This window comes from Mustela erminea, chromosome 5 (assembly GCF_009829155.1).
Source record: "Mustela erminea isolate mMusErm1 chromosome 5, mMusErm1.Pri, whole genome shotgun sequence".
Taxonomy (NCBI): Eukaryota; Metazoa; Chordata; class Mammalia; order Carnivora; family Mustelidae; genus Mustela; species Mustela erminea.
The window spans coordinates 65,126,801-65,410,700 of NC_045618.1; the positions used below are offsets into that span (position 1 = coordinate 65,126,801).

General features: G+C 45.1%; 8 protein-coding genes, 1 long non-coding RNA gene, 4 other non-coding genes and 1 pseudogene across 31 annotated transcripts; 8 read left to right on the top strand and 6 right to left on the bottom strand.

The window, feature by feature from the left end:
- Positions 1-13,473: 13,473 nt before the first annotated feature.
- TRIM69 (tripartite motif containing 69) lies at positions 13,474-68,350 on the top strand. Of its 6 annotated transcripts, XM_032343564.1 has the most exons (10): positions 13,474-13,734; positions 14,076-14,173; positions 31,003-31,160; positions 33,399-33,771; positions 51,519-51,995; positions 53,001-53,096; positions 55,693-55,950; positions 56,892-56,914; positions 56,997-57,121; positions 67,756-68,350. In XM_032343564.1, the coding sequence occupies exons 4-10, from the start codon at positions 33,766-33,768 to the stop codon at positions 68,295-68,297; spliced, it is 1,527 nt and encodes a 508-aa protein (XP_032199455.1). In that variant the 5' UTR covers positions 13,474-13,734; positions 14,076-14,173; positions 31,003-31,160; positions 33,399-33,765; the 3' UTR covers positions 68,298-68,350. The 6 variants fall into 6 exon arrangements, with proteins under 6 accessions (XP_032199455.1, XP_032199454.1, XP_032199456.1 ...); XM_032343563.1 differs by lacking the exon at positions 14,076-14,173; XM_032343565.1 differs by lacking the exon at positions 14,076-14,173 and having other exon boundaries at positions 31,007-31,160.
- On the bottom strand, positions 44,700-122,667 carry LOC116591010. The gene is made up of 4 exons (XR_004285803.1): positions 122,295-122,667; positions 74,195-74,348; positions 73,810-73,939; positions 44,700-45,349 (listed from the first exon to the last, which is right to left on the bottom strand). It is a non-coding gene; the product is annotated as an uncharacterized LOC116591010 (long non-coding RNA).
- TERB2 (telomere repeat binding bouquet formation protein 2) lies at positions 74,013-100,587 on the top strand. 2 transcript variants are annotated; one of them, XR_004285802.1, is made up of 8 exons: positions 74,013-74,101; positions 74,216-74,297; positions 75,041-75,180; positions 77,020-77,081; positions 80,564-80,649; positions 87,831-87,919; positions 93,286-94,352; positions 100,571-100,587. XR_004285802.1 is itself a non-coding variant. In XM_032343571.1 (7 exons), exons 1-7 carry the CDS (start codon positions 74,038-74,040, stop codon positions 93,426-93,428), a joined length of 666 nt encoding a protein of 221 aa, XP_032199462.1. In that variant the 5' UTR covers positions 74,013-74,037; the 3' UTR covers positions 93,429-94,354. The 2 variants fall into 2 exon arrangements, 1 of the variants encoding a protein (XP_032199462.1); XM_032343571.1 differs by lacking the exon at positions 100,571-100,587 and having other exon boundaries at positions 93,286-94,354.
- SORD (sorbitol dehydrogenase) lies at positions 122,620-155,042 on the top strand. The gene is made up of 9 exons (XM_032343570.1): positions 122,620-122,819; positions 134,642-134,675; positions 137,338-137,502; positions 141,039-141,198; positions 144,671-144,789; positions 147,955-148,020; positions 149,219-149,394; positions 152,602-152,723; positions 153,598-155,042. The coding sequence occupies exons 1-9, from the start codon at positions 122,757-122,759 to the stop codon at positions 153,761-153,763; spliced, it is 1,071 nt and encodes a 356-aa protein (XP_032199461.1). The 5' UTR covers positions 122,620-122,756; the 3' UTR covers positions 153,764-155,042.
- An 8,822-nt stretch (positions 155,043-163,864) lies between these two features.
- LOC116590156 lies at positions 163,865-164,264 on the top strand (annotated as a pseudogene).
- Positions 164,265-177,523: 13,259 nt separating this feature from the next.
- Positions 177,524-197,109, bottom strand: DUOX2 (dual oxidase 2). 4 transcript variants are annotated; one of them, XM_032343579.1, is made up of 34 exons: positions 197,008-197,109; positions 196,264-196,347; positions 195,930-196,019; positions 195,505-195,669; positions 194,756-194,943; positions 194,414-194,615; positions 194,094-194,260; positions 193,629-193,689; positions 193,381-193,477; positions 192,866-192,956; positions 192,486-192,588; positions 191,738-191,901; positions 190,957-191,132; positions 190,611-190,729; positions 190,112-190,249; positions 189,778-189,891; positions 189,383-189,585; positions 188,892-189,077; positions 188,250-188,475; positions 188,077-188,170; positions 186,052-186,233; positions 185,424-185,493; positions 184,936-185,019; positions 184,248-184,432; positions 183,873-184,103; positions 183,589-183,688; positions 182,827-182,876; positions 182,440-182,567; positions 182,031-182,184; positions 180,395-180,627; positions 179,995-180,153; positions 179,510-179,665; positions 179,274-179,402; positions 177,524-178,967 (listed from the first exon to the last, which is right to left on the bottom strand). In XM_032343579.1, exons 2-34 carry the CDS (start codon positions 196,331-196,333, stop codon positions 178,845-178,847), a joined length of 4,638 nt encoding a protein of 1,545 aa, XP_032199470.1. In that variant the 5' UTR covers positions 196,334-196,347; positions 197,008-197,109; the 3' UTR covers positions 177,524-178,844. The 4 variants fall into 4 exon arrangements, with proteins under 4 accessions (XP_032199470.1, XP_032199471.1, XP_032199472.1 ...); XM_032343580.1 differs by lacking the exon at positions 197,008-197,109 and adding an exon at positions 196,846-196,997; XM_032343581.1 differs by lacking the exons at positions 195,930-196,019; positions 196,264-196,347; positions 197,008-197,109 and adding an exon at positions 195,764-195,918.
- DUOXA2 (dual oxidase maturation factor 2) lies at positions 194,591-200,999 on the top strand. The gene is made up of 7 exons (XM_032343588.1): positions 194,591-194,634; positions 197,518-197,690; positions 198,799-198,856; positions 199,122-199,256; positions 199,528-199,741; positions 200,033-200,247; positions 200,616-200,999. The coding sequence occupies exons 2-7, from the start codon at positions 197,544-197,546 to the stop codon at positions 200,807-200,809; spliced, it is 963 nt and encodes a 320-aa protein (XP_032199479.1). The 5' UTR covers positions 194,591-194,634; positions 197,518-197,543; the 3' UTR covers positions 200,810-200,999.
- A 306-nt stretch (positions 201,000-201,305) lies between these two features.
- DUOXA1 (dual oxidase maturation factor 1) lies at positions 201,306-210,926 on the bottom strand. Of its 2 annotated transcripts, none has more exons than XM_032343589.1 (9): positions 210,835-210,926; positions 210,468-210,545; positions 210,038-210,117; positions 204,755-204,931; positions 204,360-204,417; positions 203,884-204,018; positions 203,441-203,654; positions 202,977-203,194; positions 201,306-202,272 (listed from the first exon to the last, which is right to left on the bottom strand). In XM_032343589.1, the coding sequence occupies exons 4-9, from the start codon at positions 204,899-204,901 to the stop codon at positions 202,016-202,018; spliced, it is 1,029 nt and encodes a 342-aa protein (XP_032199480.1). In that variant the 5' UTR covers positions 204,902-204,931; positions 210,038-210,117; positions 210,468-210,545; positions 210,835-210,926; the 3' UTR covers positions 201,306-202,015. The 2 variants fall into 2 exon arrangements, with proteins under 2 accessions (XP_032199480.1, XP_032199481.1); XM_032343590.1 differs by having other exon boundaries at positions 210,439-210,545.
- Positions 210,213-243,523, top strand: DUOX1 (dual oxidase 1). 6 transcript variants are annotated; one of them, XM_032343573.1, is made up of 35 exons: positions 210,213-211,078; positions 211,462-211,516; positions 212,867-212,975; positions 215,028-215,111; positions 215,302-215,466; positions 217,221-217,408; positions 217,549-217,750; positions 217,884-218,050; positions 218,455-218,515; positions 218,686-218,782; positions 219,983-220,073; positions 221,063-221,165; positions 221,419-221,591; positions 222,739-222,914; positions 223,080-223,198; positions 223,751-223,888; positions 224,558-224,671; positions 225,400-225,599; positions 226,222-226,407; positions 228,515-228,740; positions 229,010-229,103; positions 229,369-229,544; positions 231,589-231,658; positions 232,033-232,158; positions 232,705-232,883; positions 233,049-233,279; positions 233,817-233,916; positions 234,219-234,268; positions 235,649-235,776; positions 239,300-239,453; positions 239,867-240,099; positions 240,341-240,499; positions 241,572-241,727; positions 241,956-242,084; positions 242,742-243,523. In XM_032343573.1, the coding sequence occupies exons 3-35, from the start codon at positions 212,918-212,920 to the stop codon at positions 242,862-242,864; spliced, it is 4,656 nt and encodes a 1,551-aa protein (XP_032199464.1). In that variant the 5' UTR covers positions 210,213-211,078; positions 211,462-211,516; positions 212,867-212,917; the 3' UTR covers positions 242,865-243,523. The 6 variants fall into 6 exon arrangements, with proteins under 6 accessions (XP_032199464.1, XP_032199463.1, XP_032199465.1 ...); XM_032343572.1 differs by lacking the exon at positions 211,462-211,516; XM_032343574.1 differs by lacking the exon at positions 211,462-211,516 and having other exon boundaries at positions 232,069-232,158.
- A 1,465-nt stretch (positions 243,524-244,988) lies between these two features.
- On the bottom strand, positions 244,989-264,417 carry SHF (Src homology 2 domain containing F). 4 transcript variants are annotated; one of them, XM_032343583.1, is made up of 7 exons: positions 263,881-264,417; positions 254,988-255,129; positions 252,567-252,773; positions 250,867-251,007; positions 249,458-249,629; positions 249,194-249,313; positions 244,989-245,806 (listed from the first exon to the last, which is right to left on the bottom strand). In XM_032343583.1, the coding sequence occupies exons 1-7, from the start codon at positions 264,379-264,381 to the stop codon at positions 245,620-245,622; spliced, it is 1,470 nt and encodes a 489-aa protein (XP_032199474.1). In that variant the 5' UTR covers positions 264,382-264,417; the 3' UTR covers positions 244,989-245,619. The 4 variants fall into 4 exon arrangements, with proteins under 4 accessions (XP_032199474.1, XP_032199475.1, XP_032199476.1 ...); XM_032343584.1 differs by lacking the exon at positions 250,867-251,007 and having other exon boundaries at positions 263,881-264,416; XM_032343585.1 differs by lacking the exons at positions 249,458-249,629; positions 250,867-251,007 and having other exon boundaries at positions 249,194-249,389.
- A 5,449-nt stretch (positions 264,418-269,866) lies between these two features.
- Positions 269,867-269,938, bottom strand: TRNAH-GUG. Its single transcript has one exon. It is a non-coding gene; the product is annotated as a tRNA-His (tRNA).
- A 1,467-nt stretch (positions 269,939-271,405) lies between these two features.
- On the bottom strand, positions 271,406-271,477 carry TRNAH-GUG. The gene has a single exon. It is a non-coding gene; the product is annotated as a tRNA-His (tRNA).
- A 631-nt stretch (positions 271,478-272,108) lies between these two features.
- Positions 272,109-272,180, top strand: TRNAH-GUG. The gene has a single exon. It is a non-coding gene; the product is annotated as a tRNA-His (tRNA).
- Positions 272,181-281,216: 9,036 nt separating this feature from the next.
- Positions 281,217-281,320, top strand: LOC116592155. The gene has a single exon (XR_004286342.1). It is a non-coding gene; the product is annotated as a U6 spliceosomal RNA (small nuclear RNA).
- The last annotated feature ends 2,580 nt before the right edge of the window (positions 281,321-283,900 follow it).

Genomic DNA, 283,900 nt, shown 5'->3' on the forward strand with positions numbered 1-283,900 from the left:
TTGGCAAGGATGTGGAGAAAGGGGAACCCTCCTACACTGCCGGTGGGAATGCAAACTGGTACAGCCATTCTGGAAAACAGTATGCAGGTATACCTAGGAGTTTAAAATAGAGCTACCCTAGGACCCAGAAATTTTACTGTAAGTATTTACCCCAAAGATACAAATGTAGTGATCTGAAGGGGCACCTACACCCCAATGTTTATAGCAGCAATGTCTACAATAGCCAAATATGGAAAGAGCCTAGATGTCCATCAACAGATGAATGGGTAAATAAGATGTGGTATATATACACAATGGCATACTACTCAGCCATCAAAAAATTGAAATCTTATCATTTGCAATGACATGGATGAAAGTAGAGGGTATTATGCTAAGTGAAATAAGTCAATAGGAGAAAGAATCACATGACTTCACTCATAGGTGGAATTTAAGAAACAAAGCAGAGGATCATAAGGGGAAGGAGGGAAAAATAAAATAAGACGAAATCAGAGAGGGAGACAAACCCTAAGAGACTCTTAATCATAGGATCATAGGAAACAAACTGAGGGTTGCTGGAGGGTAGGAAGGTGGGAGAATGGGGTAACTGTGTGATGGACATTAAGGAGGGCATGTGATATAATGAGCACTGGGTGTTATATGCAACTGATGGATCACTGAATGCTTCTGAAACTAATAATACACTCTATGTTAATTGAATTTAAATAAAATAAAATCTAAAAAAAATTCTCTTGCATTTTCTTATAATTTTCCCTTTCAGAAAAATTTATAAGGGTCCAAGAAACCAGAGGAAGACAGCGTGTTATGATACAGGTTCTAGAACTGCAGAGAGAGTACAAGAGGATCCCATACCTTAAAGTGACCAAAGCAAGTGATAGTGAGAAAAAGCTGTAAGGTGGGAATTATGGCTTAAAGGCAATTCACCAAGGTAAATCAAGAAAAAAGATATCTGGAAGACAGAGACCAAAGAAATACAGAAATGTGAATTAGAATTCAGCAATTTTAACCTGGAATTGCTTTGTTGACCCAAAGACCTACAGGGAACATTGAGACAAGACTGCGACTATAGCTTAGTGTTTTGTGTGTTACATTCCTCAAGAATGGCGATGAGAGGGGCACCTGGGTGGCTTATTCAGTCAAGTGCACCTGGGTGGCTCATTCAGTCAAGTGCCTGCCTTCAGCGCTGGTCATGAACCTGGGGTTCCAGGATTGAACCCTGACATCAGGCTCCCTGCTCAGCGGGGAGTCTGCTTCTCCCTCTCCCTCTGTTCCTTCCCCCATCACGCTTTCCCTCTCTCTCCTTCTCAAATACATAAATAAATAAATAAAATCTTAAAGGGAAAAAAAGAATGGAGATCGGATTTTTTTTTAAAGATTTTATTTATTTGACAGACAGAGCTCACAGAGAGGCAGGCAGAGAGAGAGGAGAAAGTAGGCTCCCCGCAGAGCAGAGAGCCTGATGCAGGGCTCGATCCCAGGACCCTGGGATCATGACCTGAGCCAAAGGCAGAGGCTTTAACCCACTGAGCCACCCAGGCACCCCAGTGATCAGATCCTGACAGCAATCCTGCTCACCCTTCATTCAGAACACCAGCATTTGCCCATCTCAGGCATTCCAAGCTGAGGTGCTAATCCTGATCCTAATATATATATATATATGTATATATATATATATATTTATTTATTTATTTATATTTTTAAACAAACTATATGAGCCTTTTACATTTTTCTCTCAACATCTATAAGCAGACACACTCACAGGAAAAAAATATATATATATAAATATATATCCAGAAATATATGCAATAATCTCTTAACAATGTTTGCTTAAGGTCAGGAGCTAAAATAGCAGTAAGATAAAAGTAGGTTTTAAATTTTTATTCTATTTTTTTAAAATTTTAATTCCAGTGTAGTTAATATACAGTGTTATATTCATTACAGGTATACAGTATAGCGATTCAACAATTCTATAAGGCAGTGCTCATCACAAGTGCATTCCTTAATGCCCATCATCAATTTCACTCATCCCCTCAACCATCACCCCTCTGGTTTGTTCTCTATAGTTGAGTCTGTTTCTTAGTTTGTCTCTTTCTCTTTTTTTCCTTTGTTAATTTTTTTTCTTAAATTCCACATATGAGAAATCATATGGTATTTCTCTTTCTCTGACTGGCTTATTTCATTTAGCATTATACTCTTCTAGAGCCATCCATGTTGCTGCAAATGGCAAGATTTCATTCTTTTTTTATGGTCAATATTATGGTCAAAAATTATTCCATCTATCTATCTACCTACCTACCTACCACTCTTCTTTATCCATTGTATCCATTCATCTATCAATGGACACTCAGTTGTTTGGATTTTTTCCCTTTCGGCACTTTGAATATATTATGCCACTCTCTTCTGGCTTGTAAAGTTTCTGTTGAACGATCTGCTGATAGCCTTCTGGGTTTTCTCTTGTATTTACATCAAGTGTTTTCTTTTCTCCTGATTTTAACATTCCTTCTTTATCACTGCTTTTTACTATTTTAATTACTATGTGTCTTGTGTGGACCTGCTGGGGTTGATTGCTGGGAGATCTCTGTGCCTCCTGGATCTGAATTTCTGTTTTCTTTCCCAAATTGGGAGGGGGGGTTCAGCTATTATTTCTTCACATTTTCTAATCCCTTTTCTCTCTTCTTCTTCTTCTGGGATCTCTATAATGCATATGTTATTACACTTGACTGAGTTCCCCAACTCTATCCTAATTTCACATAACTTTTTTCCCTCACCTGCTCAGCTTACTTACTTTCCATTACTCAGTCCTCCAGATTGCTGATATGTTCTTCTGCTTCTTCTAACCTGTTATTTGTTCCATCTAGTGTATTTTTAATTTCAATTATTGTGTTCTTTATCTCTGACTGGTTCTTTTTTAATCTCTTTGTTAAGGGTCCTCCACTCTTTTCTCAAGTCCAGTGAGTATCTTTATGATCATTATTTTAAATTCTCTGTCAGGCGTGTTACTCATTTCGATTTTGCTTAGGTCCCTTGCTGTAATTTTGTCCTGTTCTTTCATTTGACACATATTCCTGTCTCATTTTGTCTAACTCTCTGAATCTGTTTCTGTTTGGTAGAAAAGTCTTTGCCCTTGAAAGTAGTAGGCAGGGTGTGCACTTTTAACAAGGTGGTGCCAATCCTTTTCCACAGGGGATGAGCAGCTGCCACAGAGACCACAAAGCACATGCAGCAGGCAGGGGCTAGAGAGCATACAAGTTGTGTGAGCTGGTCCTTTTCCATGGGGGATGCACAGCTGTCAGCAAGATGGGGCCGGCTAGGGCAGGCAGTTTTAACAAGGTGCGCATGTCCTCCATGGGAAGTGACTGCCATGTCACTGCCAGGACTGAGGCTCCGCCAAGTGTGTAGTCCAGATAGCAATGTTGGCAAGGTTTGCACTAGTCTTCTAGGGGAAGGGACTTGCAGTGCTGGGATTGGGTCAAGCCTAGCTGGAGGGCGCAGCATGTGGTTTAAGCAGTTAGGTAGTGAATGTCAGTGCTGTGCTGGTTTCTGTACATGGCTCTGTGTTTATGCTGGGGGGAGTATGTGTATGTGGGGGGGGGGGCGGGAATGAGGTCTGCCAGCTCCTTTGGATAAATAAGATGTGGTATATCTTAATTGAACTTAATTGAAATCAAGTCCTTAACTGAACTCTGAGATTGGTGAATAATTCTCCCTCCCATATCCCCCAGGCATTTTTCCAATTCCTGCTTCTTAGCCAAATCTTAGCCAAATCTCCATGAGCTGTTTTTTGTGCTGTCTCTTTAAGGGCAGGGACTCAGTTTCCTATCACTCTCCCAGCTCTGAAACTGCTGATTTGTAATTTTCCAGGCTTTAAGTCCTGTGGGTATAAGAACTCATAAAATTTGGGCACCTGGGTGGCTCAGTGGGTTAAGCTTCTGCCTTCAGTTCAGGTCATGATCTCAGGGTCCTGGGAATGAGCAGGGGATCAAACCCTGCACTGGGGCTCTCTGCTCAGCAGGGAGCCTACTCCCCCCTTACCTGTGATCTCTCTGTCAAATAAATAAATAAAATCTTAAAAACAAAAACAAAAAACTCAGGAAATTCAGCTCAGCCCCTCTGGTTTTCACAGCCAAATGTTGTAGGGATTCCTCTTCCCAGTGCAGGCTCCCAGGTGTGATAGTCTATTTCTCTATCCTCACCACACCCATAGCTCTCTTCCTTCAGCAACCAGACACAAAGGATTCAACTCCCTATCTCATCTCTGCCCTTCCTACCCTCTTCCATGCGGACTCTCCTCTACATTTAGTTGTGGTGTTTGTTTTGCCAGTCTCCAGGTCATTTCTGCAGTTATTTACACTGATGTTAGTGTTACCTATAGTTGTGTCTGTGGGACGAGGTGAGTTTAGGGTCCTCCTACTTGGCTATCTTCCCCAGAAATCCAGAACAATCAAAAGTAGACTCTTTTTTTTTTTTTGAAGATTTATTTATTTATGAGAGAGAGAGAGTGAGCACACAAACAGGGGGTAAAGGAGCAGTGGGAGAGGAAGAGAAAGTCTTAAGCAGAGTCTGTGCTGAGCATGTCATGGAGCCCAACCCAGGTAGGGCTCCATCTTATAACCCTGAGATCCCACCACCCGAGCCAAAACCAATAAATAGTTGCTCAACTGACTGTGCCACCCAGCTGCCCCTTGAACGTAGACATTTTAAAAAATAAATTACTCTGCATACTTCTATATGATTTGAATTTTTACATCTTTTATTTTTGGGTATAGTTCATTCTTTTAAAAAATAAGGTAGTTACATAGGCAGAAAGAAAAAAATACCTTGTTTGCCTCCCCAGCCAGAGATGATCACTTATCAGTGTTCAATCTGGCATGGTTAGCTTTTCAAGATATTTTCATTTTTTGTTTTATTTTGTTTTATTTGTATTTTATTTTAAATTTTTAAAAGATTTTACTTTTAAGTAATCTCTACACCCAGCATGGGGCTCCAACCCACTACCCTGAGATCAAGAGTTTCATGCTCCACCAAGTGAACCAGCCATGCACTGATTTTTAATTAACTAGTTAATTAATTAATTTTAAATTAAATTTTAATTTAATTTAAAATTAATTTAAAAGATTTTATTTATTTATTTGACAGAGAGAGAGAGCACAAGCAGGGAGGCAGCAGGCAGAGGGAGAGGGAGAAGCAGGCTCCTGCTTAGCAGGGAGCCCATAGGGCACCATCCCAGGACACTGGGATCATGACCTGAGTGGAAGGTAGCCGCTTAACTGACTGAGTCACCCAGGTTCCCCTGTTATATGTTTTTTAAATGGTCACTGTTGAAACTGAAGATGACACAAATACATGGAAAGATAGTCTCTGCTCACGGATTGGGAAAGCAAATATTGTTACAATGTCTACACTATCTAAAGCAATCTACTAATTTATGCAATTCCCCATCAAAATGTCAACAGCATTTTTCATAGAACTAGAATGAACAGTCCTAAAATTTGTATGGAGCCACAAAAGACTCTGAATAGCCAAAGCAATCTGGAGAAAGAAGAATAAAATCACAGTCCTAGATTTCAAAATATACTATAGCTTTGTAGTATATCTATAGTCATCAAAATAGTACAGTACTGGCACAAAAATAGGAACATATTTCAATGGAACTGAATAAAGAGCCCAGAAATAAACCCATGATTATATGGTAAATTAATCTACAACAAAGAAGGCAAGAATATGGAATGGGAAAAAGAGTCTCTTTAACAAACAGTGTTGGTAAAATTGGACAGCTACATGAAAAGAATGCAACTGGACCACTTTCTGACACCATACACAAAAATAAACTCAAAATGGATTAGGGACCTAAATGTGAGACCTTAAACCATAAAAATCCTAGAAGGGAACACAGGCAGTAATTTCTCTGACATCAGCCATAACATCTTTCTAGATATTTCTCCTGAGGCAAGGGAAACAGAAGCAAAAATAAACTATTAGGACTATATAAAAATAAAAAGCTTCTGCACAGCAAAGGAAACAACCAACAAAACTAAAAGACAGCCTATTGAATGGGAGAAGATATTTGCAAATCATACATATGGTAAAGGATTAGATCCAAAATAAGTAAAGAACTATAAAACTCAACACACTCAAAAACAAATAATCTGATTAAAATGGGCAGAAGACATGAACAGACATTTCTCCAAAGAAGACATATAGATGGCCAACAGATACATGAAAAGATGATCAACATCACTTGTCCTCAGGGAAATGCCACAATGAGATATCACCTTACACCTGACAGAATGGCTAAAATAAAAAACACAAGAGGGGCACCTGGGTGGCTCAGTGGGTTAAGCCTCTGCTTTCAGCTCAGGTCATGATCTCAGGGTCCTGGGATCGAGCCCCACATCAGGCTCTCTGCTTGGCAGGGAGTCTGCTTCCTTCTCTCTCTCTGCCTGCCTCTCTGTCTACTTGTGATCTCTCTCTGTGTCGAATAAATAAATAAAATCTAAAAAAAAAAAAAAAAAACCACACACACACACAAGAAACAATGGTGTTGGAGAGGATATGGAGAAAAAGAACACTTGTTCATTTTTGGTGGGAACACAAACTGACGCAACTCCTGTGGAAAACACTATGGAGTTAAAGATAGAATTATCATATGATGCATTAATTCACCACTGGGTATTTCCAAAGAATACAAAAACACTAATTCAGAGGAATACATGCACCCCCATGTTTAGTGCAGCATTATTTACAGTAGCCAAATTATGGAAGTAGCCCAAGTATTCACAATGGATGAATAGATAAAGAAGATGTCGTGTGTGTGTGTGTGTGTGTGTGTGTGTGTGTATGTATGTATACACACATATATAATAGAATACTACTTAGCCATAAAACAGAATGAAATCTTTCCATTTGAATTACATGATGGATCTAGAGGGTATAATGCTAACTAATGGAACAAAGTCAGCCAGAGGAAAAAAAATATGATTTCACTCATATGTGGAATTTAAGAAACAAAACAAATGAACAAAGAAAAAAAAAAGACAAACCAAACATCAACAACGACAAAAACAGACTCTTAACCATAGAGAAAAAAACCAGTGGTTACTGGAGGGGAGGTAGGTGGGAAGATGAGTACAATAGGCGAAGGGGATTAAGAGTACACATATCTTGATGAGCACTGAGAGTTGCTGAATCACCTATACTGTACACCTGAAACTAATACAACACTGTATGTTAATTATACCAGAATGAAGAAGGGAAGGAAGGGAGGAAGGGAAGGAAGAAGGAAGGATTGAAGGGATGGAAAGGAAAAGAGAGAGAGGAAGGGAGGGAGGAAAGAAAGAGAAGGAGGGAAGGAGGCGGGGGGGGGGGTAGGGTGGGGGGAGCTGGGGAAGGGAGAAAGGAAGACAGGCAGGCAGTCTGGCAAGCAGCATTGCACTGAGTGTACATATTCCCAAGAACATGGCTTTGGGAAAGTATTATTTTGTTTAATGTCCAGTTTTTCAGATTATATTTTGATTATATGTCAGAAGAAATAAAATATAAGAAATGGTCACTGGTATTATTATTATGTTTATTTAAAAATTTTATTAAATAATAATTGTTACATCTCACTTTTTTTTCACTCTAATGAAAACATTAGAAAAACATTTTTTTTTCCTAATGAAAACATGGTATACATGGAAACAATACAGGCACTGGCAAATGTTGTCTTTTCTAGTGTTTGTGTACAACCACTCTCCCAATATCTTTGGGCTGTTGCTTTTTACTTTATTATTATTTTTTTTAACATTTTATGTACATTTTATTTTAAGGATTCAGTTTAAAATACATATGATTTCCTCCCCCAATTTTCCAGCATTACATTCATTTTAACTTTGGCATAGAATAATAACATTCAATGTAATATAATTCACAGTGACTAATTACTTGAAAAATATCACTGTACATGAGAACAATACACTTGCTGAAATAATAAAGCAAAAGGCCGTGAGACTGAGGTTCTAATGCTTTGGTGGTCTATGCAAGTAAACAGAAACCGAAGCCAGAGTCAATGCACTCAAATCTGAGAAAATTAAATTTAAGAATACCTAATCACAAACAGGTAACCAGGCTTCCACAGAGAAGACAAACGATTAAGCTACAGCCAATCTAATCTAATTGCTTTGCTTTGTTTTTTTACTTTATTTTATACCCTAAGTTCTTGAGGAAAAATTCAAGGTCTTTCCTTAATAAAATAAATATTTTGTCTGTGATATGGCCATTAAGGTTTTAGGGGCAAACATAGTGTTATCTCTCCCTGTAGTCTAGGCTTTTTTTTCTTTTTAATTTTCATTTTTTAATTCAGTGAAATTTAGTTTAGTTTCCAACTTCATAATTTTGGTTTCTAGCATTATCTATTTTTAGTTCATTGCCTTTTCAACTTCTAACTTTAGCCATATGCTTGTTATTAGATTCTTCTTTTTTGTAAAGAACAGCCTATTCATCTGCTGTCATTGGAACATCCCATGGAATTTCACTGAAGATCAGAAACAGTTTTTAGAGGTCTCAACCTTCTCTTTTAACCTTCACAAAGGTAGTGTCCTACTGACCTCTTTACTATCCCCATGGAATATACCGGAGTTCTCAACTTACTGATTCCCTGTCTGAACGAACAGAACTTCTTTTCAGAAGTGTGATATGGCATAAAAAAATTCATAATCCCTACTTTTATTTAATTTTCTTTTAGTATCTGAGTTCTAACTCTTCTGTTTATAATCAATTTCTGACCTTTGAACAAATCTCTCTTGTCCTATCTCTATAGGTTCTGGTTTCAACTCATGCTATCAGGGGACTTTCTCACTTTGGCTCTTGGTAGATATACTATCCTAGGCAAGTGCTGGCCCTTGGTGGGCATCATTCTGTTACAGCAAAAATGTTTCTCAAATGGTATCTGATATGGTCTAAATAAGATTGATCTTTACTATAGTCTAATTAAGATTAAGTAATAAATACTCATTGCTTAGAAATAATTAACCATTGAACTAAAGTCAACAAAACTCTTTTTTTCTAATATTAAAATATACAATTGTTTGGAGGGGAGGGGAAACAACTTGAAATAAATCAGAGAATACCTTCACATTCATCGTTCTTCTCATATACTTCAAATTTGTATTTAATTCCTTCTTCCTTCTGGACATTAGAAAGAACACCTGGGAGAAGTTTTTATTTCTCCAAATCAATTTCTGGAAAAAAAGTATCACTTTCAAATTCTGCATAATCCTTGTCACAAATAGTCTAAGATGGCCTGGCTTGTTCACGGCTTCCTTATAAACAGAACTGCCTCCCAACTATCCTAATCATGTCCACTTTATTTGCTAATTCTGGTTGCTCAAAAAATTTTAAGACATCATCCAGACTTTCAGCAAGAAAATGAGTTTCTTATGGATGTTCCTTGAGGTCTCTGAGCACTAAATTAATCAAATTAATTAAATTTAATCAAATTAAATGTCTTTTAAAAAGTAGATTCTTCTCGGGGCACCTGGGTGGCTCAGTGGGTTAAGCCTCGGCCTTCAGCTCAGGTCATGATCCCAGGGTCCTGGAATCGAGCCCCGCATCAGGCTCTCTGCTCAGCAGGGAGCCTGCTTCCCCCACCCCTCTCTCTCCGCCTGCCTCTCTGCCTACTTGTGATCTCTCTCTCTCTCAAATAAATAAATAAAATCTTAAAAAAAAAAAAAAAGTAGATTCTTCTCGGGAATAGAGACCCATGTCTTCCTAACCATAATCACCAAATTCTGTTTACCTTCTACTGAGGAGCATGTGGTCATTCTTTTGAAATATTTGAACTCATTCCTGAATGAGGGCCACAGTGGGTCCCCGTTTTTACTGGTATCCCTGATCTGGGACACAGAGAGGACACAGTTTAGCAGACAAACCTAGACAGCAGCTGATAGACACCTCTGAGCTGGCACACCAGCCCAGCTTTATGGGGAAATTGTCTCCTTGGACTCTAGCCTTTTAGAAAAAAATCAAAGACTAGCCAAAGACTAACTAACTGGGTCCTAGATATCTGAGCAGTTTGATTGGAAAATTCATGCATTAAAAACAATTCTGGGGGCACCTGGGTGGCCCAGTGGGTTAAAGCCTCTGCCTTGGGCTCGGGTCATGATCTCAGGGTCCTGGGATCGAGCCCCAAGTTGGGCTCTCTGCTCAGTGGGAAGCCTGCTTCTCCTCTCTCTGTCTGCCTGCCTCTCTGCCTACTTGTGATCTCTCTGTCTGTCAAATAAATAAATAAATAAATAAAATCTTAAAAAAAAAAATTCTGATACTTTGGAGAGCAAAAGAAAGAAGGTAAACCTTAGGGGGAAAAGAAAACCTGGTAAATAGAAATGGGGAAAAAAATTTAGTCATGTATCAAGCACTTACTATGATTAAAAAGTCTCTGACACAAAGAAGACATTTCTGTCTTTATAGCACACAGGCCTAACTGAAGACCGCGATAATGTATGTAAGGCTTCCCAACCCCCATGGGCCACTTCCTCTTTTTACTGTCTTCATTAGAAAAAACAGAGAGCACTCTTGCTGCCACACAAGGCCATAGTACTATTTGAAGGTGTTTTCTAGGCATCCTGACTGTCTAGAAACATGCATGTCATTTTCATCATCTGAAGACTCAGGGAGCCTGTTAGGTTGAGCTCCTGCAGAAGCAGTCCCCAATGCCAGAATCTGGATGTATATGACTTATAAAAACAGGTATTCAAGGAGAAACCAATAAGGGCTTGTGGGTGGGGGGGAGAAGGAGAGGGAATGGGAAGAAGCCAAGTGAAGGGGTGATTTCAGAAGTCACACACTCAGCCTGGTCCCAGGGGAGCTCTAAAACACAGGAATACCCCTCAAAGTTAGTTCTGCCCTGGAGCAAAGGAGCTGGGCTTTGGCACCTCATATCGGCTTGTTTTTGGGCTATATGTTGCAGAGTGTGTTGTGGGATGAACATGAAATTCCCAGGTACTACCAGCTCACTCCAGTGCCTTAGGGTAACCTGCAGGGCAGGGGGGTAATGTGCAGGTGCTAGTTGTTAGCAGCAAAATATGAAAAAGCTGGATATGGACTCACAGAGTCTGGGTGGGGCATCAGTGTGCTACTGAGAGTTTCCTGTTAACTTCCTCTGCAGGGCCCACAACACATGCAGTCCCTAACTTCCATTAAAAGTTCTAAATTTCTAGGGGCTAGCATTAAAGTGTAGATGCCACTGAACTCAGACCTAAGTTTGAATCCTAATTCCACACAGTTTATTCACTTAATCATTTTTTCAATAAATATGGAGCATCTACACCATGCCAGACACTGTTCAAGTGTTATTCTGAGAAGGAGATGGTAAGAAGAGCTCTGTAAAATGTACAGCTCCGGGCAACTGCTTTTACTTGCAGCGTTATTTATTTTCATAACTTCCTAGATCAAGTAAAAATGACCTAAACCACAGCAAAGGGATAAAAGGGAAAACTTTTAAGCACTTAACTGGTGGAAAAAAACAATCCATGCTTCCACTCCTTTTCATGAACGACTTTAGGTAAAAGTCCTCACTCATTCTGGACAGTTCCCCAAAGGGAAGCCTGCTCTCTTCTGGCATCCTCAGGATTTCTGGGAATGATCTTCTTTTTTTTTTTTTTTTAAAGATTTTATTTATTTATTTGACAGAGAGAGAGAGATCACAAGTAGGCAGAGAGAGAGAGGAAGGGAAGCAGGCTCCCTGACTGAGAAGAGAGCCTGATGATGCGATGCGGGGCTTGATCCCAGGACACTGAGATCATGACCTGAGCCGAAGGCAGCGGCTTAATCCACTGAGCCACCCAGGCGCCCCTCTGGGAATGATCTTGATCAGAGAATATACAAACTGCATTCTCAGGAACTTCTGGTCCTGCCTCTGTCACAGTTCATCCTCTTTCAAACCTCTTAATTTTTCCCAGCCTCAGTTTTCTTACCTGTAAAATGAAGTTTTCTGCCACCAACTGGTGATGGCACAGTAAGTGGGTCACATGTATATGGGAGCCTTCTCTGCTAGATTTTTAGGGCGGGGAGTCAGTTCTCAAGCTCAGGCTTGACAGACTGAGATGGACACAGGCCCTAGGACTCCACTGTAGATCAGAAGTTTTAACTCCAATCAAATCCAACCCCCACACCCCATTTTCTCCAACACATCCTTATTACAATTTTTTAATGGTACCCCTTTACTAATTTGATTGTGAAGGCTAAGCAATTTAGTACGTGAATGCTCTGGCCTGGCTTCAGAGGCTCATGGAAGGTGTACCAGATGCTTGCAACTGGCCTAGGATCTCTGTAAGCCATGACCACTGAAGACACAGTGGCACTATATTGATAGTTCAGAATCAGATATAGTATTGCTGGCCGTGGTGTGCTCCTCCTAAACAGTGATTATCTCTAGGAAAAAATTCCAAATACAAAAAACAAACCGAAAACACATCTTCCTTTTAGTTGTCTGATAGCTGTATTCCTGGAGAATTCAGTTATATGGTCCTATTACCTGCCTGACCCCTGATCTCAGAAAATCTCAAGTAGAGGATTCTGCTTAGCCAGCCTACCTTGTAGGAACTAGATTTTAGAAGCTTCTGTCTAGCTATCAATCTTACCTTTTAGAAACAAACTAACAAACTGCTGGAACAGAAAAAGAAATATTTGAGGAAGGTGCCTGCCTAGATGATTCAGAAAGTGTGGCAGTTAAGGCAACCTCATTGTGATGTTAAAATCCCCTTCTGAATATCCCAAATGTTAATAAAAGGAGCCTGCTTTCCTTTGCTCTGGGATAGCAGCTGTGAAAATGATTCCCCATGATCTCCCTGTCTGTACAAATAAAGTTGCCCCTGAGGCAACTCCATTTGGTGTAGTCTCTGTCCATAAGTCATGGAGGAGTGGGCCCACTTTGGTAACAGTCCTGGCATACTAAATAGTTAATACAGGGGCTCCTGGGTGGCTCAGTGAGTTAAAGCCTCTGCCTTCAGCTCAGGTCATGATCCCAGGGTCCTAGGATTGGGCCCCACATCGGGCTCTCTGCTCAGCAGAGAGCCTGCTTCCCCCTCTTTCTCTCTGCCTGTCTCTCTGCCTACTTGTGATCTTTGTCTGTCAAACAGATAAATAAAATCTTAAAAAAAATAAATAGTTAATACATATTCAAGAAATAAAATAATTGAAAAATAAAACATATTTTTACATGTGATTGTAAAGACCAGATTATAAGCAGGTTTCCATACATTGAGAGAGAAAGAGAGAATGAATGAATATGTGTGTGTGGTGGGGAGAAGCTGGGGCCCCTGACCCTCAGCCCCTATGCCAGTTGGAACGACTAAAAATAGCCGTGTTAATTTCCAAAGCTTTTAGAAAGGCATATTGTCCCTACTGAATGAGAACCACTTTTCTAGAGAGTAGAGAGTTGCTGGGCTAATAATCAGGGGAAAGAATAAACCGGTGCCTCCTCTTTCTCAGAAAGCAGAAGGCTGCAGAAAGAGGAAACAAAGGACGGGAAACTCCCCTTTTCTAACCTAGAACATGGCTTTCCGCGCAGAGACTGGTGACAAGTCACCACGGACTCGGGTTTTTTGATTGGTCAGTTGAGAAACTAAAATAGCTGGGTTAAAAGGAGGGAAACCCCCAGTGCTTTCCGCGGTCCCGTCGGTGACTTGCACTGAGACCCCCTTGCTTCATGACTTTGGCTATTTTCCGTTGAGCGCGGCCGCCAGCCTGAGCGAGTTCACGGTGCGGTCTTGTCCCATGCCGCCCCCTCCCACCGCTTCTCTCTATCCGCAGGCTCTCCCTGGCCCTGTGGCAAATCTACCCTTCTTCCGGGCCCAATGTGGCCAGGCAACTGGGTTCGGCTCGCTGAGGCTCTGTCCAGATCCTACAAGGAAGCAGCTGAGAGGTCAGGAAGTGGAGCGCCGCGGGAACGCACGCTTCCAGCGCATTCTCGCTGGAGAGTTCTCTGGGCAGGACTGGGCTGATCAGGACAAAACAGCGCAGTCACTGATGGCGTCCGTGGCGGGTGCTGCTTTTTGGGGTAGCTCAGCCTCGACGTGAAGGTTCTGTTTCTCTGGGCACAGCGCGAAGAAGGAGTAGGACGCTCAAAGAAGACAAATACTGGAGGGCGGTGCTCTGGCAAAAAAGCAGGTGTCTGGGGGTGTCTAAAAGAACTGCTTCCGTAAGTAGCTTGGCGCTTCCAGTGGAGCCCTAGGCACTATGCCTTCATGAGCATGCCCTCCTCTCCATTTTCCTTTAGGATCCCACGCTTCCCCACCAGGTTCTAGGGCCTATGTCTGAATTCAGATTATGTCACATTGTTTTGTGTAACATGTCTATGGCAGCTTATGTGTTTTGTCTTGGTAAAAGCTTTATTGAGATGTAATTCACAAACCATACAATTCATCTATTTAAACAATACAATTCAGTAGGCTTTAGCATATTCAGAGTTGTGCAAACATCACCTCAATTTTAGAACATTTTCATTCTCCAAAAAGAAACCCTGTACCCATTAGCAGTCACTTCCTATTTCTCCTCAATACCGCAGGCCTAAGGAACAACTCATCTTTCTGTTGCTATGGATTTGCCTGTTCTTGACATTTCATATTAATGGAATCATACAGTTTATGGTCTTTCGTGATTGGATTCTACTACCTAATACGATGTTTTCAAAGATCATCCATATTATAGCAAGTATCTGTACTTTATTCTTTTTTACTGCTGAATAAAATTCCATTGTATTGATACACAACATTTTGTTTACCCATTCATTAATGGGCATTTGGGTTGTTTCCACTTTTTGCTGTTAATATTGTTATCAACATTCACGTACAAGTTTTCAGATTGGACAGATGTTTTCAATTCTCTTGGGTATACACCTAAGAGTGGAGTTGCTGGGTCATATTGATGAGGGAGCTGACTGAGGACAAAGCAAAAGCTGGCACCTTGCACCCCCTCTCCACCTCAGGCACCCCTGACCACCATAAACAAAAAACAAATAGTTAACTTGCAGAGATCACAATCCTGCAAGACAGGAATCTCCCAACTATCTTGATCTTTTTTTTTTTTTTTTAAGATTTTATTTATTTATTTGACAGAGAGAGATCACAAGTAGGCAGAGAGGCAGGCAGAGAGAGGGAAGGAAGCAGGCTCCCTGCTGAGCAGAGAGCCCTATGCGAGGCTCGATCCCAGGACCCTGGGATCATGACTTGAGCCAAAGGCAGAGGCTTTAACCCACTGAGCCACCCAGGGGGCCCTCAATTATCTTGATCTTACTGGCTTGCCAAAAGACAACACTGATCAAGCCGCAAGGCCTCCGGTATCCCCGGCACCTTGTAGGCCCTCTTTAGCATATGAAAGCTCCGTTGAAACCTCTCTTTCCCTCACCTTCCCCCAACCACAGGGTACGTAGCCTGCCATCCCTCACAACCCAGGGCAGCAGCTCTTCCTGCCCACGGGTCCTGTCCCCGTGCTTTAATAAACCACCATTTTGCACCAAAGATGTCTCAAGAATTCTTTCTTGGTCATTGGCTCCGGACCTCAGCCCACCGAACCTCACCTAGGTTCTAGAACTTCATCAATATGGTAACTCTATATTTAACATTTTGAGGAACTGACAGACTGTTTCCCAAAGCTGCTGCACCATTTTACAGTCCTACCAGCACTATATCAGAATACCAATTTTTCTGCATCCTCACCAACACTTTATATTATCTATTTTTTAAAGATCATTTTCCCCCCAAAGATTTTATTTATTTGACAGAGAGAGAACACAAGAAGGCAGAGAGGCAGGCAGAGGGGGAGGGGAAAGCAGGCTCCGTGAGGAGCAGAGAGCCAGATGTGGGGCTCTATCCCAGGACCCTGGGATCATGACCTGAGCCAAAGGCAGAGGCTCAACCCACTGAGCCACCAGGCGCCTCTATCTATTTTTTAAATTATAGTCATCCTAGTGGGTGTGAAATTGTATCTCATTATGGCTTTAATTTGCATTTCCCTAATGATGACTGAAGGTGCATTATTTTTTAAATTACAAAATAATTTTTAGAAAAGACTTACATGCTGAAGTTTTGAGAACTATAACTATTTACACCATTTGCCCAAATTCACAGAGCCTAGACCCAAACCAAATCTCTTTATGGCAAATGCTTGAACTCTATCCCCTCTTTTATAAAACACCATTTGCCCAAAGTCACAGAGCCTAGACCCAAACCAAATCTCTTTATGGCAAATGCTTGAACTCTATCCCCTCTTTTATAAAACACCATTTGCCCAAAGTCACAGAGCCTAGACCCAAACCAGATCTCTTTATGGCAAATGCTTGAACTCCATCCCCTCTTTTATAAAACAGAATATGGGATAAAACTTTTCAAGAAAATTCCTCTTGATAGCTGTTAGAAAAGGAGTGCTGGGCAAGATGAACCTCTGCATGGACTAAATGGGTCATTTCTTATTTGCTATTAGAAACCCAAAGGTGCAAAGAACTTTTTGGTCTCTTCATTTTTACTTTGTAAAACATAAGTGTTTTCAAGGTGCCTGGGTGGCTTAGTCAGTTAAGGGGCCCTCTTGATTTTGGCTCAGATCAGGCTCTCAGGGTTTTTGAGATTGAGTCCCCAGTCAGGAGTCAGGCTCTGTGCTGGGTGTAGAGTCTGCTTAAGATACTCTCTCAACCTTTCTCTCTGCTCCTCCTCCCGCTTCTCTCACTCTCTTAAAAAAAAAAAAAAAAAAAAAAAAAAAAAGTTTCCTTGAGATCCTCACACTGGATCTTGGATGAAGTAGTGACCCTTTCTTGGTATGAAGTGATTTTTTCTTTTTAAGATTTCTTTACCTATCATTTGAGAGAGAGAGAGAGAAAATGAATGGGGGGGGGGGCAAAAGGAGAGGGAGAGACGGTCCCAAGCCCATTCCACACCGAGCATGGGGCTCAAAGCCACGACCCCAGACCATGATCTGAGCTGAAATGCTTAGTCGAATGCACCACTTAGGTGTCCTGGCACAGTGACTTTGTGCTTTTCTTCATGTAAGTGCCCTTTGGGCTTCTCCTTTCCACTGCCATCAGGACATAGAATGTGGAAAGACAGAAGTTTAAACTTTGTTTAAGTGCATTACTATCAAAATATTTTGAGTACACATGTTTTTCCTTTGGATATCTATCAATTTTTTTTTTTTACTTATCAGTCTTTTTTACTTATCAGTCTTACTTTAGATATTACCAAAACTTAATTTTTCTTTTTTTTCAGTTAAAAATCCAGATTGAGTTTTCTTAAAAGTCATAAACCTGTACCCACCCACACACGTGGGAACACAGCAGTTGAGGAAGTGGAGACAGGCGGAACTAGAATCAGAGTTCAAATATGCCAGAAACTCTGGGCTCTAAATTCTTAGGTAGAATTTAGTTAGAGAGTAACTGACCAACAGGTCTGAGACACTGGAGACTTTAACATTCACTGTAAACTTTGGCACAGCTCACTTACTTCTCTGAAGACTGGATCCAACAAGCATAAAATGAATACAAGAATGTGCTATGGTAGCATGGTGAATTCCAGACAAACCCAAGAATTCCTTATAGCTGTGGAAGGAGGCCCAATTCCTGACATGGTCTTAGAAGCAGAACTGATAGATCTCAGGAAAAGTGATGAAATAGCTGACCTCACCTGTGAATCCGTAGAACCTACAGTGATTGACCTAACTTGCCATGACTCTGTTGTGATTACTGAAGAAAGGAGGTGGCCAGGGGAAACACATTGTGACTCCAAGGTCAAATTGGCAGCTTTGTGGTGAACAGTGATAAGGAGGAGTTGGTGAGAAACAGTGATGTGTATGTGACCAACAGTACCTGCCACAATCCCCTGCAAGAAGCTTTAAGTACTACCTGGTTATATCCAGTGTTGAATTTGTATGGATGGGTACTGTGAGATTGAACTGAGTAGGTGACACACTTACTCTACAGAATGTGGCCACATCTTCTGCAGTCAGTGCCTTTGCACTTCCCTTAAATATAATCAGAATTGCCCAGTTTGTTTGAAAAAACTCAACTGCTATCAGTGCCACTGCATTTATATATGAGTTGTGCTGTGTCATTCAGGACAGATAGAACTCTTAGCATGGAAACATGCCTCAGGCAGAAACTATGGGTTGCTGGCATGCAGTATACTGGACTCGAAAAGGCTGCTTTAGGGGCACCTGGGTGGCTCAGTGGGTTAAAGCCTCTGCCTTCAGCTCAGGTCATGATTCCCAGGGGCCTGGGGTCAAGCCCTGCATCCGGCTCTCTGCTCTGTTGGGGAGCCTGCTCCCCCCCTCTCTCTGCCTGCCTCTCTGCCTACATGTGATCTCTGTCTGCCAAATAAATAAATAAAATCTTTAAAAAGAAAAAAAGAAAAAGCTGCTTTTAAAAAATTGTTCTCTGGAGTATATAAAAAATTCTTTCATTTCTCACACACTATGAGACTGCTTTTTGGTTCCTTTAGTTTCCTACTTTAGGGCTGGACTTTAGTTGTCACAGTGTGCCAGAGACTAGTGGTTGTTCTCAAAGCAGTTTTTCCTTTTTTTTCTCATAGGAATCAATTTTTAAATTACAACACATGGGCCTTTTGGCTCACATAAACAAGGGCAACATGATAGAGATAGTGGAGCAAGTGGATGGAAGGAACCAGGAAGATTGACAACTTTGCAAGTCAGAGCCACCATACAAATTTGGACTTTGAGAGATAAATAAACATTATTCTTATTTAAGCAACCATATACGAGGTCTTATTTAGAACAATGGAAACTTTATTTTAATCAAAGGACCAGGCAGGGTGCTGTCTCTGGGTTTCTCTGGATTTCCTGATTCCACTGGAGTAGAAGGAAGTTAGTCAGTCCTTCTGACGTCATCTCCAGTCAGCAGGGTTCAGGTGGGTATATGGGCAGGCACCATGTCCCCTAGACTCCTACTGGCCTTTGAGCTAGTCTGAGGAGTTGCCTAGGCATGTGGGAATCTAGGGTTGTTGTTCTGTGCTCTCTGACCGTCAGGCCAGAGAGGAGATGCCATCACTCTGGCTTTACAGGTGTGCCTGCCTCCACTACCCTGGTCAGCTAATCAACAGGCCAGCATGTCTCTCTGTGAACAAACACATCACTGCATCACCATCCCAGCTGCTCCAGGGTCACTCACAAGCCTTAAGAAGACCTCCCTGACACCCATGCTCCACCTCCAGCCAAACACATGCTTTTTCTTCTTTTGCAGAGGCAATTCATATAGCACTCATAATTGAGCCTGCACTTTAGAACTGGAGAGGATGGGATTTCTACAGTCCTCTCTCCTTTTCCCTCAGAATGAAATGGGCAGTAAAGTTTGTTCCTTACTTTCTGTGGCTATAGCGGTGCTGCTCTCCAACATAGAGGCTCAGTGGTGCCAGTGGAATGGTGGACATCCCTGTGTCGTATCTGTCTACACACTGCAGTCTCTGAAATGTCCCACACCCCAGGCTTTTGTTGCTTGACTTGGCACAGGCTATGCAAGATGAATGTGGTAGGAGGTGCCTGGGTGGCTCAGTTGATTAATTGGCTGTCTTAGGCTCAGGTCATGATCCCAGAGTCCTGGGCTTCCTGCTCAGTGGGGAGCCAGCTTTTGCCCCACCCCCCTGCTCAGGTGCACATGCACCCAAGCTCTCTCTTGCTCCTGCTTGCTCTCTGTCTTAAATAAAGAAAATCTTTTAAAGAAAAGATAAATGTGGTGTACTCCCGTCTGTGGGTTCCTTTGTATATTCTAAAATAAAAAGGGGGAAGAAAAAGAACATGAAAATGAAAAAATTGAAAGCAACTTCCAAATATTCCCTTTTTACATTTCAGTACATCATCTTATGTGTCCTACTTTGGAGACTATTAATTGCTCTGTGACATAGCACTGTGTATCAGAAAACTGACTAATGATTCAAACATCTGAGGTGCCTATTAAATGCAGAGTCTGCTTTTGCACATACTGCCTATGTGATCAGGATAAAGAGCAGACTCTCTCTAGTTTGTCAGCAGCCCTCAACCCTCCCTATTGTATTCTCCCTAGCCCAACTACACATTTCCCTTACCTGCAAAGCTCATGTAGACATTTGAGTTTTTGACTCTGCTTTAGGGGGAAAATACAGAGGGGATTCTGACTTTTTCAGAAAATCAAGATGAATTTTATAGACAGCAAAATGAACTGATTTTTAACTGTATAATTAGATGAGTTTGGATATGTGTGTGTGTGTGTGTGTGTGTGTGTGTGTGTGTGTGTGTAGTCATAATGACCAACACCCCAACCAAAATATAGAACAATTCCATCATTCCAGAAAGTTCCCTTATTCCCTCTTTTAGTCAATCCCCCTCATCCCCCACAAGCACACTCATACATATGCTTGAGAACATTGTCTAGCCCAGCTCATCAGGGAGAAAAATTTGATAGGGATTTGGAGTATAAGCAGTAGATAGGGACCAAATATTTTAGTGGCAGTGTGACTTATAATATTACATCTTTTAAGAATTGAAGCAAGAAATAAATCAGTGAGAGAAAGACAAAAAACATATGATTTCACTGATACGTGGAATTTAAGGGACAAAACAGTTGAACATATGGGGGAAAAAAGAGCAAGGCAAACTAGGAAACAGACTCTTAACTACAGAGAACAAACTGAGAGTTACTGGAGGGGAGGTGGGCAGGAGGATAGATTCAATGCCTTATGGGTTAAGGAGGACACTTGTAGTGATGAACACTGGGTGTTGTATGTAAATGATGAATCACTAAATTGTATACCTGAAACTAATATGTTAACTAACTGGAATTTAAATAAGAACTGAAGAAAGGAAACTAAAATGATACTTTAAACCAAAATGAAACAAAAATAAAAGTCTTTTGTGTGGATAGTGAGGGGTACAGTAACTATTAATAAATATTAGTTGAATGTAAAAAAAAAAGAGCTGAAGCAAGATCAGGAGGGAAACAAACCATAAGAGACTCTTAATCTCAGGAAACAAACTGAGGGTTGCTGGGGAGTGGGGACATAGGGATAAGATGGCTGGGTTATGGACACTGGGGAGGATATGTGCTATGGTTAGTGTTGTGAAATGTGTAAGCCTCTTGATTCACAGACTTGTACCTCTGAAGCAAATAATACATTATATGTTAATACAAAATTTTAAAAATTAAAAAAAAAATAATGACACCTGGCATTAAATAATATCTATGATCCAGGCATAGTACTCAGTGCTTCTGATGAGGGAGCAGGAGGCTGGCTGAGGACAAAGCAAAAGCTGGCGCCTTGCACCCCCTCTTCACCCTTTCCCCTCCATAAGTGTAGCATCCCTCAGGCAGCCCTGACTGCCATGAACAATAAGCAAATAGTTAACTTGCAGAGCTCACAATCCTGCTAGACAGGAGTCTCCCTTGGCTTACAAATGTCCTAAATCTCACTAACAAAGATGATTGATAGCAGGATTGTGACACCCCACCAAAAAGTCTCCCAACTATCTTAATGTTAATGGCTGATCTAAAGACAACATTGATCCAGCAGCAAGGGCAAGGCTTCCGGCAGGCCTGGAACATCCTGGCACCTTGTAGGCCCTCTTTAGCATATGAAAACTCCCCTGAAACCTCCCTTCCCCTCACCTTCCCCCAACAGTAGGGTATATAACATGCCATCCCTCACAACCCGGGGCAGCCGCATCTCTGCCTGCCCACGGGTCCTGTCCCCGTGCTCTAATAAACCACCTTTTTGCACCAGAGACGTCTTAAGAATTCTTTCTTTAGCCGTCGGCTCCGAACCTCACCCCACCGAACTCCACCTAGGTTCAAGAACTTCATCATTAGTGGTGAGTATTCCCTCTCTTCTTCCTTTACTCTCGTTTCAGGGGCTTTTCAAGGAGTATGGTCTTATTGGAACACTTGCATGTCAATTGCTCAGGCTGTAATCCTCTAGCCCGTGGCTACTCTACGGGGAGGAGAGCGTCTGCCTTTTGGCTGTAAGCTAGTACCCTGGCCGGAATGGCAATAGGACCCAGAAACTTGATGGCCTCACTCTGTTCCTGTTCTTATAGAAAGTTGTCTCTCTTGGGCACGGGACAGCCACCTAAGTCACCAGGACGGCTGCCAATCTTAAGACTCCCGTGTGAGGTTTCCTCCTGATTGATCTAATGTGATCCCCTCCACATCCCTGGTCTAGCCACTTCTGGCCTCGGGACCTCCACTGGGAGCCGGCCGAAACCAGTACCCGATTGAACTAAAACGCAACCGGGGACCATTTCCTAGGGAAGTTGGCTGCAAGGACCACATGTGTTGGAATGTCGCATAGATCATGATGGATTTCAATCTTTACTGTTTCTCGTCAGTCTTCTGCAAACCGCCTAAAGCTATGAAATTGGGTAATTTCCCCTTGCCAAACTTTTCTAGTATTTCCATGGGTTAATATGGCAAAACAGTATGCAGTCTTAAGGACAGACAATGGCATGGCACAATTTCCTAGTCCATTCACCAGGCACCCATCTGTAGCCTAGGATGTGATGGGGAAGTGGAGGGACGCTGGCACCCCTCCAGGGCCTCTTAGGGCAGGAATGCCTTCTGGGGAAGGCAGGATGGTGATCAATAGCATATCTTGAGGGATGCCTCAGGTCGCTTTTGACACCTAAAACCTCTGACATACCCTGTGTGGGACGCCACCCAGGAGTCGGGGGATTTGGTAATGGACCTTCATTACTTTTCTGGAAGCATGGCCTCAGTAGGCTTCTTCAGTTCCCAAGGACTCCACCTTGGGGTGCCTTTTAACCCACTGGAAATAATTTGGATTGCAAAACTTAGGAAAGGACTGAACTCCTGTAACACTGCATGGCCTCAGTGGGATCTATCAGTTAGATCTCCTCTGCAGGAAACAGGGCAAATGGACCTAGGATACCTTCAGGGCTCATACCTAGGCCTTCATTGCTCTACACCAGGACCCCAGACTAAGGGGCTTTTGCAAAAAGGAATTTTCCCAAATAAGTCAGCTGTAAACTTTCTCCTGACATATTCGATGATAATTACGTAAATAAGCCTTTTTCTAGTAAACCCAGATTGCTGGGCCATCCCTAGCAAAGGGGACTCTGGCTTTATTTCTCTCTGTTTCTCCTAATAGATGTGGGGGCTTCTCCCTCACTCACGTCCCGTGTTAATGGCTATAACTGGAGCCAACTGGGGTTGGTCTAACTCGAGACAGAGACCATAAGGAATATTCCCAAGCAGCTGCCGAAACTCCCTTTGTTTCGGGGAAGTTTCCCTGTGTTCTCTGGCCGACTTGGACTGCTTAACCCCTCCCCCCTTGCTGGTGGGAAAGCATGGTGTCTGCTCCTCTGTTGGGGCTTATGAGCTCTAAAACCGGGAATCTTTTCTCTGCCTCCTGGCAGCACTTTGTTTCCTCTGTTTTCCCCTTATTGTGTTTTTGTACCAACGCGCATGCAACCTGCATGACTGGCCTCTAGATCATGCACCACAGCTCCTTCTCTCTTCACTGTCAAGGAGCAAGAAGAGCACCCCCTGGACCTAACACTCCCCACTCCAGATCTTCCCACGCATGTCTCAGGTAAACATTCAAAGTGGAGTGGGCCCAGGTGGAACATAAATCACTATTGGAACTAAGTTAAGTTTGTTGGTTTAATTAAGATAAGACGTGTCTTTGAAGTTACAGCAGTAAATGTGAAGCTTTTATTCTATCAAAGTTTACTGAAGGTCAAATAAGCTTGTGTTACTTGTTAAAATTTGTTAGCAAAGAAATGACTAAACTGATGGTTAATTGTCTGTCTCAAAGTTCTAATGGGTAATTGCTGAAGTAGCTTTCAAAGTTTTTGGTAATCTGAAAGTTTTAAAGTTTTGCTTGGATGACAAATGGACATCTAGGTCTTAACCAAACAGGATAAAATGCTAAGTCGTTAATTACTGGATGTAGGGTTGGGCTTTTGACTTCATACTGCAAAGAAACTAAGAGTATTTAAATCTGCTGGTAAAATTGTTTTCCACTTAACTGATTCATAAATTGCCACCTGAAGAATTCTGTTGTAACAGTTCACAATTGGTTAATAACTAAAGGTGTTTCTAAGAATACAAAGTTCTGCTTAGTGTAACTAAGACTGATGGAAATAAAGGGAAACTCTGTATGTAGGAAAGTAGGAGATATGTAAGAAAGATTTAAGGAATGGAAATACATTTTGTTGAAGGTAAAGGAAGGTAATTTTGTCCTAAAGGAGATGGTTGTTTAAATTTTAGCAAATGTTGACAAGATTTAAGTTGTAAATCTCTTTAACTCTGGCTTTTCCTTGATATGCGAAGTTGCTCATGAAGTACTACTGAACCAGTGACAAACATTGGGTTACATTTGGGAAAATACTATAACTATTCTAGAGATTCTATGCACTTAAAGTTTTAATGTTTTGAGAGATCATCGCTTGATATTGTAATTATGGGAATGTTATGTGTCACAGAAATTGTAACCTGATTTCCTTGCAGCTAAATTGTAAACTCTCCTCATCAACTCTAACCATATCCATTCTGAGTTTTTGTCATTTATAATTGTTTTAATTCTCTCGTAAAATTATCTTCAAGGAGATTCCTATAAAGGACTTTCAGGACAAATACAGATATTTGATATACTTGAAAATCCTAAAACTGAAATGGGTAAGAATTTCCAGAACTGACTAAAGCCGCATTCACCAGAATTAGTAACATGGGACTAAGTGAACTAAAAGATTATAGTGTTGTGTCTCTTAATGTTTTGTCTTACTTTAAACATTGCTGGTTCTTACTTTAAACATTGCTGGTTTGCTCTTACAGACTAGGGATACTCCCTCCTAGTTATCTGTAGCTTATAGAGATGTAAAAGTGCTCATTTGTAAAAGTGCTCAAAGCATTCACCTTTTCTCTCTATCTGAACCCTCTGAAACCAAAAGGTCTTAGTAAGTATTCTTTCTTCCATGGCAATCAGTCATTTGCATAAGTTCAATAAGAATCTGTTCTCCTTGTAACAGGAAAGAATTGGAAACACGGGTTATTTTACCAAGGCTTTGACTGGGATGTCATATTTGAAAAGACTCAGATATGACCAGACAGTTTAAAGGAACTAAGGTTGACTTTATGAAACCTGGAACCATAAAGCCCCTTGGGACTGTTGGCCTGATACCTTGCTTACAGAGTTCCCAGCAGCTTCACCAGGTGAGTAAAGAATGTCACTCCTTGGTAGGTGCAGTCTCAGAAGAGGAATTCGCCCAAATCGACAGGTATTGCAGGCATGCCTGATGGCAAGTACAGGGCTTGGCTTCTGGCCTGGAGAGGCTACTAAAGTTCAACCTAGAGATTCCTTATAAAAAGTTCCAGCAAAGCAGATGCTAAAAGATCTATTGATCACACTCACAGTTCTTGCTGAGCTTATCTAAATAATTAGGCCAAGTTTGTTAAAACTGGACTTGTTTCACAAGTGAATTAGTCCTGATTTGGCTATCTCTGTAAATGAGGGTTATTTTAGAGAGAAAAATTATGTTTTAGTAACACACCTTTATGGATGTTAAATTCTAGATTTGATTGTCTTTAAATGTTTGTTTACCTAAGCTAAACGATTTGAGGTAAACTTCAGAGAAGTTACACAATAGCTCATTTAGATGATCTTCGTGCTTTTTTATTTTGTGGGGATCTTAGTAGAACCCCCTCACACATGATTAAACAACTGGAAAATGGGATTGATTTCCCTACAATTGTATAACTTAACTAACACCTTATGTGTGGCTGGGATAATGAAATTGCCTAAAAGCCAGCCTATTGCACTCCATAGGATTAACTATGGACTTGTGGAGACAATGGATGACCCCACTTTGTTTATGAGTGGATTGTATGATGCATGGGGGCCACCAATGAATGGTGGAGGCCAACTAATTAAATGTTGGGCTATACTAACAGATATGCCAGAAATAATACTTAAAACTTGTCAAACTTTAAACCTAGTTACCTGTATGCCTGAACCTGACCACTGTACTTCTTTCTCTATAGAGCAATAAAGGTTATTGATCTTGCTTACTCTATATGGCCAGATTTAAGATGTCCCTGTTAAAAATACGAATGACAGTTGATTTTCTGATGACGTATGTTATAGTGCTCACTAGCACTTTGCAATTGCCAAAGCCCAAGAATTAACATTTATACTGACTCCAAATATGCTTTCCTGGTACCACATGCCCATGGAGCTATTTGGAAGGAAAGGGGATTGCTATCAAGCCATTACTCCCCAATCAAATATGGGCCTAAGTTACAAAACCCTCCTTATCGCTATACTAAAGATGGTATATATCAAATATGGGATACATATCTTTGGCTTACACCCACAATTGGACGGCTCAGTCAGAAGGCAATTTTATGCTTGGAACAAAGAAATCATACGAGTGATACTTGGGCAAAGAACGCACGATATCTGGGATGGCTATCACTAGAAATGTGTTCCCAAGTAATACTACTCCAGGCTACTGACTGGTTTGCTACTGACTGGGCAAGGCGACCTGGCATCAGATGGCCAGCTCCAAATGGAACCCAGTGGATATGTGGAACCAACCTGTGGCCCTGGCTTCCTCCAGGGTGGATAGGACGCTGTACTTTGGGATTTGCCTGGATTCATGGGCGCATTACTAAAACCATTACAACTCCAGCTAATCTCCCCAACTTGAAACAAAGATGGACACGATCTGTTTTTAAATGGTATGATCACTTAGCATCCATTTTTGTTCCATCTGTGGGACTAGAGGATGTCATGTGGCATGTAGAAGCCCTTAATAAATATACTACAAAGGCACTCAATGACTCACTGAACAGCATCTCCCTACTTAATACCGAAATGTCACAAATACGCAAGGCAGTCCTACAGAATAGGATGGCCTTAGATGTCCTGACAGCAGCACAGGGTGGCACATGTGCAATTATCAAGACAGAATGTTGTGTGTACATTCCAGACTATCACAAAAATGTCACAGGACTAATAAAAGACATGAATACCCAGATTAAGGCCCTACAAGATCCTTCTCTCTCTCTCAGTGAATGGTTAAGTTCCTGGTTTGAAGGAGGACTATGGCCAAATCTCCTTTTTCGGGCTTCTCATTCTTATCGCCTTATTTAATATGTTGCTTTGTTCCATGTTTCTCTACCTGGTGCTGAGACTCCATTGCTGCAATGACTTCACCACGACAGATGATCCTTACCACGCGCAAAGACACTCCTTCACTGTCAGCGCTGGATTCGGCTGCCTCCGCCTTTCGTAACTCCCCTATACATTCCTCCACTGATCAATATTGACCCCAGTAGGTAGGGACAGCTCTACGCCCCTATTCAGCAGGAAGAAGTTACAGAAGATGAGACCTTCCACCTTCAACCTCCTTAAAGATTTAAGGGTCAAAATTGTTCAGGGGGGAATGATGAGGGAGCAGGAGGCTGGCTGAGGACAAAGCAAAAGCTGGCCCCTTGCACCCCCTCTTCACCCTTTCCCCTCCATAAGTGTAGCATCCCTCAGGCAGCCCTGACTGCCATGAACAATAAGCAAATAGTTAACTTGCAGAGCTCACAATCCTGCTAGACAGGAGTCTCCCTTGGCTTACAAATGTCCTAAATCTCACTAACAAAGATGATTGATAGCAGGATTGTGACACCCCACCAAAAAGTCTCCCAACTATCTTAATGTTAATGGCTGGTCTAAAGACAACATTGATCCAGCAGCAAGGGCAAGGCTTCCGGCAGGCCTGGAACATCCTGGCACCTTGTAGGCCCTTTTTAGCATATGAAAACTCCACTGAAACCTCCCTTCCCCTCACCTTCCCCCAACAGTAGGGTATATAACATGCCTACCCTCACAACCCGGGGCAGCCGCATCTCTGCCTGCCCACATGATCTCAGGGTTATGAGATGGGGCCCTGCGTTGGGCTCTACCCTGAGCAGGAGCCTGCTTGAGATTCTCTTCCTCCCTCCCTGTCTCCTTCTCCCCCTCTCTAAAAAGAAAAAAGAAAAAAAAAAGACAAGAAATGGTGTGGGTTGAATGAGTAATTATGGCAGGGTCCTGTCCCCGTGCTCTAATAAACCACCTTTTTGCACCAGAGACGTCTTAAGAATTCTTTCTTTAGCCGTTGGCTCCGAACCTCACCCCACCGAACCCCACCTAGGTTCAAGAACTTCATCACTTCACACATCACAGGCAATTAAGGTATACTCTTAGGCAAGAACAGGAATGCAACAGGATGTAAGAGCAGAAGTTGAAGTGAGCTGCCCCAGAGCATACAGACATGAATAATTTGGCTGACTATTGTACCCGGCTGTGGGAAGCAGTGAGAGGTAATGAAAAGAAGATTAAGGCCACATCATGAATAGAGCACTCGGTCCCGTGGTATGAAATTAAGAGTTTATTCTGTAGTTGCTAAGGAGCCCTAAAGGCTCTGGAAGAAAGCCTCCAGAGAAAGATTATTAAGGAATTAGCATGATCCCAGTGAAAGCCAAAGATGGTGTTTGAAAGTTGAAGGAAAAATATGGAGGAGGTGGGGCACCTAGGTGGCTCTGTTGGTTAAACATCTGCCTTTGGCTCAGGTCATGACCCTAGGGTTCTGGGATTGAGCATCACTTTAAGCCCCTTATTGAGCACGCATCAGGCTCTCTCTCTCTCTACTCTCCCCTCTCTGCTCATGCTCTGTCTCTCACTTTCTCTCTCAAACAAAAAGAAATAAGATATTAAATAAATATATGGAGGTAAATAAATAAATAATTCCCCCTGTTGATTTTCCTCTCAAAATAAAAGTGTATTTTTCAAAGTGTATAAGAAAAAGGATGAAGGAACCTTGGTCTGAGGATGTTGGTAGTGCACAGGTGCTCTCCTGCCCTCGGAGGTCTAGTAGTTTCTTTTTAGTACAGCCAGCAGAGCTGTGCAAGCCTTTGAGCTGCGGCAACTCCTAGGAGATAGTGTTTGTTCGAAGGTGACAACAATAGGACTCCAGGGGGACAGCGATGGAAGTCTGGATTTAGCTTTCAGGTATCCTTTTGGAAAAGTAGAAGCTCATGCGACAAGAGTGGATATGGGATTAGGAGAGGTGGACATTCAAATGTATTCACTTGAGGACTAATCTAGCTGTAAACCAAGTTAGCCTCACAGTGAGATAATCTGGCAATGCATATTTATCATTTCCTGATGTTCACTGAGGTTACAGCAGAGAATGAAAGCCAAATATCTCGAGCTGGGACATATCTGCATTTCATCAACCACAAACTGAAATGGAACTACTCAAAAAGGGGGTTAAGAGAGACAGAGTAGAGAAGTCCCACCCAAGTTTTAGCAAGGACTGGTCTTTTATATCATCCGATCCACAGTGAATTCATGCCTCCTGTAAATATTAAGTACACCTGCCAGGAGAAACAAACTCCTCTCTAAGAACCTAAAATTGTTACAAAGGATTAAACTTTTAGGTCCCTTCCTTAGCTACTTTAATTAGGTCCCACTGATTTGATATTAAAATCTGTGTACTGTGATGACTGTCCCAGGGAGTGTTAACAGAGTAAAATAGGTTTCAATGACATCATTAGCTCGGTGTCTGTCGCTAGAAGAGTAGCTTCCCTGCAGCAAAAACGGGGAGTAGCAGCAGTTAACACCTGCACAAATGCACACGAACTCCCTGTGTTTCTTCCTTACTAGCCTCCTTGGGCCCTTCTGACAGCCTCATGGATACTTAGAACCACCAAAGCTCTCCAGAAGGCACAGATCTTTGTCTTCAGGCCCTGCTGTCCTAGTGTCCCATCCAGTAGTCCCTGGCCGGGTTGGGAGCTGAGGCTAGTAGGCAAGGTTGGGCCCTACCAACCAGGTATTCATGGTTAGGGGCAGCAGGCTATTCTGCCAGACTTATTTATAAACAGTTCTAGACATTTGTTAATACACAGTACTTTAGAAGTAAAACATGAAGTTTTCTTCTTCCATCTCCAGTTTCATAGTTCAGTTTCACGGTATTATGACGGTGGGTTTCTGACTTTCAAACAATCTTTTTCTGCTTCACTATCCAGGGACTATTCACAGGCTGCTCTAACATGGTAACTGTTGCTGTATGGGAGACATTAATCAAGGTAGCATTTGATCTGGGCCCTTCCCTGACTGTTTTAGCTGTCAGCAGGCAAAAAGATCCTAAAGGATGTATTCCCTTTTCCTGTGGAGTGGCACATAGAAGGCATAGGGCCCCAGATGTGGCTCTGCCAGTATCACTGACTCTCTAAAGGGAGGGCAGAAGGGCTGCCAGGGTAGTGTGACTGGATAGGGACAGTAGTCACCCAAACCACTTGGCTTCCCTGCTGAGAAAAGAGCCTTTAGAGAATGAATCTTTCTCTGCCTTTCCTCTGAACAAGGCCAAGTCACAGAGACAACAGTTGTTCTTTTCTCCAACCAGAAGAGAGTAGGTGCAGTGCTTTGCTAGGCATGGGCCATTCATTAATTCATGGCTCATTCATCTGTTCATTTACTTGGTATTTATTAAATTTTCATAGTGTGGTAGGCCTGTGTAGTTAAAAAATGTACAAGGTAGGGGCATCTCGGTGGCTCAATGGGTTAAGCCTCTGCCTTCGGCTCAGGGCATGATCCCAGAGTTCTGGGATTGAGCCCCGCATGGGGCTCTCTGCTCAGCAGGGAGCCTGCTTCCTCCTCTCTTTCTGCCTGCTTCTCTGCCTACTTGTGATCTCCGTCTGTCAAATAAATAAATAAAATCTTTGAAAAAAATGTACAAGATAGTCCTTTCCTCCAAGAAACCCACAGCTAGTGGAGAAGAGATGTGAAAAACATTTGTAATACAATGAAAGAAATAATGCGGTGTGATAAAAGCTATGATAGAAATATCTGCCAGGTCCTCACTGAAGCATAAAAGAGGAAATAACTCTGACTTCTCAGTAACGTCCTTGGGTTCTAGAAGATGAAAAATTGAACTTTTAATTTATATTCAGCTCTGTTGGAGTCCTTGAAGATTAATACCTACTTGTATCTCTTGTTATATTTAAAGACAGAAAATTAATTTGAGGGAGCAGAAGATTCATCAACAATTTGCTATACCAATGTCAGCACAATGACGGTAGCTCTCCTGGGTGCTCACCGTGTGCTAAGAGCTGCTAAGCCCATTACATACATTGTCTCATTTAATCCTCACTGAAATCCTATGAGGTAAGCATTATCATCTATATTTTGTATAATGGTAAGATTGAGGCTTGGAAAAAGAAAAGTAACTTTGATTTATGACTTTGTTTTTGTTTCCGTCCCCTACAAATTACATGGTAAAACCCAGTACATGTAGCTTCTTGGATATCACTGTCCACTGCCTCCCCCAACTTTGTTTTACTTTTTTTTTCTCCAAGATTCTATTTATTTATTTGAGAGAGAGATAGACAGATAGAGAGACAGAGCATGACTAGGAGTGGGACGGGAATGGGGGTGGTGAAGAGGAGGAGGAAGAAGTAGGCTCCCTAGTGAGAAGGGAACCCAAGCTAAGGCTCAATCCCAGGACTCTGGGATCATGACCTAAGCCAAAGACAGACGCTAAACCAACTGAGCCATCCAGGCAACATCCAACTTTGTTTTTAAATAGTGAAATAAAAACTTGAAGTGCCCCGTTGTGAAATTTGGGACCTCAGGCTATATAGATTTTGGCATCACAATCTTTAAAGATGGAAGGGAGTCTTAGGAAGTCACATCTTATGGGAGGAACTGATTCCCAGAAGAGTTAAACATCTTAGCCAGCATTATTCAGTGCTCTGGGTTCTTCAGTGGGACAGAAGGCTTCTTTTTTTTTTTTAGGTTTCTGTATTTTATACCAGTATTCTTGTCCCAGGGCTACAGGCTCAAGGATGTGCAAGACTGTAGGATTTAGAACAATCATCTTTACTGAATGAGGTTAAACATTTCAGCCAAAGGGCGTCTGGAGGGCTCAGTAGGTTAAGAATCTACCTTCGGCTCAGGTCAAGATCTTAGGGTCCTGGAATCTAGCCCTGTATCAGGCTCTTTGCTCAATGGGGAGCCTGCTTCTCTCTCTCCATCTGCCCCCACCCCCCTCTTGTTCTCTCTCTTTAAATAAATAAAGTCTTTTTTTTTTTTTAATTCAGCTAACAACAAAAATATTCAAGATGAAAAAAAGTTAATTTTTTTTTTTTTTTAACTTAAGAACATATTCCTAGGGTGCCTGGGTGGCTCACTGGGTTAAAGCCTCTGCCTTCGGCTCAGGTCATAATCCCAGGGTCCTGGGATTGAGCCCCGCATCCGGCTTTCTGCTCGGCCCGGGACCTGCTTCCTCTTCTCTCTCTTCTCTGCCTGCCTCTCTGCCTCCTTGCGATCTCTGTCTATCAAATAAATAAATAAAATCTTAAAAAAAAAAAAAGAACATAGTTCCTAGCTGATCATCAGAATTTAATAGCCGTTTATTTGATAAGGAGTTTTATCCAACAAATGCCATGTACTGTCAAGGTGAGAGAGACACAGCGCTACCCAGCAGCTGTCCATACTTTAGGTGAAGGGACAGACATGCAATCAAACAAAATAATTATGTACAGGTATGCACAAAGATCTAAGGTTCTATAGAAATGTGTAAAGCACTAATTATTAACTGGGAGGGAGTCCCACCCCCATGTACTTAGGAGACATTTGGCAGTATCTGGAGACAGTTTGACTATGATAACTAGGGAGGTGCTCCTGGCATCTGGTGAGCAGAGGCCAGAGATGTGGGTAAACATCCTAAAATTCACAGGACAGCACCCTCACCCAACAAAAACTTAGCCAGCTCAAAATGTCAGCAGGGCTGAAGGTGACAAACTCTAGTACAGAGTACTACAGAGTATACATTACGAAATATTTTCTACAATGGATAGGACACAGGAGTAAAATTTGGTGAGGCTGGTTATGGAAAAGTTTACTAAAGAGATAATGATTGGGGGTGGGAGAGAGAGGACCTCAACAGAAGGAACAACATGTGCAAAGCTACAGAACCTAGCATACCTGGACAATCCCAAACACCAGAGGAATATCTGTACGCATTAGGACTGAACAATGAGGCATTGAGTAGGAGACAGACATTCAATAAAATCTATTGAGTTAGAGGAATTACTATAAGAAAATCTGTTGGTCACTCAGAAGCACAGTCTAGGTACAAATCTCAGTGAACTAAAATGACTCAAGAAAGAAATGATGCTTTTCTCATCTTGCTTCCTTAAGGGCCTAGCATTTTCCAGGCATTTATATCTCAGAAATAGAGTAGGGGTTGTTTGAATGGAATGTGAGCTCTGAGAGGTGGAATAGCTTTCCATTAAAGCCACTTAGATGGTGTCTCATTGCTGGGATCACAAACGGAGATGAGGTGGTTATTTCTCGTGCATTAGGCTTACAAGCAGATGATGTTTATTTCTTCTTTTGTAGAGAATCCCAACTCGGAATTGGTGATATGTCAATCTCAAGATTAGACTGCCACCTTGAATCTAAATGAGTTGCCTTCCCCCTCCCTCATAAAAAAGGTGGGTGGGTAGGCCATTCCAATCAGGGTTTCTCTTTCTCTTAAGCTAATGATGATCAAAGCAACTGACAAACTGCCACGGAATCTGCCAGACCTCACTCTGGCCTTGCTGTATGTCCCCAGTGCCTGAATTTTCTTCCTTCTGTCATGCTCTGAGCCCATTCTTAGTAAACTACCAGGTCCCTGACTCCTGGTCTGCAGCTACTCTGGGCATGTTGTGCTCTGATCTAAGTACCTGCATCTGCCCTCTGGTGGCCTGAAGACAAGAGCTTGATGGAGGTGAGTAATCCTTCCCTAACTCAGCTCATTTTCTAGGCATAGTGTAGAAAACTAGATCACAGGAGGAGGTATGGGTTTTAGATCATGAAAGGAAATTCAGTGAAATATTTAATTTGTGACAGAGTATGTGACAGATAGCTGCTATCCTCTCTTCAGGTATTGGAATAACTGAGAATTTATTTATTTTTAAGATTTATTTATTTATTTATTTTAGGGGGTGGGGGATAGGAAGGGACAGTGAGAGAGGGAGAGAGAATCTCAGGCAGACTCCCCAGTCAGTGCACAGCCAGACTCAATCCCACCACCCTGAGATCACTATCTGAGTGATCACTATCTGAATAGAGCCAGCTGCTTAACTGACTGAGTCACCCTGGTATCCCTGGAATAATTGAGAACTTAGATAGTAGAGAATGGTAGGTAAGTAGTGATGCCCAACATAAATTTGAGAAAAATAAAACTAAATGCTGTAAAAAATTTATTAACTAATCAGTTTATTTTTTAATATTCTAAAGATTGTCTTATTTCACAGTATACATGGATCTGTTTCGTTTTTTTCTTTTTAAATTTTAATTCTATCACAGTTAGGTTATGGTATTATGTTAGTTTCAGGTATATAATGCAGTGATTCAACAATTATATATATTACTCAGTGCTTACCAAGGTAAGTGTACTCTTAATTCCCTGTCACCTATTTCACCCATCCTAATCACTTTATTTTAGATTGAAAAAATTTACTATATATAACTTGGTTTGCCAGTTATGCTATCACATTTGGTATTTTATATTTACAATAGAACTGATATTCACAGGAATTAAACATTTTTCTTGTCTTCCAGTTACTTATTTTTATCTTTAGCTGCATTTTACAAAATTGACTGGAGAACTAATCATTTTATTTTCACTACAGTGAAGTCTGGGGTTATTTATGACTGTTAGAATTCTGAAAAGTTATAAATGGAATTAGCATTAGCTAAGATATAATTTTAAAAAATGAAATTCCAGTATAATTAATATATAGAGTTTTATTAGTTTCAGGTGTACAATATAGTGACATGACAATTCTATACACTACCCAGTGATTATCACAATAAGTGTGCTCTCAATCCTCTTTGCCTATTGCATCCCCACCACCTTTGCAGTGACCACCAAGCTGTTCTCTATAATTAAGAGTTTTTTGGTTTGTCTCTTTTTTTCTTTGTTCATTTGTTTCTTAAATTCCACATATGAGTGAAATCATATGGTATGTTTCTTTCTCTGACTGGCTAATTTCACCTATCATTACACCCTCTAGAGCCATCCATGTTGATGCAAATGGTAAGATTTCATTCTTTTTTATGGCTAAGTAATATTCCACTGTGTATATATACCATCTCTTCTTTATCCATTCATCTATCGATGGATGCTTGGGCTGCTTCCATAATTTGACTATTGTAAATAATGCTGCAATAAACACATTCCTGTATTCCTTAAAATTAGTGTTTTTGAATTCTTTGGGTAAGTACCCAGAAGTGGAATTACTGGCTCATATGGTAGTTCTATGTTTAATTTTTTGAGGAATCTCCACAAAATCTTTTCCATAGTGGCTGCACCAGTTTGCATCCCTACCAATACTGTATGAGGGCTCCTTTTGCTCCACATCCTCAACACCACTTGTTGTTTCTTGTTTTTTTACATTAGCCATTCTGACAGGTGTAAGGTGGTATCTCATTGTGCTTTTGGTTTGCATTTCCCTGATAATTAATGATGTTGAATATCTTTTCATGTGTCTGTGGCCATCTGTATATCTTCTTTGGAGAAATGTCTGTTCATGTCTTCTGCCCATTTTTAATTGGGTTATTTGTTTTTGTTATACAACTATAGGAGTTATGTAAGTTCTTTTTATATTTTGGATAGTAACCCTTTATTGGATATGTCAATTGCAAATATTTTCTCCCATTCAGTAGGTTGTATTTTAGTTTTGTTGAGGGGTTAAATATTTTTAATTGAGTTCTTTTAAGATGTCTTTGGAGCTAAAATAAAAGAAGTTATATTTGTCTGAACTAAGCGTTTTCTTGATAGACAAAAGAAAATGTGTATTTACAAAAAGAAAGCTGAAAAATACTAAAATTCATGAACAAGGAATTTTGACACAGTCCTTATGTTCTGATTTATCATCATATCCATCAGTTTCCATTTCTTATAAAGTTTAATTAAATGTATATTAATCATTAAGATAAGGATTTAATTTCCTCAGTTTTGGAACCTTTAGATTTGCTCTTACTCTTCCCTATCCTTAGTTGATGAAACAGAGTTATATGTATTTTGTTTATAACTTCTAGAGGGAAAAATGGACACTGTTGTCTATTTCTACTGTACTCTTATTACTATTATCTATTCTTACTGCACTCTTTTTAAAGTGAACTTAGTAAAAATAGACACTTTTCCATAATAATAAAAAATTGTGTAATAGTAAGTTTTCCATTATTTGAAATGTTCACACAGCAGCTAGGAAGGAGTGAATTAAATGACTTCTGATCTCTTTTAACTCTGAGAAGCTAAGACTAAGTGAAAAAGTTTATAATCTTTCTTTCTTATAAGAGTTAAAATGGCAGGGTGCCTGGGTGGCTCAGTGGGTTGAACCTCTGCCTTCGGTTCAGGTCATGATCTCAGGGTCCTGGGATCGAGCCCCACATCAGGCCCTCTGCTCAGCGGGGAGCCTGCTTCCTGCTCTCTCTCTGCCTGCTGCTCTGCCTACTTGTGATCTTTCTCTCTATCAAATAAATGAATAAAATCTTAAAAAAAAAAAAGAGTGAAAGTGACTGGCCACATGAAGCGTGACTGTATCTTGCTCTTGTGTTTGAGCCAGATGTACCACATAATTTGTCTTCTATAGATGAATTGTATTTTTCTGCTCTTAAGGTTAATTCTTCAGAAACCTGCCCATCAGAGTTTTTAAAAATTACTTTGAAGAAATAAAAGTTTTTTGAAAAGTAACAAATGACCTTTAAATATTTTACTAACCATGATTTCAAAAGTTCACAATCCAAAACTTCCCAGAGGAGTAAAAACTGGGAAAAATTAAGCATTTTTCTGCAAGTTTCCAATGACTTCATTGTGTTACTCCTTCCTTGCCTTTTCTCTGCTTTATGAGAATATACAAGGTGAGTGAAAGGAGATGGATGTGTTTTCTTATAAAGTGATTGATGCCAGCCAGGTACTTTCTAAGGGTGATTCCTATCCTGGACTTTAATTTCTCTCCTTCTACCTTCAGGTTAGAATTTCCCTAAGGAGCTGGAGCTGGCAGTGGATGTGATTTCCAGTAGAGAAATTTCAGAATCACCTTTGTTTTCCAGTTTTCATACTCTCTTATTTTTCCCTCTGGAGTTGCAGGAAATTGTTCGTGGAGTTTGATCCATTTATTATTTTAAAAATATTTTATTTTTTATTTTATTATTATTTGTATATTATTAAATATTTATTTATAAATATATACATAAATATTCATTTATAATCTATATTTTATAATATAAATAATAAATATAAAATAAATAAAAATGAAAATAAAATCCAATATAATAAATTTTTAAATAAATTATGATTTATTTAATCATATTTATGTGGGGTTCAATCCAAGGACCCTGGGATCATGACCTTAGCTGAAGGCAGATGTTTAATCGACTGAGCCACCCAGGTGTCCCACAGGTTTGATCCATTTAATAAATTCAATTGCACAAAACACTGATTGGCCCTCTGCTGACTCAATGATTAGGAAAATGGGCTTTGCGGTCAGATAATCGGTTCAAATCCAGGCTCTACCACTTAATTATTGTGTGACCCTGGAAAGTTACTTAACCTAGGCTTCAATTTCCTTCAAAACAGCAGAATAATACCTCAAAATGCTGTTATGAGGATTAAATGAAATAATGTGCAAAAAGCATTTTTGGTGGGTATTATAGAGGGCACAGATTGCATGGAGCACTGGGTGTGGTGCAAAAAATAATGAATACTGTTATGCTGAAAATAAATAAAAAATAAATTTAAAAAAAGCATTTTGCATAGTAAATGGTCAGTAAACATTAGTTAATATGATTAAACTAATACCTTGTTTTATAGAAGAGGCTATATTCTTGAAAGAAATTTGGTAAAACCTCAATTGGCAAGATGAATTAACAAATTACAAAAAATCATATAATGTCAACATTAACATTAAATATATGTCCTCACATATGTGTATGAATCAGTGGATTTCACAGTCACAAAGTTGAACAACCAACACTACTATCTAATTCTAGAGCATTTTTCATCACCACAAAAAGAAATTCCATACCTATTAGCAGTCACACCTCATTTACCCCTTGACCCAGTCCTGGAAACCACTCATATACTTTAAGTGTATTTTAAAAACATATTGAATAAAATTCCTAGATGGTATCCATTTCCAAAAGCTACTGCATTCACTAGGACTAACAACGTGCTCTGGTAGGCAACCTTTCTCTTAAATCATTAATTGGCCAGGTTCTCTCACAACTTTTATCTTATTCAGAATGCATCTAATTTTAAAGTTTTCTAGACAGACTGATTGGCTTAAAATTCAATATTTTTTATATTTGCATATTCCCCGAAGGGCATATGTTTCTGAGTTTGATCTTCTAAGCACATACTGAGAGGGTGAATAATTAGATTTTTTTCTTTTTCCATAGAATTGCCCACTCAGCCTAGTGCAAAAAAATGGAAGAATCTTAAAAAAATTTGGGGGGATTATCTTTTGGTTAATGGAACTTAAATGAGTCATTGGCATATGAAAGGAGAGTAAGTTAAAAGTTTTCCCTGTACGATAGAACCATGGGAGATAAGACTAGAAATAGGAGTTTGTAACATGTATAGAATTCTGAAATCTAGGGACTTTTTAGTATTAAAAAAACCCCCACACAACTTATTTGGTAGGCAATGGAAAGCAAAAGCAGATTTTTGAGGCAGAAAAGGGTTAGCAATTATTATTTCTACTATTATTAACTAGACTTTGTAACTGACTAGGTGATGGGAAAGGAAGAAGAGAACACCCAAAGATAACTCATATTTCAAAACTGGGATATTGGTGGTACAATAAATAGAAATAGGGAAGTCAAGAGAAGGAACCGACTTAGGAAGAAATAAAAATTATGTTTCAGGCTTGTTGAGTTTCAAGGATCCAGCTGTAAGCTCAGAGATGTGGGCTTAGAGATACAGATTTGGGAGTCACCTCCCTAGTCACCTCTATAGAGGTTGTACACAACGTTGGGAATGAATGGCTTACTTGGGAAGAAGAGTAGAGAGCTAGAAGAAAACTGAAGCTAGACCATGGTGATTGCTTACACTTAAGAAAGTGAGAAGAGGAAGAGAAACTGACCAAGGCATAGGAGTGGTCAGAGACAGGAGAACTAGATGGTATCATATTACAGGAGTCAAATGAGAGAGACTCCTAAGTCAAGGAGTAGGAAAATTGAGAGTAAGTCATTATATGAATGTTAGCAAACTCCATAACAAGATTTCAGAAAACAGTTTTTATACTTTGCAGAGGTAGAGGGTCGATTAACAAGAGCAGAGAGATTCAGACAAGTTATCTTAAGAGGTAACCACACTTACCATTAGGATAAATATCCATTCCTCCAACTCATTTGTTGAGCCCCTTCTGTAGCAAAGAACTGTGCTAGGCATCAGAATCCAAGAAGAGTCATAGGACAGTGCTGTGATTAATGTGACATAGACACTCTCCACATTTGTTTCTCTCTAAAATTCTTGTCTTTACCAATGAACTGGCTCCATCTACACCTGCATTTCTTCTGACTTCTACTTAAAATTTAGCTCCTATATTCTGTTTCCTTTAAAATTCTTCATGCCCAAATCAAAACTACAATGAGATACCACCTCACACCAGTCAGAATGGCTAAAATTAACAAGTCGGGAAATGACAGATGCTGGCAAGGATGTGGAGAAAGGGGAGCCCTCCTACACTGTTAATGGGAATGCAAGCTGGTGCAACCACTCTGGAAAACAGCATGGAGGTTCCTCAAAAAGTTGACAATGGAGCTACCCTATGACCCAGCAATTGCACTACTGGGTATTTACACTAAAGATACAAACGTAGTGATCCTACCCCTGTAAGGGGTACATGCACCTGAATGTTTATAGCAGCAATGTCCAAATAGCCAAACTATGGAAAGAACCTAGATGTCCATCAACAGATGAATGAATAAAAAAGAGGTGGTATATATATACATGGAATACTATGCAGCCATCAAAAGAAATGAAATCTTGCCATTTGCGATGACGTGGATGTAACTAGAGGGTATTATGCTTAGCAAAATAAGTCAATCGGAGAAAGACAACTACCATATGATCTCCCTGATATGAGGAAGTGGAGATGCAACTTGGGAGGTTTGGGGGTAGGAAAAGAATAAATGAAACAAGATGGGATCGGGAGGGAGACAAACCATAAAAGACTCTTAATCTCACAAAACAAACTGAGGGTTGCTAGGGGTCGGGGGGGTTGGGAGAGGGTGGTGGGGTTATGGACATTGGGGAGGGTATATGCTATGGAGAGTGCTGTGAAGTGTGTAAACCTAGCAATTCACAGACCTGTACCCCTGGGGCTAAAAATACATTATATGTAAAAATACATTATAAAAAAATAAAAAATTTTAATAAAAAAATAAAAAATAAATAAAACTCTTCATGCCATGACTTTTCATGTCCCAAATTGTACCTCATGGCTATCTATATGATTTGCTTCAACTGTCAATTTCCTGATTCTATTTACAAAGTTAAATTCGCAGGAGGTTCAATATTGCCCAGATCATCTTTTTGCTTAGGTCACACCTTGGGTTGTCAAATGGGTCAGAAGCCCACCTGAATTTTATTCACCTTTACTTGGGAGAGGGTAAAGCCTGCATTATAAAATGTAGTCTTCCCTCCTCTTTTTTTAAAGGTCTATTTATTTATTTTGAGAGAGAGCATGTGTGTGTGTGTGAGAGAGTGAGTATGAGTGCGAGCAGAGGCAGGGGGGCAGAAGGAGAGAGAATCCAAGGAAGACTCTGTGCTGGGCATAGAGCCCAATGCTGGCCTCCATGTCACTACACTGGGATCACAATCTGAGCCTTAAGCCAAGAGTCAGATGCTTAACCAACTGCACCACCCAAGTGCCCCATGAATGTAGTCTTGACCTTTAGCATGGACTGCACGAATGACAGCAACTAGATGATTAACACATCCAGTAGGTACTGGGGATGAATCTTGGTTTAAAAAATCCAGGTGTGCAAAGAATAGTGCATAGCCTTTTCTGTAACACTGTTTAATATGGACTTTGAGTCCCCATTCCTATAAGTTGGAGAGAAATCCAACTTGTAATCTTTGAGGAGAGGCATCCACACTGATTATTACTGAAAATACATTACCAAATCTGGTCAAGATGGTATATGAAGGACATATTGAAATATCTCTATAACCTACTCCCCCCAAAACACGTAGAAATGTTGGATAAAGTGTCATAAACAATTTAAGCTTTGGTTTTCAAGTGGTAGAATAAAAACAGTGGTTTCATTTCTTCTTCTCTCAGAAACTTGTCCTTCTTTAACTCAAAACTACAAGAAGAATGAAAACTAGACAAACTCTACTTGCAATATAACTAGAGACATCTGTAAGCCTGGATTACAAGCCTATGAAGGGCTACCATATCAATATAGTGAAATATACAGGAATGTAATAATAGATGCTTAGGGATGCAGATTTTATACAAAGCAAGAGTGACATAGCTCTCCAAAGAAAGTGCCCCAAGACCGGCAAGCACTTGTACAGAACAATGAGAACAGGCAAGCAGGCTAAAGCAGGAGCTTTCATGTACTCATTTATCACCAAGATTTGAGACACAAGAGAAGTGAAAGTCAACAAGGGCAAACAAGCCATATTTGTGGAAAGCAGTCTGTTGGTGAGGAAGAGTGGAGGAGACTGATTACATTGTAAGCAACCCTGCAGTGCTGATCATGGGGGAAAGTAAGGGCTATAAGAACTCATATACACATTGTTTCATAAAGAAAATAGACTCAGATATGGCCATTTCTCCACCCTCTTGCAAATTTCTTATAAATAGCTGATGCAGGGAGAACTAACGATGTCTCTTCATTCAAAGATGTTTAGAGAAATAAGAAATAAACAGCATCTATAAAAAAGAATGGGAGAAAAGGTCCAGAGCAAAGCACAGTTTAAAAATGTAGTTAGAAAATAAGGAAAGGAAATTAAGAGGAAAGGAGGCTAAGGAGCTCTGATGTTTGTCTGATGGGAGTTACAGAAAAAGAGACTGGAGGGCATGGTGGAGAGGTAATATTCAAAGAGAAAATGGCTATAGTAGATCCAAGCAGGCAAGATCTAGGTTTGAGGAGATCTGGTGTCAGGGATAGTGAACACAAGTGGTGTACAAGACTAGGGAACCAAGGTCTATGGACACAAGCCAAAGCACTTGGACAGAAGGAGATGAAAATCTAGGTATGGGAAGAGAGCAACAGAAAAAGTCATCAATGAGAATGGAATTTGATGATGAGTCAAAGAATTCTTAGCCATGTTCCCCTGTCTAGGATAAATGTGAATATGAGCAGAACTAAGTCCATAGATAGAGGCAAATACAAACTTCTACCTGGGAATGGGCGGGTCAAGAATGAGAAATAAAGCAACTCTGGATTCTCAAATTTTCAAGGGGGAAGTGTAGCAGATGGAGAGAACTTTGGTCTTAGAATTCTTTGGATTCCCTTGATTCTATTATTAACTTGAGAATCAGAACAAGTTATAAGTTCTAGTTTCCCTTTCAAGAGCATGAGACATAACCAATCCTCAGGGATTCTGCCTCAGAATATAACTTCTGTCTATATTTAACTTTTTCATTCTTCAGAGGACATAATATTCAAGTTGAGAAATAATACATGTACATTTAATATTTCTTACCCCCATATTAATTTTCCTCACTTTTTGTCTGCCTAAGATATGATCTTTCAAGTCTGACCTTAGTGATCTTTAATGTTTCTTTGGACTCCTACACCCTATTCAAGTGTCAGGGACCTATCTATTATGCTCTCCTAAAACATCCCTATCTCCATTATACAAATTATCCTCCTACTTGGAGGAGGTCTCATCTCAGTCCCCATTTTTATGCTCCTGGGTCACAACCTTTCAGCTTCAGCATTTATTTAGGAAAGGATATGAATACACAGAGTTGGCCATGGTATATGCTGGAATCAATGGGTGCTCGCATTTGAAAATCGGTGGGCAAGGTCATTTTAGGAATTTTGGTAGAAAACCTTATAGAAAGCAGAGCCCAGAATCCTGAAATCTAAGCAGTCAATAGTAATAACTAGGTCCTCCACACAGTTAAGTCAGACAAGCCCCACTGGGCCCCTGAGGCTCAGGAATTCAATTCTGGTAAGGGTATGGCCTGTGAGATAAAACTATCGTGCCTCCAGGCTGATTCCAGAGCACAGACACGCCCAACCCATAGCTGGCGCTCAGATGAGATAAGATAAAGGTGAGTGGGATAGGACAGAAGGGTAGTACCAGCCCTAGACCTGGGCAATGGCAGGGGGGCTTTTTCCTGAGCCTGTGCTTTGAGGCTCCTAGTCTGAGCCTCCTGAACTGTTTTCTTCTTTATATGACAAGGAATGAATGAGACTAAGGAGTTTATAATCTCTCCTACTTTGAATCACATGTCATGTATCCAGGACTAAAATTCTCTGCCCAAAAGATTCTGATCCCACTACTGCGGCCTCCATAGCTCCCAGCTGTGTGCCCAAGGGGTAGCTGTGTGCAGGGGTGTGTGTGTGTGTGTGTGTGTGTGTGTGTGTCTTGGTTGTATGGACTGGGTTTTCCACACACATGATTATGAGGTATATGGGGCAGGGTAAGGAGTTTGGGAAGTGAAAAGAAGAATGGGCTAGGGGCTTCTAGTTGTATTTTAACCTGACCTACAAATGTTAGTGGATGTGAGCTGCTTATAGGCAGAATCCTCTATTTTACTCATTTCAATGCCCCAGCAATATAGGGCTTTAGAACAGAGCTGGCATTATTGAATGCGTACTTCATCAGACTCTTAGGCATTGAGATCAAAGCCACTTCTGGTGGTACACATCAACAGTAGCCATAATACAGCATTATGCAAAGTAGGATCCTGTTCAGTATAAAATTTTGGCTCTGGAGTCAGATATGACTTCATTTTTTTAAATTGTAAAATTTACATAAAATTAGCCATTTTAAAGTGTTCAATTCAGTGACTGCTATTTAGCACATTCACAGTATTGTGTACCCATCACCTCTACTTAGTTCCAAAATATCTTTATGGTCCCAAAATAAATCCCATACCTGTTAACCAGTCGCTCCCCATTTCTCCCTCCCTCCAGCTTTTGGCAACAACTAATTTGCTTTTTGTTTCTATGTATTCACCTTTTCTGGATACTCATACAAATGAAATAATATGCGACTTCTGTGCCTGGCTTCTTTCACTTAGCATAATGTTTTTTTTTTTTTTTTTAAAGATTTTATTTATTTATTTGACAAAGAGAGATCACGAGTAGGCAGAGAGGCAGGCAGAGAGAGAGAGGAGGAAGCAGGCTCCTGCTAAGCGGAGAGCCCGATGTGGGACTCGATCCCAGGACCCTGAGATCATGACCTGAGCCGAAGGCAGCGGCTTAACCCACTGAGCCACCCAGGCGCCCATAATGTTTTTTTTTAATATTTTATTTTATTTATTTGACAGAGAGATCACAAGTAGGCAGAGAGGCAGGCAGAGAGAGAGGAAGAGAAGCAGGCCCCCCGCAGAGCAGAGAGCCCAACGTGGGACTTGATCCCAGGACCCTGGGATCATGACCTGAGCTGAAGGCAGAGGTTTTAACCCACTGAGCCACCCAGGTGCCCCAGCATAATGTTTTTGAGGTCCATCTATGTTGTAGCATGTATCAGTACTTCATTCCTTCCTATAATGGAATAATCTTTCATTTCATGGATATGCCACATTTTATTTTATTTATCCATTCCATTGGCTGATGAACATTTAGGTTATTTCCAACTGAGACAAGTGTCAATAGTGCTGCTATTAATATCTGTGAACAAGTTTTTGTTTGAACACCTGTTTTTAATATTTTTTGGTATCTGCCTAGTTGTGGAATGGTTGGCCATGTATTAATTCTATGTTTAGCATTTTGAGGAACTGCCAAACTGTTTTCCACAGTAGCTGTACCATCTTATATTCTCAGAAAAATGTATGAAGTTTCCGATTTCTCCAGGTCCCCACCAATGTTTGTTATTTTCTATTAAAAAAATTATAGCAATCCTAGTTGGTATGAACCAACCATTGTGGTTTTTATGTGCATTTCTTTAATGATGTTAGCATCTTTTATATACTTGTTGGCCATCTGTCAGTCTTCTTGGGAGAAATATCTATTCAAGTCCTTTGCTCATTTTTAAATTGAGTGTTTGTCTTTTTGCTGTTGAATTTTTAGAGTTCTTCTTATATCCTGGATATTTGACCTTTATCAGGTACAAGCTTTACAAATACTTTTCTCCAGTCTTTGAGTTGCTTTTCATTCTCCTGTAAAAAAAAAAAAAATCCTAAAATTAGTTTATTTTCTTGTAATATCTTTATTTGGTTTTAGTATCAGTATAATTTTTCAAGTGAGCATTTACACTGTTCACATTGAGAGTGATTATTGAAAGATATTTTACTGTCATTATGTTACCTGTAAAGTCCTTGTGTCTATATATTGTCTCTGCAAATTTCTGTTCTTTATCACTCTTGGGTTCTTTCTCCTTTTATAGAATCCCCCTTAATATTTCTTGCAGAGTTGGTTTCGTGGTCACATATTCTTTCAGTTTCTGCCTGTCTTGGAAGCTCCTTGTCTCTCCATCCATTCTGAATGACATCCTTGCTAGATAAAGTATCTTTAACTGCATGTTCTTCTCATTTAAGTACCCTCAATGTCTTGCCAGCCCTTTCTGGCTTGCCAGGTCTCTGCAGACAGGTTATGCTGACGCTTCTCCCTCTCTGCATAAGAAATCTCTTTCCCCTTGCTGCTTTCAAGATAATTTCCTTGGATCTAAGATTTGTGAATTGTACTTTATATGTCATGGTATCAGTCTGATTTTGGGAGAGGTCATCTCTGCCTCTTGGACATGAATATTTGTTTCCTTCCCCAGATTAGGGAAGTCCTCAGCTATGATTTGCTCAAACATATCTTCTAGATATCTCTCTCTCTCCGCCCCCTCAGGGATCCCAATAATTCTGATTTTGAAACATTTCACTGAGTCATTAATCCCTCTCAGTTTGACTCTTTGGGCTTTAATCTGTTTTTCCCATGCCTCCTGGGTTTCCTTTTTTTCTATCATCTTATCTTCTAGCTCACTAATTTGTTCTTCTGCCTTGTTTAACCTGATGGTCAGAGTATATAGTTTAGACTGCATTTTATTCATCACATTTTAAAATTCAGCCTGGTTACATCTCATTTCTTCCATAAGAGATTCTATATGGTCATTAACATTTTTCTCAAACCTAGATATCGACTTCATAATTGTTACTCTCAAGTCTATTTCTGGCATCTTGGTTATATCCATATCCATTAGGTCTGTGGCAAAGGCCATAGTTTCTGGTTCTTTTCTTTGTTGGGGGTTTTTCCTCTTAGTCATTCTATTGAGGGGTGGTTGAGGGAATGCAGAGTTTGAATATTAACCATAACCCAAGCAAGATGCACCTGTTTTATAGGGACCTTAGGGTTGTCCTCCTCTTGTTCTTCCAGCCTGTCTTCTGGGGCAGGGGCCTGCCATGCTGTTACTGAGGCAACCTTATTTGGACAGAGTTGCTCTGTCTTCTGGGGGGCGGGGGATGTGCTCAGTGAATACCAACTTTTGGGGGCTTCTGTTCTCTGGCAGCTTTCCCTGACAGCTTTCTGAATCTCTTCCAAGAGTAAGAGCAGATATGACTTCATCCAAACCTCTGTCTCAGAACAGAGAGATCACAGTCTACTCTTTACTGAGCTCTCCAGGCCACACTGTCTCTGTTTCTGTCTGTGTTGCTAAAAACCGTAGTCTCCTGGGTTGTGTGCCTCACAGTGGCTCTCCCAAATGCCGCTCCCAGGGCCAGGCACGTCTCTGCCCTTTGTCCTTCTAAAACTGCAAGACACCCCAGTTCTCGTGCACACACCTGTAGTTCCAGGTTTCTGTCTGGGGTGCTGCCCTAAAGTTCTTTCCCCACTGCTACTTGTCTGAGAGTCTGTGCCCTGTCTCCTGCATGGGAGGTTTTTGCGTTTTCTCATCTTCCTGCTGCAAGTTTATGAAGGTTCCCTCCCCTATCTTCCAATATCTGCTCACAAAATCACAGTTACCCGCTTCATACCTCGAGACTAACCGCCAGAGATAGTCTGTTTGTAGACTTCTTACATCTCAAGCTGATTTCATGGGTGTTCAGAATGGTTTGGCAGAAATCCATCTTCATTCAAGGGACTGGTTGAAATAGGGTCCTCTACTCCTCTGCCATATTTTCCCCTCCTTATTGGTAGGTTCTTGATTACTAATCTCTTATTATAGGTCTATTCATATTTACTATTTTTTCTCCAGTCAGTTTTTTTTTTAAAGATTTTATTTATTTATTTGACAGACAGAGATCACAAGTAGGCAGAGAGAGGGGGAAGCAGGCTCCCCGCTGAGCAGAGAGCCTGATGTAGGGCTTGATCCCAAGACCTTGAGATCATGACCTGAGCTGAAGGCAGAGACTGAACCTACTGAGCCACCCAGGTGCCCCTCTTGAGTCAGTTTTGGTAGTTAATATGTTTTTAGGAATTTTTCCATTTCATCTAGGTTATCCAATTTGTTGGCATACATTCTTTACAGTATTCTCTTATAATACTTTTCCAGTATTATAGTATCTACGTAGATACTTTCTAGTATCTAAGGCCTTTAGTAATATCTCTACTTTCATTTCAGATTTTAATAATTTCAGTCTTCTCTCTTTCCTTTAGAAAACATTAGCTTATTAAAGGTTTGTCAATTTTGTGGATGTTTTCGGAGAATCAACTTTTGGTTTCATTAATTTTTCTCTTTTGTTTCTCTAGTCTCTATTTCATTTATCTCCACTCTAATCTTTTTGTCTTCTTTCTGCTAGCTTTGGATTTAGCTTGTTTTTTGTTTGTTTGTTTGTTTGTTTGTTTTTTATATAGAAAGTTAGGTCATTGATTTGTGGTCATTGTTTTTTAAAGGTAGGTGTTTATCACTATAAATTTAGCTGTGAGTACTGCTTTCATACTCCCTCTGGCACTAGCAACTTGTACCAAGAGTACAGTTGCCATCTACATGGCTGTCAACAATTTAGGGAGTGAAGAGTGGTATGTGAATGATTTAAAATGCAACAGTTACACTCTTACTACCACGTGGCAGCTTCTTCCTTAAGTTTTCCCTTGGTTATAAGTTTTTACTAGATCCCAAAGTTCTGCAAAAGTTCATTCTGACAGTTTTTCAGGTTTAATAGTTGTTTTTGCGGGGTTCTCCCTGAAGTTCCCAGCCAGACAACCCTGCCATTAACCATTTTTCCTGGAAAACCTACCACTATAAAATACCCAGAAATGCCAGTTAAGATGTAACAGACATCCTTTGAAATCCATACTTTGAAATGGAGTGTACAAAAAAGTAAAGAGAAATTCCAAATTAAAAAGAAAAGAATATAGAACTTAAAAGCATCGAGGTAGTTTAGAGTTACTGAGACTGAGGAAACCTCAGATTTAACAATCCTTAGACCTGCACCAAGTAAGGAACTAGACCTGAGACTTTTGAATAAAGCTGGGACATCTGAAGAGCTACAGCCTTGGTGAAGGAGTGGCAATGAGAGATAATAAAGAATCCTAACTATCTTAATCTGGGGTATTTTCATAAAGTTCAAAACAGAAGAAAAAACTAAACACTATATTAGCTCGGGATGCAATCATAGATGATGAAATAATAGAGAAAAGTATAGTAATGTTTAAGTCAAAAAAGCAGAATATTGGCTATCTATGAGAAAAAAGACATATGCAATTGGAAAAGAACACACAGTGGTCATCAAAGGTATTGGCAATTAGTGTTTTACTTTTTGACCTGGGTGGCAATTACAAAATGTTGCTTTGTTATTCTTATTTAAAATATATAAATACTGTATATACCCTTATGTATGTATATTTCAATAAAAAGATAATAAGAGAATATAGTTTTATACAAATACACTTATAAACTTAGGCAAAGTAAATTCTCAGAAAAATATAAATTACCATAACTGGGTCAGAAAATTATGGAAAATCTAAATGATCCCTTAAGTATTGAAGAAGTGAAACAGTACTTCTAGATAATGCAAAAACAAACAAACAACAACAACAAAACAAAGCATCAGTCCCAAAGGTTATGCTGGTGAATTTGGTCAAATACTCAAGGAACAGATAATTCTATTATTTTTACACACACTCAGAGAAGAGAAAAAGAAGGCACACTCCCTAATTAATTTTTTTTAAAGATTTTATTTATTTATTTGACAGAGATCACAAGTAGGCAGAGAGCAGGCAGAGGGACAGGGGGGAAGCAGGCTCCCCACCGAGCAGAGAGCCTGATTCGGGGCTCGATCCCAGGACTCTGGGATCATGACCTGAGCCAAAGGCAGAGGCTTTAACCCACTGAGCCACCCAGGCATCCCTCCCTAATTAATTTTATGCAGTTAGTATAACTTAGATAAGATATGGAAACCAGACAAGGATGGAAAGAAAGAAAATTAAAAGCAATCTCAGCCATGAACATAGAGGTTGAATCCTAAATAAAATACTACAAAACCAAGTCTAAGAATACATGAAAAATATATCATGATCAAGATAGGTTAGATCCAGGGAAGAAAAGTTGGTTTAACATTAAATAACCTGGAAAAACCCTTGCATATATATACCAGGAAACATAAGAAAGAATGTTCATAGTAGTATTGGTTGTATGGCAAAACACCAAAACAGTCCAATTGTCTATCAACAGTAAGATGAGTAAATACAATTTCCACCAATAGAATATCATATGGAAGTGAAAATGAATGACTTTCAGTTATGTGTATTAACACAGATAAATCTTAAAAGTTACACTAAACAAAGAAAATGAAACAAATCTTAATATATACATATACACATATGCATACACACACCCACATACACACACACACATATATATACACATATATATATGAATTGGAATGTTCTCAGCAACAATATTTATAATGGCCTGAAACTGTTAACTACCCAAAAGTCTTTCAACAGTTGAATGGAGAAATAAATTATGCTATATTTACACAATAGATGAATGGACTATAATTACATAGACTTATATGCAAAAATCTCACAAATTCAAGGTTGATAAAAGAAGTCAGCAACAGGGCATCTGGGTGGCTCAGTCATTAATTGTCTGCCTTTGGCTCAGGTCATGATCCCAGGGTCCTGGGATTGAGCCCCACTTCGGGCTCCCTGCTCAGCGGAGGGCCTGCTCCTTCTCCCACTTCCTCTGCTTGTTTCCTCTCTCACTGTCTCTCTCTGTGTGTCCAGTAAATAAATAAAATCTTAAAAAAAAAAAGAAGTCAGCAACAAAAGAATAAATAGTGCATGCATTTATATAAAATTCAAAAACAGGCAAACTAGTATATAGTGTTGGAAGTCAAAACAGGGGTCAACCTTGATGAGGGATAATGACTTGAAGTAGGTATATGGGAGACTTCTGGAATGCTATTAGTTTTGTTTTCTGATTAGGGTGATGATTACACAGATGTGTTCATTTTGTGAAGAGTCATTTAATTATATGCACAATTCTGCATTTTTCTATATGTATGTTATTTCTGTAATGTGTTCTTTTTTATTTCTTTATTTTTATTTTTATTTATTTATTTATTTATTTATTTATTTATTTATTTGACAGAGAGAGATCACAAGCAGGCAGAGAGGCAGGCAGAGAGAGAGGAGGAAGCAGGCTCCTTGCTGAGCAGAGAGCCCGATGCAGGGCTCGATGGCAGGACTCTGAGATCATGACCTAAGTCGAAGGCAGCGGCTTAACCCACTGAGCCACCCAGGAGCCACCTCTTTTTTATTTTTTTAAAGAGTTTATTTATATATTTGACAGAGAGATCACAAGTAGGCAGAGAGGCAGGCAGAGAGAGAGGGAAGCAGACTCCATGCTGAGCAGAGAGCCCAATGCGGGGCTCGATCCCAGGACCTGAGATCATGACCTGAGCTAAAGGCAGAGGCTTTAACCCACTGAGCCACCAAGGTGCCCCTGGGAAATGTGTTCTTAAAAAGGAGGAGGAAAAGACTAGATGATATTATGGTTGGTGATATTATATCACTGAGGAATCTGATCTTCCAATTCTTTGTATGTGACTTCTAGAAACAAAACAAAACAAAAAGGTAATAACTAGTAAAACAAAAGTTGAAAGTAAAACTTTTAATTAATACATTGGGAAAGTGGGTGGAAAGAATATACAATAAAAAACATTCTTAGTTTGAATACTCTTTCTTTTGCCTTAGTTCTCTGTTAAAGTTTAAATAGTGTTGGGAGTAGAAATAACATTAGAAAATGATGAATTTATCAGATCACTTTCAAAGAGGAGACCGGTGCTTTTATTCTGGCTGTACCTATTCTCAGTTCCTTTAAGAATGGAGCCCACTCTCCTGGAGTGTTGAAATGGGCAGCAGGAAAGTGAAACTCATTTTAGTTGTTCTTTTCCAAAGGTACCTTCCAGACCCTGCTCCAACATTGAGCCAGGCAACTACGAGGAAGTATGTGATCTGATCACCCAGATACCCTCTAAAGTGCAGATACAAGATATTACTAAGGAGCTACACTGCCCACTGTGTAATGATTGGTTCCGTGATCCATTGATGCTAAGCTGTGGCCACAACTTCTGCCAGACCTGTATCCAAAACTTTTGGAAGCAGCAAGCAAAGGAAACATTCTGTCCTGAGTGTAAGATGCTATGTCAATATAGCAACTGTACATTCAACCTTGTACTTGAGAAGCTGGTAGAGAAGATTAAGAAGCTACCCTTACTCAAGGGCCATCCACAGTGCCCAGAGCATGGAGAGAACCTGAAAATATTCAGTAAGCCAGATGGAAAACTAATCTGCTTTCAATGCAAAGATGCTCGGTTGTCTGTGGGGCAGTCTAAAGATTTCCTGCAGATCTCTGATGCTGTCCATTTCTTCATGGTGGGTGAGCCCTGGACCTTGAAAAATGCCTTAGGAAAGCTGGGAAAAATCTTTTGTAGAGTTTCTTCTCTCTGCCAACCTTTATTCAGATGATTATTAGTAAGCTTAGAAAATACAACATATCTTGCAAAGTTCTTTCTCTAGAGTTGCTGATTATAGGAAAGGAGCAGTGGAGTAGCTCTGGCCTACTCACTCAATCAATCAAATATTGACCTATATGCTGCCATGAGAGAACTCTATTAGACCCCATGTAGAGTATGGATGTACAAGATATTGCTCTTATTATAAAAGTCTTGAAATTTAGTCAAGTTTAAAATGAATAAAACAACAGAAGCAAGATAGTCTATTGAGAGCTAAATTTTGTCACATTTATAATTCATAAATATTTATAATTTCAAAGAAGATTAGAGAAAACTGAAATAGGGGATATATGGTGAAGGAAAGCTTGAAGTGGGAAATAATTTACATTTGAATGGGCAAAAGGAAGACATGAGTATTTTTTTTTAAAGATTTTATTTATTTATTTGATGGAGGGAAGGAAATCACAAGTAGGCAGAGAGGCAGGCAGAGAGAGGAAGGGAAGCAGGCTCCCCACTGAGCAGAGAGCCAGATGTGGGGCTCGATCCCAGGACCCTGGGATCATGACCCGGGCAGAAGGCAGAGGCTTAACCCACTGAGCCACCCAGGAACCTCAGGAATGAGTATTCGAAATGATAACAATGTAAGTAGAAGTGTAGTTAGTAAGAACAGTATTACTACAGTAGAAAATGCAGAGTTTTCTTTAAACCCCTATAGTAAGCTAATAAGAGCATAAAACTAAGTTTTTCTGCGACTTGCTATTTTCTTTACAATTCTTTGAAGAAACAGGAATTATGATTCAGGGGAAAGGAAGCACTTGCAGCAATAACTTGCTTTTTTCCCCTGACACCCTGGGGCTTAGAGATACACACCTATGGCCCGACATCTCCCAAGTTAGTGTGGATTAACTCTATGTGGTATCTCCAGAAGGAGCTCACCACCCATCAAGATCAACTGGAGGCAACCCTGAAGGAACTTCAGTCCCTGAAGAATATGCAGAAAGATGCTATTGCTGCTTACAAGGTGAGAAGCAGGGTAAAGGGGTTATGAGATAGAACTGAAACACCTTGCTTGCAACTTCAGCTATATGAGTAGAAAGGTGCCTATATGTATATTATCAATATACTAAATGGCACCTGGGCTATAGAATTAGAAAGTGGACACTGTATGAAATAAGTTTTCAATGGTTGATCAACACAGAGAATAGACTGACCTTTCCTGTTACATGCTGATACTTCTGATGGCTCAGTCACTAGGTGATTGTTCTGAGGTCATGATCTGTCTCATCTTTCCTCTTCTATATGGCAAAATAATGGATTTATCAGAGGTATCCACTAAAGATTTTTATGCCCAAAGAAATATCTTTCTTTTCTTTGGGTTTATAACCAGACTACTTCTGACTGCAGGTCTCTCGGATTGCTGTTTTTTACCATTCAATTTGATCTTTCTTAGCTTCCCCCAAATGAAATAAACTATTGCCTAGAGCTTCACAGGAGCTCTAGGAGAACATTAATAGTTAGAAACTTGGCAAAGCAGTTCCTAGGTTATGGGGCTAAACTGGGGTTTCTATTTCTTCATTAATTATTCTATGGAAGAGAATCTTCTCTGGCTTTTGGCATCTGGAAGAAGAAACATGTACAGTGAGAGAAAGAAGGATAGATGGAAATAATGATGTCTCCAGAAAATGTTGTTTCTGTTGTAAGAGTTCTCAGTTCAGCTATTACAGTCAACATTGATTCACTCAAAAAATATTTATTGAGTGGAAAAAGTATTACACTAGATACCATATTATACTAGGGTGCTATTAATTCCATTACTAGCAATAAAATGACAACTGTGATAATTACTATAAATGAAAATAAAGGGTACCATAAGAACATACATATGAACAAATAATCTAGGCTACAGGAGGGGTATTCTCTGAAGAAATCACCCATTAAAATTGAAAATTGAAGGATAAGTAACTTAGCTAAGTGAACTGGTTGAGGGGAATATGAAGGAAGTGGCCTGGAGAAGAATGTACTTGAGAAGTACATTCTATGTTCTTGAAGAGCAAAGAGCATATGGAAAAGTCCTGAAATAGGAAGTTAGTTGAGAAAAGTTCTGAGATAGGAAGCTAGACAGAGGGCCAATAAAACTGGATTATGGTAATGCAAGATGAGACTGAAGAGGTAGATATGAGTCCAATTATGTAGGCCCTTATAGATAACATTAGGATATTTGAACTTCTTCCTATGAATAAGAAGCCATCATAGGGTTCAAACAGGACATGATTTCATCTCATTTTGAAAATATGAGTCTAGTTCTAGTGGCTATGTGAAGAGACAAGGATAATTTTAGAAGGCTACTGCAGTTATTCCAGAGAGTAATGATAGTAACTTGGACTAGAAAGGCAGCAGAGATAGAAATAAACAACTTTAGCATATGCTTTAGAGATTAAAAAAAAAAAACAAAACGAAAAACAAGCTTGATGTGGTGACCATTTAGATGGGATGGGTGAGTGGAAACATCAAATAGACAGTTGGATACAGGAATCTGGAGCTCAGAAGTTGGTCTAGGCTGTAAATAAGAAGTCAGCATAGAGATTGACTTAAATCTGAGGAAGGAGAGGATATTACCTAAAAAGAGAATATATAATGAGAAGAGGAAAGAGCCCCGGACAGAATATCAAATAACTCTAATACTTAGAGTTTGGTTAGAGGAGACAGATCCAACAAATAAGGCAGAGAAACAGTGATGAAATAGGTAAAAGGAAAACTGGAAAAGTGTGAGCTAGAGAATAGAATGAATTTTAAGAGTGCCATTATAATAATGGACCATAAAATCCAAGCTGGATAAGAGGAGACATGGAGACAGAAGACGATGATGAACAGAAATAGAAAGGGTCAATGAATAAGAGGTTTTGATGATACCCAGTAATTGTTGCAATAGAATTACCTGATTAAGTGAGCATAAGAAGTTAATTTTGGAGAGAGTGAAATTGCTGGGGATGATAAAGTCCTGTGTGATTAAGGGAATTAGTAGATAAAGGTGGAGATCACTAGAAATGGGGAGGATAAGGATCTGAGAAGCCCGGATGTCAGAGGGTTCACCCCTGAGGATGTTGCAGTACCTTAGGAAAGCTGTAAAGCAGTTATCAATTTCAGTGCTTCAGACATTGCCCATTCCTGCTTCTTCTATATTGTCCTGGAAGCAGAAGTGCATCCCTCCAACTCTGATTTCTAGATAAGAATAGTTCTTTCAGCCTCCTTATGGCCCCAGTTTAACAGCATCACTTGGTAGACATCAGTTTGTACTTCTGGGTAGGAGGGTACTATCATTCATTCTAGAATGTTTAATTAATTAGCCCCACAGCCTTATTTAATATGGCATTGGTTACCACCCTCAGTACTGCAATAGGTACCTAGAGACCAATTTTGACTATTTCATTCCTGAACTGTTGAACTAACTAAGAAAAACAAAGTAAGTTTCCCAAAGGACTTCTACTATTTAGTATGATTGAGTGATGATACTCAAGAGCCGTTTTAATGCATCTTCCTGTTAAATGGTATTTCCCAAGTTGTATGAGTACTGGTGGTATGGGCCCCCATCCCCAAGTGCTAGTCTCAGTAATTACCAGGGTGATGATCATGGAGGTTTCCAGGAAAACAAGCTACATCTGCAGCAACACATCTCCTTGGAGTTTCTAAAGCTACATCAGTTCCTGCACAGCAAAGAAAAGAACATTTTAAATGAGCTCCGAGAAGAGGGGAAAGCCTTGAATGAGGAGATGGAGCTAAATATGAACCAGCTTCAGGAACAGTGTCTCCTAGCCAAGGAAATGTTGATGAGCATCCAAGCACGGATGGAACAGCAGAATCCCTTCGAGTTTCTCAAAGTGAGACTCCCTATCAACATAATTATGGGTACAATAGTTGGGGAAAGAAGGTAGAAAGATGTAGAAACAGCTTTTCCCCACCAGGAGGGGGTAAGAAAAACCTATTGTAGTCCTCATAAGATTCTCAGGGAGAAAAGCAGAAGGCTACTTTTGCCTTACACTCAATAAGAAGCTTTACTTTCACCCTCCTAAAAAAGATAATAAATGCCATGAATAATGGCATCTGTTAATATTTTAATATTTCTTCATAAAGAACTTTGAAGGTTTTTTTCTCAAAAATAAGAATATTGCAACCTGAGTTGTATCTTAGACTGGCTTTCAACTGACCTGTTTGAAAGATGTTTGCCAGTCTTTCCTACCTGAAGCTTGACCTTTAAAGTGTCATTATCATCTCAGCCCTCAGAAGTGTACTTAGCCAGAGCAAGAAAAAGTAGCTTTGGGACTGGAAGGCCTCTGGTGTTTTTCTACTGAAACCAGTAGAAGTAGAAATGGCCTATTAATTTCTCTTTCTCTTTTTTTAAAAGATTTTATTTGAGAGAGAGAGAGAGAGAGAACACAGAGGGAGAGGGAGAAGCAGACTCCCCGCAGATCAGAGAGCCCGATGTGGGGCTCGATCCCAAGATCCTAAAATCATGACCTGGGCCAAAAGCAGCCACTTAACCAACTGGTAACCCAGGCATCCCAATTTCTCTTGTTCCACGTAAAAGGGAACTCTAGAAAATCAGAATAAGATCAAACCAGTTTGTCATGGGTTAGATGAAGGACACCTGATCAGAAAAGGCATATGGAGGATGGGAGGAGTTAGTGCTGATAGAATGAGGACATCTGCACAGGATCCCAGTATTGATGGTGAAATTCTGGTGGTAGCCAGTATCACCAAAGAAATTTCTGGTGTTGATAAGCAGGCATCTAACTTCTTTATTACTCCTTTCCTCTTCTAGGATATCTCATCTCTTTTGGATAGGTAAGTGTTTCTGCGTGGTATTAACATCTTTCCTTCAGTCCCTGGAGGATGTCTAAGAATAAACTATTTATGTCCCCTGCAGCTTGGAACAAGGAATAAAGGTGTTGATGCCCAGAGAGCTTATCTCCAGAAAGCTGAACCCAGGCCTGTACAAAGGTCCCATCCAATATATGATGTGGAGGGAAATGCAGTTTTCTCTCTCTCCAGGTATCAGTGGGTAGTAGTTATTGGTTTTTGGGTCTCCCAGGAATCTATGTTCCTTCTGTGGGACCTTGTCTGTGGCCCTAATTAGTACTATAGAGTTTGCGATGGGGGAAGGGTAGAGTTTAGTCAAAAGATGACTATGGTTAAGACTTCAGTCAATATGACTGAATTTCTTCTTGTACCATGACCAAGAATTTATGACTTTTCATTGGGAAAGAGAGTCTGATGTGAGAATTATTTCTCAGCATATGATTTTGTTTCACTGTTCTATCAAATGTGACAACCAGTTATTTTATCCTGTTTTTCTAAATCAGTTCCATAAATCCCTGGGCTTCTCTGCCCTGAACGAGGAGGTTACTGTACATACTTTTTTTTTTTTTGAAGATTTTATTTATTTGTCAGAGAGAGAGAGAGAGAGAATACACAAGCAGGCAGAGTGGCAGGCAGAGGCAGCAAGAGAAGCAGGCTTCCCGCCAAGCAAGGAACCCAATGCAGGACTTGATCCCAGAACCCTGGGATCACGACCTGAGCTGAAGGCAGTGGCTTAACCAACTGAGCCACCCAGGCATCCCTGTACATACTTTTTTATGTAATAGAGTCTTTTTTTTAAAAAAGGATTTTATTTATTTATTTGACAGAGAGAGATCACAAGTAGACAGAGAGGCAGGCAGAGAAAGAGAGAGAGAGAGGGAAGCAGTCTCCCTGCTGAGCAGAGAGCCTGATGCGGGACTCGATCCCAGGACCCTGAGATCATGACCTGAGCCAAAGGCAATGGCTTAACCCACTGAGCCACCCAGGCACCCCTGTAATAGAGTCTTTATAGATCCTCTTGTGTTTGATGTTCCTAATGTATAACATTTTAGGAGACTCTTTAGAGATCTTCAGTGCTTCAAAAGAAAACCAATAATTTCAACAGATGTGTCGAATAAGGACACAAGTTTTTATTTATCCTGCAGATACCAAGGGACTGAGCAGGAAAAAAGAACTCAAATGACAATTCAAGAACATAAAGTTCTAAGTAATATTTATAAAATAAAATTCTAAATATTTTTAAATTCACATACATTTATTATTATTGTTTGTAGTTACTGATTTAATGAAAATCACAAATTTATTCCTGTTAACAAATTTTCCAAGTAATTGACAATGAAAACACAGCTTTGCTGAGGTTTAATTAATACAGAATAAAAGTTACCAATTTTAAGTGTGCAATTTGATGAGTTTTGACAAATGTATCAACTTCTGTAAACATCTCTAAAAGTTTCAATCACCCCAAAACTCCATATTCCTTTGTAGTCAGTCCCTTCATTCTCCTCCTAGTCCCTAACACTCACAGATCTGCTTTATTTCACTTTAGTTGCGCCTTTTGTAAACTCTCAAATAAATGGAATCATACATCATGTAATCTTTTCTATCTGGCTTTTTTCACATAGCATAATGCTTTCTGAGATTTACCTATGTTATGTTATTGCATATATCAATAATCTTGTTTTATGGAAACATCACTGCACAGTGATGTATCTTTTCCCATTTTATTTTTAACTTATTAGTGTTTTTATATTTCAGGTACATTTTATGTAGCTAGCGTGTAAAGCCTTGTGGGTTTTTAAATCTGATCTGATAATCTTTTAACTGAGGCATTTTGACCCCTGACATTTAATGTTATTATCAATACGATTGGGCTCAAATCTAGCATCTTGGTATTTGTTTCTACTTATAACATCTGTGCTAACTGGGGCAGTATTTGTCAGGTTTCTCATTATAAAGTTTCTCCCTGACCCCTTTACACTATGGAAGGAAGTCACCATGCACAGCCCACACTTAAGGAATGTAGACTATCTACATTTGGAATTCTTCTGCATGGGAGATTTGTTTCTGCCAGCTGGTCATTTTTTATTGAATGCCAAACATGATCAATTTTACATTGCTGTTCACTGGATCTTGTTGTAATCCTTTAAATTCTATTGGATTTAACTTTGGCATGTAGTTAAATAACCTTTTTCCTTTTGATGCTTTCATTAAGCTTTGTTGAGTTGTTTAAACTTTGCTAGAGTGCTTCAAGAGCAGTCTTTAATGTAGGGCTAACTCAGCCCATTTCCTAATGTAATATCCTTCGGAGTACTCTGCCTGATGTTCCATACATTACAACATTTTCCCATTATGGCTTGAAGGATTGAAAACTATTGCCAGACTTGTGTGAGCTCTAGTAATTGTTCAGCCTCCCGTTTTCTAGAGATTCTTTCACTGGCCCTAATTAGTTTCACTGTACATTAATACAACCTTAAGGGAATCCCTTCGTAGATATTTGAAAGTCTCTATATAGCTCCCTCTTCTGTGTTACTCTACTCTGCAAATTCGAGCATTGTTCAGATCACATGTTTTACTTCTTGTACTCTTTGCCCTGTAAAATCAAAATTCACTTCTAGCAATCATCTAAAGCACAAACTGACTTTTCTTTATTTTTGGTATAAGTCGACATCTAAGAAAATAAAATGAGATTCATTTAATCTATGGTTATTTTTACTAATAACGTAACTGTGGTCGAACCTTGGTAAAATATACTTCTTACTTTTTATTTCTAGACCTTTGCTTATTCTTTAGGCTTGTATTTTCTCTATTCCTGCCTTATAATAGAAGCTATTGTTTTAGGGCAGAGGCTAGATCTTTTTTTCTTTTTTTAAAATAAATGGTCTGATAGTAAATATTTTAGGTTTTGTGGATTGCATGTTTCAACAAAATTTAACTACTTAACTGTCATTGCAGCGAAATGGCAATCATAGGGGTGCCTGGCTGGCTCATTATTAATCATCTGCCTTTGGCTCAGGTCATGATCCCAGGATCCTGGGATTGAGCCCCACATTGGGCTCCCTGCTTGGTGGGAAGCCTGCTTTTCCCCTCTCCCACTGCCCCTGCTTGTGTTTTCTCTCTCTCTCTCTCGTTGTGTCTCTTACAGTCGAATAAACAAATAAAACAAACAAAAAAAGAAATGGCAATCATTTACAATGTGTAAATGAATGGCTGTTAATGTGTTTAATTTTCAGTTAATGTTTTCAATACAAATTTATTTACAAAACAGGCAGCAGCCTACCTTTGTCTGCTGGTTGTAGTTTTATCAATTCCAATGTATGGAATAATTCAATTTAAAACACTTTAATACAGGGTGCCTGGGTGGCTCAGTTGGTTGAGAAACTGCCTTTGGCTCAGGTCATGATACTGGGCTCCCAGGATCAAGTCCCCCACATCAGGCTCCCTGCTTGGCTACTCTCATACTCTCTCTCTCTCTCATTCTCTCTCTCTCAAATAAATAAATAAAATCTTTTAAAAAATCACTTTACTGGGGCGCCTGGGTGGCTCAGTTGGTTAAGCAACTGCCTTTGGCTCAGGTCATGATCCTGGAGTCCTGGGATTGAGTCCCACGTCGGACTCCCTGCTTGCCAGGGAGTCTACTTCTCCCACTGATCTCTCTCTCTCTCTCTCAAATAAATAAATTAAATCATTAAAAATTTTTTTAAACCACCTTATTTCTTTTAGTTATGTACCAGTAAAACATTACCAAAGTTTATTCATTTATTCAACACTCTCTTTTGGAAAGCCTAGTATGTACTAAGCACTAAGTTGGACTCAATTGATACAGAAATAAAAAGACATAATTTCTGTCCCAGGATAGAGCCACTAAAAGACCAGAGTAGAGTCTATGACTAGCTACCTATGCGAAAAGTTAAGAGCTAAGCCAAAGGCATGGGAATGGGAATGGAAAATAAAGAATAGATTCTAGGGGCACCTGGGTGGCTCAGTGGGTTAGAGCCTCTGCCTTCGGCTCGGGTCGTGATCCCAGGGTGCTGGGATCGAGCCCCGAGTTGGGCTCTCTGCTCGGTGGGAAGCCTGCTTCCTCCTCTCTCTCTCTGCCTGTCTCTCTGCCTGCTTGTGATCTCTCTCTGTCAAATAAATAAATAAAATCTTAAAAAAAAAAAAAGAATAGATTCTAGAGACAGAATTCCAGAAGCTGAAATATACTGGATAGGAGTTGGTAGTAGGGGATAGGGAAAGGTAGTGTGAAGGATAAAACTATAGGAGATACAGATTTTAGAGGAGGTTGAGGAGTTCATTTTGGCCATGTTGTGTTGAAGGATCTATAGGAAAACTAAGTGAATATATTCAAATGGGTAACTATTCTAACGGGAGCTTAGAAGAGAGGCCAGGGCTAAAATAAGCAGTATTGAGTCGGGTGGCTGAAGCTGTTGATATAAATTAGATTTCCCAAGAAAAGTGAGAACATACAGTTAAGGAGGGAACATCTTATATAGAAATAAAGGGCAATGACGCCTCCCAAAAAGACTGAGGAATTTTGGCAAAAGAGGTTAAGAAGAAAACCAGGAAATGCAGTACACACAGAATCTAAGGAAAAAGAGTGTCAAGAAGAAGGGAGCAGTCACTCATGCCAAACGTGAAGACCAATTTAGAAAATGATTGGAGGGGTACCTGGGTGGCTCAGTCAGTTAAGCACCCAGCTCCTGATTTTGACTTAGGTCGTGACTTCAGGGTTGAGAGACTAAGTTCTGCATTTGGGTTCCACACTGAGCCTAAGATTCTCTTTTCTTTCTCCCTCTCCCCTTTCATCCCCTACCCCATCTCTGTTCCTCTCCGAAAAAAAAAAAAAAAAAAAAGAAAGAAAGAAGGAAAAGAAAAGAAAAAAAAAGAAAAAAGAAAAACAGTGATTGGAAAGAGATTTTTTAACAGGGATGGGGACTTTGGTAAGGGCAATTTTTTTTTTTTTTCTTTTTACTCAAGATAATTAACATGTCATGTGTTATATTAGTTTCAGGTACACAAAAAATGATTCAAGGATTCATATATTTCTTGGTGCTAATTAAGATAGGTGTACTCTTAATCCCCTCTATTTCACTCATTCTCCCACTCACCTCCCCTCTGGCAACCATCAGTTTGCTCTCTGTTTTTAAGAGTCTGTTTTCTTGGGACAACACCTGTTTGGCTCAGCTGGTGGAGCATGCAACTCTTGATCTCATGGTCGGGAATTCAAGCACCCCCCATGATGGGTGTAGAGATTACTTAAAAATAAAATCTTTTTAAAAAGGGGGGGAGTGGTCTTTTTTTCTTTATTCATTTGTTTTGTTTCTTAAATTCCATGTATGAAAAAATCATATGGTATGTGTTTTTCTCTAACTTATTCACTTGATCCATCCATGTTGCCGCAAATGGCAAGATTTCATTCTTTTTTATGGCTGAGTAATATCCCATTATATATATATCACCTCATTTTTAATCCATTCATCTACCGATGGACACTTAGGTTAGTTCCAGATCTTGGTTATTGTAAATAATGCTGCAGTAAATATAGGGGTGCATATATCTTTTCAAATTAGTGTTTTCATATTCTTTGGGTAAATACCCAGTAGTGGAATTACTGGATCATATGGTAATTCTATTTTTAACTTTTTGAGGAAACATCATACTGTTTTCTATACTGGCTGCACCAATTTGCATTCCCACCAACAGTACACGAGAGTTCCATTTTCTCCGCATCTTCCAATACTTGTTATTTCTCATGTTATTGATTCTAGTCATTCTGACAGGAGTAAAGTAGCCTTAATTTGCATTTCTCTGAGGCTTAATGATGTTGAGCATCTCTTCAGGTGTCTGTTGGCCATATGTAGGTCTTCTTTGGAAAAATGTCTATTCAGGTCCTCTGCCGGTTTTTAAAAATTTGATTTTTTTTTTTGTTGTTGTCTAAGTTCTTTATATATTTTGGAAATTAACCCCATAGAGGATATGTCATTTGCAAATATCTTTTCTCGTGCAGTTGTGCAAGTTGTATGAATTATTTATATACTTTGGCTGCTAAGACTGTGAGTATACTAGTGTGTGTGGTTATCTTTCAGTGCAGCAATTTTAAATGAGTGGATTGTGTTTAAGTTATATTATGAAGGGTTCAGGAATGATTTGAAATGAAGCAGTAGTGAAGTAAATAGGTCACTTGCTTGAGAAGCTTCACTAAAAGGGAAGATGTGAATGTGGCAACAGAATCAAAAGAAGACTTTTTAAAACATTTTTAGTAATCCCTACACCCAACGTGGGGCTCGAACCCATGATCTCCACATCAAGAGTCACGTGCTCTTCCAGCTGAGCCAGGCAGGCACCCCAAAAAAGAACTTTATAAAACATAGTGAAGGAAAACAGCCTATACAAAGGCAGAAACCAATGGTATAGGACAGGGGATAACTTCCTGGAACACTGAAAAAATTTAATTAAATTAAATTTTAAAAAGATGGGATAACTAGTGGAAGGAAGGAAGAATGAGGGAGATCTAGCAGACAGAAGTATTGACTTTCCTCAGTTTCCTCTGAAAATGGAGACAAGATAAAATGGTAGAGGTAAATAATTTTATCAGATGGAACTTGCAGAATGAGTGGTTAGAAGTGAGGGATTCCTATAAGATATACTATATTTTCTTTGTGAAGCAGGAGATGAAGTAATCTGCCTGGCAATAAGGAAGGAAGTGATGGTATAGAGGTTTAAGGAGGTTGTTGCAGGTCTGAAATTGCTGTTGTGAGGAACTGGAAAGTATTTGATTGGGAAATATAGGAGTTCTAGGCAGTGCTGATGGTCAAACACAGAATGGAAATAACGAATCTGCAGTAATATCTACATGTGCAATTTTGTGATTTTCCTCCTACAATGGTCAGGAATTAGCATGTTAATTTTGATAGCCGGATAGATCCAGGGTTGGAGAGTTGCGTGGCAGATGCTGCAGATACAAGGATAAAAGTGATAAGGTTATTGGCAATATAACTGTCAATGTTCAGTAGTTTAGGGAAGGATTTTAAGCCAGGAAGCAGCCAGATTAGGATAATAACGAGAAATGAAAGGCTAGAGTTGTTAATAAAATCAAGTAATGGTTGTAGGGGAGATGAAAGTGAAAAAATAAAATATAAGAGGATGGGATATCTGAGTTTAAGATTTTAGAGAATGAGGGCGCCTGGGTGGCTCAGTGGGTTAAGCCGCTGCCTTCGGCTCAGGTCATGATCTCGGGGTCCTGGGATCGAGTCCCGCATCGGGCTCTCTGCTCGGCAGGGAGCCTGCTTCCCTCTCTCTCTCTCTGCCTGCCTCTCCATCTACTTGTGATTTCTCTCTGTCAAATAAATAAATAAAATCTTTAAAAAAAAAAATTTTAGAGAATGAATAGTTCCCAATGACTACAAGATCCAGAATGTGGTCATTAATATGGATAGCTGAAATATAATGGAGTAAAAAATCACTAGCAGTAAAATCAAGAATGTAAGAATGGAAAAATGGCTATATCCAAAAGATAGTGAAATCACTTGGGATGATGGGCTGGAGTTGGGGTAGAGGAGTAAAGTTAACCTAAAATGCAGAGAGTATAATGAGGAAGTCTGTACATAATAACATCAAATAGAGATAGAGGGTATTATGAAATGGAATGACAAGAGCCTCAAAAGAAAAGTGATTTTTACATGAGGATAGGAATTAGAGTAGCGGCCTAGAAATGCCAGTGGTAGCTCTGAAATTAGAAAATGAATAGTCTCATGAACTTTTCAAGTTGTATTTTTTTTTTAAAGATTTTTATTTATTTATTTGACAGATAACAAGTAAGCAGAGAGGCAGGGAGAGAGAGGAGGAAGCAGGCTCCCTGCTGAGCAGAGAGCCCAATGTGGGACTCAATCAGGGCCTGAGCCAAAGGCAGAGGCTTTAACTCACAGAACCACCCAGGCACCCCAACAAGTTGCATTTTTGGGGAGAAGAACCAGCCAGGTTTCTGTTAGGGTAAGGTGATGAGAGAAATCTGTAAAGTGAGGATGCAGGAGAGTTATTTAGAGAGGGAGTTCTACAGGGCAAAGTGAAAGGGATGGGTGGGAGGAGTAGGAGGATGGGTGAAGGCAGAGGAACCAAAGAACAGACCAATGGGGATAAGAGTACATTAAAGGGTAAATCACTGGGAGGGACTACATTATGGGTTTTGGCCAAGCATAACAAGAATAAGAAGCATGGTGGGATTAGTTAGGTGTCAAGGATTCAAATGGAATTCTGAAGTTTATTTATTTATTTATTTAACAAATAGTTACTTGAATGCTTGAACAAATAGTTACTTGAATGCTTGAATGAACTATGAACAGTAACAAATTTTGAAGGTATGTGAGGAAACAAAATAAAGTCCCTACCCTCTCAGAGATTACATTCTAGTGGAAGAAATGGACATTGAAACAGTAAATAATTTCACAAAGTGAAAACCATTGTTAAAACAAATCAAGTAAGGTGTATTTAGTAAGTAAGTATTCATGAGAAAAAATAAAGTAGGATAAGGGTACAAACAGTGATGGACAGATGAAACTACTATTTTTGGCATTAGCCAGAAAATAAACTTTGAGGAGTTAACTCCTCCCTCCCTATGTTTTATTATGTATTTATTCCTCCCTATGTATTTATTCCAGACGTTTCCAAACGTACAGAAAACTTTAAAGAATTTTATAGTGAACACTGCAGTATCTATTTATATTCTATTACTGATATCTCACTGAACTTGCATGAACAAAGGCTGGAATAATGTAAAGGAGTAAACCATATGGGGAAAGAGTGTTTGAGGACAAGGAAAGAAAGTGTAAAGACCCTCAAGTCTGAAAGAGTTTGGTATATTCAAGAAACAGCCAAAAGGTAGAGGTGATTGGATCAAAGTAAATAAGGGAGGTATGTGTTAGGAGGTGAGGTCACAGAAGTAGGTAAATCATGTAGGTCCTGTTTGCTCTGTAAGGACTCCAGATTTTATCTTGGGTGTGATGGAAAGCATCAAGAGTGTGTTGATTAGAACTGGATGATTTCATTCATATGGCAGAATAGGATGCAGATGGGCAAGAGCGGAAAAAGAACAGTTAAAAAGCTACTGCAATAGTCCAGGCTAACAGTATTTGTGAAAGTTAACTGTCTGTATTCTGAGTAGGCTCAGGATATATTTTAAAGGTGGAGTTGACAGAATTTACTGTTGAACGGAATATGGTATGAGAAGAAAAGAGGGGAGGCAAAGCTGACTTCTATCTTTGGAGCCAGGGCATGCTGAGTTAGCTGGAGGTGTGAGAGGTTTGGTGACAACAGCAGACTGCAGTTCTAAAAAGGTTGGTAAGGAATCTGACAACTCTAAAGAAATCCCAGTTCTCACACTGGAAGAGGAACAACCCAAGACAAATGGCGATATGTGAGGGAGGGAAGATTCAGCCTGTATGGAAAACGTCAGGATTCTACAAAGTCTCATATTAGAAGAGAATTTCTTGGGATGATACAAAAGACTCTAGCTTCTCTGGGAAGAGAAAGTTAGACTGGACTGATCTCACTTCCAAGATAAATAAATTCATTAATGGCAAGTGCATGCATATAGGTATCTGTGTCCCTTATGTGAACACATAGTTTGTTTCCTTTATCAAATTTTGTGCCAAGGTTTGGTTACCTTACACCTGAAATTTATGTTATCTCCTTGCTGATATGCTTCCAACATCTCTTCATTTAGAATTTTTTACATTGCTGCCCACTTACTTGTCTAAATCTGTGCTAGACAAATAGCCTGTGATGAATAATCAGTTTTTAAAATCTCAACCTGTCATGGACTGATATATTTGTGGAAGACAATACAAATAAATTACCTGAAAAAGTGGAATTAAAAAATATTACAAAGTGCAAGCCTAGTTGTTTAATTATTAGACCAATTGACATAAAATTACTCTATCAGATTGCTATGAAAGTTTCTAAGAGCAGAGCACCTGGGTGGCTCAGTCAGTTAAGTGTTTGACTCCTAATTTGGGCTCAGGTCATGATCTCATGGTCATGAGATCCAGCCCCAAGTTGGGCTCCTCTCTGAGTCTGCTAGGGAGATTCTCTCCTTCTGCCCTTCCCCACCCATTCTCTTTATCGCTCTAAAATAAGTAAATAAATATTTAACAAAAAAAAAAAAAGAAGAAGAAGAAGGAAGGAAGGACAGAATGAGAGATTCTAAGAGCTTAATTTTAATTTCTGTACTGTTTTGTCCCAAATTGGTAACCACACATTCTGATTAGCAGTGGCATAAACCACTCAACATCTCAAAAGTCCCATTATCTATTAAACCAAATATAAATTTCTCACCATTGTCTTCTAAACCCTCCCAGGTAGCTCAGAATTACCTGCCTCTAATAGGCAAGCCTTTACCCTCCCCATCACATAAGCTACTATTTTTAACCCATTGCGTTTTGGCTTCTGTTTATCCAGTGCATTCTGAATATATCTCATAACTGAAATACTTATTGTCTTTAAAAAATCTTCCAAGGACAAACTTACCTATCTTTATGCCTTCGACATTTGTATTTTCTTAAAAATTTTTTTAGTACAGATTAATATTATTTCTGTTGTTTTCTTTGTTGGACCATAAATTTCTTCAGAATAAAGTCAGACTTGTACCACTAATTAAAACATGTATAGAATATAACCACATGAGTATAAAACATGTTATATAAGTAATTACTTGTCTAAGAGCATACGTGCATGGGAAGATAAAGTAGTGATTTCTGTGTAAATATGGTCTTTAACTACAGGAATTTGCATTCATCCCTTTTCTCCCATGCCTTGCTTTCTTTTCTTATTAGGCCTATCTTCATTAACTCTGGACCCTAAAACAGCTCACCCAAATCTGATGCTCTCCAAAAACCGAACTAGTGTGTGGCATGGTGACATTAAGCAGGTAATGCCCGATGATCCAGAAAGGTTTGACTCAAGTGTGGCTGTGCTGGGCTCAAAAGGCTTCACATCTGGAAAGTGGTACTGGGAAGTAGAAGTAGCAAAGAAGACAAAATGGACAGTTGGAGTCGTCAGAGAATCCATCATTCGGAAGGGCAGCTGTCCCCTGACTCCTGAGCAAGGATTCTGGCTTTTAAGACTAAGGAACCAAACTGATCTAAAGGCTCTGGATTTGCCATCTTGCAGTCTGAAACTGACTAACAACCTCAACAAGGTCGGCATATATCTGGATTATGAAGGAGGGCAGGTGTCCTTCTACAACGCTAAAACCATGACCCACATTTACACCTTCACTAACAATTTCACGGAGAAACTTTATCCCTACTTCTGCCCTTGCCTTAATGATGGTGGAGAGAATAAAGAACCCTTGCATATCTTACATCCACAGTAATTAGTCATACTATTGTGTATTCAGAGTGTTATTAAAGAGATATTAAAATAGTTTACCAGTCTCACTGTTTCTCTTTCCAGTTTATGGGAAACTCTAGAATAATGAAGAAAGGATTCACAAAACTAAATTCTATTCTCAGTGTCTTAAATGGATTTCACTGGAGCTTTTCAAGATGTTCTTCCACTTCTCTGGGGTCTTCTGTGACACAGGAGCCACTCTTCATGAGAATGATCATCATGCTATTGTTACTGGAGCAAACTGCAACTTCAGTTTGTGATGCCTGGAAAGCCTTTCCAAAAGTGCCCTGAAATTCTATTATGCTGCCACTATTCTTAGCACTAGACTCTTAATAGGTAAATTTTTAGATGTGTACTCTTATTCCTATTTATTTTTTATTTTTAAGAGATTTTATTTATTCATTTTGAGAGAAACAGAGAGCACGAGAGGGGGGCAGGAGCAGAAGGAGAGGGAAGAGCAGACTCCCTGCTGAGCAGGGAGCCCAATGAGGGGCTCGATCCCATTACTCTAGGATCATGACCTGAGCTGAAGGCAGAAGCTTAATCAACTGAGCCACCTAGGCACCCCCCCATTTATCTTTTAATATAAATTTTGCAATAGCTATCTTTTCTAGAACTTGTTGCAGAGATTTATAGAAAAAATAGGAAATCATCTGGGCTAGTTTATAATTTTGTCTTGAATTCTCTCAAGAGTCCAGCAAATCTGACTCTCTTTTTCTTGCTTTGTCTATGGAGGTACTTGTTCTTCTGTACTCAAATATATTTAAGTATTTCAGTCTGCTTTTGACTATGTCTTTTCCATCATTCCTGCCTATAATTTAAATATAAGTATTTTTTATCTTGTCCTCTCCAGTACACTCATCTTCTAGCATGTTCCTTCTGTCTACAGTTCTTAGCATCATTTAGCTCAGCAGTACCCTTGATGAACTATCCCTTCTTTTCCTTCAAAGTCCCATCTAACTGGGCTTCATTCTCTATATCTGATAGGGTTTTTGTCGGTGGGGGGTAGGGGTACCTAGGACCTACAGTACTGGCCCTTTAAAATTACAATTAGCATTCACCAACACTCTTTGGCAGGGTAAAAACCCCCTTATTTATCTTTCATAATGGGAAGGATACACACATACCACAGGTAATATTCTGTGGCATTTGTACCGCTGGCATTTACAATACACACATATTCATAGCCGCTGAGTTGAGCAAACAGCATGACATGACTATGGCTACTTTTAAAGAAAACTACTTAAATAAATAAAAAAAATTCATGGCACCTGGCTGTTTCAGTCAGTAGAGCATGCAAGTCTTATCTCGAGGCTGTGAGTTCCAGCCCCACATTGGACATGGGGCCTACTTAAATAAATAAATAAATAAATACATAAATCATGTATCTTTTTTTCAAAAGATTTTATTTATTCATTTGAAAGAGAGTGAGAGCACATGTATAAGCGGGGCAAAGGGGAGGCAAAGGGAGAGGCAGGTTTCCAACTGAGCAGGGAGCCCAATGAGAGTTTCGATCCCAAGACCCCAGGATCATGACCTGAGCCAGTCACTTAACTGAATGAGCCATCCAGGTGCCCCAAATTGTATATCTTTAAATAAATAAATAAATAAATTCATTTTGATCAGAATGTAATAAGGACTTGTTTTGTGCCTGAAACCTTGCTAGATGTTTTGAAAGATGTGAAAGAAACATAAAAAGAAAAAAAGGTTCATTTGGAGAGACTTAAATTCAGATGCTTGGATATTTAATCAATATCTAAAGCCTGTCTTTGGGGATAGAGAAGTACTACAGAGTTTAGAGAAAGGAGAGGTTAATATTCACCAGAACAGGAAGATAAAATTCTAAAGAAAAGTTGTTATTAAGTTGGAGATAGCGAAAGATGAATAGGAATGAATAAAAAGTTCTAATCTGAATTGGTAAATATATTTCTTAAAAATGAATGTTTTTTGTGGTTGATGGTTGGATAGCTGCATAAATATACTAGAAATTAGTAAACCATATACTTATAACAGGCAGATTTTTATGGGATGTAAATTATACCACAATAAATTTTTCAAAAAAGGGAAAAATAAATATTTTTTTCTGAATCACCAGGGGAACCAGGACAGACCACAGGTGTATACATATTTTCCACTATCTGAGGTATCTACCTTAATATTTTCTCTAACATACTATCTTAACTTTTCAGCATTTGTCTTATCATAGATAACACAAATTTATTTTCGTGCAGTTTTCCCCGATAATTGGTTATTCTATACAGAATAATTTGAGCAATCCTTCTATATAGAATTCAGATTACAATTAAAGGCAGGAATCCTTCTAATGAGTATGAATCATTAAAAACACCAATATGAGACTTTACTGCTAGAAATAGACTCTGAATGGTATTCACTAAGAATTATTATTAGAGCTATCTTATATATTGTTCTATCCAAGGCTATAGGAGATGAGTCTGCTAGTAACAAAAAAGTAGAAGGTAAAGTCACTGTGTTAGGATTCAGAGATGAGAACCTTAAAAGGAGAATGACTGCACTTTTCTGTGACAAATTGACCTTTAGAATAGCAGTGGCAATATCATTGCACAGTTGTATAACATAGTTGAGATATAGGAGAAAAAAAGAGAAATGTTGGATTACCAAGTACTTCCTAGGAAAGAGATGCTCTGGACAAATTTATTATTCAGATGAGTAAAAGTGATTTATTCAAGGCCAGAGATATGTTTAACTACTTTACAAAAAACCCTCAAAAGTTTACCTAATTGATTATTCTTAAGAATTAAATTGTAAAATATACACAAGGGAGTATATATATATATATATATATATATATATATATATAAAATGTGTGTGTGAGTGTATATATATATATGCAATTTAGAGAATGATACAAAAAACAAATACTCATTAATTGACCATCTAGTTTTGCATATAGAATAATATCAAAACCTTTTAAGGCCCCCAGTGCCCCTCTCTAGGCCCCGAAGTAATCATTATTCTATATTTTATACCTGTTTTTTCCTTTCTAAAAATAATTCATAGGTATATTTTCCCAACAACCATACTGATTTGTTTTTTCATATATATGTATCCTTAAAAAGAAAGTTTCATTATGCCTGGATTTTTTTAATTAAAAAAATATTTATCTAAGTAATCTCTACACCCAATATGGGCTCAAACTCACCACCCTGAGTTCGAGTCACATACTCTTCCAACTGATCCAGCCAGGAACCCCCCTTATGTCTGTTGTTTGAAGTTTAAATGAATAGAATCATGTTCTATGTCTTCCTTAGCTTTTTTGAAATTCAAAATTATGTTGTATTTCATTCTATGAAGCTACAACAGTTCAAATATCCAAACTACTATTGATAAGTAAGTAGTTGTTTCTAGTTTTGTTTTTGGTTGTTGCTGTTGCTTTAGCAACAATTTTGCCATAAACATTATTGTACAAGATGTACTAGTAAAGGAGAGCAAGAGTTTCTCTAGGTATATATCTAATAAATGCTGGCCAGTAGGGTATGCACATTTTTAAGTAAGTAATGCTAAATTATTGGTCAAAGTGACTATGCCAATTTACATTCCTAAAGTTCCCATTAATCTATGTTTTTAGCAATTCAATTATTACCAGTTAAGTGAGTACATGATGGTATCTCATAGTTTCAGTTTGCATTTCCCTAATTACCCCTATGGCTGAGCATCTTTTTTTAAGTTTATTGGCCACTTAAATTTCTTCTTCTATGAAATTTCTATTCAGATGTTTGCCCATATTATCTATTGCATTGTCTGTCTCTTACTGAATCATAGGGTTACTTACGTGCTCTACATACCAATCTTTTGTTGGTTATTCATAGTGCAAATACTTTCTACTGGTTAATACTTTTGTCTTTTAAAATGTTATTCTCTACCCAGAGGCCTGAGAGGTATTCTTCCCTGTTTTATTCCTGTGTTTTAAAGTTTTGCCTTTCATATTTAAGGGCTTAATAGTTCAGTCAAGTAGAAAGTATACATTAGCATGTGCCTAACAACATAATTTCAATATATATAAAGCAAAAATTAACAATAAATCAATTTATCCACAAAGGAGATTTTAATATGCTTCTTTCAGTAACTGACAGTAAAACCTGACAATATGAATAACAAACTTGATCATATAAACATGCAGAATCCTGCATCCAACACTCAGAATATCCAACAGCTGCAGAATATTCTTTGCAAACACACAGAGAACACTGACTATATACTTCAATCATAAGGGAAATTTCAACACATTTTAAAAGATTATAACCATATAGACCATATTCTTCGACCTTACTGCATTTAAAATAGAAATCATTAACAAGTTAACTACATAATCTCATGTTTGGAAATTTTTTTTAAAAGATTTTATTTATTTATTTGACAGAGAGAGATCACAAGTAGGCAGAGAGAGAGAGAGGAAGGGAAGGAGGCTCCCTGCTGAGCAGAGAGCCCCATGTGGGTCTGGATCCCAAGACTCTGGATCATGACCTGAGCCGAAGGCAGAGGCTTTAAGCCCTTGAGCCACCCAGACGCCCCTGGAAATTTTTAAGCAAACAGAATTTCAAGAAAATTTATAGCCTTATATGCACATATTAGAAAACAGAATGAAAATCACTCATCTCTTTCAAGAAATTAATAAAACAGCAATTTAAAATCAAGAAACTTACAAGAACAAAAATTAATGATATAGAAAATACATTAGAGTATCAACAAAGCCAGAAATTTATTCTTTGAAAAGACTGATAAAACTGACAAAGCTGTGGTGAGACCAAGAAATAAAATGGCACAAATGACTAATAACAGAAATGAAAAAGGAACCATTGTTACAGAGCCTGCAGATATTTAAAAAGATAATAAAATGTTTTATCACCTTTATATCAATATTTTTGAAATTTTATTTTAATGGACCCAACACCAGAAAAATATAGATTATCAAAACTGATGGGGGGGGTAGGTGATGGGTGGTGGAAACGAAAAGCAAAGTATAATTTTGGAAAAAAACAAAACAAAACAGAAATTTCAACACTGGTGCAATTTGACTGTATTAAAGAATTATTATTATTATTTTTTTTAAAGATTTTATTTATTTATTTGACAGAGATAGATCACAAGTAGATGGAGAGGCAGGCAGAGAGAGAGAGAGAGAGAGAGAGAGAGAGAGAGAGGGAAGCAGGCTCCCTGCTGAGCAGAGAGCCCGATGTGGGACTCGATCCCACGACCCTGAGATCATGACCCGAGCCGAAAGCAGCGGCTTAACCCACTGAGCCACCCAGGCGCCCCAAAGAATTATTATTTTTAAGTGTGATGATGGTATTGTGGTTTTGTCTTTCTAAAAGTCGTTATCTTTTACAGATTCTAATTGAAACATTTATAAATGATAAAATGAGTTTGACTTCAAAATAATACCTGATGCCACAGAACCTGTGGCTATGCCTGTAACAACAGCACAATAACTTTAACACTGAAGGTTTAACACTCACAAGCATGACTGACCCTTCTCCGCCACCTCGGGGGTGAAAGCTGAGCCGCTTCTTCACAATCCCACGCGCCGGTCGCCAGTAGTGACCAGACGCCTCTTCCTTTAGCTTCGGGCTTTTCCCGCCCATTACTCTGAGAACCAATCATCGAGGTTCGCTTCGCACCTCAGACCAATTAGCGATCGCCATTAGGCCCCCCTCCCCCACACCCCCGGGTGCGAGCCGATCGCCATGTTTCAAGGGCAGCGGGGTTGGTTCTGTGGCAGCGTCGGCCGAGAACTGAGGCAGTTCTGGGGTAGGCAGCTGGGTGGAAGGTGCGGGTGAGGTGGTGGGCAGAGCATCTCTGTTCTCTATGGGGCTTTTGTCCCAGGATACTTGATAGGCTCACCTTGTGCTTTTGCCTCCACAGTGGCCGAAGGGGGCTCCATCAGTGACCCAAGGGACGCCGACTTCTTGTTCAGCTGTGATGCCTCCCACCCAGACACGCTGAGGTACCTGAAGGCCACCAAGTCCGTGCCTCTCGGGTCCTGATGATCCAGGAGCTGAAAATGGAAGTCGCGGTCACTAAGAAATACTGATGATAGGAATAGACTGGAAAGGAGCAAGTTTTCAACCCTAGATTGGAAGGGGAGAGGGACATAAACAACCTTTCTCTTCTTCTTTCTGCCACAATGACGTGGCCTCCTACCTGGTCCATGAGGCTTCCCGAGTTCCAGTCTTGTACTTCTCTCTCACAGCTCTCCGTGATGCTTTGAAGGCCATCACATTCCATATGTTTCAGCCAAATCTCCTGATTGCCCCTTCACACCTGTACCAGGTCCTGTGTTCTCAAACTTAAAACGCTAGTAGTTTCTTGAGAATTATCACCCCACCCCCATTAATCAGTCGGTGGCCAAATCTCAGGGTACATGTATGATGTACCCATGTAAATGTTCTTGCTCACTACTACTATCTTCCTACACACAGTCATTACCTCTTGCTGGACTATCACACTAGCTTTGAGAGAGATTCCTCTGCCTCCAATCTGCCCACCCGCTATCCCCCTTCACGTTGTCATTACAAAGCAGAGATCTAATCACCACCCTGGCTGCCCTTTCCCCATTCCCTTATTCCCCACTGTTCCGATTGCCTATAGATAATTATCCCTACTTCCACGCAGTTATTCTTTCTTTTGAAAGGTTGAATACATTCTTGTTTCTTTTATAACCTAAAATGTTTCATTTCTTTCTCCTAGAATATATCAGAGCCTTGATTACATAGAAGATAATGCTACAGTTTTTCACGCCTACTATCTCTCTGCAGTAGCTAATGCTGAAATGAAAAACTCGGTGGCTTTAGGTCATTTCATTCTTCCTCCTGCATGCTTGCAAGAAGGTTAGCAAAAATCATTTATCCAATCTCTATTAGCCAAATCCACCTAGGTCTCCCAACTTTGGTTGATGTTCGTTCTCAATAAGAGATTTTTGCGTTTTGCATCATTTAATATAAGTGGAAAATCAGAGACTCAGGATCAGAGTGCCTTGGGTGTATATTCTAGCTTTGTTTGTTGCTCATTCACACATTCACTGAACTCCTGTGTGTCAGGTTTCAACCCAGGTGCTGGGGATTCAGTAGTGAATAAGACAAAAAGCATATCTTGTCCTCCCAGTGCTCCTTGGAGAGGATCCAATATTTACTAGTTTTGAGAATTTTAAAAATTTGTTTTGAGGATAAAATGAGATAATATATTAAGTAGTCTGACATGTGAACATTTAATAAATATTTGCTAGTTTTCAATCTCTTCATTATTATAATGAAATTTTAAGATTCATTTTAATAATGAACCCATATATTTGTATTATTCTTTATACTTTGGGGTGCCTGGGTGGCTCAGTTGATTAAGCATTTGACTCTTGATTTTGGCTCAAGTCATGATCTCAGGGTTGTGAGTTCAAGCCCTGCATTAGGGGCTCCATACTCAGTGCAGAGTCTGTTTAAGACTCTCTCTCTCCCCCTCTGTTCCTCCCTCACCCCACAACATATGCGTGCTCTCTCTTTCTCTCTAAAATAAATAAATAAACCTTTTTAAAAATAAAATTAATAAATAAAATTTTAAAAGATCTGTTTTAAATGAAAACATGTAATAAAAAGTATACATTATTATCCACCTAGACCAGTAGAGTCTAGTAGAAGTGTGAGATGCAAATATGAATGAACCACATACTAATTTTAAATTTTCTAGTATAAATAAGAAATCTGTGGATAAAATAGGTGAAATTAATGTTTTAAAGATTTGTTTGTTTTTAGAGAGAGAGAGCCCAGGGGAGGGGAGGGGCAAAGGGAGAAGGAAACAATCTTAAGCAGACTCCCCACTTGATTTCATGACCCTGAGATTGTGACCTGACTAAGCCAAAATCAAGAATTGAACACTTAACCAACTGAGTCACCCAGCTACCTCTAGGTAAAATTAATTTTAAAGAATATAGTTCATTTAGCCTAATATATCTAAAATGTCATTTCAGTATATAACCAACATAAAAATTATTGAGATATTTACATTCTTTTTTTGATGCTAAATCTCTGAAATCTAGTGTTTATTTTACACTCATAGCACATCTCACTTTGGACTAGCCACATTTCAATATGGTGCTCATATATAGCTAGTCCAGTGGTTACTGTATTGGACAACATAGGTCTAGAGGAGTGTTACCTTTTTGTCCTCAAGTGGGCTACTGTGGAAGCTTTTGAGATTATTAAGGATGATGACATATTCCTTTGATATGCTGAACATTCTTAGAATTCCTATATTACTATGCCCACTAGACATGTTTCTCTTCCACTCTTCTTTTACAAATTACTGAATTCTTGAGGACCTCTACTCTACAAATTTAGGAATTTTATGCCTTTTATTTTGACTGATTGGTCTATTTTATTTTGATGGTTGGCCTAAGACACAGATATCTAATGAAGGCATAAATTCCAGCAGAAAAAATTTACAATAGTTATTTTCATAATGCTTTGGAATCATCTGGGGAGGTTGTCAGAAATGCAAATTCCTGAGCTCCTCCTCAGTCTTCTGATTCAATAAGAATCTGTGTTTTAAACAAGTATCTTAGGTGAGTTTGATGCAAGTGGAATGATGCTGGCCTAGAAATTTCAGACTTCAGGTAAACTTCAGAAAATTCTACAAAATTACTTAAAAAAATAATATTGAATTTGTCTTTCTTACCACAGAAATAAGAAGAAAAGTTGGTAGTTTTATTTGGGAGCAAGACCAACATATTCAGAGAGAGAAGGTAAGAGTAAATTAAAGTATTTGGTTAGAATCTCCAGTTTCAAAAGTTTTTGAAAGCAATGTAATCTGAAAAATGCTTATTTGTGACATGTTAACACCAGTGATCCCAGTTATGGAATTTAAAGGGCATGCTTTTATTGAACATTATGCACTCTGACATTGTTTTCACACTAGTACACTGACAAATTTGAGATATTTTTGTATGAATAAAATTATTCATGTAAAAAACTTGAAAATTTGCTTTTATCATTAATTAGGGGAATAATAGGTTCACAGTATTTACCAGTTTTTTACTGCCAGCATAGATTCTGATTTACTAATTCCTGTGTTGTGTCATTTGTTAAATGTTTTGAATAATACCCCTCAATAAATGTGTACAATACTGGAAATTGACTGTTTTATAGCTTCTGCTGTTCTGCCTCAAATTTGTCAATGCTTTTGACTTACTTCAAAATCTTTATGCAGTAGCCAAATTTGAGATAATTTGAGCATCAAAAAGAATGACTAGTATGAATAAGTAATGAATAATGCATTAAATTTAAAAGAATCCATGATTCAATCGTGATACTCCAAAAGCAGAAAGAAAGAAAGAACAGCAGGAAGGAAGGAAAAGAGATGAGAAGAAGAAAGAAAGGAAGTCAAGAAGGAGGGTTGGAAGGAAGGAAAGGAAAGGTGGAGTAAGGGAAATTTTCCTTATAAAATAGCAACTAAATAGAAAACCCATTTTACCACCCCCAATAAAATAATTGATTTAGGCAGAGTCATTATTGGGTGCTAAAACCATGTTCTCAAATTATCACCTCACAGGTTACCTATTAGTTACAAAGGTAAGCAATGTACCTTCACAGTAGGGAGATCTGGCAGACACCATCTTAGCCAACTGGTCAAATTTAGCATCACCAAAATTGGAATAACCTCTCATTATGTTCAGCTGGATGTGATATAGTAGAAAGCATACAGTGTTATCTATATAGTGTTCTTGTTCAAAATGTTTAACCCAATTAACACTCAGACAGTTCCAGGATGTGAGACATATCACACTAGACTCTTTAAAACAATATCATAAAAAAAAAAGCAGGAATACTGTTCTAGATTAAGAGACATAACAACCAAATATGATATATTAAACCTTGATATGATTCTGGACATTTTAAAAATAGAAAGTAAAAAAGACATGTTGAGAACAATTGGGAAAATTTAAATATGGATTATTAGGTGAGATTGAATTAATGTGAATTTTCTTAATTGTGATGGTAGTATTATAAAGATAAAAGAATGCTCTTTAAAGAAAATGCAAGCTAAAGATTAAGGAGTAAAATGTCATAATATCGGCAAATCTTTTCAAATGATCCAGCAAAAAATAAAAAATGAGAGAAGTAATAAAATTTATTACATGCAGAGTAATAAAAATGTTGACACGTTAAGAATCAGGTGAAAGCTGTATAGTACTTACTGTATTATTCTCTAACATTTCAGAGTTTGAAAATTTTCAGAATAAACACTTAGGGAGAAAATCTTCTATATCTGAAGTCAAGCAATTAACTTATACATTTTGTATTTCTTTCATTAGTTTTTTTTTTTTTCCCAAGTTGTCATCATCTGAAAATCATAGTTGTTTTAGTATCTTTGGCTGTGTTGTACTGAGGACCATAATATCTAATCCTTGGCTTGTGATAGTGTTTTCAGGAATGTGAGTGGTGACTGAATGGTTGTTATTTAACAATAATTATTGAGTATGCAGAACTTTAGAGCTAAAAAGCTCCTTAAAGCCCATTAATTAATCACTCAGTTCTGAAACTGAGAGAACCAAGGTAAAGAGAAGGTAAAAACCTGTTTTAGTTCACATGCTAGACATTAGCAAAATGGAATCAAATTTTCTCAGCTCCAACCCAATCCATTATTTTTTCTGTGAAAAAAATTAGTACCCCTCAGATTGTTTTGGAGGTTGGGGTACCAGGTGGTGGGTATTATAGAGGGCACGGATTGCATGGAGCACTGGGTGTGGTGAAAAAATAATGAATACTGTTTTTCTGAAAATAAATAAATTGAAAAAAAAATTAGTAGAGTAAGCCTGATGATTCACAGACCTGTACTCCTGGGTCAAATAATACATTATATGTTAATTAAAAAAAACAGGGAAAAAAATTAGTAGAACATGCCTGTAGTGATAACTGACTCTAGAAATTATGTGATTTTATGATAAATGATTTTGTTAGTTCTTTCAAAATAATGATTGATATTAGCCAATTATAATAATGTAACCATAGAATATGTAAGTAGAAAGGACTTCATTGAATGACAACAACAAGGGTAAATCTGGTAAGTAATTTGAGGAACATTATTATTGTTTGGAGTGGGTTTGTGATCTAAACAGAGAAATTTCCTAATGGCATATTAAGTAATTATATTATGTGGCAGGTACCAGCACCTGAGTCACTTTCACATATCTTTTTGAAAAGCTTTATACACATTTTACTCTTCCTTAACTCCATAGCCTAAGACTCCATTTTAATTTTGTGGGTTTTTTTTTTTAATTTAAATTTTTCTTTAATTTTTTATTTTTTTAATTTTAAATTTTATTTAAATTTAAAATTTTAAAAAATTTTATAAATTTATTTGAGAGAGAGGAAGAGCAGAGAAAGAGAGAGAGCAGAGAGGAAGAGTGAGAGGAAGAGGGAGAAGCAGATTCCCTACAGAGCAGAGTCGGACATGGGGCTCCATCCCAGGACCCTGAGGTCATGACCTGGGCCAAAGGTAGACACTTAATGACTGAGCCACCCAGGTGCCCCTCCATTTTAGTTTTGGAGGGGAAATATGATAGGTTCAGCTTACTTCATACTTTTGATTTGTAAGTTAAGGGAGTCTGGGAATTTTCAAGTCAATGATTTTTTTTTTTTTAGAGATTTTATTTATTTATTTGACAGAGAGAGAGATGACAAGTAGGCAGAGAGGCAGGCAGAGAGAGAGGGGGAAGCAGGCTGCCCTCCAAGCAAAGAGCCTGATACAAGGCTCGATCCCAGGACCCCGAGATCATGACCTGAGCCGAAGGCAGAGGATTAACCCACTGAGCCACCCAGGCACCCCTCAAGTCAAGGATTTTTAAGACAGTTTAAGTTAATAAACATTTTTTTGTTTCCTTATCTTTTAAAAACTAAAAAGTAATATGGCTACATCAGGGAAAATGTAAAAAATTGAAAAGAGAATAAAATTAGTCAAAGTTTTATGATCTAATACAGTCAGAACTGATATTTTAAAAATATAGTCTTCATTACATAGCCCTAAAAGCAGATAATATAATTGTGTGTGTGTGCGAAGTTTTGTACGTTTTTGCCAACGCACTAGATTGAATGTGCCTAAGTGTATAAATATTTTTATGACTCTTGATATATATTGTCAATTTACTTTTCTGCTTTTTTAAAAACCATTTGATTGGATCATTGGTGTGCTCATTTTAAAAAATGTGATTTCTTTTGCTATCTACAGCATGATGAAGTAATACCAAATGAAATAAAAGCCCTTAGGGAAAGCAGTGAACTAGCAACAGATCAAGAAAAAGAATTAACCAAAAGGTATTGAATTCATACATTTCTTTGATATTCAATTCAATGTAGGGATCTTCGAACACTAACTCTAAGTGTTTATCTCATTTAATTTTCACAGTCTTCTTGCACAATTGATATTATCATTATCACCACTGCCATTTTACAGCAAAAGAGATCTAGGATTAGACAGGTTAATTTGCCGAAAGTCATACAAACTTATATTATTAAGTGGAGAGAAGTTGGATTTGAACTGGGTCAGTGTAATTCCAGAGCCAACCACTATGATGGACTATCCTTGCAAAAGAAAAAATAAGAATTTATGTATATTGTATTACTGTTACATTATTTTTTAATATTTTAAGTAAGGAGATACATAAAATATGAGCAGTAATTTTATTAGGATTGGAAATTCTGAGTGATTTTCCCCTTTCCTTTCTAAACTGTTTGTAATGTGGTTACTTTGGTTTAAGAAATTAATTTTAAAAAGACAGACAATCATGGATTTACCATTATGTTGGAGCCAATCTCTGAGAAGCCCCCTTTGTTTCAGGCTTATTTATTATCCAGTCCTAATTTTATGTTTTCTGGTTCCCTGGTTTCCAAATACTGATAGAAATTACTGGCTGTTCGAAGGTCTGGCATTTAGCTGCAGAAATAAAAATGATCAAATAGTAGTGTCTCTTTTCAATATAAAAATTAAAGGGTTGGCTCAGACCTTTGGAGAACAGTCTCCCCTGAGCCCACCAGTGTTAAATAAATCTCCAATCATCCAAGAAAAAAAAAGTAATGGGTTTACATTATATAATGTCTTCAATTTTAAGTTTTTCTTTGTTTTTTACTTATATTTCTTGTACCTACTATTTGGTTGTTATAATTTGAAGTTAGTTGTTATCTAATTTAAACAAAGTTGTGTATTTAATTAATTTTAGTAAACTATTGTTTCATGGTCCTGTGACTTCTAGATATTCTACCACTTAAGTTAGAGAATCCATATTTAAAGTCTTGGGATCTCTATGTATAGCACTCCTTTGACCTTACTCCTTTGAACATAGCAAAAAAAACTATGCTTTTTTTTGAGATAAGAAACTGGTAAAGAGAGGAAGGAAAATAAGAATGGAAGAGGTAAGACCATGAAGATATTCTTAATAGAGATATTCTTACTGGAAGAATATCTTAATGAAAATAATAGAGGAAAGAATAATAATCCTAAGTGACCTTGTAAGAAAAGGCTGGGAAATAGAAAATAAAAAGTAACTCCCAGTGCTTCACTTGACTAGTAAAGATATAAGATATATAAGTTCTTTAGGAAATAGTTGCCCTGCAAAACACGGATGCCATCAAGGAAAAGATTGGTAAGTGTGACTATCAAAAATATTTTAAACTTGTACATGGCAATAAAAACACCATAAACTAAGTCAAAAGAAAAATATGCACGTGGAAAAACACCTAACAAAAAGTAGTTTAGGAAACAAAGGTGACGTACTAATTTGGGGAAAGTATGTCCAATCCAATAACAATAACACTGGAAGAAGGATATGAACCTTAGAAGGATAGACACCTTAGTAGGTGTCTAACCTAGAACCTTTACTTTATAGAACCACCAGAGGGTGCAGTGTGAACATAGATAAAATATACTTTGCCCTTACTCAGGAAACATTTGATTTGTTGGCATACTACTAATGGTATCGAACAGTAGGTAATGAACCTGTTATTAAACACTTGCTAAATGTACAGCACTTGTGAGCTTATCGGTTCATTTGATTCTCATAACTTTGTAAGAGATAAATGCTATCAGCCCCATTTCACAATTGAGGAAACAGGTTCAGAGTGCTAAATGTCACCCAACATTACTTACATAGTGAAGCTGAATTTGAAGCTAAGTCTAGCTGATCCAGAATCCAAACTCTTAATTACAATGCTTTTCCTGCTTTCCAGTATGTTCCCCAAATCTTCTGAAAATTGCATGAATTTAATTATTCTTATAAACATAATGCATGTAATTTTTCAAAATAGAAAAAAAGCAATTTTAAATTATAAGCAACTCCACCACTTAGAGATAACCACCAACAACATTAGTACATTTCTTATACAAATACATCTTGTTTTAATGTGCATTTTTCTTTGATTTCTAATGACTTTGAAACTTTTTAAAATTTATTAGCATTTTATATTTCTTTCCTGTGGTTTTTATCCTTTCTCCCCTTTTTATTGGGGGTCTTATTATTTGTCTTATCAACTTGTCTGGCATCTTCATATAATAGCTGTATTATCCTTTTGTGAATTTGTCACATTATGTCCTCAGTTTGTTTTCCGGCTTATACTGTTTAAAGATGTGTTTTAAATTTCTGCATCATTAAATTGATTACATTTCCTTTATAATTTCTTCTATTGCTTTTCTATTCAGAAAAGTTCTTTCCCATTCAGAGATCGTCAGTTTTAAATTTTGGAGATACCTATTTTGGTGTATGGTAATAGGTGAAGATATAAATTGATTTTGTTTTGCAACTAAGAAATTTCCACTGGTTTTTTGAATAATAAATCTATTTCTGACTGATATGTAATTTCCCTTTGTCATTTTTTTATGTATATGGAGATCTATTTTTAGACTATTTGTTTTATTCCATTAATCTGTGGATCTATTTCTGTATCAATACAGTATTCATTTTAAATTATAAAACTTCATTTATGTATTTTAATACCTGACAAGGCAAGTCTCAAACTCATTACTCTCCTTTTATTTATTTATTTATTTATAAGATTTTATTTATTTATTTATTTGACAGACAAAGGTCACAAGTACGCAGAGAGGCAGGCAGAGAGAGAGGGGGAAGCAGGCTTCCTGCTGAGCAGAGAGCCTGATGCGGAGCTCGATCCCAGGACTCTGAGATCGTGACCTGAGCTGAAGGCAGAGGCTTTAACTGAGTCACCCAGGTGCCCCCATTGCTCTCCTTTTAAAAATCTTTTCTTTAGTTCTTCATGCCTACATATTACTTTTCATTTTCAAATTTTAATTAATCAAAATCCAACACATACAAAAGGGGGTATTATGAAAATACTGGTCCCTAGTGAGCCAGCTTTTCTCCCAGAAACAACCAATATTATCATTTCTTATATGTGCGTATACTAGCAAATGCATGTATTTCATTTCTCTTTTTTCTTAACAAATGGTGACATACTATAAGCCCTGTTCAGTCCCTTGCCTTTTTTCACTCATTAATTTACCTTGGAGATCACTCCATATTATTACATAAAGAGCTTTTTCACTTTTATACTGTATAGTGTTCCACTATGTGGATTTATCATAATTTACTTAACTAGTTGCTTATTTTTTTAAAGATTTTATTTATTTATTTGACAGAGCAAGATCACAAGTAGGCAGAGAGGCAGGCAGAGGTTTGAGGGGGGAAGGAAGCAGGCTCCCTGCTGAGCAGAGAGCCTGATGCAAGGCTCTATCTCAGGACCCTGAGATCAAGACCTGAACAAAGACAGAGGCTTAACGCACTGAGCCGCCCAGGCGCCCAGGCTCCCCTCTAGTTGCTTATTTTAATGGACTTTTAGGTAATTTCTAATTTGCTGTTTATAACAATGCTTCAGTGACTGATTATGTAATGTAGCTTTTAGGGGTGTAAGTGTCTTTAGGGTAATTCTTAGGAGGTCAAAAGGCATGTAGATTTGTATCCTTGATAAGTCTTACCAAATTGCCTTTCATACGGGTTAAATCAATTTATGCTCCTACTGGTTGTTTATAAAAGTGTCTTTTCCAGCTAGGGGAACCAAACATCCAAGTTTGCTTAGAACTCTCCTGATTTTAACACTGAAAAGTCCCATGTCCTGAGGAATCCCTTAATCTAGGGTAAATTGGGATAGTTAGTCATCGTATTTTATAATACCTCCCCCAACATAGAGTACTATCATGTATTTTGGTTTTTGTTAATCTAATAGGTATAAAATGGTATCTTAGTCTCCTTTTGTTTGAATTGTTATTATTATGAACAAGGTTGTGTGTCTTCAGGTGTTCTTCATTTCTGTGAACTGTTTGTTCATATCCTTTGCACATTTTTCTATTGATCGAGTTTTGCTTTTATTTTTTGATAAGAACACTTTACATTTTAGGAGAATTGCTTCATGGTGAAATGTTGGAATTAATCCTTAGCCTATTGTCTAAAATGCTGGGTTTTGGGCGCCTGGGTGGCTCAGTGGGTTAAGCTTCTGCCTTCGGCTCAGGTCATGATCCCAGGGTCCTGGGATTGAGCCCCGCATTGGGCTCTCTGCTTGGCAGGGAGCCTGTTTCCCCTTCTTTCTCTGCCTTCCTCTCTGCCTACTTGTGATCTCTCTGTCAAATAAATAAATAAATAATCTTAAAAAAAATGCGGGGTTTGTCATGCAAATATATTTTACTATATACATTAATGCTTATTAACTTTTTTTTTAAAATGGCTTTCAGGTTTTGTGTTGTACTTAGGGAAGTCTTCCTTCTCTTAAGATTATTATTATTATTTTTTGCTTTGGTTTCTTCTTAATTACTTATTTTTCAATTTAAATTTGTAACACATTTGGAATATGTCTCTGTGTAATAAGTGAGGTGGGGATCCACTTTTTTTTCTTTCCTAACTACTTGTGGCTATTGATTAAATAATTTATCTTCCCCTCCCCTAACCTGCCTTAAAATGCCACCTTTATCAAAGGGTTAGATCCCTATAAGGATTTGGGTCTATTTCTGCATATTTTTATATTCCATTCATTTGCCATACAAATGACTCTGTTTTAGTTCTTTATAATATGATTTAGTATCTGGTGCTAGTTTTCCTCTTTACTCTTTTTCAAATTTTCTTAGTTATTCTTCTTGCTGGTTTGTTTTTCTGTCTGAATTTTAGAGGCACCTTGTTCATATATTTTTAAAAAGGTACTGTTGTTACTTCTAGTAACATTACAAAAAATATATAGATTAACTTAGGGAGACTATCTCTGATACTGAATCTTCTTATCTGAGAAAATGGTATTTTTTCCCCACTTGTTCGAATTTTCTTTTGTGGCCCTTGAGGAACATTTTCATATTCTCTTCATATAAATTTTATTTGTCTTTTAAGATTATTGCTAGTTTTTTTTCCATTCCATTATAAATTTGGTCTGCCTCTTATTAGATATTCTAACATGTTGTTGTTCAGGTAAATTTTAGAATTATTTTTTCTTAACCTCTAAAATCCCTATTAAGAATTATGTTAATTTTTTTAAAAGATTTTATTTATTTATTTGACAGAGTGAGATCACAAGTAGGCAGAGAGGCAGGCAGAAAGAGAAGAAGAAGCAAGCTCCCTGCTGAGCAGAGAGCCCTATGTGGGGCTCAATCCTAGAACTCCACAATCATGACCTGAGCCGAAGGCAGAGGCTTTAACCCACTGAGCCACCCAGGCACCCCGAGAATTATGTTAAAATTTAAGAAGAACTGATAACTTTATAATTTTCTATATTCCTCTGCAGGAGAATGTTTTTTGTTTTTCTTTATTTTCCTTTTCTATATTCCAATAAAATTTCCCATTTTTCTGCATATAGAATGACAAATATCTTGTTATGGTTATTTCTAGATTTTTATGAATTTTGTTGCTGTTGTGGATTGGTTCATCTTTTCCATTTTATTTTTAATTAGGTATTGCTATTATATAGGAAAGTTATTGAATTGGGGATATTTGTCTTATAAATACCCACTTGGAATCTTTAAGATTCTAGAAATATTTCAGTGATTCTCTTGGCTTTTCAGGGTGTATAATCATATCATTTGTTAATATGAAAAATTGCTTCTTCCTTCTTACTAGATGTCTTTCCATTTCCTTCTCTACCCTCCCCCATCTCATTGCTTAGCCAGAAATTTTAAAGCCATACTAAATAACAATAATGGTTATCCTTTTATAGTCCTGACTCTTCTGGGAACATTATTTTGCTTTGTTTGAAGGATCCTATCCTAACTGAGCTGTCATTTCTTTTGTAAGAGTTCAGGGCACCTGGGTGGCTCAGTTGGTTAAGCATCTGCCTTTGGCTCAGGTCATGATCCCAAGTCCTGAGATCAAGTCCCACATCAGGCTCCCAACTTGTTGGGAATTCTGCTTCTTGCTCTGCCCCTTCCTCTGCTCATGTGCTCTCTCTCTCTCTCTCACACCTGCTCTCAAAAAAAATCTTTAAAAAAAAAGAGTTCAGATGAAACCTAATTTTTAAGCAAATTGAAAATAAAGCTTTACTTTCACTAAGTATAACTTTAGATTTTTTAAGGAAAATAATAAATTAAGGATGACCCCAACTTTATTATTGAGGTTTTTATTTTCATATAATTGTATTATCTATTGGTTATATGTAGTCTAAATACAGTAAAAATTATTACTTGGCACAGTTAGAAAACAGAATATTTTAGTTGAAAACTACTTAGCTCTTAAAAGTGAGAATATAGTTAAGTATACTACACAACCACACTCAGAATACTTTAACTTTTTTTCTTTTTAACTCAGAAGTCACTTCAGAATCTTAGTGTACCTCATGATTTCTCCAAATTTCATTTTTTATTTAAAGCATTGAAGTACTAGTTAATAGAGTTCCAATTCTTTAAATACTGAATAACAAAAAATGCTATGATTATTTCAAATAAACCCCACTATACTTTGGCATATTTAAAATTATATATATATATATATATATATATATATATACACACATATATATAATCTAATTATAAAGTATTATTGAATTATTTTGCTTTTAAGAATACTGAAAAGAGGGCGCCTGGGTGGCTCAGTGGGTTAAGCCGCTGCCTTCGGCTCAGGTCATGATCTCAGAGTCCTGGGATCGAGTCCCGCATCGGGCTCTCTGCTCAGCAGAGAGCCTGCTTCCCTCTCTCTCTCTCTCTGACTGCCTCTCCGTCTGCTTGTGATTTCTCTCTGTCAAATTAATAAATAAAATCTTAAAAAAAAAAAAAAAGAATACTGAAAAGACTTATGCCTCTATATACACAAAAAATATGTTTTGTGAAGTGGCCAAGAAAGCCGAAAATATCTATATGGGAATTTGTATTACTTAGAAGCACAAAAGAAGTTTTGCTAACATTTTCACCCAATAAGATTGAAGTCTGCTCAAAAACAAATAGATTACTGTATATATATTGTCTGGAATAATTTCTCAGGGAAAAACAAATATAAATAAGACTTTCTGTATATTTGATTTTATAGCACAGAAAAGCATTTTATAAGGACTCCAGTTACAGAAAAGCAGATGTACTTCCCTCTTCAGAATTATCCTGTGAACAACATGGTAACAGGTAATTTAAAATAAAATAAAATTTAGAGAAAACCCAAATAGGGAAGAAACAAAAGACTATTTTGTATGATAAAGCATTAAATACCCAATGTACAATAATGCATTAAATAAATCTGCAGAACTGACCCAGAGATAGGTCCCATGTTTTCTGTTAAAACATTTGTCTATTGGTAGCGTGAATACACATCCTTGTGTACACAAGACAGTCCCAGTTTATGTCTGTTGTCCTGGGATCAGTTTTTTCCTCTTGGGTGTCCCAATTTGGAAGATAAATTATATGGACAACTCTAATCATAGTTTTCTCTGAGAATCTGACAGAACATAGACCCCCTTCCCTAGCATGCACACATACAAACATAACACACCAACTTTGCATAAAATTTAAAGAGGTTCACAGGTGTCCCCAGACTCCGTATTTGGGTTTTCTAGTACCTGACATGTAGAAAGACTGCTTACTAAGGCTGACATGAAAGGGTGGAACCATGGGAATCAGATGACACTGGCCATTGGGATTTGGACAGCAGTTAAGTGAGGTTGGTATTTATATACTTTGATCTAGGTAGTATTCAGTAGGGTCACGGATTGTTTTTTAAAATATTGTGTTTCAAACACAGCAACTTAGAAGTATAGGTTTTTGAAATTTCATTTTAAAAAATCATTTGTATATTTATCACATTCTTTTTATCAGTGTTAAAACTAACTCTTGCATCTTCCACAAATTCTTACATCTTCTCTCATAGTACTATTCCTTCTTATGTTTGGTCGAGTCATTTGTTTCATTATTTTTTTTTCTTCTGTTCATAGCTTTTAGAAAAGCACTTTATTATTATTATTTTTTAAAGATTTTATTTATTTATTTGACAGAGAGAGAGATCACAAGTAGGCAGGCAGAGAGAATGAGTCTAATGTGGGGCTCAATCCCAGGACCCTGAGATCATGACCTGAGCCGAAGGCAGAGGCTTAACCCACTGAGCCACCCAGGTGCCCTAGAAAAGCACTTTAAAAAGAACTTTTAATGTGTCTTCTGAGGCTGTGTCTGTTACCTAACTTTCACAGCAGAGAAGTCAGTTCTGGGGTTCTTAGGAGCAATCGTGGCCTGCAAAGGACAATGAGCTAAGTAGAAATACTTAAGTTCTAATATCGGGAGCGGCGATTGCTACCCTAATTTATCCCTAGATCTAAACATTCAGATAAAATGTAGGTACCCCTTAAACCACGGTTGTGGCCTATTACTGCTATTGATTTTGTTTCAGGCAACTTTATCACCAGATTCTAAATGTCTCATGTTCATTTGGATTTACCAAGTGTTTGATAGCATATTTTAAAAATCAATGATAAGTGTTAAAATCAGCCGTATAATAAAGACAAATCCTTAGATTTGGACATGTAACAATACTGTTCTGTTTCATTGCTGACTATTCAAAAGACATGAAAGTGTTGTATTAAAAACAAAAAAGAACTATGAAAAATCATTAGTCAGATTTTTTAAAGTAAAATTTCAACCTGTGATAATCTTTTGTTAATTTTATTGATAGAGCCAAAGTAAAATTTTCTGATCTTTTTATTTTCTTGATTATTTTCTTTCCTTCTATTTCTATATTAAGATTTTATTTTTTTAAGTTTATCTATTTATTTTAAATAACTTCCACACCCAACACTGGGCTCCAGCTCATGACCCTGAGATCAAGAGGCATGGCTCTTCTGACTGAGCCAACCTGGTGCCCCTACATTAAAACTTTTATAAAAAATTTTTTAAAACTTTAAACTGTACTTTCTTGAAAGAAAGTTTCAAGCTTTAGAGATGATTCTTTGACTTTAGTTTTGATGTGAAATGACAACTACTCCCCCCCCCCCTTTTTTTAATCATGCCCATCTGCTCTATAGGAAGGAATAACTTCTTGTTGGAATATAGTGAGTGACAGTTCTAATTTAGGCAGTGGTAGTAACTTCTCTGACTGTAACTTGACTGTGTCTTCCTCAAAATGGATTGGGTTCAATTCAATGACTGTTAAGTATCTTAAAATAGAACTAATTAGATTTTAGTTTGTAGAAAATACAAGTTGGAACTATACCCTAGAACCGGTGGTCCCAAGTTGTGACAACCAAAAATATCTTCAGATAGTGCCAAATGTCCCATAAATTTCAAGGGATTTTTTGTCTTTTTTGGTCTCTTTTTGTTAGTTTTTGCTTTTGATCAGAATTAAATTATTTTAGTCTGATATCATTACATATCACCCATGATAAGAAATTCTGATTGACTACTACATGTGTGACTAATTTTAAAAATTAGTAAATAACTAGAAATAATTTGTAACTGTAAATATCTTGCAGGCAAAAATTTTCAAACCAAAAAGTTCTGATAATTAAAAATCTGGGAACTTATAATAGATACCGTATTAGTTACCTATCACTGTGTAACATATTGCTCTAAAAGTTAGCAGCTTAAAACAATGGAAATTTATTACTTGATAGTTTCTGAGGGCCAGGAATCCAAAAGCTTCTTAATTAGATACTCTGTCTCAAAATCTCTCCTAAGGTTGCAGTCAAGTTGTCAGCTAGGCTGAAGTTACTCAGGGACAAGTGGTACTGGAAAATCCATTTCAAAGCTCACTCATATGGTTATTGGCAAGCTTTGGGTCCTTGCTGATTTTTGGCCAAAGGCCAAACTTCTCACCAAGAGGGCCTCTCCATAAGGCTGGTCACAACATGGCAGGTCACTTTCCTCAGGTGAGAAATACAAGAAGGAAAAAAAGAGCATACCCAAGACAGAAGCCACTGGTCTCTTTTTCTATCCTACTCGGAAGTGGCACACAATCACTTCTGCCATGTGCTGTTGGTCATACAGACCAACCTAAGTACAGACTCTCTTTCTAGAGACTACACAAATTTGTGAATACCAATAGATAGGGATCATTTAGGGCCATCTGGGAGGCTGGCTACCATAGATATGATGGAATTCTCCACCAAGAATACCTTTCTTAGGAACTTTCTTTTCTTCCCCCTCAATTCATCTGATACACAGAAATAGTCATTTCCTAAAACATGAGCTTGCTCCTCACCCCCAGCAGTTGCCTTGGGAATGAATACCTGATTTGAGTTGGACCAATCATAGCTTTCTCTAGATTTTTATACATAGAATGCAGCCAGTCAAATCATTCTCATTCAGGTGACCTTGGCTTTTTAGATCTAAAACTTGGAAGTCTTGTGGGTCCATGTTTCCTACCATGTAAAAAAAGCCAACTTGCCTCAAGAGAGAAGAACTGAAATTAACACACAGAGAAAAATTGGATACCAGTGAGAGACAGCTGTGAGCTCTGGTTACTTCTGAGGCCCGGCAGTATGTCTGCCTTCTTACAGTTTGGTTGACACAGCAATCTTTCTATTAAGCTAGTTTAGTTTGAGTGTCAGTGAACTTCAGCCTGAAGTCCTAACTGCTTCAAAACTGCTAAAATAATCCATTCATGATGCAAAAATGTCCTATCTTTCTTATAGGAATATTTTTATTAATATTAAAATTATTTTAAAAATTCCTATCCTCACACATACCTTTAGAAACTTCACACAGTGCAATTAACTAAATGTTAATATTTTCCTTTAGTAGTTTATTTTACACAGAAACTTAGTCATTAGGCAAAGATCGTGAACCATATGGAGTATAGAAATAGTGCTCAAGAGATTTTCTAAAGTAAATGATTTTGATTAAAATAGCTTTAAAGACACTAATCAGTTTTATATTCGTGAATTCATAGTTAATTTATTAACTGTCAATTTATTATATATTATTAAAAGCAATCAAACTATATACATGTGTACTGCATGTTGGTGGTGGTATTCTAAAATCAATCATCTTTGAGCTCTACCAGAATTTTTCCTCACACACTATTGACTTCTAAATTAGGTTTCAGTTTTAATATCAATTATAAATATATTACTCATAAAATATAATAACTCAGATAAGCAGTTGCTGTGAAGATAATATTGCTTCAAGTCATTGAGTCCCTTTTTTTTTTTTTTTTTTTGAAGTGAGTACAAGTTTATTAAGTGAAGGCAAGGACAGAAAGAAAGGGAAAAAAAACCTTTTAGAGTGAGAGGGGTCCCAAATGGGTTGCCCTAAAGTCATTGAGCCCTTAAGCTTTTAAGCTCTCCACATTCTAAGATGGGTTTTTTAATACTCTTATCAATTTCAGATTACTGTTATCAAAGTTAATCACACTCATAACCTTTGTTGACTTAGCAGTAATACTGATTATTCTTAATCTATTATTTTTAAAAGATTTTATTTATTTATCTGAAAGAGAGCATGGGGGTACGGGTTAGGGCCAGAGGGAGAGAGAGAAGCAGATCTCCCCCCAACACACACCTTAGAGAGCAGGGAGCCCAATTCGGGATTCAATCCCAGAACCCTGAGATCATGACCTGAGCTGAAGGCAACTTAACCAACTTAGCCACCCAGGCCCCCCCTTTCCTTAATTTCTTATTATAGAATGCTAACCCTGTGTTAGCAGTGCAGGAAAGTGTGTCCTGCTCTACTAGTGAAGATGAGCTGTTTGTGTTGTTAGTAGCTATTGGATAGATAGTTCTAAGTTATTGTATTCTAAGCCAGACACTTTCCAGTTATTTTGGTCTAGGTACTTTATGTTTTATCCTCAACCTGGACATTACACTGTCAGTAGTCAAAGTGGATAATCAAATATTTGTGTTTTAAAAAGAGGTAGAAGGGGCTCCTGGGTGGTTCAGTTGATTAATTCAGTTTTAGCTCAGGTCATGATCTCAGGTCCTGGGATCCAGCCCTAAATTAGGCTCTGTGCTCAGCATGGAGTCTGCTGGAGACCGTCTCCCTCTCCCTCTGCTCTTCCTCTGCTCACTCTCACTCTCTCACTCTCACTCTCACTGCTCACACTCTCTCTAAATAAAAAAATAAAATCTTTAAAAATAAATAAATAGGGTGCCTGGGTAGCTCAGTTGGTTGAGCAATTGCCTTCGGCTCAGGTCCTGATCCTGGAGTCCCAAGATCGAGTCCTGCTTCAGGCTCCCTGCTCAGAAAGGAGCCTGCTTCTCCCTCTGACCCACTCCCTTCTTGTGCTCTCTCTTACTCTCTTTCTCTCTGCCGCAAATAAATAAATAAAATCTTTTAAAAAGGTAAAAGAAAATAAGAGGTAGATGGCTGCAGGGAGTGGGGAGTTGGGAAGGAGGTGTTCCGTGGTAATTATCAAGTTTCATAGAGAATCTTCTCACTGGCATTATTTCTTCTTTTCACTTTTTTCTAAAAACTTTCTTTAGAAATCTTAACTCTAATAAATCAAAGATACTTCAAAACAGTATGATAGCATGATAGGATATCAAATATATGTATTTTTTATTTTGTAGGTTATATATCAATTGATGCCATGAAGAAATTCCTTGGGGAGCTACGTGACTTTATTCCTGGAAGCTCAGGATATTTGGCATACCATGTTCAAAATGAAATTAACATGTCTGCTATAAAAAACAAATTGAAGAGAAAATGTTAAGTTAAATTTTCTTTATATCTAGGCATTTATTTTTTCTGAAATTTTACCAAAGATGTGCATAATTTTACATTCTCCCCTTTGGGAGAGGGGAACGGGGAAATGGGAGAATTCTGTTTCTTTCTCAAAATGTGTCTTCCGGAATTTCAGAGTCATTCTTGCTCCATGATTTGACATTTGAGCTGGATTTTTTCCCCCAGCTTGTAATGTTATGTCCACAAATCCTGAGTATGCAGTTGTTATGGAGTAATTGTCTTTAAAACACTTCATAAGAAGTCTCAGTCCGTCAGATGGTCTTTTGGCTTTAACATTCTATTAATTATTGTTTTTCTAGGTTCAGCGCTGTGAGTACTAAGTTTAATGATTCTGGTCATCTTATTTTGATTTTAAAAAATTAAAATGTTATGGTTGAGTTCTAAATCATTGTTTCTATCTTGAGAAATATGGAGAAAAACGTTTTAATGATGCAGACTTCATGTGTGGACAGTTCCTGATAACATATACCAGAAGTGATTTAATGTATACAATACTGTATCATCTGAAATAGGCCCTCACGTCACCTTAGAATCACAGTGCTGGAAAGAACCTTAGAGAACAATGAGGAAGAAGGCCTTGAAAGTGTGTCCTGCCTAGAGTGACTAACTAGGGGCCAAATAAGGACTAGAACATGACTGTTTCAAATGTAACTGACAGCAGATCTGCAAAGCCAAAACCAGCCAACATGTTGGCTTATTTTTTAAATAATGATTTCAAGACAGCAACTTCTTATCTTTATATATATGGTCATACTATATAGAATCTGGTGGATTTATTACTTTATATATATGATATATTTTTTGTGAGGCTATCATCTTTTTAAAACTGTACTTTCTCCTAGGAAGTGCATACCAGCTGCAGAATTATCTAAAGAAAATGCACTTTTTAAAAGTGTTTGAAAAAAAAAAAAGTGTTTGGATCATTTGGGTGTATATGGGCTCTGACCTTTCCTTTCTCCCATGATTCAAATTTCATTATACAGCATATTAAGGTAATCTCAGCATCATTTGAAAATTCTATTTTCCCCTTATGGTAACTTTTCCTTATTTATATTTGTATTTATGATTAACTCTTCTGAACTTGTAAACTAAAACAAAACAAAACAAAAAAACCCCACTAAACTAAATGTTAATTACCTTTTCCTGAAACATATTAAATGTTATCTCTCCTGAACACTTTATCTCAGTCACATTGTTTCTTACATAGAAACCAAGCATGTCTGTGGATCTTAAATTAATGATTAAAAGGACTAAGTAAATTTACATTAAGTTGTGTACACTGTGATTTCTGGGAATGTTCAATATTTTTCTGATAGTGTTAATATAGTAAATAAAAAACTACAACCACAGTGATTTCTAAGGAAAATTAATTACATCTTTAGGAGTGTAGAGAAGACTAGGTACAATGCATATCCTTGAAATACTACCAGAAGCAAAAAAAAAAAAAAAAAAAATCAGTTGATAATGTAAGCCCTTTGGAATTGGAAACATATGAACAAATAAAAGCAGCAAAAATAAAGTGTTTTGATAAAAATTGATGGTCTTAATGGGACCTGAAAGGAAGTGAGATTTTACTTATTGTTCATTTAAGCCACTTTTTATTTGCCTAGTGTATCTGACTGATAGTGCCTCTGGCTCCCATCTTATAAAAATACTCATCCCATTTTAAAACTTTTGGTTATTTCTCTACCCTTTTGCAAACATGTCTCCTCTGATGCTTTTCACTATTAGGCATAGTTATTCCTCATACTGCTTAATTTAGTGTATAGTTCTTAGTTCATCTTAATTCTTTAATCCTTTGTGACCAGATTACTTTTCTCTAGATTTTGATGGGGTTTTGTGACAGTTAAATTACTAGTTACTGGGAGAGTCTGTGAGTTTTCTGAATGTGTGTTTTCCTTTCTCTCATGATGATAAAACCCCTAATTTCTACCTGGGTACATGGTACCTGGGATAAAGACCATATTCTCAGTCTCACTTGAAGTTAAGTATGGTTCTATCACAATGTTTTGGTCAATCAGTGCACAGCAGAAAGGGCATCTGGGAACTTTTCTTAAAGACCTTTGGCACATACACTCGGTCCCCTTTCCTTCCACCCCTGCTCTTTCTGTTTCTTTCATCTTGTTGCTTGGATGAACTGTAACAGCAAGAACTATACCCTATGATTGACAGAGCAGTAGACTGTGCCTGGGACCTGTGACAGGAGCCTAGGATCCAGAGGTCATTGGAGAGATATCTGCCATCTCAGCCCTGGGTTGACTTTTATGTGACAGAGAAATAAACTTCTGTTTTGTTTAAGGGAGTATATTTTCATGTCTCTTGCTGCTAGAGTAATTTGAATTGAGGCTTAAGGACAGGCCATTGACCTTATTGTATGGGAAAGAATTGTGTGGAAGATACTAGTTCTTTACACCTGTAAAGTGTTGACAGATTTATGATGTTGAAAACATGTAGGTGACCTTAGGGATATCACCTCTCTATTATAATGTTTTGTAGTAGTTTTAGTAAAAAACGGTTCTTTCCCATGGAGTGTTTGATTACACTAAGCAATGTGAAAAATTAAAAATAAACTGTTTAATAATGAACAAATAGAATGGCACCTTAAATAATTTTATTTATTTATAAAAGATTTTATTTGTTCATGAGAGAGAGAGAGAGGGAGAGAGTCCAAGAGAGAGCACAAGCAGGGGGAGGGGCAGACCAAGAGGAAGAAGCAGACTCCAGGCTGATCAGGGAGTCCAACCATGCTCAATGCTGGGTCCCAGGACCCTGGGATCAGGACCTGAGCCAAAAGCAGGTACATAACTGAGTGAGCTACCCAGGAACCCACCTCAAATCATATTGCATCAATTTAATGGAATAGCCATTTTTTCTTTTTAATAGCTTTATTAAGCTATAATCATATACCATAAAATTCACCCATTATATATAATTCACCCATAAAACCATTAAAATGGTTTTTAGTATCAAAACAGAATTGTGCAACTACCACCACAGTCTGATTTAGAACATGTTCACCCCCAAAAGAAACCCACTAGTAGCCTCCTCCCCCCCACCCCCAGCCCTAGGCAACTACTCATCTACTTTCTGTCTCCATAGATTTGCCCATTCTGGACATTTTATATGTACAGAATCATATAACATGCTCTTTTATGACAAGCTTCTTTCACTGAGAATAACATATTCAGAGTTGATCCATGTTCTATCATGTATCAGTACTTATTTTCTTTTTTATTGCCAAGTAGCATTCCATTGTTTGGAAGATACTACATTTTATTTATCTGTTCATCAATTGATGGACACAAGTTATTTCTACTTTTTAACTATTATGAATAATGGTACTATGAACATTTAGTGCACAAGTTTTTTGTGAATGTATGTTTCTGTTTCTCTTTGGTATATGAAAGTGGAATTGGTTTCCCTTTGGTATATGAAAGTGGAATTGCTGTATCACATGGCAACTACGTTTAATATTTTGAAGACTGCCAAACTGCTTTCCAAAGTGGCTGCATCATTTATCCACCAGCAATGTATGAGGGTTCCAATTTGCCCAGATCCTCACTAACATTTGTTATTACCTGTTTTTTTTTTTTTTTTTATATATAGCCATCCAAGTGGGTGTGAATTGTTATCTCATTGTGGTTTTGATTTGCATTTCCCTTATGGCTAATGATGTTGACCATTTTTTTCACATACTTATTGACAATTTTTATATCTTCTTTGGAGAAATGTCTAACTGTTAGACGAGGTCATCAAGAGGATGTGACCACTGATTAACCTGCAATTTGGACCCAGGCAATTGGAAGCTCCTCATCCCTTCCCATGTCCCTGAAATGTGTGTTCTGCCCACTGTTTCCCACAGTGAGAGCCATTTTAAAGGGTGCAGACTTGAGGAAAGCAATATGGTGTTAAGACCATCTGGCCAATATATATTCAATTTAACTCAGTTAAAGCCTCTATATAAATGTTTAAGATTCTGGTGGGTGTGTGCAGATATCTATCCATCTTGCAACTGCCCAAGACAAGCCTTGTATGTAAGTGCCCTTGCTTATTAAACTATCACCTACCAATCTGGAGTGGTCTGCCTCTTTCTTCAGCCTTTCCTTGTCCTCTGTATCTGGGGCCAGTTACAGATTTCACCTTAGTTTAGGTTGTCTTTCTATTATTGAGTTGTAGTAGTTTATATATATATATTCTGGATGTAAGTGCCTTATCACAGATATGATTTATAAATATTTTCTCCCATTCTGTGGGTTTTCTTTCACTGCCTTGATGGCATTGTTTGCAACACAACAGTTTTTAATTTTGATGAAGTCCAGTTTTTTATCTTTCTTTTGGTTTTATATCTAAGAAGTCTTTGCCTAACCCAAGATCATGAAGACTTAGGCTATGTTTTCTTCTAAGGCTTTTTAAAATAAGATTTTATTTATTTATTTGTCAGAGAGAGAGAGACAGACAGAGAGGGAGCACAAGCAGGGGGACAGGCAGGCAGAGAGAGAAGCAGGCTCACTACTGTGCAAAGAGCCCAATGCAGGACTTGATCCCAGGACCCTGGGATTATGACCCAAGCTAAAGGCAGCCACTTAATGGACTGAGCCACCTAGGCATCCCCCTTCTAAGACTTTTATAGTTTTAATTCTTACATTTAGGTCTGGGATTCATTTTGAGTTAATTTTTGTATATGGTATAAGGTAGGAGTATAAATTCACTCTTTTTATTTTATTTATTTGACAGAGAGAGAGAGAGAGAGAGAGAGAGAGAACACAAGCAGGGGGAGCAGCAGAGGGAGAGAGAAGAATGCTCCCCACAGAGGAGGAGGAGCCCAATGTGGTACTTGATCCCAGGACCCTGGGATCATGACCTGAGCCGAAGGCAGTTGCTTAACCAACTGAGCCCCCCAGGAGCCCCACAAAGTCATTCTTTTTCATGTGGATATCTAGTTGTTGCAATACCATTTGTTGAAAGACTATTCTTTCCCCTATGAATTCTCTTAGCAGGAATAACCATTTTATTTTTCTGATTATGTGTGATGTGTTCTTATGAAAAATTAAACAACATATAAATAATATTAAAAGTCCCTTAAAATGCTACCTTCAAAGATAATGATTGTTAATACTATAAATAAGTGGTCTAAAATAATTGCTCTCTAAGGGACCTTCCAGACCTATGAGTCTATAATATTTTACTAGGTATAAATTATTCCCAGAAATACTATTTAGCACAAATTTCTATTTAGTATGAGTGATTCCCTGAAGTACTCAAATGAAAGATCTAGTGGCCCACTGCCATATCTATCATCCTGCTACTAATATATACCAGAAGAACCCACTTGAAGCTATTAACAATTTATTAAAATATATAAATCTTTCCTGGGGTACCTTAGCTATTTTTTGTTTGTTTGTTTGTTTGTTTTACTTTGCATGCTGCAGTATGTCAAAGCAAACATGCTCATAAATGACACCTGGGCTCATATCTTCTGGCCTAGGGAGGGCATCACATCTCAGTAGCGGTATAAGGGAGTGGCTAAGAGCAGAGTCAGACTGTCTTGTTTTCAGTTCCAATATAGTGCTTATCTAGTTGAGTGATCTTAGACCAGTTACTTAACCTATGTTAAATGGGAATCATAATGCCAAAATCATAGGGAAATTGTGAGGCTTAAGTAAGTACTTCAGGTAAAGTACTTAGGGCAACGACTGGCACTTAATAAGTACTCAGTGAAAAAGTTATATAGGGGCACCTGGGTGACTCAGTCGGTTAGGCAGCTGCCTACAACTCAGGTCATGATCCTAGAGTGCTGGGATTGAGCCCCACGTCAGGCCCCCTTCTCAGTGGAGAGCCTGCTTCTCCCTCTCCCTCTGCCATGCTGCTCTGCCTACTTGTGCTCTCTATCTCTCTGTCAAATAAATAAATAAAATCTTAAAGAAAAAAAAAGGAAAAAGTTACATAGTTTCATTACTATTATTACTACTAGCATACTCTAGTATCATACTAACATATCTAATATATACTATCATATCTAGTATTATTACTAGCATATTTAGTACTTTCTAAACTCAACTTGGGGTTACTGGATATGGAGGAATGAAATAGAGTTAAGATGCTCTGTATTCTTTCCTGTAATTCACAAAAACCAAATAATTTAACTCAGATAAGAGGAGAAATAGGCAAATATAGAATTATAGTGAGAGATTTTTAATATATCTCCCAGTGATTCACAGAAAGCAAACCAAATCATTAAGGATATAGATTTAGATAAACAAACTAATGAACCTGGCTTAATTGATACATACAGAACACCACACCCAACAATTATAATTGTCAGTTAAAAAAACACGCACAGAATATTTAAATAAATTGACCATGTTCTGGAGAACTATTCTTGCATTACAAATAACCCATAAATGTAGAGCTTAAACATAGCAATTTATTATCTCTCAAGGTTCTGTAGATTGGGCTCAGCTGGGTAGTTTCACTTAGAGTCTCCAGTGTGACTGCAGTCAGAAACAGCTGAGACTAGAGTCATCTGAAGTCTTGACTAGATAGCCAGGATGACTAGTCACATGTGCTGGCACCTGGGTCCTCCTTGGCCTTGCCTTCTCTTCTCAAGATATCTCATCCTCCACAGTCTCTCCACATGGCTCAAGTCTTTCAAGCCTGGCGGCCTCAGGGTAGTCACTTCTTACATGGAAGCCATCATCCAAGAAGCTGGGAGCAAAAGATGTAAGGCTATTTTTTCTTGGTTATCTTGGAATTCTGCTGAGATTCCAGGGGATGGAAACCTAGACGTCCCCCTTCTTAATGAGGAAGGTGCATAGTCACATAGCAAAAGAGCATGAGGCATTGAAGATGTTTGTGGCCATCTTTGGAAAATATTATCTGTTACGGACCATATACTGGGTCATAAAGCAAGTCTCAACAAATTTCAAAGAACTAATATATTTGAAGTGCGTTCTCTAACCACAGTACATCTAGGCAAGAACTCAATAAAAAATAATAACTAGAAAATCCCCATATCTAAATATTAAAATATATCTTTCTAAAAAACCCATGCATTAAAAAAATCATGATGGAAATTATAAAATATTTTAAACTAAGTGATAATAAAAAAAGTGGTGGGAGGGGTGCCTGGGTGGCTCAGGTCATGATACCAGGGTCCTGGGATCAAACCCCGCATCAGGCTCTCTGCTCAGCAGGAAGTCTGCTTCCCTCAGCCCCCACCTGCCTCTATGCCTATTTGTCATCTCTGTCTGTCAAATAAATAAATAAAATCTTAAAAAAAAAAAAAAGTTGTGGTATACTGCCAAAGCCGTACTTGAGGAAACTGTGTAGTCTTAAATAGATACTGGAGATAAGAATAGAGACTAAACGGGTGCCTGGGTGGCTCAGTAGGTTGAGCCTCTGCCTTCTGCCTATGTCATGGTCTCAGGGTCCTGGGATCGAGCCCCGCATCAGGCTCTGTTCAGCAGGGAGCCTGCTCCGCCCTCCATCCCACCTGCTTCTCTGCCTACGCGTGATCTCTCTCTGTCAAATAAATAAAATCTTTTTTAAAAAAAAAGAATAAAGACTAAAAATCAATGAGCTAATAAGCATCCATCTCAAGAAAGTAGGGGGGAAATTTACCAAAAAAACCTAATAGTGGAAATAATGTAGATAAGAGGAGAAATTAATGAAATAGGAAACAAATTTATAATAGGGACAACAAATCAAGAGATTGTTTCTTTGAAAAGACTAATATAATGGATGTATCTCTGGTAAGACTAGTCAAGAAAAAGAAGTATTTGTAATGAATATCAAATGAAAAGAGGAATAAATCTCAGATCCTAAATTGTTTTTTAAAGATTTTATTTATTTATTTGTGTGTATGTGAGAGAGAGAGAGCAAGCATAAGCAAAGGGAGCAGCAGGCAGAGGGAGAAGCAGGCTCCCCACTGAGCAGGGGACGCCATGTGGGACTCGATCCCAGGAAGCTGGGATCACGACCTGAGCCAACAGCAGACACTTAACCAACTGAACCACCCAGGCAGCCCTCCGATGCTAAATTATTTTTAATAAAGTTTTTTGACCAGATTCATGCCAATAAGTTTGGAGGTTTAAATGAACTGTCTAAATTCTTAGGAAATATATCTTACTAAAACTGATACAAAAAAAGGAAATCTGAAGAGCCCTATAACTATTAAAAAAAACAATGGATTTATAATATAAAAAGCTTCCTACAGCCCCATAGGTTGCTAGCATTGTGATCTTAGCAAGTCATGTAACCTATCTCCCTGAGAAATGAAGATAGTAACATAATGTCATAGGTAATATTGTTTTTTTTAAAAAAGATCTATTTATTTATTTACCTGTGATGGGAAGTGGGCAGGGAGGGGCAGAGGAAGAGGAAGAGAGAATCCCAAGCAGACTCTGCTAAGTGCAGAGCCTGACAGAGGGCTCAGTGTCACGACGATCTCCCCTCACCCCCCAGATCACCACATGAGGCAAAAACAAAAGTCTGATACCTAACTGACCAAGCTACCCAGGCTCCCCTGTCATAGGTAATATTGTGAAGACTAAATGAGATAATACCTGTAAAAGCACTTTGCACATGGCCTAGCAGTTACCACACTCTCAATGTATGCTAGCAATTATTAGTCTCCATTACAGCTTTGGGTGTGTGTCACTGAGTACACAAACGTATGTTCTTTAGGCACCCTTGTATGCATGCTCTGAAAGGTGGAGCACAGTCTGGTCTGTCTTTTCTCGGAAATAAAAGTGTTTAGAGGCAACAGATGCATCTGAAATTCAAAAATAAAACAGAAAGTAAATCAGTCTTCTTAAATCAGATTCTGATTTCCTTTTGTACACCTATTCCAGTGTACAAATGCCAGTCTTGGAATTTTTCCGTTGCTGCAGATACAACCTTTGTATGTGTAGATTACTACCTACACACCTCCAGGCGAGAATCCCGACTTCAGTGATTGGGAAAGGCTATCCCAACTTATAATTTACACTATAACCTAGTCACCTGCTATTTCCAATCTGCTTTCATTCCCCCACCGGGGGCTGATTTCCCAGGCTGATGTCTGACTTGGCGTGCCGACTGCTCCTGTGATCTCTAGGGCACGCGGTACTGGCTAGACCGAATATTGCCCACATCTCCTGTGTTAGTTATGTAAAAGTCTTTCCAGCTTATCTCATCTCTTTTCATCCTTTCCCTGTCACTCTGGGACTCTGCTCAAATGAGGTTGTTTAACATATTTAGGGGAGTCTACTTTCCTTGATCAGAGGGATTTTATTCCTCTGGTCCCTGCCTCTGCCACCAGGAGTGTAGGACATAAACCCATCTCACTTCCTTTTGGAATTCCCTGCTTCACTCCCCGAGCCCTTGTTCCCGGCATTGTCTTCAACAAGGGTGCCTTCCAGGTCTGGAGTCCTCACCGCTCTCCTGAGATTTGCTCCTCCCCTACCCTGCTGTGATTTCTTCCACCCTGCTCTTATCTTTGTGGTCGCTCTCATTTCCTTGTCCTAAGGAGTCTCGTCACCACACCTCCTCTGTATTGTGTTTCTTCCTCATTTGTCAGATTTCTAAAAGCTGTTTGTTTCCCTCTTTCCATCCCCACTTGTCCAAATCCTGTCCTAGCCTCAAGCATCATCTCAAGGATAGGTCTGAATGAAGCCTCCTTTGAGAGTCCCTCTTCTTGCTCCTCTCCTAGCTGGCCTCTTTATTCCCCTTATAGCCCTGAGGTTACTCAACCTAAAATTATAATTATTTGTGTAGACCTGTCAATGGCCCTGTACTAGTTAGGGACTTGAGGGCAAGGGTATTTGTTACTCATTTGTGCACCTCCCAGAGTACCCAGCACGATGCCTGGGGCATGGGAGTTGTTCAGGAACTATTTGTTGAACTGAGTCTGTGTGCCTGTGATCCGGATGACAAAGACAAGTATTCCCCCCAGTTTCTAGGCTGGGACTGACGGTGCCCTGATTGGCTTCACTGTTGATGAGGAAACAGGCTGTATGGACCTAGGGGTGTCAGATAAAACAAAGGCTTCCATAATACATGTTTACCAGTCCTGTAAACATACTTCTCTCTCTGTAAGGAGTAAGTAAACATACTTCTCAGTATACTTTCTCAGAAGTAAACATACTTCTCTCTCTGTAAGGAGTCATTCATTTATTCAACAACTATTCATTTGTGGATGACTAGGTGTTGCAAAAAGAGATGACTAGGAGTGGGGACAAATGCCTTTAAGACCTTTGTAATCCAGTTGGGGAGTCTGAAACATAACAACAGAGTGTAAAGCAAAATGAAATAGAATCCTATAACATAGACCACATTCTGTGAGAGCACTAGCCCTTGACTTCAGGAAGGGAAAGGAGAGGCATATTGGAATAGGTGAGGATGGTTCAGAAGAAGAGCGATTTGGTTTTTCCTAGTGAACTTACGGCATTGGCATGACAACAAGGCCTCTGAACTCCTGGCCCACCCCTCAAATCCCTGCATCTGATGGGAGTGGGAGATAGAGTGGGAAGAAGGAAGCAAGTCAAGTACCTCTAGACCTGTGCTGTCTAATACGTAGCCACCATCTATACCAGATGGAGGTATAGAGCACTTTAAAATGTGGCTAGTGTGGGTGCACCGGGGTGGTTCAGTTAAAGCATCTGACTCTTGATTTCAGCTCAGGCAGCTTAGGTCATGATCTCAGGGTTGTGGGATCCAGTTCCACGTTGGATTCTTTGCTCAGTGTGGAGTCTGCTTGGGATTCTCTCTCCTCTCTGCCCATACCCCCACCCCTACTCATGTGCACATGCTCTCTCTCTTAAACAAATAAATAAATAAAATCTTAAAAAAAAATGCGGTCAGTCTGAACTGAGATGTATGTATGTGTAAAAAAATGCCCCAGATTGTGAAGACAGGACCAAAAAAATTAGTTTTCATATTGCTTGCATGTTTAAAATAATATTCTGGATATACTGGGTTAAATAAAATATATTATTAAAATTAATTTCACCCATGTCTTTTCACTTTTATTGCATGAAAACTGCACAAGTTTAAATTAGATATAGGGGTTGCATTATACTTCCACTGGACACCACTGTTCTAAAGGCTGTTCCTCAGGTTCAGAGAGCCTGGAAAATTTGGAAAACACCTGAAGGAAATGGATTCCGATACTGAATCAGGACCCAGGCTCAGTGGTATTTACCGGCCCTGACCTATATTTAAACTCCCAAGGACTTCCGTCATCATCACTTGAGTCTGGGCTGGGCAGAGTCACAGATAGGAAACCTGGTTCTGTCCCATCTGCATTTCCTTATGACTCAGGCCACGGGGATAGATGTGACAGGGAGTTGGTTTGTTTTCTGTGTTTCTTTCAAGCAGCTTCCTTGAGGACACAAACAGCTCTTAAATAGCAAAGGTAAGGGACAGATTTGGTAGCATCTGGTTTTTGATCATTAATCAAGTTAGTATAATTTTTTCCTGGGAGGATATATAACAAATTGTTGATGGCTCTTTAAGATGTTAAAAATGATACATATTACTAAGACAAAACCCTAGGTGTGAGAATAACAAAGCTTCGAAGAAGGAGCTCCAGCTACTAGTAACACAGTTAAGTTGCCCATGTTGGGCATCTAGGTTCCCAACTATCCTTCTCAGCCCTACTGCCCTTACCCTTTGTGAGAGATCACAACCCCCTGACTATTGCTCTGAGACTGTGCCCAGCCACTGATATCTTTATGTTCTCTCAGCTCCAAGCCTCGACTCTTGATATTTCCTTTGCCAGTAATCTTCTTCTGCCTCCATTATGCCCCACTGTTTCAAGATCCATTTAAAAGTGAGACAGAATTACCACTTGGATTCTTTTTGTTTTAATTAAACTCTTTTGTGTAAAATAAGGATCCATTGACAAACTCAAGTAATAGGACTTCGTTTTAAGATGGCATGTGGCAATAAGGAAGATTGACAAATTGTGAAATCCAAGATTAGGAGCTTTTCTGGATCGAAGATGGCACTAGGCATCTCCGTGGCAGAAGTGAATGGATCTTCACTCTTCTGTTCTGCCATTTTTGTGACTTGGCTGAGACTTTGCTTATTGGGGGAGTTCCCCACTTCTGGCTTTCTTAGCATCCATCCTATCACTTTTATCTTGACCTCCCTACGTTTGCATACTCATAGTTTCTGTTTCCTCAGCAACTGAGCCCTACTCAAGAATTATGTTAGCCTTAAAAATAAAACTGCCGTTATTTTGCCAGCAAAAATGGGTTTATTTGGGAAGAGCAGAGAACTGCAATTCCAGAAGGAGGCTATTGCAAACCATAGGCAAATCCAGACAACAAAGAACCCGTTTTTTAACAGAGGAAAGGGGGAATTGGGAAGGGCCATTATAAACAAAAAGTCCATTGAAGTAAACTGGGAGCTCAAAGTATAGTGGCTTTTCATTGGTTGAAGTTGTGACAGTCTCACCAGCTAGGATGTTGCCTGGGGAGGAGGAAAAACTTTCTCCCTCCTGCTGGGATAGTGAAGAAATACACACCTGCAAGGCCTGTCCCTACCTGTAGGGTCTGCAATTCACAAGAAGTAGCCAGGTGTGAGAACTCCTTCTGCTGGCCTCTCCACATCTTTCTAAACAAAGGTTTCCTTTCATTAATTTTAACAATTACAACTTGCTTTTGGCCCCACCTCTTCCTTCTCAACATCTTTTTAGCTTCAGTTCTTATCCCTAATTGCCTGATTCCCTCTTTACTTTCCATTTCAGGTTCCAGAGAGCAACCTGAGGTTATCTTACTGTTTAGACAGAACTTTCTCCACTGAACTGCATCATTAGTATCTGATCCGCCTGCGAATCTGGCTGACTTTGGGGTATCAGGCACCCACACGTGGTCTGACCAACTGTGGCTGGCTGTTCAAGTTCTCTCCCAGCAAGGGCTGTGAGCATGCCAGTCATAACAATTGAGATGTCCAGGACACTTTCACTTGTATCATTTAGTCCTTTCTAACAATCCTGCAAATAGATATCATTCCATTTTCTATAGATGAAGAAACTGGGGAACAGAGAGGTTACTCAAGGCAAAGCCAGCATGCAACCCTAAATCTGCCATCAGAAATCACCATGCAAAAAATAAATAAATGAATAAAAATAAGGAAAAAAAGAAATGGGTGCCTGGGTGGCTCAGTGGGGTAAAGCCTCTGCCTTTGGCTCCGGTCATGATCTCCGGTCCTGGGATCAAACCCTGCATCCGGCTCTCTGCTCAGTGGGAAGCCTGCTTCCCCTCTCTCTCTGCCTGCCTCTCTGCCTACTTGTGGTCTCTGTCTGTCAAATAAATAAATAAAGTCTCTAAAAAAAAAAAAAAAAGATTAAAGCCTGATGGATGAAGTTTAAGATGGGGACAGGGTGTGTGGTGGGGCCAACTGAGGATGGGGCCAACCTACTAACACACCTCTCTATGATTAATGAGGAGATGGGAAAAGGTGAGAGTTGGATGAAATAATATATAGAAAGCCTTTAGAATAATGCCCAGCTGTATTCATTTACTATGGCTGCTGTAATAAATTACCACAAACTTGGCAGCTTAAAACAGCATACATTTGTGAGTGACATTACCAGGATGGCGGAGTAGGAAATCCCTCCATCTCTCCTTAAAGATCAACAATTAGATAGTTACCCACAAATAAAAACATTGCTGGAGAGCTCTGGAGTCCACTTGATAAACTTCAGCAGTGCAGTTAAACAAAAAGTTTGAGAACAACCACACAAAAAGGGAAGGAAGAACAGCTTTGTTTTGTTACATCAACCCATGGCCGCTGCCAGCACTGTTTAGCACCAAGAGGGAACTCCCAAGCTAGAAAGGGTTCCCCTTACCAGGAAGGAAAGAGCCGGGTGAGCAATGGGCACTTGATAAGGAGCATGCAGTTGATGGGACAGCCCTCAGTGGCCTGAGCTGACAAGTCACCATGGCTGCCAGACCTGGTGCCACCAGAGGGTGTTCAGCATCACTGGATTTGCCTTACCAGAAATGCTGAAAGAGTTCCTCAAGCTGAAATAAAAAGATGCTAACTAGTAACATCAAACATGTGAAAATAAGCAACACAGAAGTGCCTGGGTGGCTCAATCAGCTTAGTGTCTGCCTTCAGCTCAGGTCATGATCTTGGGGTCCTGGGATGGAGCCCCGTATTGCAGGGAGTCTGCTTCTCCCTCTCCTCACCTCTCGTGCTCTCTCTTGTTAGCTCTGTCACTATCTCTCAAATAAATAAATAAAAACTTCAAAAAGAAAAGAAATAACATACTGGTAAAGACAAGGATACAGTCAGATTGAGAATACTCTAATATTGTAATATAGTGGTGTGTTTACCACTTAACTAATATAAAGCTTGAGGAGCAAAAGTATTAAAAATAGCTATAGCTATAATAACTTATTAATGGATACACAATATAAAAATATGTAAAATAGGAAGCAAAAATGTGGTAGGGGTGTGATAAAAGGGTAGTTTTTTTGGTATACAGTTGAAGATGTTAGCAGTTCAAAATAAATAGACTATAATACCTACAAGATGTTTCAAGTGAGCCTTAGGGTAACCATAGAACAAAAACCTATAGGTGATACATACAAGACAAAAAGAAGGAAACGAAAGTATATCACTATGGAAAATCATCAATTCATGAAGGAAGACAGTAAGAGAGAAAAGAAGGAACAAAGAAACTACAAAACAGCCAGAAAACAATGAAAAAAATGGCAATACTAATTCCTTACTTATCAATAATTACTTCAAATGTAAATGGATTGAATGTTCTAATCAAAAGGCACAGAGTGGCCACATAGATTAAAAAACATGACTCAATTACATCCTGCCTACAAGAGATTCATTTCAGCTTTAGGAACACATACAGACTCAAAATGAAGGGTGAAAAAGGGTTATTTCATGCAAGTAGAAATGAAAAGACAGCAGAGGTAGCTATACTTACATCAGAAAAAATAGACTTTAAGTCAAAAACTGTAACAAGAGACAAAGAACATCATCATATAATCTTAAAAGGGCCAATTCATCAAGAGTTGTGAATATATATGCACCTAACATTGGAACACCTAAATATATTAAACAAATGCTCAGATCTGAAGGGAGTAATAGACAATATAATAATAATAGGGGACTTCAATACCCCACTTTCAAAAATGGATAGATGATCCAGACAGAAAATCAGTAAGGAAACATTAGACTTGGCTATTCTTTAGACCAAGTGGACCTAACAGACATACAGAGAACAATCCATCCAATGGCAGCAGAATACATATTCACCTCAAGCACACCTGGAACATTCTCCAGGATAGATCATGATGACTCTCAGCAAACTCATAAATATTGAAAGTGTGCCAAGTATCTTTTTTTTTTTTAAGATTTTATTTATTTGACAGAGAGAGATCACAAGCAGGCAGAGAGGCAGGCGGTGGTCGGTGTGGGGGGCGGGGACGGCTCCCTGCTGGGCAGAGAGATTGATGCAGGACTTGATCCCAGGACCCTGAGATCATGACCTGAGCCGAAGGCAGAAGCTGAGTGGGTTAACACTGAGCCCCCCAGGCGCCCCCCAGGTATCTTTTCTGATCACAATAGTATGAAATCAGAAATTACTAATAGGAGGAAAACTGGAAAGTTCACTAATTCATGTGGTAGCATGACCAATGGGTCAAAGATGAGGTCAAAAGGGAAGTAAAAAAATATATTGAAAGAAATTAAAATGGAAACATAATGCATCAAAACTTACAGGATGGGGGACCTGGGTGGCTCAGTGGGTTAAGCCTCTGCCTTCAGCTCACGTCATGATCTCAGGGTGCTGGGATCAAGCCCTGCATTGGGCTCTCTGCTCAGCAGGGAGCCTGCTTCCCGCATCTCCGCCTGCCTCTCTGCCTGCTTGTGATCTCTCTCTCTGTCAAATAAATAAATAATATCTTAAAAAAAAAATTTACAGGATGATGGGGCACCTGGATGGCTCAGTGGGTTAAGCCTCTGCCTTCAGCTCGGGTCATGATCTCGGGGTCCTGGGATCGAGCCCCACATTGGGCGCTCTGTTCAGAGGGGAACCTGCTTCTCCCTCTCTCTCTATCTGCTGCTCTTCCTGCTTCTGATCTGTTAAATAAATAAACAAAATCTTAACAAACAAACAAACAAACAAAAAACTTACAGGATGCAGCAAAAGCAATTCTAAGAGGGAAGTCTACAGCCATAAATGCCTACATTAAGAAAAAGAAAAGATCTCAAATAAATAGCCTAACTTCATGTGTCAAGGAACTAGAAAAAGAACAAATTAAACCCAAAGTTATAAGAAGGAAGGAGATAACAAAAAGCAGAGCAGAAATAAATGAGATAGAGAATAGAAAAACAGTAGAAAAGATGAGCTGGTTTTTTGAAAAGATAAATAAAACCAGCAAATCTTTGAGTAGATTAACCAAGAAAAAGAGAGAAGACTCAAATAAATAAAATTATAAATGAAAAAGGAGATATTATAGCTGATACCACAGAAATACAAAGAATAATAAGGGTCAGCTATTAAGAGTTATGTACTAACTAATTGGACAACCTAGTAGAAATGGATAAATTCTTAGAAATATACAACTTACTAAGTCTGAATCATGAAGAACAGAAAATTGGAGTAGACCAATAACAAGTAAGAAAACTGACTCAGTAATCAAAAACCTTCCCACAAAGAAAAGCCTTTTGGAATGGATAGTTTCACTGGTGAATTCTACACAACATTTAAAGAATTGATGCCAAAAATTTTTAGAGGAAACACTCCCAAACCCATTTTATGAGGCCTGTATTATGCCGATTCTAAAGCTGGATAAGAACACTACACAAAATGAGAATGTACTTCTGTCAATGAACGCTGAGGAATATATGGAATGTACACCTGAAACTAACATAACACTGTATGTTAACTACACTGGAATTAAAATTTTAAATAAAAAAAGGTTTAAAAATCCTAAAAAAAAAACAAAAAACACTACATGAAATGAAAACTATAGGCCAATATCCCCAGTGAATATATAGACACAAAATTTCTCAACAAAATACTAACAAACTGAATTCAAGAGCACATTAAAAGGATCATATACCATGATCAAGTGGAATTTATCCCTGGATACAAGAATGGTTCAACGCACGTCAATCAATAAATAAGACACACCGCATTAACAGAACGAAAGACAATAATCATACGATTGAGTCAATAGGTGCAGAAAAAGAAATTGGCAAAATTTAACATCTTTTCATGATAAAACAATAAATTGGAAATAGAAGGAACATAAGTTACTCAGCCATGAGAAAGAAGAAAATTCTGCCATTTGTGACATCATTCATGTCAGAATGCTTAAGGGCATTCTGCTGAGTGAAATAAGAGAAAGAAAGACAAATATTGTAGGACCTCACTTACATGTGGAATCTAAAAAACTGAACTCTCAGAAACAGAGTAGAATGGGGGTTGCCAGAGGCTGCGCGGTGGGAGTGATGGGGGGATAGTGGTCAAAGGGTACAACTTTCAGTTATAAAATGAATATGTTCTGGGGATCTAATTAACGTACAGCATGGTGACTACAATTAACAATACTATTTGTGTACTTGAAAATTGCTAAGAGAATAGAGCTTTACTATTCTCCCCACAACAATGACAAACTGGTAATTATGTGAGCTGAAGGATGGAACTAACCCTATTGCAGTAAATATCTCCCAATATATCTGTGTATCATATCATCACATTGTACACTTTAAACTTACACAATGTTATGTCAATTATATCTCCACAAAAGTAAAAAACAAAAACAACAAAAAACATTACCACACATTTATTATCTTATAGTTCTGGAGGTCAGAAGTCTGAAATCTGTTTCAGTGGGCCAAAATCAAGGTATCTGCAAGGCCACACACCCTCTCAAGGCACAGTAAAAAAGTCCTGTTTCCTTGTTTTTTCCAGCATCGAGATCTGGGTTCTTTGGTGGCACCTTCGTACATCTCGAAAGCCAGCAGTGTAGCGTCTTGCTTTAGGCATCACATTGCCTTCTTCTGTACTAACATATTCCTTTGATCCCCTCTTATAAGGACACTTTTGGTTACATTTAGGATCCACCAAGTCCATCTAGGATAATTTCCCCATCTCAAGATCCTTAACTTAATTACACCTGTGAAGTCCCTCTTGCCACATAAGATAACACACATATATACAGGTTCCAGGAATTAATACCTGGATATCTTTGGGGGCCATTATTTAGCCTGCCACACTGGCATAAAGAAAATGATTAAGAAACATTAGCTATTATTATTACTGGGCTAAGTACATCATCTGTACCACCTCATTTAATCCTCATTACAACCCTGTGAGGTGGAGACTATATCCCTATCTTACAGAAAAGAGGTATGAAAGCTTTAATAGTTGCCTAAAATCAGATGGCAAGTAGAATTCCAACTAAAAAGACGAAAGCCCAGAGCCCATGCCCTTGGCCACGATCACAGTCTGGCTTGGGGGAGCACACCTAATATTCTCCCCTTATAGTAATGGTGAAGGGCCATCCTACTTTTCTATTTCAGTCATTTGAATGGATACGTCTTTTCTTTTCTTTTTTATATTTTTTTTATTTGACTGAGAGAGAGAGGGAGAAAGCAGGCACAAGCAGGAGGAGGGGCAGAGGGAGAGGGAGAAGCAGACTCGCCGCTGAGCAAGGAGCCCAATGTGGGGTTCAATCCCAGGATCATGACCTGAGCTGCCGGCAGACATTTAACCAACTGAGCCACCCAGGTGCCCCTGGATGCATGTTTTCTTGGAGAAGGGACGTCCTTCCCCACTGACTAGACTCTCTTTCAGAATAGGGAGTCTGCCATGCACTTTCCCTTGTGCCTGGTGCTCTGTACATACTGAAAATGAAATCAATGTTGTTGATTTAACTGTCAAAGCTAGAGACCATAAAGACAATTAAATGCAAACAATACTGATCAAACAGAACAAAACCCACAATCTTATTTTGCCAACCCTTAGAGGCTGACATAGTGAGAAGGGTGAACTGAAACGGAGAAGTTTAGTTTTACCTTCTAAAGGTCAGCAAGTCTATTGGTCTGGGACATGCAGAGATTAGAACTACTTTTTGGGAAAACATCTCATTTTGTTCCATAAAGAATACGGTTTTGTTAATGCAGTATGTTCTAGTCATCCTGGCACGTTGGGACTGTGGTTAAACTCAGCATACTCTGGGATGGGTAGGAAATGGGCACCATTCAACAGGAGAAAGTCAAATCAGCAAATAAACTATGAAAAAAGAGGTATCTACAAGGTTAAAGTGTTAAGCATTCTGGGTGACGGTGGAGAAAAGCAGTATGAAGGAAAAGTGATAGAAGTATGTGATGAAGGTGGGGGACCTGATGGCTCCATCAGTTGAGGATTGAGTATTTGACTCTCAGTGTGGTGATACTGAATCCCAGCCTCTCCCCGACCTTCAGGCTCTGAGGCCAGCGCTGAGTCTACTTTTCCCTCTCCCTCACCCCCTGATCCCCCATAAATAAATAAATAAAATATTTTTTTAAAAGGTTCATGATGAAGGCACGTATTTCTGAAAGATAATAAAACATGATGAAAGAGAAGAAGAAAAGAAAGGCTTAGAATTAGGCAAGGAGAAGGGGAGGCAATTTAAGACTATCTCTAAAATATGAGAGAAAGGGGACATGTGGGTGGCTCAGTGGGTTAAAGCCTCTGCTTTTGGCTCAAGTCATGATCCCATGGTCCTGGGATTGAGCCCCACATCGGGCTCTCTGCTCAGCTGGGAGGCTGCTTCCCTTACTCTCTCTCTGCCTGCCTCTCTGCCTACTTGTGATCTCTGTCTGTCAAATAAATAAATAAAATTTTTTAAAAAAAGAAAGAAAATAACAGAGAGAGGAAAAGAAGGAGCAATAGTGAAAAATTAGGAAGAAATGAAATGTGAGCCAGAAGACCTCAGGAAGGTGGAATAAAACAAAATCATCCCCCCCCAGAAAAATGAAAGCAAAACTGGAAGTATCACAAAAGAGCAGGCATTGCTAAAAACAGTGAAAGACACAGAGGACAGAATTGAGAAAAGTAAACAAAATGAAATGGAAAGGGACAAATTTAAAAGGAATAAAGAGAAAGTGACAGATATGGAAGATAGGCAAAAGAGATCCAATATTTGCATAATGGATTTCCTGATGAAGATAGCCAAAATAATGGAATAGAAAATAATTTCAATATGTAATTTGAAAGAATTTTCCAAAAATAAAATAATAATGTGGGGAAAAAATATGTGCTAGCAGAAGGGGTTTTTGGTTTCCAGAACCATCCTGGAGAGACGGTTCTCTGACCTAAGGCTGTGAGGAGCCAGTACCCACTAACAGCTGTGGAGGCATCCAGCCATGGAAGCAGGGTGGCATCAGCAATTGTGAACATCCAGCACACCCCCTCTCCCATCCCATGGTTTCATGCTCACTGTGCAATCTTCCTAGTGACATTTTGATTTCCACCCAGATTTGCTCACAGGAAAGGGAGATGAACCAATTGCATATCCGCTCAATCCCCTTAGTGCTGTATGAATGGAAATCTAAAACTCCTTAGACCTTGGCCACCTTAATTCCCTGAGTTAGGGCCTTGGAGATGCTAGTAAGGATACTCTGTTACTTACTGTAGTTTCTATTTTTTTATTAACATGACACCCCATGTTAATACCATTTCCCTGTAAAGATGCCTTTCTCATTCTACTCAGGCTCTACACCTATGTTGCCCTCCCCCACTCCTATTTTGCACCCCTTCCATCCCACCTTACCTCCATTGTGGAGATTGGATACCCTCTTCAGTTTAATGGCAAACTTCTCTATCACAACTTTCATTTGCTCCCCAGCAATATTTTTCTGGTGAATGTTCTTTATTTCTTTTCCTCTACCTTTTTTTCCTGTTTTGTTTCCTTTATCGTGTTTGTACAGTTCCTATTCTGGCACTTCACTGATAACTAATGAATAACATGAAATACTCCTGGACCAGTTATTTGTAGACATGACATTGTAGACATGACATGAAGAGGACAAAGCAGAGTTCTAGGCTAACAGGAATTTCCTTTATAACCCAGGTTGTTTATAAGAGCTCCTTTAGCACTTAACCATGGGGTGGTTAAGTGTCCCAACTTTTGATTTCAGCTCAGGTCATGATCTCAGTTAAGATCGAGCTTCCTGCAGGGCTCCGCGCTGATTCTCTCTCTCTCCCTCCCCCTGCCCCACCCTTTCTCTCCCTCTCTCTCTCCTAAAGAAAATAAAAATAAAAATAAAAATAGTTCTTTTTAGCTCCTACTTCTCCCAGCCATGGCATAGACAGGCTGTTTGCAACAGAGTCTGCCAGCTGCTCCCTATTGCCTCTTCCAAGTAAGACTTGTTAATGGCATTCCCTTTCCAATCCTATCTTCTCTGATTCTTAGAATCATACCAGTTCTGGGAGGTTCTATGCTCCCTGTCCTTGCTACAAAAATGGACTTTTTGTACCTCAGAGGGAACTCCTGACCTTGGAGAAGTGTGATTTTCCAACTTTTCCCATAGATCTTCAGGTATTCCTGCCACATTTCTTGTAGTCCTGTATTTCTGTAACATGAAACACTGGAAAACCTATGTACATCCCTGGATTGGGTTCCCTTATTCACCATGGCCCTACCACATGGCTAACTAAAGATTTATTTTACTTATTTTTTATAAAGTGAGAGAGTGCAAAAGCACATGGGTGAGCAGGGGGAAAGGCAGACGGAGAGGGAGAGGATCTCAAGCAGTTCCCAGCTGTGAGCAGAGCCCCACCAGGTGCAATCACACTACCCTGGAGATCAGGACCTGAGCCAAAATCAAGAGCTGGCTGCTCAGTGGCTGGGCTGCTAGGCTCTGCAACACACTGCTAACTTTTTTTTTTTTTTTTAGATTTTATTTATTTATTTGACAGACAAAGATCACAAGTAGGCAGAGAGAGAAAGAGGAGGAAGCAGGCTCTCTGCTGAGAGCGAGCCCAATGTGGGGCCCCATCCCAGGACATTGGGATCATGACCCAAGTGGAAGGCAGAGGCTTTAACCCACCGAGCCACCAGTGTGGTGGCGCCCCACCAGACTGCTAACTTTTAACGCTGGTCTCTTTTGCCTCTAGGACTCCATGCTTGTGTTGCTGGAATACACACTCTCTCTTCTTCACCTCCCTGGTGCGACTGCTTAAGCCTTTCGATTACAGCTTTTGTATCACTTCCTGGGGGCAATCTTCCCTTGCTTTCAAGCCGGACTGGGTTTTCCTGTTACACACTTTCATGGTATCCTTTCCTTTTTCTTCATAGCCCTTACCTTAATTATGCTAGAGTCAGACTTCTGTAGTCCTCTATTTAATGACTTCTTCTTCTTGAATGGGATTGTTTCTGTCTCGCTCATTGTACCTCCAACATTTTATACCTGGCCTGTCATGGATTACCTACTATGTATTTGCTAAATGGATACATGAATGATTCCAAACGAATATGGCTCCTGTTTCTATCTTCATACCAAAATTCTTTGCCATGATTACCCAGGACCTCCTTTTGGCTAAGTTCACTAGACACTTTTTGTTTCTATCTTGATCTCTCGTCAGTATTCAACAGTTGGCTGCGTCCTTCTTAAAACACTGGCTTTTGCCAATATGATCTCCCTCATTCTCAGGATTCTTTTTTTTTTTTTTTTTTTTTTTTTTTTTTTTAGATTTTTATTTATTTATTTGACAGAGAAATCACAAGTAGGCAGAGAGGCAGGCAGAGAGAGAGGAGGAAGCAGGCTCCCCGCCGAGCAGAGAGCCCGATGCGGGACTCGATCCCAGGACCCCGAGATCATGACCCGAGCCGAAGGCAGCGGCCCAACCACTGAGCCACCCAGGCGCCCCCTCAGGATTCTTTGTTGGTTCCTCTTTCCTTTTCCTGGTCCCTCAATGTTGGATGCTGGAAGTTCAGACCTGAAGTGGGTCTTTTTTCATTCTATAGGTTGCAGGATTTCTTTTCCTTTATTGTCCACAGTTCTTGGTCATGCCACTTCAAAGAATAAAGAGGTAGACCTGAAGAAGAATGATAGGCAAAGCAAAGTTTACTGAGTGATGGTGAAGCAAAGTTTATTGGGCAATAGTACAAAGCTCCCGAAAAGGGACGGGACCTGAGAGAGTTGCCAATTTGGCGTTTAAATCTAGGTGTTTTTAGGGACTTTTGGGTGTGGGCTGATTTTATTCTGATTAACCCTCCACGTGTCTGTCACCCCATCAGGTTTTTGTTCAGGTGCTCATCTACCTATCAGGTAGTTGTTCACGTGGGAAAGGATAGAGGGTTCCTTCCAGGGTGGTGTTTCATAGCCCAGGGGCCAAGAGGGCAGTGGCTGCCACTATCCTAAGGCATGCCAGGCAGCTACCAGTCACCAGATCAAGCTCTTTGTTTAAATATCCCACTGGCTGTCAAGCTGGCCCATAGGCCTGTGTTAGGACGCCCAGGGCCATTCCCTTAAGTCCCTTCCCTTCCTCCCTGTAGCAGACTTAAAGGTGGGGCACTGAATACAGTCTAGATTAACAGCATGGGGGCTTTTTCCTTTTAAGGGTAGTTTTCCTCTTAGGACGGGGGCTCTTGTCCCTGCCTACCATTTATTACTATGTACTCTCCCTACCTTACCTCCCCCTCTCTTATTGCTTTAAATACAGTTTATATACCAATGATATCCAAATTTAGTCTAGATTTTCCAAACCAAGACTTTCTCAGACCCTCATATCCCTGGTTTATTTCTCTTGGATGTCTCACAGGCATCTCAAATGGGCCCTATCCATAGTTACCAGCCTGATTTTTCCCAAAATCTGTCCTTCCTCCCTCAGTACTGCCCATTATCAGATAATAGGACTCATCTATCCAGTAATCATGTCAGAAATCTGAGAGCCAACCTTCCAACTACCTTCTCCTCAACCCCTATAAACCAAAATAAATCACAGGTCTACCCGCTTCACTCCATCTCCACCTCCAGAATTATCCAAATCACCATCCTCAGCTAGCACGTGACAGTAACCTTTAACAGGTCCCCTTGCTTCCACTCGTTTGCACCAGCACTGCCGCCACTACCAGCAAGCACCTCTCTCCTCTGGATAGTTCTAGACTAAAACACCTGCTATCCTTACTCTTTTACTAAAGTTTTGTTTTTTTTTTTTAAACAGAGAGAGATTCCTTCCTTCCTTCCTCCCTTTCTTTTTCTTTCTTTCTTTCTTTCTTTCAATTTTTTATTTGAGAGAGAGCATAAGCAGGGGGAGCAGCAGGCAAAGGGAGAGAGAGAGAAGCAGACTCCCCACTGGGGCAGGGAGCTCGATGTGGGCTCAACCCCAGAACCCCGAGATCATGGCCTGAGCCCAAGGCAGACATTTAACCAACTGAGCCACCCAGGCAGCCGGAATCTGAAACAGACTGCACTGAGCGTGAGGCCCAATGCTGGGCTCATTGTCACCATCCTGAGATCACGACCTGAGCCAAAACCAAGAGTGGGGTGCTTAACCAACTGAGCCACCCAGGCTCCCTATTCTTTTCCTAACCTTCCTTGAACTTTGTTAATGGAGGTATGTTATTAGTTCCTTAGGGAGGCCCATTAATCTCATTCATAGCATATGGAATATATTAATTTAATTTTCATTGGTAAGCTTATTTCCAAGGTTTGCAAGATACACCATAGTTTTTTTTTCTTTCTGTTTTCTCTCTTTTGTTTTGTTTTTCCTTTTTTGTTGTAAATAACCAGGCTGGAGTAACATGAACAGTTGATGACCAAATGGCGAAATCGGGATTTTACAACTCTACTGACCTTTAGAAAACTAAGGCCCCATGGCACACTTTACTTGTTAGTACACAGTGTTATCTACACCTTAAGTAACCCGGTGTTTATGATAGGATACTGCCTGGACTAAAGTCTCCCTTTCTCTTAATATGTGACCCCAGGAGATATGCATCTGTGATTTAATTTTTAAATTCCAATAGGAAATGTATCACCAACTTGCAGTTGTATTCAGTGAAGAGTGCCTTAAAGTGCTGTGCTATATGGGAAAGTTAGGCAGAGACCCAGAGAAACTGGGCTGAGCAGGGCACCCACAAAGGCAAAGTCAGCATTTTATCCTCTATTCAGTAAAATGCCTAAAAAAAATCTGTTCCTCACCATCATGAATGCTGGCCTCTGTTAGAAATTCTGTAGAAATGCCACACCAAATTGTTTAAATACTCTAATAACAACTTGCTTTTCTACTTTAAAAAATGTCAGTTTCTTAAGAATCTGTATCAACTCACCCTTTTATTTTTTTCTTAAAATGGCCTCAGTCATAAAATATATTTCTAAATTGGTCTCCTGCTTTTCCAAATCTCTTTACCCTTAGGCAACAACCCTTAAGACAGTTTCAAAGTGTTATTACTCATGAGGGAACACATATCTCTCCAGAGTGCGGCCATTCTGTCATATTTTCGTGTCAAACCTCAGCTTTGGTTCTGGTGTTCTGTTTATTCAACTGAAAAGTCAGTGAGTGTCTACTTCAAGTGCCTCCCCCTCCCCCACCGCTCTTAAGCCATTCCTAGGCCTTTCTCCATCGTCAGCTTCACCCACTGGAAAGCCATGCTTGGAAGACTGTGAAGAACTCAACAAGGCAAGGGGGGAAAGCTGAGTTTTAAGTTCAAGTGTATGAATGAAGCTGGGTAACTCCGAGTTAGTCCATCTCTCCAACCAAAGCCTGCTCAGAAGCTGAGTGCAGGAGGTGCTGGTGGGACCTGCCAAGTATAGTCTAGCCTTGTGGGATAGATCTCAAAGCAATGAACATGACAGACTCTACAAGTCCCCTACAAAAATCTATCCTATTGCTTTGTCACACAATACCCCTGCCCTGACACATACTTTCATTTTTATGACTGAGGTTCCAGAGCTTGATCCATGTTTATCATCAAATTTTTTTTTTTTTTGAGCTCCTTCATTGTCCAAAACACTTTACCAAATTCTGTTTTTAAAAATGAGGCCTTGAGGGGCACCTGAGTGGCTCAGTGGGTTAAGCCTCTGCCTTTGACTCAGATCATGATCTCAGGGTTGAGATGGAGCCCCACACTGGGCTCTCTGCTTGGCAGGGAACCTGCTTCCCTCATTCTCTCTCTCTCTCTGCCTGCCTCTCTGCCTACTTGTGCTCTTTCTCTCTCTCTGTCAAATAAATAAATAAAATCTTAAAAAAAAAAAATGAGGCCTTGGGGAACCTGGGTAGCTCAGTGGGTTGAGTCTCTGCCTTTGGTTCAGGTCATGTTCTCTGGGTCCTGGGATTAAGCCCCGCATCAGGCTCTCTGCTCAGCAGGGAGCCTGCTTCCCCTCTCTCTCTGCCTACTTGAGATTTCTCTCTCTCTGTCAAATAAATAAAATAAAATCTTTTAAAAAAATAAATAAAAATAAAAACAAGGCATTAGCAAGGGTTCCAGAGGAAAAAAAAATTGGTGAGGATGTAGAGTAAAAAGAACCTTCATGCACAGTTGGTGGGAATACAAGCTGGTGAAGCCACTGAGGTAAACAGGATGGAGGTTCTGCAAAAAATTAAAAAGAGAATTATCATATGATCTAGGAATTCCACCACTGGGTATTTATCCAAAGGGAAAAAAAAACCCACTAATTTGAAAAGATATATGCATCCCTATGTTTACTGCAGCATTATTTACAATAACCGTGATATGGAGCCAGCTCAAGTGTCCATCCATACCTGAATGAAGAAGTGGTATATATTTATAATGGAATATTACTCAGCCATGAAAAAGAGTGTGTGTGTGTGTGTGTGTGTGTGTGTGTGTGTGTGTGTGTATATATATGTTTTTTTTTTTTGCCATTTACAACAACATGGATGGACCTAGAAGGTGTAATGCTAAGTGGAAGAAGTCAGATAAAGACTAATACCATGATATTACTCATATGTGGAATTCAAGAAAGAAAACAATGAAAAAAGATACAATAACAACAAAACACTCTTTTTTTTAAAAAAATATTTTATTATTTATTTATTTGACAGAGACAGAGATCACAAGTAGGCAGAGAGGCAGGCAGAAAGAGAGGAGGAAGCAGGCTCCCTGCTGAGTGGGGCTCGATTCCAGAACCCTGGGATCATGACCTGAGCCAAAGGCAGAGGCTTTAACCCACTGAGCCACCCAAGGGCTCCAACAAAACACTCTTGAAGTCAGACACTTTACCGACTAAGCCACCCAGTCGCCCCAAAATATCTAAAATCTTTTAGAAACTGACCATATGAACTGTTGGTGAGGATTTGGAAAAACTGGAACTCTCCGCTCCAGCCACACAGTTGCTGGGAATGTAAAATGGTACAGTCACTTTGGAAAACAGTTTAAAAGTTCCTCCAATGGCTCAATGCAGAGTAACAATGACCCAACAACCCAGGAAAAAGGAAAGCCTTTGTCCATATCAAAGCTTGCTCATGAATGTTCATAGCAACCATATTCGTAATAGTAAAAAACTTCAAAAAACCCAAGTCTCCATCAACACATATATGAAAAACACATTATGGTACATCCACACCCAGAAACAATACTCAGCACTAAAAAAGAATGAACATATTGATATACCGATAAAAAGGAATGAACATATTGCTATATGCAACAACTTGGATGAATTTCAAAACAACTGTGGTAAGTGAAAAGAAGCCAGACTAAAATAAATACCCACGTTTTATACCATTTATATAAAATTCTAGAAAATGCAAACTAATCTGTAGAGAAGAGAGAGAAGCAATGGTTGCTTTGGATAGGGAGATGATTTTTGAGGGGGACAGACATGCTCATTGTCTTAAATATGATGATAGCTTCATGATGTACACACATATCAAAACTTATCGTAGTGTGTACTTTAAATATTGGCTGTCTACTATATGCCAATTATACTTCAATAAAGCTGTTTAAAAATTGAAAGTAAGGGACGCCTGAGTGGCTCAGTTGGTTGAGCGGCTGCCTTCAGCTCAGGTCATGATCCCAGCGTTTCTGGGATCGAGTCCCACATCCGGCTCCTTGCTCAGCAGGGAGCCTGCTTCTCTCTCTGTCTCTTCCTGCCATACTGTCTGCATATGCTCGCTCTCTCTCTCTCTGACAAATAAATAAATAAAATCTTAAAAAAAAATTGAAAGTAAAAGGAAAGTAAGACATTTATTAGATTAAGGAAAAAGAAGGAAAGAAAAAAAAAAAGAAAGAAATAAGGCCTTGCCCTCAGTGGCCTTCCAGAGCATTTGCAGAAAGTATGGCTACAGGTGAAAGTTACAGATGTGACCCACTTGCGGGTCATACACTGAGTGCCACAGGGAGATATCTTCAAGGGCTGGGCACTGGGGCAAGTCTCCTGGAGGAGATAAAATGATCCAGCGGTATGTCTGGGCCTGGGGAGAGGCTGTAGGGAATGAAAACCTGAGCACTGTTCTCAAAGGAGGGAAAAGCGTTTATGGACTTGGGCCTGTCCTGAGCTCTCCCCTTGGAGTACAACTTCACTCCTGAGGAAAGAGAGGCTTGAAGGAAGAATGTAGGCAGAAATCCCACTTTCATTATAAGAAGCACAGCCAGCTGCTCTGAAAGGGTCTGCAGATTCTATTTCATAGCTTTTTTACTCTGATGCATCAATCCCATGGGATGGTACTCCAATTCACTGACTCTTACTAGTACCAGGCGCTTGGCGGGATGCTGGGGACGCTGGGAGAACGTGCGGGTTGTTTCTCTGTGTATAGACCGAACCCTACCTGCAGCCTCAGCATTCCAATGCTACTACAGATACAGACACCCCGCCCCCCCCCCCCCCCCCGGCTTCACCCATAGGTAAGACCTAGGCTTACCCTATCAGAATCTCAGTGCTGGTCCCGAGACTCTGCTCCCCTTTGCAGAACCCCCTCCTTCTGCAGCTGAAGTCTGAGGACATTGGTCTGGTGGCTGCGGCCTCTGCAGGTTACTTGCAATGCAGCCATGTTCCCTTGAATTGGAGGCGGACAGAAACACCAGCGTCGGCAGATGGCTGCGGCGTCCAGTATTCCCGCCTGCTCCCCAGGACCCTCCGCAGTCCTCTTCCAACCTTCCCCCTGCCCCCTCCCGAACCCCCTAAGGGCAAACGGCGGAGCGTCGCAGGGAGGCCCCGCCCCCCCAACACTAGCCCCGCCCCGGTTGTCAGGGGCGAGGAAGCCCCGCCCCGGGCCGGGCGTGCGCCTTTTCTGACAAGCGGGGCCTCCTGGCTCTAACCCTCAACCCTCGCGGGGCTACCATCAGAACCGTCAGGCGTCCCGGCCCGGCAGGGAGAAAACGACATGGCGGCGGCCAAGCCCGAGAACCTCTCTCTGGTGGTGCACGGACCCGGAGACCTGCGCCTGGTAAAACGGGAAGGGGGAAGGGAGACCTAGTCCGACCCTGCCCTGCTGGCCTCCGGACTCAGCCGCGGTCCCAGCTCGCCAGTTCCAGCCTGGCGATGGCCCTCACCTCCGTGTCCCGGCCACCCGGATCAGAGCTGGTTACCATGTTGTGGGGAGGGGGCTGTTGGGTGTAAGGTGCTAAGAGGAAGGTTCTTGTCGCGTGTCTCCCCGGAGCCCAGCCCCGTGGCCGGCACGTGGCCAGAGCCCAGGAAGTTTGCAAACCCGATTGAAGCCTTCTGCCGCCTCCTCCAGTTGCAGAGTCTAGTCTAGCTCCTTGTCATTGCACATGGAAAGAGATCCCAGGAGGCTCCCTGATATAGGACATGCCCTGAACTTCTCCTGGAAGACGGTGCAGGGCAGAAAGGAGGGCCACAGGGACATTTAAAAGCCGTGGGACTCGTGTTTAATCTGTCTTGCGTGGGGCTCATAACTCCTTTGCAGGATTATTATGATCACAAGAGTACCCAGCACTTAATTAGGTACTCAGAAGATGCCAGTTGCTGCCTCTTTTCCTTCCAGCACCGGCTGCATCTCCAGGACTCCTATTGTTCCCTGTTCCTATGCCAGACTTCTGGATCTGGATAGTGTACATGTCTCTAAAACTTCTCTCCTCCTTACCGCCCTTAGTCCACACTTGGTTCACTTTCGGCCATTTTCCTCTGATCTGGCTCCATTGTTTCTTCAAGAGCATTGTGTATATGCCTCTGGGGCACCATACCTTTTCATCTGCTCTCTGGCTCGCAGGGCCAAAGTCAGGGTGCTGCAGGATCAGCCCTGTGGTCGTGTAACGGGTCCCTTGACAAAGTCCATCTCAGATGGGCCTGAGATGGCAGTGGGTGCGTGGGACGGGTGCCAGCCCTCTCTGCTGCTCCCTGGGGCTTCCTTCCTCCTCAAAGAGAATATGCACTAGGATCTAGATAGGAGAGACTCAGGAGATTATCCAGAGTAGCAGTTCTTGACTGTTTGAGAATCTGTGGTCTCTCTCCCCACAGAATCCAAATAGACTGAGTTTGGCAGCAGTTTCAGAGATTTTTGTGGACTTCCATTAAGTCCCTCCATTAACTCTCTAGAGGTTTGTGGACCCCAGATTACAAACTCCTGCCTTGAGCCACTCTCCCATCTCCCTCAGTTAAGGTGCTGCCCAAGGGTGACAGGCTTGATTAGTTAACAGAGCCCAGATGAGAGCTCGGGTCCAGTGCTCTCTCCACTCACTGTGGAACCTCACCCCAAGGTCCTGAATTAAAGTGACGTTATTAGTGTTTATTGCTCCCAGCACCAGGTGGTATTGTAAGGAAGGCTAAGTAGTACAGCTAAGCGCAGCTTGCAGTGATCTCCAACTCAGTCCTTCATTCCACAAACACGTATCAGATGAGTGGGTGTCTGCCATATGCCAGGCACTGGGCCGAGGGCTAGCAGCCCCTACCCTCAAACTGCTCTAGGGAGATAGATGAGATGAACTTAACAATGAGAGTGTGAGGGCTTTGATGGAGACTACACAGAGTAAAGCCCTCACAGGAAGAGACCCTTGGCCTAGGAAAGAGGTCCTAGAGGAGATGGATGCTCCTTGACCTGTATCTTGAAGGATAAGTAGGAGTCATTCAGGAAAATATAGAAACAAGTGCAAAGATACATGAAGTACTAGATTATAAATCCTGTTTCCTGGCCCTGCAAATAGTGGGATGTACTGAATGGAATTTGAACCTGGAGAGGTGGACAGGATCTGCTTCTCCTGCTGCTCAAGCCCTGCTTTAAGTCATGGACCTAATATGTAGCAGAACTAAAATTGCAATCCCAGGATCTGCTTTGCCTTAACTCTTAAACTCATGCTCCCCCACTGCACTGCCACATGACCTCTCTTTTGTCACTGCTCTCTAGAGCAAAGCCTTGAAGATTGGAGGGGGTAGGAAGCTGAACTTAAAATTGATTTTATGAACAATAATAAACATTTTTTAAAGATTGATTTTATCAGCTTTGCCTTAGAATCTGCTTTTTGTATTAGGGAGGAATTGGGGTAGGTGTGTCCTGAAGGCTCTGGAAAAAACAACTGGCTAGAGAATGTTGCCTGTGGTTGTGGGATTGGTACACTGAAAGGGTTCAGGGTGGGTTCCTGAGGGCCTCAGGTCTGTTTGAGAGTAGGAAGTGGTGGGATCATTTACTAGACAAAAGAGTAGATTAGAATGATGAGATCAGGTTTGAGTTTAAGATGTCTCTGGGACGGGACAGCAAGGTATCTTTGAAAAATTACCTTGGTTCTAGGGATCTGGGATCTATGGATGATTTTTGGGCCAGAGATGTAAATTCAGGAGTCATCCGCTTCTTTACTGAGCAGTCCTGCACCCCCTCCCCATGAGGCATTTGGGAATATGTAAGTGGGGGGTGGTTGTCACAATGACTGAGGGACAGACTTCATTTGGTTTACAACTCTGTCTTCCCCTGACCAAAGCAGCACCCTAGTGGGAGTTCGTAGATGAACGAGCTTGCTAGGCTGAGTGGGATGTGCAGAGTGAGAAGGCAGCAAGTGGAGGACATTACCCTGGAGAGAGCCCCACACTCAGGTGAAGGGGCAGAAAGTTGTCCGCTGAGAAGAGTAACCAGGGATGCTTGTGCTGCCTGAGAGATGCCTGTGCCTCAACACAGACCCTCTTGGCCCCTCACCGCTCCCTCTAGAGAAGGACCCCCAGCACCTCCACAGAGAGTCCCCTGACTTCCATCGAGCATCTCTGCCCTTCCACCCCCTCCTGTAAGGCAAATAGGTAAGTTGTTGGGGGTTGGTGGTACCATTAGTAAACAAGGAAGCAACAAGGAGGAACAGCCCTAGGGCAGTTTTGGGAGCCAACACCAGTTCTCCTTTCTGTGGGAGAACCAAAATGAAATCCAAGATTTCCTGGGCATAGCAGGCTGTGGCCACTTTGGCCTGCCGGAGTCAGGGTCCACTGATAGAAATGGTTGTGCCTCGGGAGCTCGTGTGAAGGGAATAGTCTGGGGACAAGCCATTTCTAAAATCTGAAGCAGGATTTAGAAGGGTTCCTGAAGCAGGAAGCAAGGGCTCAACCCTTCCTGATGCTGCCATCCCACTTCAGGCAAGCCCAGGGACCAGTCAGCATCCATGGCAGCGGTCTCTGGGGGACATTTGACCTGGGCCTCTTCAACCTTCCTGCCATCTTCCACCTGCCAGGAAGGAAACTTAACGTCTAGCTTCTTCCTACCTATGGAGAAGGCAGGAAGGATTCCCTTTTCTTTCTTGATACTGGGGCTGCAGGGAAGGAAAAATTAAATTCCTTGACTGCTATGTAGCTAGTGATCCCCTTGGCCATAGCAGGGGAAGGACCCTGGCAGCTCCAGAACTCCCTGGCCTGGGGATTCAGGTCTGCATGGTGCCTTGGCTCTGGGCATTTCTAAATTGGGTGGTAAATCAGAGAGAGTGAGTGTATGTGTGTACACACACACACTGGTTGGTGGTTTGTCTTTTATAATGAGGAAACACAAATATGGGGGGGGGGGAGGACTTTTACTTTCCCCTCCCTATTTTAAATAGAGCAAGGGGGAGAGGCAGCCAGCCTGATGTGTCAAAGAGGCAAAAGCCTGTCAGCAATAAGTGTCAACTTAAAGTACAGCTCACTGAGGTCCTCTTTAAAGGGAAACAGTTATGAAGTCATGAGCCAGGTTGAGGCCCAGAGTGGGGTTTAGTGCCAGCTCTGCTGTTTAATAGTTGTGTGACTCACCAGACTACTTTCTGCTTCAATTTCCCATCTGTATAATGGGCATGACAGGAGTTCTCATCTCGGGGTTGAGGACTGAAAGGTGTCAGAGAACAAGAATTCCTGACCCCTCAAAGGTTCTAGCTGGACCCCAGATCAAAGTGACATAAGACAGACTAACAGAGGAGAAAGTCAAGTTTAATAGTTTATATAAACAGAGAATCCACACATACAAGGAAATGCGAAAGACAGACAAAATGAGGTCTCTGGTCATTCTGAACTAAGGGGGTTAGAAGGTAGGGGCTTGGAACTTCAAAGGGAATGAATGCAATTCACAGGAAGATCAAAAAGAATAAATGTTTAGTAAATAAATATTTCCCTTCCCATATAGATGGATTACTCAGATAAAATTTATCTGTGGTCAAGACCCTCCAATTTAGATTCTTCTTTGTAGTTAAGGGAGGGACAAAAGTTTCTCCTGAGCCTGTAGGACCTTGATTGCCTTCAACTCAAAATAATCCACACGCCAAAACAGCCCATTTGGGGGGCAGCCTGCCCTCGGTCAGACTTTACCATGAGATGGTGCCTATAGAAGGCCCAGCATATGGGAGGCTAGGGCCTAGGAGAATCAGACATTTAAACCTTCTCAGCATAGGGGTTCCTGGCTGGCTCAGTCAGAAAAGTACAGGACTCTTGATCTCAGGGTCATGAGTTCAAACCCCACATTGGATGTACAGATTACTAAAAAATTTTAAAAAATCATCTCAGCATAGGAAGAGATAAAGACCAAGACCTTCAAATACATGGGTGATTTTTTTTTTTTTTTGAAGTTTTATTTGAGAGAGAGTGCATGCATGAGCAGAGGAGGGGCAGAGAGAGGGAGAGGAGCAGACTGCTGAGCATGGAGCCCTGTGCAGAGCTCAATCCCACTGATGGGTGAGGTCCAGAGCCAGGGGCCAAGAAAGAATTCTTGAGACGTCTTTGGTGCAAAAAGGATTTTATTAAAGCAACTAGGACAGGACCCCAGGGCAGAAAGAGGGGCAGTACTGGAGTTGTGAGGAATGTCTGATTATATACTTGGGGGTTGGGGTAAGAAAAAAGGGAGGTGTCTAAAATGACTTTCATATGCTAAAGAAGGCCCTCAGGATACTAAAGGGTTGGTTGCTTAAGTGGCTAAGGTGGTTTTTCCCTTGGCAAAGAATTAACTTTAAGATAGTTGGAAGTAGGGCGCCTGGGCGACACTATAGGTTAAGCTTCTGCCTTCAGCTCAGGTCAAGATCTCAGAGTCCTGCCATCTCGAATTGGGCTCTCTGCTCAGCAGGGAGCCTGCTTCCCCACGCCCACGCTCTCTGCCTGCCTACTTGTGATCTCTCTGTCAAATAAATAAATAAAATCTTAAAAAAAAAAAGATAAAAAGATAGTTGGAAGTTTCCTGGAAAAATGTCACACATAATCCACCCAGAAGGGCTGTGTGTGTGTGTGTGTGTGTGTGTGGGGGGGGGGGGGGGGGGGGGGGTGGTTGTGGGGTGTCATCTTGTGCTTCGTTGGTCCTCAGCTTCCCTTCTGTCCCCTCATCACCACCACCCTGAGATCATGACCTGAGCCGAAATACAGAATCCAGTGCTCAACCGACTGGGCCACACAGGTTCCCATGTATGGATAGTTCTGAACTAAATTGTAATAAATGTGGACCCAGGCAATAATCTTGTATTCATCTGTATTTACCAGTTTAATTACTTTGTGCCTCTTGGTCAGTTTTGAGAAATACAGAAATTCCTTTTGATTGGGAAATGAATTCTCTCTGAGTTACTAGTTCATGAAGTTGGGATATAAAACAGTCGAATGAGATTTTATCCCCAGAAGCTGTTTTTGCTGCTAGGGGCTGGGGGTGGCTTTGGTTTTTTTAATGCTCTGGGTTTCACTGGACAGGTAAGGGAAACGGAGAGAATGAACATGTTGAGTGTGTGCTGTATTATGGGGCAGCTGCTGGGTCCTTTGATGTAGTGCTTCACTAATGATCCCAGATGAAACACCAGTTCTATTTGTATTTGCAGCCATGGACCAGTGTGTTTGTATTGCCGTATTTTGATGTTGCAGCAATGTCAAAATGTGGTAAATATTTCCAAATGCTCCGTTTCTGTACATGTTGCATCACAGATCAGTAGTAGGCCATCAACCACATTGAGCACACTTTATCTGTCTTACTCCTTTTTTTTTTTTTTTTTTAAGATTTTACTTATTTATTAGAGAGAGAGAGAGATCATGAGCAGTGGGGAGGGGTAGAGGAAGAAGCAGACTCCCCACTGAGCAGGGAGCCCAACGAGGGGCAGACACTTAACTGACTGAGCCACCCAGTCACCTTATCTGCCTTACTCCTGACAGCTCTGCCACATTTCAAGCACCAGCATCTGGCCAGGGTGAAGAAAAGAACAACCCAGGCCCCCTTTGCAGGGGACTGAACACTGGATTTGGGATGCGAGATAGTCAGATTTTTGTTTAGTTTTGTTTTGTTTTGTGATGTGCTTCTAGGTTCTTGGCTGAGACCCCTTGTAATGGAAGATTAACAAGAGAAAAACAAGTTCAATAATGTGTAGTTAATGTACGTATGGGAGGCATGTTGAAAACTGAGTCATTTCGTGAAATGGCCCAAGGTACACCTTAAGTACTATTTCCAGCTAAAGACAAAAGATGTTGAAGTAGGGGAAGCCAGTTATGGGAAGTTTTCAGGAAAAGCACTGTACACAAGGGTATGGTTGTTAGGCAAATTTAAATCTTTGCCGCCTTCTTTGGTAAGAGAGGTTTAGTCATTTTCCTGATATGGAGAGGGAGACACCCTTACAAAAGGAGAAGGTAACTTTTCAGTTTTCCGAGCTTTTCCTAAGTCTGCTGTCTGTTAAAAATAATCAGCCTAAAATAACTCTTTTGTCAAAGAGATCTATTTTGGGATGGCAAATTCTGCTCCCCTTGAGGAAAGACCAAATTAAAGGGAAAATCGTTCTTTTAGAATGATGGGTTGATGTTTAATTATAAAGTGCAGAGAAAACATGTTTGCGTCAAGCTTAAATATTAATTAGGCCCCACAAAGATACTTCTTGAGTTTTGGCCCTTTGAGGAAATGTATTATACCCTAGGTCAAAAGAACTGCTTTGAATATGTAATAATTGCTTTGTTATAAGGTTTTATTTATTTATTTGTCAGAGAGAGAGAACACAGGCAGGGGGAACAGTAGGCAGAGAGAGAAGCAGACCCCTCACTGAGCAGGGAGCCCGAGGTGGGGCTCGATCCCTGGACTCTGGGATCATGATGGGTGCCAAAGGCAGACGCTTAACCGACTGAGCCTCCCGGGCCTCCCTATAATAATTGTTATAAAGTAAAATAATTCCATGTCTGTAATATAACACATTTGAAAATATCTCCTCCTCACATATGTACTTTACTGTTAAGATTTTTGGGGTAAGGAGGAGAGGATTATTTAATGGGGGGGGGGTGGTCATCGACACTGGCAGCTCAAGTAAGTGGTCCTGAGCATCACAGTCTCTTTCTTCCCTTGATTATTTTTCCCACCAGCTGAGGGATGGAGATCAAATTAAAGGGCTGTAATACATTTTAAGTAGCAGCTGGATTAAACTGGGAGATTACAGGCAAGAGTGAGGAGGAAATGCAGCCTACTTAACCCTTTAACACCTGAACTAGATTTATCAGTCAGAGGCACTGAAAATAGAATATAAAACTCCTGAAAAAAAACCAAAGAAAATAAATGGAAGAAATACCACTTCCCTTTATCTTAATTATGTTTCAGTAATAAAGCAAGACCCAAACCAGATAAACAACAGGAAATTAAATCCTGCAATTTATTTTTTGGAAATTTCTCTTTTATTTTTTTTTTTTTAATTTTTTTTTTTTAAGATTTTATTTATTTGACAGAGAGAGATCACAAGTAGGCAGAGAGGCAGGCAGAGAGAGAGGAGGAAGCAGGCACCCTGCTGAGCAGAGAGCCCGATGTGGGACTCGATCCCAGGACCCTGAGATCATGACCTGAGCCGAAGGCAGCGGCTTAACCCACTGAGCCACCCAGGCGCCCCTGGAAATTTCTCTTTTAAAACCGCATGGCAGAGGGACGCTTGGGTGACTCAGTTGATTGAGTGTCAGCCTTCAGCCCAGGTCATGATCGATCCTGGGGTCAAGGGATTGAGCCCCACTTAGGCTGCCTGCTCTGCAGGGAGTCTGCTTCTCCCTCTCCCTCTGCCTGCAGCTCCCCCTGCTTGTGCCCACCCCTTTCCCTCTGTCAAATAAACAAATAAAATCTTTAAAGTGTATCACAGAGAAATTAAGAAGGGGGAGAAATATGTACTTTCCACAGTATTGGCATCCACTTGGTAAGTCTTCTAGTGTGGCTGTTAAACTGGCAGTTCCCTCAAAATCGGATTTACACAAAGGAGGGAATATATTCAGATTTTACGAAGTGATAGTCAGCTAGATAAATAATTTTTTTAATGTAAATGTCCCATTTCCTAGACCTGAACGCAGCATTTAATCAATGTTACACATGAGAACATCCAACAAAGATGAGAGACTTCATATATTTGTTTATAGAACCATCAACAGGTATAATCATACACGGTTATGTTTGTGCATTTTGAATTAGGGGGACATTAATTTTTAAAAATTGACTTACTTATCACAGCTGAGAATGAAATAGACTTTTAACCATCCTGTGTGGGTCCAGTCCTAGGTGCTTGGGAAGCTCAAAGGAGAGAAAGGGACCACCTTCCCAGCCCCATGAGGACAGGGATGTCTTCTCACAGGAGGTGATAGTTTCAGTCAGCCCTTGTGTCTCTCGGTCCCAGGAGTACAGCCACCTATTGGACAGCCCGCCCCCGCCCCCCCCCCCCCACCACCAGGATGTCCCCAGGCGCTGCAATTCCAACCCATCCAAACCTCCATCTCCCTGAGTTCCCACAAGCATTAGGAAGTCACCCCAGATATCTCCCTTCCCTTCACTTCCGGCCTCTTGTGGAAACTTGAAGCTGGGGAAGTGGTCCCAGGAGGTGAGGGAGTGAGCCCCAGGGTGTACTGGGAATTGCAGGAGGCTTCCAGAGCCTGGGGGTCCACCAGGGCCACTGGGCACTTTAAAGGGATTTGTATTTTAAGAAATATTGTTAGCGGAAGGAGGCTGGTTGGAGCCCTGAGATCATGGGCTGGAGTGTGGCTCAGTGGACTTTGGGAGAGTCGACCCTTCTACTTTGACCCCAAGTTTGTCAGGGCTAATGCGGCTAGAATAAAGCCATTTATGACCAAATGGCCAATTAGGAAACCTTTGGATTTTCCTCCTATGCTCCAAACATGCTCAAGGGAGGAGGAAAATTGAGGTGGAAGGTTTAAGCAAAGTAAGGTCGCCTGCTCTGCTCATAAGTGTGGGGGGCAGCTCGTGGCCATGTTGTCAGGAGGCCTTGCAGGTGGGAGGAGGTGGTGAATGAGAGCTTGGAGGCCCCCAGGTGAGGCCAGCCTCCAAGTTCTCACTCTAAGGCAGGGAACTTGGCTTGACACACTTTACAACACCTGGTAGAATGAGGCTAAAACACTGCCCGAATCCTATTTCCCTTTCTCCCAAATGCCAGCCTTTTAAGGAGCACTGTAGTTTTCTTAATATTGACATGACAACAAGGGAAATAACTTGTCCCCAAAACAGTTTCTGAAAAAGTGCACTTTGCAAGAGGAAAAAGACAAGGAAGATTGTCCAGAGCTGGTTCAATCATACTGTGAGTTAATGATAGGAAATAGGACTTCGGTTCTACTTCTTTTGTAACAAGAGCTAATTTACTTATTGTGAGTGGGGTACTGTGTCTGATGATTATCCTTATTACGCAGAGAGGGAAATCAAAGGCACAAAGAGCTTGCATAAGTGCCCCGAGGTCAGGCAACTAGCAAAGGGAGCCTGGGTTTGCACATCGCTCAGTTCCAGAGTGTGAGTTCCCCTGCTCTACTCGGGTCAGCTGCAGGAGGGAAAAGGCATTTTCCCTTGATTTCTCCTCATGTCAAGGCCGTTACTGCAACCCAGGCAAGAGGCTCGGAGGGTGTGAACTCAGCCCTGTGGGTGGAAGTAGAGAGTGGAGGCCCATGAGGATCTATTTAGGAAATAAACCTTCAGGCTAATTTAACAAAATATATTTAGGAAATAAATCCAAGATAACAGGAAGCAAGAGGCACCTGGAATGATTCTAAGCTCCCACAGAGAGTTCTTCCTGAAGTATTTCCATGACTGATTGGGGGAGGTTGGGGGAGACCTGGAGGGATTGGAAGGGAGGATATGTATGTGATGTATTTCTGACCGGAAGTGAAAAAGGCTGGAAGACCAACATAACTGCAGGAAAGAACAGTTACTTCTACTCCCCTTTATCCCTTTGTTAACTGTCATTCAAGAAAGGTAAGAAATCCTGTTCCGAAAAATATGCCTGATAACAAAACTTTGGGGATGAAAGGGCTGCGGGGGTAAGAGTGAAAGCTGGGGATCTCAGGGGAGCTAAGAAACTGGTAGATGAGGAATAGGGTGAATGAAAGAATATCATCACTGAAATCTGAGACAGAAAAAGAGATTAAGCAAACAGGACTGTGGCCAGCGTCATTCCAAGGAACCACAAATGAAAAGCAAGTTGTTTTTGTTTTGTTTTGTTTTTTTTAGTAATCATGTGGTGATAACTTTCTCAACCATGATCTCCACAGCCTTGCTTAGGATAACATTTACAGACTTAAGGGCTGATCTTAACACGGTCCTGTGCTTCTGTGGCATGTCTCCTGCAGAGAGGGGAGTCAGGAGCCCAGCCCAATTGTAAGGGTGGTTCCAGTCAGCAAGAAAGAAGGAAAAGGAAATGCTGATTTGCAAGGAGGTAATACGCAATCAGCCACTAGGGAAAAGCCAGGCTATCTGCACAGCACCCTCTAGTGTCTAGGAAAGTCACTGCAGCTATGGGGGGTGGTAGGGCAAAAATTGGTCGCTCTGTCTCCAACAAATGTTTACAGTAGTAATCACTAGCGAGCGACCCAGGGCTACTTGGTGGGCCCAGGTGTTGCTTTGAGCTTGATTTTTTCCCCCAGGTATTCAGGGCTGGCTTGGTTGGAGGCAGAGATAATGAAGGAGAAAAGGTATATTCCACCTTGGTGTGCAGTGGCATGTAGTGAGGCATGCTGAGGAGTCAGGTTTAGTCCTGGTTTAGCCACTCTGTGGCGCTATGACTTTGACCAACTTACTTCACTTCCAAGCCTTGGGTTTCTCTTCTGCACACTGTGGGCCTTGTGCCATGATGTGCGTAAAGCCAGAACATTGCCTGGTGCATAGCTGGTTCAGTGAACATCTCACCTCCCTTGTCGTCTTGGCCACCTTCAAGGAATTCATAAAATGAACCCTTGGATCTGGCCACACAGTGTCCTTCCTTCTTGTCACCATGAATTTCCCAGCTCGTTGCAGTGGGAAGCAGAGTTGGTAAATAATCATAATAGCTATGAATTCCGAATAGCTCAGATTGCTTTTTGAACCTGGGGAGTGGCCGAGGTGCAGGTCCTGTGTGTTCCCAAAGGGCCTCTAAAACTCCACATGGGAGGTTTCAGAAGAGAGGGCTGAGCGCTGGTCGGTGTGTGCGCATGTAAAGGGAAGAGCAGCAGTGTGCATTTTTTTCAGCGTGTCTAGAGGTCAAAGCCCTCACGTGCTACTACCAGATGCCTTCACCCTTCTCCCTGTAAGAGTTTCCCAGACCAAACAAATCTCTATCTTAAGAATGTGTTTTTTGAGAAGGGAAGGATCTGATATGGATGGCAGTCCAAACATCCTTTCTGCCTAGGGGAACGTTTAGTACACTTTTTTATTAGTCTAGGGCAAATTGCACCATGGGGTGGGGTGAGGTAAGGAATTAGAGACAGCACGATTTAGGGGGCCCCCTCAGGCATCCGCGCAGCTGCCCTATGGTCTGAACCTGTGTTCATTCTTAGAAAAAATATTTGAGTAAAACTCTACATTGACTAAACAGTTGAAAATACTCATTAGGGAAAGTTATTATGAATGCTAAATGATTTTTCTGTTTTTATTTCCTTCAGGAGAACTATCCTATCCCTGAACCAGGCCCAAATGGTAGGTCCTTGGGATACTCGACTTACATTTTGTTGTTTCTTATTAACCTGAAGACACCAGTGCATTGTTCCTTACCCCTTTTTCCCTATTATTTATGACTTTGCCTCCAATTAAAAACTATCTTTTGGGGGTTCCTGGATGGCTCAGTCATTTAAGCATTTGCCTTGGGCTCAGGTCGTAATCTCAGGGTCCTGGGATCAAGCCCCTCAACAGGCTCTCTGCTTAGCAGGGAGCCTGCTTCTCCCTCTCTTTCTCCCCCCACTCATTCTTTCTCTCAAATAAATAAATAAAATCTTAAAAACAACAACAATTGTCTTTTTGTTAAGCTGTCAACTAGTCTGTCATCCACAGCATGACTAGATAGATTCAAGAGTTACCGTATCAGATTGATGACTTGTCCCAGAGTTTTTGACATAAAATATCTCTCTAGACCAAACGCACAGTTGTTCCTCATTTGACCTAACCTAGAGTTGGGTTACTCTGTGTACTTTAAACTGCTATTCAAGTGGCCAGATCCTGTCCTAACCCTAACCAAAGCTTTGAAAATGAGCGAGTCTGTAGAACTTAATCTCTTAATTAGAAAGAGAGCATCACTTTAGGAAGACTAGGATCTTCAGTCCAGTGGGGATGGGAGGGGCTGCATGGAGTGCTGCCCCAGGATCCTGATCAACTCTGGGACAGGCTTACTGCCACCTTTGTTCCAGTCCTCTGGCCTCTCACTGGGCAAGCCTGTAAGACCCAGATGACAAGCACATTTCCTGGAGTGCTGTGTGTACCTGGGGAAGTCATGGCCCCTGTTTCCTGGGGCAGATAACCTGCTGACAGTTTTCCAATCCCTCCCAACCATGAAGTCCCACTTCAGAATCTGCAGGACTCTGAACTGAGGCAGAGAGTAAGGCGAAGAGTGTCTATAGATAACTCACCCCATACCCAACCACTCGGGTCTCCTCTCTGTCCTGGGTGAGTTGGGGATGTGTGAACATCAGACTGAAGGCAGCTTTCCTGGAGCTCCCAGAGCTTTGCTATTCAAAGGTCAACTGGCTTATTTAAACATACAGACAATAGCTGTTTCTATCAGTGTTCAGCATGTAATACATATTTAGGGCTGAAGCATTTTCACCAAGATACCTTGTTCAGAGAAGTGAAAGAGGCCCCTCACCATGTCCTGAGAAATCGGTATGGATTCTAGAAGTCGCCAAACAAGGGCTGTCTTGGACTCAAAGGACCCTGGTGCTGTTTCTCTCTCTGACCCGGCATTCTACTCTCACTTGTCTCTTGCTGCCCTTGCATTAGAAGGAGAGATGATGGTAAATTTCAGCTGGCATTCTAGCAAGTCAGATTTAACCTCTTATTATAAGTTGGTAACTTTAAAGAGAGGGAACTCAGATGATTTCCTCTACCTTGATCTCCATCTGCACCCTGCCATTTCTTACTCTGTTACCAAGGCCAAGGACAGAGAAGTTTCTACAGAGCCACACCTGGGGTGGACTGATGGTGATCTCTGGCAAGGGCAGGGTGTGAGACACCTGAATGCACCGCAGAGCTTTAGGTCTCTTTGTCTTTCTAAGACAGAGCTTTTTCTCAGGGAGATACTTGCAACGTGGTCATCTGAGTCAGACCAGGCCAGTAATCCTTCAACACTTACTTCAGCAAAGGGGCTCGGTAGCATCATTATTTTTAACTTGGAAAACTGACAACAACAATACCAACAAATCTCACATATTCAAACCCGTGAGGGGGAAATACCCTTTGAAACCTTTGGATGGTTTAAACTAAAGCTGCATTCTTAAACAAAACGACAGGCATGAAGAACGTAGATAGCTCACAAAGTGTTGCCAAGCCTAGATTTTGCCAGCCTTTCTGTCAAGATAGGTAAGAAGCAGGCATAGCATATTAATTGTGTGGCATCAGTTATCTCCTAGAAAAGAGTTTTTCCCTTAGGCAGTTGATACATTTTTTTTCCTATTAATAATATCTTGTTTATACAGTATATTAGAGTTCTCCAGAGAGATGGAACCAAGAGAGATTTATTACATACATTTGTTTATATATAGGTTTATTATATATGTCTCTAGGGACAGGGCAGGGGAGATTTATTTTAAGGAATTGGCTCATATGATTGTGAGGACTGGCAAGTCTGAAATTTGTAGGGCTGACCAGCAAGCTGGAAATTCAGGTAAAAGTTGATGCTTCAGCCTTGGAGGATTCCTTCAGGAAACCTGTCTTTTCTCCTAGGGCCTTCAACTGACAGGGTAGAGCCCACCCATATTAGGCAGAGTACTCTGCTTTACTCAGGGTCTACTTATTTAAATGTTAATTACATCTAGAAAATGCCCTCACAGCACAACTACTGTTTTTCTTTGGGGGTTTTGTTTGTTTGTTTGCTTTTGTTTTTTTGAAATATTTTTGTTTATTGAGAGAGAGCTTATGAGAGAGAGCATGGATGGGGGAGGGGCAGAGGGAGAAAAAGGAGCAGGGACCGCAATGTGGGGCTCAATCCCAGGATGCTGGGATCATGACCTGAGCCTAAGGCAGACGCTTAACTGACTGAGCCACCCAGGCACCCCAATAAGTAGAGTCCAGAGGGAAAGCATGGTGGTGCCTCAGACGGCAGAGGCATCATTGTGCCTTCCCTCACTTGTTTTCTCCTTCCTCTTCTCAGAAGTGCTGCTGAAGATGCATTCTGTTGGGATCTGCGGCTCAGACGTCCACTACTGGCAGCATGGTCGAATTGGTGATTTTATTGTGGAAAAGCCCATGGTGCTGGGTCATGAAGCTTCAGGGACAGTTGTAAAAGTGGGATCACTAGTCAAGCACCTAAAACCAGGTCAGCAAAACCCTTCAACTAACTGATTTATTTATTCCTCAGCATAAATGAATATTTGTGTGTACTTTCTTGGGGCCGGACCCTCTATGAAGCCCGGGGTGAATAAGCCCAGCAGTGAATAAGACAGTCTCCATTTCTACACGCATGGAATGTGACTTTTCACAGAGGAAGACAGGTCTGGAACACACATACAGCTGCTTAGTTACTGTTGTGTTGAGGGCCTGAGAAGAATAGCGGTTTGATCAGTACCTTCTAACCAGATCTGGCTCTTCTGAGGGAGGAACAATTAACCCAACATCTGAAGGCAGTGAAGGGATAAGCTAGGTATAGGGATGAGGGAAATATTCCAGCCGTAGGAAACACAAACTGCCTCCACCTGCTGAGAAACAGGGTCTTGGATGTAGTCTTTGATCTTCTTGGATGACTGGAAAACCACGAGTATTTTTCTAGACTTGTTTACTTCATTCTCTTAGAGGGAGGACTTCTCAGTGGTAGCCTGTGATGTTCCCCAACACAGTGAATTATATCCCAGCTGTGTACAAGGCCAGCTGTTGACTGTATCCTTCCTTTGCTGAGGAGGCCACTGTACAGCCTGGTGATGACAGCAGATGATTCGAGATAAAGAGAAGGATGGCAGGAGACACCATTCTGTGTCAGTTATGAGACTGCCTCAGCACAGCTACATGGAGAGGAACTGTCAGGCCCTAAAGAAGCTGGACTTGGATTTCATTTCATTCTGAATAGAAGTCGAGGCAGCCCCTGAGGTTTTGTGGCATTATCCCCAAGAGGAAGATTCGTAGTTCCCAACAGCCACTGATTGATTCTTACCTGTGGGACAAGATCCCTTAATATCAGTCAAAACAGAGTGGGGTTCTTTAAGTTATAAGAAGTGCTTGGTCAGCATCTACAATGGGTCCCACCTTCTGCCAGGTGCTTTGAGGGATACAGAAAATTGAGAAGAGCCAATCCCTGGATACTTTGATCTAGTTGGGGAGATCAGACATCAGGGCATATATAAATAGAAGTAATTAGAGAATAAGACCATAATGTGTGGGACACCTGGGTGGCTCAGTCGGTTAAGCCGCTGCCTTCAGCTTGGGTCATGATCACAGGGTCCTAGGATCGAGTCCCACTTCAGGCTCCTTGCTTAGCAGAGAACCTACTCTCTCTGCCTCTGCCTGCCACTCTGCCTGCCTGTGCTCTCTTTTTCTCTCTGACCAATAAATAAATAAAATCTTCCAAAAAACCATACTGTGCTATCAGGTGTGAAAAAGAATAGGGCTCTTACAGTTCAAGAAAAGGGCATTTGTTGTAGGCAGAGGTGTTAAAGAAGGTTCATGGAGGAGATATGTCTTTGAGCTGGACATTGAACAATAATAATTACAGGAAGAAAAAGGCAGCTAATATTCATTGATTTAACTATTTGTTAGCCTCCATGTTAAATATTTACATGTATAATTATATATTTCATTGTTGAAACAACTCTAATGTAGGCATTATTTTCTTCCTTAACAAATGAAGAAAGCAAACCATGGTGATTGCCCGGGGTCCCACACCAGCGAACCCCAAGCTGGGGTCCCAGCCTTGGTCTTTCTGATACTAAAGCAAGTGCTCAGAACCACTGGGCTGTCCAGCAACTGGAGAACTGAGAACAGTTTTGTATTTGAGTTCGTGAAGAGGTCAGAAGCGAATATTCTGGTTAAGAGGAACAGAAAAATAAAATTATGGAGGCAAGTGTAACATATCTGGGTTGCTAATAATTCTGTGCTGTTCAGAGTAGAGGTTCTGTGTTGGGGAGTTAGTGAGGATGTTAAAAATTAGTAATCTGTATAAAATTCCCTCTTTAAAAAGCACTATACAACTGTGAGTTATTATTCTTTTATTATAACGTAATCATTAGAAGACAAAACTGAGACGTACAAAACCCCACCTGATGATGATGGATCTTGAATCCTAGCTTGAAGAACTCATTGTCAGTGTTAGAACGTAATTTGGAGCAAGGGCTGCAGAGAAAACAGAGAGGGGTGCCTACAGGTGGAAGAGCACATTTTGGTGGTTGCAGGGACTTTTGTGGGTCCTTTTTTAGAGATTTTATTTATTTATTTGTCAGAATGAGGGAAAGCACAAGCAGGGGGAGCAACAGAGGGAGAAGCAGCCTCCTGCTGAGCAGGGAGTCTGATGTGGGGCTCATGTGGGACTCGATCCCAGGACCCTGTGATCCTGACCTTAGCGGAAGGCAGATGCTTAACCAGACTAAGCCACCCAGGCATCTGTAAAACACAAAAATTTTTATTGAAGTGTTTCCCTTGCTGATTTGGACTGAAAGTTCTAATCAACTAGTCTAGAAAGAAGAAGAGCACTCACTGAGTAGTTCTTTATGTTTGTTTCTAAAATTCTAACATAAATCTTAAAGAATCAATAAGGCATGGAAGAATTCCTAACTTCTATACAATCTGGCTATCTATCTTAGAGTGTGATTTCCTGTTCAATAACACCAGCTCAGATAGTTATAATAATGATAAATACAACAAAAATAGTTAATACTACTTACATTACTACTACTACTAGTACCATCACTGCCCCACTATTGTTAATGAACACTAGCTACATAGCAGGACTCTGCACTCTTCTATAGGCACTTCTAACACAAAAAGACATAAAATTAACGTGTCTGTTTAGTAAAGGGCAAACCTCCCACGGGTGACTCGTGTCAGGCTAAGGAGGCCCCAGCTCACCTTGTGCAGCCCTCTGGGGATAGGGGGTGAGGAGTGACTGGGAAGGGACACGAAGGAAAGCATTTCCAAGGTAGTGGTAATGTTCTGTATGATGATGGGTGTTCATATTACACAGGTGAGTACATTTATCAGAATTCATGTAGTGATCCATGTAATCTGGCCCATTTTATCAATACCTAAATATTAACTTAAAACAGAACCAGAGACAAGTGGACAAGAGGAGAAGGACACTAGTTCACAAGCCTGAGTGTTATTCTCCACCAGAGTCTCAGACCTCCCTGGGTCTTTTGCCTGAGCCAGCCTCCTAACCCAAGACTCTGTTAACTTCTAGTTATATCTAAATACAACCAGGCTGAACTTAAGACATGCCATAATTGTGGCTCTTGTGTTTGGTGAGAACTTGTCCCATATTTTCAAAGCAGGTGAAGTGGAAAAAGCCTGCGAACCCCACACAGCAGCTTGAGCTGGGTCCTGGCTTACCTTAGAGAGGGAGCTTTTCTCTGTTTCCCAAGCTGGGAAGTGATTGTGGAGCTGGGGGTGGAGGGTTGGCTTGTTCCATGAGTGGGTGAAAGGGTAGGTCAGACCAATCTGTGGAGAAGTGGGCTGGTCATTCTCTCCCAGAGTGTGAGTCTATCCTGCATCCCAAGTTTTCTGTGGCAGCTCTAGGATAGGACTTGTCTGGTGCACCCTGGGTCCCAGGGAGGGGGGTGGCTCTCTGGGACAGAGTTCCCCACTGGCACCTGCCCAGGAGCATGACCTCCTTCACAGAAACGCTGCCCCCACTCGCATTTTCCTCTCCAGGGGATCGTGTTGCCATCGAGCCTGGCGCTCTGCGAGAAATGGATGAATTCTGCAAGATTGGCCGGTACAATCTGTCGCCATCCATCTTCTTCTGTGCCACGCCCCCTGATGACGGGAACCTCTGCCGGTTTTATAAGCACAACGCTGACTTCTGCTACAAGTTAGTGCCCGAGACCTGGCCTGGCCACCTGGGACCTCTCCCCCTTTGGTTGGGGTTCTTTCTTCTAGTTTCCTGTGGTGATTTGTTCTTTTCAGTTCATAATTCCAGACATGAAGCATCCCCTCGACAGGCCCTTCTTGGTGGCACTGAGGGAAGGTAGCTTGCCAAGGGCCGAGACTGACTCACACCACTTGGTTTAGTCTTGGCATTGAGCTCCCCTCACCTAGGGCAACAGTAGAAGATTGTTGCCAAACTCACTCCCCTCCAGCTATCCTGCGGATAACCTGCTGTAGTTTGTTCTCCATTACTGGTTTCCAGGGCAGCTCCCAGGAAAGAGAACTTAGCACAGCAGTGACCATGCTCACAACACCAGTAACAGCAGCCACTGGGGGTTTCCTGAGGAAGCATGGCCTGGAGCCAGCACTGAGCTCCGGGACCCTGGATCCCCTCCCTCCTAGTGAGTGACTTTGGGGGAAATGACATCACCTGCTGCTGCTTTGGTCTCATTTAAGTCACCTGAAGACCCAATAAGGCAATGCATGTGGAGTCACAGTTATTAGTACTCCATGCCTGGCCTTGTGGTCATCAGTGCTTTGCACCATTTATCTGAATTAACCTTCGTAAGAAGAGCGGTGAGGTGGGCAGTTTGGTGGAGGGGTGCAGAGGCTGGAGGGAGGAGGCTAATTGGGCACAGGGAAGAGGCAGGAGTCAAGCTTGGGTTCCTGTCCTGGGCTCACTACCCTATCCCAACTCGAAGTGGTTTTGGGGGGAGGACTTGTATCTGGCAGAGGCGAAGTATTGCCCCTTCCACATGGGTCCCAGCCCATGGAGCTGTGGGTGCTGATCTGCCACTTTCCTTCTGACCTTCTGGCAGGTATGCTTTCCTCCCTTCTGGCTTGGCCCCAGCTGTGACTCCATTGGCCAGGATGGGGCTTGCCTGAAGGAGGCTAGCTGCCAGTCACAGGGGCAGTTGGACAGATCTGAGTTTTCTAGTGCCCACTGCAAGCCTTGAGAGGGGTCACAGGCCAGACCTCATGATAAGTTTAAGTCAACACCTAACTGCTCTAGAAGAAAGCAGTTTACGGGTGTAGAGTCCACCTTTCAGCAAGTGGTTCCTGACCCAGCCCACTTTGTCGGGGCCCTTTCCAAGTGGAGGTACCAAACAAGGTTTTCTTGAAAGGCAGAAAAGCAAAATGGTAAAGTTTAAAACTGACCATGGGTCTCTGCTGTTTACCAACTGTGTGACCTTCAGACTATTAAACTTTGCATCCTTAAGGTCCTTGTCTGTAAAATAGAGATGGTAATAGCACCAATATGATGAAATGCATAGACTTACTGACAGAATTCAATGAGAAAAGCATATCAAGTATTCAGCATGAGGCCTGGCACATAGTAGGTGCTCAGTAAGTGGGGCCATGATGTATCCTAGCCATGGCCTTGTGTCTGGGGGATAAGTACAGATTAGGTCTGAAAGGGAGCCTTGTACTGGGGATAGGTGTGGTGGAGGAGGGTGTGTTGGTGATGTTAATGGGAGGGCAGAATAGGGGACAGGCAACCCCCCATCTCTCCTTTCCTCCCAGGGTGCTTTCTGCTCACGTCCATACATCAGCCTTGGACCCACGTCCTCCTCTCTGGTTTCTGTATGAGGAATCCTGTACTGTCACAACCTCTTTATTTTCCTACCGACCTTTTTATCTTCCTGCTTCCCCCTTGGCTTCTTGGTCATCCTCTACCCTTTGGTTATTCCCTCAGCCTTATTGTGAAAACCACCAAGTTGTCTTATTCTGTGGTATTTATAAAGTCATGATTGATTGGAGCGGAGAAGCAGCTTAGGGTGCTCTCATCCTCCCTCTCCCTCAATCCCCACTAAACAAGGTCGGGGAAGGAGGACCCAGAGAAAGTGTGGTTTGACGGTTCCTTGGAAGAGTTTGGGAGTCTTCATTATTTCATTTCAAACTTTTGTCCCTTTTATAGAATCGGTGGGGTGGATGGTGTGGGTACAAGGGGTGACGGAGGCAATCTAAGCAGATGAGGATTGAAGTGGGGGGATTGTGGGAGAAAAGCAGAGGGATGGCATGGGGGGTGAAGGCGGGGCAGCCGGCCCGCAAACTTCGGGCCTCATTATTCCGTGATGCATCACGGGAATGAGCACTTTGGCTGCCACCTGTCTTTCCTTTCAAACTTGAGGGATTTTATGTTCTAGCATGGGGAGGTTTGGGGCACTGAATAAAACTACCGGCCAGCAAGGACCATGCGGAAATGAGATATTATCCACAGAGCCACTTGTACCAAGAGGCAGCTAGTAATGGGACAGGCAGGATGTGGAGTGGGGAGACCTGGCTTCAAGTCTTGCTTTCCAGCTCATCAGCCTTGTAACCTTGGGCAAGTCTCTGAATGTCATTGGGCTTCAGTTTCCTCTTCCGTAGAATAAAGGTAAAAATAAAGCCTGTCCTTCCTGCCTGACAAGGTCATGGTGAGGATCAAATGAGATAATGGATGAAAAAGCCCTTAATCTGTAAAGCCTTATGCAAATGTTTACTGTCATCGTCAGTGGGGTAGGTAATAGGGTCAAGTGGACTCAAGTGAAAACCAAGAGCTCGGTGGAGAAGGTGACACAGCATTTAATCAGCTGCCGGAAGACAGGCCCTTTCCCCATCATGACCTGTCCAGGGACAGCCAGGCAGCTGCTGCCATCAGATGTGGTTCTTCTGAAACATACCATATGGGGACAACAGAGTGATACCAGGTTCTAAATCACGGTTCTGCAAAGCTGCTCATAGTTGGGATTGTTGTACATAAGTTTGAGAAGCAGATGAGATGCTGACATGTGGTTATATTAACCTCTTGTTAGATGAACTTCTCATTTATTTAGTTTTATGTTTTTAAAAGATTTTATTTATTTATTTGACAGATACAACAAGAGAGGGAACACAAGCAGGGGAAGCTGGAGAGGGAGAAGCAGGCTCCCCACTAAGCAGGGAACCCGATGTGGTGCTCTGTCGCAGGACCCTGGGATCATGAGCTGAGCTGAAGGCAGATGCTTAACCGACTGAGCCATCCAGGGGCCCTGAAATTCTTTATTTATTAGTGACAGCCATACCATACCTTGTCTTGGATAACATGTTAAAGCAAACATAATGTGTTCATTTACTGAAGTGACTTGTCCAAAGAAAACATTTTTCAGAGCAGGGCAGTGTGGCCTGGGCTCTCAAATCAGGCGTATCTGGTTTCCATTTCAAACCCTTTGAGCCTCTCACTAGTTTTGAACCTTAGAAGCAAGTCATTTAATTCTCCAAGGTTTTGTTTCCTTGTCTGTAAAATGGGAGTATTACTACCTGCCCCAGAACTCTCCAAGGATTTACATGAGGGAATATATGTAAATTACTCAGCATTTAATAAATGCTCAGTAAATATTAGCTCTTGTTTTTATTAACCCAAAGGGACTAACTGAGTGTGTTGAATGACACCCCAGGCTTCCTGACAATGTCACCTTTGAAGAAGGGGCCCTGATTGAACCACTGTCTGTGGGGATCCATGCCTGCCGGCGAGCTGGAATCACCTTGGGGAACAAGGTCTTTGTGTGTGGAGCCGGTAAGAACCAGATGACCCCCTAGTTATGAGTTCCTTAAAGGGGAATGTGGAAATCCCTCTGTCTATCTCATCTGCCCCACCCCACCGCAATGTCTGAAATTGGTCCTTAAATCTTTCTGGGGGTGGGGAGGATTATGGTGTCCCCTTCCCTCCATGACCAGAACTTTCTGCTAAATAAACCGTCTGCAGGCATAATAGTAACTGAGGTCATTTCCTAGGCAATATAACCCTTTCGGTCATTTAAAGAGAACAATTTACAGTTATTTTTTAACTTGACAGGAAACAGGGACATGTTTTTGGTAGTAGAGGGAAAGGCAACTTCTAGAACTTTCACATCATGCCAGAGAAGTGGTCTCCTGGTCCATCCAGGAATGAGGTGGGACCTGTTCATGACCAGTGGAAGGAATGGAGTCTGGTCCACTGTGAGCCAGCACTCTGCTTGTTGGGGTTACAGCTGGCTGCCTTCTTTCCACCCCTGCTTCCAGCCACCCAAACAAACCTGGACAAACAAAACTATTCAAAGTGTCTAATGCTAGTGACACAGACAGCATGCTCATGCTCCCTGTGGTTGTGATCTGGTCAGTGTTTCTCACACAGCTTTTTCTTTTTGGTATAATTGACATATTACATTAGCTTCAGATGTATGATGTTATGATTTGATCTTCGTATATATTGGAAAATGATCACCACCCAGAGTCTAATTGACATCTGTCACTATGCATAGTCACAAAGTTTTTCTTACAATGAGAACTTTTTAAGATCTACTCTCATAGCAACAATCAGATATGCAATATGGTATTATTTATTACAATCACCACACTGTACATTATATCCCTGTGATGTATTTATCTCATAACTGGAAGATTGTATCTTTTGACCTTCCTCCTCTTTCACTCACCTCTTACCACCCTCACCCCAGCAACCAATCTGTACTCTGTATCTGTGAGCTTTGTTGTTCCTTTTGTTTGTTTAAATTCCACATGTAAGCGATATCATACAGTATTTGTCTTTATCTGTCTCATTGATTGCTCTTAGCGTCATGCCCTCTGAGTCCATCCATGTCACAAATGGCAAGATTTCCTTTTATGACTATGAATAATACTCCACTGTGTACAGACAGACCACATTTTCTTTGTGTCTTCATCTCCATGGGTGGACACTTAGGTTGTTTCCATATCTTGGCTATTGTAAGTAATGGTGCAGTGAACAAGGGGATGCATATATCTTTTTGAGGTAGTGGTTTTCATTTTCTTCAACTAAATACTCAAAAGTGGAATTATTGAATTACATGGTGGTTCTAGTTTTAATTTTGTGAGGAACCTCCATATTGTTTTCCACAGGGGTCAGAAATTTACATTCCCACCAACAGTACTTGAGGATTCCCTTTTCTCCACATCATCAGCAACACCTGTTATTTCATGTCTTTTTAATAGTAGCTGTTCCGACAGGTGTGAGGTGATACCTCACTGTGGTTTTGATTTGTATTTCCCTGATGATTAATGATGTTGAGCACCTTTCCATGTACTTGTTGACCATCTGTTCGTCTTCTTTGGGGAAATGTCTGCTTGGGGGTGCCTGGCTGACTCAGTCAGTAGAGCATGCACATTGGAGATTACTTAAAAAAAAAGAAAAAAGGAAAATGTCTATAGATCCTTGGCTCTTTTTAAAATTAGATTACTTGGTTTTTCGCTATTGAGTTGTATGAGTTCTTTCTATAGTTTCTGGGTATTAACCTCTTACCGGCTATGATTCGCAAATATTTTTTCTCCTTTGGCAGATTGCCTTTTTCACTTTGTTGATGGTTTTCTTGGCTGTGCAGAAGCCTTTTAGTTTGATGTGGCTCCCCATGTTTACTTCTGCTTTCATTCAATTGTGTCAAATTCAAAAAATCATGTCGAGGCTGATGTCAAGGAGCTTATGGCCTGTGTTTTCTTTTAGGAGTTTTAATGGTTTTAAGTCTTGATGTTCAAGTCTAACCCATTTTGAGTTAGTCCTCATACATTTTCAGGACTGATTTTGACAGGGCTAAGTGACTGTAGGACTAAGAGAGATGATGGGTGTAAAACAGACTTGCCTCAGTGAGATCACAGAGTGTAGTATTCTGGTGACATCTCTGTTTTAAACCTGCATAAGTAATACCTTTTTGACATAGAAAAAGGAGTCATTCGTATCACATGTGTACATATATAGAGAGAGGTTGACCCATAGCCCTGTCACCTATCAGCAGGAGAGAACTGCAGTAAATATTTTCATGTAGAATCTTTCAGGTTTTGTTTAAAATGAGACCATGCTAAACACACTTTATTTTACCCTTTTTAAAGGAAAAAAGCAGTATATGATGAACATCTTTCCATGACACTAGATGAAAGAGTTATGACATAGTTTTTAAGAGCTGTATGATATCCCACTGTAGTTTGTTTAGCTAATCACCTCTTTGCTGGTCAATTATTTTCCAATGTTTTGATTTTGGGGGGAATTCAACAAAATTATTTTCAAAGGCATTGTGAAAAAGCCAATCCTCAAAGATAATCTGCATAGCTTCATTTTGTGGGTCTGGTTTTTTGTATTAAAACTATGTCATCTAGCATGCAGATACTGTGGGGAGAGGTGGTCTCTGGGCTGATTTTTAGGTACCTGAACGACTTAGAGCCTCCTGAGCAGCTGGGTCAATCCAGGGGGCCAGTTCCCTTAATGACACCCTCTAAGGTAGTCCTCAGAGGGCACCTGTAAAGGATGTGTCTCTCCTTGGGGAGATGTGATGGGGTGTAGGAAGGTAGGGGTCAAAGAGAGAATAGGACAATGTATCCAGACCTCCTAAGACATCTTATTCTCTTAATAAATACATGTTTCCTTGAGCCTTCTGGTTCTTTGATATTATCCCCAAGCAGTATCCAAGAGTAAGTGGCAAATTTCTAGCTCTGAGGTCTGAGAGAATTAAATAGAACTCAGCACTAGGAGCAAAATTTCATGGAGAGAACAATTCTTCATATATTCATCTACTTAACCATTCAAACAGTTGTTAAGGTCTCAGCATGTGTGAGGCACTGGGATGGATGCTAGAGGTGCACAAAAGATAGGGTTCCTAGCCTGGCCTGGACAAGGGGGAGAGCTGATGAGCTGATGTTTAACATTTCACAAACATCTCCCATTTCCTGCTTTATTTAGGGCCGATTGGACTGGTCACTGTGATTGTGGCCAAAGCAATGGGTGCAGCTCAAGTGCTGGTGACTGGTAAGAAGGTTTTCTTTTTAAATCTCCTTGAAGGGGGGAGTGCCTGGGTGGCTCAATTGGTTTGACGCCTGCCAGGGTCCTGGGCTCAAGATCTGCATCAGGTTCTCTGTTCAGCAGGGAATCTGCTCCTCCCTCTCCCTCTGCAGCTCCCCCTGCTTGTGCGATCTCTCTCAAAATAAGTAATAAATTTTTGAAAATCTCCTTGAAGAGGAAACAGCTGGCCTATAGTATGGGGCAAGGGCATAAGAACTCTTCTCTTCCTGGGCTGCTGGGTTTCTAAAGGGGCTTCTACTTTTTTCCCTTGGGTTCCAGCATTGAAAATCCCACGCAGGGGATGACCAGCTCAGGGCTCAGGAGGAGGCTCTTTTGAAGCTTCTGGGAGAGGGTAGATGCTGTGGAGAAGAGGGCCTGGCTCTTTATGTGTGGACCTCAGATGCTACTGCTCACTTGATTCTAAGAAGTGGCTTAGCCCATTGGCCCATTTGGCCAAACCCAGAGGCACAGAAGGTGTGCTTGTGTGTGTGTGTGATGTGGAGTTAGTGGGATGTATATGTTTATAAGAGGGTGTTTGTGTGTGAGGTGTGTGGTATGGGTGGGAAGTGTGTGTATGTGTGAGGAGAGCTTATCTGTGACAGCATGTGTGGGTCAGGGAAGTATGTATGGAAGCATGTAGGGTATAGAAGAGTGTGTGTGTGTGTTGTGTGTGTGTGTGTGTGTGTAGAAGGCATCTGTGAGAGAGAATGTGTGTGTGGGTGTGAGTAAGTATGTAGCATTGTGTAGAGTATGTGTAAAGGGGAGTAGGGTTATAAGCAAGTATGTTTTGTGTGCAAACAAGGTATCAGACAGAGTGTGTGTAGAAGGTATCTGCAAGTGTTATGTGTGAGGAGCAGTTACCTGTCAGAGAGGGAGTGTGTGTGCAGTGGTGTGGTGTGTATAGGGGTGTGTGGGGGTGCAGAACAGTGTGGGTGTCTGAGAAGTGATCTGAGAGAGAGATGGGGGAGGGGAAGGAGAGCTTGCGCATGCGCAGCTGTGATGTGTGGGGGGAGCCTGTAAAGGTGTAAAGAGTATGTGTGCTGGGCTCTTGGACACCATCCACTACACCCGAGCTTCGCTACCATTAAAACCTGCACCTCCACCTTTTTCCTCCTAATCCGCCAACCAGTTCTCAGTTGTAAAGAAGCTTTTCGTTCCCCTTTAGATCTGTCTGCCTCTCGGTTGTCTAAAGCCAAGGAGGTTGGGGCTGATAACGTCCTTCAGATTTCCAAGGAGAGCCCTAAGGAAATCGCCAGTAAAGTGGAAGGTCTGTTGGGGTGCAAGCCGGAAGTAACCATCGAGTGCACAGGGGCGGAGCCTGCCATCCAGTCAGGCATCTATGTGAGTCGGATGAGGGTGGCCGGAGCTGGTGGGCAGCTTTGGGGCATTGGCCCATGGCAGGCAGCAGTAAGGGGTGCTGGCACCTCTCCTGTGACGAACCCCCACCTCCAGACAAAATGAGGTGATCTCGGTATCTCTGGATTTTGTTTTATCTCACTTGCTTCACATCCTTCCTTATTGAGTCATTGTGAGGCTTGCATGAGGTAACAGCTGTATATGGCCCTTGAAAGATGTTAAGAGACCCACCCCTTAAGTGATCATATCTGTGATCATAAAAGGACTCTTGGAAAAAAAAAAAAATCAACAGGAGGAAGGGAGAGCCATGCTTTAGTTGTGTGTGGGAAATCCCTTTCTTCCTTTATTGAGGAAAACTGCAGTCTTTGAGTCATTGTTAAAAAGCAACAGCCGTTAATGTAGTCACAAAGGTGGGGTGTTTTTCAGAGTCACAGTCTGCTGCTGCTCTTCTTTCCCAGACCTGGGAATGGATAAGCTACCAATGCCTGATTTGACCCTCAGGGACCCACCCATAATTCATGGGAAGTTGCCAGAAAAGGGGAGTGGCGGGGGCACGTAGACACACGAGGGTGGGAAGTGGCATTGATGGATCCAAGTATGATGAAATGAGGAGAGAAAGAATACCTCCTAGGTTCTAGCCCTACCATGCGCTGGGTCTTCTGCTGGGTGCTTTATAAATGTGCTGTCAGTGTGCACCAGATGAAGACTAGTTCATCTGTCTGGTGACTTGCCTTGAGCACACTGCTCCAGTGCCTGAGCTTTTCTTACTCTGTCCGCTGCTTAGGAGAGAAGGGAAGGAGGGGCCAAGGAGCCGGTGGGCAGCCATGCTAGGAGGGAGGGACAGGGCTGAGGACAGCAGTAGCAGCAGCCTGTCCCCTCTACACTCCGGGCACTCCTGCCCTGCTTCCCACAGTGCTGTCCCACAGCAGCGCAGGCTTCCTCCTTCCTTCTGAGTCACAGCTGGGTCATGCAATAGGGCACTTTGCACCACTCACGACCTGCTGGGGAATGCCAGCCTGGTACCCTGGCTGAGCTGCCTAGTCATTTGCCCACCAGGATGCCCCTGGCATTAGGGTTGAGAGGAAGAGGTGGGACAGGAGAGGAACAGCTGCCACTTTCGCTCTGTCCTAAGTTCCAGTTGAGGTCAGCCCACCCTCTCCTCCACCGTCAGAGATAATGGTTGCCTTGTGGGAAGGGGCAAAGAGAACCCAAAACTCAGAGGGTAATGGGTCTGTGTGATCAGTCAACCAGTGACCTGTCTTGGGCACCTGCAGTGCCCTGGCTTTGTGCTGGGGATCTTGGGGGCTCTGATGCATAAGGTGCATCCAGCCATCTTCAAGTTGTTGGCCAACTTGGCCAAGTTGTTGGCCAAGTTAGTGACCCCCATCCACAGAGAGGCAGGAAAAGAAATGGCTTCACAATGCAAGACTTTCTTCCTCTTCTCTGCTACCTGGAAAGCACTGGGAACACTTGGCATCTCTCTCTAGCTGTTGATGGTGGGGGCCCCATTGCCAGGCTCCCTGAGGTGGGTGCAGAGGTAAATGCCCAAGGGCCTCACCACACCTGAAGCTGTTACTTCTCCCAAGTGAGGAATGGAGCCATTCTGCATGACAGATGCTACAGAATGCTGCAGGCCACCCTGCCAATGGGCAGGTTAGGTGGAGGCACCTTATATGGACATACCTGAGAGTCACTTTCCTGCCAGATTCGTGATTAGAAAATCTTTGGGAGGAGACGTGGCAAATGCTTAGGGTAGAATTCATGTCATCTTGGTGCAGAGGTCACACCCACAAAACAATGGTCAGTTAGTCCAAGCATTCCTTTGTCTGTGGTCAGCATCCTGGCACCTTGGGATGGCCATTTGGCAGTATTCGTTGTCGTCGTCGTCCTCCTCACTAGGTGGAGAGGAAATGCAAATAGGGAAACAGTTTCCAAGAAAATTTCTCGCTTACAAGTTTTGTGTGGCTCAGTCACAACTTTGACTCTACGCCCCACCCCCCCCTTTTCCAGAAGGGAGAGAGCCTCCCCACATTACCAACAGTGTTGATAAGTCACAGGTGGTTTGTCAGGAACTCTGTGCTTCAGTTAAAAACAAAAAATGTGCCACACAGTGAGCCCAACCTAGTGCTGAGCACTAGGATTGTTAGGCCAACCACTCTGCTTGGGAGGCGTCATCCTGATCCTACACACAAGGAAGCTGGTTGAGAGGGTCTCACAGATCCATCCAACGTGTAAATTCCAGAGTCACCCCCGTGCTGCAGGCCTGTCTTCCTGGTGTATCCTTCCCCTCAAAGATAGAGGCTGTGGTGCAGGCCTCTTTGTAGCTCCACTGGTTAAACTTAGAATGGTTCCAGTAAGTGCTTGGTGCTGGAAACTGTCATGAAAACTGAGGCAAATGGACTATTCTTCTGTCTCTCACAGCACTGGCCACAGTGATCTCCAAAAATCTCTGGAGCAGGCACAGCATTCTTGTGGAATAAGGTAGAGATTATCAGGAGAAATTTCCATGTCTGGCCCACGCCAAGGAGGGAACTGATAAGGCAGATAAATGTTCAAGGAAGACAAAATTGTGGCTGATGATACTATTGGGATGAATGTCTCTGGAACAAAAATATTTCCAAATGTCAGCCAGTGTGCTTATATAAGGCAGTGTTCAAGCCATAGAATTCTAATGGCTCTCCCCATCTGTATGTGCTTGGTAGTTTCCTCACCAAGAGGGTGGTTCCTTAGAGGTTTTACAAAGATCCTGTCTTTTGTGGAGTTGACATTCTGGAGGAGGGGTGGGTGCTAAGATGAGGAGGCACTTCAGCCAGCACCTGGTATGGAATTAGTAAAGCTCTGAGAGATGCTCAGGAGCTGAAGGTTAAGCTTGTTTGTAGGGAAGATTCTCGCTGGGGTCTGGAGATCCGGGGCTGTTGCCTATCTTGTGGACAGTGGAAGGGGCTCCCACTGGGCCTGGTCCTCCATTGGTAAAGTGTATGATCTCAGGATCCTCCAAGAAGATAAATCTGCTGCTCTGTTAGGTTTGGCTGACATACGGAAGAGCTAAATGATAGAGAAAGAATCGTATTCTCTGGAGTATTTGGATATTCACCTGATGCAAACAGATATTTATGTGACAAAAGTCCTTTTGAATGGAAAGACTGCATTTTCTGATCTTCTGGGTTTTCTTGTTCTCATCTCCTCTTCAAGGCTACTCGTTCTGGTGGGACCTTGGTGCTCGTAGGGCTGGGCCCTGAGATGACCACTGTGCCCCTGGTGCATGCGGCCATCCGGGAGGTGGACATCAAGGGCGTGTTTCGATATTGCAACACGTGAGTATGTGGTGGGTGAGCTGGGGAGGGGGGACGATCGGATGGCAAGACCCCTGCTCAGCCTCTGGGACCAAGAGTTGCCCCCGTTTATTCATGGGAACTCTCCCGAGCCACACTGACACCCACATGTCATGGTCAGAGTCCAAAGAGAGAGCACCACTGCTGGTTAAAAAACGGGAGGGTAGAGATGGCAGAGGGAAGAAGGGAAGGTAGGGGATCTTGAAGGAAGCATGTCTCTTCATTTTCTCAAGTGGCCTGCTCTTCATTTTCCCCCTGAAAAAGGAGAGAAAAGGGAACCACAGTAGGAACTCAAGTCCCTTGGTTTCCACCCCAGATCCCAGGGCCCATCCTGAGAAGTGAGAGGGTTTTAGTTCACCTACTTCATGCTCTGTGGCTCTAGGCTCTTCCCAATAGGGGAACTTTCCCAGGACCACCTTCCCCAGGAGTGTCCCTACTCCCACCATTATAGTCTATGACCCCGTTCTGTCAGCAGAGTGCCATTTCCCAATAAACTCTGCCAAGCCAGAGGGATATGGATGGCTGCAGAGCGATATGGATGGCATATCATTGGCTGCTTCTCTGAGGCTTTTCTGCCTTTTCACAGTGGCCTCTGTATGCCTTATGCCTTCATGCCAAAGGAATTCTAGACTTCGTGACAGACATTGCAGTGGGGTGGAGGCTTTGGGAATAAATAGACTCTGTACTCCCAGATTGTAAATCACAAGATCATTTCTACCATTGTTTGTCGAGTAGACCTTGTAGAACCATAGTGCTATATAAATAAATAGAGCCAAGCTGTTCTTGTGCTTGGTGGCTTTGGGGACCTGGTTCTTTCCTCTTGTAGGTTGAATGTGACATTTGTGATCTTTTACAGGTGGCCAATGGCAATTTCGATGCTTGCCTCCAAGTCTGTGAACGTAAAGCCCTTAGTTACCCATAGGTTTCCTCTGGAAAAAGCTCTGGAGGCCTTTGAAACAGCCAGAAAGGGACTGGGGTTGAAAGTCATGCTCAAGTGTGACCCCAAGGACCAGAATCCCTAATAATGAATTGGGTTTTGCCCTCAACCCCCTACCCCCAGCCCTGTGCCAGTATCTTGGCAGGGCGGGGCTTGATGCAGAAGCTTCTTTTGAGTAGCAAAAATAATTAAAATAATTCATTACAAGCAGAGAGCTTTAAACAACAGAGGAACTGGTATACCTTAAAAACACAAGTAGGGACAGTTCGGGGGAATTTGCAGGCAGAGTGACCTACCTGTTCATACAAAGCAAAGTTCAGCAAGTAGAGCAGAGTTTGTTAGGCAGGTGCTGGGAACTCCCCTTCTTCCTGGAATGCCTCAGTTAAGTGAGGAAAGAAATCTGCCCATTGGGTTCCTGGTTCCACTGTGACTGGCCAGGTGGGGTTGGGAGTTAAGTTATGGAGAGACAACTTGATCAGACTTGACTGGCACAGAAACTGATTTTCATGAAAAATCTCAGTTCAGGGTCTGGGTTAAAGGGTTGTCAGCAGTTCATAGATGGTCTTTCTAGACATAAGTGCTCTTTGGTTGGATGATAAAAGGAGTCTTTAAGGAACTAACCTTCCTGGGTCTAGGGTAATTTTTAAAATCAACTTAAAAAAAACCCCAAACTGAAATCCTGTGTGAGATCCAACCAGCTTACATTCTCCAAAAGTAGGAACAGTCAGGCAAGCTCTCAATACTGCTGGAAGATTGCCTCTTCTGCAACTCCTCCGAATTCTGTTTAACTTCAACAGCCTTCCCCACACTTCCCACCCCACCCTTCGTTCCTTCAGGGGCAGTCACTGTGGGCTCCTTTGTCACTAGTCAACCAGGAGGCTCCTTCCTTAGGGCAACAATCAAGGGGAGTCCTCCTGGGAGACTTGCCCAGGAGGGTTTGGCCAGTGCACCTGTCTTCCCGTCCCACAGGGTCAGCATTCCCTTCACTCTGATGATGATGGACAATTCCATTTAATCCTGATGATTATAAACAGAAATCCCTTCTCCTTCTCATAGACTGTTAACACTGTTGGTATCATTCTGTTGGAATGATCGCTCCCATCTTATTTTAATCGTAGGATTTTCCTGTGTAAGATTTGGGGTCCAAATCACTTGATGCCCATCTGGGATTTTGAGATAGTTAGTCAAGAATGAGGATATTGTAGCTATGACATAACTTGGGCTGCAGCCTTTTAATCCTTCAGCTGGGAGTGGAGACTAAGTTTGAAGAGGCTCTGTCTTTCCTATAACTGGGGAGGGCCGTGACCAATGCTTGGAATCCCTCAACCTGCTTTGGGTAATAAATTATGGTTGTGGTGCCTCACTGTTGCTGCCCCTTTGTGTCCCTTTTTATGGGAGGTGGGGTGGCTCTGGTTACTCATTTCATAAAAGGAAAGATCCAGGATTTCTGAAAGGGACACATTTTCTGCATCAAATATAATGTCATTAACTGCTGGAAATTTATGGTAATGATCTCTAATCCTCTCAGCAAGTCTGAATACATGGGATTATTTTACACCTAAGGAAGTAGAGAAGCCAAGCAGTTTGCTCAAGGTCACCCACAGCCTTTCCTCTTTCATGTTATCTCTGGAGGAGGGCGGGGAGAATCTTGAGACTTCGGCACGCTCTGCAGCCAGGCCGCCTGCTTGTGGAACTGTCCAACTTCCTTCTCAGAGTCCTCCTTAGCTCTAGGGGCACACTTGCCAGCCGCCTCCTCTTGAAACCAGTTCCAGTTCCGTGGTCCCCAGAGTTCCTTGAATGTGGAATGGGTAGACCTTCCCCTTCTAGACAAAGGCTTCCAACAGAAATGCCCCCCCCAAGGGAAGTGGATTCCCTGTTAAATTCACAGGCAGCACTTTTCCTTTGATTGTCGTCTGTTGGAGGGAGGAGGCCACAGAACCTGACGGGGCGGGGGGGGGGGGGGACCCTGGAAAAGTGAGGCTACCAAGGGCAAAACAGGTGTCATTTATGTCACAATCGGTATTGGTCTGGATCTTCCAAGTCGGTGGCCTGAAGTCTCCATTTCCTGGTGTGTTGACCCGGCCCCGTGCTGCTGCCACGTGGGCAGTCGCAAAGACCAGACAGCCTGATGGAAAACAGCATCAGGGAATACCTCCCCTTTCCAGATCCTTCCACCATTCCCAAACCATGCTGCACTATCACAGCTCCCAAGGCGGGGGTGGGGGGGGTGGGGGGGTGTTGGAGGGGAGGGAGGGTTGCCGGTGAGCGAGGGAGGGCTGGCTACCCAGAGAGTCCTCTGGGAGGTGGGAGGGCTGGAGCTGGTGTTGCTGAGCTCTGCCTGGCTCCCTGGCCTTTGCAGCCTTGTTGGATGTTTTCCCTGCTGCTGGGAAGGACATGCAGGAAGCCCAGGAATTGATTCGTCCCACCACCTCCACTGCCTGCTCAATAAATACTGATTAACTCAGTGAATCAGTCCCGGAACCCAGAATATGGCCCTGCCGGGCAATGTGTGTGCTGTCACCAGTGCCTGGCACCTTGTGGGCTTTCCATCAACACCAAGGGCCCCACCCAGCCGGCACTCCCGGCATGAGGGTGGTGTGTACCAGTGGAGAGCTTCGAAGAAAGACCCTGAGGATAGGCTAGGTGGTGGAAGGGAGAGGCCTGCTCATGGATCCTAAAGGAGAAAAGGGGCCATATCTTCAGCATCTCCCTCTTGCCGGCCACCTTCGGTTCCTGTGGCTGTGGATATGAAGTCACTAATGGACTGCCTGTCCCTGGCTCTCAGGCCATCCTGGTCAGCCTCACTTCTGTGTACTTAGTCTAGCCTCTTCCTTCTGGGTTTTTTACTACCTTTGGGAGAACAGTGGGGGCCTGTGGGCAAGTTGCTTGGGCCAGAAGTTAGGAGTGCAGGAGAGAGGATTTAGTGGGTATTTGCCTTTTCCTGAACTGTCCTCTGCACACCATCTCAGCCTAGGCTTGGAATACAGAAGGTCAACAATGGGACCTGCATTTCTGAGTGGGAGACAGATCTCTGCCACCTCCGCACACCCCCAACATGTGCCTGTACACGTGCACACACACACACACAAGTCCCGGGAGGTTCAGGGAGGAGCAGGGTGAGGAGCGGGCAGCAGGGAAGTTGTGTGGCCAGGAGCTCCTCACAGAGCAGTCTGCGCCCCCACTGACTGGATCCCCCACTCCCGATTCCCCCCTCCCCTTAAAACCCTACTAGAATGGAACACTGAGCTCCTCCCTGGGTACTTGGAAGAAGGACAGGATGTACAGTTGGTGTTCCTGCCAAGAGACTGCTTGACAGATCTTAACCATCAGTGGGGTGCAGAAGTAGCATCTATTCTCAGGGTCTGTGACCCAGCACAGCGAGGAGAGACAGGGTTTGATGCCAGGATTTAGGGTTCTTTTCTTTTCTTTTTTTTTTTTAAGATTTTATTTATTTGAGAGAGCACAAGCTGGGGGAGCAGCAGAAAGAGGGAAAGGGAGAGGGAAAGAAGCAGACTCCCTGCTGAGCAGGGAGCGTGACACGGGGCTCAATCCCAGGACACTGGGATCATGACCTGAGTGTAAGGCAGACACTTAGCTGACTGAGCCAGCCAGGTGCACTGGGTTCTTTGGAATCCTAGACCCCTGACTGACTCACTGACTCACTGACTCACTCCTAGACCCCTGACTGACTCACTTTCCCACTCCAAGTCTCAGTATCCTCCCTTTTTAACAGAAGGACAGGGCAAGATGATCTCAAGGTCTCTATCACCACTGTTCTTGTCACCAGCTAGACCCTAAGACCTGATTTCCTGCCCATTTGTTTGTACTCACCGACCTTTGTTCCACTTTTCCCGTAAGCTCTTCTTTCCAGCTTATCTCTTAACTCAGGCAAAAGACTGAATGAGCATAACATCCCATGACAGAAACCAAAATTCAAGCAATAACATCTGCCCTGATAAGATCCAGGCGACCCAGGCCACTTTGCCCGAAACGCCCAACCCAAGTTGCACAGATGAGCCATGGAGTGGTCTCCAGGATGACTGGCAATTACCTTTATCTCATTATAATGCTAAAATCTCCATCCAAGGAGGAGCACAAGCCTCCTTTACATAACATACAATGTATGTATGCAGGGCCCTATGCCCCCCTCTACATACCACGACAAGAATACCCTTTTTAAATGGTAATCCTAACCCAAAATAGGAGGAACTCATCCACCCTTGCTTGGGAGGGTGGGAGGCAGTCACAGCTTTGGAAGTTATTTCCCACGATTCTATTTGCTGCAAATAAACTGTAGATTGTGCAACAACTTACCTGGTGTTGTTTCCACCTGCCACTCACCAAGGAGGGAACACACATGAGTTCAGTTACAATATTATACAGGGTTCCCATCATGCCCTGGGAAGTGAGGACCACTTGCGGTGGCAGGGTCGAGGGGGAGGCCTTAGGCTGGAGGTGTGAGGGCCTTCTTGGGTTTCAGTTCCAGTCCTCTGTGTGTGTGTGTGTGTGTGTGTGTGTGTGTGTGTGTGTGTGAGGAGGTCACCTGAAGGAGGGAGAGGAGAAGAAGTGGCGGTGGGGTTGCTGCCTATGGAAACACCTGCCTCTTGGGCATCACCTTGTTCTGCTGCTTGGCCTTAGGCCCCCAGGTATGGTCCTGAGATGGTCTGCACAACCCAGAGCTGGGCCCTAGGAGATCTGGCCCCATCCCTGCTGGGGTTACTGATTCACCTTTCTGCACTCTCCGTAGGACTGGATGGAGAAGCGCAGCCTAGCAGGGGGTGGGGGACCCCAGCGATCCATCCATAATTAGGAAGGAGCTCTGGGAAGAAGGTGAGCCTGGGCCAAAAGTGGGCCCGTTGTGGGCACAGCAGGGGTGCAGATCCAATGGGACCAGCTCCAGCCTTCCGGGGGGTAGTGCTGAAGTCCCGTGTGTCTTGCCTACTCTCACAGGCTCTCTGTTTGCTGAACACCCCCCCGCCCTTGATCCTGGAGCCTGTCCCACAGACCTGCCTCAGCTCCTCTTCCCTGTAGGAATGGCAAGAGGCTCAGCTGTTTAGTTCTTCTAAACATTTTCTTCTTTTTCTTTTTCTCTCTCTCTCTCCCTCCCTCCCTGCCTTTTCTCTCTCTCTTTTTTTTTTTTCCCTTTTGAGCTCAACCTTTTAATATAAAAAAACTCACTGGTGGACAAAATATGAAAGCCTGAAAATGACAACATATGAAATCCTGTGATTGAGAGTCCCCTCAAGTGTGTGCTGTGGTGCCCAGCCCCTCCCCAATATACCCAGCGTGGAAACAGAAACTAATGCAAACCACTGCTAACAAGCTGTGCAGACAGGTGCATTCTCCACTCCACCAATCACAGACAATGTCTACTCCAAACATTCAGTAAGGAAAAGCAGGGCATCTTCCAGAAGCAGAAGGCAAACTTCTTACAATGCACCAGCACAAATACACCCAGCTGAAAGGGTATTGCCTACTTAAATTTAGGACAGTCATTCATGAGGATCATCACAATAAGGAACAAACCTCTTGTTTTCCCCACAACATCTTTCCTCAGGGACAGCCAGTTCTGTCCCTGTTTATAGAGGCCTCAGTCATCAACCACGTTATTACCTCCTTTTGTCAAAAATTTGGTATGTCTATTTTGCTTCTTTAAAAAAAAAGGTTTTATTTATTTATTCGTCAGAGAGAGAGAGAGCACAAGCAGGGGGAGAGGCAGGCAGAGGGAGAAGTAGGCTCTCTGCTGAGCAAGGAACCTGGCTTGGGACTCTATCCCAGGACCCTGGGATCATGACCTGAGCTGAAAGCAGACGTTCAGCCGAGGGAACCACCAAGGCTGTCCCCATTTTGCTTCTCATGAGTCTTCAAGAGTCCAAGGAGTCTCTCTTCCTTCTATCCTAAAAACAACCATTTTCTCCCAATCGAATGGTATCTTCAATTCGATTTGTTAAAAAAAGGAGATCTCTATGAATGCAGGTTCCGTGCTGCCTGCCGCGAGCACTACTCCAACTGGAACTTTCACTTCCAGTTATGAGCACTAACCCATTCCAGATCATTAGAGCCGAGGAGATGATCATTCCAAAATTTAGGACTTGATAATACAGTGGAGCCCTCTGCCCAGGCTCAGCCTCCTGCTCCTCATGAAGGTGGCGCCCTGGGTTAGCTGGGAGGTTGCCCTGCTCCAAGGCATTTTCTTGAATCAGGATCCAAACACATTGCCTGAGTGGTTAATATGTCTCTTAAGTTTCTTTTAATGTATTATAGTTTCCCTCCGTTTTGTTTAAATGTCCTTATTATGTTGAAGAAACTGGGTCATTTGTCCTCCACGTACTGTTTTCATTTAATAAATTATCATATTCCTTTTTGTGTCAATATTTACACACATCATTACTTTCAATCACCATATTCCATTGTGTGGATGTACTGTCACCCATTAAGCAAGTCACAGTATTTGGGGTATTCGTATAGTCTACAGGGTTTGGGGCTTACAATAAGGTTGCAATTATTAATTTATACATACATTTTTGTACTTCTTGCTTTCTAAAGTTATGTTTTTTTAATTTAATTTTTAAATTTTATTTATTTATTTTTAAATAAACATATAATGTATTACTAGCCCCAGGGGTACAGGTCTGTGAATTGTCAGGTTTACACACTTCGCAGCACTCACCATAGCACATACCCTCCCCAATGTCCATAACCCCACCACCCTCTCCCGACCCCCCTCCCCCCGGCAACCCTCAGTTTGTTTTTTTGACATTAAGAGTCTCTTATGGTTTGTCTCCCTCCCGAGTCCATCTTGTTTCACTTATTCTTTTCCTACCCTCCAAATCCCCCATGTTGCATCTCCACTTCCTCATATCAGGGAGATCATATGATAGTCATCTTTCTCTGATTGACTTATTTCGCTAAGCATAATACCCTCTAGTTCCATCCACGTCGTTGCAAATGGCAAGATTTCATTTCTTTTGATGGCTGCATAGTATTCCAATATATATGTGTATATATATATATATATATATATATATATACATACATACATACATACATATACCACATCTTCTTTATTCATTCATCTGTTGATGGACATCTAGGTTCTTTCCAGTTTGGCTATTGTGGACATTGCTGCTATAAACATTCGGGTGCACGTGCCCCTTCAGATCACTACGTTTGTATCTTTAGGGTAAATACCCAGTAGTGCAATTGCTGGGTTGTAAGGTAGCTCTATTTTCAACTTTTTGAGGAATCTCCATGCTGTTTTCCAGACTGGTTGCACCAGCTTGCATTCCCACCAACAGTGTAGGAGGTTTCCCCTTTCTCCACATCCTCGCCAGCATCTGTCATTTCCTGACTTGTTAATTTTAGCCATTTTGACTGGTGTGAGGTGGTATCTCATTGTGGTTTTGATTTGTATTACCCTGATGCTGAGTGATGTAGAGCACTTTTTCATGTGTCTGTTGGCCATCTGGACGTCTTCTTTGCAGAAATGTCTGTTCATGTCCTCTGCCCATATTTTGATTGGATTATGTGTTCTTTGGGTGTTGAGTTTGCTAAGCTCTTTTTTTTTTTTAAGATTTTATTTATTTATTTGACAGAGAGAAATCACAAGTAGTCGGAGAGGCAGGCAGAGAGAGAGAGAGGGAAGCAGGCTCCCTGCTGAGCAGAGAGCCTGATGCGGGACTCGATCCCAGGACCCTGAGATCATGACCCGAGCCGAAGGCAGCGGCTTAACCCACTGAGCCACCCAGGCGCCCCGAGTTTGCTAAGCTCTTTATAGATTTTGGATACTAGCCCTTTATTGGATATGTCATTTGCAAATATCTTCTCCCATTCTGTTGGTTGTCTTTTGGTTTTGTTAACTGTTTCCTTTGCTGTGCAAAAGCTTTTGATCTTGATGAAGTCCCAATAGTTCATTTTTGTTCTTGCTTCCCTTGCCTTTGGCAACATTCCTAGGAAGAAGTTGCCGCGGCTAAGGTCAAAGAGGTTGCTGCCTGTGTTCTCCTCAAGGATTTTGATGGATTCCTTTCTCACATTGAGGTCTTTCATCCATTTTGAGTCTATTTTTGTGGGTAAGTTCTTATTTCGTGGTGTAAGGAAATGGTCCGATTTCATTTTTCTGCATGTGGCTGTCCAATTTTCCCAACACCATTTGTTGAAGAGGCTGTCTTTTTTCCATTGGATATTCTTTCCTGCTTTGTCAAAGATTAGTTGACCATAGAGTTGAGGGTCTATTTCTGGGCTCTCTATTCTGTTCCATTAATCTATGTGTCTGTTTTTGTGCCAGTACCATACTGTCTTGATGATGACAGCTTTGTAATAGAGCTTGAAGTCTGGAATTGTGATGCCACCAACTTTGGCTTTCTTTTTCAATAAATCCTTTGGCTATTCGAGGTCTTTTCTGGTTCTATATAAATTTTAGGATTATTTGTTCCATTTCTTTGAAAAAAATGGATGGGATTTTGATAGGGATTGCATTAAATGTGTAGATTGCTTTAGGTAGCATACACATTTTCATAATATTTGTTCTTCCAATCCATGAGCATGGGACATTTTTCCTTTTCTTTGTGTCTTCCTCAATTTCTTTCATGAGTACTTTATCGTTTTCTGAGTATAGATTCTTTGCCTCTTTGATTAGATTTATTCCTAGGTATCTTATGGTTTTGGGTGCAATTGTATATGAGACTGACTCCTTAATTTCTCTTTCTTCTGTCTTGTTGGTATAAAAAAATAAAGTTATGTTTTAATATGAAAAGCAGCCAGGGGCACCTGGGTGGCCTAATAGGTTAAGCAACTGCCTTTGGCTCAGATCATGATCCCATGTTCCAAGAACACTAAAGTGAATTATCTCCCTTGTCCCCACTTTGTGGGGTGGGATGGGATGGTACTGCCATCATTGCTAGTATCACGGATTGAATTCTAATGAACTTCTGAGAAACTGTTTGTGATAAGCAGAAAGAAGACAACGCATGACCTGGGAGAGAGTGAATGAGGAAAAAGCTGAGAGGCCAAGAAATTAGTAATCTAGGGCAGGGTGAAGAGTGTGACTCAGCTGTGGCCTTTGGAGACTGGGGTTGCTGGTTCTGAGGAGCAGCTGGGGTGTCTGCACAGCACAGGGGCAGACAGGCTCCAACCAGAACTTCCCTGAGCCAACCCAGCTTGGCTTCTCCTAGTACCACATGTAAGAGCCCCATATCTTGCTGCACACCCAACAAAACTAGAACCTGAAGAACACCATTGCCCCGTTCACTGGTTCCCCAAAACCATGCTGCCTTCTCTTAGAATAGGGTTCCAGAGGGAGTGAGGTTTCCAAGGGGAAAACAGACATTGTTGGGGTTGTTGTCTGGGGAGGTGTTTCTGTCACACAAAATGTGTCTCATATTTTACCTCTCTCAGTATCATGGGTTTGCCTGGAGGAAAAGCTCCCATGCATTTGGAAGAGATGGTAAAGAAAGAGACTAGCAGGGTGACTAGATGTCATGACCTCCCTACAGTAAGAAAGAGGTAGGTATATGTTAGCCTATCCTATTTCCTTATGACTTTGAGCAAATCACTTCAATTCTTTAAGCCTCAAGCTTCTTCATCCTTTAAGTAAGAAAAATAATACCTAGCTCAGGGTTGTCATTAAAACAGAAAGAAGTGATTTTGAAGTCTTTTTTTTTTTTTAAGGTAGAATCAATATTTTATTGTCACTTATAATCAAATGGCAGTTGAGAGACACCTGGGTGGCTCAGTTGGTCAAGCGGCTGCCTTTTGTTCAGGTCATGATCTCAGTGTCCTGGGATGGAGTCCCACATAGGGCTCCTTGCTCCACGGGGAGCCTGCTTCTCCCTCTGCCACTGCCTGCCCCTCTGCCTGCCTGTGCTCTCTCTCTCTCTCTCTCTCTAAAAAATAAATAAATAAAATCTTTTTTTAAAAAAAAGGCAATTGAGCGTATAGCCTTCACACTCGATCTTTCCTTTCTGTAAATAAAAAAATTACAAGTTTTAAACAGCCAAAGCCTGGTTATGTTTTCAGAAAACATAATTAGAAAAAAAAAAAAAAAAAAAAAAAAAGAAAACATAATTAGATAGGTTTGTTCTTGGTGGCTTCAAATTCTTCCTTATTGGCTTCCGAAAATTCCCCTGAGGAGTCCCGGTGCGACCTCCGGCTCTTCCGGCTCTTGTGCTCTCCTCCCTTCACTTCAGTCATGGCGGCCTCCCTTCCGCTTCGGCAAGGACGGTGCGGGGGCACTGAAACTTATGCTCCTGGAAGCCCAAGTGTTTCGAGGACTTGCTTCCACGGTTTCTCTCTCTGCAGAACGAGAGAATAGCGAAAGGGGGCTGCCCCCAAATTCCGAGAGACAAAGTCCACCAGAAGAGTCCGCTCAAGCCGCCAGCCCCGCCGAGCCGTGAGACACCACCACGTACAGGAACCTCCAGCCCCATGACTACACCCCGCACGCCGTCCAAGACCTCAGCCTGGGCCTGTCCAAGTTCAGAATGCCCCAGCCCTCTTCGGACCCGAGTCACCTCGCCACCAAGCGCTCCCCGGAGAGAGGAAACCTTCCGGTGTCTGGGCCGCAGAAAGAAAATGCGCTCGGGTCATGAGGCCTGACATGTAAAAAAGAAGGAAAGAAAAGAAAGAAAGAGAGAGATAGAGAGGAAAAGAAAAGAAAATTCACTCACCTTTTGTTCCTTTTTTAAAAAATTGGAAGGTTGGCATGTATTTGGCTTCACAGTGTGAAGCAACGCCGGGACTGTCATCCATGTCTACTTCAAGGAACACCAGGGCGTTGGAAGACTTCTCAAGAGGGAGTGAAAGGCTTGCTCATTTTGCAAGGCCCACACCACCTGACTGAGAAGTCAACAACTACAGCTTTATCTCCTATGTTTCCTGAAAAGCATACTCGCTCTCCCATCTGTTTCCATTTTGCTGGCTGGGGTCTGACACGTGACTGTAAGGGCTGATGCAAGTATATCTAAAACTCCAGACAGAGCTTAGACTTGAAGTCTTCAGCTTGGTGAATGGTGCTATGATTGTTTTTACTAAAGGCATGTGCCCTCACCTCTCCCTCACCAGAACTTATGTCCTCATCTGGTAAATGAGCAAGGGGGCTGATCCCCAAGACTTTTCCAGCTCTGCGCCTGAAGTCTGGAAAGGCCATTGGAAGGAAGTGAGAAGTACCCAGAGTGGCAGGAAAGCCCTCAGCCCATCAAGACCCAGCACCCTCAACCCTCCCACAGACCTGTCAGGGCAAGGACGTAAGAAGTAGACCTGGAGGGCAGACAGAGAGGAGGATTAGGAGCCAGGTAACTGTACTCCGAGCTGCCCCTTACCTGCCTGCCCTGTGCTGCCTCTGAGACCTCCCCCTCTCAGAGGAAGCCCTGTGCCCAGGAGCCCTGAGCAGTTGGCCCCAGTGGGACAGGGACTCCTGGAGGCATGGAGGTATCCCCCCGTGGTTAGCACAGTGCCTGGAACACACAGGAGGAGCTCTAGAAATATCTGTAACCTCATAAGCAGCCAGACCTCCCTCTCAGTTCCAAGCCATTGCCATCCTGCCCATCAGCTTGAGCTGACCCCAGAGTGGCCAGGAGACCTCAGCAGGACTCATTGTGTAAAAGGGGAAGTCAAGCCCCAAGGACCCAGGAGGGGCATGTGGGGAGACTGCAGCAAGAGGAAGGCTCATCTGAGCCGCAAGTCCCCAGCCCTGGGAAACCCAGGAGACAGCCTGGAGTCCTAATAAGATGGGGACCAGCTGCCCACTCCAGACCTTTTGGTTTTAAGAGGGATTGTGGGGGACCCTGTGGTATGGTAAGAACAATACTGTATCAGGAGCCCTTGGTTCTGGGGCTAACAGAACCTCCCAACCCCAGCTAATTTTAGGAGAGCTAGTTAATTTGTGTGTGTTCTCAGGCATCTGTAGTGGGGTCAGTAACACCTGTCTCAGTATCATTATCATTTATACGTTAGAATACTAAGCTGCTGTGAAAAGAATGAGGGAGTAATCAGAGCAGCTAAATGCCCAAGTGCTCATTAGCATATGGGCCAGACACTTCTAAGAAAACTCGATGTCTTAACTCATATCACCTTCAGATAACCCCGTGGACTAATATCATTCCTCCTATCTTAAAGCTGAGAAAACTGAGGTACAGGAGTTAAATAATTTGCCCCACTCCCCACTCCACCCACATATTTGTAAATGTTTGAATATGTCAGGGAGGGGGGAATTCCTATGAGGATAGATACCAAACTGTTAATGACAGTTAACTCTGGAGGAAAAGATTTTGAAGTTTTGTATTGTTCGAAGGGAGGGGAACAGAAGGAATTTCTTTTTAAAAATCATATACAGGGACGCTGGGTGGCTCAGTTGGCTAAGCAGCTGCCTTTGGCTCAGGTCATGATCCCGGCGTCCTGGGATCGAGTCCCACATCGGGCTCCTTGCTCAGCAGGGAGCCTGCTTCTTCCTCTGCCTCTGCCTGCCATTCTGTCTGCCTGTGCTTGCTCTCTCTCCCTCTCTCTCTCTGATAAATAAATAAAATCTTAAAAAAATAAATAAATAAAATAAAAATCATATACATTTCTTTATTGATTGAAAACAAATTTTTTTAAACCAGTATCATATTTCACTTTTGGAATTTAAGAAAATGAATAAGGAGGGGTGCCTAGGTGACCCAGTGGGTTAAGTATCCAACTTTTGATTTCAGGTCAGATCATGATCTTGGGGTTTAGCCCCAAGTTGGGCTCCTTGCTCAGTGGGGAGTCTGCTTAGATTCTCTCTCCCTCTCCCTTTCTCACCCCTACCCCACTCTCTCTCTTTCTCTCTCTAAAGTAAATTAATAAAATATTTTTAAAAAGAAAGAAAGAAAATGAATAAGGGAATCACAGTTCACTGGCTTTCAGACCTAACCACAGAAGAGTAGAAGCAGCACCATGGGTCCCCAAGGCAGGGAACACCCTCCATTCCCAAAAAGCCTTTGGCTGCAGACATTTCCCAGAATCAGTGAGACAGAGGGAGCTACTCACCCTCAAGCAATTAAAACCCTACCCCAAGACTCAGCAGACCCCTGGGCAGTCTGGGCAGGGTGATTTGTTCCATCATGTGCCTAAGGGTCAATCACGTGACCTCAAGGACTTTGGGATGGATCCACTAGTTCTGGGAAGCCAGCTGCCTGCGTGCTTCAGCCATGAGACTGCACTGTTCATCTTTTTAATTAATTGTCTTCTGTATCTGATGACTGGCAGAGTGACCTCCAACAGCAGGTCAGTCTTTGGTGTCTCCTGTGAGTCTCCAGATGTCCACCTGTTTTGCTCTTAACCATGTTTATTGGGCTTCATTGCACTGAGTTTTGTTTTTGAATCACTGATGACCCTTCCACTGTTGGAGGAATTCAGCTGGTAGTCACTATAGCCGTGACAATGGTGTTTATGGCTTCCTCTTCCCTTGGACCTGCCCCAGTTTCTCCTTCTGTTTCCTTTCCCTGTATGTGATTTCTGTAGAGGACTTTGTATTTCCTGGATCCTTGAAAGTGAGGTCAGATGAGAACACTACCTCACCTTTCTCGTTTTTTAAACTGTTTTTTTTACCGTAAGAATCTTTAATAGAGTATTTTTATCCTTTCTACTCCTGATTTCATATTTTAATCTTTCTTTAGAGAAACATGGGTTTAAGTTTCCACCCCAGCCTTACTAGCCCTTTGATATCATTCAGTTGTCTAGAAAACCCTGTGAACCTCACTGTTCACTTGCCTGGTAGTTCTCGGGATATCGAAGCTGTTACACCATTTAATTAGACCTCACACCATTAAACATGACCCCAGTCTCTCAAATCACTCCTGTGTTCATGTCCCTGTAATTACTACAATGACTTCTGCAGCCCATGACCTCTGTTGGTGAAGACTTTCAAGTTTTCCATTTCTTGAAATATGCTCCTGGGGTAGCAAAGTCTCCTTGGGGTCCTTACCTTACATTGCTAGTTCCTTTTTCTTGGTGTTGTGGGCCTTTTCTTTCAAGCTCTTCTCTTTCCCCACGCTTGAGACAAGAGGCTCAAAAAAATTTTTATTCTAAAAAAAAATTTTTTTTTATTCTAGCTTTCTTAAAACATCTCTTACCAGCAGCCCCACCAACCACTCACCAGGTGATGTACCCACATTTGTATGATCCTATTTGATCTCACCTCAGAATTTACAGACTTGGCAAATAGTTGTACAAGGAAATATGGAGGATTGGGTCGCACTGTGCGCTTTACAAACATTATCTCATCTTGCCCTCACATTAAGGGTCAGTGCTGTGATGGAACTTGAATGGGGATGACTGGCTCATCGGGGTTAGAGCTCAAATGACAATCTCTCAACCACAGTGATGCTGCATTTTCTTTGTGATATTCTTGATTGCAGTGTGGCCCTTGGACCTTGGTGCTCTCTCTGTTCAGCTGCTAGATACGTGGTGGGGCCAGGGTGGTTAACATTATAATCAACTCGTTGTTTAATTTGGCTCTATTTAGGTTTTCTAGGCTAGTATTCTTGGCATTGCTAATTATTTGCTCTCCTGTAAAATGGAGATTCAACTCAGCTGAGAAATAAAATACCCGTACCTTACCTCAATCGCCATTTTTGTAGAACCCTACATAGTTAATAATTTGGAGTATGTCCTTGCAGATACCCACAAATGTTATATGTACACTATATCCATGTATCTATGTCATACATATACAGATTTAATTCTGCTAAAATGGGATCATGTCCCCATTACATATACTTATATAATAGTCCATGTAGACCATATTCATTCTTTTTAATGCTAAAATTATTCTACTGACTGGATATACCATATACTGTCATATACCTTTTCCAATATGTTGCCATTACAAATACAACGAATTTTATTGTACATATCTCTTTCTACGTAAATACATAAAATATTTCTGTAGGATCATTAGAAGTAGGATTTCTATGCTGAAGAATTTTTCTTTTCTTTTCTTTCCTTCTTTTTATTTTTTGGAGAGAGTGAAAGAGAGCGTGAGCCAGGGGAGGGGCATCAAGGAAAGAGAGACAGAATCCTTAAGCACACTCCCTGCTGAGCGCAGAGTCCAATATGGAGGGTTCCACTGCACCATCCCTGAGATGACCCTGAGATCACGACCTGAGCCAAAATCAAAAGTTGGCTGCTTAATGAACTAAGGCACCCAGGTGCCCCTGTGCTGAAGGATATTAATGCAATTTTTAAAAAGATTTTATTTATTTATTTAATTGACAGACACAAGTAGGCAGAGAGGCAGGCAGAGAGAGAGGAAGGGAAGCAGGCTCCCTGCTGAGCAGAGAGCCTGATGAGGGGCTCGATCCTAGGATCCTGGGATCATGACCTGAGCTGAAGGCAGAGGCTTAACCCACGGTGCCACGTAGGCTCCCCTATTAATGCAATTTTCAAGGATCACCCATCTGCTCCTTTGGGGAAGCAAAAATATTTTCCTCTTTTCTTTCTTTAAGAATAAATGCTATCTAGAATGGATAAAGAAGATGAGGTATATATATACAATGGAATACTACGCAGCTATCAAAAGAAATGAAATCTTGCCATTTGCGACAACATGGATAGAACTAGAGGGTATTATGCTTAGTGAAATAAGTCAATCGGAGAAAGACAACTATCCTATGATCTCCCTGATATGAAGAAGTGGAGATGCAATGTGGGGGCCTTGGGGGTTAGGAAAGAATAAAGGAAACAAGATGGGATCAGGAGGGAGACAAACCATAAGAGACTCTTAATGTCACAAAACAAACTGAGTGTTGCGGGGGGGAGGGGGGTAGGGAGATGGTGGTGGGGTTATGGACATTGGGGAGGGTATGGGCTATGGTGAGTGCTGTGAAGTGTGTAAACCTGGCGATTCACAGGCCTGTACCCCTGGGCCTAATAATATATTATGTGTTTATTAAAAAATTAAAATATTATTTTTAAAAAAAGATTAGGGGTGCCTGGGTGGCTCAGTGGGTTAAAGCCTCTGCCTTCAGCTCAGGTCATGATCTCAGGGTCCTGAGATCGAGCCCCGCATAGGGCTCTCTGCTCAGCAGGGAACCTGCTTCCCCCCCTCCTCTCTCTCTACCTGCTTCTCTGCCTACTTGTGATCTCTATCTGTCAAATAAATAAATTAAATATTTTTAAAAAAAGATTAAAAAAATGCTATCTAGTCAGTTGGATATTTGCAGTTCTTCAGCATTTCTCCCACTGTTTCTTCCTTCTTCAGTTTCCTTTTAACCACTTTTTCCCTTTTGAAGGTTGAACATTGATTTAAAAACAAAAACAAAAACAAAAAACAACTTATTTTTAAAAAGAAAGAGATGCTAAACATGACCCTTCCAGGTTGAGACATTATATGAAGTAAAATATACTGGATGATGTATTAGAGGATGTTATAGTTTTTAATTGCTGCACAAAAAAACCAACACACACCTAATGGGTTAAAACAGAAATGCTGATTTAAAAAAAACTTTTTTGACACAGCTGTAATACAAATTTTGACTTGACAACCATTAATATAACACGTCAACTTTGACTTTTTCTCTGTTGTCAATCTTTGCTCTCTATTTTTTATGACTATGAAAGTGATAAATACTTCTCATTTAAAAAATCTTAATAAATACACTTCTTACTAAAAAAAAAAAAAGAAAGTCATTCTCAGTTCTACTCCGCCCCCAAAGATAAGCACTATTAACAATTTATAAATGTTTTCATAGTTACCATCAAAACATAGATATGATTTATTTTTACCCAGTAATAAATATTAGTCATTTTTACATGTTTACAAAATCTTTGTAATTATAGTTTTTGCCAAAATACTTTTGTTTGGACTGGAACCCATTTCTAAAATTTTTTTTTAATTTTTATTTAACAGACAGAGATCACAAGTAGGCAGAGAGGTAGGCAGAGAGAGAGAGGAGGAAGCAGGCTCCCTGCTGAGCAGAGAGGCCAATGCGGGGCTCCATCCCAGAACCCTGGGATCACGACCTGAGCCAAAGGCAGAGGCTTTAACTTACTGAGTCACCCAGGCACTCTGGGACCCAATTTTTTGAAAGATTTTATTTATTTATTTGAGAGAAAGAGGGAGAATGAGTGGGGGGCAGGGCAGAGGGAGAAGCAGACTCCCGATGTGGAACTCAGTTTGAGGTCCCCGGGATCATAACCTGAGCCAAAGGCAGACACTTAACCCACTGAGCCACCCAGGGGCCGACTGGAATCCATTTTTAATGTTTCTCCTTTCCTCTTATTAGAAATATCTTGTATTTTTGAACAATGAAGAAAATTACAAAAGGAAAGTAAGATCAACCATAACTTTGTCACTTAGAAATGATCACTATTGCAATTTCGGTACATTTGCATCTATAAATGTAAATCTTTGTCCAGATTTTTTAGCATTTTCTTGGGATAGGTTCCTACAAGAGGAATTGGTTGGGGAGGGGGAAGAGCTTAAATATTTTAAGCCTCTGGAGATATTTCTATCCTAAATTTCCTAAGCATGAGATACTCGTCGAATATTTCAAAGATTTTATTTATTTATTTGACAGACAGAGATCATAATCAGGCAGCGAAGCAGGCGGTGGCAGGCGGGGCGGGAAGCAGGCTCCCTGCTGAGCAGAGAGCCTGATGTGGGCCTCTATCCCAGGACCCTGGGACCATGACCTGAGCTGAAGGCAGAGGCTTTAACCCACTGAGCCACCCAGGCGCCCCACTCATCTAATATTTCATTGTAAATGGTTACATAATATTGTTTGGTTCTGCAGTTTACTTAACTATTATTTTATTTCTAGATGTCCAGATGTTAGGGGTGTCTCACAGGGCTGCTGAGAAAATTAAATGAGAGAACATAGTAGGAAACCCTGCCCTGGGCCTGACTCGAAGGGCAACTCCATTACCTTGGAAAGAGCAGAGATTCTCGAATTTCAAGGGACCTGGGTTCAAATCCTGATTTTGCCTGTTACCAGCTGGATACTTGTGGGCAATTTGCTCTCTGAGCTTCAGGTGTCTCCTCTGTACAATTGGGGCAATAATATCTCCCCCAAAAGTTAGTATGAACATTTAATGAGGAAATTTATGTAAATATGATACAGAATCTTAAATATCAGTTCCCTTCCCCTAGCAAATTGAACCTTGAATGAGAAAACTAGGAAGCCTTTTTTCCTAAAATGGGGGCTTCCATTCATTTGAGATGACAAGTATAGAAGGAAATAGTCAAATTTCAGGTCTGGAAGGGATCTTAGCTTAGTCCTTTTATATTCTTGGTGAGGAAATTGAGGCCCAAAGAACTCAGGTGACTTCCCTAAGGTCATGCAGTGATGTTAGTAGGGTGGCTGGCGATAGAATCCAGGTCTTGATTCCAGCATCCAATGTGTTTTGGGCAGTCTTTCCTAGAATCTTATGGCCAGCCTCTCTCTCTCAGAAAAGGAAGTGCCTTCACATTACAGTTTATCTGAGGTCACCCTCCAGGGAGGAGAATTCCTGTGAAACTGGGTGGAGAGATTCTCACGTCCTTTATGGAGTTCTGGAGACTGGGTTGGAAAGCGATCAGCTCTCCTTGTCAGCTTCCATTTCAGGCAAGGCAAGGATGGAGTGGCTTGCAGATGACCTGCGGGCTAGATATCCCTAGAGGGTACAATAAGCCTCCTCCTCTCTTTTTTTGGGGAGATGATAAGGTTGGGGAGTTGTCACACAGGACAGGCCTGGACTAGAAACAAGGCATTAACATCACTCAAGACCCAAACACTCCAGGGATGCCTGGGGGGCTCAGCTTAAGCATCTGCTTTCAGCTCAGGTCATGATCCCAGGGTCCTGAAATGGAGACCCACATTGGGCTCCTTTCTCCCACAGGACCTGCTTCTCCCTCTGCCTGCTTCTCCTCCTACTTGTGCGTGCTCTCTCTCTCTCTCTCTCTGACAAATAAATAAATAAAATCTTTAAAAAAAAAAAAAAAAAGATTCTCTCTCCCTCTGCACCACCCCCATGCCTATGTGCTCCCATGCACACACTCTCTCTAAAATAAATAATAAATAAATAAACCTTTAAAAAAGAAAAAGAAAAGAGCCCTTATTCTCAACTACTTTGCTAGGTTGACCCCACTTACTCAAAAATTCTTAGGAAGTGAGTGGGAAGGTTTCCACATCTTGTCAACTTTCTCTCCTATCAAGTGGGGTAGAAAGTCAGTCTGGGAAGTTGGAAAAAGAGCCAAAGAGCTAGCCTTCATTCCTTTTCTCCAGAGCTTAGCCTCAGCACTTCCCCATTCTCATCCACCCTTTCCCGCCTGACCCTGAAGCTTTTCCATCCAATTTCATCCTTATCCTGATCTCCTCCATCCCCGTTCCCATTGCATCCAATCCCACATGAAACCTTCTCCATCCTTGTTCTAGTCTCATCCTCATCCCTATCCCTTTGAGGTAGAATTTGGGTTGGGCTTTGTCCCAAGTCCTGAGATCAACATCTGTGACCTGAGGTAGAGGTTTGTTCCTTTTACACTGTTAGTATGAATGTTTCCATGAATTTCCTCTTAGTCACCCTTCCCCAGTTCTCTTTCCCTGAGAAGTTTTTGTGGCTTGCCTTGTGTACGTGATTTTCCAGAGTCCATCCTCTCCCCTACACCCACACGCACAGTTGATGACCTCATTTTCTCAACCCAAAGGCACATCGTGTGATGTCTGCCTCATCCTGGCTTATCCCAGGGACACTTACTCTTATCTCAGCAACCAATGGATCACTGGGCAACGTTAGGCTGAGTAGCCAGATCACAAGAATATATGACCAGCGGCGCCTGCGTAGTTCAGATGGTTAAGCTTCTGCCTTTGACTCAGGTCATAATCCCAGGATCCTGGGATCAAGTCCCACATCAGGCTCCCTGCTCAGCAGGGATTCTGCTTCTCACTCCCCCTCTACTCCCCCTGCTTGTGCTCTCTCACTCTCTGTCAAATAAATAAATAAAAATAAAATCTTAAAAAAAAAATATATATATATATATATATATATATGACTAGGGTTGACATTTAGAACCTGCCTGGAGTGGGGAGTCAGAACTGAGGCCAGGCCAGCTGAGTGCCACCTGAGCTATTCAAGATCATGATGGCATGTCCTGCTTTCCAGCTAGACATGCACTTGACATTTTGTGGTGTCTGGCCAAGCATGATCATGGAGTCTTCGGGAGATCCTCGGGCCCTAGCATGGCAGGGAGGGTGGGGCTGAGTAGAATGTCATGGATAATCATATCAATATCATCAATATCATCCTCTAGTCTGGCAAGAAGAGGTGAGTTAAGATGGGGAAGATAAATACTTTATCTTTAAAAAGATTCAGTCTTTAGAGGCACCTGGTTGGCTCAATGGGTTGAGGCCTCTGCTTTCAGCTCGGGTCCTGATCTCAGGTTCCTTGGATGGAGCCCCGCATCGGGTTCTCCGCTCAGTGGGAAGCCTGCTTCCTCCTCTCTCTCTGCCTACTTGTGATCTCTGTCAAATAAATAAATAAAATCTTTAACAAGAATAAATAAATAAAAAGACTCAGTCTTTAGAAAGGAATAAGGAAGGCACTGATGGGCCAGATTTAGGAATAAGCTAAGGTCAAGATTTAAGAGACTAGAGTTTAGGATTAATCACTGGTTGTGCACCAGTGAGGAGCAGGAGGGCTGGAAGCTCATAGGCTTGGTGCTGTTAATAAATAGGTAGATTAATAATCATCACATATTGCAATTATACAATACATTCTTATACTGTAGTGCAAGCCCTGATCATTTTTTCTTTCCTCTTTCCCCCTTTCCTTTCTCTTTCTTTCTTTCTTCCTTTCACTTTCCTTCCTTATTCCTTCTTTCCATCTTCCTTTTCTATTTATTTTTAATTTTTTTTTTTTTAAGATTCTAGTTGTTACTTGACAGACAGAGATCACAAGTAGGCAGAGAGGCAGGCAGAGGTGGGGAGGGAGTAGGCTCCCTGCTGAGCAGAGAGCCCGATGCCGGGCTTGATCCCAGGACCCTGGGATCATGACCTGAGCCAAAGGCAGAGGCTTTAACCCACTGAGCCACCCAGGTGTCCCTCTATTTCTTTTTAAATGCAAGTGACTAACTTAACTTTTGATTGCCAAGGCATTGGCACAGTTGAGCATCTGATTCTTGGTTTCAGCTCAGGTCATGATCTCAGGGTCCTGGGATAGAACCCTGTATTGGGCTCCGTGCTCAGTGCACAGTCTGCTTGTCCCTCTCCCTCAGCTCCTCCCCCTGCTCTCTTTCTCTCTCTTTCACAAGTGAATAAAATCTTAAAGAAAAAAAAATCGTCAAAGGACCAAAGAAGACATAAAAAAGATCAACAGGTACATTAAAAGATTCTCAATATTGCTAGTCATTAGGGATGTGCAAACTAAAACCTCACACCTATTAGAATAGCCATCATCAAAAAGATAAGAGACAACAAATGCTGACATGGCTGTGGAGAAAAGGGAACCCTTGTGCACTGTTCCGTTAGGAGGATTGTAATTTGGTACAGCCACTGTGAAAAACAGCATGGAAGATCCTCTAAAAAGAAAACACAGAACTACCATATGACCCAGCAATTCCACCTCTGGGAATATGTCTAAAGGAAACAAAAATGTTAACTTGAAAAGGTCTTTGTACTGCCTTATTCATAGAGGCATTTGTGTTAACCAAGACACAGAAACAACTTGAGTGTCCTTCGATGGATAAATGGATAGAGAAGTTGTGGTATGTAAGTATATATGTGGACCATTATTCAGTCATAAAAAAAGAGGAAATCCTACCTTTGTGGTAGCATGGATGGAGCTGGAAAGCTTTATGGCAAGTGAAATAAGTCACACGGTGAAAGACAAACCCTGTATGATCTCGCCTATACATGGAACAATAACAGAAAAAGCCACCAAACTCATAGAAAAAGAGATCAGATTTGTGGTTACCAGAGGTGGGTGTGGGAAGGGGGAAGTAGAGGAAGGGGATCAAAAGGTACAAACTTCCAGTTATAAGATATATAAGTTCTAGGGATGTAATGTACAACATTACATTAGCTAACGCTGCTGTATGATACACAGGAAAGATGTTATGAGAGTAAGTCCTGGAGGACCTGGGTGGCTCAGTCATTAAATGTCTGCCTTCGGGGGCGCCTGGGTGGCTCAGTGGGTTGGGCCGCTGCCTTCGGCTCAGGTCATGATCTCAGGGTCCTGGGATCGAGTCCTGCATCGGGTTCTCTGCTCCGCGGGGAGCCTGCTTCCTCCTCTCTCTCTCTCTGCCTGCCTCTCTGCCTACTTGTGATCTCTCTGTGTCAAATGAATAAAAAAAAAAAAAAAAAAAAAAATGTCTGCCTTCGGCTCAGGTCATGATCCCAGGGTTCTGGGATTGAGCCCTGAATGATCTCCTTGCTCAGTGGCAAGCCTGCTTCTCCCTCTCCCACTACCCCTGCTTGTGTTCCTTCTCTTGTGGTCTCCTTCTGTCAAATAAATAAATGAAATCTAAAGAAAAAAAAAAATGAGAGAGAGTGACTCCTACAAGTTCTCATCACAAGCGGAAAAAAAAATGATTTTTTTCTTTTCTTTTTATGGTAGTTATATGAGATGATGAATGTTAGCTGAAGCAATTGTGGTGATCATTTCACAATATATGTAAATCAAACCATTATGCTGTACTCCTTAAACTTATACAGTAATAGAGTGATACAGGTTAATTATTTCTCAATAAATACGGAAAAAAAGGGGCAGTCATTTAAAAGATAGCTATCTTGAATAAACACATTGCCAGCCACACGACTAGATAAAGAGCTAGGCCACAATCCCTCCCACCTCACCACTCAAAGCTCCATTGTTTAAGAAATCTACGTTGAGTTTGATAACTATTTGAGCTTCTTTCTTCTTCTCTTCCTGTACTTTCAATTCCCACTCTTATGGGTTTTTTTTATTTTTATTTTTTAGAGATGGGGGTGGGGGCAGAAAGAGAATTTTAAGCAGGTTCCATGTTGGGGCTCGATTCATGACCTGAGCCAAAATCAAGAGTCAGATGCTTAAATGACTGAGCCACCCAGGCGCCCCTCTTATGGGTTTTTTAAAAGATTTTATTTTTAAGTACTCTCCACCTAACTTGGGACTCAAACTCAAAACCCTGAGACCAAAAGAGTTGCGTGCTCCACCTACCAACCCAGCTCACCAGACACCCCTCCACTCTTATGTTTTAAATTCACCAATAAGGAGTGAGCTTGCAAAGCCCTAAACACCCATCCTCTACCCCAATAGAAGCAGAACCCCAGGCCTGAACTATGACCTCACTGTGTGGCCCCAGGTGTGCCATGTAATTTCCAACTCTTAAAAGTAATAAGCCTCATCTCTTTCAAAGTCCCCTGATGGTTATCGCTATGGACATCTTAACAATCAGAAGGAGAAACCCAAGGACTGGTCCAGCTATAGCACTAATTATTTTAGGCTGAGACTGGCACACAGCATATACATTTTCTCATCTGAAACATTTTCTGTGCCTGTATTGGTATCTGACTTCCTAATACCCACATAGACATTTTAATACATGAGGAAACTGGCTCAGAGAAGTTAAGGGTTTTTTTCCTCTGTAGCTACTTAGGGGTAAAGTTGGTCCCAGAATTCTGGTCTCTGATCCAGCATTCTTCCACTTTTGCCAGAGAGATTCTTCAATATAGAAGGTTGGGAGCCAAAGGCATTTGGCCTGGAAGAAGAGGTTGGGTGGGACCAAGGAAGAGAGGAGCCTGGGGCAGGCATGTGGAGATGGACAGAAATTCTCCCTCCCACATGTTGGTTGGAGACTCCATGATCCAGGAACTCCATTACTAGATATATACCCAAGAAGAATGAGTGCACTAGGTCCAACAAAGACAGGTACGAGAATGTTCACTGACGCTTTATTGAGAATTATAAAAAACTAGAAACAACCCAAATGTCCATCAGTGGAAGGAAGGATAAACATTTTGGTACATCTCTATAACAGAATACAACTCAGCAATGAAAATGAATATACTACTAATAACACACAATATGGATGAATCACAAAGACATTCTGCTTAGTCAAAGAAGCCAGTTTCCAAAGGATACATTCAGTATGACCAAAACTAATCTGGAGTGACAAGAATCACATCAGTGGTTGCTTCCACTGGTTGGGGGAGACTGACTGGAAAGGGTACAAGGAAGTTCCTGGGGTAATGGAAATGTCATATGTCTTGACTTGAGTAGTGTTACCACATGTACATGTAACTTTAAGATTTTTATCCTTTGATGTATGAAAATTATACTTCAATTTATATTTAAAAAACTAAAGCTTTTTAGGAAAGGTTCAGTTACAGAAGGAAAAGCAAGGTCTCAAAGAGCCCAGTGTGGAAGTGACATCCCAGGCTGCCTCCTGTGGAGGAGTTGCCTGGGACTGAGGTGTTTCTGAGGACAGGAGACCTTTGGTGGTTGTACAGGGAGAGCCCTGGGCAAACCAGGACAGCTGGTCACCCCGCTCCTGTGGAAGTAGGGAACTAAAAGGGAGTTCTCAGCATCTGGCAGACAGGCTAGACTACCTTGGTCTCAGAGCCCAGAGGTTGTTCCATAAGCTCAAAGAGGGGCCACAGAAAGATCACAGCCGCAGGCATTACTAGTTGACCATGGGAACATCAGGACTAGGGAGCCATGTTTGTTCTTTGAGCTCTCTTTAGGGGCAAGAAGGGGTTGTGGGTGGAGCTGGAGGGACAAGGCCTCAGAAACTGAATAGAGGCAGTTTGACTGTCCAGGTTCTAAGCATCATGGCTTCTGAGATAGGCTCTGAGGTGAGTCTCACTTAGCTCTCTCTTCACATCAGATATCCCCACCCCATCGTCCCTTAAATGCTTCGGTCAGGAAAATACCAAAGAAACACGCTGATTTTGTGCAAGGAAAACAGAGACATGGGGACCTATCAGAGGCAAACCCTATTGTATCTCTTCACCTCTACAGATGTTACAAGGCAGGGGCTGTCCCCACACTGCTTTTGTTTGCCATAACCTGCTGTGACTTGAGCTGGAGGGGTCTTTTCTACCTTCTCAGATAGGGCCATGAGGGAGGGGCTCATCCAGCTTTCTAGCTGAGGCCTGAGGTGGATTCTGACAAAGAAGCTGCCGGTAGGGCTGGTCCACAGAGGGGAAACAGGAACCAGGAAGTTCTCAGAGGTTCTCCAGAGTTCTCAGATGTTCTCAGAAGTTCTCATAGTGGTGCACGAAATGGGCCTGGTCCTGCCTGTTGATGAGCTGACAGGCCTTCTCTACATTCTTGGTCATTCCTGGAGGGCCACAGCTGAACACTCCAATCTTTGGTACCTGTCAAGTGTGTTGAGGGGAATGGTTGCAGAGAGGAGAGGCCTGAAAGCTTAAGATGCTCACCCTGGGAAGAAGCCGCTTCTCAAGCTTGCTGGAATGACCAGCGAACTGACCCCCAGCCCGAAGCGGGAGGCTTGAGCTGGGGACAGCAGGGGGTTGGGCTTGAAGCCTTCCTCCAACTCTTGATCCTATCCTGGGGCTGGCATGGGGTGGTGCTCCACTCAGATTACATCTGTAGGGTGCTTGAGGGCAGGATATCCTGGCAGGGGAGGGCCAGGGTCCCAGGACAGGTGAGGTGGGACTGACCTGAGGGTGGACCTCCTGCAGGGACTTAAAGAAGGGCTCGAATGGGGGGCGGCCGAAGTGGGTGATGGAGCGCAGGCCCGTGAACAGACTCCGGTTCAGCACCTTCTGGAAGTGTCGCTCACAGATGTACTGGGAGAGGGAGTAGAGGAGGAAGGGCGCCGCCAAACGGAGCCAGAGTTAACTCTTAGTCTAGATGGTGGCCCACCTAGCTGCCCTGACTGCCAGCCCTGCCCTACCAGCATGGTGGTCCTGAGGTCAAACTTCTCGGCCAGCTGGGTGATGTAGATGTGCACGGACACCAGGTCCTGGCAGTCATTCTCCTCCACCTCCCGGATGATGTCAGCCAGCCACTCAAACTGCCGCTGGGTTCGTGTCACCCAGATGAAGTAGATCTGGGGACACATGGCGGGAGCTCAGGATTTGGCTCCAGTCACGGTTCCTCTACTCCAGATGCCTTCACCAAAGAGGCCAGAAAACCTCTGACCGCCCACAGACACCAAACGTTGGCAGCCCCACAGGCTTTTAATCAACAAATCCCATTAGAGGCCCTTCTGTCTATACCTCCTACCCTCCCTCAAATGTTGAGCACATGGACAACAGCATATGAATGACCCCAGCAGAACGGTGTCTAGAAGCTGAGGGCTTTTCCTCTTATTGTTCTGCTGTGACGTGGGGCCACAATCAGGCAGTCTGTCCCCTTCAAAGGATGGGAAAGAGATACCTTTTTACAGAGCATTTGACTGCCCAAGGATGACTTGAAGACCAGGTCTTTGAGGATGGAGGCAAAGGGGGTGACCCCAATGCCCCCTCCCACCAGTACTGACACCTCAAACTTATGCCATTCCTGGTGGCCCTCTCCAAATGGCCCATCGAGGTACAGCTGCAAGAAGAGTAGGTTGGAGTTAAGCTCCACCACCACAATAGTTCTGAAGCTAGAGGAGGGAGGCAGGGAAAGGCAGGTATGTTTATAGAGTGAGGTGAAAGGGGGTACCAAGGCATTACCTGGAAAGACCGGTCTCTGGATTGGGGGAGGGGAGGGATGCTGGGGAGCCTAGGGCTGCAGGGCAAGGCCTGCTAAGGGGATGTGGGGTGGGTAGCTCATCTGGCCTGGGTCTGGTCACCTTTGGGTATTTGGTGCAGCCATCTCCTGTTGGAGGTGAGTAGATCTCCCTGAGCCGAGTGGTCCAGGGTCCTGCTGCCCGGATGTGCAGGCTGAGCGTGTCCTCGTGGGGTGCAGAAGTCAATGTGAAGGGGTGGTACTCAGTGGTCCCCAGAGCCAGACAGGCAATCCGCACCCACTGTCCTGACTTGTACTCAAAGCCTTGGGGCCTCTGGAACTGCAGGTGGGTTACTCCTGGGGGTCATGGGCAGGCAAGGGCAGGGATCAGAAAGCTTGCTCCTAGTACCTGAGGACAGGCAGATAACCCTGTCTTCTCCACACACCTGAGGCACAGGGAGTGGGCATATATGGTCTGAACAAGTGGAGTTCCTGGGGGTGGGAGTTGGAGGATCCCCTTCTCTCTTTCCTGGGTAACCCAAGAGCTGAGTTTCTCTGCTCCTGGTTCCAGCTCTCGCCTCCCCTCCACTCCTTATTCCAACGAAAGGCCCAGGCCCTATATCACTGTCCTGAATATCGACCTACATGTCAGGAGACCTCGAGGTCCCCAAGGACCATCTCAGTGTTTACCAAACCTCTACCATTTGAGAATTACCTTTGTGATGGGCCATTTCTTTCTTTTTTTTTTTTTTTTTAAGATTTTATTTATTTATTTGACAGAGAACACAAGTAGGCAGAGAGGCAGGCAGAGAGAGAGGAGGAAGCAGGCTCCCTGCTGAGCAGAGAGCCCAATGTGGGACTCGATCCCAGGACCCTGAGATCATGACCTGAGCCGGAGGCAGCGGCTTAACCCACTGAGCCACCCAGGCGCCCTGTGATGGGCCATTTCTGCACACCTCTGCACTATTGTTTCCCCAACACTTTTCTTTAAATTGACCTACTTTTTCAATTTGATTTACCTTGACAAACTTCAGCTCACTAAGACAGGTGGAAAACCAGTACCATGTGTTCTGAATAGAAGGCAGCACATTTTATCAGATTTTAGCTGGATACTATTTGGTACCTGACTGTGGCTGAGCTTCAGGCCTGTTCTCTCTTTGTTAAAAAAGTTGATTAAAAAAAAAACAGTTGAGTTGCGAGTACTGGAGAGTACAAAGGTTATACTAACACCATGCTAAGCTTTTGTCCTTGAGTAATCTTAATTGACATAAAGTTGAAATTAGGTTAATTTTCTTACTTGGTCCTGAAGATTATATGGTCCCACAATACCTACAATCATCTGCCAGCCTCTACAGTGATGTGAATCCCCACCTTGGTCAACACAGACTCTTGAAATGTTGTTGAAATGCCAGTTGCTCTTCTCTGAATGGGGGGGGGGGTTATTTGTGGAGAAGGGAGGAGTATATATGGATCCCCAAGGTGCACTCGGGCCATACACAAGGGGTGTGGGCTCTGTGTTGTCCTTAAACCTCTCTGTATGAACCTCCAGCTGCCTCTTCTCATGGTTACTTCTTGTTTGCAAGTCCTCCTGGGGGCAAGCATAGCCCTTTCTGGGGCTCCGTTTATATCAGGAAAGGCACGGGTTCCCCAAGGGGCTCTAAGAAACCTCAATGGTGGTCTGGAGGCCTAGGGAGCTGTCTCCACATATCCCTAGAGTTGACTTCTACTGCTCCCCCCCGGGGTCAGGCCGGGCCTGGTACCTGAAGGCAGCAGCTCTGCCTTCACGACGCCGATCTCCACCTTTTTCCTGCTCAGGCTCACCAGCTTGTCTCCCACATAGATCAGTGCCGGGACCAGGAAGTAGATATGGAAACGGGGCAGCTGGATCAGGCCAAAGCTGCCATGGATAATGATCTGGAGAAAAGGCCATTTAGTACAACTCAGGCCCAGCCAGGCGCCCCCACACTCTGCACTCCCCTTGCCCAGACACTTCCTGCTTGGGCCATCGGCCTGGGTTGGGTCAATGAAGCCAGTATAGACTTCACAGACTGGGGTCTCTGATCTCAGGGTCTCACTCTGAGATCTTGGGTCCAGTTCAGCCAGCTCCCTATCCCTCATGAGGGCTCATCCCTGCCCTGTGGCCTGGGCCCGCCCAGAGGAAGCCCTCACCAGCACGTAGAGCAGGATATAGAGGTGGTGGGTCAGCCAGAAGCCCCGGAAGCTGCGGCGCCGGAAGTGGTGGGAGGCAAAGACATACATGATGGCCAGGACCAGGAGCAGCAGCACCCCCGTCATACCTGGGAGCAGGGGAAGAGGGCCAGAGAATGCTCTCAGGACCTCCGCATGGGCTGAGAATACAACAGAGCATGTCCCCATTCTGCCCTCCTTTTCTGACCTCCCACACCCCCAGAACAGCTTAACTGTAGCTGGGGCCTGTCCTGGAGACGAGAAAGAAACCATGACCACTACAAACAAGGAGGTACTCATGGGAAGAGGAAGTCAAGCAGAGATCCTCAGCTAGAACCCCTAGACCCCACATACAGCCCCACTCCCTACCTGGGACCGTCTGGAAGAACCACCAGTAGAACTTTTGGGGAAGCTGGGACCTGTGGGACAAAGGCATATGGAGCTTCTGGCTGGGGCAGGATGGCCACCCCCTACCAACTGTCACCATGTGATGCTGCTCCCACCAGCACTGACGGCTGAGCTTCCTGGACCTCCACCACTCAGATGGCTAGGGGTCCATCCAAGGAACATGGCACCCAACCTCCCACAGGTCTACCCTCTGCTCTCTTGGCCATTCTTCCTCCTGTGTTATCTTGAACTCTCCTACCACAGCTGATATTTGCTTCCTTGAGTGCTTGGTTCATATTCTGTAAGCTCCGTGGGGGCGAGGGTGGGGCTCTGCTCTGCTCATTGCTCTAATCCCTATGCTCAAACAATGTCAGGCACGTAGTAAAGACTCAGTAAGTATTTGCTGAATGAGTGTGTGAATTTGGCCTGCCTGTTCTCTGCACCTGGATGGGCCCATAAGATGTGCTCCATAGGTGTTTGCCCAGTGAATGGAGGATAGGCTAAGAGGCCATGCTCTATGCCAGGCACACACGGGAAAGGGTCTCTGATTCATCTCCTGAACACCTTTCCCAGATAATTAAGGCCAGCTTCCTTCCATGGCAAGGAAGTCACTTTCAGCTTCCCCAGAAGGCTTCTCACCCTCATTCAAAGACAGAGCAGAGTGTCCATGGCCATCTCTTGCTTTTCCATTATGCCCTTTGGCCTGCCCAAATGTCCCAAGGGGGAACCCTCCCCAGAACTGACCCATCGTTCACAAATACGTTGGGAAACATGCAGGCCAGCAGGCTGAGGGGACTGACTGAGAAGATGAAGACATTGACCGCGTGGCCAGCACTGTGCAAAACTGAGAGAGACCCCATTCAAGATGCCACCCAGGCCCGACCCTACCTCCCACCCTGAGGGACAGAGGACGCCCAGAGGGACATATGGGGGGATGAGTAGATCCAGTCTCCTCACTATTTCCCCCACAGGTAGACCCAGGGGGTTGCAGAAATAGGGGTGGGAGAGGGGGCCCAGGAGCCACGGACTGGCCAGGACAACAGCAGCCATGGCAATCCAGCGGTGGAAGTCCACGGCGGCGTCAAAGGGCACATAGCGGTGGAGGAAGGTCTCTCGCAGGAAGGTGATGAGGTTGCGGCACATGGTGAGCAGGATGTAAGAGAACATGAAGGAGATGCTGGCGGCTGTGCCCCGGGAAAGGATGATGCCCACAAAGGTGGTCTCCGCAATGCCTGAGGGCGGCGAGGCAAAGGCGTAATCTGGGGAGGGAGCAAGGGGTGGATCAGCACGGCCCAGAGGTTGGGGGCCCGGGCCTGAGTTGGCACACCCGGGCTCCGGTGGAAAGAGCCCCCAGAAGACTCTCCATGTCTCCCTTCCCACTGCCCGCAGCCCAGAGCTCTTACAGTAAGCGCGCTCTGCAAACAGGCCCGCACAGATGGCTGAGAAGACCGCCACACACACGATGTGCCGCCGATAGTTTTCCACGAAGCGCTTGTACTGCCGAAGCTTCTGGGCCAGGAGGCCCCTCTGCATCTTCTCCTTCAGCGCCTCCGTGTACAGCCGGGGAGTGGACCCTGCCACCCTGCAGCTGTGGGAGGCACTGGTCATGAGACCCGGGGGCCCTAGCATCCCCTGAATGCTACCCCATGAAGAAGACCTGGCAGGGTTAGGAGGGGCCAGAACAGATGAAGGAAACAGCACCTGGTGAGCAGACCCCAACTTGTACCTCTCATCTGTATTTGCTCCATCTACGCCCACTCTTCTGTCTCCCCATTACTCCACCTCATCTCCCTCTGTCCGACTGTCCTTCCCTCTTGCTAGTCCCTGCACAGGCCTTGCAGCTGTGTCCAAAGCAGGCAGGAGCCAAAAGACCCCCTATTGCCATCTCAGTCTTGCCTCTGCGTGCCAGGCCCTATGACTGAAGATGAGGGTGCAGAGCTTGGAAGATGTCAAAGAATCACTGACTATGTGTCCCACCAGTCAGGGAATAAGACATATGACCTTGTGTGTTCAGGAGGAGTAGGCCAGGCCCAGAGACTCTGAGGCTTCTCCCCATGTTTCCTTGGGCTTGATGTTCTGGAAAATACTCACTTTTTGCCAAACCTCTTCTTCAGCCCAGGGCCTCTGAGCTCTGAGGCTTCTGAGGGAGGGAGTTCCCGTTTCTGGGAGCAGGAGCTGAGAAATGGAAAACGGGGCTTGTTCTCTCCTTGTCTTTGCAGCCAGGAGAAGAACCACCAGATCAGAACTTCAGAAGATGGGGATGGATCCTGGTGCCCATGGGCTGCCCACAGAACCTGCCCATAAAACTGGTCAGAGAGAAGCCAGGCAGGAGAGGCAGGGCAGAATGAACGAATATGATCTGGTCTTCTGTTTTAGAAGATTCTGTCCTGGAGTGGCAGGGAGAGAGCCAGGCTCCTGAGCCACATGAGATGTGGGAAGCAGTGGAATTTGGGCCAGGATCGATCGTGGACTAAGAGCTACTTTCAGAGGGCAAATATCTGGTCCCAGGGACTGACGCAGCCGGTCCTCCTTCCTTCACTTCTCTTCAGGGGACCTGCCGATACCCCATTCCTGCTCACCGTTCCCCAGGAGTCCGAGTGATGAATGAGACGCGACAGCTGATGTTTGGTTTAAAGATGTCACCAACGCCTGAAGTGAAGAACAAGAGTCTGGACAGCTCCCCCACCAGGGCAGAAGCATAGGAGACTGCCCCCAACCCTGCCACCCCACTTCTCTAGGAAGGCTGCCACAGCACTTGCCAGTGACTTTGTCATATTCTCATCTCTTGTTCCAGCTTTGTTCCGCTCACTGCCCACACTGAGCACCCATTGTGCACAGGGGCAGTCACTGCTCGGCGAGGTAGTGACTTGGTACTTTTGGGAAAGGGGACCACTGCAGGCAGATGCAACCCTGCATCTTTTGTATAAAGAAAATAATGCCTCTTCCTTTGACTAGGTGTATCCCAGGCAGTGCCCATGAGCTCAGTGAGTGGCATGTAGGCTGGATTTCAGCCCACCCCCTGACCTCTCAGTAGGCATCTTTGTCCAGTGCACAAATGGTACAGCTGTACGTGACACCCTTGATGACAAGTGTTTGGCTCTATACCAGGCACAAAAGACTTGGGAAGACATACAACCCAGGTCCTATCCACTCTCATGTTGAAGGAACACCCCTCCATGACTCCTACAACTTCTTACATACACACACCTCCACCTCTGACACAGAGCTGCGTGCGGCGGAGCTCGCTGTCATGGTCCCGCAGCATGAAATGGAAGTCCTCCCACGTCAGCTCCTCCTTATCCTGGAAGCCAGACTCCCGGAACATGGACTCCACCACCTCTGTCAGCTGGGCCTTGGATAGGCAGTTGTTGGAGATCTCAATGAAGGACCTTGGGGGAAGAGGAGAGACAGAGTAGCCTGTCATCCAGCAAGGTCAGGTTCAGGCAGGAGCAGGGTGGGGCGGGCCCCAGATTATCTCATGTGGTTACCAATGACCCAGGAAATGGCACTGAGAAGGTGTTCATCTAGCCTGCAGCTGACGTGAAGCTGGGTGGGGCGGCCAAGGGTTTGAAATTGAAAGCGACCTTGACCAATTACGGAAGGCAGCCCTCAAATGAGAGGGCATTGAAAGTTGGGATAATTGTCCATTTAGTGTAGGGACATGTCCAGATGGGCCACGGGCTTCTCACGTGACAGGCTCTCTGCCCACTCTCTTGCATTAATGCATCCCATGCTGCCGCTGGCCTCCCCCTTTCACAGTCCAGTGAGGGCACAGATGGCCCGGGTGTGGGGGGAGGAGATGTAGCTACAATGGTTGCCGCTTCCTTGTGCCAACACCCTAGGGCCCATGCAGGAGAGTCTCCACACCCCATCTGATAGCACCCAGACTGGCAGATGCGGTGGCCACACTCTTTTTATAGGCTGAGCTTTGGGACACAAACCAACCAACCGTGCACATTTGTGTGAGTCCAACAGAAGACGTCTGTGCACATGGCCCAGCAAACACATTTCAAAAATGCATCATCCAAGCGAGACTGAGCAGGATTCATAACTGGGTAGGAGGAGATGGTGGTTGCTCAGCCCTAGGGGACAGGGACCCTCTCCTGGATTCCCTAGAGTCTCACCCAGGCCTGGGTCTGCGATGGCACCCCCAGTGAGGGATGGACTGAAATCAGCTTCACCCTTGCCTTTTAAAGATTGATTGATTGATTGATTGACTAGAAAGAGAGAGAGAGAGCGCAGAGGTGGGGGGGAGGGGCAGGAGGAGATGGAGGGAGAGAATCTCAAGCAGGCTCCAGGCTGAGCACGGACCCAATGCCGGGCTAGATCCCACAACCCTGAGATCACGACCACTTAACTGATTCAGCCACCCAGGCAGCTTCACCCCAGCCTTTTAGACGCTCATGCCCAATTGTGGAGATCTGGGGTGCAAGAGGGATGCAGCAGTTCAGGGAAATGCTGAAGGCAATGGAAAGGTAGAAAAGGTAAAAGACTCCACACAATTTTATGCATTCTATTTATTAATTTGTTCACTTATTCCATGTGATCCAGGTAAGTTTGTATTTAATACCTGCCAATCACAGTGAAGAAGAGGTGGATTCGGTGGGAAATAAAAGAGAAATCAGACCCTTGTCCTTACGGAGCTGAAGGGGGCTGTGTAACCGGAACAGTGTTTTTTAGAATAAGAAGTCCATGCACCCAAAACTGGTCTTTATCATCACACCCTAACCAGAAATAGCTTATGCAAGAAGAAGAAAGAGGATTGGAATATAGAGGAACTTTCTATGTTTCTCCTCCTGTATGTCACGGTGATTAATACAGGAAGAATGACCAAGCTCATCTTGGTCGTTATTTCACAGGGCAAAGCACAGTGTTATGTACAGTGGACAAGGGTTTATAAAGGTCCAAAGGCATCCAAAAGGGGGCTGATAGACTTTTGTTATTGGTCATATTGGTTTGGCTGTTGTTGCTTGTTTATCTGTCTGTTTGTTTTTAACTAGGGAGGGAGAATTTTCTGGCTGGTACAGACAGCACAGATAACAGACCCTCCTAGAGGCAGGGGCCTGGCCAGATAAACTTCTTATGAAGCTAGATGCTCTTTGAGTCTAGGAGGATGCAGCTAAGCCACCTTTCAGTACAGATGGTCACATACCCTCCTCACCCACCCTCTGATTTGACATTCCCTGTCTCAAATAGCAGGGAGTCTCAGAACTGGAAGGGCCCACACCATACCGCATCATGGTGAAGAACTCATCCTTGGAGAGGAAGCCATTTGCGTCAAGGTCATACATGGTGAACATCAGGCGGGACTTGTCCTCTGGAGAGCCTTCGAAGAGAAAGAGGGATGCAGGTCACCTCTGCGCTGAAAGACTGCAGGTTCCTGGAATGGCCCACCTTCCCCCTACCTTTCATGAAGACCACCAGGATGTCCAGAAACTCCCGGAAGGACAGGTAGCCATTGCCATCTTTGTCGGCCAGGGAGAACATGGACTCCACAAACATGTCCTGGGGCTTGAGGCCCAGGGACTCGGCAAACTCAGCTCTGCTCAGCTCGCAAGTCAGGGCCTCCCGTACTTTCTGGGATGAGTCCAGGGGCAGGGTCCCTGCATCTGCCTGGTCAATGTCCAGCACCTGCCCCCGGGCAGCAGCAGAGGGAGGGAGAGAGAAGGAGGTGAGGCCTGGGTTGGGTGCAGTTCAGTGACCCTTTCCATCTCCCCAAAGTCCAATTCAGAAAGGGTGAGCCCGGTGGCTACTCCCGGTCCTTAGATACACTTCTGACTTGGGCCTTGGCTCTCCTGTTGAGGGGGTGACTCCAATTTCTAGCAGCCAGCCCATTTTCTCCCTGGACCCAAAATCCAGGAGATTTACACAGTAAGGAATGGTGCTAGCTGGGTGTGGTGGGGTTGGCGGGTCAGGCAGGGAGTGAGTGGCAAAGCTACGATTCAGTCAAGGCTGACTGTCCCCAGCCCACAGACCAGAAGCTTAGTTCACCCCAGGTAAGATCCTGTCCAGCCATGTCCCGTCTCCAAAAGACACAGCCATGGCACCTGGGCAAACAGGTGTCTGAAGAAGATCTCCAGGATGCGGCCCCGCTGCTGCTTGGTCACAGCCCTCCTGAACAACTCTTTCTCTCTCATCTCAGCCACGTCAAGGCCTAGAGCCCACTGCGCACAGAAGTCCCGCAGGTGCTTCACGAAGGTGCCCCGCTCCTCGTCAGAGTTAAACAGCAGCACCTGGTGGGGAGGAAACCCGCTCAGTGCTTGGAGCTCCAGCTCTGGCTCAGCCTCCCCTCAAAAGGACCTTGAGTTCAGGGAAGACAAGAAAAGTTGTCCCCTGCCCACTCCCTCCATCCAGGCTGGAACCAGATGAGTGGCCTAAGGGGGTCAGAGGGAGGGTCACGTGGAGTGCCGGGTCTGCCTCTCCCCAGCACTGCCTTCACAGGGAAGCTCTGTAGCTGAGGAGAGGGTGAGTTGACAGGACTCGCTCTGAGAGGGGAGACTGGTGAGCATTCCAGGTAGGGGAAGCAGGACAGCCATACCAAGTCATACTCCTTGGGGATCTTGAGCAGTAGGGTGCGACGTCCGTGGTCGCCGGAAAGGATGAGGTTGACCTGCTGCGGGGACCGCAACTGGACCGTGCGAAGCACAGAGAGCCGCCTGTCCAGGACCTGCAGGCGCCTGTCTGGGAGCAGCTGGATGGTGATGGGATAGCTCTTCTCCCTGGGGCCCGGCCACTCCATCGCTGGGGAAAGGACAGTTGGGCAGAGCGGTTCAGCAGAGGTAGATACCCAAGCCCTGACCTCAAGCAAATTCCACTCTATCAGTCTGAGCAGGCACGCCAAAGCCTGGCTTTCTCCCCATATCTGTAACCTGGTTTTTCTCCCGGGGCTCCCTATATGGTCCCCAGCTCCTCCTCCCCTCAGCCCCATCTTACCTGGCACACCATCTTTGGCTGTTTCTTTCTTCACACTCTCTTTGCCTTTCTTCTGTAGCCTCTTGCACTCTCGGCTCCGGAAATGGGCCACCACACCAGAGATAAGCAGACTCACTGGAAGAGATCAGAAAGAGCCTGTGGAGAGGGGAACCCCTTGCCTGCAGCTTCACTGAGGGTTCTGCTGCTGCCCCTCCCTCACACGGTCCTCTGAGCCGGGCTTTGACAGTGGCAAGGAGCTCATGCCACAGACCAGCAGGTTATGAGGGGCAGGGACAGCCAGCGGGTGCAGGGGTGGCCAGGGGAAGAAAAGTGGGTGAGCATGTGGAGAGCTCACCTAGCGGAAGACAGCAGAGAGCCACAATGGTAATGCCAAACCCAGGACCACTGCCCTCGAAGTAGTCCAGTATGGTCAGGGGCACACAATGGGGCAGGCCTTGGGTTGTGAGTTGCCGAGGCTGAGGGCAGGGGGCACCTGAGGGAAAGGACACAGAAGACCTCAAAGTCAGCATCTCCCTTAGGGCCAGGGACGACTCCTCTTTCTCCTGTAAAGAACTAGGTACAATTCCCCTTCCAGGCCCACCTCTCTAGGGCTCGTTCTCCTCAAAAAGTTCCCTTCCATATCCTATTCTCAGCACCCACCGCAGCCTGACCACAGAGTGCAGCCTGCAAACTAGTCCAGTCCTACTAGGAGAGGCAGCCTAATGCAGGCTTCCCAGCACCACAACAAACAGGCTGCCTGGCACCTGCTTCCCTGGACAGGACCAAGTGCTCCTGTCCCCCATCCTTGGTCCTCTCGCTGGTTGCCATTCGCTATGTTCTCCCAGGCCACCCACCGTCCTGCCAGATAAAGACGTTGGGCTGCAGGGCACTGGGGTCCACGTTGGTAACAGCCACCAGCACATCCCAAAGGGTGGTGTTTCTGATTTCTGCGATTTCCTCTTTGGAGAACAGCCTAAGTTGGAGAGAGTCAGGAATTGCTGGAATGGGAAGGGGCTGCCAGCCTCCAGCAATCTGGGACCCAGGGCCTTAGATGAGGGAAGAGACCCAGAAGGGCTGAGGAGGAGGAGGAGGAAGGCCAGCTGGGAATCAAGGGCCCACATCAGCCACTGACATTACACGCAGGCGGCCTGGGGCCCAGGCCAAGGTGAAGTCTGAGGAAGGGACCCAGGCAGGCCTTACCCATTCCCGGTGTTCTCAAACCAGTAACGGTCGCCATCCCGCAGCCGCACAAACTGGTCGAGGACAATGGTGCTGAAGAGGGGCCCAGGGTCCCCATGGCTCTCCAGGAGCCCCCCAGGGAGCAGCTCCAGCCGGGACAGGTCCTGGTTGTACAGGGCAGCTGTGGCCTCCAGCACCTGGGCACCATGGGAGGTGAGGAGTGTGTGTGTCCCCGTTTGTGTGTGTGTTTGTGCACGCCCATGTGCATGTTAGGGAGAGCACTCGCTGATGCTCCCTCCTTCAAACACAGGACTCCGTCAGCTGCCTATCTTGCTGCTCAGTCCCGAGGGGGTCTCCTCTTCCTAGGCAGTCCCCCTCAGGAGTGGCAAGTCCGATGGGAGGACCAGTGTGTCCCTGCCCAGGCTAAGACCACCATTAAGTGCCTGAGGACCATATTCTCTGACCACCAGTGCCCAGACTATCTGGTCCCAGTGATGAGCAGCTTCAAGGTCACCTAATTCATTCCTGCAGGAGGGAGCCTGCAGAAATAGGACACTGGCACCCAACCCAGGCCACCCTGCAGGAGTGGTACAGTGTAGTGGTGAGGAATGTACTCTGGAGTTGGCTGGCTGAATTTAAATCCTGTCTCTAGGACTGACTTAGCAACTATGTCATTGGTAAGATAAGGATGATGAAAGTATCTATCCTATAGCATTTTTTATATAGATTAAATGAGTTACATGTATACAGGTCTTAAATTAAGAAAGTTTTAGCTCCTATTGCCATCATTACTATTTCTCACCTGGGGGTCTACACTGGGGTTGATGTGACTCCAGTTCTGTGGGGTATCCAACCCCAAAGCCATCAGGGCTTGGGTATAGCTGGGCAATCCCATATCTCGGCCACGTTGGATACTGCTGGCCACGTAGTCTGTGCGGGAGAACTTGCCAGGACCAGGCCAGTAGTCTGAGAAGGAGAGACACAAGGCTATAGGGCTGAATCGTCCTGACCCTTCTTCGCCCAGCAACCTTACATTAGGCTGTTGGCACTACCTGTCCCTGGCACACTCCCCACATGTGACCTGTGCCAATATCAGCCTTGCCTCTATGTGGGGCTCTCCCTAACATACACATGGGCATGCACAATGTTATCATGTGTGATCAAGGGCAATTTTTCTGGCAAGAATCTTCCCCTGGGACTCAAGACTGTTTTAATCACCAAGCAGTATATTCTCTGTTCTTTACCTCCTCAACCTCAAGACAGGACTGGATGAAAATCTTTAGAGACCTAAGCACCAAGGAGATTGTGCTGTCACCCCTCCCCCCAACATATTCAGACACAGGTTAATTTAGAATGAAAAACCACACTAAACTCAAATTAAGCAAAAAAAAAAAAAAAAGTTAAAAACTTTTTCTTCTAATGGCTATTTGCAGCATGTATATTTGTGCTTCTGCATTGTAGGTACCCTAGGGTCTGACTGTTGGTTCACTCAGAAGGTTCCCCAGGCTCCCGAGCCTCTGGCTCTTATCCCCTCTGGCTTCCAAGCTCACCCCTCAGATCTTCAACCACTATCCTGTCCTCCAGCTCTGAAATCTGGGAGGCCATTCCCAGTAGCAGCTGATCCACGGCTTGGGCACTGTTCAGGCTGGCATTCTGGAAAAAAAAATAATAATAACACATTCAGGATAGGCTCTTGGGCCTCTTCCCACAGCCTGGTCCCTGTCATCCTAAACCATGCAGCACCTCAGGACTGAGAGCCTTTGGCCCATCCTGACTCTTGAGCTGCTGTCTCCAGATAATTTTCTGATCATTCCTTCATCTCCTACTATCTGGAGTGCCAACACCCAAGATCTGGAATGGTTGCTTTTCCCAGCCTGTGTGCCAAAACCGACATTGACCCATCTTCCCCTGACCCAGACCCCAGGCTGACCTCCCGACGCCAGTAGCTGTTGCAGACCCTGAGAGCTGGGGAGTGGCCAAAACCCTCATTCAGGACCATCTGGAAATGACAGCTGGCATTTCTGAAATGGGGAATCAAAGATGGGATGAGAACTCAGGGGGAAAGCTGAGATGAGGTTGAATGGGGTGAGGGACTCCTAGGGGTTTGGCCAAGACTGAGGATGCAACTTCTTTGAACACAGCAGGGATGTGGCAATATGTGTGGACTGAAGGTATGGGTTGCTCTTTGTCCACCTAGAGTGGGAAGGGAAGGAGGGACCAGAGTACAAGCTGCTGGACAAATCCTGTTGTCAGCAACTAAAGCCCAGCCATTAGGAGGGGTTGTTAAGGTTGAAACTCCTACCCCAGTGTCTTATTTAGGGTTTCAAATCTGCTTCTCTTCCCCTTCAAACTGTGGAAGTGTATAAAAGTCTCCAGGTCCCTAAGGTCCTTGACCCTTTACCTCTGCCAGTGTGCTCCCTTTACCTCTGCCAGCCTCTCCCTCACCTTATGTAGACGCCAGGAGGCACCATGGTGGAGAAGAACTGCTCAGATGCTGCCAGGAACTCTGGGGAGATGCTGGGATCCAAGAAGGAACGATACCCTGCCCAATAGGGGTAAGAAGATAAATAGACTCCTTATCACATCTTGCCATCACATGCAGCCACCTGTTTTCTTTCCCCTGTATATCCTGACCAGTGTCCCTCACTGTCCCCCCATGGCAGCCCAGGTGTCTCCCCCACCAACTCATTTACCTGTATATCCTGGGGGTGTTTTCTGCAGGAAGCTGGGCAGCCACTCATACAGAGCTATGTTCTGAGGGTCAAGACAGGGCAAAAGCGAGTCAAGTGCTGGAGCAGCCATGCTGAGAGCGGTCTGAGCCCAAGGAAGGCTTAGGTGGGAGGTGAGGGCCAGGCAGGGGCAGTCAGGAGGGAGGCAACTCCAACAGGACAGGGGCAGAGGCCTGTCCCCCACTGGGAACATGGGATGGCAGTGGCCTAATAACTAATAACCACAGCCAAGTCTCGTGTATAATGGCCCTTGGCCTGCTGCTCATCTTCGGGGTCCATTCCTAGACGTTAGCTCCAGTTCTGGGGGCTGTTTGTGTGAGGATGGAGGGCTCTGCGGGGCAGCGGAGTCTCCCGCGCAGCAGCGGGCAGTGTGTGGGGCGGGGACGGGTTACCGAGCGGGGGGAGGCGGGGACGGGGCGTGTGACTGACCTGGTAGGTGGCGATGACCCTCTTGCGCGCGTGCTGGAACAGCTCCTCGTCCCCCCACTGCGGGTGCTCGCGGGCCAGCCGCTGCGCGCACAGGTTGTGGTAGCGGAACCACAGCAGGCCCAGCGCCTGCAGGAAGGGGTCGCGGTTCCCTCGCTCCGCCCCGAAGGCTGCACGCGACGCGGGGCCGCAGGGCGCCGGGGCCGCAGGGGAGGACGTGAGCGGCGGACTGACCGCCAGTGTGGCCGCCCGCATCCCGCATCCCGCAGCCCGCCCCGGCCCGCCCCGCGCCCCGGCCGCCACAGCCCGCCCCGCCGCCTCACCGTACAGCCCCCGGGGCCCGCGCTGTCCGGTGGCCGGGTCGGGCGCAGTCCACATGAGCAGGGGGCTTTGCGCGTCCCGGGGGAAGGCGGGGTCGGGCCCCGACGCCAGCTGCCCCCCGGAGAAGCTCCGCAGCGCGTCGCTCCAGGAGTGCGAGGAGCCATAGATGGCGCTGCCGTCCAGCCAGCCTGTCACCTCGTTGCTCTGCAGGGGCACGAAGACGGTGAGCCGCCAGGGTGAGCCGGGGGTGGGGGAGCGGAAGCGGGTGTGGGTGGGCGAGGGGGTGGGAGCCCCGCCCCGCCCTGTCGGGCCGCGACCCCGCGACCCAGGCCGCCTAGTCTCACCAGGTCGCGGGGATTACTGGGGCTCCGTCCGGTCTCGGGGTCCCAGCGGCTCCTCTGGAAGGGGAGGACCACGTCCCCGCGCCGGTCGGGGTCGAACACCGGGTCGCCGGGCGGGATGTGGATGTTGAGGAACTCGGCTGGGCAGCCAGGGGTCTCCACGCTCACCAGGTCGGAGAGCACGTGGTAGCCTACGGCCATGGCATACGGATGAGAATCGCCACTCACCATGGGCTCGGAGTTTCTCTAGGTTTCTCAAGACTCAAAAGACATGTTGGAGTGCAAGCTCGGCCACCGGCTCCGGGTCTTTTTTTCTAATTTTCAAAGTAGGGATATAGTACCCTCTCAAGCCACCTCATAACGTTGTTGTAAGAATCAAAATAATATAATTAATATAAGGGCTCCCCCAAATCAATTCCCGTCTTCCAACAGATCTTGCCTCCTCCTTTCACTTCGGAGGAAAGAGGATATAATCGTACGGGTAGGAGAGCGGTGGCAGGGGACTCAACTCCTAGAGCTATAAAGGAGGTCCAATGACACTCCTAGGTTTGGAGTAAGGGGTCAGAGAAAGATTAGAGAAGCAAGTATCCGTGACTCGACACTCCCAAATCCCTCGAGATAAAGAAGGGCTGGAAGAGTTGCTTAAGGCGGAGGAGGTGCCTGGGAGTCTGCGGACGGGCCGCAGGGCCCCTTTCCCCAGGCGCTGAGCTAAGTGACTGCTCACCCCCGGCGTCTTCCCACTTTGCTCTCACCAAAGAAAACCCCCAGCACCGTGCGGTTGCGGCGGGATGGCTGCCCGGCTGCGCCGCGCATGGCGGCGTCGCTGAGTCGGCGCGGGTTGGGCAGCAGCGGCTCCCCCAGAGCCTGGTAAACGCCGTCCTTGTAATTGGCTGGCATGAGGCGCTGGAGTCGGGAGCCTGTGGGAAGCAGGGAGCTGGGCTGTCAGAGCACCCCCGCCCCCTACAAGCGCACAGACTTCTCCCTACGCCTACCTCAAATCCCCATCCTCACCCTCAAGACCCTCTTCGCCGGGGTCTCCTGGCCCCAGGAGTGCGTAGTTCGCTACGCAGACAGCCGCGGGGGCGGGGAGATGGGGGGAGTCGCCCGGCGCGTTGTCTCCGCTTCTCTGCGCGTCACTAGTCATCCCCCTAACTCCTACCCAGATCACAGGACGCACCGGCAGCGCCGCGCTCGTGATGCCTCAGGTTGTTGAACCAGCCGTCATAGCGCTGCACTTCCCAGGACAGTGGGAATGAGTCCTGGCCGCCTGCAGGTCAGAGAGCGGTCCCGTCAGCGCTTCCCTCCCTACGACAGCTCCCGCTTACGGAGCGCCCCCAACTCTACCCAAGAGCCAACACCTGAGCCTCGTTGAGGCTGCGCTGGGAAATTTCCCATCCCGCGGAGCCGCGCTGCGATTTGACCGATCTTGTAGCTTGCCTCCATCTGTTTCTTCCCCCCACCCTCAGGAGGTGCAGGGTGACATCCCGAAGCTAGGGGCACCGGACACTTACCCGCTGGATCCAGGGATGCAGTCAGCAGAGCTCCCAGGAACATTACTGCCTCTGGCCTTGGGCAGAGCATGCTGACCTTGCCGCCTGGGAGGTGGGAGGTGAAAAGTGAGGGACAAGGAGCAGGTATCCCCCGTGCCTACAGCCCATATAGGGGAGGAGGTGCCTGCTGCTTTCGTTTCTGGAGCAAAGCTTTTAGAAGCATCACCAAGAACCCGCATCCACATGCCACTCTTTTCAGTACACCTGGTAGGCACTGACACTGGTCCCTGCTTTCCACCTGCTGGAAGAACTAACACTGGTTAAAGGATGCCCCTCACCCCTGCCCCAGGGCTACCAGTCCTCTGGGGTTTGTCAGTTCCAAGCAGAAATTTACATCCAGCCTGGCTGCCTTCCCCTACCCCCCAACTCCCAACCTCCAACCTCCATCCCCAAGCCCTCAGTAACTGCTTCTCCTAGAGGAGGCAGGGAAGGGAAAGCGGTTAGTGAGCTGAGAACCGGGACCTGCAGCTCCTCCTACTCCACGGTGATTGCCTGTGCATGGATAGGAGGGTTGGAAAGATCAGGCCCCAAACTCCCTCCAACCTCTGGTTTACAGCTTCTGGCTGAGGTCAGAAGTCTTTCTTCTTGGAATCTTTGCTTCTCTGCCCTCCTCCCAGGCTTCATCCTTCCAACACAGCAATACCTCTACCCCCCACCCCTCCCAGCTCTGAAGATCCTTCCGCCCAACCCCAGCAACACCCTTACCCTCTTCTGCGGATCCTTTAAGGCCAGCCGCCCTGGTGTCTACTCAGGTCAGACCAGCGCCAAATGACCACATCTGGACGGGAGGCTCGCCCTCTTACTGTGAAGGCTGGGCTCCCTCATTTGCATAGTAGCCTCCGCCTCTTATTTGCAAGATCTCTTCGGAGCTGCACCCAGCTGCCAAGCCCTGCCATCCGCCCAGCAAGCTGCCCAGGCTGCTATAAAAGGGCTCCAGGTCTTGTACCACTTTCAAACATAGAGCAAACCACAGAGCCTCGAAAGTAACTGGCTATAGCCAGTGAGAAATAATTCCTCTCTCCCGCCTACCCAACCCTGCCTGGGCCAACCCAGAGCACTTGAAGGCAGCCAGCCAGCTGCTGTGCTTCCTTAGGGGCGAGTTGAGGAGCTCAGACTTGACCAGCCCCTTAAGTCCTATCCAAGAACGCAGGAAACAGGGTAAAGAGAAGTGCGGCCCCAGGCTTGGTTGCCAGGTTTGCACTTTTCCCTCTCCAGCGGACCCAGCTTGGCCCAGTTGCAGCATGACTCTGTGGAATGGCCAGCTGCCTTTCTACCCCCAGCCCCGGCATGCCCCCGGCTTCAGCGTGCCATTGCTCATCGTCATTCTGGTGTTCTTGGCCTTGGCCGCCAGCTTCCTGCTCATCTTGCCTGGGATTCGAGGTCACTCGGTAAGCGGGCGCTAGATGCTAGGGCGTGAGGGTCATGGGCAGCTTGACTGTGAAAGACCTAGGACAGGTGCTACTGAAACAAGGGCCTCCGTGACTAGTCAGATGAAACGTTGAACCAGCGGAGCATAGGTGGAGCAGACCCAGAAGTCTGGTACAGCAGGGACCCCTCCCTGCCCAAGGACTGGGAGAGGTAGAGGCCCTGTGTAAGACATTCTAGACTGACCCTATCTGGATCATCCAAGAGGCTGCTGCGGAGAGTGGGTGCCCAGCCCAGTAATCCAGGAGCTAATGCTAGTCTTCACATGTTGCCGGAGTTTCCCCTCCTCTCCTCAGACTGTGGCTGCGCTCTAATCTCAGCCTTCAGGTGCTGACCAGTCGACCAAGAGGAGAGAAACCAGCAGCTGAGACTGATGTGCTGGGTTAAGATGCATGTGTATGCATGCTCCCATCCGAAGGACTGAGGGACTTCTTCAAAGGATTCGAAACTGTAGCAGACTGAGTACTTATCCTTTGGCAATTCCCCCAGACCTCTCCCTGCTCCCAGAACCTAAGTTGTTTTTCCAGTCTAGGAGTACGTGGCCTCCCTGAATTTTTATCTGTGTCAGTTTCCTTGGGAAACTGGTGCACCTAGGAATATCCAAGAGGCTGCATTCCTGCCTCCTCTATTTGGCAACAGGACCCTGGGGCTGCCCTCTCCTGGGGGAGGTGACCCCAGCCTGCCTGGCACTTCTGGACTCACTGAGCCTCATCATAGTAGTGACTCCAGTAGCCGGCAAGACCAGGACCAGGAGCCAGGTAGCTGGGAGAGTGAAGGTGGTGTGATAACACCAGGCAGGGAGCCAGGTTGCAGGGTGGACTGGGAAATGGGGCTAAAGAGGCAGAAGTGCACAGCTAGAAAACATCAGAAATCCAGTGGCTCCAGAGGGACTTGCACAAAAAGCAAGACTGAATTTAGCTTTAAAACATCAGGAATATAAGTGAGAAAAGAGTATGGGGCAAGAAGGGACAGTTGCAGGGTCACTAAAGCTCTAGGTGGTATGGGATCAAGGGAGGTCTTGGGGACTCTGGTGTCAGTTACCTGGCCTGACCCAGGTGTCTGTTCCTCCAGCGCTGGTTCTGGCTGGTGAGAGTTCTTCTCAGTCTGTTCATAGGCGCGGAAATTGTGGGTGAGTGTGTGGTGCCACAGATGGGGAGAGGACCTGGGGTGAGGATGGAGGTGGATGGAGGGCACCTGGGGAAAATGGAGATTTGGGGTTTGTTTGCTGCACCCTCTTTCCGTTCTTCAGCTCATTCTAGTGCCCACTCTTCTACCCTTACCATGGGTGGAATGGACTCTGCACAGTGTCCTACCTGCCATCACCACTCCCCTCATCCCATCTCCCCAATCCTCTCCCTAACCCTCCCCTCCGACACTGGTGTCTCTCCCCACAGCCGTGCACTTTAGCGCACAATGGTCAGTGGGTGGGATGAACACCAACACATCCTACAAGGCCTTCAGTGCAGCAAGAGTCAGCGCTCACGTTGGTCTCCACGTTGGCCTGGAGGGAATTAATATTACGCTCACAGGTGAGGGGGCTGGGTCAAAGTGAACTTCTGGATTGGCAGACCCCATGGCTGGGGGAGTGTGGTAGGGGCAGCTGGAGGAAATCTCAGACTCCACAGGCTGGAATAGTTTTTAGCCCTCGTGGATCCGAGTCCCCCCCCCCACCACCACCACCAACAGCTGCCAAACCCATTTCTCTCACACCTCCCCTTTCCGACACGTAGTAGCTTAGTTGCGGTGTCCCAGGTTATGCGCAGCTCCATGACCCCGGTCGCCCTCGAACTCCCGTCACAGGGACCCCAGTGCAGCAGCTGAATGAGACCATAGACTACAACGAGCACTTCAATTGGCGTCTGGGTGAGAACTATGCCGAGCAGTACTCCGAGGCCCTGGAGAAGGGGCTGCCCGATCCTGTTCTCTACTTGGCGGAGAAGTTCACGCCGAGCAGTCCCTGCGGGCTCTACCGCCAGTACCGCCTGGCGGGACACTACGGCTCCGCCACGCTGTGGTGAGCGCTGGAGGGGAAGGCACGTGGGAGGGAGGGAGTGTCGGGGCGGGGCCGGAGGATGGAGGTCTGGCTACAGCCCCACCGCTCCAGCCTCTCGGGTCGGAAAGTCTTGAGGTCCGCACAGACCGTGGAAACCCAGAGAGACCCAGCAAAGGCTGGGAGTCGGTTACTCCCCGGGAGGGTTCCCTTGCGCCTTCGCCATCCCAGCCCCGCCTTTCGTACTATGGTAGGGACACAGAGCAAGCGGGGCTGGGGGAAGCCAGCTCACTGTGCGGCGGGTCCCCTCCGCAGGGTGGCGTTCTGCTTCTGGCTCCTCTCCAACGTGCTGCTCTCCATGCCCGTCCCGCTTTACGGCGGCCTCGCTCTCCTGACCACCGGCGCCTTCACGCTCTTCTCCATCTTCGCCTTTGCCACCATCTCCAGCGTGCCTCTCTGCCCGCTCCGCCTCGGCTCCTCCATGCTCACCACTCACTACGGGGCCGCCTTTTGGGTCACCCTGGCCACCGGTGAGGACCAAGGGGATCGATTCCGGGAGGCTGGAGGTGGGGGCGGGATTTATACCGATGTGTTCGTCTCCCGTTTACAGAATGAGTTTACATATATTATCTAATTTGCTTCTCTTAATAGTTCCTAGAAACGGGCAATTATGCCCATTTTACAGATGAGGCAGGGGGCTCTGAAGGGTTGGGGGGCTTGCCCCAGTTAGCGCATGAACTCATGTATCACGTAATCCATATTAGAGGTCTTTCTGCCGTGTGTGTGTTGTGGGGGGGGGGGGGAATGCAAGGGGTGGCCCCCAAGGGTTGTAGGGGGCGGGCCAGACTCTGGCCTGGAGCCCTAACTACCCTGTTTCTTTTCGTTCGCGCCGCCGCAGGTGTCCTGTGCCTCCTCCTCGGAGGGGCGGTGGTGAGTCTCCACTACTCTCGACCCCTCGCTCTTCGCACCTTCTTGGACCTAAGTGTCAAGGACTACGGTAGCCAGGCGAAAGGGAACTTGCCTCTCATCCTGAGCAACCCACTGCATAAGCAGTTCGGAGCCCTGGACTTAACGACCAGCACTAACCTTTGAGGGGTATTCAACCTCGGACTCCTACCCAGCCTCTGCTCCCTGCTGGCCGGATAGCAATACCTGCTGGGCTCCGGTCAGGAGAGCTCCGGAGGGTCACTGCGCTGCAGGCGCGGGGAAAAGCAGGCGGCCTCAGACGTGCCGCATTCCTGCGCCCGGGGAAAGGTTTCCCAGGGTGAGATGTAAATAAATTTTTTCCTTTTTTAAAAAAATACTTGTTTCTGTTACATTCCATGGCTTTTCTAGGCTTGGGGAATATGAGTCCTCCGCAGATTTCCCCGGGTTGGAAACAGCCTGCTCCATTTTCTCTGCCTTGCCACAAGGCTCTGTGAGAGGGGCGCCCTCTATTGAGCCCAAAGGGGAACCCGCCTGAGCGAGCGTCTTCCTGAGCTGCCCCAAGGTGGATGGCAAGTAGCAGTGACCAGACAGGTCGCCTTCCGATTTAATCCCCCTCTGCTGGCTCAGCTGAATGGACTAGGAGGGAATGGCATTTCTGAGGTCATTTGCTAACCAGTTTATTGACTAAGAGGTAGTGTCCAAGGGCCAAGGTAGATGTCAGCAAGGCATTAAAATGTAAATCCTGGGATTTTTTTTTAGGTCCTTGGCAAGACCTACAATCTTATTTGGCAAATTTGAGACGTGAAGCTTAAAGATAATGTAGCACATTCAGTTAATATTAGACCTGGGACAAGAAGTTTGGTTTCTTCTGCTGCCCAGGGCTTTCATTGTACCAAGAGATCACACAAGTAAAAGAAGGACAAAAGGGACCCAGGTAAAAGGAAAATAAGAGGTACAGAGGGATGAGGGGGACTACATGGGAACCGCATTGTAATCCCCCCACCACACACACACACACACACACACACACCCTATGTAGACGAAGCAAAGTTTCAATAAATGGCCCCTCAAAGAGGCAGGGCATCAAGGGAAGACAGGGCTGCTGTGCAGAAGTGGACAGCACCTGCTTGCTTTTAACATGGAGATAGGATTTATAGGCAGCCCCAATGTCTGTTTAGCATATTAGGGCTTTTTGTTTGTTTTTGTTTTTACACCAGTAGGAAGAGGCTCTTTTTCTGACTCCACCTACAGATTGGGGCTGAGGACAGATCGGATATAACCCATCCTGCAGTCAGTTCTGGTAGGTTTATAGAGCTCCAATGATATCTGCAACCAGACTGGAAGTCCAGGTGTCCACCAGGGAGAAGAACCTTATAGGGCACAGTCAGGCTCTCTGTGATGCTCCTCCTTACAGCATGCCTCCAAAGAAGCTTCTGACAGAGGAATGTCCTGGGGCTCAGGACTCTCAGCTGTGGACCGGTATCGTGGGCTCAGGAGTCCCCCTTCCTCAGGATTCCACTCCAGCACAGGATCCTCGCCTGTACTCTGGTTGAAGAAAGCCTTAAGCCTCTGGGGCTGCACCTTGTGGGCCACTGCCATGGCCAGGCCGAGTAGCATACAAAGCAGTCCTGGGGATGAGACAACAGGTGTCCTGCCTTGGTGATAGTAATGCCCTCCCAAGGACATCTTCTCCCAAGAGCATCGGAACAACTCAACAAAGAGAATTGCTGGAGTCCCTGTTTCAGGGCAACTTGGGCTCAGAGCAGTGACTGACTTAGGGTCATATGGCTGGTGTGGCTCTGTTGTTCTGAGTTTGAGACTCTAAGCCCAGTGCTCTTTGCATTACCTCTCAAAAGAGAGAGAGAGAGAACTCTGAAAACAGAGAACCCTGGGGGAAAGGCCAAGCACAGAGGAGGAGGCATGAGAAAGGGCATGAGAGAAGAGGAGAAGAGAAGAAACCACAGGACAATTTAGGACTATGTGAGGCAGGGGAAGAGAAGAATGGGGGACACAGAGAGAAGTGTTTGGTGGAAGTGAGCAGGGACATAAGACTGGAAGATTTGGGAAAGAGCTGGGTGAAGAGAGAGTGAGGGGCTGAGGAAAATGACAGAGACAGAAGACACAGGGAGTAGGCATCTATGGAGGGGAAGAGGGTCAAAATGGGGAGAGAAAACCCAGAGATTAGTGATATAAGGGAGATGGGGCTTTAATGAGAGGAAAGGCATCCTGGCCCCCAGAGGCAGACCCTCAACCCCTGCCAATATGGTGGTCCCTGGTCCTCCCTCCCTGGCATTAAGCCCTCCAGTGTCTAGTCTTCAGGGCTGCACCTCACCTGTAGTCAATGTGAGCCAGAAGGCAGGCCCATGGTGAGTGTGCAGCGTAGCAGTACCCAGGCGCAGGGCACAGGGTGATGCGAGTGACGTGGCCGTGGAGAAGAAGAATAGTCCCAACAGCTGGAAGATGCCTGTGGCCAGCACCATGTGGCCACCGTAGACCAGCACAGGCATGGACAGCATCACGTTGGCCAGCAACCAGCAAAGGAAGGCCACCCTGGAGAGCCAGGACTCATTGAAGGCTGGCCTGGACACCTCTACTTGGAAGGGCCCAGGTGGAGGCTCAGGGACCCAAGCATACCCCAAAGATGTGAGATAGGGATTTCTGCCTATAGGTTTCCCAATCAAGCACTGTGGGGCTGCGCCACCCTGTCCCACCAGGGATTTCCATGTAAGTGAAGGAAAGATGGGTAGAAACTCCATTCCCGGGTCTAGGCCAGCAGGGCCTCCATCCTACCCTCACCAGAGCATGGCTGAGGTGTAGTGTCCTGCCAGGCGGTACTGGCCATGTAGACCACATGGGCTGTTTGGGGTGAACTTCTCAGCCAGGTAGAGCACGGGGTCCGGCAGCCCCTTCTCCAGTGCCTTTGTGTACTCCTCGGCATAGTTTTCACCCAGCCGCCAGGTGAACTTCTCATTGTAATTGATGGTCTCATTCAGCTGCTGCACTGGGGTCCCTGGGGAATGGGGCAGGTATGCTCAGCAGGAACCCCAGGACCAGAGTGGGCATTTGCCTGGGTAGGGGCTCATCACATCGGGTAGAGGGACAGGAGCTGGTCTCAGTCTCTGGAAATTTCCCTTCCTACCACCCGCCCCCACCCCCCCCGCCCATCCTGTAGATCCAAATTAGATCCCAAAGACACAGAAGAATCTTCTCCTCCCTCCCAGGTTAGAGTCATCCCTCACCTGTGAGTGTAATGTTGACTCCTCCCAGACCAACCTGCAGCCCCACATCAGCGCTGATCCATTCGGAACTGAAGGCCTTGTATGATGTGTTGGTGCTGACCTGACCGACGAACCACTCAGAACTGAAATTCACAGCTGGGGTTGGAGAGGCGGACATGTGGGGGACTCAGGAAGGTCCAGGCATTACTGGGTTAGAGTCAGAAGGAGAGCTACAAGAGGTCTAGGTCTGTTTTGCTCATAATTGAGTATCCGTTAACTAGATCAGGGTCTGAATCACAGTTAGTTTGTCAATAGTATGTTTGCCCAAGATGAACAAAGGGTCAGAACCCAAGATTTCCTTTGGTGACACTCTGCTTACAGCCCTCCCATCCCTCCCTCCCCTGAAGCAGAAGATGCCATGAGGAAACAGGGAGAGGAGAGGCCAGCTGCAGAGGGAACTAGATGGGACAGAGGCAACTGACCAGGATTGTACTCACCCAGGATCACAGCCCCGATGAACAAGCTGGTCACCACCCGGAGCAGCCAGAACAGCCTCTGAGTCACAGGGTGGGTGGGGTTAGGGATGAACACCCTCCTTCCAAATCCACCCTTTCTCTTCCAGACTTGGGTGTGTGTGGTATGGGGGAGGGATTCTAAAACTGGGGTCACTTGGTCAATTGTGATCAGAGGGTCTGGCATGTAATAGGTGCTCAATAATTATCCATTGAATCAATGAGTAGGAAACTCCCTCCTGGGGGTGGGGGTGGGTGACACTTTCTCAGGACTGAAGTCTCTTTCCTGAGTCTCGTTGTAGTCAGAGAGTTTGGCCCCCTCACCTTGAGGCCAAGATCTCTCTGGGGCTGGGGTCTCCAGGGCTGGGCTTGTTTCTCACCATCTTGCCCCGAATGCCAGGCAGGATGATGATGAAGGTGACCAGTGCGGTCACAAAGATGGCAACGATGACGGCCAAGGTGGTGTCCATTGGGAAGATCGGCTTGTGGCCCACATAGAAGGGAAATGTGTGTCCAAACGTAGCCATTTTACCAGGGTTGTGCAGGGGAGGTGTATGCTGTAGGACAACAGGCATGTATGTCTATGTGCCAGGCACTGTTCTTGGTGCTGGAGATACAGCAGAGAATAAACTAACCCAGGATGCTCAACTCTGGAGCTTACCAGACGCTACTGCTACTGCCATTCCTCTGCCCCTCTGCCATTCATCTCCCTTTGTTTTGACTGTGAGGGCACAAGGGTCTTGGTCTGATAGTCTCTGTTGCCCCATGTCCTTTCCTAACCTGCAGGTCCCCTATATCAGGGCCCCAACTACCCTCAAGTGTTCTCTGCTCCCTCTGGGACTGTCTTAAGAAATATAATTCTCTTTTATCTCTCTCAGGCCTCCAGGACAGTCAGACAGATCACAGGACATAAAAAAATCTATGTTTACTATCAAGTGAAGGCATAAGGGTGAAAGATGGTATAGATTACAAAAAGTTGGCTTTCCTTTTCAGTCCCCAAAGAAACAAAGGACAGAAAGCACTGCTAAGTATCTAATCCAACTACATCGTCAGAGGGCTGATTCCCAGGCCTGGCACTGCTCGCACTGGTCTGTCCAGCTTTCTCCAGCACCCTGGCTCCTGCTCTGGCAGCTCCAGAATAAACAAACTAAACTGAGTTCACTTTATCTTATAGTCAATGATCCCAGCTTGCCAGTATCCCTGTGTGTGACCTGTACTGGAGCCTTGGTTTGCCTGGGAGGCTCCCTTATTTATATTCTGACCCGGTAGTGTCTTGTTAAGCGATGTGTTGAAAGAATAAGTTTGGAGTTGTGCAGCTCTGTGTCAGCCTCTGCCACTTCAATAGATGGGAAAAAGGGGACATTTTATTGCTCCATTTATCTCTTTATCCAATCCTTCTTGGAAGGAACCCTGGGCTAGAATCAGTTCTGGGTCCAGTTCTATTCCTCACTAACTTTAAAACATTGGGCAGTCAAATGACAACCTCCTTGGCCCTTGGTTTCCTCATCTACATTTATTTATGATGCTCTCCAGCTCCACTCTATTTCTAAATTCTGTGATTCTTCTTTAATACTTTGTGGCTCCCAGCCTTTCACTTTCTTCCTTGGCTGGCCACCTCATATGCTGTCTCTGGGGTAGCATAGTGTCAGGCAAAAAGACAAAGTGACAGTTTTCTTTTAATCCTGTCTTTTGGACAAGTCACACAACTTCTGAGTCTCAGTTTTCATATGAAGTTTTGCTTTTTTTTTTTTTTTTTTTTAAACTCTCCAATTCTTCCATTCCAGAAGAACAGGTATCTCTTTTCCTCCTGGGCTCTCACTCCAATCCTGCCTGCCTTCACTACCACCTTTCTTATTAGCCATGCCCTTTCTCTTTACAATTTCTCAGCTTCCCTTTCCCTGCTGGCTCTTTCTTCCAAGGATATGTGTAAATTTCTCCCATCTTAGGAACACAAAGGAACACAAGCACAAGACTCTCTCCCTTGACCTTCTTAGTCCCCTCCAGCTACTGTCTTATCCCACTCTCCCCTCTTCACAGCCACGCTTTCTGGAAGAACAGACTATGTTGGTGTTTTCACTCTTTCATCTCCTCAACCCATTGCAGTCTGGCTTCTCTCTCCAAGAACTCTCCAACTTCTCCATTAGGTTACCACAGGCTAAATCCAAAGGGACGTTTTCACTTCCCATCCTTCTTGATCTCCCTGTGGTATTTGGCATGTGGAAGTTTCCTTCTTTCTTGTCCTCCTTAGACCTCCATAACACCATGCTCTCCTGGGGTCTCCTGCCTTTGGCCATTCCTTTTGTGGCTCCTTGGCCAGTCCTTCTGAAATGTTTCTGTTTCCCAAGAGTCTGTCTCGGTTTTTTCTTCTAGGACTCTTCATGATGCCCTAAGCAAACTCATTTATTCCCGTGGCTGATGCATCTCAAATATATGTCCCCACGTAGACCTCTTACCAGGGCTCCAAACACAAAAGGTCCAATTACCCTGTTGACATTTTCACTTGGCTTTCACATGAATGCCTCAGATTTAACAGGTCCCACACTGAATTCACTGTCTCTGCTCTACTTTTTATTCTGTTTGGTCTCTTTGGTGGCATCACCACTGTATCAATAAAATAAATCAGAAAGCTGGACCATCTTACCACCTAAACATTTCTTGAAACCATCCATGCATTTCCTTCTCTACTGCCCTAGTTCAGCCTCATACTATCTTGCCTGGTGCCAGAACATTTTTTTTTTCCTAGCAAGCAAATATAATCCTTTTACTTCTTTGCTCTGGGAGAGCAGAGATTAGACTTCAATCACAATCTCACAATCACATATGAAGTCCTCTGTAATCTGATCTCACCTCTCATCGTATCTCTGTGTTTGGGCAGCCTAACCTCCAGACATACTGAATTATTGGCTTTTTCCTGAATCTGACATGCTCTTTCAAGTCTTCATGCCTTTGTATATACTATTTCCTCTGCCTGGAATGCTCTTACCCTTTAGCAAACTCCTTTTCACCCTTCAAGTCTCAGCTTGTGTTACTTCCTCTGTGAAGTTTCCTCTGACACTATTGGGCCAATGTGGATGTTCCCACCTCTAATAATCTGATTACATTTTGAATACACCTCTATGATCACAATAATTACACCCTATTATAATTGTTTGAACATCTTCCCATTAGCTTCTAATCTCGATCTTTGCATCCCCAGCATGTAGCATATACTACTACTCAGTCTGTGGGGTGAATGAACGAATATATGAACGAGTGACTTCCTCTCCCTGGAGGTGGCATCTTCTATTTCACACACAAGAGGGAGCTCTAGAAGGTATTAAACTGTCATTCAACATTGTCACCAATATAGGGCTAAGATTGGGCAGGAAGGGATTTGACCAACCCTGTCCATTTTTAGCGCTGTCACAAAATTTTGAGAGAGCCTCTTCCAGTAGTTGGAATCCAAAGCAGGAGTGGTCATGTTTAATCGAATCGGAAACATACATTTCAAATCTAGCTGAAGACAAATTATTAAGAACTTGTGGATTAAGTTATCTTTTATAAAATGTGATATGCTACTTATTTTATTTATTGGCTTAAGAATATTTTATCTATGACACCTAGACTGAAGCCATTACAATTGTGATAGAAGGCTATATATATATATATTTTTTAAGATTTTATTTATTTATCTAACAGACAGATCACAAGTAGGCAGAGAGGCAGGCAGAGAGAGAGGAGGAAGCAGGCTCCCTGCTGAGCAGAGAGCCTGATGCGGGGCTCAATGCGGGGCTCGATCCCAGGACTCTGGGATCATGACCTGAGCTGAAAGCAGAGGCTTTAACCCACTGAGCCACCTAGGCGCCCAGAAGGCTATATTTTTAAGAAAAGTCTATAAAATGTAAAACATCTTGAACAAGGTAGGAGGATAAAGCAAGTTTCCTGATACTATGAATATATTTTATACGCCGAAATTTCAAAAACAAACATTTGCAATATAAGCGAATAAAGTGTAATGTGTTTGGGTTAGCGTTATATGTTAGCATTATTCCTACATATATTTTAATGGGAGTTTATAAAATATTTTACAAGAATGGCTCATCTCTATTAACATCATGCTTCAAAGAAACACTAACAAAAGGCTCTCTAAGTACAAAAGAACAATGTTAACTTATTTCAATTCTCCAGAATATTTATTAAAGATGACTAAAGAAAAAAGATAGTTGGTGGATAAAATTCACCTTCTTTAATTTCTTCTTACTTAACTTGATGAATTAGGTTTTCCTTAATCTGCATCCCTTAATCTAAAGTTAATTTTGGATGACCCTGATCCCAAATTAGTTTTAATTTATGAAGGTAACAGGCCTCCTGCATGAAGTGGTGGGACTGAAATAAAAAGTCCCTGTGCCCAGCCATCCTGCTCTTCCTGCAAAGCTTGTAGTTTCCCTCTGGAATATCTTCCTCCTTGGCTTGCCAAGGAGGCTCTGACAGTAGAATTTCCTCCAACCTGAGAAAAATCTCTTGTCAGTCTTCACTCAGTTCTGCCCTAGGTCACCACCATGACTGGCAGATATACACAATGGACACCGATATAAATAAGACAAGATACATTCAGACACACACCTACAATTTCATGTAAACAGAAATATAGACACAAGAAGTAAGTAGTTCTCAGTAACATAGAGAACTGGACACAGAAGCCCTCAATTAGAGGCCCCAGTGACAAAACTGAGGTGCTTTCTCAATGGGCTGGGCCAATCCCCACACTTGGGTCCTCCTTTTTCCCTGGCCTGGAGAAGTAAGGGTCACTTTTTCCCCTTTCTGAACTCCTTAAAATACTGAAACATTTCTAATGCTCAGCTGTGTTTCAAACAGTTATCTAAACTTTACCTATCTCAGGTTGAAGTGGGGTTCCTGTGTGTGTATAAGGGGTGGGCAGGAAATAAAGTTACACATCTTTAAGAAAATTCAGCCTGGTACAGTTGGTCTTTAGTATTCAAAGTTGTCACATGCTTTCTTAGTGCTCTGTGGCCCCACTTGTAGCCTCCCTCTGCCCACCTCCCCCATCTTCTGGAACCCAGAAAGACTACAAATTCCCTACAAAGGGGGAATGGGTGATATGGCTGGAGTTGCCACAAGTTCTGGTTGATGACACACAGCTACTAGAATGTGGTATTTTGTTTCTCTGGTTGGGGTTGGTCCCATTCAAAGTTTACAGCTCTAGCTGGCTATGGGGACCCTGTCAGGAGCTCCTGTCCCGGCCTCTTCTCTTGAAGAAGGCATGTGGACATGTGTATGTGTGTTGTTGCACTAAGTGTTGAAATAGAAGATCTGAAAACTGGGGTTGGGCAGGAATTCCCAGTAAGGGCTGACGTGAGTAAGGAGTCCCGGGGTGCTGAATCATGCAAGTCAAACTATATAGTCTCCAGGTAAGCCAAGATAAAGATCCCATGTCTGTAAACCTAGTGGCATTTATGGCCTCCTCTTCATTTCTTACCAAGGCCTCTTTGAGGAACTGGCTCTTGATCTGAACTTGCCCTTGGGTGGATGCGGGAAGTACGCCCCTAGGGGCCGAGGCAGGGACGGCACTCTAAGGCTCCCTTCAACATCCACCCCTCAAAAGGGACGGCACCGACCCTAGCAGCCCCATCCCCGCCACTCACACCCGGACCACTGTTTCCTACCTTCGCGTCTCGCAAACGATGCGTGCGTGGCAGCCCGCGCCGCTCGCTTCCTCCTTGTGGAACCTCCACGGGCAGCGCTTCTGGGGGTGGGATTAGGGCGGGAACTAGGGTCAGATGTTCTGTCACCGAAAACGCACTCCCCTTTTCTCGGCGGAGCTCGCGTCCCACCCCACGCTTCTCCTAATGCACTGATGGACCAGGCTTCGACCGGACAAACCGGGTCCGGGGTGCTTCCCCGCCCACCACTCCAAGTCGCTCTCAACCTTCCCAGACCGCACCCGAGGCTTTGAGGCACTGCACACCCCCCACCCCCCTCCTCGGCCTGGGACAGAGGAGGGACGGCGCACAAGAGCGGTCCCCTCCACAGCCATCCTTCTGGCCCCCCTCCTCCTGCCCCCTACCCCGAAACCCCGGCGGCTCCCGCACAAACCTAGCGATGTAGTCCGGGGACCCGCGGGGCGCGGGCGGGGCTCTAGGGCCTGAGACCTCCGAGAGCTCACGGGGAACCCTGCGGGGGGTGGGGGGGTGTTGTTAGGGTTGCCACTGATTCTTTCAGGGTCTTAGGACGAGTGCCTTGCTTGGACGCCTGGCCTGGACTGCCGGCATTGACCGACCCTCTTGGTCTTGGAGCGCACATCCGAAGGTGTGGGGAGTTTGGGGGAGCGCCTCCCCGGTCCCCCCACGCCCGCTCCCCAGCCACAGCAGACTTGCCCCTTTCGCTGTCCAAGTGGCCGCACTAGCCGAGTCCTCGCCACGGACCGGACCCGCCTGAACCCTGAGAGCCGGCGCCGTCTCACCTGGAGCGTCCCGGTCCCCTCGGAGCACCTCGGCGGGTCCCCGGCGCGCCGGCTGGTATCCCGCCCCACTCCGCCCCGCCCCGCCTCGCCTCAGAACCCGCCGCGCAGTCCTTCTTCACCCCCAGCCCCGCCCGCCCCGCGCAGAGCTGCGGAGGAAGCCGGCCGGGAGCGGGCGTCGCGGCAGCGCTGCGAGCGGGGAGGAAGCCCATCCGCCCTCGGGGGTCCAGGGACGCCGCCGCCACAGGTCAGACCCGGACGGCCCGCGGGCCTAGGTGCTCCGGGGGAGGGACTCCGCCCGCGTGGCTTCGGCGGAGCGTGCCCCTGCTCGGCCACGGTTTTTGAGGGAAGGGGAATTCTCGCCCTGGGCCCCCTACGCCTCAGTCGTTAGCCTGGAGCTAAAATTGAGCCTGTTCAGACCTCTTCCTTCCGCACCTCCACCACCAAAGTTTAGGGTTCTTCGAGAACTGGGAATGCTGGGTGGCCTGGTTTGCTTGGGCCTAAAGGATCTCTGCGGAGCGACATCAGGGAGGTAACTTTGGGCTTTTAAGAGTCCAGGCTTCCCCTCAGCCTTCCCTGGGGACCGGATTGGAATCCCTATGGCCTTGGCTTATATTTCTCCTACCTCAGGGTCACCATTGTAGGACTTCAGGCTGGAAAAGTAGCCATGTGGGACAAGCACAAGGTAGGCCTGTGTTCCCTCCAGAGTTCTGCCACGGCCTGCAGCTTCACTGCCCTGTCATAAGGTTATGCCCTCCACTCAAGGCTGTTAGAAAGTTACTGAACCAATGTTGTTGTATAAATCACTGTGGCTACCCACCCGAAAGTAGTGGTTGTTAAGCATGCCCACATTCCTCTTCAGGTTTATCCCCACAGCCGGGCCTGAAAGTTCACTGCATGCTTTTCCCGGCTGAGTGGTCTCTGGGGCCCAGATCCTGAAGAAACGGTGGAAGAAGGGAAGGGGCAGAGCATCCTAGATCAGGGAAGGACCACTGTGGCCAGTTCAGCATGCCCATCCTTATGGCTTCAACCATTCAGGACCCTGCTTTTCACGCACTATCAAAGGTCACCATGTGGATAATCTCTGGGATGGAGTGGGTGGAGTGCTGACCTTTTGAGTTATGACAGGGCCCAAGGCTTTTCACTTGTTTAATGGGAGATGGCAAGTTGGGATGAGCTCACCCTCTGGGACTAGACAACATGTTCAGGAGTCCTAAGGGTTTGGTTTGAGATAAGGCTTTCTCTGATGGTTCCCCAGTCCCACCCCCAGCCCCCAGTTTCTATGGAAGATCTTTACTGGCCTGAGGCACTTCCTGTGCCAGTCAAGAGTCCCAGCCTGAGTCCCCTGCTGCCTCTGTTTCCCTCTTGTCCCTGGGTGATTTGTTAGCCTGGGGAGAGAGAGCAGAAAGCTGGCACCAAAGACAGGAGAGCCTGGCACTGCATTCTTTGAGTCCACCAAGAGGAGCCTATCTCCAACCCGCCCTCTGTCTACATCGTATATACATAACACCTGTTGCCATTCTTGCTTTGTTCGGCCTCATTCTCACATTTGATTCTGGCAACATGCTAGGAGATAGACAGTTCAGGCATGGTTACTCCCATTGTTGGAAGAAGTAACCAAGGTCCAGACCAGGTAAGTGACCTGCCTAAGACCACACTCGTGGACTAGCAGCAGCTCAGTGTCCTGGCCCCCAAGTAAGGCTCTGTCCAAGGAATATACACTTCAAGAAGCTGGGCCAAAGCAAGGTGTTTCAGTTAACCTAAGAAGGTAAGTCCAGGAAGGCAGAGATTTCTGTTTGCTTTGTTCACCACTTAATCTCCAGCTCCTAGGTCAGCCAGTACCTGATACATAGTGGGTGCTTGTCAAATGTTTGTTGAGTGAGTGAAAGATTATTGGGAGACTGTGAGTCTCCTGCTCTTTGCACCCCACTGTGGTGTTGGCCCAGGCCACACGTAGATTCCCAGGAACCTTCAGAGGCCCTGGCCTGACTCTCCTGAATTGCTGGGACTCATTCTTCCTGTCTTCTTCTTATAGGGTCTCCATTTTAGGGTGTTTTAATATCTGAGCCCAATTATCATATTCATCATGGGTTTCTATCTGGCTCTGGCATGGACACTCCTGGTCGGGTCATGGACAGCCATGGGTAAGTACAGATTGAAGAAGTATAGCTGGGAACAGAGGAACCCTGCTCTGTCAGCATTTCCTATTTCATTCCTTACAGTCCGGGGGCCCTTTCTCTCTTCTCTGTCTTCTCTCTTTTTCATAAAGTAAGGACCCCTGATCCCAAATGGGAAAAGACTGATGAGGCATACAAGATAATAAAGGATCCTGTGGTCAGACTAGACCAAAGCTGAAGGGAAGTCACCAATGTTTCAAAACAATATGAACAAAACAAAAGCAAAAACAAAACCAACCAACCACCACTACTAATATGGGCGGTCCGTTTGATTTCATCTTGTTTCTGTCAGCTTTGGACAGTCTCTTACTAGACTCTGAGGCCATTCTCTGAAGTCTGGGTCTCTGAGAAGGAAAGTAGGTTTGAAATGCTACAGGTTAGGTTAAAAAAGAGCCAGTTCCCGGAGTGCCTGGGTAGCTCAGTTGGTTAAGTGTCTCCCTTCAGCTTGGGTCATGATCCCAGGGTCCTGGGATAGAGCCCCACGTGTCTTTGTTGAGTTCCCTGTTAAGCAGGGAGTCTGCTTCTCCCTCTCCCTCTGCTGCTCCCCCTGCTTGTGCTCTCACTCATTAGCTCTCTTTCTCTCTCAAATAAATACCTACCTTTTTTCTTTTTTTGAGAGCCAGTTCCTTATCATCAAGGGCCCGTGGGGGAGATAGAAGAAAAGGAAGCAGAGAAAACCTTTGGAAAGTCCTATTCTGAATGAAGGCAATAGACCCCCCAGGACAGAGCTGTTTGCATTCTCATTCCTTCTAGCTCTCTCTTTGCCTTGACCTTGGGTTTTCTTTTTCTTGTTAGCTCTTGGCACTTATTCCCAGGAGGCATTCTCCCTTTTGCTCTCCCCCAAAGACCCTCCTCCCCCTGTTCTGCCACCAGTTCATCTTTCTTTAGAGATCACATGTATGTAGTTTTGCCAGTTCCTGCCCCAAGTCCGGGATTCTTAGCTGAGGTCTTTGCTCAAACATCAGAGCCCGAGTCATTTTCCTTCTCTGACCTTCTGATGAATGAGTGTGCACACATGGGAGTGTGGGTCAGGAGAGGAGCTCTGAGATCTTGTGCTTGGTCTGAGTGTAAAGACAATCAGGAATGGGTCTCTCTCTGGCTGATGAGTGTCCTTTGTTCTGTTCCCCGAAATGAGCAGAGAGAGCTTCCGCCCTGTAGTCTTCTAGTTTGGGGAAAGAGATCTGACTGGTCATCTGATCTACTGACCAGAAGGACTCCCATTCCACTTCTGATTCTGGATCCTTCCCTCCCCCTTCACTGCCTGAGTTCTTCCCTCAACAACTGAGTGCTCCCTCCCAGATTCTAGTTTTTGGAAAGTAGAATAGCGTCAATAAGAGGAATTACATGAGGAACATGATGCCTCAAAAGAGGAGGGGCTAAGGTTATCCCATGACCAGGTAGTCCCTGATCTGGTCCCCACCCCAGAACCTGGAAAAGAGACCAGAGTAGCAACAGGCCCCAGAGCCACAGCCCCAGGGCCCACACCCTTGCCCTCGCTTTGCTGAGCAGGAGAGGGCTAAGCCCCTCTCCATACTTCCCCTATCCAGGGAGTGGTCACAGCATGACCTCTCCTTCCCTGGTTGGAAGAGTGGTTGGCTTTTGGGGTGCCATTGGCTCTTGCTCCATATGATATCTTAAGGCTGGGAATGGTTTCTGTACTGCCTTGTCCCCGCAGGGAGCTGAGGTGTGAGGGCTGTAGTAGGCTCCTGTGTGCCCTTCCACATTGCCACTGTTCTCCAGCTCCATCTTGTTCTGGTTATTTGTCAGCACACACCGCCTCTGGCTACACCGCTTCAGTGCTCCTTGCCATGTTTCCACGAGCAGCTGGAAGACTGAGCTTGAGTTTGAATATCACTTTGTCCTCCGTTCTCTCCCTCTGCCGCCCGCCTTCCACGCTGTGCTGGGTGTCCACCTTCTGCTGCTCCTCTTGCCAGGCTCCCAAGAGCTTTATCCTGCAGGCTTGCCTGTCCTCTCATGCCCAGACTCGCCCAGCTGCCCCTTCCCTCTGTTCTCACACAGGAGCTCAGAACCCCATTTCCTGGGAGGTACAGCGATTTGATGGGTGGTACAACAACCTCATGGAGCACAGATGGGGCAGCAAAGGTAGGTGAGGGCCAGGTGGAGACAGCCCCAGGGGCAGGGTTGCCCGAAGGGGCAAGGGCTGGCAGCCACCAGCAAAGGCTCATCCATTCTTAAGGTTTTAGGATCTGTGGTATGGAGGGAAGCCTGGGAGAGAGGGGGTAAGGGAGCCCCACTGAGGATTTATCTTTGTCCCTACTCCCTCCTACCCCAGGCTCTCGGCTTCAGCGCCTGGTCCCAGCCAGCTATGCAGATGGTGTGTACCAGCCCTTGGGAGAACCCCACCTGCCCAACCCCAGAAAGCTCAGCAACACTGCCATGAGGGGCCCTGCAGGGCAGGCCTCCCTACGAAACCGAACAGTGCTGGGAGTCTTCTTTGGTGAGGCCCTCTACCTCTGGGGGAGGGCAGCCAGTAGGGTTGGCTGGACACCTCTATGTCTGAGTGGGGAGTCAGGGAGTGAGGGAGAGAAGTGATGGAGGATCTTAGAAATGCAGGTGAGAGATGGAGGGAAAGGCAATGAGATGGGGTAATCTTACCCAAAACTGGATTTGCCTCTTGGAGGGTATTGAGCTAAAAGACACAACCAAGCCAAGAATAGGAAGAGTTTTATTTAGAACAAGTAGGGGAGAACATGGAGTATATTTCTCAAAGCAGTGTCTTCCTGAATAACAAAACTGAGGAAGTTTTAAGCTAAGGGTCCTATGGATTCATGAAGGCACTTGTACAATGGGGAATTCCCCCTAGAATTTAGGCAAAAGTCATCTGGGAATGACAGAGTCCAGGGCTTTTTTTTTTTTTTAAACAATTTTCTTTCAGGACACCTGGGTGGCTCAGTGGGTGAAAGCCTCTGACTTCGGCTCAGATCATGGTCTCAGGGTCCTGGGATTGAGCCACGCATGGCATCGGGCTCTCTGCTCAGCAGGAAGCCTGCTTTCCCCTTTCTCTCTGCCTACTTGTGATCTCTCTGTCAAATAAATAAATAAATAAATAAATAAATAAATAAAATTGTCCAAAAAACCCCAATTTTCTTTCTTTCTTTCTTTCTTTCTTTCTTTCTTTCTTTTTTTTCAGATTTTGTTTGTTTGACAGACAAAGATCACAAGCAGGCAGAGAGGCAGGCAGAGAGAGATGGGGAAGCAGGCTCCCTGCTGAGCAGAGAGCCCCATGTGAGACTTGATTCCAGGACCCTGGGATCATGACCTGAGCCAACAGCAGAGGCTTTAACCCACTGAGTCACCCAGGCGCCCCCAGAGTCCAGGTTTTAATTGATGGAACTCACAAGGGCTAGCAAGGGTTGGCATCAATTGTCTGCCTTTAATTGATCTGATATCTGAGTGGGCAAAGGGGTTTTAATCCTGCAAAGATAACTCAAGAATGTGCTTTGGGCAAGTAGTCATAAATCACAAGATGTCTGGGGCCTAAAATGACTTTTCTTAAGTCAATAAAGCTATGTCTTATATTTCTTTTTCTGGGGAAGAAAAAGTACAGGGAGAAAGTCTGGTTGGGGGAGGCATAAATTTGTCCCACATTGAGCTGTTGATGGGACTGCAGGTAAAGACAGGAATATGACAATGATCTGGTAGGGACTCTTGGTGGGACCCTATTCTCACTCTTTGCCCCTGTGACTCCTAGGACAGTCTCAGGGCAGGGTTTTTATTTTGGCAAGAGGGTTGGTGGGTGGAGTGTCAAAATGGGGGTGCTAGAGTGGTTGGCCAGACCCCAGTGACTGTGGGTTGCTGCTACCAGCAGGAATGCCAGGTTCGTGCTGGCCACCCAGGGTGTCTCTATTTGATTCCCAGTGTCCAGTGTTGCAGTGAGACTGGGAGATTCTCTGTGTGGGCTGCTCTCAGATGCATGTTGGAGCAGGTGTTCCCAGCCCGACTGCCTAGGCACACTCACCAGGGCACCTCCCAGTTACCAAGGAGAAGACCAAACTGGCAATGAAAACAGTTTGGACCAGGGTGTAACAAAGGACTGGGAAGGGTGAAGGAGGTCAAGACTTGGGCTTGCCAAGACTGGCTGAGGAGTCTTTTGAAGCTTCAGGGGAAGTTGGGGAAGGCTTATAGATACTTGATGAAGAAGAGAGAATGGTCCTTAGCTGGTCCTTGCCCACCCTCCCCTGTTGCGGACAGGCTACCACGTGCTCTCGGACCTGGTGAGCGTGGAGACCCCCGGCTGCCCAGCCGAGTTCCTCAACATCCACATCCCGCCCGGCGACCCGGTGTTCGACCCCGACCGGCGCGGGGACGTGGTCCTCCCCTTCCAGAGGAGCCGCTGGGACCCCGAGACCGGACGGAGCCCCAGTAATCCCCGCGACCTGGTGAGACTAGGCGGCCGGGGTCGCGGGGTCGCGGCCCGACAGGGCGGGGTGGGGCTCCCACCCCCTCGCCCACCCACACCCGCTTCCGCTCGCCCACCCCCGGCTCACCCTGGCGGCTCACCGTCTTCGTGCCCCTGCAGAGCAACGAGGTGACAGGCTGGCTGGACGGCAGCGCCATCTATGGCTCCTCGCACTCCTGGAGCGACGCGCTGCGGAGCTTCTCCGGGGGGCAGCTGGCGTCGGGGCCCGACCCCGCCTTCCCCCGGGACGCGCAAAGCCCCCTGCTCATGTGGACTGCGCCCGACCCGGCCACCGGACAGCGCGGGCCCCGGGGGCTGTACGGTGAGGCGGCGGGGCGGGCTGCGGCGGCCGGGGCGCGGGGCGGGCCGGGGCGGGCCGGGGCGGGCTTCGGGCGGCCACACTGGCGGTCAGTCCGCCGCTCACGTCCTCCCCTGCGGCCCCGCGTCGCGTGCAGCCTTCGGGGCGGAGCGAGGGAACCGCGACCCCTTCCTGCAGGCGCTGGGCCTGCTGTGGTTCCGCTACCACAACCTGTGCGCGCAGCGGCTGGCCCGCGAGCACCCGCAGTGGGGGGACGAGGAGCTGTTCCAGCACGCGCGCAAGAGGGTTATCGCCACCTACCAGGTCAGTCACACGCCCCGTCCCCGCCTCCCCCCGCTCGGTAACCCGTCCCCGCCCCACACACTGCCCGCTGCTGCGCGGGAGACTCCGCTGCCCCGCAGAGCCCTCCATCCTCACACAAACAGCCCCCAGAACTGGAGCTAACGTCTAGGAATGGACCCCGAAGATGAGGAGCAGGCCAAGGGCCATTATACACGAGACTTGGCTGTGGTTATTAGTTATTAGGGCACTGTCATCCCATGTTCTCAGTGGGGGACAGGCCTCTGCCCCTGTCCTGTTGGGGTTGCTTCCCTCTTGACTGCCCCTGCCTGGCCCTCACCTCCCACCTAAGCCTTCCTTGGGCTCAGACCGCTCTCAGCATGGCTGCTCCAGCACTTGCCTCGCTTTTGCCCTGTCTTGACCCTCAGAACATAGCTCTGTATGAGTGGCTGCCCAGCTTCCTGCAGAAAACACCCCCAAAGTATGCAGGTGAGGGGAGTATGCAGGTGAGGGGATGTGGAGGGAGAATGGGGGAGCTAGCAGGAGTTTTTTGGATGGGGGAGAGAGGTGCAGAGGGAGCGGGGAGAAAAGGAGGGGTAGGAGGGTGGGTGGTTTAAGGGCTAAATGTTACTGTCCTCTCTCTTCTCCTCTTCCCCCAGGATACCGCCCTTTCCTGGATCCCAGCATCTCCCCAGAGTTCCTGGCGGCCTCTGAGCAGTTCTTCTCCACCTTGGTGCCTCCTGGCATCTACATGAGGTGAAGGCAAAGCATAAACGTCTGTGTGTTAGGAGGAATGGGGATGTCATTTGAGAAAAATCTGCCCTCAGGAGCCCTCAGGAGCCCTCAGGAAAGGATTATCAGTCTGAAGTGTGCTAATTTCCCCAGAGAACAGTGAATTTGGAGGGGGGAGAAAATTGTTTAAAAAGACATCATGTGGTCTTGAAGCACTTTGTGTCCATTTTCCTACAGCTGGTGTATGTATAACCCCCCAATTAAACACGAGCTAATTGAGGCTTAGAGGGTGAGTCACAAACCCTCCTGGTCTGAAACTTAGGTCTTGACACTACATTGGGGGCATTTGTAGCTATAAGCACAGGACCTGGGTCTTGTAAGCCTTTCTAGGGAATTATAATTTAAAAAGTGTGAGAGCTGAAGAAAAACTTTGACTCCAAAATAATGAAAAGCGAACTTTAAACTAAAAATATACATATTTAATTAAATGTATATGGAACAAAACATCAGTTTATTTTTTATAATTGCATTATAATTTGAAACAATTTGTTGGTTAGGAGCACCTGGTGGTTCAGTCAGTTAAGTGGCTGCCTTCAGCTCAGGTCATGATCCAAGGGTCCTGTGATGGAGTGCTGCATCAGGCTCTCTGCTCAGTGGGGAGTCTGCTTCTCCCTCTCCCTCTACACCTCCCCCCCCCCGCTTATACTCTCTCTCTCTCTCACTCTCTCTGTCAAATAAATAAATAAAATCTTTTTAAAAAATTCATAGGTTTGACTTTCTTACTCTGGAACAATTTTTAGATATGCCTAATGATAGCCAAGAAATCATAGCAGTTGACTTATCCATAGACAAGTAATTTCAAAAAAACAATTAAAAATCCTTTTAAAATCTTTTAACTTACATATATATGTGTATATATATATATATATATTTTTTTTTTTTTTTAATGAATTCTGTCTTTGGGAATTGGGAGAGAAGAGGTACTCTGAATAGAGCCCCATGTTTATGTGTGTGTGTGTGTATCAGTATACACACACACACACACGCACACACACACACACACACACACAGAAATGGAGAAAGAGATGAGGAGGGGAAGCATGTGGATGCTTTGGGTACATTTTTAAATGTTTACAATGGCCTGGCCTCTGGCTATATCTAGTCCTGGAGACCAGCACTGACCCTATGGCCTAAGCCATCATGCCCCCACTCTTTGCATTTCAGAAATGCCAGTTGTCACTTCCAGGAGGTCATCCGTACGAACTCAAGTACCTCCAGAGCTCTCCGGGTCTGCAACAGCTACTGGAGCCGAAAGGTCAGCACCGGGGGCACATATGTGGGTGTGTGTGGGTGTGTGTGGTATGTGTGTATGTGTGTGCATGCATTTGTGTGCATCTGTGTCTGAGGTATGTGATGCAGGTGGGCAGTAGGGCCGAGGGAGCCGGTGTACATGCTCAAAAACCAATCCTCCACCTCCACCTGAGGGCTGTGTGAGGGACAGCGAGGCCTATGCAGGTGTGGCACTACATTCATTGCTTCCTTGTGGGTTTTTCTTCTCCTTTGTCAGCTCTGAGCCCCTTGTAGGCCTTGGAGTACCCCAGCCATCCCACCCCTCCCCCCAAGGAAATGTCCCAGTGAGACATACCTAAGGCAGTGTGTGAATGTGTATGTTGAGGGGCGAGCAAGGAGGAAGAAAGAATTCTGAGATTATCAGGGATAATCTGTCCCTCTCAAACCAGGTCAGTGTGGGTGAAGAGCATTGACAATAATTTAAAGCAAAATCTTATACTTTGTGTAGAGAAGAAGAGAGGTGGGAGGAAAAGGGAGAAGAGGAAAGCACAGGAGAAGAGTCACAGAGCTGAACTGAAGAAGACCTCAGTGTCCTCCTAATTGTTTTATTTTAATTTAACTTAAATTAATTTTATCCCTAATACCCTTTTTATTAAGGGGAAGGCACTGAGTTCAGAGAGGTCCTGTGATTTGCCCATGGTCATACACCTGTTCACTAACAGAGCAAAGACCAAGACCTAGATTTTCTAGTGCCTTTGTCGATCATATTGTCCATTCTCCTAAGTGGAAGTAAAGTTTTAGATCCCTTGTGTTTGTGGGGACTTGTCTCCCAGCAGCATGAGCTTTGGATGGGGACATCACTCACCCTGAGTGAGGAATCAACCAATGGAGGAGGAATGGCCTGCTACTTTCAGAGCAAACACCAGTACCGGGTGGGCCCAAGACATGCACTGTGGTGTGGGGAGATCCTGGCTGCTCAACCTTCAGCCCCGCCCTCTCTCCCCATTCCCAAAGCATCCAAACCTGCAAAGAGCTGAGGACGTGGATGCGCTGCTGCTGGGCATGGCCTCCCAGATCGCTGAGCGAGAGGACCATGTCGTGGTCGAGGATGTGCTTGGTGAGGCTGAGACTGTCCCTTCAGCCTGTGCCCTGCTGGTCCCTGGGTGGGTCTTCTGCTGGAGCTCCTGTGTCAGGGCAGAGAGGGTGCCTGGGGCTGGGAACCTGCACTCTTTAACTGCTGAGAGACCTAGTGACCATGGTTCCCTCTGTATGACTTTAGTCCCCCTGGGGCTGGTTGGAGCCTGGGTCCTGGGCTAGTGTTGCTGTGGTGGCCCTGAGCTCCCTCAGACCCTCCGCTATTTCATCCCCAGATTTCTGGCCTGGACCCCTGAAGTTTTCCCGCACAGACTACCTGGCTGCCTGCCTGCAGAGGGGCCGGGATCTGGGCCTGCCCTCTTACACCAAGGCCAGGGCAGCACTGGGTCTGGCTCCCGTTACCAGATGGCAGGACATCAACCCTGCACTCTCCCAGAACAACCACACCGTAAGGAGGGGTTGGGACCCAGAGGGCAGGGTGGGAAGGTGGAAGCACATTGGCCCAAGACAGGGAAGGCAGTCAGTGAGATACAAACACTAGAGACAAGTCCCTGGGGAGAGGGATGGGACTCACCCAGGTGGCATCCCAGTGTCATACACCACGATGGAAGTTACCAGACCAGCAGGATTTGGCAGTAGACCTTGTGACTCTGCCAATCTAGCAAATGTTTGTTGAGCATCTCTTGCATGCCAGGCACTTAATAGGCATTATCTCATTTGCTCTTCTAACAACCATCTGAGCAGGTGTAGAAGGTCCTTGACCCAGGGAAAAGCTGTACTATTTTACACTTTTTTGATACTCAAGCTGCCTTTGGGGAGTCAACTGTCACGCCCTGAGCTATCGCCTGGGCAAGCGACGTCGCTTGCCATCAACAGACCAGTTTTGGTCCCCTTACCCTCTTGGCATAGTGGCATTTCTACAGCTGCATGCTTGCTTTATTGTTTTTGTCCTTACTGTTTTATAAGATTGTTGAAAAGTGGAGAATTGAAAGGTTGATGAAGAAGCACTATGCACATGGGGCTTGTAAGCTTTATAAAATCAATATAAAGATAGGGATCACCGGGCACACCAAAAGTAGCAAATCTTTATCTTAACTGGGCCTTGCTGGAATTAAGCTGGGCAAATGTTTGTTTACATTGCAGAGAAAAGAACTAAAGTAAAGGTCAGGTAGAAAGTGCTGCTCATATAATGTTGAAGTCTGTCTCCAAAAAGAATGTATATGAAGGGATTTGGTTTTTAAGAATTTTTTTAGCTCTCAAGAATAGAAACCTTCTCTGATACATCCTTCTACCTTTCCAGCTTTTGTACTGATTTTGATCCTCAACTTTCATACCTTTTTGAGAACAATCCACATAGGGAACTGGCTGCCATTTTATTCCAACGTTCTAAAATAGGCAGCTGAGTCTGTGAGCGAGTTTCCATAAATGAGTTAACTTGTGTAAAGCACTCAGAATGGTGCCTGGGGCTTAATAAGTGAGTAATTGTCACTTTCATTTATTATTATCATCCCTGGGGCTGATCCCTGCAAACTACCTCTTTTCCCCAGGGTGGGTACCAGGTCCTTGCACTCACTGCTATCCCTTCTTGGCCCCAGGTGCTGGAGGCCATAGCTGCCCTGTACAACCAGGACCTGTCCCGGCTGGAGTTGCTCCCCGGGGGGCTCCTGGAGAGCCATGGAGATCCTGGCCCCCTCTTCAGCACCATCGTCCTTGACCAGTTTTTGCGGCTGCGGGATGGCGACCGCTACTGGTTTGAGAACACCAGGAATGGGTAAGGCCTGCCTGGGTCGCTTCCTCAGACTTCACCTTGGCCTGGGCCCCAGGCCCTCTGTGTATAATGTCAACAGCCCTGTGATTCCCAGCTGGCCTCCCCCTCTCCTTGGCCCCTCTGGAGCCCTGGGCTAGAGCAACATCTCCTCAACTCTCCCATCCCCAGGCTATTCACTGAGGAAGAAATCGCAGAGATCAGAAACACTTCCCTGTGGGATGTCCTAGTGGCTGTCACCAGGATGAACCCCAGTGCCCTGCAACCCAATGTCTTCTTCTGGCATACGGGTGAGTGGCCCGGGGGATGCTTGGAGTGGCCTGGGGTCTGGTGTCTCATCCCTCCTCAGCTGTGGGCCTGGTTCGGGTGTGGCTGGGCAGTAGACTTCAAGGAGGCAGTGAGTCACAGTTCTGCCCTTGGGAACTTTGGTTCTTGGCACCAAGGTGGCCACATGTGGCTGTGTAGTTTCCCTTCTGCACAACCCCAGGGGGTACCCAAGTGGGGGCAAGACTGAGACTCAGAGAGACCTAGGGAGGAGACTCGCATCTGCTGGGCTGAGCCTGGGGTGGGTGTAATATCAAGAAGGCCCAGTGCAGTTAGGATATCCTAATCCCACAGCTGTGACAAGGGAAGTGCTGTGTGTGTGTGTGTGTGTGTGTGTGTGTGTGTACATATGTGTGTGTGAGGGAGAGAATGACAAGGGTAAGCAGCTCCCATACCTCTGCTACGCAGAGCCCCCCCCCCCCACCCTATGTTTCCTGCTACCCTAACCTCCTCAGTGATTCTGTACCAGAGCCTCTGGTCCAGCACCCTCAGAACTCTAGCTTCCTCTGCCTCCCCAGGAGACCCCTGCCCGCAGCCAAGACAGCTCGGCACCGAAGGCCTGCCAGCCTGTGTTCCCTCCATCGTGCGCGACTATTTTGAAGGCAGTGGATTTGGCTTTGGGGTCACCATTGGGGCTCTCTGCTGCTTCCCCCTGGGTAAAAGTGATGGGCAGGGGGGTATTGGGTGAAATGCGAAAGCTGAAGGGTGGCAGTGGGGTGGTTTCATCTAGGACACTAACTATGCAGAGTACTGTTCCTTTGGGCGTATGATGAAAATATCAGAGCAGGAGGGGACGTGAGAAGTATCTGACCCGCAGATAAGTCAGCTTCTGGGAAATTTGCCTTTCTGTCCTCCTGGAGTCCTTCCAGGGCCCCGGTTGGTCAGGAGCCACAGGGAATCCAAATCTCACAGTTACTTGCAGGAGCCTGGGCCTGGGAAACTGTCCAAGGCAAACCCTGCCTGAAAATCAGTTGAGAACTAGCTGGGGCAGAGGCTTGAGACCTAGACTTTGGCATGGCCATGTGTGAGTCCACCAGGAGCATGGCAGAGCAGGTCCAGTCTCTGGCACAAGGACTCTGGCCTTAGTCTCCGGCTGGCAAGGGACCTGAGTGGTGGAAGCCGCAGAGGCTGTGCTGGTCTCTTGGAGGATACTCAAAGCTCCCTCCCCACCCCCAACCAGGGAGCTTCACAATTTGAAACAACTGAATGAGCTGACCTGAGAGGTGGGGAAAGCAAGGGGTCTTGCCTGTTAAAGGGGCCACTGATCTCTCCAGACCCCCCCCCCACCCCTTCCTCTGAACATCATCCTGCCTCTGCCCACTCAGTGAGCCTGCTTAGTGCCTGGATTGTTGCCCGGCTCCGAAGGAGAAATTTCAAGAGGCTCCAGGGTCAGGACCGCCAGAGCATCATGTCTGAGAAGCTCGTGGGGGGCGTGGAAGGTAGGTCTGAAGCTGCCAGGGAAGTTCAGGGGAGAACATAACTCAGAGCTGCAGACCACCCCCACCTCAGCAGCCTAAGGAAAAGGCCTCCCTTTTCTAGGCCTCCAGGCAGATGAGGGCAGGTGGGAAGAGCCATGGAGGCATCAGGTGGACTTTGGACCTGGACTCCTTCAACCTCCATAGAACCTCCCCATGGTCCCACAAAAAGTGGGTGTGATGGACTCATGGGGAGGAGTCACAGGGCCCTGACTACATTTCATAGGCTTCCCAGGACTCTTTAGAATCCTCGGCAATGGATGCTGTGTGGCATCTTACCCTGGAATTTCAGGCAACAGAGAAGAAATTAATGGAAGTCCAGAGTCACACTGATGAGGACTGGAATCTGGATTCCACCACTTGGGCTTTTGGGCCCTAGGCAGATTTTCTAATCCCTTTAAACCTATTTTTTTCTTATCTGTTAAACAGGAATAATAACAGCACTTATCTCACAGGTTTATGAAGATTAAATTAACTAGTTCACTCCAAGTGGTTGGTACAGTATTGGGCACACAGTAAATACTCAGAAAATGGTAGTTGTGCTTCACATGGGCTACAGGCACAGCAGGACTCTTGGGGAGGGGCCTCTGTACCTAAGAAGGGGCCAGGAGTTACAGAGGCCTTGACCTAACTCCAGCCTGAAGCCAGCCTCATTCATCCTGGCCCCAGCCGACCCAGCCCTGTCTCTCTAGCATTGGAATGGCAGGGCCACAAGGAGCCTTCCCGGCCTGTGCTGGTGCACCTGCAGCCCGGACAGATCTGCGTGGTGGACGGCAGGCTCTCTGTGCTCCGCACCATCCAGCTGCGGCCCCCGCAGCAGGTCAACCTCATCTTATCTGGCAACCGTGGACGCCGTGCCCTGCTGCTCAAGATCCCCAAGGAGTATGACCTGGTAAGGCCCAGCTGGTCCCATTCCTGGGCCACAGCCAGGGAGGCAGCCCGGTGGAAGGGAAGGAGCACTGAATCAGGAAGGGTTTCCAGCTTCTAATCCCAGGCTATAGTACCTGATAGAGAGAGAAACATGAACACGTTTTTCCGGCTCTGGGCCTGTGGGGTGACGCGATCTCCCCAGTGCCACCTTCTTCCTGCGCAGTCTTCCCCCCCTTTCTAAGGATGCCCCAGTGGGCCCTAGCTGGGAGTCCTTGGAAGAAGTCAGGCCCTCTTCCCTGCCCTCTGATTATAGGATCTAGTGAATTGTTAAAGATTTTGGAGAGGAACTCAATCAGAGGCTGGTTTTCAGCTATCTGACTCCCGGTCCCTTCCATCATCTCTCCTCCCTGCCTTCCCTTCTCTTCTCCAGTGCGAACAGAGAGGGAAGGATGGCTGCAGACATGTGTATCTGAAGGCAGTCTCTGCACCTATAAGCGAGCCCAGAACCCCACTGAGCCCAGGACAGAACAGTAAATTCCTTTTGTAAGGGCACTCTTTCCAGCGGCCTCCGACAGAACTCACGCAAAGCTCCTGGCCCCAGGAGGCCTCCACAAAGTGTTGCTCTCCCTGTCACCACTCCGTAGGTGCTGCTATTTAACGTGGAGGAGGAGCGGCAGGTGCTAGTGGACAACCTCCGGGCGGCCCTGAAGGAGAGCGGGCTGAGGTTCCAGGAGTGGGAGCTTCGGGAGCAGGAGCTGATGAGGGCGGCTGTGACGAGAGAGCAGCGGAGCCACCTCCTGGAGACCTTCTTCAGGCACCTCTTCTCCCAGGTATGTAGCTAGGCTCGGGTCTATCCATGCATGTCTGCTTGTGGTTGTGCCCTTGCCTGCATGCGGCCATGGGGTGACTCCAGGGAAAGTCAGGAGCCCTGACACTGATAATCAGGCCTACCGCATTTTTGGCCCAATCCCCTGGCCTTTCTGTAAGGAGATGCTCTGACGCCTACCTGTGCGACTCCGGGGAGGGCACGTCAGAAGTTTATCTGCATGTGTCACTCAGCTTTCTCCTCAGGACTGTCCAGCCTTTCTGCCCTCACTTAACTCATTCTGACTAAAAGGCCGCAGGAAGCCCGGGTCAGTGTGGGGGCAGTGAGGGCCTTTGGTCCCCCCTTCCTTGGTGGAATGCTGCTGCCAGAGGCCTTCATGGGGCTTTGGTGCTCACTTTGCATACTTCCAGGAACTACTGAGAGGATGTGGGAAAACAAGCCAGGAAGAGAAATGCAAGGACTCAAGTCCCTATCAGACACAGAAATAAAGTAGCCTGGGTCCAGGAGGGTGGAGAGGAGAAGCTTGGTAGAGATAAGATCCATCCAGCCCAGGTTCCACGCAAGGACTCTGTCCTGCCTCTGGGAAGAAAGAACAGCCACAGAAGGGAAGATAACAAGCACGGAATGATGGCTACAAAACAGCTAAGAGCTAAGCAGTGTAGGAGTTCAGCAAAGGTAGTGAGTCTTCAGGCTGGTGGACAGTCATGGTTCGGGTCCCATTTGGTGAGAACTTAAAAAGAGGTGGAAAATTTTTGCTCAGAGGAAAGGAGCAGGAGGGACTGCACAGTGGTGCCCAGTAGAAAGGCAAACAATTAATGTTTGAGGAGAAGGAGCAGGGTTGGCTGGCCTGGGAGAAGATTTGTGAGGGAAGCGGCCAATTAATGGTCATTTACAATGTGCCAGGCACAGGTCTTTTGTCATTTACTCCCCAAGCCCATTGAACTGGAGTATGCACTAGAATGGAGGGATCCCCAGGAGAGGAGACTCATTGCGAGGGCCTGGGGGGGCCAGAGCACCTCTACTCAGTTGGGGACCCATCGGGACTACAGGGACTCCTTGTGCTGGGGGTGCGAGAGTGGGCTACTATGACTTGGGGGTAGCTGCCAACCCTCTCTATCTGCACAGTGCTTCCAGTTTTCAACACATTTTCCACACAGTTTCTCTTGTTGATTCTCACAATAGCCCTGTCAGACAAGTAGGGCACATAAGGAAAATGAAGGCCAGACAACTGGAGAGACTTGCCTGTGGTCACACAGCAAGTGGGTGGCAGAGCTGGGACAGGAACCCGGTCTTTTGCCTCTAGCCCCAGGCTCTTTCCACTAAAGCTCCTTGTTTTGAAGCAACAAGGTTTGCCTCATGAAATCATAGCCAAGTTTGGACCGGGGGCTCCCGGTTGACAGGCAGGAGAAACAGGTCCTGTGGCCTGAGGCCTGCCTCCTTCCCCCACTGCCTGTTCTGATGCTCGGAAAGCTCCTGGATGCGCTGCAGATAGCCCACTGTGAGAACTCTCCTTTCCCAATCCCAGCTTTTTCTCAACTCAGCTGAGGCTTCTCTTTTCTTTTCTTTTTTTCGAGTCAAAACTCCTTTGGGTGTAGGAGCAAGCTTGTACTGACAAAGGATCAGTTGATTGAGGCTACAGTGATATCTCAGGAATTCCAAAGGGAGGATTGTGTCCTGGCCTGGAAGGGGCAAGGAAAGGGAGAGTTGCCAGCCAGCAGGGTCACTTACTTCTCTCCCTTAGCCTGCCTGGTTTTCTCTGTATGTTTACTTCCCTCTGTCTGTGTCTCTGAGCACTTGGAAGAACATGGTGGTCCACAGCTTCTGAGTTTTCTTGTGCTCAGGTCAAGACAGACCTGGGACCTCTTAGTCCCATTCCACATCGCCTGCTTGGATCAAGTGTGCGTCCCTGATCCACCCAGCTACCATAGAGGACCAGAGCTCTGTAGAACAAATGGCCCTAGGGACCACCTGCAGGGCACAGGACAGGTGCTCAGGAGATGGTGGGGGGCAGACACTTGGAAAAGGCAGCTCCTATAAGCCTCAGCTGGACTTCAAATCAAGGATACCTTGTCTCCTTCTCTCTCCCTCCTTCTGCTACTGCCCGGGGGCAGGTGCTGGACATCGACCAGGCAGACGCAGGGACCCTGCCCCTGGACTCATCCCAGAAAGTACGGGAGGCCCTGACTTGCGAGCTGAGCAGAGCTGAGTTTGCCGAGTCCCTGGGCCTCAAGCCCCAGGACATGTTTGTGGAGTCCATGTTCTCCCTGGCCGACAAAGATGGCAATGGCTACCTGTCCTTCCGGGAGTTTCTGGACATCCTGGTGGTCTTCATGAAAGGTAGGGGAGAAGGGAGTAATCGTCCAGGTAGGCAGTAATAGAAGGGGCTAAAGACTGAGGCTGGAGGGTAGCTGACCCATTGGAGATGGGGAAGTGCCAGGCCAGGTCTCCAGCCACAGCAGGCATCTGGGAGCACCCAGGTAGAGATCAGGAAGCAGAGTGACCCCTTGTTGTGCTCAGCAGTGGGTCACACTCATGTGAGGCCCCTTCTGGCCAGCCTGGGGTTAGGCAGGTAGGTTGGGGCTCTCACAGGGTCCTCCTCCTCCCAGGCTCTCCTGAGGAGAAGTCTCGCCTTATGTTCCGCATGTATGACTTTGATGGGAATGGTCTCATTTCCAAGGACGAGTTCATCAGGATGCTGAGGTTGGTCCTGTGGGATGGCCAGAAGAGTGGGCCAGGACAGTGACTGCTGGAGGAAAGGAGTGGGGGCATGAAGGTGGGAACAGGAGGGTAAAGAGCAGGGGCCATATAGCCGAAGACTGTTATAAACTAGGAGGGGGCTTGGGATTTGGCCAGTTGGGGCCCTTCTGTATGGGCTCCGAAGGCCTGGTGGGATGGCCAGTAGGTCCTCTTGTCTAGGCCTCAAGCTCCTTTTCGGGGCCTGATGGCTTCCCTCCCCCATCCCCAGGTCCTTTATCGAGATCTCCAACAATTGCCTGTCCAAGGACCAGCTCACGGAGGTGGTGGAGTCCATGTTCCGGGAGTCTGGCTTTCAGGATAAGGAGGAGCTGACGTGGGAGGACTTCCATTTCATGCTGCGGGACCATGACAGCGAGCTCCGCTTCACGCAGCTCTGCGTCAAAGGTGGGGCGGCCTGGGCTTGGGGCTGACTGATGTAGCCATTAGACACAGCAGGCACAGTGCCTTGGGCCCACCTACTTTTAGAAGCCCGCAGAAATGTTTTAATCTCTTTAAAATCAGAAGAAGGAATAATAATAATGAATAGGTGGCAACATATCCAACCTGGATTATATCCTTCTATATACCAACATGACTGTAAAAAATATTTACCTTTTATAAATACATGTATTTACTTTTTTTTTTTTTTAAGGGCAGAAGTGGTTTAGTAAGTTGCCAGTGCCTAGGGCCCACAAGAGTCCTAATGCAGTTTTGCCCCAGGGGTGGGGGGGCAAGATCGGGATGGGGTGCAGGAACAGCAGATAAGATTCTGCCTCTCCCAGCTCTCTGTCAAAGCCCCTGCCCTGGGTGCCCAGCACCAGGGGAAACAGTGTCTCCCTATTACAGCCCTGGGCCATATTCACCTGAGCTACAGGGTTTGGTGGCAGGTGTTGATGGGGGGGAGGGGTGGCTCTGGTTTTGTTTGCCTTTATATTCCTTGTCTGTGTGCTCAGTTCATGTTTGCTTGAGTGCACGGAGACCCACTTCTGTTGTCCTTCCCCCTACTCCTGTCCCACTCAAGTCTGACTCAGGTGGGTGGGGGCTAGAGGGTGAGGAGGGGGCAGGTAGGGGGCAGGGTGAGGAGGGGGCAGGTAGCAGGACTCTGTGGCCTCCTCCAAGCTGTTAGAGTACCATTACATTGTCTCACTGGGGCATGTTGAGACCAAACCCAGCCCCTCCCAGGATTACGAGAACATGGGGGAGTTGAGCAGCTCAGATCGGAGAGAGGGGCGAGTTGGGCAGGACAGAGCTGACACTCTGCTCAGGGCTTCCCTAGCCCGGGGCTGGAGAAGAGGTGCAGTGCAGTGCAGTGCAGACCCAGTACTCCCAATTCTCCTGCTTCTCACTTTTCCCAGGCAGCCAGGGCAGTAGGCACCTGGGCCTGAGGGCAGAGCAGGGGCAAGTGCCTGGAGATGAGCCCAGGCCAGAGTCCCAGGAACATCCAGCCCCTGGGCGGGAGGACCAGGCTGGGGGAGTGAGGATTATGTAGAAGAGTACCTCTGAGTCCTATCTTGTTTTGCTTTTAGTTGTTGTTGTGTCTTGCTGTTTCCTTCAGATTTACTATGAAACATTTTAAACATACCTACAGAAAAGGTACAAGAATAGCACAAGGATCATCCCTTTCCCTGTGCACCTAGATTTGCCTTTTGGTACCATTTTGCCCCTCAGTGCTCAGCCCAGACAGGCATAGCTGGCTCATGGGAGAGTATCTCCCTCCCCAGCATTTTATTATGAACATTTTTATTTTTTATTTATTTTTTAAAATTTATTTTTATTTATTTGTTTATTTATTTTTATTTATTTATTTTTATTTTATTTTTATTATTTTTATTTTTTTTAAGATTTTATTTATTTTCTGACAGACAGAGATCACAAGTAGGCAGAGAGGCATGCAGAGAGAGAGGGGGAAGCAGGCTCCCCGCTGAGCAGAGAGCCCGATGTGGGGCTCGATCCCTGGACCCTGGGATCACGACCTGAGCCAAAGGCAGAGGCTTTAACCCACTAAGCCACCAGGTGTCCCGGTTATGGACATTTTTAAACAGAGGAAGGTGGCAAGGATTTTATGGTGATCTCCATTTATGCACCTCCTAGGGCTACATTTAATTCCCAGTAGCTTTTAAGCTGGAGGGTTTAGCAGGGGTTTTGTGGCAGAATGGTCTCAGCAGGAAGATTGTACATAGTTCCTGAACTCTATCCCGTAAGCCTGGTTCCAGTTCCAGAAGTGGGGCTGAAGGTGGACATGCACCCAGGGGACACTGCCTGGCCAACTTTGTTTTAGGCCTTCTCCCTGCCCACTCATGGTTGGGACTGGGTCCCACTGGGAGCAGAGTTTAAGGCTGGGGCACCCAAAAGGCAAGGATACTGGCCAAGGACCCTCTATGGTATGGATATGGGGTGAATGCCAGGGCTTCCTGGGCTCTGGGCCCTGAGCTGCTGCTCTGCGTTACAGGGGTGGAGGTACCTGAAGTCATCAAGGACCTGTGCCGGAGAGCCTCCTACATCAGCCAGGAAAAGATCTGGTGAGCTCTCATTGGAGAATGTTGGAAGGAGGGCTGAGGTGGGAGGATGACTTTTCTCTCCCCTACCTGCCTATGTTGTGCCTTCACACAAATTAGAAAAAAGGGCTCCTCACTCTAGGCAGACATAGCCCTGCACCAGGAAGAGCCAAGAACCTGCTGGATTTCAGCCCTCACCTACTTCCTGGGTCAGATGACCTTGTGAAGGGCACCACTGTGTGTGTATCCCCAGGACATAACTCATTCTCTCTCTAGATCTCTAGAGAATCCTGCTTTCTCCTGGCTGAGAGCTCTGACCCCTCTGAAGACAGACCGGGGCAGCAGAGGATCAAGTGGCTCAGGTGGCCAAAATCCTCTCTCTCTCATTCCTGTTCTAGTCCCTCCCCCAGAGTGAGTGCTCGCTGTCCCCACAGCAACGCTGACGTGGAGTGGACAGCACAGAGACTGAAGTGCCCCATGGACACAGACCCTCCACAGGAGATCCGGCGGAGGTTTGGCAAGAAGTACGCCTGCTCCTCCCCTTAAGGCCAGGCAGGTCATTCATCCCTTCAGCATAAAGGGGTGTAGGCAGGAGGCAGGGTTCATGCCCAGGGAGATCATAGTCTGACAAGATGATCTGGTACATTGATAGAATGTCCCACTGATGACTGTTGTAATAGTGGTCAGAGCAAGGGGCTTCAGAGCTCAAGGAGGTTCTCACCTCTGCCTGGGAAGTCAAGGCAGGCTTCCGGGAAGAGGTGTCTTCTGAGCTTCCAGCAAAGGGTGAGAAGAGAGCAGGGTAAGAAGGGCCAGCTGCAGACTGGGAGGGGAGAGGGCTATCTGAGTGTGAGTGGGAACTGGGCTAGAGGAAGAGCATCCCCTGGGATAAACTGACCAAGTGAGCACTTGCAAGGCTGTCCCTACTCTGCTTGGAGAGTGTGGTAAAACCTTAGAGGGTCTGCACACTGTTTGGCTTGAGCAACTGATGGCCTTTCTTTGCTCTGGGAAGATGGGTGTGCACTGGGGGAGGGGGCACTCCATAGCCAGAGCCAAGATGTCCCATCTCCCAGGGTCACATCCTTCCAGCCTCTGCTGTTCACGGAGGCTCACCGGGAGAAGTTTCAGCGCAGCCGGCGCCACCAGACCTTGCAGCAGTTCAAGCGCTTCATCGAGAACTACCGCCGCCACATCGGCTGTGTGGCTGTGTTCTATGCCATTGCTGGGGGCCTCTTCCTGGAGCGTGCCTACTGTGAGTGTGGGCAGCCCTGCAGTCCCGGCTCCTGCGGGCCCAAGGGGACTTTTTGAACTTGAAGAGAGGCTCTGGGAGAGGTGGCCGGGGTGGGCCCTTAACCCGCCTCCGCAGCTCTCTGTCCTTTGCACTGCTGCCCTCTCACCCGCCTGGGCTCCCCGACAGACTATGCCTACCGGGCTCACCACACGGGCATCACGGACACCACCCGTGTGGGCATCATCCTGTCCCGGGGCACAGCCGCCAGTATCTCCTTCATGTTCTCCTACATCCTGCTCACCATGTGCCGCAACCTCATCACCTTCCTGCGAGAGACCTTCCTCCACCGTTACGTGCCCTTTGACGCCGCCGTGGACTTCCACCGGCTCATTGCCTCCACTGCCATCATCCTCACAGGTAGGGCCCTGCAGTCCCAGGGGTTCTGTCCACATCCTCCTGCACCCTGCTGCCTGCCCCTCTGCTCTCCTTCGTGCTTGAGTGTAAGCCCCAGATGTCCTTCTCAGAAGGATGGAGCTGACCCCATGGTGGTGTGAAGTGAGCCCAGGAGCCCCACATGCTCTCTTCCCATGCTCTCAGGGCCCCCTCACCAGCCTCTAGCTGACAAGTTACCCACACCCCAGAATGAGGGCACATCAATGCCTTCTTTCCCAGCTTTTATGTGGTAAAACGTACTCCTTGAGAGAAACCCAAAGAATGAACTTCCAATGGTATAATTTCAGATTCCTGTGGCTGTGCTCACAGATGGTATATATGGGGCATGGTGGAGGTGGGAGGGACAGGAGGATGATGAGAGACCAGAAGTGCAGACCCGTAAGGTCCTTCTTCAGGCCTCCAAGACTGGGTGGCTGGAGTCCTCCAACTTGGGCTGAATGGGTTGAGGGCCCCCACCAGGCCACCCCCTGACTCACTCCCACCCTGTCTGGTCTTCCTTAGTCTTGCACAGTGCGGGCCATGTGGTGAATGTGTACCTGTTCTCCATCAGCCCACTCAGCGTGCTTTCCTGCCTCTTTCCTGGACTCTTCCATGACGATGGGTGAGTGAGTGGGTGACTGTGTGTGTGCATGTGCATATGTGCGTGTATGTGTGCATATGTGCGTGCGTGCGTGCGTGTGTGTGTGTGTCAAGGTGGGGGATACTTTATGGAGCCAAATTTCCTTGGCTCAGAGGAGAGTGTCACCTTCCAAGCGATAGGACAAACAATGATCAGCCAGAGCCCTGGCCCCAAGTGGGCAGAAAGGGAGACTGGTGGCTGGGTTGGGGTGTTTCCTCTGGAAGATTCTTTCTGGAAGTCCCAGACATCTCTCAGCATCCTTCCTTGCTTTCCCTTCTCCACAGGTCTGAGTTTCCCCAGAAGTATCACTGGTGGTTCTTCCAGACTGTGCCAGGTGAAGAGTCCTCCCTACTCTGAATTTCTGGTTCTGGCTCTGAGCTCCTAGCTCTGGGTTCCAACTGCCATGAGGCAGCACTCACTCAGCTCTCAGCATGGGCCAGGCTCTGCCCTCTGGTCCCGAGGACTCTCCAGGGCAGTAAGAGCCTCTGCTTCCCAGTCCTTCTCCTGGGAGTTTGGCTGGGCTCCTGCCCCAACTCTGAACATCCTCTGCTGTGGTATGGGAGTGTTCCCCTCTCCCTACACCCCAACATACACACCTACCATGACAGTGGCTTTGAGGAATGCTATGCATGTTGGAGAGATGGGGCTTGTCAAACTAGACAGAGCCCTCCCCCCTTTGTAGTCTGTCTTGACAAGGGCTGTTTAGGGACATATCCCTAACTCCCCATAATCACCTATTTTAGAACTATTAGCTGTGAATCTATTCAGAAGCTTCTCAAACCTATTTATATTTTCAGTCTGTTTCCTCCTTGGGATAATACATTTTCTACACTCCTCTCTGTGAAACACAGTATTTTTTTTTCTTAAATCCTAAAACAATCTGCTTTGAACTTCAGAGTGCTTGCTAATTCCTGCACACTGGGATTTAGTGGGTAAGGCTGTGTTTATGCCCTCCTCTCTTTTCAGGCCTTTACAGGCTTTGGTTAGATCCCTTCTTAACCTCAGCTTTTCCATACTGCAGGGCTCTAATCTTCTTAATTTCTGCCTCTCTCCTCCTTGACACTTGAGAGGCCATTCTCTGTCCTCATATTCCCATCCTGAATCTAGTATTGCTCTCTTGTGTACCCCAGGCCTGGGATCCCCTGTGAGAGGAGGGTCCTCCCACCAGCACTGGGCTGAACACAGGGGTCTCAGGTGGCTGTGCTTACTCATTAATGGTCCCACAGTCCACGCTGTTGTAGCCAAGGCAGGGGCTATGGGGCTTAGACAGAGTCTTGACTCCATGGGGGCAGGACCTGCAATGTCCCAAGTCTAACCCAGAGGGCCCAGAGTTGTTGCCCCTGCCTTCTTTCAGTCAGCACACATTTATATGAGGCCCACAGGATGCCAAGCCCTCAGGAGGTGCTAGGATTCTGAGCTGAACCAGCAGCAGCCTGGTCCCTGTTCTTGTGGGCCCGACAGTGAGGGAAGTGGCAGACAAAAAACAAATGACACCAGTACTGGAGAAATAACAATCAGGACAAGGCTTAGGAGGGATGAGCAGAGTCTGTTGAAATAAAAGGAATCTGTAATCAGTGGTGTGGGGAGAAAACAAAGGAGAAGCCTGGCTTCCATGACCCCCACCCAGAGCAATGAAGTGGGATGGGAACCCTGACCTCTGGCTGCCTCAGAACAGCCCCGCCCCCCTGCCCTTCTCCCCATGTTCATTTTGCAGGGCTCACGGGGGTGCTGCTCCTCCTGGTCCTGGCCATCATGTATGTCTTCGCCTCCCACCACTTCCGGCGCCATAGCTTCCGGGGCTTCTGGCTGACCCACCACCTCTACATCTTGCTCTACGTTCTGGTGAGGGCTCCTGGGGTCTGGGCGGGATGATCCCAGGAAGGCCATGATGGCTTCTCCATTCCCTTAGTCCTCTCAGGAATCCCCTCCACTTCTCACTTCACAGCTGGAGAATCTAGTGTGGGGCTGCCAAGCAGACAGACCCGGGGATGCAGCACCTGGAAGATGGATGCCCTGGCAGGGGTCTGGCAGTAGCAGCCCCACCAGGCTGGTCTGCATTCCTTGAGACACCCCCACATCATTTCTGCCTAGCCAGTGATTCTGTAGTTCCCCGGTGGCTAGTGTGAGCTCCTAGGTGGGCTGCCTACATGCAAGGGAGCAATACCCTTTCTATTTGAGAAAACGTATCTTAATTTGGTTCTGCCACTTTTGTTCCGATCCTGTTTTTTGAGGTCTTAGTACCCCAACCCCTCTGCCCAGTGGAGTGCCACTTGTAGAGTTAATGAGCTTGCTCAAAATGTTTTCACTTGGTCTATTGATAAGATGGATTTTTAAGACTCTACCTGTTCCCTTTCCTTCTCCTTAACCCAGGCTCTGCCTCCCTCTCTTCTCTTGTCGTCCTGTTCCCTTTATCTTCTGTGGGTTTGCCATCAGTTGCACAAGCTAGTTAGTTGCAGAGCTGACTCCAATCTGTGCCTGTGTCATGGTTCCACTTGGCTTCCCTACTTCATGGACACAGGCAGTTCCCTAAAGAGCACCCGAGAGTCCTGCTGAGAAGCTAAACTAAGTCCCAAGGCCCCAGCGTCCCCACCGATGATAGCTTGGCTGCCAACATTCAGAAGCACAGAGCCCAGATGGTTGCCATCTGTCACCTGGCTCCAGGCGGAACTGCACTCAGTCGTGAGACAGAGGGAGAGAGTCCATGGTGGCCTGAGTTAGGCTGGCACCTGGGGGCTGCCCTGCCTCCTCTCAAGTGCAGTTCTGTCTTCACTGATCAGAGGGTCTGTTTCCCTGTTGCCCGAGGCGCAGCACTTCATGGTTCTGAAGATGAATACCCAGCGTTGGGTGAGGTCGTTTCCTAGAACTGATGATGTTTGTTTCCAAAGGGATCTCTGCATTCTTTGGAAGCTGGCTAATTTGTCCCTCCCTACCCACCCTTGCTAGGGTGGAGCCGCAGCCTCCTGGGTCACAGTTTCTGCGGGCGGGCGGAGGTGATGTTCTGGGTCCTGGTGAAAAAGCAGCTGTTCTCGATGGGAGATCCAGAAGGGTGGCCAGACTGACTCCCTGAGACCAAGACCCCTTTCTGACTTATTCCTGGGTTTTGGGGATCACTGGAGTTCAGAGCCACCCTTCCCACCAGCAAGGAAGTCAGCGGCTTAGAAAGGTGCGGGACCCTCTGCTGGGCAGTCCTAGAGCTGGCCGCTAGAGGGAGTCTCACCTGGGGGGATATCAGGGCCGAAACACCCACTTATCCCTCATGGCCACTTGACTTGGGACAGAAAGAGAAGCTACAAGTAAAGGACCCCAGCGTGGAGTGGACCCTGCAGAAGGACGTCCAGGCTCCTGATCCAGGCAGAAGAGGGCAGGACTAGCTCCCCCCACCCCACCCCAGCTCCTCAGCCAACCATGAATCTGCAGCAACTTTGTGGTTTAAAAGTAGAGCCAACGCTAAATAGGATGTATAAACAGAGCGGTATGAGGTCACCCAGACATTGTGCTCAGCCTGGTTCAGTGCTCAGAAAGCCTTGGGGGTGGGTGTGGGCTCCATAATGAAAGAGGAGCTTGGGGAAAGTGGAGCCAGTTCAGGGAAGAGCCCAGAGAGGTTTGGGTTAGTCCTGTGGGCAGAGAACACTAAGCTGGGGACGGGGAGAGCTGAATGAGGCGCCATAGTTCAGTTTAACAGTTGTCCGTTGAAGGGTCTAGTACACATTTGTTCGGTGGTATGCCGTAGTGGGGTGGAGGACGGGGAGACTCAAAGCTAGGCCCTCAGGAACTTGGGATTTGCTGCAGAGATAAGGGCCATGCCCTTGAAATGGTCAGAATGAGCAGACAATATAGGATTAATTGCTGAGCTGAGTGTTCCAAACAGTGAGTTTATAGTAGCTCACTGAAGGGAGTTTCTTTTGGGCCAAACTGGTTAGGGAAGACGTTGGGGAGAAGATGGGACTTGAGCCAACCCTTAAGGAGAGGTAAGCTAAGATTTGACAGGGCAGAGTGGAATCTGAAGAGCATTCCAGATAGAATAAAGGGCATGAGCACTGGTGCAGAGGTGGAAATGATGACAGAATATTCAGGGCACAGATGGGACAGGCCTGGCTGTGGATGGCCCTAGGGTATTAGGTGGTGGCAGGACCTGTGTGGGCTGCAGTGGCCACTGAGGGGCTGTGGCTCAGTGGGGGGGCCGGGCCACATGGGACAGCATAGACAGAGGAGACTGGGCAACATGCAGGATCAGGACTGGGAGAAGGAATAGAGAGCCAGTGGAGAGATGGAAAATGAGTGGCCCAAGAGAAGCAGCAGATGTGGCAAGGAATGGGCAGTTGCTAGTGCCACAGATGGCCAACCGTGGGAGCAAATGAAAGGAGACCTTGGGGTCTGACCATTCATGGGACGGGTGAACTCCCAGTGAGCAGGTCCTGAGAAGAGGTGGAAGCAGAAGCCAGACTTACCAGACTTAGGAACAAGCAAATGGCAAGCATGGGGGCAAGTTGTGTCTGACCTTGTTAGACCAGCTTTTTGGGGAAAGGACAAGAGCTGAACAATTCCTCAGTTATTTCATGGAAAAGGGGGACTGGTTAGGTGTTCTTAGTCTCCAAAGGCAGAGGATAAATTGGGGGAACTCCTTTTACTAACTCAGCAGTTATTAAATGCCTGCTGTGTGCCAGGCAGCAACTGGTAAGAGCTGAGAGTATGGTGGCAAAAAAAAAAAAAAAAAAAAAAAGACACACACAAACCCCCAGTCCAGTGGGGAAACATGTCAATGAAGAAACAACATTAGTGTGGATAATGACAAATGTTCTGACAAATTTTAAATACATTTTAAAACAATGAGAGAGGTAGCCAGGGGAAGAACCAGGGAGAAGGCATTCCAGGGAGAGGGCACAGCAGGTGCCAAGGTCCTGAAGCAGAAAGACTTGCTACGTTTGAAGAACAGGGAAGGGGAAACAGTGGCAGGCAAAGGCCAGAGCATCTCAAGATCCTGTGGTATAATGGGAAGTCCACTAAGGCTGGTTAAGTTGAGATGGCATGATAAAATGAACTTTAAAAAAGTCACACTGGCTGCCTTGAAAAGAATGGGTCACACTGGGCAGCCCTGTAGAAGACCACCCAGGAGGCTACTGCAGAAGACCCATCAAGAGTCAAAGGGGCTGGTTTAGGATGGTTCCAGAAAGGTGAAAGTAGTTGGGGTTGGAAGTGGTTGGATCTGGGAACCTGGAGGGAGCATGGTACACGGAGAGGTGGGGGTGGAAGGTGACCGTGGGGTGGGGTGGGGTGGGTGGAGGATACTAGGGGCTAAGCTCTGAGCTGGCCACAGGCACTGTTGTGGGTATGGCTTGGTCTGAGCCGAATTCTTCACTCTGTCCAGCTCATCATCCATGGCAGCTTTGGCCTGATCCAGCTGCCCCGTTTCCACATCTTCTTCCTGGTCCCGGCACTGATCTATGTCGGGGATAAGCTGGTTAGCCTGAGCCGGAAGAAGGTGGAGATCAGCGTGGTGAAGGCTGAGCTGCTGCCTTCAGGTACCAGCCTAGACACAGTCAGGGACCACCTGGGTGGTACTGACAAAGCCCACAGGGCATGGCCAGAGCCTGGACCTTGCAGTCTCCTGGCCTGGCCCAGTGGAGTTGGCAGGGGCCTTGGGGTGGCAGTGATGAGGGAGCTGGCAAGAGAAGCTCTTGGCCAGGGGACCTGAGCCTCTCTCACAACAGAGAGGGAAGGAGCCCAGGCCAGGCTGCTCCTTTCCCTGTTGACCATGTGTACCAGTGCTTCACTGCCCCTCCTTCGGATGGGCATGGCCCAAAGGGAGTAACGCCTTCTGGTGGGAAGAGGCCTTGGCATATTCCAGAAGGAGAGCTGAGGCTGCAGGTGGGGGAACTTTCTAGAGGCCACAATGGTCCTGGATAGCAGCCTCCTGCCCACTTCCTTTCCTCAGGAGTGACCCACCTGCAGTTCCAGCGGCCCCAAGGCTTTGAGTACAAGTCGGGACAGTGGGTGCGGATCGCCTGTCTGGCTCTGGGGACCACTGAGTACCACCCCTTCACACTGACTTCTGCACCCCACGAGGACACGCTCAGCCTGCACATCCGGGCGGCAGGACCCTGGACCACTCGGCTCAGGGAGATCTACTCCCCTCCAACAGGAGATGGCTGCGCCAAATACCCAAAGGTGACCAGACCCAGGCCAGATGAGCTACCCACCCCACATCCCCTTAGCAGGCCTTGCCCTGCAGCCCCAGGCTCCCCAGCGTCCCTCCCCTCCCCCAATCCAGAGACCGGTCTTTCCAGGTAATGCCATGGTACCCCCTTTTGCCTCACTCTATAAACATACCCGCCTTTCCCTGCCTCCCTCCTCTAGCTTCAGAACTATTGTGGTGGTGGAGCTTAACTCCAACCTACTCTTCTTGCAGCTGTACCTCGATGGGCCATTTGGAGAGGGCCACCAGGAATGGCATAAGTTTGAGGTGTCAGTACTGGTGGGAGGGGGCATTGGGGTCACCCCCTTCGCCTCCATCCTCAAAGACCTGGTCTTCAAGTCTTCGGTCAGCTGCCACGTGTTCTGCAAGAAGGTGAGTGCCCTTTCTGCCTACCCCTGCTCCCTATCACTATGTCCATCTTTGCTTGTCCCCACTGCCTCTGTTCTTCATCTGAAGAACAAAGCACAGTTGGCCTGACCCCAGAGGAGTCAGGGTATCCTCAGACCCTAAGGAACAGAGTTGGAGAGGGTTAAAAAACCCTCTCTCTGTCTTAGAGAAGTGGCCAGCCCCTGAAGGGAGCATTGTTGTTGGGAGAAGGAAGGGAACATTTGGGGTGGGGCAGAAGTGAAACAGGCTCTGCATTCAAGAGGAAGAAGAGGGGAGGTGGTGCGAGGCAGGCTGGTGGGCTGGGTTGGTTCCAGGAACACAGCCCAGGCCCTCAGGCCCCCTCCATCCCAGGTCCTTTCACCCCAGCTTGGACCCAGTAGCAGGCCCCTGCTTGTTTCTCTGGGCCTGGCGGGTGAGTCAGGGGCACAGGAACGCAGCAGGCAGAGGCCCAGCCCATGCGCTGTCAGCACTTGGAGGGTGACAGACCGCTCCTCTTCTCCGCTGTCCATGCCAACTCTGCCTCTGCTTCTTAACTCACACAGCTCCGCTTCATCCTCTTCAGAAGTTGGACGTGGGTCTCTCTGTGGCAGCTTCCATCCTTTCAGTCTCTCTTTGAGCCCATTCCCATCTGCTCCAGGAAGCCAGCTGGGTCTTCCCTAAGGCTGCTCTGTGACGTGCCCCTTAGTAGAACCCTATCCCTCTGGGCTAGGGTTAATTTAGAGCCTCGCAGCCTGAGGAGGGCCCATTGGAGGGAATGGCAGGGCAGGCTCGGACTGAAAAAGCTGCTTCCCACCCCATCAGACCTTCAGCTCACTTGACAAGTGTCCTTTTTCACCACCCCAGGTTATCAAGCCTTCTACCTCTCTATGCTCTGGGGTAACTCCACACATACCCCCCACCCAGAACCTGGCCTCATGGTCCCTGCAACACACCGTCCCCCAGGGTGTCTGGGGAGAGACACAAGCTGGCCAAGACCAGAAGAGTTCTGTTGCTGGATCCCTGGGATATGGGGACCCTGAGCTAAGCCAGGTCCTGAGCTCCCGCCATGTGTCCCCAGATCTACTTCATCTGGGTGACGCGAACCCAGCGGCAGTTTGAGTGGCTGGCTGACATCATCCGGGAGGTAGAGGAGAATGACTGCCAGGACCTGGTGTCCGTGCACATCTACATCACCCAGCTGGCTGAGAAGTTTGACCTCAGGACCACCATGCTGGTAGGGCAGGGCGGCTAGGTGGGTATATGGGTTGGCAGGGTGACACAGATGGCCAGGCCAGGTGCGTGGACAGCCAGGTTCAGACAGCAGGAGGCACAGAGATGGTGGTCCTGATCCACAGCCTCCAGCTCCCTCCCCACCCCATTCTCTGTCTCCTGAGCTGCAGGCTGGCTTGGGCTAGGCATGGACCCTGACTGTCCTTGGCCTGACCTACCCCTGTGCCCCCAGTACATCTGTGAGCGGCACTTCCAGAAGGTGCTGAACCGGAGTCTGTTCACGGGACTGCGCTCCGTCACCCACTTCGGCCGCCCCCCCTTCGAGCCCTTCTTCAAGTCCCTGCAGGAGGTCCACCCGCAGGTCAGTCCCACCCCACATGAAGGTTCTCCTGGCCTTTATCCCCTGAGGTCTGAGCAAACCTCCCAGGTCATCTCCATGAAGGAAGGAATTGATGGGTGATGAGAACACATCACCCAGGAAATAAGTGGGTTTCATGGAGTAGAGAAATAGTAGGGGTCACTCTGAGGGGCTAAGGGGGGAGCAGCAACAGAGATTGCTTCTGTTAAAGCCAAGGTGCCTGTCTAGAGGGAAGGGTGCAGTGACTGAGCTCGTCCTTACCGTAAAGTCAGAGCTACTCTTACCATGAATACCCATCCAGCCCTCACCCTAGATGCTGATCTTTACCATGAACGCCGGGATAGCCACTGTCTCATAATGGCCTAGTCCTCAGTGAGACACTAAGCTAGCCTTTAACTGGAACGTTTATTAACCCAGCCTTGATCTGAAACACTTATCATGTCCCCAAAGGTGACAAATGCCTTCAAGGAGCTGGAGGTTGGACCCACACAGAGCAGGTCTACCAAAACTGAGCTAGATGTAAATACATCGAGCCAGCCCTCACCACACATGGTGCAAAGCAAACCTTTACCAGAAACCTGGAAGGAGCCCTCATCAAGGACTCTTGCCTGTCTTTAACACGAACACTGAGCTAGCCTTCACATTCCCCTCCCCCAACAGGTCCGGAAGATTGGGGTGTTTAGCTGTGGCCCCCCGGGCATGACCAAGAATGTGGAAAAGGCCTGTCAGCTCATCAACAAGCAGGACCGGACTCACTTCTCCCACCATTATGAGAACTTCTAGGCCTCCTGCCCAGGGGTTCTTCCTACTGCCCAGCTGAGCAGAGGTTTGGGCCTGTACCTTACTCTGTACTTCCTATTTCTGACTCCCTCTGCCTCCTCCCCATTCCCACCTCCGAATTTTGGTCCAGGTGGCCATGGTCAGTCATCCATATGGGTTCAGAGACTCCCAAGTCCACAATGTCTCAGCCTGGAGAAGGGGGAGGCACTGGCTGGGAAACAGGTGGGACCTGGCATGAGAGCTGTTACTACTTCGGGGCAAAGTGATACCTCTTCTTCCAAGCTAAGAAAAAGTCTCTAAAGACTGGAGCTGACAAGCAGTGTGTATGTGTATTAGGGGGCTGTGAGCCTAAGGATGGAGGGGGAGCACAGATGCTGGCATCTTGGAACTCCCCCACAAAAAAAGCCTCCCCCTCCCCTAGGTTCCCCACTGTCAAAAGGGCTGGCAAATGCCTTGGGGTGGGGTAGAGGCTGGGCCCTCAGAAAGAAGTCTACAGGAACCCCCTCAGCATCTTAGTCTAACAGCACAACTGATCTTCTCTCCCCAGTTTTTAAACGTGTACTGTAGTCAGAATCTGGCCCAAAATCTATGTAGTGCTCCTCACGCCTTGTCTCTTCTTCCTACTGAAGCAGTCTCCTTTACAAATAAACCACTTTTCTGCCCTCTGGGTTTCTTTATCCTGCCCGAGAGTGGGGGTGGGCACTGGCAGAGGAAGCTACTCCACCAGCCAGCTCACCCAGGCTGGTGCAGACAGTCCTCTGAACCTGCCAGCACCTTCTGGATAAAGGAACCGGCCCAAGGTCGAGTGCTTTAGCTGGAAACCTCTTTCCCAGCTCCCGTTCCTGATGAAGGGCCTCTCAGGGCAGCTAGTGTGGGGCTTCTGGAGCCTGATCAGGAAGGGGTGGGAGTTCCTGAGAAGGTGGGCCGGGCACCAAGTTGTGGGTGTGTGTGGCAGGACAAGGCAGGAGCCCACAGGGAGCCAGTCTGCCTGGCTGGCTCCAGGACCTCTGAGCAACAGGAGTTGGCCACTTGGTGCCTACATGGGTCTTCCCCATAAAGAGATGAAAGCGAGGACACGGATGAGCACATCCCCTAAACACTCTGAGCCTGTTTGCTCATCTCATCTCCAGAGTGACTCAGTACCCTTCAAGTTATAGGGCAAAGCTCTGTGGGAATTTCTAAAGCAGGGCCCAATTTCAAGTGAGATTTTCAATTGTCCTCGCAGAATTCTATTTGTGAGATCGCCTATCCTCGATTTCGATAAAATATTTCGATAGAATAGAAAATCCGAAATCCCATGTTGGACACTATATTCGGATGTTGCAGGTCCCAGGGAAGTGGATGTCCAGCCCCACGGGGAGCCGCGTGGGAGCAGGAGGGCGGGCCTGGGGCGGGTCGCCAGCGGTTCCGACCGGCGGCCCGGTGGGTATTCCCGGGGACATGGCCCACAGGCTTTGGCCGGTCCAGGTGTGGGCGCGGGCCGGGGCGTCTCAGTGGCCGGGCGCCGGGTGTGGCCCGACACCCGCGACTCGCGGTTAGAGGCACGGCCAGCAGGGGGCACGCGCGGACCGCCCCGTCAGGCTCAGCCGCCAGCCGGAGGCCTCAGCCGGAACGTAGATCGGGCCCAGACCTGCAGGCTGCGTTTCCTGGGGCCCGGAGTCCGGGTCGGCGAATGGGGGAGGCGCGGCAGGCCCCGCTTCCTCTGGAAAGAAAGCGCAGTCGGCCGCGCCAGCTTTCCCGCCTCCGCGGGTGCGCGGCTTCCGCGTGGCAGGGCCGCCCGCTCCCCCTCGCCTGGCGCGCTGCCTCTTTGTCTCTCCGCGGCTCCCCTCCTCCCAGACGAATGGCTGTTGGCAGGAAATTGGACGCGCTCTTGGGGAGCCGCGCAAGTCGGCGTGGCGGGGAGGGGGCGCCGCGCGGCCGGCCGGCTCCGGGTGCCCCCGGCCGGGGCGGGGGCGGCGGGGGATGTTTTGACATCTCGTCAAGGGAAGGAACTTGATGCTTCGAAAGTGCTTTTCACAGCCGGCCTGTGTCTGCTCCCAAGCTGATTTATAAACAGAATCTGTGCTCGCTTCGCAGCTCCCTCCCTCGACAGCCCGGGGGGCGGCGCTGGAGGCGCGGACGCGGCTGTGCCTGGCAGGACTGGGTTTATTTATTGCATCTGGCCGGGAGCCGGGGCGGCCCGGGGACTGCGCAAGTTCCCTCCGGCCCGAGCCCTTCCCCTCGTCTTCCAACCCCCAAGACCCGCTCCATCCTTGGTGGGGCGGGGGTGGTGGTGGTTTCTGGCTTCCCCAAGCCCCGCACCGGACTCTGGGCGGAGCCCGCCGGTGGTTTAGAGGTGGAGGCAGAGAGATGGCCAGGGCGCCCCGAAGGCCCGCGTCCTGCCCCACCCCACACTGACCCGGGGGAAGGAGACGGTGAGGAATGGGGTCTCCCCCTGTGCCCTAGCGGCGGAAAAGGCGGGGGGGGCTGCGGATCTTAAACTCCTCTGGCGACCAGGGGCTCTGACGCCCCCTTCCTCCAGGGGCTGTCCTCTCTCCCCAGAGATTCCTCTGTCCTCAGCTCCAGACAGCCTTTTACTCCAAGGCCCCAGTAGGCCTTCCCGTTTAGAATAAATTAAGGAATCTCCAGCTTCCACTTGATCTTGGGAAGAGGGGAAGAAAGGTTTGTCAGAACATGTCCCTGGGAAAAGCCACAGACCTCAGCAGGGGGGTGGGCACAGGGCTGGGTCCAGATTTGTCACAGTGCCCAGGCCTCCCATTTACAGAGTCCGAATGGCCACAGGGTAGAGCAGGGACATGTGCTCGGCCCCCTTAATGGGCAGCTTGCGGCTGGCGTAGTGATGCACAATTTCAGGGACGCTGCTGAAGGGTGGGCTGTTCTGGCCCAGCACGTACTTGTGTTCCTTGGTCCGGGACAGCTTCATGTGCATGAAGCCCTGACTGCTCCTGGGAAGAGGAGAGGAGACCCTGGTGAGTAGGGGCCCTCTTGGGTCCCCCTTCCCTCCCCAACCCCTACCCCTGAAGGAAATGCTCTTTCGGGCCAGCTGTGTGTGGAGGTGACTAGGGGAGGTGGAGGCCAGTCCAGAAAACAGAGAGGAGGCAGAGAGGATTTTGTGACTGGGTAACAGTAGGCATTGGTTTTGTGGTAAGGGCACTGGGTGTGCCAAGAATGTGTGTGTAGTGTACAGGGCATGTGCAGGTGGAAACAAGCGACCACTTTCCCTACCCCAAACCCTGGGACCCAGGCACCAGTGTCCTCCAGTCTGCATGGCCAAGGCTGGTCTGCCCTCCCCATCTCTGAGCTGTGGAGGGGGTGGGGGTGGGGCTCCTAGTGACTCATGTGGAGACACACACATCCTTGGCAGGACATTGTTGACAACCAAGTGAATCTTGGTTGAGGCTCTCTTGCAGAAACCAGGGGAGGGTGTGAGCTAGGGGCTCTGGAAATCCTTTCCAAATCTGGAAGTCTCAACTGCCTTGTCCTGGGGATGTCCCTTTACCCTCCTGCTAACTGGGCCTTGAGCCAATCACCCCCCCCCCCTTTATCCCTTCAGCCTGGGATGACATCATCTGTGAGGCTGTAACTCCCTCCCTCAGAGAGGAAACGCTCCACTGCCTCTCCCATCTCCCTGACACAATCCAGGAAATCCACATTAGTGCCTGGCCCTGCCCCCAAGACAAGGACCCTGCTGCTCAGAGCTCTGGCCAGCTCCCAGCTACCCGGACACCCTCTGTCTTAGAGAGAAAGCATGGGGGTAGGGTGGGGACCAAGCAAGAACAGCGTCTGCCCAAGCTACCACAGGCCTGGCCCACAGGCAAGGAGGAAGCAATCCTTAGGGGAGCCCCAAAGCCTGAATACTTGTCTCCCAGTCAGAGCCTACCTGGGGACAAGTGCAGGGCTCAGAAACTAGTAAGGAAGTAGGACTGGTGAGGGGACCCTCATATGAGGTGAGGCTGGCAAACTTCATTTCCTTCCCCTGCCTGGGTACGAAGAGGGCTCTGACTGGACCCATTTCACTGGGCCCACAACTGAAGATGGAGAGTGGATGACTGAAGAGAGGAAAGGGTAACAGGAAAAACCCTCCCAATTCCTTCTCCTAGGATACAGTACCCTAAAGCCTGCTGGGAGCCCTAGGCTGGGTGTATGGGGTGGGGGGTGGGGGACACAGGCATCCCTCTTCTGTAGGCCTGAGATAATGACTGAGGCTGATGGGGACCACACAGGCCCTGAGGAAACTGTACAGTCCCTGAGGGCGGTGCAGAGAGGGGGAGGCAGTGAGTAGATCCTCTCCCCTGTCTGCCCTATGCCATGGCCTAGGCCCAAAGCTGTGGGTACTAGCTTGGGCCTTGCTTTCCCTCACCCTCTCACAGTTTGGGGACAAGCCCCTACCCACAGTCCACTTGGGATAATCACCTCTCCCAAAAATTGCACTGCATCTTCTCCTTGAGGAACAGCTCTGGCCAAAAAGGGCAGTAAGTGGCAATAAGCCTCCATCTGGAGAACTGACCTCCTGGGATAAAGTCCCAAGTAGAGTCCTTGCCCAACCCTCAGGAGCCTGGATGGGACTGGCTGGGCCGCAGGGCCAGAGCTGACATGGCTTTCGGAGGAAGCTGTTTAATTACCAGTGAAAGCCCTTCTATTACACAGAGCAGAGAAACCATAATTGTATTTCAGAGAAGCCATTTATATGCAAACGAGGCTCTGGCAGACGGATGCTGGTGGGGCCAGATGAGGCTGGGCTGAAGCAGCATCCAGGCCTGCCTCCCCCTTGTACTCCCCACGCTAGGGCTGAGCTCTGCCCCACTCTGTTCAGGGAGCCAGACCCTTGCTGTCTAACCCAGCCTTGGACTGTTCCAGATTTGATGTCGGGTGGAGCTACGTGATGGAAGACTGCGGGTCTTGTAGTCAGGCTAAACTGAGCTGGGTGCAAATCCTGCTTTTGGCACTTCATTACCTGTGGCCTCAACCAACTCACATAGCTCTTGGTATTTATTTCTGTCTATAAAAAAGAGATTCATCTTATAGGCTGGTGCTTTGGAGAGGGTATATACGCTGCTCAGCACACAGTAGATGCTCTGTGACTCTAATCTATTAAAGCAATACACATTCCTAGTGTTGTATCAGATTTTTGGCAGATTAACTTTTCCTAAATGCTCCTTTGATTTTATGATAATTTTCAGGGTATAAGAGTGGCAAGAAACCTAAGTGGTACCCATTAATGCGTTTTGCAAAGGAAGAAACCAAGACCCAGACAGGTTTCATGATTTGCCTAGGGTCACATAGCTAGTTTTATTAAGCCCAAGAATAAAATTCAAGTTATTTGAATACAGACTGGCACTTTCCCCTTATCTTTTAGTTGAAGTTGAATAATTATCCTTAAATGTATCTGTTTAATAGTCCCAACTTTTCTGTATATTGCATTTGTTTGAAGTGAGGGTTACCTGTAATCTAATGCCCCCGGAAAGTGTGGTAGGAGGTGGTACAGATGTCCCAGCAGTGTTGGGGGGATGTGAATAGACACACCATCTGGCAGGCTGTCGTGTGGAGTGTAGGATCTACCAGGCAGAACTCCTGGGGACGAAGGGGAGGGCTGGCCATTCTACCAGGATGGCCTAGGAGGCCAATGCTGATCTATCAGTTCCTGGGAAGGAAGGCTGATGGGAGGGGAGGTCCTGCCACCCCCTCCTCTTCCTGGATCCTTTAAGATTCAGTTATCAGCCACTAGTACCCAGACCACCTGCCCACTTCTTCACAGTGAACAATAGCTTTGTGTCCGCTGTTCCACCCTCCTCCCAGGACCCAGCCTCCCTTGAGCAAAGTTCCTCTCTCCTTGCCTGTGCTTTAAGAACATTTGGACTTCTATTAATAAAGATGATGATGATAATTTATTTAGCATTTAGCACCATGTTAAGTGCCTCCCACATATTACTTCAGTTGATCCTTCCCTATAAGGTAGATATTATTATTCTCCCATTTTATAAGTAAGAAAACTGAGGCCCAGAGAGGTTAAGGGGGCTCCAGGCCACACAGCTAGTAAGTGACAGGGGAGGGGTGGCAGGACCCTCCCCTCCCATCGGACAGGCTTGACTGTTTCCTCTAATGGACTCTGAGCTCCTTGAGATCAGGGGCTGAGCCTCAGACTGCTCCAAATCCCCAGGGCCTGGCCCAGGGTCAGCAAATGTTCATAGGGACAGAGCTCTCCCCAGCTTGGTTGGGCATGGGGAGAATGTTGGTCCTCCTGTCCTGCTGGTTGTCTTCCCATGGATTCACCTTGGTGCCATGCTTATGAGCTAATCCTGCCTAACACTGCTTGTTGGCCCACCCCTACTCACTTGAGGGACAGGGAGAAATCATTCTTGCTGGTCTCACTGTTGCGCACCAGGTAGCTGGCCTCTTTGCACAGTCGGAGCAGGTTCTCGGCATCTGTTCGACTGATGGCCCCGTGGTACCAGCTGAGGACAAGAGAGAGGAAGGGGGGCATCTCTGCTGGGTCCCTCGCCGTCCTGGCCCACCCATTCTGGGTGTCCCCTGCAGGCAAGCCAGTGGCAGGAGGGGAAGGGAGGGGAGAGAGTCCCCAGCTGGACACAGACACTCACACCTGGTTTTCCAGAGGCAGTGCTGGGTCTGTCCACTCCCCAAGGGGGCTGCTGGGCTCCACGCTTAGGGGCTTTGCTGACTTGGGGTTCCCTGCAGAGAGTCGGGGAGGTAGCCGCCCCTTCTCCTCCCGGCCAGGTGACAGGCAGCTCTTCTCAGATCCTTCAAACTGGGCTGTGGGGAATATACCAGTCATAGACTCCGAGGACCCTTAGAGACAGAGCTCTATAGAATAACCAGTGCTCCCCCCATTTTCTGCCCAAAGGGGTCAAAGGAATGTTCTAGGAGGGTGGGACATGCTCCTGGACTTGACTGGCTCTGGGGACAGAATCTCGGGTTCACTCCCCTGTTGGGGGTGGGGCTCAGCCCTCCTATGCCACACTGTACCTACCAGTCCCCATGCTGTGGGAGGAGAGGAGAGAGAGGCAACATGAGAAACCACTTCAACTTCTCCCTCTGGAGCAGCTGCCTGCCTTCCCCTCTTCCATTACCCCTCGGGGTGGCTTCAGCGCTGATAATATTGTTTCTTTCTCCTCCTCAGAGTTCATTACCGTTCTCCATATCACCCTGCCAAGCCATTCTGTAGAAATGACTTATCGATTTGAGAACAATTATCTGATTCCCCTTGGTGCCATCCTGACAGGCTAATCCTGCCTGAAGCCACCAGCCAGCCAGCCCCTCCCCCGCCCCCAGGGCTGCTGCCCACAGGCTCCCTGCCTCCACCCGAGAAACCCCGGTGGGGTGGCTCTGCCCCACTGAACCAGCAGCCCCCTGGAGGGAGGAAGCCAGTGAGCCACATGGGCACAGGCACACATGGACAGGTGACAGAGACCCTCTTTCATCCTACATTTACAAAATACCCCTCACACTCAGGCACAAATGTACAAACAGGTGTTCACAAACCCCTGGCTGCCCGTTCTGTACAAAACTGAATGGAGATGGAAGTGCTCAATGCTTCCTTTCTTCTCATTTGGGTTTTTTCTCTCCTTGTAGCATTTTCAGGATCTTATTGTCTCTCAGTTACCAGATGCAAGGATCAGACCCTTTTACTTACTGGAAGGACTCAAGACACTTCCTGTGCTAGCATCATCCCTGCCTCAAGAGTTATTTACACTGTCAAAGGGTGGGGTCAGGCAAAATCCTATGCAAAGAAGTGAATCTAAAATAGTGGATTTTTGTGGCATGGTGGGAAAGATATTTGGAAAGGGACTCCTTTAGGAGACCCCTTCCCCCACACGTTTTGGAGGAAGGAGGAATGTGTGCTTTGTCCCTTCTCTCTTCCTCCAGGACGAAGGGAATTCTTCCTGGGTTCTCCAAACCTTGCCCCATTCCAGCTCCTCCAACCCAAGCCCACAGGGCCTGAGGCATGAGAGAACATGTCACCCTGGCCAGAAGCTCCCACAGGACCCACCGCTGCTGTCCTCCAGGCTGGGCTCAGGGAGGGGTGAGGCTGGACCGGAGATGTCCCTGTCCCCGTCAGGGAGGGAGGGGCTGCTGTCCAGCTGTCCCACCGGCGGAGGCCAAGGTAGGTCTTTGATGACCTTAATGTCAACTGGAGCCAGCAGCAGGGAGAAGAGACACAGACAGAGACAGAGACAAAGAGAGAGAGACAGAGAGAGACAGAGGTTGAGACACCAAAACCCAGAGCCAGGACACAGGATAGCCTAGAAAGGAGGAGGGTCAGAGCAAAGGCAGGAGTGGCTTCTGAGGGGGGAGCAGGACTCTCAGAAGGTTGGATGGAGCCACAGTGACCACACCAGGCTAGCTCAGTCAAAGGGTGGGGGGCACAGATAGCAAACAGGATGCAGAGTCTTGCCCTGCCAGCCACGTGGGGCCCCTTCATTTGAAGCCTCAGAAGCCTCCAGGGCCCAAAAGGAGCAGGAAAGGAAGAAAGGAGGGACAACGAGCTGCCCTCACCTCCCGGCACCACACCCAGGTTCCCACAGCCTCCTGGCACCCTCAGACTTGCCGCCCTTCCTTTTACCCACGGTCTGGGAAGTCATGGGCAGCGAGACTGACAGCCCAGCTCCAGACTGTCAGGAATACTCCGATGTGGGGGCAGATGTTTTATTGAAATTTAGCCCCACACCCTCAATCTTGAGCCCCGACAATTAAGAAAGGGATGCCACTGGTGGCTGCAGGACTGCTAACGAGGTTTCCTAATGACGAGCATAGATTTTCCCATTAAGCAATCCAAACAGTATTGATTCTCCAAGGAGACTTCTGGAGATAAATGGTCCCTCCTCAATGGTGCACGCTTTACAGGAAACAAATTAGAAACCTGTGGTTTCCCAGTCTAGCCGCCAGGGCGGGGAGGACAGGGCAGAGAGCTGAGTCCAGCTCTAGCATGAGCCCCCTTGCCCAAGGAGGGGTGAAGGGGCCATAGGAGTGGGGGTGAAGTCAAATGGCATTTACATCTTTTATGTTCTCATTGAATCAAGAATCCAGGGGCTAAAGCCCTCTCCAGCCGCACCCACTCAGCACAACCTCCCCAAACCTCCCCGGGTTGGACTCCAGGCCTGGGATCCGCACTGGGGTGTGTGACACAGGAGAAACCTAACCCTCATTCAACCAAGGGGATTTCTTACAGCCTCCTTCTCCCCACCTGTTCCTGCTCCTCAGAAATACCCTCAGGGCACAGGTGCCCCTGGTCTCATCCAGCCTGCTACTGGGAGACACAGCTCTCTGATTCACAGCTGGGATCTCTAAAGGTTACACACACAGCCGTTTTCACTGTCTGGGCTGTTAAATCCCTTCTTTTGTTAAGGGTAAATATTTAACATGTCACAAGTTTTATCTTTTTGTTTGGAATTTCTGTATTTTAAGATATACCCTGTCTCCCAAAAGAAGGAAGTGGCCTAAGCCTTTTGGGCTCTGAGAGGTGGTGATGCAGGGAGACCCTCCATCCCCCCTTACCTGTTCCCTGACCCGCACACAGCGCTGCACCCACATGGCCCAATTCGCCAATCTCTGTGATGCACTCAACTATTCCTCCCTTGGGCCTAGCTTCAGGGCCTCCCCCAGTCCCTGGGGTCCACTCCTTCCACTGCCCTGGGCCTGGAGAGCTGTTTGGAGACCCCAGCAGACCCACCAACTCCACCAGGGGCTTACCTGCAAAGGCTTTGGAAATTCTCTCCTTCTTCCACTCCCAGGGCTGGTCATACTCCTCAGGGGGCCTCTCATCATCTTCTGGCAGCCGGGATTCCCGAGGCCACGTGGCCCCCTCACCCTCAGGGGTGGTCCCCTCCTCCTCTGGCTCATAGGGCGTGTCATACAGCGGCAAGGCCTGAGCGGCTGTCTCCTTGGAGCTCCGGATCTCTACCAGGACAAGGCAGGAGGGGAGGTGTGAGAGCGGCCCTGGCTGCCCAGCTCAGCTTCTCTGTCAGCATCCTCAGCAACACACCAAGCCTCCTTCAAAGGAGATGCCACTGGCTCTGGGGGCCCAATGGCCCTCAAAACATTTCTGGGGTTCCAAAAAGCATGGGATGCAATGGAGGCAGGGGCAGAGAAGCACCAGAGTGAAAGACAGAAAAAAGATCTTTAGATGGCCAGCAAGGGGTCGGGAAATGAGGCTTACACATTTCGGAAACTGAGGCAGGGTTCTCTCCTAATCCACCTCCTCCTGGCTACACAGCTCCAGTTTTCTCCTTGCATCCCAAGTAATACCACTTGACAATCAGAAAATACTTCTTCGTTGCTCAGCTATTGCTGAGCACTCCCTCCTTGCAACTGTCCCCTTCTGACAAGTCATTTACGTGGTTGTCCTCTCTGGTCACCCGTTTGGACTCCTTCCCTGGCCCCTCTCTTGGTCTCTGTTCCCCAGAACCAGGCCTTATTTGCCCTCACTCCTTGCCCAGTCTCATGGCACCATATACACTTCCAGTCGCCAATAAGATCTTTCACTTGAATGTTTCAAACTTGCCGCTTTCCCAAGAAATTCTTCTACTCTGTTCTGTGATTTTCTTTTTGCGATCACTGGCCCCATTGAAAATACAATAAAAGCTATGGAGCTACTCTCCAGAACATGTGCAAATTCTCACATACAATCCCAGGGCATTCATGAGCCTCTGAGGGGTACACACCACTCTGATCTAAAAAAGAGGGTAGTCACCCTCCCACCTTCTCCCTTTCTGTCCACTACACTGCTCTCCTCGGTCCTGGCCCTCCTTCCTGCTCTAAATCCCACCTGTTTGCCCCCAGTACCTGAGGACTCTTAGTCTCATCTCTCCACATCTAGATTGCTGCTAGGGTGAGCCCTCCTCGCCCTCCTCTACTGGCTGGAATTTCCACGAGCTCCATGGAGAACACTTCTGACCGCTCTTCCATGAGCTCCATGGAGAACATTTCTTACCGCTCTCTGCCCCCTCACCCCACTCCCAAGTAGGGAGAACAGCTTATCTGATCACCAGCAGATGTTCACTCTCTTTCTCAGCTCTGCCTTCTGGCTCTCTCTCCTCCTGCCTCCTCACCCTGCTCCTGTGAAGGGGCCTATAGCTGTGCTGCACTGCCCAAGCCTGAGGGGGGAAGTTTAATTCTGTGAATTATTAAACGGAGACATAGCTAATGATGTTCTCCAATCTACTGTATCACTAATAAAGCTGACATTCTTATCTTCATCCATCTAGTTCCTTAATCTGACTTCTCAGTGATCTCCAAGCTCAGGAGGGGAAGAAAGCGGTGCTAATTATTGCTCCCTTAAAGCCTCAGCAGTTTCTACAACTGCTAACTCATCTTTCTGATGCCCAGTTCTCCTGGTCTGTTCTGTACACCAAAGCCTCAGTAATCCCCTTAAAATGCCATATTTGTCCTGTTTCTGTCTTGCTCAGGAATCCATATTGGTTTTCTTCCTCCTCCAGAGCAAGTCCAAATGCCTCATTCCCGCCTTCAAGGCCCTTCACTGCCCCCGTGACCTCTCTCATTCTGGCTCCTCAGTATGCCCAACACTAAAATGGTATGCCCTTGAACAAACCTTCTTCCCCTCCTGCCTTGGGGTCTTGACTTGGACCAACTCATCCCTGTCCTCCTCTCAGATCACCCCTGCTTACTTCTCTTTCCCTGGACCCTCTCTTAACCTCTGCTCTGCTCCCCAGGACCAAGTCCTACTCATTGCTCTCTGCCTGCACTCCTTGACCAGCTTGCCCTTCTCCAGCCCTGTGGTTCCAACCGCTATAAAGCTGTTTCACTCTGACATCACAACCTCTCAAGCTCACCACCTTCCCTAAAGCTAGCGATTCTCTTTTTTGGGTTCCACGACCCCCAGCCCACACCACTTATCCTGCCCCTCCTGACTATCCTAACTCTATCGGCCTGACCTTTAGTTGGGTGGCCTTCTCTACTACCTCACATCTCAGGCACCACAAGTCATGGCTCCTTCTCCAAACTCTCTTGAAGGCAGTGGCCAGTGACCCAAGGTTGTCCGTGGTGTACCCATGGTCTCATGGGATCAATCCTTAGTCTTGTGGGTCCCAGAGCCTGTTGTGCCAATACCTAGGTCTCAGGCAGCAATCCCCCACCCCTGACTCCATCACGCACCAGCCATCATCTTTTGGGCCTCATAGGGTTCCATGTAGCCATCATTTTCAGGGACCTTCTCTGGGGCTCCTGAAGCTCCTGCTGGGCCTTCACCAGTCTCCTGAACATCAAATGGGTCTGCGTAGTCTTCAAGGATTGCCAACTGTGGGAAGACAGTGAGGACAGCAGGCTTCAGACATCTGAGAGACAGCTCTGTATCTCCCCAGATGCTTTGTCCATGGGAGTGAGTCCTGGACAGAATGTCTTAGACCTAGAGGAAGAGGCATCCACAGGCAGGCTCTGAGCTTGGACGGGGACAAGCTCTGCTTCTTCCTCTTTAGGTTTCCCCTACTAGGCTGCCGACAGAGTGGCAGATCTATCTTTTCTGTTAATTTTTTGCCTCTGGGTCATCACTTAGGTTAAATGACCAGGATAAAGCTCTGGGCACTAAGGCCTGCCTCAGTCCATGTCCAGGCAGAGCGACAGAGGTGTTCAACACCAGATGGTTCAACAGAGGGAATCAATTCAGAGAACTGGTTACAAAGGTGTCGAAGGAGTTCACAGAACAAATAGGAAACAGCAGGCAACTCAGAGATTAACTTGGTCCATGCCTACAAGTTCCATCCCAGATGCTGAACAAAGAAAAATTTGCTGACCACACAGAAAAACAAAACCAAATACTCACTTTATGGCACAGTCCTGCTGGTCTAGCCTCAGAACATTCACCACCACGTCATGTGTGCATTGTTACACTCATTTTAAGGAAATGGAGGCTCAGGGCAGGTAGGGAATAGTACGGCCAAGACCATTCCACCTAAGTGTGGGAACCCAGTCGGAACGTGTGCCCTCTGTGCAAAATGCTGCTGCCAACCTGCCACCAGTGGGCGTCTTGGCCATCCTAAGAGAGAGACCAATTTTGACAGCCCTGAGGAAAGCCAGGGTTTGGGCTCAGTTGAAATCCCCTGGTTCCTGGAGGCTAGGAACAGGGAAGGCGTAGCCTTGACACTCCACATCCCGCACTGCCCCTTTCTCCCTCACAAGTGGTTCATGACCAACCCTCTTGTCCCTGCTCCAGTCAAGGCAGAGCGAACTGTAAGCCACACACCCTGAGGAAGAGCCCAAGGTGCTCAGGGCGGGGTGCAGCAGAGGACAATAGAGCCTTTCTCCAAGCTGGGCACAGGCTCCTTGAAGGGGGCAGGCCTAAGCAGAGACAGAGCCCAGCCCACCAGGACTGCCAGCACCTGAGGGGAAGCACTGCACTGAGTTGACAGGCATTGACAAGAGGTGGCTCTGGGGCCTGTGGCATGAGGAGGGGCCACTCCTGCCTCTCCTCCATTCTCAGTGTCGGCTTTGGGTCTGGGCCAGACCAGAACTGCAGGAGCCAGTTGAGCAGGGAGGCTATGGGGGTGATTTCCTGCCCTGGGTCAGTAGATCTGGGACCCCATAGCAAAGCAGTGATGGGGGAAAGGAAACTACCCACCTCAGGGACTCCTCCTGCATGTTCCTTGGACCCCCACGAGCCCCTCCAGGGGTCTCTGAAGCACATCCCAATGACTCCTACCATCTCTCCCTTCAGTTCAGCTCCCACCATGTTCCACCTTGTTCCACCCAAGTCCCCCATCTCCTTCACCTCCCTCAAATCTCCACCTGCTTCTGAGAAGACCACCATCTCAAGTCATACCATCCCCACCATCAGCTCACCCACCAGCCTAGAGTTCTTTATTGTTTCTGTCTCTCTAGCTCTAAGAAGCGCCTGGCTCACAGGAGGTACTATAAAAATGTTTCTACTAGATCACTGCCTGTCTCCCCTCAGAGCCCTCCACCCCTAGTCCTCCTCCTTCCAGGAAGGAGAGAAAAGAAATCCACTCCCACCCCAGGCTGCTTCCTCCCAGACATACTAGCACCCACAGCCCCACCCACCCAACCAAGGGGGCTCTGCGGCTGGCAGCTGGCACTCAGCCTCACACTCCTATGTAACAGCTATTTAACAGGAACCGAGTTATCGGATGAGATATCCTTAAACAGTGTAATGCCCACAAGAAAAAGTCCAGAGTTAAAGGGACTTAAAGATTCCACTTCCCTCTTGGGCTTCTCCCTACCCACCTCGGATCACTCTGTTACCTGAAAGGTCTGTGCTTTGTTTCTTACCAAAGAGGCAAGCCTCTGCCTGGATTACATGATTTTCTTTCTTCAGAATTCCTTTCCATTCTTCCCCCAGGTATGGTTAGATGCCTCTGTGCTGGGGTATTATTACACTGTAATAAATACTTGTTTCATCATCTGTCTTCCTGCAGATCCTGAGCCTCCTGAGGGCAGGACCATGCTTACTGCTAAATTCCCAGCACCTAAAAGTGCTCAGTAGGTATCTGTTTAAATTAGTTCACATAAAACAGGAAGAATGGACAAAGGAAGCAGTTCTCCTTGTTTATTCAGAAGAGAAAGGCATCATGAGTCCAGTGGGGGGCAGGGCACTGAGTCCTGGAGAAACTGCTCAGAGAGAAGTGCTGCGCCCAAGCCCCAGTCCCCCAGGCTCTGCAGAGACCCCTTCCCTGGCTCTTCCCCCCACCCAAGCCAGTGCCCTTCCTGCTGGAGCCCTGGGCTGGACTTGAGCTGTGACCTCTCCCTGGCCCAGCACAGGCCTCCCTAGGGCCAGCCCACGGTGCCTGTGGGCATCCAGGTGGCAGCTCTGTGGGCAGTTCAATGGCTCCTCTGTTCCACCCCAGACTCCACACCCTGCTCCAGGAAAACCTAGCCCCCCGCCCTGGGCGGGTCACCTAGAGGAGCCACCCACAGGGCTGGGAGGCAGGAGCAGAAGCAGAAACACCTGCTGGGAAGGTTGGCAAGACAGGCACCCACCCGTGATTTCTAGGCCATGTGAGAAGGCCAAATGCTCAGTTGGGGGAAGCGGCCTCTGCAGGCTTCTGACACCTTTGCTCTATCATGATTTATTTTGTTCATGGGACCTTTGTCTGACTGCTGTACTCACTGCTGTATACCACGTCCGCCACAGGGCCTGGCACAAGGGAGGCACTCAGTGTACATTTACTAGATGCTCCAAAGGCCTCTCTCTCTAAGACTCTAGCTTCTGGAGCAACAGACTCTCAGATCCCCATTCACCCCAACCCTGAGCACTCGGACAGACCAGTAGCAGCTGTGGGAGCAGGCTGCCCAGAGAACCGGCACTTGAGCAGAGATCAAAGCCTCTGGTTCAAGGGCAGAAGGGAAGAACTGGCAGGGAAGGCACCTAAAACCAGGGCTGATATTTAGGCAAACCTCTGGTAGGCAGAATGCTACTGAAAGGCTGAAATACTTCCAAATTAGTAGGCAAGTAGCTGCTGCCCGGAGGCCCCCTTGTCCCCATGCCTCCTGCCAACCAGATCCCCTCCCTCCTGCCATCCAGCAGGCTCCAGACCCGGCTCCTGTGCCTGTTCCAACGAGGCAGTGCCCCTCCCAGAGCAGCTGTCCTTCTTTGACTCTCCTTCCTGCCTGAGCCTCTCCTAAGATAGCTGGCAGGCCTACCATCTGGTGCGACCTTCCGCTCTGCAGCTGGGCCCCACTAGGAGTTCCTGACCCTACCCATGGGGCTCGCTGGTCCAAGGGCAGCTAGCAGGGGGCACATGTCACAGGATTTGGGCTCTGCAAGGTTGCCAAAGTCTACCCCTACCCCTTTCCTCCATGTCTTCCGTTGACATTTAATGTCTGGAAGCCTCTGGTTTTCCACCTGTAGAATGGGGATGGTATTACTACCCACCTCATAGGACTGGAAAGAGGACAATGAGTGTAAAAGTCCTTAATTCAGAGGCTGGAATGCAGTCAGTGCTCAACAGATGTTGGCCCTGCCGCTGATCTCTTCTACTCAGACACTAAAGCCCAGAGTTTAGGTGCTGGAAAGGGGACACAGATGGTGGCAGTAGAGACAAGACCGGCACCCAGGTCTCCTGACTCTCACTGCCTTGCTGCAGATTTTCCAGACAACTCAGGAAATGGAGCATCCTCTCTCCTCCACTTGTAGATTTAAAATACACTTTAGCATGTTAAAGGCTCTGAGAGAAATCGTGTAGCAAAGAGAGCTATCTAATTTTGTTTAACTCGGCATTTCTCCAAAGTATTTAACCGTGAAATCCTTTTTCTGCCGAAAGTCTGTCAGTTTTGGAAACGGTATGTACTATTTACCTTCCCCCAAATCTAACTTTCTGTGCCCTCTGTTCCCACTTATTGGAATCACCCTTCCCAATTTTATCTGCCATGGAAACTCCTTCCCACGAAACAAATCTGTTAGCATCTTTTTCTAATTACAAAGAAATGTCAAACTTGTAAGACATTCGAACATCACGGATACACAATGGAGGTCGATAACCCTTGTAAGGTGTGTCTGAGGCCACCTCAGGACTGGGTGGCAAGTGCTGGCCTTTCGGTTCAGAAAATGGAGAACCCAGCACTGTGTGCACTCTTCATTCCTTCTCTGAGTCTGCTCCCCACACTCGGTGAACAGCTCCCCAAAAGGAGCCGTGGTCCCACAGCACAGTGTTGGCAGCCAGTCTGCCATTGGGCCGCCTGGCTGTGAACCTCAGCTCTCCTACTAGCTGTGAAATCAGGCACGTGTGACGCAACACTCCTGGGCTTCAGTCTCCCTCTAAATAACCTGAGGATAACAACAGAATCTCTCCTAAGGCCGTTGTCAGAAGCAATTGGTCTATAACACATCAGCTGTTTCAAAATGGTACCAGGCACACGGCAGGTACTAGTTAATGGTCTGCGAGTATACCATGAAAGATGGAAAGACCAGATCTCTGGGTCCTCCAGGGGCTCACAGGGACAGCCACAAAGGCAGCTCCCTGAGTGTGGCACCCTGAGGGGCTGTGAAGCCCTGCAGCTGCGCCCCAAGCTCCAGAGGCCCCGCAGGCTCCCTGTGTGCCGGTGGGACTGGGCCCCAACTCTGCTCTCGCACAGCATCCCCACTGGTTCTGCAGGGCGGGGGGTGAGCTGGAGGGGGCAGCAGCTGCTCTTCCAAGCCCCAGGCCCCAGCCAGCTGCTCCCACCCATGGTCTGCAGCACCCTAGCTGTTCCTGGCTCCCAACAGGTGGAGTGCCAGGGTTAACTGAGGTGTCCTTGAGTCACTGGCCAAGCCAACAAGCTGCAGATGCCTTCCCCCAAGAGTGAATGCCACAGTGTGAGGAGGCAGCAGTGGGAAGAGTGGGTAGGCCCACCATAAAGTCCCCTGGTAGCCGCAGGCCTTGGCAGTACCCCCTCACCCCCCGCAAAGCCCCAGTGACAGCAAAGATGGCCAGCCCTGGCCAAAGGGTTAAGAGCTCTAACCAGTCCACAAAGGTCCCTTCACCTGGACCCTTCTTTTTTCCTCCTCCTGCCTCCACTGGAGGACATGTGCAAGATAAACAGATCACAACTCCAGACTCTGTGGAAGTCAGAAAAAGGAAAATTAAAACAAGAACAAACAAGCTCAAAAAAGGCTAGGACCAGCTCTTCTAGGAGGTGAGTGCCTTTCAGCGCCTGGGCTAGTGTCAGTTAATGTTCTAGAACTCCTCAGTGAACACTGGCTGAGGCACCATCTTACGGCAGCAGTCCTCAGGTCAGACTCCTGACCCCAGAGCAGGAATGTCTTGTTTGCCTTCTGACACCATCAATGTCTCCTTCCTTTTCCTCTCTCTACCTGACTTTTCACTTGCTTCCAAATTTGGGCATGGAGGATCCAAGTCCATGTGAACACCATGTATTTATTTTTTAAAGTTCTTGATATTTTGGGCCCTATGAAACCCTTTAAGCATCTGGGAGCTGTTAGCCTTTTCCCAGAGAAATGCTCATGCACCCAAATATTTGCACAAAATTTCTGGAGGTTCATGAAACCCCAAAGCCTCTCCATGAACTAAGAACAAGAGCCCTAGTTTCAATGCATACAGGGTGCCTTTCTTATTGTTCATATCATCTCTTTCTCTCTCTGTCTCTCTGTCTCTCTCTCTCTCTCACACACAAACACACACACACACACACACACACACACACACACACACATCTTGGCAGGATAGAGGCAAAGGACACATTGTGCAGATGGTCACAGGCAGCTCCAAGCTTTATCCAATTAGGGCCCCTTTTCCATACCCGTCCCCCTTTCCTAATTAGACCAGGTTTTTCCTGTCACAGATCTGAGAAAAGGGAGCAAAGCAACTAAGGCCCAATTCTCTCACCCCTCTGCCCAAGTGTGGCCTGGAGGCCAGACAGGGCCCAGCACCATGAGGGAGCTCTTCCCATGGCCAGATGGTGTGGCCCTGACTGCCTGGTCCAGGGGGCAGCTCCTGCGGCTCCCACACCTGCACTGCCAGGCCCGCCCAGATGGCCACCCTTGCCCCCTTGCCAAATGCAGCAGTGGGTCTCAGGGACGGCCAGTAGCCAGAGCCCTGCATGGGGAAACACTAATGGGCCTAAGTTCCCTAGGCCTCTCAGGGCCCTGTCGAAAGCCCCCTTCTCTCCTGCCCTCCAAAGTCACTTTCCACAGGGCTCATTTCCCCTCCATCTTCTCATCATAGCAGTATTTCCACCCATTTCATCAAACTTCACAACCAGGCCCTCTCACGGGGTTCTGAACCACCCGGCACCAGCTACTGGGCTCCAGGAAGGGAAGGAAAGTGGGCCAGCCTATGGCCCATCCTGGTCTGCAGTCCCCATCTCACCTCAGAAAGTAACCCCAACGCAAAAAGCCAAGACGACCTGCATGGCCAAGAGGACAGGAACAGAGGATAGGGACAAAACACTTCACAGAACAGAAACTCCAGCTCAACAAGCCAGCTCACCATTCAGGGACAGGAACTTGGGTTTAGGATAAGGGGCTCAGGTGCCTAGCTTGGACTCTTCCTAGGGGAAGACTCTGGGACCCCCCAAACTGTACTCCTAAACGAGTGGAACTCCTCTCTCTCAATGGTGGGAGGCTCCAGGTCGGGACCCGCAAAGACAATGTCCCTGCCCTGAGCCAGTTTGGATGGCATCCTGGATCCTTCTCATCACACCCACTAAAGAAACCACAGATTGTGTAGCTCCTGGGAGATCCTGCTGGATTTCATTCCTGTCCCTGCAGCTGACAAAAGAGTCAGACACCTCTTGGCCCCTAACGTCTGAATAGCCCACAGACCACAGAGCCAACCCAGGCTGAGGCATGGATGCCCTCGGTGAGAAGAGACCATGGCTCTCTCACAGTTGTGTGGATGCAGCCCCTTCCTTGGGGGGGTCTCTGTGGGGAAATGTACAAAAGGAGCTGTAGTTAAGCAAGTCTCTGACCTTCAGGTCACCCTAGCAATGGCCAGTCACCATTCAATGGATGTATTTTATTCACCCCTTTTCATGCCAAGCATGTCAGACACTTGGGAAATTCAGGCATGAGGAGGACAGTGATCCTTGTCCTAGAGGAGCCCATGGCTTCAGGGGCAGCCTATTAGGCCATTCCAAGACTTCAGAGAGGAAGGCCAGGTATAGCTCAGGCCCATGTGCCAATGGGCAGTGGTCAGGGAGTAAGAACAAGGCTCAATGCTTCCTCTGCCTCACTGCCACTGCCACCAACACATCACCCAACAGTGGGGGACAATGAGGAAGGAGAGGAGCTGAAGGTCATGTGATGAAAGCAGTCTCCTTCTGCAGGCTAAGGATCCTGGCCCAGGATGGACAGTCAGGTCCCGTGGAAGGAACGAGGGGAAAAATAATTCACATTCCTGAGGCTTCTGCTCTGATCCTGACACATCTCTCTTATCCAAGACAGAAGGGCAGTTTCTCCACGGAAAGCCTCAACACGGGATCCAATGGATTCAGACAGCAACTCTGCTCTCCAACCAAATAAAACTGTGCTCTCTGCTGAGGAAAGGGATTAAGCCCCAGGGATGAGCTTCCAGGGATGTGTGACGAGGGGACAACAAAGCCAAGGCAGTCCAGAGAGTCACTGTCATGGAATTTAGGGCCAGAGGGACCTTGATGGCTTTCAGCTATCAAGGAGGGATAAGACTTAAATGGAGTTGGGCAAGGGCTGGTTTCTCCACCAGTGGCCTCTGAGGCCCAGCTTTCCCTTCATCCCTTGCCTGCAGGTCCCCCAAAGGCTCTAGCCTCCCTCAGAATGGACCCGGGAAAGGGGAGGCCAGGAGGAGACAAGTGGGCTCAGCTGCTCAGCCCCTTCTGGGCAACAGGTCCGAAGCACTGACTGCCCCCTTACACCAAGGGAAATAGTGCAGGAGTGAGCCTGCCTGGACCTCAGTGGTCAGTATCCTTGGTGAAGAACTACATACTGTTTGTTCTGGCTTCCTGAGAACAACAGTCCACCAGGCTCCAGTACCACTGGATAAGGCAAAGGCCAGCTCTTGCTGTATCCACAGGGAGAAACCTCAGCCCTCACCTCCTTCCTGGGGCTCCAGCAACTGCAAGGATGTTTGGGCTCCCCCCCCACCCCGGGCTCCCCCCCCCAGGAGGAATGGAGCTTTGTGCTGCCTCTGCCCCGGGGGGAGGGGTCAGAGATCAAAGGGCAGGAGCTACTGCTCCCGGAGGGCAGAAAAGCCATAAACTGGCTTGGGGTGGGGGGTGCTCAAATACCGTTAGAAAAAAGCTCGCTGATTAGGCCCTGGGAGGAGGAGGAGGACTGACATGAGGAGGGCAGAGCCCCTGAGGAAGAGGGTCACTAGTCCTGGGGCGGTAACAGGGACAGAAGCAGAGTTTGGGGCACACGTCCCAGATTAGTCGGTCGAGAATTTGAACAAAGGTGGATGAAGCCTCCGAGCCCCCGGGTCAAGGATTAAGATCTTGTCCGCCAGGAACCGTGACATTAAGGGGCCCAGGCCCGGCCCTGGCCAGGCCACCTTTGTCCCTCTTGAAAGCCCCAGACCTCCTACCACCTCTCCTCCCGGCCACCCACGCCCGGAGCAGCACTCACCCTGTCGCTGCTAGCTGGGGGTCCAGAGATCCGCTCCTCGGGCGGGGGCGCTGGGGGGCCAGGGGTCTCAACCCGAATAAGGCGGTGGGGTGGCGAGCCGTGGCGCGGGGGCGGCGTGGGGCCGGGGACGGCGGGGGTGGCTGGGGCAGCTGCGGAGCTGGACGGCCCCCCAGAGTAAGGGTCTTCGAAGTCGCGCTCTCTCTGCAGCCGATAGGCGGCCAGGATGTCCGGGGGTGGCGCAGGGGGCGCGGCCGGGGACGGTGCTGGGGGACGGTAGTCCGGCTCCGGGGGCGCCGGCTTGCCCCCACCTCCGCCGCCGCCCCCCCCGCGGAAGCCCAGGTGCTCCCGGAGCCACTTGGCCACTCCGCCACTGCCGCCCCCTCCAGGGCCGGCTCCCGCTCCCCCGGCGCCCCGGCGCGACCCCCCCGGGCCGCTCCCCGCGCTCCCCTGCGCCCGCTGCCCCGGGCCGGAGCCCGCCGGAGGAGCTCCGCTCAGTAACATGGGGCCAGCCAGACTGAGCGAGGGGAGCTCTGTGGCCGGGCGGGGGGCGGGGGTGGGGGCGGAGCTCCGCCGGGCGGCGGGAGGGGGCGGGGCTCGTCAGTAACAAGGGAGGGGCGGGGTTCCGCTCCCTATCGGGGTCTACCTCCCCCAGGCAGGGAAGAGATGAGGGAGTGCGGGTTTCCAGCTGGTGTGGACGTACGAGAAGTAAGTGGGCGACCCCAAGGCAGGCGATGCGAATCCTGGACTTGAAGGTGAATCCTCCACGTGTCTCCACACGTGCCCCTGTGGGGGCGCACCTGTCTCCATCTGTTCCCCTTCTCCAGATCGCAGCTCACACGCGGCGCCTCACACCCCTGGGTTCCCAGCCCTCGGACTCCTCCGGTCCCTCCCCTCCCTTCCCCCAAGGACTCCTAACTGGGAAATATCCCAAGAGGAAAAGCTAGGGAAGGCGAGAGATGGGGCTGTTCCTGTAACATTCTATTACAGATGTGTCTGTAACAATCCCCTCTTCTGTGTACCACGGGAGCCCCACCTACCTCCTCCCATCCAGCTGCTCCCACTGCATTGCTTCCCATCCAGGCAGACATATCTCACATCACAGATAATCAACTCTCTAGTGATACCCACTTCTCCCGTGTCTTTTCCACACACGCCCTCCTCACATGCAAACAGCCGTCATATGAACACTTCGAACCCAGGCACGGCAGCTTAGAGCGGGCCCACCCCGCCCTGATGGCAGCATGCAAACACGCAGAAATCCCTTAAAGTCAAATTCCAGGTTTCATTGTCAATCAGATTAGTGACAGAATAGAAACAGACAAGTCAATAAATCAAGTCTAGAAACAGTTCCAATGTCGTCTATCACAAACCCCTTATCCTCTCCAGGCTCTGATGCTCAAGCCATAGGCATTTTTGTCTTAGAAATAAAGCCAGTTTCTCCACAGAAATAATGTAGCCCTGAAGCAAACGCCAACATTTGCTTTTGGCTCTGCTGGGAAGGTGGCAGCTTTGCCTCATCATCATCCCCCCCAGGGCACTGCCTCAGAGTCTGTCTCACCCTTGGGCTGGAATCTGCATGGGAGGGAGCAAAGAGCCACATTAGGCCCCAAAGGGAAGGGGTCTCAGAGGTGGGGGGAGTAAAGAAAGATGTGATGGCAAAACTGCGAATCCCCTAGAAGTCCCAGGGCCCAGGTCTCCAAACATTGGTTGGGTTTCGGCTTTGTGCCAACTCTAGCTGGCACCATAAGACAGCGCTTCTCGAACTTTAATGTGAACACAATCACCAGGGAACTTGTTACATTGCCGTTTCTGGTTCTGTAGGACTAGCTGGGGTGGGGTCCTAGACTGTGGTTCTAACAGGTTCTCAGGTTTATACAGATGCTGCTGGTCCCCACCCCCATCCCCAAACATACACACGTTTGGAGCAGTAGGGTTGCGGGACACACTGACTCGGGAATCCAGTGGTTGCAGGCTCTAGCCAGATCTCTGGGCAAGTTACTCAATGCAACCGACCTTCACTTTCGTTATAGCTGCAAAGGGCATAATAACTGTTATGGGAGGATTAGGGGAGATGATGGACAATGAACAGGCTTTGAAACCTGTAAAATGCTTATAATAGTAGGTGTCAAATGAAGCTACCTTTGTTTAAGAAGTAGGGAGTTAAGGTGCTGACAGCTCAGAGGTATGGAATCAATCAAATCTATACAAAAGATGGCAGACTTCATGGGGGAGGTAGACCTGAGCTGGGTAGGATTTGGGCACTTGAAGCAAAAGAGCCAAAGGTTACTCTAAGCTATGAATGAGGTCAGCATGAACTGAGCCAAGGCAATGAGGTAGGAAGCAGCATAAAGAAGGGGGAGGATTCCTGGTGGAGAAGAATAGGAAAAAATGTTAGAGGGGGGTGGGGTGATACCATAAAGGTAGAATTTAAATGATAATTTTAAAATGAATACCCTGTGTGTACCTTGCACTTCCTGTTGTTTTAAATGATTTGTTAATGCACTTTCTTCCCTCACCAGAGTGTGGACTCCTGGAAGCAGTCTGTTGAACACCTCGTGGGGGCCAAGCAGCTTGCTAGGAACCCAGGATGTAGAGGTGAGGTCATCATGGTAAGGCTCTCTGAGACTTGGATGAGGTTTGCCAGATCCAAAGTCTTGCATTTTAAGCATTACACCATAAAATCTGGATTTTGGAGGGGAGCAGGGTCCTCCCATCTCTTAATGCAGAGCTGGCAGGATCTTAACAAATGTTCAAATGAATAAAGATCACTTCTCTTGTTCTTATTTTTATATAGCTATAATTGTGGTATACACAATTTTATGTCCTTATTTTTTGTTCACTTAACATTGCATACTTTCCCCATTTTTATTATGTAAGCTTTATTTTCTTCCATTTTTCTAAAAATGTCAAACTTATAGACAAGTTTAAAGAAAGTACAGTGGAAATCTATATACCCTTCACTTAAATTCACTACTTTTTAACATTTTGCCACATTTACTCTACCCCTTTCTCTTTTTTCCTTAACTGTTTGATACAAGGTGCAAACATCAAGACACTTTTGCTTTAAATAATTCAGCAGCCATTTCCTAAAAATGAAGAATTCTTCTATAGAGCCATTCGGACACATCCATAATAGTGTTATTTATTATGTAGTCCATTTTAAATTTTTTCCATTTTACTGAAATATCTTTTATATATTTTTTTTGTCCTGATTCAGGATTTAATCAAGGCTCTCCCATTACATTTGTTTAAGTTTCCTTAGTCTTTTTAAATCTTGACCAGTTCCCCATTTTATTGTTGTTAATTTTTCATGACATTGATCATTATGAAGCATCCAGAGCTGTTGTCATATAGAATGTCCCACATTCTGGGTTTTCTCGTTGTCTCATGATTCAATTCTGATTAGACATTTTGGAAAGGACTACTGCATAGGCGATGTTGTGGACTTCCCACTAAATTACACTGGTAGACCGGTAGCGCACATTTGTCTCTTCATTGGGGATGTGGGATTAATCACTTGGTTCATTTGGAGTCCACCACATCTTTCCTTTACAACTTAAAGTAAGCTGTGGTGGGATATCCTGAGACCTTTGATTATTTTTTCCCAACAATATTTTGCCCAGTGGTTTTAACTTCCATTGATGATATCTCCTATTTGTTATGATGCTAGGGGATTGCAAAATGGTGACTCTAATTCTGTCATTTCTTCTGCATTCATTTGCTGGCATTCTCTTGTAACAAAGAACTGCTGCTTGCTTCTCTGTCTCTCTGTTTCTCTCTCTCTTTCATCCCCATGGTCTAAAAAATTATCTATTTATCTACATGTCTATTTTTTCAGTGTGATATAATCCATTATTGTTATTACTGTTGTTACTTTTTGATGCTCAAATTATCCCAAATTTGGCTAATAGGGGCCCTTTAAAGAGGCCTCTGTGTTCTTTTGACTTGATTCCATCAATCTTTAAGCAGTTAACTTGCTTCCTTACAGAAAATATTTCAGACTTGTAATTGTCCTGCTGGAGACCTGTAATCAGTCACTTTTTTTTTAAGAAAACCTTACTCCTTTTGGTTGGAAGTGGTATTTAAAAGTTGACCTAGAACTTCATTTATGTACTTTAGATACTTTAAAAAAGACTATTCAATATTTCATCAAATTAACATTTTAATTTGGCTCAATGTTACCTTATTTGTTGAGCATTCAGGATATTTGCACTCTCTTTCTTTCTAAATTACCCTGTGATAAACATCTTTATACAGATTCCTTTTCCAAGTGTCCTTTAGCAAGATTCCCAGAAATGGAATTATTGGGGAAAAGGATGTACATTCTTTTTCTGACTCTTGATACACATTGCCTAGTTGCTCTCACAGAAGATTTTTTAAAGTCAACAATGACTTCTAAGTGTCAAATCCAATGATTTTATCTTACTCCTCTTTCTCCTTTGCAGTACCTGAATCTGCTGACCTCCATCCCTGAAACCTTCTTCTCCCAAACTTTCCTTAAATGACACCGTTATGGTTCTCCTCCTTTTTTTTAGGCCACACCTTCTTCCTCCTTTAACCTCCTAAATTTGTGTAGGTCCTAAGGCCTCATCTTTAGCCCTTACTTTTCTTAGTAGGTACTAAGTGGGGTGTCCTCACTTCTGTTTATCTAAATTTGGATGCCCAGTCCTCTCCTGAGTTCTGATCCCTTCTGAGTTTTGCCTTCTCCTAAGACTGGTCCTTGCCTTCTGTCTCCAGCCTTGTCTCAGGCCCATTTCTGTTCTTGAGAGGACAAACATTTATACAGCATACTTGAGAGGACAAACATATCCCAGTATACTCACTGCATGCACTCTGTTCTTTGAGATTCTAGATATAGATGGAGTTTCATTTGGGCCACGTTTTCTATTTGTCTGATATGAAAATAATATGTATTTGAAAGAATACAACCTAAGATACAATCATGAAGTAAACTGGCCCACTTCACTCATTTATGGACACCATAAGAAGCCTCTCTTCAAATATTTATGTATGCTTGGAAAATATACATAGTAAGATTCAGTTCTGCCTTTGATTAACTTGAATTTTCTAACTCTAGTGGCCTATAATTTAAGTTTGATCCTCATAATAAAATAACAGAGAAATTGAAGTGAAGGGTCTCCCAACGGACTACCAAGTCAAGTCCCTCTTCCCAACCCCAAACCTAGGATGTTACCCCTGCCCTTCCAGCATGAAATCAAAACAGGACTGCTTCTCACTAGAGCCCAGGCTCAGATCCAAAGGTTTTTATAAGCACAGTAAGGAATCTCGTTCCTCTGTCTCACCAACCCAGCCATCCCTCACCTGCCCCAGCCAGGATCCAGGGCCTAGACACGAAAAGGACAGGGTGGGTGGGTGGATACTCCCTCCCTGTGTGTGTACTCTTCCTTATAAAAGGAGATTGCCTATTAGTGCAAATATATCACCTTAAGTTCTTCCTGACTTCTAGGGATGAGGGCAAGGAAGGGAAGAGGTCATTTGTGTTATGCAAGAAGGGGGGGATATATTTTTACACAAATATGCTGTATAAATGTTTGTTTATACAAGGACTACCATGAAAGGTATGAAGAAAACTGCAATAATTGGTGGATGAACTGAAGAATGAGGAGACTTACTTTTCACTGGACTTGTTCGCATGTATTCTCTAAACATAAACAACTCAATTTTTAAAAAATTCATAAAAGGGAAAATCGCAAGGTCACGGGGGGCGCTGTTTTGCTGCTGTAGAGTGATTTAGATACCGATTTTCAGTTTCTTCGGGAGGGAAGGGATTATAACTGCTGTGAAACTGAATTCATAGTGTTAAGTTAGAGTTACTGGAGGTGGCGATCTTAAGGGTGGCTTACTCTTCAAGGCAGAAAGACGCGGTGGTTCATCTCAAAAAAGCGAATTGTGTTCTCTGTAGAACCTCGCTGCAAGAAGAAAAATTTAAAAAGACAAGCCCCTTGCCGTGCCATTGTTCCCACAATGCCGTGACTCGGATTCGAACCGAGGTTGCTGCGGCCACAACGCAGAGTACTAACCACTATACGATCACGGCGAGCTACCGGGGACCTGTAAGGAGAACTTTCTGATTGTCCTCTTCAATAGTCATAGGCCTTCCCACTGTGCACGTCACCAAAAGACCCACCTATGGGGCGGAGTTCCAGCCTAAAACCGAATCTGAGAATGCGCAGGCGCATGGGCTCTCGACAGTTGCTCGGGTTCTCTCAGGTTTTGGTTCCTTAGCAACAAAAGTGGTTATGTTGCGGTGGGGAAGGGTGGGTTCTGTGTGAATAAGGTGAGAGTTTTAGGGGGGGAACACTTGGGTATGCAGGGACGGGACTGGCCGGAACTCATTGTTCACAAGTTGTAATTCCCTCTCCTAGGAAGATGCCCATCTGCTATGCTTGGGAGGTCCTTCCAGCGACCCGGGTCTGTTGGGGACGCTACTAAGGGGTTCGTGTCCCTGCTGATTCCCCTAGAAGTGACCCAACATCGCCTCGTTGGAGGATATGGACGCCCCCAGGACCGGTTGGTCACGCAGGAGGAGCTCAGTGAATGCGTCTCGCCCTGCTGATCGCCTCCCCGCCAACTTCCTTGCAGCTTCCGTTCCTGCCGGGACCGCCCTGACTCCTCCCTTACAGTACTCCCGCCGCCCCAGCCGGTGGCCCCCTCGGTTGTACCCCGCGCGGCAGCAAGCAGCAGTCCGGTTTTTCTTCTTGTCCAGCGGTGCTCCCGCCCCCACGGCGCCTAGAACCAGGCCGAGTCCACAGCAGGCAGGGGCCTTTTGCTACAGTGAGAACGTGCCACTGGTTCTAAGGAGAGAATCCACCGCGACCGCCTATCTGCTCTAATCATCACGCCCATCCCCTGCAGAGTCAAGGGGGGGATGCTACCAAACACGATTTAAATCCTTTCATTCCTCCACCCCTCACCCCCAACCACAGACTGCGGGAGATTCGCCCACCTCTTCCAGCTCATCCCTTGGCCCTCCGTGTCATTTCCCATTCCTGAATTACTTGCATTCATTCACTCAACAGGTCCTTCAGAGGTGGGGGGGGGGGGGGGAGGAAGATTTATAAAGAATTGCCGATAGTTCCTTTTAGAGACCTCCTTCAGACCTTTGCACACGAGTATCCTGGCTGCTCTTCAAATTCCTTCTCTGCCTTTAAGAGCTACTTCAAAAGTCACCTCTGCGAGGCCTTCTCTTCCTATTATTATTGGGAGTCCTTTTCCAGCGCTGCCATGGAAATTCGTACATATGTCTATGACAATTCTCAGCCTTACGAGAGCACTGTGCTTTGTCCCCACTGAACGGTATCGCGGGTAGGACGAGTAAACGGTAGCCTATATTCTTCGGAAGTCCAATTTAGCCAGAGCTGGCGTGACGTAAACCTAGTTTCCAGCTGTCAAAGGGGATTGGGATCCATTTTCGAGAATGTTATTACAAATTCGGGGGAAAAAAAAAAAAAAATGGAGGACAGCGATAAAAGTCGAACCCCTTGCCGTGCCATTGCTGTCGCAATGCCGTGACTCGGATTCGAACCGAGGTTGCTGCGGCCACAACGCAGAGTACTAACCACTATACGATCACGGCGAGCTACTGGGGATTCGGCCCTCGGTTTCCTCGCCTGAGTTCTTCTGTGTTGAAAGCCCCGCCCCCTTGTCACGTCACTATCGGTTCCTGCGGATCCCTAGCTTTGCTGTTTCCCGCGCGCAAGCAGACGCACTGATCTCCGTGCGTTCTCGATTGCGATCCGCGCTCGGCGCCGGCCAGACCCCGCCGCTTCACGGGTTTGGCGGCTGCGCTGGAGTTCTCCCTGGCCCCCGCGCCTTGAAGGAAGGAGTGCGAGTGCTTGGAACTAATGTTTCCTTCTTGTTGTAGAATTCGAGAGACAGCCCCATTCCCAGCCAGAATCCTCTCAGATTGCGTCAGCGCCGGGCACGGTGGGTGTGAGAGGGACGACCCCGGGGCGTCATGTTCGTCCTCCTCGGACGGAATCCTTTCGTTTGCCAAGCACTTATCAGTCCTTTCTTTCACGGTGCGTGCGCACGACCGGCGGAGACCCGCGGAGGAGAACAACGGCACCCCAATTTCGCTTCGGGGTCAGCGCGAGGGCCGGGCAGGCCTGGCAGACCACGGGAGACGTTGGAAGACTAAGGCGGCGGCCGGCTAGACCTGAAGGCCCATTCGCGGGAGCCCGGATCCCGTGGCGTCCCGGTAGCTCGCCGTGATCGTATAGTGGTTAGTACTCTGCGTTGTGGCCGCAGCAACCTCGGTTCGAATCCGAGTCACGGCATTGTGGGAACAATGGCACGGCAAGGGCGCCTTTTTAGCTTTGGGGAAAGCACATTGCATCGCGTGGTTGTGCCCCGACTGCCTCCTAGAGAGTAGGTTAGGGCAGGGCCGAAATTATAATGCGGCCAAAGTGGACAAAAGTTCTGCGGATTTCTAGGACTTTACTCCTTTAATCCTCTAAGTGCGAGGGGAGCAGCCCACCTCCAATCCTCTCTGCTGTGTGGTCATTTTAGGACTTCGTTCTGTGTGGTACTTTTCTCTTTCCTCGTTTCCTCCACTGCCAGTGGTCAGATCGTACACACCAGGTCCTCAGAAAAGCCTCTCCCGGCTACAACTTCAATACTTGGAGTGGAGGGCTTATAGGAACAAAGGGCAAACATTTCCTGGGCGTTAGAAGAATGCACAATACGGTGAACCATTTCTGGTTCAGATCTTGTGACCAGTGAGAAACATGACCACACTAGAGGCACTGTTTCCCATAGCCCCTGTGAGAGGTGCTAATGTGGGGCGTGTAGCCTCCGCTTCCACAGCCTCCTAGGTGAGAGGGTGTTTTCTCCTGGAGGGCTCTTCCCCCCTCCCCCTCAAATCTACCCCAGATTTAAAGCATACTTCATTTGTTAGTTTGTTTTATGTGCACTTAAAAAATCTGAGCCTCCCAAATTCGGGTCTGTCATTTGGCACTGGACAAAATCGAAGTGAGTTTTGGATTTGGCTCTCAGGTGGCTGCTGGCGACCGTGGTCACTGCCAAGGAGGGAATGAGATAGGACTGAGTGAGGAATGAGCCTCTCCAGCTCCTCAGGGGATCTGGAGGTGGCAGAGCAAGTCAGGAAGCATTCCTGAAAGAGATTGACATTTCCCTGGGGCTGTGCCCCCTCTACCCACAATCCATCAGCAAAGACTCACTGAACAGCATGTAAAAAGCAAGACACTACTGCAGATGTAATTTCCTAGGGTCTCCCCGCTCCCAGTTCCCTAAATTTGAGGAATTTAAAGCCACAAAACAGGACACGAGAGAATAGAATAGCATAAAGTCAATCTGGGAACTTGCTCTCCCTTCCACCTCGAGGTCTTTTCTAGGTATCAGAACCAGGAAGGAGGCAGGAGATGTAAGACCTGTGTCGATTCACACATTCCAGCTCCAGCTATTTCTGTTTGAGTTGGATTTGTTATTTTTTGTAGGTTTCCTAGTCTCCACTGTAAATCACTTAATTTTTTTCTTTTCCTCTGATGGACTCTGTAGTAGCTGACACTCTTCAGGTTAGTCTTAACTCTAATTTTAAAGGTTAGCATGGCTTTAATTAAGCCAGTGACACCTAGAAGCAGGCTCCCCAAGGTTTGAATCTTGACTCTTGAATTAATTAGCGGGGTAACTTTAGGTAAGCTACATAACGTCTCAGTGCCTCAGTTTTCTCCTTTGTAAAATGGGAATAAAAGCAGGCTTATTATGAGAATTAAATAAGTTAATATTTGTAAAGCAACAGTGCCTGCCACTCACTAAGCCCTATTTAAGTTTTAAATAGACTAGTAATGAAATCAACTCCTTAAAATGGAACGAAGTGGGACTAACAATCTAAAGGAGTGTTGTGTTTCAAAGGAGACATTCCACTTTCTCCAATCAGCTGCCCCAAATATTTTTGGAACTCTTGTTTGGGGATTACCACCAGGCCTAATTTACAAGTCATACAAGTAAATCCATCTCAATATTTAAGGTCATGTTTTATTTTGACATATTTTTTGACTGCTTTTAAATCCACCTTGAAAGAAAAAGAAAAACTGAGTTTTTAAGGTGCAACAAGCTTCAGCAACAATTCCAAAAATGTTTTTGGCAACATTCCAGCAAAATACTTTTTGGTACCAGTGTAGTTAACATACAGTATGCTTTTTTTTTTTTTTTTTTTGAAGATTTTATTTATTTGGGAGCTGGCGCCAGAGCGGGATGTAAAGCCCAGTCCAATGCGGAGTCCAGTCTCAGGCCCCCAGGATCATGACCTGAGCCAAAGGCAGAGGCTTAACCAACTGAGCCACCCAGGTACCCCCAGTGTGTTGACTTTTAAGTGGCAATCCTTGAAGAGGACAGCTTTAACTTACCAACTTCAGAATGTTTGCATAAACAGCCAACAACATGGCTTATGGGTCACACCTGGTGCACTGGGGGCTTCTGTTGCTCTAATCACTGGCCACCACAGAGGTGCAGTACAGACTGGGCCAATAGCCTTGGTAGCTCCTGGAGGGTGGTTGGTAATTCAGAATCTTGGTTCACCACCCAGAACTACCAGATCAGAATCTTCATTTTAACAAGATCCTCCCCAGGTGATTTATCTGCACATTCAAGTTTGAGAAGTAGGGCTATTCTCTAGAACATTTGGCTGGAATGTAGCCCTTCGTTTTTCACCTTGTCAGTCCTTGGGGTTACTAGAAGGGACCTGCCAGAGTCCACTGGGCCTCATTTAAGGGAGTAACATTAAGGTTTGGAGGAATGACAAGATGTAGTTCTGGGAGGGAGTCACCAAGAGGCCTGTATTTGGGGGATCTAGGGAGGAGGTAGCACCCCTGGATTTCCACTAGGAGGTGCTGCACCCCAGGAAGTGGATATAAAACGCTGAGGCTGGAGAAGACTCCCTTTTGGAGACACCACTTTGGCCTTAACCCCCAACAGGGAGCCCATTCCTCAGAAGTTTTCTGGATATTCAAGACTCAAGTTTCATCCATTCATTCATTTGGTAGACTAGGATCTTTTAGCTCTCAAAGTGCTTTGCATCCTGGGGAGCTGCAAAGGTATGTAGTGATACTGCTTGCCCAAAATAGTTTCATTTTCCAGCTAGGAGAAACAACTAGCCCAGAGGCAACAATCAGATAACAACACAAAAGGGGCGCCTGGGTGGTTCAGTTGGTTAAATATCGGACTCTTGATTTCAGCTCAGGATATATTCTCAGGGTCCTGAGATGGAGCCCCTTCTCCCGCATGGAGCCTGCTTAACATTCTCTCTTTTCCTGCCTCTCCCCACCCTACACACACACACACACACACACACACACACACACACACACACACACACACACACACACACACACAATGGTAGGAGGAAGAGGCACATACACACACACACACACATACACATACACATACACAGAAAATGGTAGAAGGAAGAGGCATGCATTTCTTCAGTGGAAAACTTTCCAAGAGAAAACGGATACAAACTTCTACTAGAATGTAAAAGAACTGAAGTTAATTTTTAGCACTTCCAGCCTCTCACTCTGACACTCTGTATTGTTCTTATCTCGTCATTCTCATTCATTAGATCAACAGTATTTATTGAGTGCCTCCAATGTTCCAGGCACTATTCTGGGTTCTGGGACTATGGTAATGAGCAAGACAGATGTGTTGTTCTCGTAGATCTATAGTCTAGTGCAGGAATCAGGAAGGAAAACTAAACAAATAAGTAAGAGAGTTTGAGCCATTGGAAAATAATGTGATACAGTGTCCTATTCTCCGCCTGTTGTCCACCCTTCTATTACCTCAGCTCCTTCGTCTGTACAAAGTACAGTGACTGATAATAATAAGTGTTAGGGGCACCTGGCTGGCTCAGTGGATTAAGCCTCTGCCTTTGGCTCAGGTCATGATCTCAGGGTCCTTGGCATTTGAGTTCGGCATTGGGCTCTTTGCTCAGCAGGGAGTCTGCTTCCCCCTCTCTCTGTGCCTGTTGCTCTGCCTACTTGTGTTCTCTCTCTGTCAAATAAATAAATAAAATCTTTAAAAAATTTTTAAGGAATAATAAGTGTTACTGTTAGGGTGTGTGATCAAAGGAGCGAGACTGATACAAAGCAAAGGTAAAGCAAAGCTTTATTTCACGCCAGCACGGAGAATCAAACTGACCCATCGGGGCCACCTCTTACAGAGAGAGCGACACACACAGGTGGCCAATGACATTGTAACACACAAAGTTGCATAGTCAGGCTAGGTCACAAATGGGTGGCCAATTGAATTACTATTCACCCTATAGTAGTTATTTGAACTAGCCTATCACCTTGGTCAGAATTGGCGGCCAAAAGGCACCCAAAAGGTGGGGCCCACATTCTTTAGGGAGATAGTGATTGGATGTCTCCGCCTGGCCTGACCCGCCCTTGTATTTGGGCTCTGTTATCTGGGACTGGTCGGCCAGTTTACTAGTTTCCTAGACTTGCTTTTAAGTAAGTCTCCTGGGTGGGGGGACAGGGTCAGTTTAAATTTTACTGCATAAACAACAGAATGGCTGTTCAACAGAGATGGAGCCACTCTGGCTAAATAGGCCCTTACATTACATTTTAAAAGAGATCAAAGTTTTACACTGAAGAGAGAAATTCTAACCCTGAATGGCTGAGATGTGGCATAAAGAGACTTCAAATCTGAGGCAGTCTTTTGTGTGAGGATGATTCTGGTCATCTGCATGGACCCACAGTAAAATCAAATATATATATCCAAGTGGATTCTAAGAACCAATGAGCAGAACCAGATGACCCCACTGGTAGGCCTAGAACTTACCAAGGACAGCAGGGAAACAAAAACTCGAAAACGTAAGACAGCTTTTTGAAAGAGTAAAAAGCATTGAAGTGATAATTTAAGGAGAGAGAAAAAAACCTGAGAACTTTGTTGGGAAATAACGAACTATATGTATTTAAATTTTTTTCTTTTCTTCTTTTCTTTTTTAACCCTTTGCCTGTTTCTTTCTTTAAAAAAAAAATGGTTAATTACTTTATTTATTTGACAGAGAGATACAGAGAAAGCGCAAGTAGAGCAGCCAGCAGAGCAGGTGGGAGAAGCAGACTCTCTGCTGAGCTGGAGCCTGATACCGGGCTTGATCCCAGTATCCTGGGATCATGACCTGAGCTAAAGGAAGCCACTTAACTGACTGAACCACCCAGGCACCCCTAAAATTTTTTCAATTACATATGAGACATCATAATCTCATCAGTGCTTAAGACCTTGAGAGGTTTCATCTAGCCCTGCTTGTGCACTAATTCAGTCCCCAGGATCAAAGATGAAAGAAAGGGAGAGGAACCCTGAATTAAGATTATATTTGTCACCCACTGGGACATATTCAAATAGAAAATAAATTCAGTAAGAAAAAGATAAGATTGCATTTCTCGTAATCTGAGTTTTTAACTGCAATGGTAAGTGCTCAATATGCACTTCTCTCTATTACTGCAATAAGAAACCCATAGGGAGATCCTGAAGGACTATTCCAGTGAGGCCTAAAACTCACTCCTGAGGAAAAATGCTGGAGCCACCTCTCAGAAGCAAAGGTCTAAATCAGTGGTTTCCAAACATTGTTCTAGAACTGATAAACAGGGAGGAATTTTTCTTCAAGGAATGAGAGAAAATAAGGTCAATGTGGTAAGGTTTTCAAAAGGCCAAATGTATTTAATACCAAGGACTATCTTCTAGGCTGATTATGTCCTTCCTACTTTTGAGGTTTTAAAGTGACTCTTCTTTTATAACGTGATGGAGAAGGTAAGTGATAATTTCTACTGAATTCTTTCCTTGGAAGATTAAAAAATTGGCGATCCTATGTTGATCTCCAAAACTATTTTTGAAATTTTGCTGTTCAGTAAAATCTAAAAGTACAAAGCTCACTACAGAGCAAAGCATTAGGGAGAGAAGAAATGACCCTCAGTTTATAGGGAGTCTGCAGGGGAATGCTCTTAGGGAGGTTATCCCTGTTTTGTCAGGCAGTGGTCCAAGCTAACACCCATTCACCTACCCAACAAACAGTAGACCCTAGTATGATTTATGTTAGGCCTTGGAGATATAAATTTGAATAAGACTCATTCTAACTCTGAAATGATCATTTTAGTCCAGGTTTAATCAGAAGAGTGAAGAAACAATTATGTTAGAAGTATATACAAAATGTATTACAGCTTAGATCATTCATTCCCTCAGGAGATGATATTTGAGCTGGGTTCTAAGGCATGCATACTAATTTTCCTGGCAGAAAAGATGGAAAGGTATTCTAGGCAGAGAGAAAGGCAGAAACAAAGGCAATGAAGCATGAACATACAGGTAGCGTAGGGAAAGACAAGTCATAGCCGTGACATAAGATATGGAAGGGAAAGGAAAGGTGGAGTCAAATTCTGATGATTCTTTTGCCCTTTATTGAGTCAGGCCTTTTTTCCTGGAGGCTGGTGGTTCTTGACATTTTGTGTAACTTACTGTATGGGGGATCCATTTAAAACCATAGCATTATTCTCCAAATGATGTCCCTATGACAAAAATGTCAGGAATTCACAGATTTCCTAAGAGCCATGTATAGACTTTGCTATAGGTATTGGGGGACCATGTAAGCCTCCATTTTTACACAGAAGAGGAATATAATCATATATGTATTTTAGAAGGATGAGGTACAAATGGGTAATATTATCAAGTCTTAATCCAAAGGAGAGACAGAAAAGAATTTCCAGTTCTGGTTCTGGTTGTCGAAGGTCAGGGCTTGGGGACTAATCCCCCGATTAGAGTGAAGGAGGGACTCTTCCCTCACATCACATCCATAGGTGTGTGATCAGAGGGCAGTAAGCTCAGAGGGTCTTGAGCTCAGAAGTAGCGGGGATGGACATGTTGGATGAAGGAAATGGTTGTGAGGTTTGAAAGGAAGCTCTAATATCAAGGGTGACATACTTTTTGTAGTCATGGTAGTTAAAATAGTATGAAATTTGTATGTTACTCTAATAGCCTTGCTGGTATTGAGAATCTGACATGATGACAGAATATGCAATTTTCAAGTGTAATTTTAAGTTAAAAGGGAGAGACACATGTATAAAACTGCAAAAAGATGACTTGACTCTTTTCCCAATTTCTGTTAAATTTCAAAGTCAAAATACTTCTGTATCACGACTACTCTTTGGTTCACTGGCCTCATACTGAGTCTGAATGACTTTCTATATTACTATATCATCAAAATTGCTAAGGACTTTTTCCTCCTTAAATCTCTTTAGATCAAATGCTTCAAGAGAACTTGTGATTTTAAAATATGTTCGCAATTTTTTTGATGTTCCTCCCTTCCAGAAGTCGAGCTTCATTTCTCTCCCCGGCACGCGGGCTAGACTTAGTGACATCTCCAAATGAATAAAGTAGAGGTGATAGTGTGTCATTTCTAGATTAGGTCATAGAGTGCATTGTGGCTTCCTTTTTGCTCTCTCTCTTGGATCTGTCAGAGGGGCATAATTTACCCTACAGGGTCCTTCTAGCTGGACTAAGAATTAAATTGACATGAGACAGGTTAACAGGAGAAAATCACATTTAATAATGTTTGTACCAGGGATCCACACAGACATGGAAATTCCAGACAGTAAGGCAATAAGAGGCTTTTATGAGCTAAGGGGAAAGAGGAGGAGGGATGGGAACTTGAGGACACAAGGGGGAGAAAGACAGCAAGAAGGTGAGAAGAGATGTTTGGAAAACAAAGGTCACACTATTATGTAGATAAGTTACTTAGGTAGAGAAGAATCTGTTAATAGCTCTCTTCTTAGTATAAGCAAAGAGCTGAGGGAGGTATAAAGAGCTTTTCCTGAATCTACTGGCTTTTGATTGTTTTTAAGAAAAATAAAGTTCGGGTCAGAGTGGCCCATCTTGGGTCAGCCTCCCCTTGGCACCTACAGATCACTAGCTCCAGAGGAAGCCAGCTGCTATGTCATGAGGAGTCTCAAACAACCCATGGATAGACCCCTGAGGTGAGGAAGTGAGGACTCCTGCTAACAATCATCAAGAAAATGAGGTCTTTGACCAATAGTTGTGTGAGTGAGCCATCTTGAAAGCCCGTCCTCCAGCCTCAGTCAACCTTCAGTTGCCTGTATTCTGGCCGACATTTTGACTGCAATTTCACAAGAGACTCTGAACCCAAACCACTCAACTAAGTCACTTCCAAATTCCTGAATTAAGAAATGTGAGATAATCAGTGTTCATCAGCTTAAGCTGCTAAATTTCAGGTAATTCTTTACACTGCAGTTGATAATTAATACAGAGCACTGCCATAATATAAACACCTAAATGTGAAAATGGCTTTGGAACTGGGCAGACAGAAGAGATTTGAGGAGAGTGTTAGGGGAAGTTTGGGTAGGGTCCCCCTTCCCGTTTAGGGTAAGTGTAATCTTTAATCCCCATCACCGATCTCACCCATTCCCCCCCCCCCACCTCCCTTCTGGTAACCATCAGTTTGTTCTCTATATTTGAGTCTGTTTCCTGCTTTCTCTCTCTCTCTCACTTTCGCCTTTGCTCATGTTTTGTTTCTTAAATTCCACATATGAGTGAAATCATATGGTATTTGTCTTTCTCTGACTGACTTATTTCATTTAGCATTCTATTCTAGCTCTATCCATGTTACGAATGGCAGATTTTATCCTTTTTTATGGCTGAATAATATACCATTGTATATGTATACCACATCTTCTTTATCCATTCATCTATTGATGGACACTTGGGCTGCTTCCATAGTTTAGCTATTGTAAATACTGCTGCAATAAGCAGGGGCACATGTATCTCTTTGAATTAGTGTTTTTGTATTTTTTTGGTAAATACCAAGTAGTGTGATTACTGGATCATAGGGTAGATTTATTTTTAATATTTTTAGAAACCTCCATATTGTTTTTCACAGTAGCTGCAACAGTTTGCATTCCCACCAGGAATGCATGAGGGTTCCTTTTTGTCCACATCCTCACCAACGCTTGTTCTTTCTTGTGTTTTGATTTTAGCCATTCTGACAGGTATGAGGTGTTATCTCTTTGTACTTTTGATTTGTATTTCCCTGATGATAAGTGATGTTGAACATCTTTTCATGTGTCTGTTGGCCATCTGGATATCTTCTTTGGAGAATATCTGTTCATGTCTTCTGCCCATTTAAACAAATAATTTGTTTTTTGGATGTTCTATCAGTTCTTTATATAGTTTGGATACTCATCCTTTTTTTGATATGGCATTTGCAAATATCTTCTCCCATTCACTAGGGTGCTTTTTAGTTTTGTTGTTTCCTTCACTGTTCAGAAACTTCATTTTGATATAATCCCAATAGAGGGCTTACTTTGGCTGCACATGTACTAAAATTGGAACAATGCAGAGATTAGCATGGCCCCTTTGCAAGGATGACACACAGATTAATGTATAGTCCTAATAGTTTATTTGTGCTTTTATTTCTCTTACCTCAGGAGACATATCTAGAAAAGTGTTTCTACAGCCTCTGTCAGAGAAATTGCCTGTGTTCTCTTCAAGGGTTTTTATGATTTCAGATCTCACATTTATGCCTTTAATCCATTTTGAGTTTATTTTTGTGTATGGTCTAGTTTCATTTTTGTTTTTGTTTTTGTTTTTGTTTCTGTTTTTTGCAGGTAGGTGCCTAGTCTTCCCAGCACTATTTGTTGAAATGACTATCTTTTTCCCCATTGTATATTCTTTCCTCCTTTGTTGAAGAATAATTAATCATATAGTTGTGGTTTACTTCCAGTTTTCTATTCTGTTGATCTATGTCTATTTTTATGCTGGTACCATACTGTTATAATTACTACCACTTTGTAATATAACTTGAAGTCTGGAATTGTGATACCTCCAGTTTGTTTTTTGTTTTGTTTTGTTTTGTTTTGTTTTGTTTTCAAGATTTCTTTGGCTATTCAAGGTCTTGTGGTGCCATACAAATTTTAGGATTGTTTGTTCCAGTTCTGTGAAGAATGCTGTTGGTATTTTGATAGGGGTTGCATTAAATTTGTATATTGCTTTGGGTAGATAGTATAGACATTTTAACTGTATTTATTCTTCCATCCCATGAAGACTGAATGTCTTTCCATTTCTTTGCATTGTCTTAAATTTCTTTAATCAGTATTTTATAGTTTTCAGAGTACAAATCTTTCACCTCTTTGGTTAAGTTTATTTCTAGATATTTTATTGTTTTTGGCACAATTATAAATGGGATTATTATCTGAATTTCACTTTCTGCTGCTTCATTATTAGTCTTTAGGGATGCAACCAATTTCTGTACATTGCTTTTGTATCCAGTAACCTTACTGAATTAATTTATTAGTTCTGGTAGGTTTTTGGTGGAGTCTTTAGGGTTTTCTATAGATATATAGTCATCTGCAAGTAGAGTTTTACTTCTTCCTTACCAATTTGGATGCCTTTTATTTCTTTATGTTGTCTGATTGCTGTGGCTAAGACTTCCAGTATTTTGTTGAATGAAAGTGGTGAGAGTGGACATCTTTGTCTTGTACCTGACATAAGGGGAAAAGCTCTCAGTTTTTCATCATTAAGTATGTTACCTGTGGATTCTTCATACAAAGCCTTTATTATGTTGAGGTATGTTCCCTCTAGACCTATTTTCCAGAGGATTTTTTTTTTTTAATCATGAATAGATGTTGTACTAAAGTCTGAATAGTCTTGAAGAAGCTGCCTCAATTCTGTTCTCTAACTTTCATGTAAGCACCTGTCATTTGTGGAATCTAACATAGAAAACCGTTGTCAAGGGATTCTAAGAAATATTTTCCAGAATTCCTAACTCTTAGGGGAGCACAGAAGTGGGAAGCTGAATTGTCAGTAGACAGTCTAGTGTAGTTCATTATTTTAGGTACTGAGGATCCATATATACCATTTTACTCACATTTAGTTTCCAAACAATGATGGTGATGATATAATGCTTATACCTAATGTGCTGTGACTATCTCTCTTACAAAGATGCCTTACCATCTAAGACCCAAAGTCTTATCAGTCATTTTTCTTGTCTGTATGATGGTCATCCTTTTTCTTTTTCAGTCATGATCCCCCGTTAATATCCTATAAATTAAAAACAAAATATAAGGTTAACTATCATCAACTCATCCTATATGGAAGAGCACAGGAAGGGAAGAGAGAAGAAAGAAACTAACAAGTATACATATATACAGAATAAACCAAGGGGAAAATATGCCTAGCTGTTAAGATCTTATTTCTTAACTGGCGGTCAGTTGGTTCTTTATCTGATGACTCAAACCTTTACTCTTAGTTGTTGAATTAATAGTGGTCCTGACTTAATGGTACTGCTGTAGTCTTCCTTTAACTTCTACTATGTAACATCAAAGTATTAAGGGACACCATATTCAGAATAAGTGTTAAGTTCATTGCAACTGCTACCCCCTCCATGATGGGACAACATAATCAACTGTTACTGAGTGACTGGCTAGTGCCCCTGAAAAACAGTGCCATATTATGAACTTAGCATTGGTCACAGTTTTAGGTAGATTCCGCAATCACCAGCAGGAGAGGCCAGATTTGCCTTGGTGAGAAGTCCCTGTTATAGAGCCTATGCGTAACTTCCATCTCTGCCACCATGACCATTTTGTTTATGAGTCCATTGAACAAACACTGGGGTAGTTGATGAATAGACTGAAAGATATCTAGTCTTTTGTCAGTGGTTCCCATTGGCTAAACCTAACCAAAAACCAGAGACTGAGGCAGCCTGGTGATGTAGCTCACACTAGTCAGAGGAGGAGGAGAAAGATGGAAAGAGGATCTGGAGAAGGAAAGAAAAGCTACGTGGTGTGTTCTCCATTGTTGTACGTCAGGTAAGATCTCTGCTTACCAGATCTAGACAAATTTTTTTTTTATTTTTTAAAGGATTTGTAGGCATGTTTTATTGTTATTATCATTATCATTATTATTGCTACTGTTTTTTAAAAGATTTTATTTATTTATCTGACAGAGATCACAAGTAGGCAGAGAGGCAGGCAGAGAGAGA

Excerpts from the sequence above, each read along its gene's own strand:
- TRIM69 (XM_032343564.1), top strand. Across the intron at positions 55,951-56,891 it reads ATCCCTTCGAGTTTCTCAAA|GATATCTCATCTCTTTTGGA; the intron begins GTGAGACTCCCT and ends TTCCTCTTCTAG. Across the intron at positions 57,122-67,755 it reads GCAGTTTTCTCTCTCTCCAG|GCCTATCTTCATTAACTCTG; the intron begins GTATCAGTGGGT and ends TTTTCTTATTAG.
- TERB2 (XM_032343571.1), top strand. The coding sequence starts at position 74,038 with ATGTTTCAAGGGCAGCGGGGTTGGTTCTGTGGCAGCGTCGGCCGAGAA. Across the intron at positions 74,298-75,040 it reads TCCCACCCAGACACGCTGAG|AATATATCAGAGCCTTGATT; the intron begins GTACCTGAAGGC and ends TCTTTCTCCTAG. Across the intron at positions 77,082-80,563 it reads AACATATTCAGAGAGAGAAG|CATGATGAAGTAATACCAAA; the intron begins GTAAGAGTAAAT and ends TGCTATCTACAG.
- SORD (XM_032343570.1), top strand. The coding sequence starts at position 122,757 with ATGGCGGCGGCCAAGCCCGAGAACCTCTCTCTGGTGGTGCACGGACCC. Across the intron at positions 148,021-149,218 it reads AGCTCAAGTGCTGGTGACTG|ATCTGTCTGCCTCTCGGTTG; the intron begins GTAAGAAGGTTT and ends GTTCCCCTTTAG. Across the intron at positions 149,395-152,601 it reads CCATCCAGTCAGGCATCTAT|GCTACTCGTTCTGGTGGGAC; the intron begins GTGAGTCGGATG and ends CTCCTCTTCAAG.
- DUOX2 (XM_032343579.1), bottom strand. The coding sequence starts at position 196,333 with ATGCTCTGCCCAAGGCCAGAGGCAGTAATGTTCCTGGGAGCTCTGCTG. Across the intron at positions 189,892-190,111 it reads TCTCTGCTGTCTTCCGCTAG|TGAGTCTGCTTATCTCTGGT; the intron begins GTGAGCTCTCCA and ends GATCTCTTCCAG. Across the intron at positions 185,494-186,051 it reads GCTCTGTGTCAGAGGTGGAG|GCGTTGGTGACATCTTTAAA; the intron begins GTGTGTGTATGT and ends TCTTCACTTCAG.
- DUOXA2 (XM_032343588.1), top strand. The coding sequence starts at position 197,544 with ATGACTCTGTGGAATGGCCAGCTGCCTTTCTACCCCCAGCCCCGGCAT. Across the intron at positions 197,691-198,798 it reads CTGGGATTCGAGGTCACTCG|CGCTGGTTCTGGCTGGTGAG; the intron begins GTAAGCGGGCGC and ends CTGTTCCTCCAG. Across the intron at positions 199,257-199,527 it reads AATTAATATTACGCTCACAG|GGACCCCAGTGCAGCAGCTG; the intron begins GTGAGGGGGCTG and ends CTCCCGTCACAG.
- DUOXA1 (XM_032343589.1), bottom strand. The coding sequence starts at position 204,901 with ATGGCTACGTTTGGACACACATTTCCCTTCTATGTGGGCCACAAGCCG. Across the intron at positions 203,655-203,883 it reads AGTCAACATTACACTCACAG|GGACCCCAGTGCAGCAGCTG; the intron begins GTGAGGGATGAC and ends CCCATTCCCCAG. Across the intron at positions 202,273-202,976 it reads CTGGCTCACATTGACTACAG|GACTGCTTTGTATGCTACTC; the intron begins GTGAGGTGCAGC and ends TCTCATCCCCAG.
- DUOX1 (XM_032343573.1), top strand. The coding sequence starts at position 212,918 with ATGGGTTTCTATCTGGCTCTGGCATGGACACTCCTGGTCGGGTCATGG. Across the intron at positions 226,408-228,514 it reads TCAGGCACCTCTTCTCCCAG|GTGCTGGACATCGACCAGGC; the intron begins GTATGTAGCTAG and ends GCCCGGGGGCAG. Across the intron at positions 240,100-240,340 it reads GCTGCGCCAAATACCCAAAG|CTGTACCTCGATGGGCCATT; the intron begins GTGACCAGACCC and ends CTCTTCTTGCAG.
- SHF (XM_032343583.1), bottom strand. The coding sequence starts at position 264,381 with ATGTTACTGAGCGGAGCTCCTCCGGCGGGCTCCGGCCCGGGGCAGCGG. Across the intron at positions 255,130-263,880 it reads CCCCAGCTAGCAGCGACAGG|TTGGCAATCCTTGAAGACTA; the intron begins GTGAGTGCTGCT and ends GTCTTCCCACAG. Across the intron at positions 245,807-249,193 it reads GATTTCTCCCTGTCCCTCAA|GAGCAGTCAGGGCTTCATGC; the intron begins GTGAGTAGGGGT and ends TCCTCTTCCCAG.